The sequence below is a fragment of the Carettochelys insculpta genome, chromosome 3 (assembly GCF_033958435.1).
Source record: "Carettochelys insculpta isolate YL-2023 chromosome 3, ASM3395843v1, whole genome shotgun sequence".
NCBI classification, from domain to species: domain Eukaryota; kingdom Metazoa; phylum Chordata; order Testudines; family Carettochelyidae; genus Carettochelys; species Carettochelys insculpta.
The window spans coordinates 178,181,248-178,437,242 of NC_134139.1; the positions used below are offsets into that span (position 1 = coordinate 178,181,248).

General features: G+C 43.7%; 1 protein-coding gene across 3 annotated transcripts; it reads right to left on the reverse strand.

The window, feature by feature from the left end:
* Nucleotides 1-10,555: 10,555 nt before the first annotated feature.
* On the reverse strand, nt 10,556-192,424 carry MBOAT2 (membrane bound glycerophospholipid O-acyltransferase 2). Of its 3 annotated transcripts, none has more exons than XM_074988943.1 (13): nt 192,284-192,424; nt 163,234-163,379; nt 161,158-161,235; nt 90,344-90,439; nt 83,973-84,028; nt 67,677-67,731; nt 67,306-67,489; nt 47,055-47,247; nt 40,879-40,982; nt 38,856-38,920; nt 29,086-29,218; nt 18,985-19,136; nt 10,556-12,924 (listed from the first exon to the last, which is right to left on the reverse strand). In XM_074988943.1, the coding sequence occupies exons 1-13, from the start codon at nt 192,353-192,355 to the stop codon at nt 12,699-12,701; spliced, it is 1,560 nt and encodes a 519-aa protein (XP_074845044.1). In that variant the 5' UTR covers nt 192,356-192,424; the 3' UTR covers nt 10,556-12,698. The 3 variants fall into 3 exon arrangements, with proteins under 3 accessions (XP_074845044.1, XP_074845045.1, XP_074845046.1); XM_074988944.1 differs by lacking the exon at nt 192,284-192,424 and adding an exon at nt 172,808-172,927; XM_074988945.1 differs by lacking the exons at nt 83,973-84,028; nt 90,344-90,439; nt 163,234-163,379; nt 192,284-192,424 and having other exon boundaries at nt 161,158-161,163.
* Between the last annotated feature and the right edge of the window lie 63,571 nt (nt 192,425-255,995).

The window sequence follows — 255,995 nt, forward strand, 5'->3', positions numbered from 1 at the left end:
AAAATACTAAGTGTCCTAGCTGAGATCCTTACAACTATCAAAGGAAGGGAAGCTGCAACGCATGAAGTGATTGCTATCTCTATTAAGGCCAAATGTCAATTGTATCAAATTAGAGCATGAACTCCAGTTCACATCTCACTTTGTAATCTGAGGTTAAAGTCTCTTTCTTGTAGGATGCATATTCTCAAGTCTTTAACAGAATGGCCCACTCCATTGAAATGCTCACTGATAGGTTTACGTGTATTCAGATTCCTAATGTCTACTCATTCATTCTTTGGTGAAGTGTTTTTCTAGTTTGTCCAATATACCTAGCAGAGGGGCATATGCTGTCATGTAAGTTCAAAAGCTTGTTTCTCTCACCAACAGAAGTTGGTCCAATAAAAGATTTTATGTCACCCACCATGTCTCACACACTGTAAGGCTGTTTCTAAATGGGCACAAATCTTTGAAATAGCCATATTTCGAAGATTACTAATGAGGCGCTGAATTGAATATTCAGCGCCTCATTAGCATTAGGACGCTTCCGGCCGCAGTGCTTCAAAAGCCCCACTTTCGAAAGCGCGCAGCTCGGTGCAGCTACACGGGGGTGCTTTTTGAAACGATCCACCCCTTTCGAAATGCCTTATTCCGATCAGTGATCGGGAGTAGATTTCAAAAGGTGCGGGGTCCTTTTGAATAGGACCCCCGTGTAGCTGCGCTGCGGCCGGAAGCGTCCTAATGCTAATGAGGTGCTGAATATTCAATTCAGCGACTCATTAATAATCTTCGAAATGGCCATTAGCATGGCTATTTCGAAGATTTGTGCCCGTGTAGACACACCCTTAGAGACCATGCCATGTGAAATAAACAGTTAACACCTTTGTAGTCGCAGGACAAAAGAAAGAGGAGAGGACTATTACGGATTGTTAAAAAGAGCCATAAATCCATGAGTCTATTCAGAAGCAGTGATCATCTTACTTCCTGCACAAGTGAAGGATATTTCACTCTACTATCCTGGGTCCAGCATAGCTACAAATACTGAAAACTTACTCTGTTGTTATTAGTTTGTCATTTTCACTAATCCTCAGAGAGCAAATCATAAATTTTGTGCCTGGTCTTGTAAATTTTCATGACAGTTTTGCAAATCTGATTTTGGCTCATTTATTTTGAAAACATTTCTAATTCATTTGGAATACTGGCTAGCAGAACTGTGCACTGCAGTCTCATTGCTGTGAAATTTACACACACACACACACACAAAATTGCTATATAGCTATCTTTATTTATATCTGTAGCTCTCTATTTATTATACACAGACAGAGTTCCTTTCTTCTCTGGCTGTTAATGTGCTCCTGTTATCCATCTTCTAGTTATGGGTCATGTCCTCTCAGTGCTGCCTGAATCTCTCTGCCATTACCTGGTCCTCAAGAATACAGACATGGTGGGAAAAAATGGTGGTTTCTCACCATTTCTGTGAGGCTGGTGTTGATGCTGCCCTAATTACACTGGCCATCATAACTCACATTTTACCCTCTCTAAGTTCCATTATGTTGTTTTTTCTCCCAAAATATTCTTAAACAAATAAACCTGCACATTTTGTCTGAATTAAATTGTTATTTGGAGACTCTTCCTCTATCTTTTCTATTCCTTTGTTATTATTTTTTAACATTGTTATGTAGTCTAATTGTAGCATGCAATAGTTCAGGTATCAGTGATGTAAGCTTTCTTTTTTTTTTTTTAAAGCAAAGGGTCTACTTAGCTTTTTAGATCTTATGGTTTGCATGGTAATACACTGAATAATTGTAATACTTAGCAATTATTTACATCACCAGTGAAATAAGCAAAACAAAATCCAGCTTTTCTTTAAACTACTGTTTAATCAGATTTTAAAGACACAAATTAGAAAACATTTATAGGCAAGTTAAAAACACTTTTAAAACATAACAGCTTGCTACCTGTGCAGCAAAGCTGAGACAAAATTAGAAATGAGTAATTATTAAAATATCACATCACAGTGTAACACACAGTGGTATTTTAATTTACCATACACCAAGGTCTAGGTTTATGGATCTGTTGAAAAATAACACTTTTTAAAAAATATATATTTTGGAATAATAAAAATGAAATTCACAGACAATGCATTATATTCTGAACCAGAAAAGGCAAGTTGAGGAATACTTTTTAACTATGCACTTTCAGGTGTATCTTCTCAACTCAATGTGTGGGTTTTTGGGTGCACAACTACTTCTGCACTGAGGTAACTAATATACCCTTGAATGTGTAACCAAGACAGGAGAGAAGTGAATTTCGTGTTCTAGACTCAAATTTAATTTATTACATTTTGTATTCTTTGAATAATGCTGTGTTCACCCATCTTAACTAGTTTCCATTCAATACATTTGAATTTTTTTTTCTAACTGATCTAGAATACTTTTGAGGTTTGGAATTTAAAAATAACTATCTAGTCACTACTAAATCGTATGACACCTTTGATACTTCATGTCAGAAGACTTCATCTAAATAGTCAATCTAGCTGGTCAAGAAAAACTAAAAAATGAGAAGATTGTTAAGAAAAAAGTTAAGAGAATGGAAACACACAAAAAGGCAAAAAAGAAACGTGGACAAACATCCTTTTCTTTAACCCATTGGGACAAAATGTTGCTGCCCCGTTGATATGCAATGCCATATTATTTTGAGATCTCCAGTACTGGGCATTCCTTTCATTAAGCTGTTATTTTAACATGTTAGACATATAAATCCTTGCCAAGGTTTTGAATAAAGAGTTAAAATCTGAACTCTGCATGAACCAATGATGTCTGCTCACATGGTACATTTTGTCAGAAACCTTACTGTGAATTCAAATGGGATGATTCTTACTGACTCAGTCTAGTTCCTATGCTGGGTCAACATTTCAGTGAATTGAACCTTGTTCTCCAAGATCTTTCTTTAGTCACTTCCTTTTCTGAGGATAGGCCTACAAAGCAAAGTTATTTTGAAATAACAGCTGTTATTTCGGAATAACTGTCCTAGCATCTATGCAGCGCAACTGGTATTTCAAAATAATTTTGAAATAGTGGTGGGCTTATTTCAAAATTGGTAAACCTCATTCTACAAGGAATAGTGCCTATTTTGAAATAAGCATAGTGCATCCAATGGCTCTATGGCTACGTCTCCACATGCCCCTCCCTTTCGGAAGGGGCATGTAAATGAAGCAGGCAAAAATGCTAATGAAGCACTGACATGAATATTCAGTGCCTTATTTCCATAATGGTTATCATCCGGAGCGTCGAAAGTGCTGCTTTTGAACTGTGAACTAGTCATGTAGATGGGGTTCCTTCAAAAGGAACCCCCAATTTTGAAAGTGCCCATCTTCCACAAAAAAAATTGTATGCACACATGGGGAGGATGTGAATGCTGATACGCAGCTCAGTGATTTGAGCACTGGCCTGCTAAACCTAAGGTTGTGAGCTCAGCCCTTGAGGGGGCCATATAGGGATCTGGGACAAATAGATTTAAAAAAAAAAAAGGAGAAATCTATCAGGGATGCTGACAGGTCCTGCTGTGAGCGCAGGGGACTGGATTCAATGACTTCTGAAGGTCCTTTCCAGCTCTATGAGAACGGTGTATCTCCACCTGGGGTGAAATTTTGGCTCCAAAGAAGTCTGCAGGAGTTTTGCCATTGATTTCAAAGAGGCAGGATTTCACTTGCAATATTTGAGTACCGCTAGGCCTTGTCATTAATTGTTGTACTGCTGTAATGGTATCAGTATTATTACTATGGTGTGACTATCCAGTGTGGATGCAGTTGTACTGGTATAAACATGCTTATTTGTCTAGGGACAGAGGAATAAAATACTGTGATATAAGCACCTTTACATAAATTAGCAATATAATGGAGTCCACACCTACGTGTCATATTATATATGTATTTTAGTAAAATTAAAGCCCCACTGCCTTGTGGGTTATCCTGGGAAGGAGCAAGGCTAAGGGAGTAAACCCTGACAGAAAATCCAGAGGGGAGTCCTAATGCGGTTCTGTGCCAACTTCTGGCATTGATCCAGCAACTCCTGCAGCTGAGCTGGTACCAGACGTAGAGGTTATCCTCTCCTTTGGACTGTATCAGCAAAGCTGAGAAGGGGACACTGGCGTCTGGGCAGCCCAGGGTCCCAAAAAAAAATTGTCCTGGCTCGCGCCTGGAGAGGTACTCCAGCATCGCTTAACAGCGTTGAACCAACACGGGAGATAACAGATGCCGGTTATAAGCTCTTGCTTGATTGGTGTAGAGAACGAGTGCCAGGGATTGCCTTCGATGGTGAGAGAGATCATCGCATCTCCCTGGACGGTCACCACCTGCCTCAAGCTGGGCAGCCCCCAGCCAGTAGGGTACTGTCCAGCCACAGTTCACCTGCCTCACTGGGCGCGTGAGGCTTAAGGTTCCCAAACCTGACAAGTGACTGAAATTTGAGCACCAGGCAAACCAATAAGGAAATCAACAAGAAAAGGAAACCATCAAAGTTTTAAGCTTGCTTGCTGGAATGTGCGGACCACGCTGACCAGTTTGACTGAAGATCTTCAGGACATCAGCGACACCTGAAAGACCACTGTCATCAATGAGGAACTGAAGAGGCTCCAAGATGGCATTGCTGCTCTCAAAGAGACGTGACTTGCAGCTTCAAGATCTCTAAAGGAAAAGGACTACACCTTTTTCTGGCAGGGTAAAGCCCAAGAAGAACCCAGGGAGCATGGTGTTGGCTTTGCCATCAGAAACACCCTTCTACAAATGGCGGAATGGGCGGATCAGAAAGACTCCTTCAGGTTATACTTCAAACTTGCGCCGTTCCTGTCCACCTCATCAGCGCTTATGCTCCAACCCTGTATACCACACCAGAAGTAAAAGACAAGTTCGATGACATGCTTAGTGCTGCCATAGCGCAAATACCTGCTTGTGAACAACTGTGCATTTTGGGTGACTTCAGTGCAAGAGTTGGAGCCGATCGTGACTCATGACCTTCCTGCGTAGGCCACTTCAGCGTGGGAAAATGAATAAAAACAGACAGCATCTTCTCAAACTTTGCACGTACCACAATCTGTGCATCACAAACACATTCTTCCAAACCAAGCCACAGCACAGTGTCATGGAGACCCCCACGCTCAAAACACTTCCATCAACTAGACACGGTCATCACTGGACGTGATAACCTCAAAAATGTTCTTCTGACATGCAGCTATCATAGTGCCGAGTGTGATACAGATCACTAGCTAGTTTGCTCCAAACTTAAGGTGATTCCCAAGAAGCTGTACCACTCTAAACCAAATGGAAGGCCCCGCATTGATGCCAGAAAGACGGCAAACTCAGAGAGAGCCGAAAAGTTCAGAGAGACCCTCGAGGAGAATCTGTGCAGCAGCCCTGGGGGTGCTGATGTGACATCCAGATGGCAGCATCTGAGGGATACGATTTACAACACGGCCTTGTCGGTGTTTGGAAGAAGAGCTAGAAACACAAATGACTGGTTCAAAGCTAACTCTGATGAGATGATATCAGCCATTGAAAAGAAGCGCACCGCAAACCTGGAGTACAAACACTTACTGAGCCAGAGCACCCTGCAAGCACTCAGAGCAGCCAGAAAAACAGTACAGCAGACAGCCAGGTGCTGTGCCAACAACTACTGGCTCAAGCTATGCAGCAGCATACAGACCAGTGCTGACTTTGGTAATCTCAGGGGAATGTACGAGGGCATCAAGAAGACATAAGGACATACCCAGAACAAGATGGCACCTCTGAAATCCAAATCTGGTGAAGTCATCGCTGACAAAGCCAAACAGATGGAGCGCTGGGTCGAGCACTATTCCGAGCTGTACTGACGCGAGAACACTGTGGTTGATACAGCCCTCAATGCTGTCAAGCTCCTACCAGTAATGGATGAACTGGATCAGGGACCAACTGTGGACAAACTGAAGAAATCCATCAACAGCATTGCAGTAGGAAGGGCCCTAGGCCAGGATGGTATACCACCAGAGGTAATCAAGTGTGCCACGGACACCCTCTTGGAACCCCTACATGAGTTACTGTGCCTGTGGCTGGAGAGAAGGAGAGGTTCCACAGGATATGCGCAACACAAACATTGTAACCTTGTATAAGAACAAAGGAGACAGAAGCAACTGCACCAATTACCATGGAATCTCCCTCCTAAGCATCACTGGTAAACTGTTCACTCGCGTCATCCTCGGCAGACTCCAGAAGATTGCTGAGAAGGTGTATCCCGAATCACAGTGTGGATTCCATGCAGAGAGATCTACCATTGACATGTTCTTCTCTCTGAGGCAGGTGCAGGAGAAATGCAGGGAGCAGAGGAAGCCACTCTATATTGCCTTCATCGACCTGACCAAGGCCTTTGACTTGGTCAGCAGGGATGGACTGTTCAAACTGCTCCACAAGATAGGCTGTTCGCCACGGTTACTCGAGATGATCCAGTCTTTCCACGAAGACATGAGAGGAACCATCCAATATGACGGCACATTATCAGATGTTTTCAGCATCAGGAGTGGCGTCAAACAAGGATGCGTCCTTGCTCCAACATTGTGTGGGATCTTCTTCGCACTCCTCCTGATGCACGCCTTTGGATCTTCAACAGAGGGCATCTTTTTGCACACAAGGTCTGATGGGAAACTGTTTAATCTTGCAAGGCTGAAAGCGAAATCTAAGGTGTGGGAAGTTCTCGTCAGAGATATGCTGTTCGCAGATGACTCTACTGTAGTGTCACACACAGAAGACCAGCTTCAGAAACTGCTGGATCAGTTCTCCAAAGCATGCAAAGACTTCAGGCCTTCCATCAGCCTAAAAAAGACAAACGTACTTGGTCAGGATGTTGCTGAACCTCCATCAACCAGCATTGACAACTATTCGTTAGAGGTCGTCCATGAGTTCGTTTACCTCGGGTCCACCATCACTGACACCCTGTCATTGGAGACTGAGCTAAATAGGAGGATTGGAAAAGCAGCCACAACTCTGTCCAGACTCAGCAAGAGTGTGTGGAATATCATCAAATAGTACACCCACACCAAAATGCAAGTCTACAGAGCCTGCATCCTCAGCACCTTCCTTTACGGCAGCGAGTCTTGGACCCTGTATGCCCGCCAGGAAAAGAGGCTGAATGTCTTCCACTTGCGCTGCCTCAGGCGCATCCTTGGAATATCATGGAAGGACAGAGTGACCAACACCGCTGTCCTTGAGGAAGCTGGAATCCCAACCATGCACACCCTCCTCAGGCAGCAGTGGCTCCGCTGGCTTGGCCACGTCCACAGGATAAATGATGGAAGGATCGCAAAAGACATCCTGTATGGTGAGCTAGCCTCTGGCAAAAGACCCCCCGGACGCCCCCAGTTGTGCTACAAAGATGTTTGCAAGAGGGACCTCAGGGAGGTAGACATCGAGCCGGACAGCTGGGAGGAGCTGGCAGACGATCGCAGCAGATGGAGGCAGGAACTACACAAGGGCCTTCAGAAGAGTGAGATGAGGATCAGACAGCTAGCAGAGGAGAAGCGAGCCCACAGAAAGTACAATAAGGACCTGCCAGACACCCATTACACATGCAACAGATGCAGCAAGGACTGTCACTCTCGTGTGGGCCTTCACAGTCACAGTCGACACTGCAAATGATGATCCCAAATGGAACTATGAAGGGTGCGATCCATAGTCTACGTAGACTGAAGGATGCCTACTACTACTTCTACTATTTTAGTAAAATAGCCACATCTTTCAGCAATATGCTTACACCACGAAAAAAAATCTGTGTAGAGAAGGGCACAAACAATTATTTATATGCATCTCTATCTTTAGATCTTCTACTTAAGGTGTTATTCTAAACACAGGTAAGACTATTTTTAAAATGTATCTTTTTATATGTCCCTTTAAAAAAATCTTTACCTGTACTGAAATCTTGTCTTGCATGATAAATATCAGTTGATGTAATGTCTATGGGTGAATAAAACAGACTTTATATACATTTTTAAAACTGAAAGATCTTCACTATAGCGACAGTAGTAGGCACCATTCAAACTATTCTTTTTACTTCTTTTCTTCAATAAATGCGTAAGTACAAAATGTTGAAAATAATTTGTTAACAATTACTATGAGGTATATATTAAATTTAAAAATAAGCATTAGCTCTTCATTAAGTGCCCACAAGAACTGTCCTTAATATGCAGCTGTCTACAAAGCACCATAAAATTGTCAACAAGGATGTGTTATATTTAGACCTCATAAAAATGTTGCCTTGGGATCCAATATAATTCTTCATGTAATGAATACATATAATGGTAAATAAAATGAAACTGAATATTTAAGAGCAGGTTATTTTTGTATCTTGTAAACTTAAAAATTCTCTTAAATATTAAAATAATATTTTAAATGATTATATAATATTTTAAAATGAAATGCTGCACTTACATATATCTTACATGAATAATCTTCAAATAATATTTACTGAGGGCTGCACTTGAACTTAACTGAATTTGTAAATAGAATTTGGTGCAGTATTTTTCATTTATTATAGCAAAGGGTAAGTAACAAAAAGCAGAGAAAGCAACAATATAACTACGATGGCTGAATGCTGCCCAGAGATAAAGCAGCACAACTCCATTGTAGTCAATAGGAGGTACTTGAATCTAAAAGCAGAATTTGGCCCTACGTACTTCCATGTTCTAAAATGAGCATATTACAAACAGATTAAATTCTAAGGACTCTAAGTTCTGCCCAAGATTAATGAGTTTCTTTGTATTGTTTCTTCTGAAGCAATGGCAATATTTGTGGAATTTCAAAATTCCAAATTGGAATCAGCATTGATAAATATGACATTAAATGAAGAAGCAAAGAGCTATAACCCAGTTTAAAGCAGGAATCTTGTGTGTAGTGCTCAATTGATTCATGTACAGAGCTTCTCTTAACTATACTTCCTCATAGTGTTACAATCAGACTGCATCTATGCCAATTTCCCAGGACGTTACAGGTCAGCGCAAACAGTACTTGCATCAGAAGCCTACTTTATTCTGTGAGTGCTTTCTTCTGCAGGAAGTCCACTGTTACAGCAGGTGCACATCTAATGGCAAATGCCTCTTTAAAAAGCGATGAGCTGTTATTCTGCGGTGCATACTGAAAGATAATGCCAGGTTACTAAGAGAGGAGGAGACATTTTGGGGTTCCCCAAAGGGTGGAGAAAGGCTGTTCTTAGTGGTGACAGATGATAGAATGAGGAGCAATGATCTCAAACTGCAGTTGGAGAGGTCTAGGTTAGATATTAGGAAAAATGATTTCACTAGGAAATTGGTGAAGCTCTGGAATGTGTTAGCTAAGAACGTGGTAGCCTCTCCTTCCCTTGAAGTCTTTAAGTCCCATCTTGACAAAACCCTGGCTGGGATGATTTACTTGGGATTGGTCCTGCTTTTAGTGGGGGCGGTTGGACTTGAGTCCTGAAGTTTCTTGCAACCCTATGATTCTGGTTTGAGGCTACAAAATATAGATTGTATTTCACTGGCATCCTAACAAATCTGTTTCCTTATGTAATGTTTTTAGGTGTAATATGTGCATTAAGTGCCAGATTAGGAGTTAAGGTTCAGTGCCACTCTATGCCATTTAGGAGAGGGCAAGGGCTCAGAAGGATAGGACTCATCTTAACAACAGAAAGGGAAAAACCAAAATAAGCTGAGAAGTGTTTTAATGTTGACTAGTTCCCTGTTTAGTCTGACATCCTTTCAGGAAGAGAAAATGCAAGCAATGTGACTTACCTCATTTTGTGTGGAGTAAGATAGCTCAACCTACATTTACCCATATACAATGTGAAAAGACAAACATTTTTGGAAAAAAGCATATTACGATAATCATAGCCCAGTGGATGGAGTGGTCTGTTTATTCAACCATAGTAGGAGTTTACAAACCCATTCATTCTCTTTTAAGTCTCAGTCATACTGACTGCCAGTATCCAAGGCATTTTTGAAGGGCAGACTTAACTGCTCTGTCAGTGCATGTCGACACTTCAGTAAGATCCCTGTGATGACAATGGGGTGGCCCAGAGCAACTCAGTCAGACATCCAGGTCCCAGGCTGCAGGACTATGGAACTGCAGTGTACATGTTTGGGCTTTGGCACCCTCCCATCTCAAAGGGCTTGTCTATACTAGCTCCCTACTTCAAAGGGAGCATGGTAAGTAGGGTGTGGGGAGTTTATTAATGAAGTGCTGCAGTGCACATGCATAACTTCATTAAGCAAACTCTCCCTCCTTCCCCCTCCACCGCAGCAACTTGGAAGTGTTAAACTTCGAAGTGCCAGCTCGCATCTAGCCGTGGTTCACCCACCAGTACTTCGAACTGCCTGCGTTACTTCAAAGTCCCTTTACTCCTCAAAATTTTGAGTAAAGGGACTTTGAAGTACCCCGGGCACTTTGATGTACCTGTGGGTGAGCTGTGGCTAGACATGAGCCAGCACTTTGAAGTTGCCATGGGGGGGAATTTGCTTAATGAAGTGCATCACAGCACTTCATTAATAAACTCCCACCACCCTACTTACCATGCTCCCTTCGAAGTAGGGAGCTAGTGTAGACAAGCCCAAAGGGTCTGATTCCAGGCTCCAGTGTGACTCAGACCATTTACACAGCAGTTGTGCAGCCCACACCCTGAGTCCACTGAGCTGGAATTACTTGACTCATGCTGCCCACGGGCTTTTTATTGCAGTGGCAATATACCCTGAGATCCTGCAAGTGGGGAGGGTCTCAGAGCCTGGGCTCCATCCCAAACCCAAACACCTCCATTGCTATTTTTAGCCCCCACAGGCGGAGACCCTGGAGTGTGAGTCAGCTGACCTGGACTCAGATTTGGAGCCATTTTTTTTTAAACTTAGTGTGGACTTACCCAGAATATACTCTGTTCCACTTAGCTATGTGGATTGAAGTGAGAAGAGACTAAGAGAAGGTTAGTCTCATCTTCCTTGGAATTTTGGAAAGATGCAGAACATTCCAGGCAAGAAAAACATAATTCTGATCCAACTCAAGAGAAGATTTTTTGGAAAATAGGCTGAAGAAGCCTTCTGACATTTAGATGACAAGAAATTTTTTTTTTTTGTTTGCATCCTTACAAAGTAAAAACTGCCTCTTTTGTATTCACTTACAATATCCAACTACTGTCGTAATATAAACAACCAAGAAGTTTTTTAGGGTCCAAAATATTAAGCAGGAAATTCATAATTTACATTTGCATATTACTGTTTGATTATAAGTTTCATTAGTTTTGCCTTGGCAATTCTGTATCAGTTTTAAAGTTAAAACAACATGTGGATAAACACAGTGTGCATTTACTAAAAATCATATGAAAATAATACAGAATATAAGCAAATAAAAACATAGCCCTTTAAACGTATTTTTTCTCGAGCAGGGGCCATCACCAGAATAAATGGTCTGTTACAGATATAATCACTACATTATGTCCTTGATATAATTTCAAAATGAAATATCAGTCTCACATTCCCAAACATTGTTTTCTCTCATAATCTTACCTAAAAGTATAATGTGAATTCTGTATCTGAAATCTTAATTTGTTTTCTTTTTAAAAAAAGCTTTTTTTAAAGCCCACAGGTGAAGGGCCGCTGATTATCAAGATGAAGCATATAGTGCCTGACTGACATATAACTTCATCTTTTGTTTGCTATTAACTTGAGTTACAACCTCAAGGTAATCTGGATATACAGATTTGATATTTTAAGCACCTTGAACTAAACATTTTACAGCTGAGAATCTTCAGAGTGACTTCCTGTAGATTAAAAAGTCACTATTTGAAAAATGTGTAAGTGCTAGAATAAGGAACTCCGGTAGCTAAGGGTAAGAAGCACTTTCACTGAAAGCCTGGTGGCTTGCACAGTGTCTTCATCTGTGTTCTATTATGGCTGCCATTTTGTCTTTAGCTTCAAAGTCCACTTAGTGTTTTTAAAATAAAAAATGAAATAAACCTAGAACAAAGCTATTAGCCCTGGGGGGGGGAAAAAAGTGAACCTTAGTTTTAAAAAAAAAATCCTTTCAGAAAAGGTCTCTTAGTAATTAGATTCTATCAAACTAAGCTATAATTTGGCATCAGTAATGCTTACAGTTCTGCAACATACTGTAATTGTTTAAGATCTAAGAAAACCCTCCAAATACTGAGATGTTTATTGCAATTCCTTTTTAAAGTTTCACAACCTTTCAACAATTGTCCCCATCATAGTCCTCTTTTTTTTAAATCAGCGCCCAACATCGTATACTTTCCACATAACATTAAATATGAAATTACAACTTAAAAACAATATTTCAGTAGATAGAGGGTTTAAGGCAAGTCTTTCGTTTGGAAAAGTTAATTTCCATGTTTTAATCTAGATTGACAACTGCTTTCCACCACATTAGCGTTTTAGGATACACAACGTACATTCAGTAAAGGACACACATCTGACCCTATGGACATATGTTGTAAGTCCTGAGTGTCACTGAAATAATGGTAATATTTCCATGTAAGGCATGACCCACAGGGACATGGCCTGGGAGGAGTTAATTTGCTTTGATTCCAGTCTTACTATTGTATGTGGTATACCCTAAATGACAGCATTCTTTTCTTACTAAACACCTCTGCAGACAAATACAAACCCTTTTAAAAGGTGCTAAAAATGGGTTTTGAAAACATACAAAATATATTCATCATACAATTTCTCAATCATTGTTTTAGTGCTGGATATCTGCAACTTATTTCTTGTTTCTGTTTGAAATGATAATTTGTTGTGGAATAACTGTTCTGTCCCAAAACATTCTCTTCTTCCTTTAGATTTTTTGACCATGAGGGCTTCATACTTTTGTGCTCTATATTTCCCTTTTGAGTTCTTTTCACTGGCAATATCAACAACACTAAGATGCAGGCAATGTGAAGACAAAAATACCAGGAGCTAAACAAAGAAGAAGAAAATAATTAATCATAACTCTATCCATCATCATAGCTACATTAAATATCTCATTGCCTTTATATAGGCAATTTGCTGTATATATGATCTTTACTAGCAAAGCAACAATATTTCCACTAGAATTCTTTCAAACAGCTTTTAATTGTACTGGAAAGTAGAGTAGTAATCAACAAGAAGTTAAATCTCTCACAGTACATTTACTACTAGAATGTAATCAGACAATACTGGATTACTAACCAGCTCCAAAATAAAGTTCTGCATTTACCATAGCAAAACGTCATTTTTGATAATCCCCAAGCATTTAATCTGTAATAGATACAACACAGCTTTGTAATCACGCATGCCATTGGGCATTTGAGAAGAATGATATATTTTGATGTATTCTATACCCTGACAAATGAACTATGTTTAATTAATAAAAGAGAAACAGTAGAAACAACACCTCAAGCAAAAGTGAAAAACAGATAACCTTTAGCAATGAGAGGAGAGAGGAAAGAAGAGCAAAGAAACTTCAGCTTTAATTGGCTTATTGGCTTTTCCAGTTGACCAATGCCATAAGCAGGTGTTAGAGCCCTGGTACAGTTCTACTGATTCAGTATAGTACAGTAGAATCTCAGAGTTATGAACACCAGAACTACAGACAGACCAATCAACCACACATTCATTTGGAACAGGAAGTACACAATCAGGAGCAGATCTCCCTCCTTCCAAGATACAGTACAGTGTTCAATGTAATCTACTAAAATATACAGGGAAATCTGAAAAAAAATTTTACAGGGTTAGGAAACAGTTTCTGTAATTATTTCATTTAAATGAAGAAGATTAAAAGCCACATTCTTCTTCCTCATAGTAAAGGTTCAGAGCAGTGTTATGTCCATGTTCAGTTGAAAACCTTTAGAAGAATACCCATACCATTTTGTTCAGTTATAAACATTTCAGAGATACAAACCTCCATTCCTGAGGTGTTAGTAACTCTGAAGTTCTATGGTAAGTGTGGCCAGTTAACTCCCCCAGCTGTGGAAGGTTCAAAAGCATTTCTCGGTTGCAAGAACAACACCCCACATGACAGTTCACCAGAGAAGATTTCTTTGGGAAGACATTTGTCACCCATTCTTCTCACATGACCAAGTCAACGTAGTCTTCTGCTGTTGAGGATTGCTGTGAGGCTGGATATGCCAGATCTTGACAGGACATCTGCATTTGAAACTTTATCTTGCCATTTGATATTCATAATTCTGTGGAGGCAGTGAAGATGGAAGTCATTCAGTTTTTTTTCCTGGTTCAAGTAGGTGGTCCATGTCTCAGATCCATATAGCAGCATAGTCAATACACATGCCTGGCAGATTAGTATCTTTGTTTTCACTGTCAGTTTAGGATTGTTCCATGCTCATTTTGTAAGTCTGCCAAAAATAGTAACTGCCGTCCCAATTCTGATGTTCAGTTCTTCGTCCATGGATAGCAACAGAGAGAAAGCCATGCTAGTCTATATGCTATCAAAACAAAAAAAGCAGTAAAGTAGCACTTTAAAGACTAACAAAATAATTTATTAGGTGAGCTTTCGTGGGACAGACCCACTTCTTCAGACCATAGCCATATCAGAACAGACTCAATATTTAAGGCATAGAAAACCAAAAATTTCGTTCTCTATGCCTTAAATATTGAGTCTGTTCTGGTATGGCTATGGTCTGAAGAAGTGGGACCATCCCACGAAAGTTCACCTAATAAATTATTTTGTTAGTCTTTAAAGTGCTACTTTACTGCTTTTTTGTCCATGGATAGGTTTGTGGTGACAGTAGATCCAAGGTAACAGAATTGTTGAACCACATCTAATGGGCTGTTATCCAGAATGACATTGGGTTGATGAGGTATATCTTGAGTGAATACAACAGTTTTCTTCATGCTTATGTCAACGGAAAACAACTTTCAGGCTCTGGACAGAGAATCCATCAGTCAATGTAGCGTGTCTTCATTCTGAGTGACGAGAGTTGCATAATCTGCAAAGAGGAGTTCCCTAACTAGGACTTTCTTAATGTCAGTTTTGGCCTTGAGTCTTGCCAGGTGGTAGAGAGAGCCATCTAATCTTGTGTGGAGAAATACATTGCTGCATGAGTTTTGAAATGTGCAGTTTAGGTAGAACTGAAAAGAATATGCTGAAGAGCGTAGGGGCAAGAACACACCCTTGTTTTACTCTGCTGTTCACTGTAAATGGTTCCAGTGCAGATCCATCATATTGCACTGTTGCTTTCATGTTTTCATGAAAGGATGTTATGAGCTTGAGTAGGGTCAGTGGGCACCCAATCTTAGTTAATACAGTAGGGTCGCAACATTTGTGAAGGTTCGGTGTTGAGAACCCTCAGGAATGTTGACTTTCATGAATATCATTTTACCCTGGCTGGGAGAGAGGAACTCAGCAGGCTCCTGGGCAGCTCTGGGCAGCAGCTGGGGGAGGCGGAGACTGGTGGCAGGACCATGGGAGACTGTCAGTGGCCGTGCCATGCCCCTGACTGGCTCTCAGAGCCCCAGGGAAGCGGCAGCTGCCAACGAGCTGTGCCTGGAGCCCTGGGGAAGTGGCAGCTGCCAGCACTCCCCACCCCAGAGCCCTGGGGAAGCAGCAGCCACTCACACATAATTGAATCTGCGAATGTTAAACTCACAAATTGCACAATCTTGCTGTACTCTGTAGAGTCCTGTTCTCCTAACTGTGTCAAACACCTTTGTTAAATCCACAAATGCTATGCATAACAGCTTTCCTTCTTCTCTGCATTTTTCCTGTAGTTGTCTAAGAGAGAAAAATCATACTCATTGTTGACCTGCCAGGCCTGAAGCCATATTGTGTTTCTGGACAGACTTGATCTGCAAGTTTTTGCAGGTGTTTAAGAGTGGCACAGGCAAATGCCTTTCCTGTGATGCTCAGTAAGGAGATGCCTTTATAGTTGTTGCAGTCACCCTTGTTGCCTTTGTTTTTAATCGAGAGAGATGAGGTTGGCATCCTTCATGTCATGTGGGACATCTCCTGCTCTCCAATGTTTTAGGAGTAAGTCATAGAGAAAAGGGATGAGCACAGCCTTGTTTGCCTTCAGGACTTCCGCTGGGATTCTGTTGTTTCCTGGCACTTTTCCATTGGAGAGATAATCAAGAGCTTGAGAAAGTTCCTCCTCCATAGGCTCTGCATCTAGCTCTGACATTTCTGGAACAGTTGGGATGAGGTTGTCAAGTTCAGGTTGGATTGTGCACTTGTGGGAATAAAGACTTGAGTAGTGTTCCACTCATCTGAACATCTGCAGCTTTTTGTTTGTGATCACCTGTGTACTTAAATGCTTCAGTGGGGCAACTTTCGTAATGTTTGGTCCAAGTGCAGTCCATCACACACAGTTTTCAGGTCACCCAAATCAGATGCCTTTTGAATAGTAGAACACAGTTCAGCCCAATACTTGTTCACACACCACCTGGATTCTCTCTGAAGAACAGATCTTGCATGTCAATGTTCATCTCTTGTGCTTTGTGATGGGTTCTTGATGTTATTCAGATGTGCCTTGTGTTTTTCTTCAAGAAGAGGCCTAAGAATGTCAGCATTTTCATTGATCCAGTCTTAATTAAAGAATTTACATGTTCCAAAGGCCAATTTGGCACATTCATATGTTGCATCTCTCAACATGAACCATGTTTCATCAGTGGTTTGTTGGTCAGGTTTGTGTTTCATTTTGCAAGTGAAGACAGAGCATTTCAGCACATCTCTGGTATTGATCTTTCGCTTTCTGTATTCCTTTGAAATATAGAGTTTCTTTGGAATGATTTTCACTCTGCTGATGATCAAGTGTCACAAGCTGCACTGTAGTACATGTGACTAAATTTAACAGCATTCAGATGTTTCCTGCATACCAGTACAAGGTCAAGTTGATGCCAGTGACTGGATCTGGGATGGCACCATGAAACCTTGTGACACTCTTTCAAGATAACGAAAGTGTTAGTGATGCAGATTTGATTTTGAGAGCTGAATTCGAGAAGCCTTTGACCATTTTTGTTCATTTTCCCCATACCATGGTAACAGAGGCAGACAAGCCAGGACTGATGGTCACATTCAACTCTAGCATTGAAGTAGCCAAGGATGTACAGTAGTTCACCAATTGGAAAGGAGGTGATAACTTTCTGAAGATTATAATAAAAGTGGTTATTGTCTTCAGTGCACAACACCAACATGGGTGCATAAGCACTGATGATGTTGACATATCTTGACTTGGTGCAGAACTTCAAGGATATAATATGTTCCGATCCAGCCGTGAGTGTATTGATAGAGTTCAACAGATTGTTCTGAACAGCAAATGCAACTCTGTAGAGGCGGTGTTCCTCTGAACACAAGTCCTTCCAGAAGAAAGCATAGTTGGTTTCTTTCACTGACCCAGCATCTGCCAGCCTGGTTTCCTGGACAGCACTGATACCAACATTCAGTTTGTGTATGTTGGTCTAGGACTGCTGTTTTGCGTATTGACTCTGTGTTCGTAAAGTCATGGGCAGATTTGAGTCCCGGACGCATCGTCTGCACATTCCAGCTACCAAGCCAGAGGCAAGTTGATTTACTATTTGTTTTATGGCAGGTATGTAGTTTACATCTACTTTTCGATTTTTGGTCTATCCCCATCCACCCAATGAGAAGGCAGATGTAGCAGGTCAGCACCTTATTGACTGGGGCTGCCCAGTTTGACGTGGGGGGTAGCTGACCAGTGGAGTGTGATGACTCCTCCCACTGATGAAAGTGACCTGTGGTGTCCTCTTCTTCGCCAGCTAAGGAGGGCTTATAACCCGTAACTGCCACTTCCCGTGTTGCTTCCATGCTATTAGCAAGGATGGCGTTTCCTCTCCATTTGGCTCCCTCCTATACTCTACATTGCCTGGGCTGGTATTTGAGCAAATGTGTTGCTCAAGTGGCACTATCCCCCTCTTGGTTTCCCCAGCTGAATCTAAAGGAAAGACAGAAGTCAGTACATTTGGAACTGAAGTGATTGCAAGGAGATGCTGGAAAGCAGGTAGGACAAATCACCCCTGCTAACCGCCTTAGGGTCTCCACTCCAGGTAGTCTGTCTTGGTTTACTCCCATAGCCTTTGGATCTCCCGAACCTAACAACAAGGCAGTAGGGAAGTTTCTGACAGGCTTGTCTTCCATAGGGTAATATAAGGAGTCACACCCCTTGGATGCTGGTGACCAAATCATGGTTCATACGCCATTTGGATTATCCAAAATAATTCAGGAACCTAAATATCCCAGACCTTTATCTCATGCAAAATGAGGGGACAGCAGACTTATTTGATGGCGGGCTACATTTGCCATGCCACAACATTGTCATTGGGCACTTGTGATTTTTAGTTGGAACACTGGATGCCAAACAGTGCCCCATCACACCCTGGTAATGTTGCTGCTGCTGGTCCATGGTTGCATATTTGCATGACAAAGTTCACTTATTTTGCAGCAGACCTCTCAGGAAAGACTTCCTCCTATCTGCCACCTGGAGACGCACTGAGGAACATGAAGGTCTGCTCCCCCATGTTTACCAGGAACGAGGCATTACATATGCTGCTCCCCCCCCACACTGTATAGTATGTTAACCTCTGTGTAACTAAAACTGCAAAGCACAGGAAAAAAGGGTTTTTCTGTTATATTTAAGAGCCTTTTGTGAGGAAAACTCTTGAGAAATATATACATATTTACCCTTCTATGGACGGTTACTCATGAGAGTTACTTCAGACAGCAGTCACTTATTCCTATTGCTCCATGCCACTCTACCCATTTTCTAATAGATGTGTGCTCTGAATGGCTCCTGTTCCAGGAAATTCAACAGTGTGCTTGTGCTCTGTGTGCTTAAGGAACTAGGGAAAGTGTTTTTTTTTTATTTTGTTTATCCCAACTGGATGACAACTCATTTAGACCGTAACATAGTGATCTAAACACTTAATTTTTATTCACCATTCAAGCGGTATCTATTGCCACAAGAATAACGTAAGTTGCCTCTGAATTCAGCAATTCTTTTAAAATAAACTATGAAGTGTACTTACCTATAAAACATGAAAGAGGGTCTTACAGAGAGCAGCACAAATGGCACAACTGTGTAACTTATTGCTACTTGAGTTGCTATCCATGTGATGACATCATAACATAATTTCACAGGAGGAGATTCAACAAAGTAGTGTCTAATGTTGTTTCTCATCTAAAAAAAGGGCAGATAACAGTATTAGTAACTAAAACATTTTTATAGAGAGCTAGATTTATTGTATTTTATTAGCTCAGTTGACAGGAAAGCCCTCGGGCACCAAAGAGTTCATCTTATCTCCAGCCTCTTTCCTTTTATTACTTTGTCCTCAAGGACACCAAGGTGAGAGAGAGTTACTCACCTTGTGCAGTAACTGAGCTTCTTTGAGTTGGCTGTCCCCATGAGTGATCCAGCAAGGTATAATGGCACCATTGTGCTCACACTTGAGAATTACAGTAGCAGTTCCCTTGGCAAGCTGTGCACACGAAACAGCTAGCATGCACTGAACACTATGGCTACCAGGCATGCGCAGACCACTAACACGTCCATTCCTCCTCTGCCTGGAAGAGAGTACTGAAGCAGATGGGAGGAAGCATGGGTAGTGGAGCACCTACAGGGGCAACCATCTCAAAGAATCTCACTTATTGCACAAGGTGAGTAACTCTTCTTTGAGGAGTGTCTCTGTGGGATACTCCACCTATTAAGGAGCAGTCTCCCTGGTTGGTGGAGGGAGTTTTGGCTATTGTGATGCTATGGTAGATAATATGGGGTGGCAAAATTGGGTATCTCTGGCTGAGTATGGCATAATGCTCTGTAAGTGTGTGTGTGGATGCCCAGGTAGCCGCTCTACAAGTGTCCTGTATTGGCATGTTAGGAAGAAAGGCTGTGGATGCAGCCATTACTCTAGTGGAGTGGGCCCAGACAGTTGTCGGGTGCTGTTTGTTGGAAATTTTGTATGCTAAGCAAATACATCCCAATATGCATTTGGATAGTTGTTTGATATCTGCATGCCCCTAGACCTTTCAGTAGAGGATACAGAGAGCCTGTTTTCCTGAAAGGTTTTGTTCTTTGTAGATAAAAGGCCATTGCCCTGTGAACATCTAACATGTGCATGAGTGCTTCTTTATAGTTCAAATAAGGATTGGGGGAGGGGGGAAAACCAGGTGAGTATATGGGTTCATTACAGTGAAAAGAGGTAGGTACTTTGGGAAGGAATTTTGAGTAACAACTTTATCTTTATTAAATATAGTGTATGGGGGTTGCATCATCAGAGCTCCCATTTCTCCAATCCTGTGTGTAGACATGATAGCCACTAAGAATGCCACTTTCATAGAAAGATGCAGGCGTGAGCATATTGCTGTGGACTTAAATGGTTTTCTCATGAGGGCCAGCAACACATGGTTCAAGTTCCAAGCTGGCGTAGGGGTTTTGTTCAGTGGTTACATGTTTTGCAATCCCCTTAAGAATCATCTTACTGTGGGATGTGTGAACAGGGAATACTCGTCCATGGGAGAATGAAGTGCTGTAATGGTGGTCAGGTGTACCCTTATGGAAATGAGGGATAGGCCTACTCCCTTAAGTTATAATACATATTACAATATATGTGGAATGTCTATTCAGATAGGAAAGAGTTGTTGGTTATTTGCATACAGAATTACCAGCTAATCAGAATTACAAAATTAACAAGAGATCCCCAAATCTACGAAGAGGCACGTACTCAGATGGTGTCTGGTTGATGAATATGGTCAAAGAATTAGTACGGTGTATCAGCAGATTCTTCTTCGAGTGTCCCCGTGGGTGCTCCACATTAGGTGTCGGGCTTGCCCGGCGCCGCAGATCGGATCTTCCAAGCAGTTTCTGCCGGACCGCGCATGCGCCGGTGCGCACCGCTGCCTTGCGCGCTCCTGGCCACATGCGCGATCCGGTCCCCGCCAGTTCCTCTTAAGCGCCGTCGGCTGCAGACGGAATCCGACTAGGCTACGGCCAAGTTAGCGTATTCAATGGTTTTTAGCGGTTTTCTTTAAAGTTTTCAAGTTCTTAGTCTATTGTTAACTTAGCCAGTTGTTATTTTCAAAAAAACAAGAAACAACAAGCGGGACGGAATTCAGTCCAGTCCTGGTAACAAGTGGAGCACCGGAGGCCAGGAGCCTACGGCCATAAGCCCTCCTGCCGCGGCAGGCTATCCGAGAGGGGGAAAACAGCACAGGGAAGGTGCTAAGTACCCCATTAACAACTAAAAGACTCACCAACAATGTCCTCTTCAGGATTCAAGAAATGTGAGTCTTGCCGAGAGGCAATGCCAGCGTCTGATGGGCACAGTCACTGTATAAGGTGCCTTGGGGAATCCCATGTCACGCAGAAATGCTCCTTCTGTGCAAAATTAACAGCCAGAGCAAGGAAGGACAGAGAGATGCGGCTAAAAATGCTGCTATTCGACAAGGCCCTCCAGCCAGACGTGCCAGAGCGGCCGCAGCAGGAGGGACCCTCCGGGGCCCATAAAAAGAAAGCTGCCTCCCTCACCCCATCAGCGCAAAAACGGAGGAAAGTCTCCCCAACCCGATCCCTGCCGGCAGCAACAGCGAGTGGGAGGGGAGGAGCGCACAGCCCCCAGCCGCAGCAACAGCTGATCGGCGGCGGCACGGAGAGCCACGTGGAGGCGGCTCAGCCTCCAATGATCAAACAGCCGCCCCGTACCGCAGGCAGGGCAGCAGCTAAACAAGCGCCGGCACCGGCGGCACCGCAGGCAGCGGCACTGACTCCCGGGGAACCGGCGGTGCAGAGCGCGCAGGCACGCAGCCTGCAGGCACCGGAGGGCACCGCCCAAGAGCGTGCCGAGCGCGGCACGGACGGGGCTGAGATCCCCTGCACGTCAGGGGGCGGAGCCACCCCCACAAGGGAGGGGGAAGGCTGCACAGAAAACAAGGCACCGCAGCCCCTCTCCAGACAGGGCTGCAGAGTTGCTTTCTCTCAGCCCTCCGCTCATGCTACGGACTCCAACTAGAAGGCAGGGGTCCCCCCTAGCCTACCCGGAGCCCCCATCTCCATTTTTACAACCAGCCTCGCCCTAGCTGGGACCACCCTCACACCCTTCTTGGGGTTTGAGCCGCTGGAGTACTATCACAAATCGCTCTCTCCAGTGTCCCATGTCTCTCGACAATCTCGCTCCCCCAGACGCAGGGGGTACGCACCAAGGGAGTGGTCCAGGTCACCTTCCCAAGAACACTGCCCATACTGCCATGGTCGTCCCTATCATGCGGGGCATAGACACCACCTGCAGTCTACCAGGGAAAGATCCCCACAGACGGTCCCGTATCCCCGAGGGCAATCGTGAACGGGGACAGAGACTCAAGTATCTCAGAGGGAACTGGTCATGGAACCCCGAGATTTTCCCTCGCAAGCTTCCAGTGAGCGGATGTACCATCGCCAACAGGAACCGGAAGGGTCCAGAGAGGCGTATCCTAGTGGTTCCTCGCTCTCCTCCCCAGACGAGGCTACAGCCCCGGAGGACGTCCATCCTCCGGACGATCTCAAACAGTTTCAAGAGCTGTTTAAAAGGGTGGCCTTCATGCAAGGCATCCAGACAGCAGAGGTGCAAGAGAAACACCATAAGCTCCTCAAAAATCTGAGACCTCCAGCCTCCTCCAAAATAGCAATACCGCTTGACGAAGCAATCTTGGAGTCCGCCATTATGATATGGCAGACCCCTGCAACTATTCCGCCTGTCCACAAGAGAGCGGATAAGAAATACTTCGTGCCAGCGAAGGGCATGGAGTTTCTGTTCAGCCACCCACAACCAAATTCCTTGGTGGCAGAGTCGTCGCAACAAAGATCAAAGACATCTCAATTCAAGACGGGGAACAGACAAAGATGCCAAGAAGCTAGAGCTGTTTGGCAGAAAGGTCTACTCCTCCTCCACACTACTGTTGCGAATGGCAAATTACGCAGCGCATCTAGCGAACCACAATTTCAACAACTACACTAGGTTAACCTCTCTCATGGACTCGCTTCCAGAGGACAAGAAACCGGTGCTCAAGGCCATCGTGCAAGAAGGCTATGCGGCCTCGAGGACGGGAGTTCAGATCGCCCTGGATGTTGCGGACACAGCAGCACGCTCCACAGCTACGGCAGCGGTGATGCGAAGGGAGTCCTGGCCCCAGACTTGGGGTATACCGAGGGATCTGCAGGCAAAGATCGTCGATCTTCCCTTCGACACACAGAAGCTGTTTGCTGAATCAACTAACCCGGTCCTTCATTCCAGTAAAGATTCAAGAGCCACACTTAGGACCCTGGGGATTTACACCCCTCCATACAGAAAGAAAAAGTACTACCCTCAACAAAGACGGTACCAATACCAGCCACAGCGTCCCCAGTACCACAGGGGTTACGAGCAAGGGCGACATCAACAGCACCAGCAGTACAGAACTCCCAGGCGACGTTCCCAACAGAGCCGTGCGTCCTCGGGGCAGGGCCAAAGGCCACAAGTTTGACACACAGATCCAGGGCTGCGCCATCACTACCATCACACAAGGTCATCCGAAGCTGTTATTCCACCATCGCCTCCGACCATTCTACAACCAGTGGCAAAGGATCACCACAGACAAATGGGTGCTGGAGATCATAGCCACGGGGTACGCCGTCCCCTTCCAGTCGCTCCCACCACCACGACCTCCACCCCGGCCCCACCTCCAGGAGGCCTCCCACGTAGCAAGGCTCAAGCAGGAGGTAGACCATCTCATGCTCATAGGGGCAGTGGAAAGAGTGCCAGAGCAACTGCAAGGGAAAGGGTTCTACTCGAGGTACTTCCTCACGGAGAAAAAGACAGGAGGCTGGAGGCCCATCTTAGATCTTCGAGGCCTCAACTGGTACCTGCGCAAGCAACGCTTTCGGATGATCACAATCGCCTCCATCCTTACGGCACTGGATGATGGAGACTGGTTCGCAGCCCTCGACTTACAAGACACGTATTTTCACATAACTATCCATCCGGCTCACCGACGATTCCTCCGGTTCATGGTAGGCAAAGAACATTTTCAATACAAGGTCCTACCGTTTGGCCTCTCCTTGGCCCCCAGAGTCTTCACCAAGACCTTGGCAGTGGTGTCAGCCTACCTGCACAGACAGGGGGTATTTATATTCCCGTATCTGGACGACTGCCTATTCAAAGGGGCCTCGAAGGAAGAGGTACTACGCATGATACGCGTCACAGCAGGCACGTTCTCTTCATTCGGCCTGGTTATCAATCTGGCAAAATCAAAGATAGACCCCACACAGGACATAGAGTTCATAGGGGCACGCATAAATTCTATTACAGCGAGAGTGTATCTACCAGAGACACGCTTTCGGGCCATCGGCTCCCTCATGCAAGTCATCACCTTCAGCCCTACGGTGCCGGTTCTGACGTGCTTACAACTGCTGGGCCACATGGCAGCAGCGACGTTCGTACTACAGAACGCCAGGTTACACATGCGCAGCGTGCAGCACTGGCTGGCGAACGTATACAAACTGGCAGCACACACCATTCACAGGGTAGTGTCGCCCACAACAGAGGTGCGCAAATCCCTGCAATGGTGGGTAAACCCCAAGAACATGCTAACAGAGGTACCCTTCCACCAACCACAAATATCGGTTTTTCTTACTACAGATGCCTCCCACATAGGGTGGGGAGCACACATGGGCGAAGAGGTGACGCAAGGACTGTGGTCCTCCATGGAACAGTCACTGCACATAAATATACTGGAGCTCAGAGCAGTGTTCAATGCCTGCAGACACTTTTGAGACCATATACAAAGCAAAGTAGTCGGGATCAGTACAGACAATACCTCCACCATGTTTTACATAAATTGGCAAGGAGGAGCTCGGTCCCATGCCTTATGTGCGGAAGCAATCCGGTTGTGGAACTGGTGCATTGCCTCGTACTTACCAGGCGCTCACAATGTGAAGGCAGACCAGCTGAGCAGGCGTTTCGCACTCACACACGAGTGGCAGATCCGTCCTGATCTGCTACGACCGATTTTCCACGCATGGGGTTTTCCCCAGATAGACCTGTTTGCCACTCAACACAACAAGAAGTGCCCACGATTCTGCTCCAGGGCAGGACTGGGATGGGGGTCCCTGGGGGACGCGTTCGCGATCTCATGGAGGGGCCCCCTGCTTTACACTTTTCCTCCCACAGTGCTGATCCACAAAGTCTTGCAGAAAGCCAGGAGGGAAGGAGCCCGAATGATCCTGATAGTCCCAACGTGGGATCGACAGCAATGGTTCCCCCTACTCCTGCGCATGTCGGACCGTCCACCGATGCCTCTTCCGGTGGCGCCGGATCTGCTCACGCAAGCCCAGGGGTCCATAGTGCATCCGCACCCCCAAGGCCTGCGACTACAAGCGTGGTTAATCCATGGCTCAGCTCCCTAGAGAGCACATGCACAGAGGAAGTGCTGCAAGTCCTAGAAAGTAGCAGGAGGACTTCCACCAGGAAGACCTACAAGCAGAAATGGACTCGCTTCACGGCTTGGTGTGCTACCAAACGGCTGGCCCCCCTTTCGGTGCCTATACCTGTAATATTAGAGTATTTACTGGACCTCAAGAGAGGAGGACTCTCACTATCCTCGTTAAAGGTCCACCTTGCCGCCATTTCGGCGTTCAGACACGAGGAGGAAGGGCACACGGTGTTCGCCCATCCCATGGTTACCAGGTTCCTCAAAGGGTTGGTAAACATATACCCCCCTCGGAAACCGCTTCCGCCTTCGTGGAACTTGGACCTGGTGCTTAACGCGCTAACGGGACCACCATTCGAGCCCTTGGCCACAGTTTCCCTCCGCCTCCTTACGATAAAGACGACCTTTCTTCTCGCAATTACGTCAGCTCGCAGGGTGAGCGAGCTTGCGGCAGTTATGGCAACGCCACCCCGCACTGTTTTTTCCAAAGAGGCGGTAACCATACGGCTGCATCCAGCCTTTGTTCCCAAGGTTTCTTCTGAGTTTCACATTAACGAACCTATTGTTTTACCCTCGTTTTATCCAAAGCCTCATAACTCTAACAAAGAGGCGCGCCTACACCTCCTGGACGTGAGGAGGGCGCTAGCCTTCTATGTAGACAGGACCAAGTCCTTCCGGAAAACGGATAGACTCCTAGTCTCTCTCGCTCCCAAATCGAAAGGAGAAGGTCTCTCTTCGCAGAGAATCTCGAAGCACATCGTATCCTGCATAAAAATGTGCTATGAACTCAAAAAGACTCCTTTATTGGCCACTCCCAGGGCTCATTCCACTAGGGCGCTGGCGGCATCAACAGCCTTTTTCAAGGGCGTTGCGCTAAAAGACATTTGCAGAGCGGCGACCTGGTCATCCTATGACACCTTTGCCAAACATTACGCCCTTCACAGGGTATTCCAAGAGGATACCTGTCTCTCGACAGCGGTCCTCTCGGGGACAAGCTGCACATAATCCGATTACCCACCTCCTATCTTGGGTTAGTGCTGGGTAGTCACCTATTGTGGAGCACCCACGGGGACACTCGAAGAAGAAAGACAGGTTACTCACCGTAGTAACGGTGGTTCTTCGAGATGTGTTCCCGTGGGTGCTCCACTACCCGCCCATCCTCCCCGCTTCGGATCTCTGTTAGTGTTTTGCAGGAGCATCCGAGGCGGTTGGTCAAGGAACTGGCGGGGACCGGATCGCGCACGTGGCCAGGAGCGCGCAAGGGAGCGGCGCGCGCCGGCACATGCGCGGTCCGGCAGAAACTGCTTGGAAGATCCGATCTGCGGCGCCGGGCGAGCCCGACACCTATTGTGGAGCACCCACAGGGACACATCTCGAAGACCCACCGTTACTACGGTGAGTAACCTGTCTTTCCTTGTTCATTTCTCCACACCACTCATAATTTTATATACCTGTATCATATCCCCCCTTAGTCTCCTCTTTTCTAAGCTGAAAAGTCCTAGTCTCTTTAATCTCTCTTCATTTGGGACCCTTTCCAAACCCTTTATCATTTTAGTTGCCCTTTTCTGAACCTTTTCTAATGCCAACATATCTTTTTTAGATGAGTTGATCACATCTGTCTGCCATATTCAAGATACAGGCGTACCATGGTTTACATAAGAGCAATAAGATGTTCTTCATCTTATTCTCTATCCCTTTTTTAATAGTTCCTAACACCCTGTTTGCTTTTTTGACTGCAGCAGCACAATGTGTGGATGTTTTCAGAGAACTATCCACAATGACTCCATGATCTTTTTCCTGATTAGATATAGCTAAATTAGCCCCCATCATACTGTATGTACAGTTGGGGTTATTTTTTCCAGTGTGCTTTGCTTTACATTTATCCACATTCAATTTCATTTGCCATTTTATTTCCCAATCCCTCAATTCTGTGAGATCTTTTTGAAGTTCTTCACGGTCTGCTTTGATCTTAACTATCTTGAGCAGTTTAGTGTTGTCTGCAAACTTTGCCACCTCACAGTTTATCCATTTCTCCATAGAATCATAGAAGAGTAGGACTGGAAGGGACCTCGAGAGGCCATCGAGTCCAGCCCCCTGCCCTCATGGCAGGACCAAGCACTTCCTAGACCATCCCTGAAAGCCATCTATCTAACCTCTTCTTAAATATCTCAAGTGATGAAGATTCTACCACCTCCCTTGGCAATTCGTTCCAGTGTTTGATCACCCTGACAGTTAGGAACTTTTTCCTAATGTCCAACCTGAACCTCCCCTGCTCCAATTTCAGTCCATTGCCTCTTGTTCTATCCTCAGAGGCAAGGAAAAACAAGTTGCCTCCCTCTGCCTTATGACACCCTTTTAGATACCTGAAAACTGCTATCATGTCCCCCCTCAACCTTCTCTTTTCTAAACTAAACAAGCCCAATTCTTTCAGCCTTTCTTCATAGGTCATGTTCTCCAGACCTTTGATCATTCTCGTTGCTCTCCTCTGGACCCTCTCCAATTTCTCCACATCCTTCCTGAACTGCGGTGCCCAGAACTGGACACAATACTCCAGCTGAGGCCTAACCAGCGCAGAGTAGAGAGGAAGAATGACTTCTCGTGTCTTGTTCACAACACACCTGTTAATTCATCCTAGAATCATGTTTGCCTTTTTCGCAACAGCATCACACTGTTGACTCGTATTTAGCTTGTGGTCCACTATAACCCCTAGATCCCTTTCTGCTGTAGTCATTCCTAGGCAGTCCTTTCCCATTCTGTATGTGTGACACTGATTGTTCCTTCCTAAGTGGAGCACTTTGCATTTGTCCTTATTAAACTTCATCCTGTTTACCTCAGCCCATTTCTCCAGTTTATCCAGATCCTTTTTCATTATGACCCTATCCTCCAAAGAAGTTGCAACCCCTCCCAGCTTGGTATCATCTACAAACTTAATAAGTGTACTTTCTATGTCAATATCTAAATCGTTAATGAAGATATTGAACAGAACCGGTCCTAAAACAGACCCCTGCGGAACCCCACTAATTATACTTTTCCAGCAGGACTGAAAACCATTAATAACTACTCTTTGGGTACGGTTATCCAGCCAGTTATTCACCCACCTTATAGTAGCCCCATCTAAGTTGTATTTGCATAGTTTATTGATAAGTATATTATGTGAGACCGTGTCAAATGCTTTACTGAAGTCTAGGTATACCACATCCACTGCTTCTCCCTTATCTACAAGACTCGTTATTCTATCAAAGAAAGCTATTAGAAAGCTCCAGATCATTTATGAATAAGATGAACAAGACTCGTCCTAGCATTGGCCCTTGGGGAACACCACTAGCTACCTCTCTCCATTCTGAAAATTTACCATTTATTCCTACTCCATTTCCTGCCTTTTAACCAGTTCTCAATCCATATAATATTGTATGAGATAGTCAATATAGCTTGAGAACTTCACATGAAACGTGCTCAAAATGCATCAACAGCAATGTAGTCCTTCATCTTTTGTCTCCCTTCCCTCCCCCCACAACCAATACCCTCTTTTCAGCTGATCACTCCACTGCTATTACATCTAAATTATAGATTACACTGTTTGAGGTCAAGATTGTATCTGAGTTTCCCTTGTGATACACACAACTTAGGGCACTGCAGCATAGTCACTTTGCCCTTCCAAAACTACTTACTCATTAAAATATTTAGTTGGTACTTACGGCTCGTGCTGCTAGCGTCATTAGTACTCCCGTTAAAAATGTTAAATAATATCCTGGGTACACACCATGCCAAATGGCTGAAAGGATGAAGGTCTGGATCGTAGGACTGAAGGAAGCTCGTTCATAGCATACTCTAACAAGAAGAGTAAATATATTAAAGGGTACAAAAATAAGGGAGAGAAAATGATCAGTTGCTATTTCATTATATAGTTCTAATCAATCATTGACTTAAGGATTTATATATGATGATTTACAGAAAATGCTGTAACTTTACTCAGAGCTTTGATAGCAGATCTCAGTGCTCTCATGTATGCTCCTTCACAGTGGCATCATAACATTCCTGAAAAGCAGAATTCTACCGGCTAACTCCGATAGCTGAACAGCAAGGCCACATCTACACAGGCAGCCTCTGTCAACAAAACTGGGTAATGTTATACCTTCCACCCAATCAGGTATAACGCCTCTTTTGACAGTGTTTTGTTGACAGAGTGCCCATGTAGACAGTTCTGTCGACAAAGAGGGCTTCCATTTCCCCAGGCAGCCCTGTTTGCAGAGCTTCTGGTCAGCCATTCTGTTGTCAAAGGACTGGACAATCTAGCTGCTCTGTCAACAGAGGGGGCTTGCTCTCTTGAGCCACTTTTATGGGTAGATGCAATCTGTAGACAGCAGTACTGCCAAGGTTTCTCTGTCAATAGTGACCTCTGTCGACAGAAGCTGGCCATGTAGACGTAGCCCAAATGTTTTACTTGTCTTGGGAGAATTTCTGAGATTTAAAAAAAAATGTCCACATCCCAAACTGGGATGAAAATTTTCAAGAACCAAAAATGTGAACAAATTCAGATTGGGACAACTGAAATGTTTTCTTTAAATATTTTCAAAACATTTAATTTCAATAATTACCTTAAAAGATTTTTTTTTCCCCATACACTATAAGTTAACGTAATTTTGAGAGGAAGTCATGACTCACAAAAAGGCAGTTAACTCTTCCGTAACTGATGTTCTTCGAGATGTGTTGCTCATGTCCATTCCAAACTGGGTGTGTATGCTGGCGCATGCCCAGTTACCAAAAGCTTTTTGCCCTTGCTGATAGCCATTAGATCAGAGTGGTGCCTCCTTGAGTTGCCCCAATATGGTGACCAATCTATGCACTGCCCAACCTGCCTCCCGCTCAGTTCCTTCTTGCTGGTTACTCCAACAGTGGGGAAGGTGGGTGGGTTTTGGAATGGACATGAGCAACACATCTTGAAGAACACTGGTTACAGCACACGTAACTCTCTTTTCTTCTTCAAGTAATTGCTCATGTGCATTCCAAACTGGATGAATACAAGCCAAATGTCTAGAAGGTGGGGTCGGAGCCCCAGAAGGAATGTAAGACAGCCCTGCCCACTGCAGTGTCCTCCCTTGAGAGCTGCATCAGCACATAATGGGCCATAAATGTGCGAACTGAGGACTGGGTGGCTGCCCTGCAGATGTCCTGGATAGGAACATGGGCTAAATACTCCACAGAAGATGCATGCAATCTGGTAGAAGGAGCCCTGATTAGGGGGAGGGGGACACCCCCACCGTGTAGCATTCTTTAATGCAGGTCACTATCCAGGAGGAGATCCGCTGGGAGGCCCTTCATTCTGTCAGCCACTGCCACAAACACCTGTTGTGACTTCATAAAAGATTTGGTCCTATCCATGTAAAAGGCCAAAGCCCTTAGAACATCCGAGGTATGTAAACTCTGTTCTCTAGGAGAGGCATGAAGTTTGAGGTAGAACACTGGCAACAAAATATTCTGACTGACATGGAAAAAGGAGACCACCTGCAGCAAGAATGCTGGTTGGGATCTGTCTAACTTTGTGGAACGCCATACAGAGTGGGGCCACCATCAGTGCCCGCAGCTCAGACACCCTCCTGGCCAAAGTAATGGTCACTGAAAAAGCTGTTTTTTTAACTTAGAAACAGCAGGGAACAAGAAGCAATGGGTTTGAAAGGGGCCCCCATAAGCTTTGACAACACCAAATTAAGATCCCACACAGGTAAAGGGGCCCCGCACCTGTGGTTCAACTCTTTCCAGGCCTCTTCACGACAGAGTCTAAAAACACCGATGATATCCCCTGGCCCAGGCTGAAAAGCCAAAATGGCTGCTAGATACCCGTTAATGGAGGATAAGGACAGCCCTTTCTGACTTATTTACCACAAATAATCCAAAAATGTAGGTCTGGGGACCTCCAACAGGGAGAGCTCCTTCTGAGAAACCCAAACCAAAAACCTCTTCCACTTGGCTATGTAGGTTGCCCTCATGGAAGGTTTCCTACTATTTAACAAGACTTTCCTTACAGGGTCTGAGCATGAGAGCTCCACAGCTTTCAATCATGGAGCTTCCACACCGTGAGGTACAGGGACAGAAGGCTGGTGTGGTGCAGTTGCCCCTCCTCCTGGGTCAACAAGTCCGCCATAATGGGAGTGTCACTGGTTTGCAGATCGACATTTCCAGGAGGACAGAGTACCAGTGCTCCAGGGCCCACGCCAAGCCCATTAGGATAAATGATGCCTGATCTGACCGAATTTTGAGCAGGACCATGTGAACGAGTGAAATCAGAGGGAAAGCGTACAGCAACCAGCCTGTCCAGTAATGCTGAATGCATCTGCCGAAGACCCCAGACTCCAATTCCAGTAAGAACAAAACGTCTGGCACTTTGCATTGAGGTGCAAGGCAAACAGGTCTATCTGGGGATGGCCCCACTTTTGGAAAACTGGCTGCAGCATGTTTGGATGTAGCAACCACTCGTGGGCCACAAAGGACTTGCAGAGGCAGTCTGCTAGTGAATTGTGGACTCCTGGAAGGCAATGGGCCTGCAGAAGAATCTGATTCTGAATTCAAAACTCCCAAAGCTTGAGGGCCTCCTGACACAGAGGAGAGGAGCATGCACCCCTTTCTTAATATAGTACACTGCTGTCGTGTTGTCCGTACTCACTGCCGCACAATGCCCCACCAAACTGTCTCAGGAAGACCTGTAACGCCAGCCAAATGGCTCTGAGCTCTCTGACATTTATGTGGAGCCTGAGGCCTTCCCAGTTCCATAGGGCTTGGGTCTGGTGCTCCCCAGCCCAGATCTGAGGCTTCCATCACCAGGGAGAACAAGGGTTGGGGAGGCATGAAGGGCACTCCAGTATAGACTGTTTGGGTGTCCAGCCACCAATGAAAGGTGGACACAACTCAAGGTGGCACTGTCTCTAATATGGGTATGTTCCCTGACAGGCCGATACACTGAGGCCAGCTGTAGCTGAAATGAATGCATTCAGAGCCTGGCGAACTGGACTACAAACTTGCAGGATGCCATGTGACCCAACAGCCTCATGAAGCACTGAGCTGTCGTGGTGGGGAACCTACTGATATCGTGTATAATACTTGTGAAAGTTTGAAATCTACTTTCTGGCAGGAAGGCCCTAGTTCTGCTTTGAATTGGGATTAGAACTGTCTTTGTCTCGTTGACCAATAGGCTGAGACTGTTGAATGTTTGACATATTAACTGTAAATGCTGTTGAACCTGCGCCTGAGAGTTCCCTTTTACCAGCCAGTTATCCAGGTATGGGAACTGGACTCTGTGCCTCTGTAGAAAGGGTGCCACCATTGCTGTGCATTTGGTGAAGACCCTCAGGGCAGAGGACAGACCAAATGGGAAAACCATGAATTGGTAGTGTTCATTGGCCACTACAAACCATAAAAACCTCCTGTGAGAGGGAAAAATCGCTATGTGGAAACAGGCATCTTGTAAGTCAAGAGCAGCAAACCAATCTCCTGTCTCCAGCAAAGGGATAATAAGACCTAGGGTCAACATGGGAAATCTTATCTTCTTTACAAACTGATTTAGGTTTTGGAGGTCCATGATGGGCCTCAACTCCCCTTTTGACTTCAGGCTTAGGAAATACAGGAAGTAGAATCCCTGCCCTCAAAACTGTCGAGGGACTTCCTCTTTTGCCCCCCCACTGATCTCCTGCCTGAGCAGACTCTCTTGAGAGGGGTCCCTGAAGAGGGACAGAGAAGGGGGATGGGAGGGAGTAGGAGGTAAACTGGATAGTGTATCCCCTTTCTACCATGCAAAGCACCCACCTGTCTGAAGTTATACAGCACCAGGCAGGATAGAAAGGGGATAGGTGGAAACAAAACGGCAGACATGTTGGAGCTGATTGGGAATTGGTGTGGTGCTCTTGACCAACCCATCAAAATGCCTGTTTAGACCCGGCGGAGGCTTAGGGTGGCTTTGCCCGTGACACTGTTGATTAGGGCACCTTCTGCCATTATGGCTCCTGCACCTGTTATGATCCCGCTGCTGTTGAGGAAAATGTCTAACAGACAGGCAAGGGATAAAATGTCCATACTGGGTTGCAGGTGTGTGCAAACCCAGGGAATGCAGCGTGGCCCTTCAATCTTTCAGACTATACAGCCTTTTAGTAGTCTTCTCTGAAAAGACAGTGGGTCCCTCAACCGTAGGTCTTGAATTGTCTGCTGGACCTCATAAGGTAGGTAAGATATCTGCAGCCATACCCCCCAAAGCATAGCTACCCACGAGGCCATGACTCCTGTGGCCATATCAGCTGCATCCAACGCCACCCAGAGAGCCACTCCAGAAATGAGTTCATTCTCCTCCACCATGGCTGTGAATTCACGTTTAGAGTCTGGAGGGGCTAACTCTGAAAACTTTGAAAGAGAGGTAGCCATGTTGTATGTGTATCTACTAATCAGAGCCTGCTGGCTCGCAATTTGTAATTGTAAACTACCCATCAAATAAACCTTCCCGCCATACAGGTCCAAATGTTTAGCCTCCCTATTATTTGTAGAGGGACCCTGAAACCGCTGTCTCTCCCTATGGTTTGTGGTGTCAACCACCAGGGAGTCCGGTGGAGGGTCCGTAAACAAATGTTAATTGCCGTGAGATGGTACAAAGTAATGATGTTCATTTCTCCTGGCTGTTGGCAATGCCAAGGCTGGGGTTTGCCACACTGTTTTCACTGTGTTAGCAATAGTTTTAATGGGGGCAGAGCTACTCTTGTGGGCACCAAGGAAGACAAAATGTCTGTGACAGGATGCATGTCATCCTGTGCCTCCTTGGCCTGAACCCCAAGACCCTGAGCCACTCTGCACAGGAGATGTTGAAATGCTCTGCCGTCCTGCAACACTGGGGATACTGCTGACCCCACCCTCTCATCAGGGGAGGAGGAGGAAGAGACCCCCATGACATCCTGTTGTGGCACCAGAGCAGAAGGACCCAGTGGCCCCAGTTGGGGTCTCTGTAGAACCTGTGGATCCTGGTGCCCCACCCCCAGGACCAGTTCAGGTGCTGCAGACATTGAGGGCACAGTACCTGAGTTAAAAACTGAATTAAAGGCAGCTGGCTTGGCATCAGACCAGCCGGTGTTGAATAAAATGGTGCAGTGCGGGCCGGCACTGAGACCAGGGGCAGCCATAACACCAATATTGGCGCCAATGTCTACACCGCCGTTGGGTTTAGGGGACCAGATAGCAATGACACTCCTATTGTCTCAAGCTGATCATGGTGTTCTTCCTGCAGCAGTGCGCTGAGCAAAGCTGATAGTGCCTTCCTCGGCACTGGCACAGCCCCCGGGAATAACAGTGCTAAAGGCATTCTTGACGGTCCCAACAACTGTCCCTGGGAATCATGGTATGCCCAAGGAGCCCAAGGATGCCTCTCTGACTCATGCAGGAGCTTCCGGCACCCTCTGAATGGTGACTTCGATGTCTACAGGAGGAGACAGAATGATGACTCCAACTCCTGCCTGAGCTGAAACAATAGGAATCAGACTCCAATGCTGAGAAATCTGTGGCCAAGGACCAAGGTGGTGCCACCAGTGCTTGTAACGGCATCTGGGGGGCTGGTTCCTGTGCCAATGCCACCAGCTAGGCTGGGCCCGCAGCAGGCACCTGGGGTGGATAAAAATGCTCTGGCACCACAGGTGGGGGCAACAACAGAGCTGCTGCAGCTAAACCCCCCGGGAATAAGGCAGGGGAAGGAACCACTTGAAGTTCCTCAGGTTCTTGGCCACAATGATGCCTACGCCTAGGTGGCCGTATGGGTGGTACTCCAGAGTGCATAAGGTCCTGCATCACATGCAACACCTCCAGCATTGAAGGAAACTCCGAGACGTGGGTTCCAGTCTCACACTGGAGTTAAGGCACATGCCTCGGGCTCACGCTCTGTATGCTGCAGCGCTTGTGCGTGAGAGTCCTCCCAATGCTGCAAGGGAGCAGCCCCTATCATGCTGCTGCTTCTCTCTCTCTTTGGCACCACGGATCGGCTCCTGTGCCTTCTCACCCAAACAGTGCCCTCTTCCTGGCACTGAGCCTCCTCCCGTGCCGACGCCAAGGAGGTTGTACTAGGCCCTTTGGGGTGGGGGGTACCTGGCTGCAACATTGCCTCCGTGAGGAGCACCCTTAGTCTTTGAACCCTATCTTTTAGAGTCTGGGGCTTAAAGGAGTGGCAGATCACACAACGGTCACCCTGATGACCTTTCCCAACATAAGCAAGGCAGTCTGCATCCAGATCAGACTTGAGCATACGCTTGCCACAGTTCTTACAGTTTTTGAAGCCAGGAGTCATAGGCTACGTCTACACGTGAAGCCAACATCGAAATAGGCTATTTCGATGAATAACGTCTACACATCCTCCAGGGCTGGCAACGTCGATGTTCAACTTCGACGTTGCGCGGCACCACATCGAAATAGGTGCTGCGAGGGTATGTCTACACGCCAAAGTAGCACACATCGAAATAAGGGTGGCAGGCACAGCTGCAGACAGGGTCACAGGGCGGACTCAACAGCAAGCCGCTCCCTTAAAGGGCCCCTCCCAGACACAGTTGCACTAAACAACACAAGATACACAGAGCCGACAACTGGTTGCAGACCCTGTGCCTGCAGCATGGATCCCCAGCTGCCGCAGCAGCAGCCAGAAGCCCTGGGCTAAGGGCTGCTGCCCACGGTGACCATACAGCCCCGCAGGGGCTGGAGAGAGAGCATCTCTCAACCCCCCAGCTGATGGCCGCCATGGAGGACCCGGCAATTTCGACGTTGCGGGACGCGGATCGTCTACACGGTCCCTACTTCGACATTGAACATCGAAGTAGGGCGCTACTCCAATCCCCTCATGAGGTTAGCGACTTCGACGTCTCGCCGCCTAACGTCGAAGTTAACTTCGAAATAGCGCCCGACGCGTGTAGCCGCGACAGGCGCTATTTCGAAGTTAGTGCCTCTACTTCGAAGTAGCGTGCACGTGTAGACACAGCTATAGGCATCCCCCAGTGCCAAGGCACAGAAAGGGATGGGAACCTGCCCCAGCAATGAAAAAACAGCCACTAACTACTATTAGTGAGAACTATTTACAGCTAATTAACATTATTTACGCTATCTACACAGCCAAGTGATGAACGAAAAAGAGAGAGAGGGAGCTCCAGCAACCAACAGCACGGTGAAAAGGAACTGAGCAGGGGATGGGTCGGGCAGTGCATATGTTGGTCGCTATATTGGCGCCAATCCAGGGGGAGCTGCTCCAACCTGACGGCTATCAGCTTGGGCAAAAAGGCTTCTAGCAACTGGGCATGCACCAGCATACACACCCTGTGTGGAATGCACATAAGCAATCACTCAAATAAGACCTGCAGCTTTTCCAGAAATAGGAAAACACAGAAATGAGACATCTCAAAGATTTCAATTGTTTCCAAAATAGAAAATGCATTAAAACCAACCCTCTCCAGCATATAGTTTTGATTTTGACAAATTGGCATTTTCTGAAAAAAAAGGTCTAATTGAAAATTTCTCTACCAACCCTACTAAAGAGTATATCTCTAGATCCTCAGTTAACATGTGGTACTGCGCCCTCATGCTGACTTCTCTGTCAAAAAACTCTATGACATCAGGAGTTTGGCTAGAAAATGTGTGTTTACATTAGCAGACAAAATTTTATCTTCCCAGCGATGAAGTTAAAACTTAACTTCTGCTTTTCAGGGAAAGAATAAATGTTTGGGGAGGAAGGTATGAACTCCTAGACACATGACATTCATGAGGAAAGCATGTTTGAGGGATACAGCTTATGCTCTGGGGGAGGCACTTAAGGGTATGTTCCACCATGGCTATGGCTACACTAGTGCCCCCCTTTCAAAAGGGTAATGCTAATGAGACACTTTGGGGATATGCTAATGAGGTGCTGCAATGAATATGCAGCACATAGTTAGCATAATGGCAGCCACAGCACTTTGAAAGTGATGCTTTCGATCGTGCACAGCTCATCTACAAGGGGTCAACCCCGCACACTTTGAAATCCCCTTATTCCTATTTGGTTATAGGAATACGGGGATTTTCAAGTGCGCGGGGTCTTTTTGAAAAAGACCCCCTGTAGACGAGTCGCATGCGATCGAAAGCAGTACTTTCGAAGTGCCATGGCCACCACGATTATGGTAATGAGGCACCACATATTCATTGCAGTGCCTCATTAGCATATCCCAAAGTGTCTCTTTAGCATCACCCTTTTGAAAGGCGGGGGCCCTAATGTAGACACAGCCTATATGCAGAACAGGTTTAGATTTGCTGGGAGCACTTTTCCTGTTACAAGCAGTGTTGGACTTGGAAGAAGGAGACAAATTAGACAGAGCAACTACAAAGCCACAGAGCTCCTAGTACCATGTACACATTCACTAATCACTGAAATAGATCTGAAAACTGAGTAACACTGTAATACTTGCCCTGAGAATGAGTATCAGTCTATTCTACAAGCTTTATTCCACATCTCCACCTTACATCTGGAAAAGCATTGCTAATTTAAGAGACCAATCTTGCAGAATACATATAAATCAGCCACAGGTTGCATTAGACTTTAATTACTGTCTTTGTACAGGTTGTCTATTCAAAGATGTTAGTAATCTTTTGCATAGGGCCAAACTCAGGAAAGCCATCTTCAAAACTAAAAGTTACTTCATAGAACAGGAATATTATCTAAATTAATTTCTCGTGATTTCCAACATCCTATTTCCTGAACCTAGGCTATTATGCTTCTGCAGTCTGAAGGGTTTCGTAAATGAATGTCTAAGGCTACAAAATATGGTCTAGACAAACTGCCATCTTTAATAAAGTTCATCTCATGAAGAAAAAATGGACCTATCTCAATATAACCAAGAAGGACCAGCATTTTCTGCCTTCTATTCATCTTACTGAAACGGGATGTTTCATTTGGCTCAGTGTTGGTCCACCCTCACAAACATTTGAGGGAGGAACAGGAGAGAAACATTAGCACATAAGGAACTATCTCTTCTTTCCAACAAAACCAAGGAACAATAAATCTGTCATTTATATGAGGGAAATGAAGAAGACAATGTACACTCAGCATACTCTTCCAATATTATTCTTATCTGGTTTACAGCTTGCAATGTTGTCCCTAGGAAAGGAGAGGGTGTAGACAATTCCTGGCTATAATACTGGAAAGATTCTAGGACTGAGTAGTTAAAGAAGCTCATAGGCAGATTTGGGCTTATGATACCTCTCAGTCACACTGAGAAGTATGTTACATATGTGGGTGAGAACAAATAATGCTCCACCACAAATGACTCTTACAGGCTTATCAAAGTATTTTTCAACACAGATACCTTTATAATTAAAGCATATCATTGAGTATGCAGCTGCAGTGGCTTAGAATCTCTAATAACAAGTGTTCATAGATTATTTAAAGGTAATAAACAAACTTAAAAGTGGAAAATCTTTCTTCAAAGAAATATGGTACCTTTTAAGCCAAAGAGCTGTTTGAATATTCCAGTTATCAAGAAACATCTTGAAACTTGTTGAAAACTGTAAAATTAAAACATTAGTTATTTGGGCAAAACATAAAGGTGCCATGTTAAAGAGTTATGCTTTATTTCAGAATAACATGATACACAAAAGAACCATTTTTGGGGGGTGAGATGAATAAAGACATCAGGAATTTACTCAACCAGTCTATTATAAGCCTACTTCTATTCCTTAATTTATAACTCTACATTTAGAACAGGGATGGGCTATACAAGGATATGGCCCACAAGTTGCATTCAACTTACCAGACCTTTTAATCTGGCCCTCTGCATGTGGGCTCAGGAGCTTGCCCTGCTCTGGTGTTCCAGCTGGGACGCAGGATCAGGGACTTGCCTTGCTCTGCTCCACATGGTTTCCAATAGCAGCAGCTCTGCACACTGCTCCTGCCCCAAGTACTGGCTTTGCAGCTCCCACCGGCCAGGAACTGTGGCCAATGGGAGCTGCAGGGGAAGTGCCTACATGCTGAGCAGCGCACAGAACCACATGATAGCTGGAGGGTGGAACAGGCCACTACATCCAGGAACCACCACAGGTAAGAACCACCTGGATCCTGCTCTCCCATCATGCCCCACCACCCTACACCAGCCCTGATCCCCCTGCTGCCTTCCAAACCCGTTAATCCCCATCTGGCATACCCTCCTGCACCCCAAATTCTTCACACCAGGCCACCCCAAGTGTCTGCACCCTGAGGTGCAGCCTCATACTTCCTTGGTGCCTCCAACTCCTGCCCAAACCCTGATCCCACTCCTGACCCCTGCCTGTAAGCCCCATCCCAGCCTGGAATCCCCAAACCCCTTATCCCTCAACTGAGAACCACAATGCCCTGCCTCTACCAAGAACCCCCTCCCACCCTCCAAATGCCAAGGGTCCAAGCCTAGGGCACCCTCCCATATCCTGAACTCCTCATTTCTGGCTCCACCCCGGGGCCCTCACCTCCACACACAGTCTTCATAGAATCATGGAATACTAGGACTGGAAGGGACCTTGAGAGGTCATCGAGTCCAGCCCCCTGCCCTCATGGCAGGACCAAGTATTGTCTAGACCATCCCTGATAGACATTTATCTAACCTGTTCTTAAATATCTCCAGAGATGGAGATTCCACAACTTCCCTAGGCAATTTATTCCACTGTTTGACCACCCTGACAGTTAGGAGCTTTTTCCTAATGTCCAACCTAAACCTCCCTTGCTGCAATTTAAGCCCCATTGCTTCTTGTTCTATCTTCAGAGGCCAAGAAGAACAGGTTTTCTCCCTCCTCCTTTTGACACACTTTTAGACACTTGAAAACCACTATCATGTCCCCCCCCCAACTTTCTTTTTTCCCCAAACTAAACAAGCCCAATTCCTTCAGCCTTTCTTCATAGGTCATGTTCTCTAGACCTTTGATCATTCTTGTTGCTCTTTTCTGAGCCCTTTCCAATTTCTCCACATCTTTCTTGAACTGCGGTTCCCAGAACTGGACACAATACTCCAGCTGAGCCCTAACCAGCACAGAGTAGAGCGGAAGAATGACTTCTTGTGTCTTGTCACAACACATTTGTTAATGCATCCCAGAATCACGTTTGCTTTTTTTGCAACAGCATCACACTGTTGACTCATATTTAGCTTGTGGTCCACTATAACCCCTAGATCCCTTTCTGCCATATTCCTTCCTTTATCCGTCTTGCAATTTTGTGAGCATTTACAGACTTCCATACAATTTCCATACCAAGATGTGGCCCTGAGGCCAAATATTTTACCCTCCCCTGATTTATAATATTCATATTTTACCGAGAAAACCCCACAAACTGATTGGTTTGCAGATGATATCCAAAATGTACACTCTTTCCCCCCAAGACAGATCATGCCATTTCTTTTTGTGACACCTTTGCAATCCTGGGAGCCAAAAAAGTATAAGACAATTTAATGCCTTTAAATTTTTCTACATAGGCACAATTTTTGAAAGAGCCATCAACCAACCTCTATATGTTGTATTCGCAAATTTGATATTAAATCCCAGCGTGATGCTCCATTCTTGTCATATCCTCTAAAACCAAACCCTGCTGCATTATTAATTGCATCTGCTGCAATGAAACATAAGGGAAAATAATTGACGTCAGTAGCTATAAATGCCTGCATTACAAATATTGTACATCATATGACAAGTGCTTTGTACACCCGATTTGTTGTACTTTTAATGTACCTCTTTGCTATATATTTAAATGTTTAGAAGCAACTAGCCACCAGAGAGGCACTTAACTATCAAGAGAAAAGAATAAGACAAACAAGAATATACATTTGAAAAGTTACTTTCCATCTTAATTTATTTATTTATTTGTTTTAAATAAAATTGAAAAGCAAACAGGAATATATACACCATCAGGTTCACAATGTACTCATCTTTTCCCCACACTGTCCATTTATTTCTATTTTGTCCTTTTCTTCTACTTCAGAGAGGGAGCCTTTGCCTTCCAATATGCCTGTTCTATCAAACTGATAGAGGAGACCATTCAAGCTCACTGTGATGGATCGTATTAGCTACTACCCAAAGGGCAGTGAAAATTTAGGATTTGATCCCTTCTATTTTGAATGGACACTGAACTCAGTTTAAGATTACAAAGCATGTAATGAAATCAGATGTCTCCCTTCATATACAAGAGCTACACAAGCTTAATGTGCAAAGACAAAAATAAAATGCTCTCACTGCATGATGTTTCAGGTAGCGTACCAAAATGTGATGCTCTAAATAAGGGCCTGTTAAAAATCAATGGGGGAAAAATCACATACTGAGCAAGACACCATTTAGAATGGGTACTCAACATATTTTTCTAACAGCCCAAGTCCAGACATCATGACACCCCATAGTTCCTTTTTGACAATTCAGCCCCCTCCCCACTAAGAAAACAGGAAGTCAGAGAAGCAAAAATGGCTCTGAAGAGACAATATAATACAAGTATTCCTACAGAGCTGACATGGCTGAGGTGGATTGAAGGCTGAGCTCTTGCTGCCTAGCAAATGCCTTATGCAGCCAATGTAATATATAGCCTCTAACAGCTAAATTGCTACCATTTGATTATGGCAGAGTTCTTCACTGAAAGAGGAAGCATGAAAGTCAGAGGTCTGACGCTGTATGACAACACTGCTCCAGGCAAACTGACTTTATTAGCTGTGGTGTTCAGTCCACCTACAAGAAGGGATGCTGATTTCAAATCAGGAATGGCAGACCTGAAAGTCAGTTTCTAAATGGTGTGTATATATGTTCTATGGGTCTTGGTCTGCAGGGACTACACCTGTACAGTACTCGGGCACACCCCCACAAGTGATTCACAACTGGAAAAAGGCTACAATATTCTGGGCACATGTGACTGAAGAATTGAAACCAAGGACTATGTTTGGCTTACCGAATGTAGGAATAGGGCCTGTAAAATCAAGAGAAGTAACAGACACTGACAGGAAATTGAATGCACATTGCTATATACAAGAGACAAAATGGAAATAAGAATGGTGGCAAGTTATGAAGAATACAAGACCCAAAGATAATGACACAAACAGCAGTTGCAGAAACTCAGGCTGAGATATTTAAAGACTTGACAGCAATACGTCTAACAAAAGAAAGGGTGAAAGGAATACATAAAATTAGCCAAGAATAGGCATAGAAGCACAGAGAACTTGGGAATTGCAATGCACGTCAAAAATGAAAATGGAAGAGTATTGGTGGAAGATGGTGATACATATAACTAGGAGATGGCAGCCATTTTATGTGAGACTGCTTAGTGAAGACACCACTAAAGGAAATATGTACAAGGAACAACCTTACAAGATCTCTCATAATTGTGGAGACTCAGACAGTATTCAAGGTTACCAAACTGGAGAGGCAGTGGGACAGGCCAACACAGGAACTGAGCAATTTAAAGCATTAGGCCATGAGGGAATGATCATAATGGTAAACTTCTTCAACTTAATTTTCTGCATTGGAAAACTGCCCAGTGATTGGAGGAAGATCACATTGATTCACATCTATATTTAAGTGTAAAGGTGATGTGCCAGGAAGAGAAGACTGGGCAGTAACTGAGGCTTTTTGAGATGGTTGTCCCTGTGGGGGCTGCACTTAGGTGTGCATGTGCCCCTGCACTTCTTATCAGAGATTTATGTTAGCAGTGCCCTTGGTAGGCTGCATGTGCTGTTGTCCAGCCTACCGTCTCCTCTGTTCCTTTCATGTCTCAGAGCCTATGTCAGTACTTTGAAGCAGAGAGGAGGAGTGTGGGTAGCAAAGTCTATGGTCATCATAAACTGGATTTGACAGTCTGCAGGTTAGGCACTTCTAACAACCTGGAGACCCAGACATGAGTGCCATGGAAAAGCCACCAGAGAAAAGGTGGTGGTGGGTTTTTTGTTGTGTTTTGTTTTCTTGAATGTAACAAAAACTATTAACCAAACTAACACTACTCTAACAGGGTACTAAACTGGAAAGAGAATCTAACTATTGAACTATTTAACACAAGCCTGTGAGAAGGTGTTACGTTCCACCCAAGCCAAAGGTGGCTAGGAAGAAACTCAGGGGACAGTATGCTGCACATGTGCAGCACAAGCTCTGAATGGTGCACGCAGGTTGACAGTGTGTGCAGCTTACCAAAAGCACTGCTAACATAAATCTATGATTAGAAGTGCAGGGGTGCACCCACACACCTAAAGAGGAGCACCCTCATGACCACTCCTGGAAGAAACCATCAAATTAATGAGTTGCACTTTGAAATGGCTGGCAAGAATTACCGAGAAAGGAACTTCAGGAGGAGCTGGAACATCAAATAAGCAACCACCAATTAAGGTTTATGCAAGGAATGTCAACACAGGATACAGTGCTTCCACCCTAAATGTAGCAGAAATAAAGGGAGAAACACAAGGGATTAAACTTAATGTTTGTGGATTCAGAAAAGGCTTATGACAGAGTTCTAGAGCACTGTTACAGTAATAACTGTGGTCATGTAATCAGCAAGAGAAGTATGTTAAAACTATCATGGAGATGTATGAGAATAGCACAACAGCAGTAAGAAGCAGAATTGGCTATAGTGAATCATTTACTGTGGCTGTAGGTCTACACATCAAGGATCAGCAACAACTCCATTCCTAGTTCTGATTACAATAGAAATGTTAATGTGAGCTCAGGGAAGAAGCTCCAGGGAGCGTGTTTTTGGATGACATTATGTCATATTATGAAGATTACTACAAACTGAACAGGGATCCAGACCAATGGCAGGTTACAACAGAAGAAAATGACTTACAAAAGACAGAAGGTATGTGATGCTTCACTGAGATGGACAATAAGAAATCAAAGTTAGACAGCATAAAGTTAAACTCTGAACCTCAGTTCAGTGTTGAGCCATGATGAAAATGTGGGTATAGATCTTAGGAGCCACATGAAGAGCAGTTGGTCAAGCAGTAAGAGTTGAAGGGGATTATCTGTGCCAAGCAAATTAAAGAGCCAAGTGTATAAGGTAACAATTAGTCCAGCCACAAATACAGGTTGGAACACTGGTCAGTGAAGAAGAAAGAAGAACACTACTTCATATTGCTGAAACAAAAATGCTCAGGTGGACACTGTGTAAGACAACAGATAAGATATTCAGTTAAATAGTTTAAGCCATGATGCAGGCAGCACCCATTACAGAAAAGTTCAGGAAATACAGGAGGAGATGATTGGGTCACATGACATGGCAAGATGGGACATACATTGAGCAGAGAGTAGAAAACCTAGCAGTCATAAGCCAAAGACCTAGAAAAAAGGTGGCTTGGGATGCTGAAGGAAAGCATTAAGAAGGTAGGTGTCATTTTGGATGGCACGTTTTATAAGAATGCTTGGAGATGAAGAACCACTGACCTAATTGACGGGACAAGGTAAAGGAAAAGATGATTAGTTACAGCGGAATAACCTTCCTTTCCTCTTTGAAATATGTTAGTTTAGAATTAGTATAGAATAAAACAAAACAATATATTTACATTGCTACAAGAAACACAAATTTAGAAAAATAGAATATTGCACATATAATACTGTGCTAAAGATATGGGTACTGTGGAATATGTCTGAAATCCTTAACCTTTTTATTCCCCTTTTCTTAACAGTTGCTCTAAGGCAACTTTAACTTTGTTTGTTCATTAATCCATACTCATTATGGGTGAGTCTACACTAGGAACTAACTTCAAAGTTAACTTTGAAGTTAGGCACTACATCAAAGTAGTCAGCAGAGAATCTACACACATTTCACCTGACTTCAACGTTAACTTCAAAGTAGGGAGCCCAACTTTGAAGTCTTTACTCCATTCCCGGGAATGGAGTAGTGCCCTACTTTGAAGTTTAACTATGTCAGGCAAGTCAGTAGAATAATTTTTTCCCTCTTCTCAGATGCCAAGTTTTAAAACTTTCCCTTTCATATCTATTTCCATTATTTGTGCAGCACATTTCCTCCATCAAAGGTTACACATTTTTCTCAGTTATTCAGCAGTCAAGTACAAGTCTGGCTCCACTTACCTAAGAGATGCTTCTGACCACTACTGGTCCACAAGTCAAATCTGTTATATTTAAAAAAGGTACCTAACCTAATGATTTTTTATATTCTATTTCTCCATCAATGAACATGTATTAAATTAAGTTTTGTAGATAAGGAGAAAACCTGCTGACCTATTTGAGGCTATACATGAGAAATATTACCGTGCCACACATTCTAGGATCAATTTAGAAATAGCACAAACACCAGTTCCATAACAACTCCCTAACTAAAGAAGCTGTGCTGATATAATACATCTCAATATTCATTTTAACACATTTGTGAAAGAGCTTTAGCATTTGCAAGAAATACAAATAGATAAAAACCCCAAAGCACTGCATTCAGCAAAACTCCAGAGTCCTCATGCATTCTGCTCAGGCCATTAGGGCAGATACAATGAAGTAGAAGCAAAAGAAGGCAAACTAAATCAAGCATTGATCCAATGAAGTTTATGTCCTTCCACATTTTACCACAGCCATGCTGGTTCAACTCTGCTAGCAAATGCAGTACAGGAGGAATCCTTTGAGGAGATACTTCAAAAGTGCAATTTTAGGTACTTTTCAGCCAGATACTGTCCTTGAGAGATGATAATACTGGTGTTTTTAGGCACAATAGTCCAAAGTATGTCATTTTTCAACAAAACCTAGAACTATTCTGTACCCAGACAGGCTGAAAATTCTTTATTCACCAATCATGAATTCAACTAGCACTTGAAAGGGAGTCATGCTATTCTGCTAAACTCTTTACAGCATTAGCTTTCCCTCAGTTTTCATGAAGAGTTATTCAACAAACACATAAACTGGAGAGAACTGGCAACATTCTTCTGAAATCTGACTTATGAATTATTTCCATGGCACAAACACCTGGAAGTTTAGTATTTTCCCTGAATTACTTGGAAAGGAAAAGTATTGTTTGAAATGCAACATCCACTCAGTGCCACGAACAAGGAATAAATATATAACTAACTGGACGTTGCATTTATATATACATATACTTATATAGTAAATATATATATTCTGCTTTTCGGCTGGTCGTTAAAGTGTTTAATAAAAGCAAAGCAAAATATTTACCACAGTACAGGAAACAGTTGCATCTTATACTGCAGTCATTGCTGACCATATTTATATCACTATAATCTATCCATATTGAGCCATGCAGTTTATTCTTGCAGTTGGGTTATTCTAAATAGGATTTTTTTTTTTTTTTTTTTTTTTGTAATTGACTACAAGGCACAGATTAAAATGAAACTAAATTAGTATGAAAAGTGAAATATTAAGCCTTAAATGAAAATGCACTGTGTGATTAAAGTAATTTTAAGGCAATTTTAAAGCGGTGACAAATAATCCTTCTCATTAAAAGATATCAAATCCATATTTTATTTAGGTTTCTATTCATCAGGTCCTGAACTGTAGCTCACACAATACACTTCTATGCTTAAATTTATATTAAATTATGGTTAACCATATAATAAACCCATTCACTGTCCCTGGCCTAAAGTCTCAGTTCTAAAATTGCTTCTTTCTAAGACCCCAAGAGGGCACTCTCTCTTTTAAATTCATACCCAACAAACAATACTTTTATCTGCAAAGAAAAATTCATGTATTTTTAGTTGCTTACCTAAAGTCCATGCAAAATAATATTTTGGTCTGGCAGCCATTAGAGACACATACAGGTAGATAAGCCTCATAAGTAAAGATCCTGTAGCTCTGAAGTTATCATCGATGTTGTATTCCACAGGTAAAGTTTTTGTAATGGTCATATGAAATAATAAGGAGAGCCCACAGATTAAGAGTTTCTGTGCCACAGCTATCTGAAAAGTGCAATACAGGAGAATTTGTGAGCCTCCATCTTTTTTATTAACCTTCCTGAAACAAAAGTAATTTACAATCTTCCTTAAACAGGTAAACAAAGGTTTGTCACTTCCCCATAAACACATGCTATGAACTTTAAAACTGTAATGACATTTACAAGCTAAAAGAATAATAGAAAAGAAAATATTCCTGCCTGGATTATACTATGACTATCCATTCTTAAAATATGAATTGATAAACCAAATCCTGATACTCAATTAAGACTCTTGAAAAATCCCTTTAATAAGGGGGAACACCCTTCAGACATCCAGATTTTCTATAATGACATCAAGAATGACCTAAACAGATAAAAAAATTAAGATGTCATTATCAAGATTTTATGTTAGTGCATCTTTCTCACAGAACTCACAAACACACACTGGCAATGCCCTTCTCCACTTCTAACAAGCTGCCATTCAAACATCAACTGGAGTTTATTCAAGCCTATATAAATTATCATTTTGTTTTCAGTGCCATTACAGCAACTTTCAGCACAACAAGGTGTAAAATGTTCACTATATTGAACACCTCTGCAGAGGATCTTTTATAATATTATATACAAGATGTGAAATGTTGAAATCAGTTTCTAAACTTAACTGGGATTTACAATGGAATTCTTCCCTCTGGTTTAATGAGGCCTTGTTTTCCAGATTGAATGACCAAGACAGAAGAAGGTCAAGTACTTTATCCAGGAACACACTGATAATGACCAAAAAATCCCTTGACACCCAGTACTTTTGCTCTTTAAAATGTAGATTGGGTTTCATTATAAAATGCACACAAGCATACGTGCTGAAACTAGGGATGTTGCAACACCACCTGGCTTGAAATGCTCTCCCTCATACGCATGATCTACAGTTGGGTTCAATGTCTCCCAGCAACCCCATTATATAAATTGTTTCAGCGCCTGTGCACAAAATCAGAAGCAGATAGCATTTGTTGCTTGAACTATGCAGTCTGATCTATACTAAGGAAAAAAAGTTCCATATGGTGGGTAAGCTGCAGAAGTATCTTTGATATACTAACGGGTAAATACCTAAGAGTCTGTGCACAAGTTAATCCTTAACAGAGCTACAATCATTTAGACACCACTTGCATTCAGAATTCACAGCGTTTTTCTCAATATTTTAACTGAGACTAAAATACGAATACTGGTTGCATCTCCCTTATCTGGCATGCTTGGGACCTGACTGGTCCCAGACAAAAGGATTTGATGGATAAGGGGAGGTGTAGGGCTTCTGCAGGTAGAAAGCCCTGCAATCATGGGCTGCTGCAGCTCCAGCCTGCAGCCACCCTCCCCAGCCCAGGCTGCTGTGGGGCTCCAGCCAACCTCTGCTCCCCTGGCTGCCACAGAGTAGAAGGGGGCTCCAGCTCTCAGCCTCATGGCAGCCTTCCAGCCCCGTGCTGCTGCAGGACGAGGGGCGGAGGCTCTAGCCTCAGTCTCCACACTGCTATGGGACCTGCGGGGAACTCCGGCCCCAGCAGAGGCTCCAGCCTCCAACACCTGCACTGCTGTGGTCCATCAGGGGCTCTGCCCCAGTCCCCACGTGCTGCTGTGGCTCAGTCAAGGGCTCTGGATCCAAGCCCTGCAGGGGCTCCTGCACCAACTGCTACTTTCATCTGGTAACATCTGTGGTCATGCCAGACCACAGAAGTTGCCAGATGAGAGAGTACCAGATTTCAGAGATGCAACCTGTACACATTTACCATTATAATTCTACTAATATTAAACTTGCCAGGAAAATAATTCAATGTGGTCTGATTTTGGCTATAAAATTGTTAGAACAGATAAGAGGCAACTAGTGCCCTGTCTCTCCACCATGCTTCCAGTATTTTCCCATAGTTGCAGAGACAAAGTCTTACTTCAAATATAGTATAATTACAAAGATCTAAGATCAAAAGGAACTTTACCACCACCATGAATGAAAATACTTCAAAAATATAGTACTCAAGTTATCAAGGTTGTTTTCCCCGCTTGGATATAATTGTCAGCTTCCCGCTCAACAACTCTGCTCTCTCGTCTCCTAGGCTGAAATGTGTACCTGCTTGAGTGATGTGCAGAGGACAGCAAAAGATTATTATAATCCTGATCTTTCACATGTCGACAGGCAGCACTTCAGAGATCAAAACTTTAGCAAGCTTTGTTTTGATGTCCTAACCAAAGTGAAGTGTATTAATAAGAGAACTGATGAAGAATTCACCACATTCAATACTCGAGAAGTAATACTGTTTCCAGGAGATTGAAAAAATTACTGCAATGGACAATACAGTGCAAACTACTTACAACACGCAACAATTTTCACATATACACACAAAAAAACTTATCTGAGGCAACAATTTTTAGACCTATACCAAGTACAGAAATCAATACAGTACTGATGATTTTGATGAAGGAAATTCATTAGACAAGAGATAAACTAAGCAGGATTTGAGTGCCATTCTTTAGCATAACAGGAGAGCACTGCTGGAAAAATCTTTGTCATTTAGATTTTATTTTATCTTCGCTACCACAGTTTTAATTTTCCTTCCTTTCAGCGTTAATTCATAACTGGATGTTAAAAGTGGGCATGTTCAGTCCGTAACATCATCATACGTGGTATAAAAAAAAAAAAAAGTGTGGGGTGGGGGTGTTATGTTAAACTATGAGGAAAATTATACATGTCTGGAGTAAAAATGCTTACATATTTCTTAGGGACTATCTTGGAAAACAGTGCATCTGGAAATGATTTTGAGGAGGGTAATATCATGGCAGATAATCAGCTGAACATAAACTTACAGTGCAATATGCCGGCCAAAATGCTAATGCATAAACAGAGGAACATTCTAATGTCAACAATTCAAAACGGACGTTGATGAGTTGGGTAGGAGGGTTCACAGAAGAGCCATGAAAATGATAAAAGGATTTGAGAACATGGCTAACTGTGAAAGACTAGAAGAATTCTTTTTATTAAGCTAACTGGACTGAATGCTAAGGTATGATTTGATCATACAGTCTATAAGTACCTATCTGGGGAACAAATATTTGATAATGGGCTCCCCAGTCTAGCAGGAAAAGGTATAATATGATCTAATGGTTGGAAACAGCAGTTAGCCAAATTCAGTGTTGAAATAAAGCATAGACTTAACAGTGAGAGTAATTAACCCCTGGAATAGTTGGTTACAGGCCTTGGTAGATTGCCCATCACTGGTAATTTTTAAATCGGGAATGGAGGGTTTTTTTGTTTTTGAAAGACAGGTTCTAGGAATTATTTTGAGGAAGTTCTATCAACTATGTTACATAGGCAGCCATCCTAGATGATCACAATGATCCGTTCTAGTCTTAGAATATATGAATTTTTAAAAAATATCTTCTTCATTGTGAACAACATGAAGTTTCCCTTATTCAACATGTCTACGTCCACATAGGCAGCCTCTGTCGACAAAAATATGCTTTTGTTAACAAAACTCTCCAAGCATCTGCACAGTTAAAGTGCTCTGTCGAGAGTTTGTCAACAAAACTCAGCTGTTCAGCCAGCAGCATTATATCTCTCCCCAGTCAGATATAACACCTCTGTCAACAGTGTTCTGTCAACAGAGTACCTGTGTAGACAGTTCTATCAACAGAGAGGGCTTCTGGTTCCCTGGTCAGCCCTGTCTCCAGAGCTTCCAGTCAGCCATTCTGTCGACAGAAGGCAGGACAGTCCAGATGCTCTCTGTCAACAGAGCGGCTTGCTTTGTCAAGCTGCTTTTATGTGTAGAAGTGATCTGTTGACAAAGGTACTGCTGAGGTTTCTCTGTCGACAGTGGCTGGCTGTGTAGACGTAGCCCATGAGTCCCAAATGACTGAAGAGATGAATTATAAACTGATGTACCAGACAACGTGATGCTGGGATCTGCTTCCCACTAACCAATCATCTACATAATGGAAGACACAAATCCCTTGTATCCTTAGGTAGGCCACCACTATTACTGCCATGCACTTGGTGAATAGTCATAAGGACACGTAGTGGGGCAGAGTGGCAAGCCCACTGATCTGGAGGCAGAGGAACCCCTCCGGGAGCCATTTTGGGATGAACTTAATCCCTCCCCATCATCTGACCAGAAGTCAGTAGGCACGGCCAGGACTATAAAAGCCCAGCCTGAGGGCTCAGTCTGTCAAGCTCAAATTCAGAAGTTCGATCAAAGGCCAGTGTAGAAGTGCTATGTCTTAAAATGTAATTCATTAGCCCCCAGCAGTGTCCCATATGTAACCCTTCATGCTCCGTTCTGGCTGCTGCTCTCCAGGTGTGCAGAAATTAGATAAAAGGAAGACCAGGAATTTCACAGTGGGACCAGCAAGCCTGTGGCTGTGGAGTTATGTTTGTATGAGAGCCGGAGAAATGTTTTTCTTTGTTATTAGTGCTGTGAACACATCTACCCATTACAAATAGCCCCAGCACAGAGTTTGTGGTTCTGTCTCTACACTTGATATTTTTTTTCTTCACTACCTGGCACCAGCCACTGCCCCACCACACAACGTGGCAATAAGTCTGTTGTAGGAGTTATGCTTGCATAAGAGGCCGAGAAACTTCTTCTCAGTGGTTTACATTTATGCACAATCCCCCCTTACTCCCGCACAGATGACACACAGTTGGGGTCTTTCCTGAACTCAGCCACATCACATGGGTGGCCCCTGACCCAATAAGAGGACATGCCTGCCATTTGGTGCTGATCATGGTGGTAGTTAGCACCATATCCGGGCTCACATGCAGTTAGGACTCCAAGGGTGGGAAAGATTTCTGGGGGCTTGCTGGCCCTGGGGGGAAGTCTCCCCCCATGGCTAAGATATAGCGGGGCTTCCACCATGGTAGGCACAGGAAGCGCCATCGAAAGTTGAGAGGGCAGACATTCACTGTAATATATTTCTAGATTATGGAGCATCAAGAAATAAATGTGACAAAGCAATAATTCTGTATGGGCTTGATCCAAAGACCACTGAAGTCAAGATATTAGCTCTAGAATAACCTCAGAATGGGCTTGACCCAAACGCCACTGAAGTCAATGAAAAGAATCCCATTTATTTCAATGGGCACCGAATTTATTTTCAGAGTTATGGTTTAATCCACTCCAGATCACTGATCTGGAGTGGGAAGACTTTCTTATGAAAAACATTGAACCCTGGGTTCAGCAGGCAAATGCTCAAACTGCTTTGCTAGATCTCCCATCCCCTCCCCTCACTTCTAAAAATCCAATCACTTATACAAGCAAGATCCCACCGGGAGAAAGGGACATTGCTTAACACAGCAGTAGAATGAGGGAAATGAAATGTAGGAAGATGTCATCAGATACCCACAACTACTTGTGGGACATTTTTTTCTCATGCTGCAACAGTGAAAATACCTAGAAGCTACAGGGCTCAGGGAACTATGGGATAGGCTCCCACAATTCACTGCTGCAACAGTCAGTGTCTGGCAACTTGTGTGTGGATGCAATACGTCAAATTTGTGGGGAGCCTGTGGGAAGTGAGGATGCTCAAATTTGAATTTATAAAACCCAGTGTTAAAAAATCAATTTTAATAAAGTCAAATTTCTCTCGTAGTGTAGATGTTGCCCTGATGTTGAAGGAAGAGTTCTTCTATGCTCCCTAGTATGAACAGAGTTTGAACTTCTTGAAAGAGCACTGACATGTGAGATGAGTCCCTGAAAAGGAATGAGGCAGATGGTGGAAAAAATGGACGGAGAGGAATTGGATAGAATATCCTCCTCTCACATTGCTCAGGACCCATTATGGCTTCCTGAACACCGAGCAAGTGGGAAAATCTGTCCCAATATAGGGAAGAATTAGCGGATGACCATCATTAACTGTTTCACTCTCCTTGAGAGAGAAGCCAAATGTGCTGCTTTGGCACTCCTGAGTGAGGACAGACTCACTGATTTTAGCTGGAGTTGGATGACTCCTTTGCTGTAGACTTCTCTCTCCTCCTCAACAATAATGTTGCCTTTGCAAATATCCAGATTGTCTGTTATATTGCAGGAAGTATTGTTGCAGTGCCCTATAATGACACCTCTTAAGGGCTGTGATGTACGTCCCCAACAAATAGTAAATAAATGCAAATAAGAAGGAACATAACCACTGCCTAATTAAGTGTAAAAATGTAATAAGAAAAGCCAAAAGAAGATTTTGAGGAACAGTAAGCCAAAAACTCAAAAAGTAATAGCAAAATGCTTTTAAGTACATTAGAAGCTGGAAGCCTGCTAAACAACCAGTGGGGCCCCCAGACGATCAAGATACAAAAGGAGCAATCAAGGACGATAAAGCCATTGCGGCAAGACTAAATGATTTCTTTACTTCAGTCTTCACAGCTGAGGGTGTTAGGGAGATCCCCAAACCTGCACAGTCCTTTGTGGGTGATGAATCTGAGGAACTGTTCCAGACTGAAGTGTCACTAGAGACAGCTTTGGAACAAATCGGAAAACTTAACAGTAACAAATCACCGGGACCAGATGGTATTCACCCAAGGGTTCTGAAAGAGCTCAAATATGAAATTGCAGAATTATTAGCTGTGATTTTTAACCTATCCTTTAAATCAGCTTCTGTACCCAAGGACTGGAAGACAGACAACATAACGCCGATATTTAAAAGGGGCTCTAGAGGCAACCTTGGCAATTACAGACTGGTAAGTCTAACATCAGTACCAGGCAAATTAGTTGAAACAAAAGCAAAAGAATAAAATTGTCAGACACATAGAAGAACATAATTTGCTGGGCAAAAGTCAACGTGGTTTCTGTAAAGGGAAATCATGTCTTACTAATCTATTAGAATTCTTTGAAGGTGTTAACAAATATGCAGACAAGGGGAATCCAGTAGATATAGTATACTTAGATTTCTAGAAAGCTTTTCACAAAGTCCCTCACCAAAGGCTCTTGTGTAAATTAGGCAGTCATGGGATAAGAGGGAAGATCCTTTCATGGACTGAGAACTATGTTAAAAGACAGGAAACAAAGGGTAGGAATAAATGGTAAAATTTCTGAATGGAGAAAGGTAATGAGTGGTGTTCCCCAAAGGTCAGTCCTAGGACCAATCCTAATTAACTTATTCATAAATCATCTAGAGAAAAGGGTAAGTAGTGAGGTGGTAAGGTTTGCAGACGATACTAAACTGTTCAAAATAGTCAAGATGAAAGCAGACTGTGAAGAACTTCAAAAAGATTTCACCAAACTGAGTGACTGGGCAACAAAATTGCAAACAAAATGGCAAACAAAATTTAATATGGATAAGTATAAAGTACTGCACACTGGAAAAAATAACCCCAAGTATACATTCAATATGATGGGGGCTAATTTAGCTACAACTAATCAGGAAAGAGATCTTGGGGTTATTGTGGCCAGTTCTCTGAAAACCTCCACACAGTGTGCAGCAGCAGTCAAAAAAGCAAATAGGATGTTAGGAATTATTAAAAAAGGGATAGAAAACAAATAAAAGAATATTTTACTGCCCCTTTAATAAAACTAGGACATGCCCACATCTTGAATACTGCATACAGATGTGGTTTCCTCACCTCAAAAAAGATATTTTGGCATTAGAAAAGGTTCAGAAAAGGGCAACTAAAATGATTAGGGGTTTGGAACAGGTGCCATATGAGGAGAGGTTAAATAGACTGGGACTTTTCAGTTTAGAAAAACGGAGACTGAGGGGCGATATTATAGAAGTATTCAAAATCCTGAGCGATATGGAGAGAGTGAATAAAGAAAAGTTATTTACTTGTTCCTATAATATAAGAACTAGAGGACACCAAATGAAACTAATGGGTAGCAGGTTTAAAATGAATAAAAGAAAGTTCTTTTTCATACAACACACAGTCAACCTGTGGAACTCCTTGCCAGAGGAGGCTGTGAAGGTTAAGACCATAAGACAGTTCAAAGAAGAGCTACATAAATTCATGCAGGTTAGGTCCGTAAAAGGCTAATTAGCCAGGGGGTAGGAATGGTGTCCCTGGCCTCTGTTTGTCAGAGGTTGGAGATGAATGGCAGGAGACAAGTCACTTGATTACTGTCTTCGGTCCACCCTCTCTGGAACACCTGGCACTGGCCACTGTCAGCAGACAGGATGCTAAGCTGGATGGACCTTTGGTCTTACTCAGTAATGGCCTTTCTGACATTCTTATGTCCTTATCATTTTTGTAGTAAAACAAGTGGCCATCAAAAGGAAGATCATCTAAGATTTTTCTGGCTGTCAGTGGCTGGGTCTACACTACAAGATAAATTCAAATTTTAGTAAATTCAATTATTTAATCTCAATATTACAAATTCATATGAAGCATCTACAAAGCTTCTTGAAATTCACCCCACCATTTTTCCATGTCAATTCTCAGCATCCCCATTGCCCCTGCAAGTTCGACAGCGTGAGCAGTGCATTATGGGTACCTATCCCACAATGCCTTAGACCCGGTTGTTTGCAGATGTTTCATGTGTGAATCCCAGAATTCCAAGCACTGTCCCAGAATTCAGAGCACCAGTACCACACAAAAACAAAGTTAGGTCGTGCCATTTCCTGTTGCGGCATTCTAGCACAAGCATGGATCACCAAATGCTTCAACTCATAGCACATGTTGTCACGCAATTTTTCCTTCAATTACACAGCTCAGTGATGGTTCAGTACCATAATGGTGCTGCTGATGATGACGACGACGATGGTTTGGAAGAGCAAATCGCCCAACTGTGGTCCAAGAACTCAGAGCTGCTGGTTGCCCTGGATGCATTGGTGACAGTGGAACTGTGGTTTTGGACTTGTGAAATCAGTACACACTGGCGGGACCACATCATTTTGGAGTCCTGGGATGACCAGCAGTGAGTGCAGAACTTTCGCATGTGCAAGTCTACTTTTTTGGAACTTTGTGCTGTGCTGGCCCCTGCCCTGAAGCGCAGCAACACAACGAGGCCGGCTTTATGGTTCAGAAGTGAGTGGCAATTGCACTGTGGGAGTTTGCAGCGCCTGACAGTTACCAGTCAGTGGCAAATCAGTTTGGGATTGGCAGATCTACAGTGGGGTCTGTGGTCACGGAGGTGGCCCATGCAATCTGTCAGTGTCTCCTCAGGAAGACTGTGACCCTGGGAGATGTACAGGCCATAGTGGATGTCTTTGCTGCCCAGGGATTTTTCTAATTGCAATGGGGCAACAGATGGCATGCACATTCCCATCATGGCCACAGATCACCTGGCCTTGGAGTATATACACAGAAAGGGATACTTCTCCATGGTGTTGCAGGGTTTGGTAGATCACAAAGGTCATTTCACTGACATCAACGCTGGTTGGTCAGGGAGGGTTCATGACACCTGCATCTTCCAAAATTCTGGACTGTACAGAAAGCTCCTGGATGGAACATTTTTTCCTGATTGGATAATCACGATTGGTGACGTGGAGATGCCTATTGTCATACTGGGCGAACTGGCTTACCCTCTGCTCCCTTGCCTTATGAAGCTCTACACAGGAGCCCTGGACCCCAGCAAGGAAAACTTTAATCACAGACCCAGCAGGTACAGAATGGTGGTGGAATGCGCCTTTGGTGGTTTAAAAGTGAGATTCAGATGCTTAGTGACACATTTGAACCTTTCTGTAACCAATGACCCCCCTGTGATTAAATCACGTGCTGCTGGCCACAACATATGTGAATCCAGGAAACTCTTGACATTGCTGCAGAGACTATGACTGAAGGAGGACCTGCCACTTCAAGTGCACCCTGGAGTGGCCAAGAAGTGCACTCCTACCAGGAAAATCCTAAATTCCTTCCATGTATCTTTCAACAGTTTGTCAGTACAACATCATATTAACTTAACAGCACCTGTTGGCAAGCTATGCACCAGCAGGAAGGAAGTGAAACAGATTTTTTACCCCTAACAAATCAAGTCTCTTGGATTCTTTTTCTTTGGGAGTTGATTTGAATCTTCCCTCCCCCGCTTTATTAAATAATCAGTTGATAAGCAACCATAGCACAAGAGGGTCATAAGCAATAGCAAACAATTTGTCAAAAACAAATAAATACCAATCCAAGCTGATTTATCTTTTTGATAAGGTCCTAAAATAGTAAACTCTTTCATATCCAGCTTTCTATCATTCCAAACTCTCAAATAACTGGCATTTTAACCATAAGTAAATTTTAGTAATGTTTTCCATAAATACAGTAAAGTGAAATTAAATACAAATGAATACAGCAAATATAATATAAGTGTAGAGTGTATAATACTACTGTTGGTAAATAATGTACTCTGCATGCATTTCATTTGTTTCTTAATATCTAATGTTATTTTTCTTTAGTGTTATGCACTACTAGGTACACCTCTCTATTACGTTTAATATTTTAATATCTGGCAATCTCCCAGTTCCGGCACTGCCAGAAATGAAAGAGTTTACTGTAGACAGGAGGGTGCAGCAGACATGATGTATCTTGATTTTTTACTAAGGCTTTTAATAACAATCTTATGCAACACTCTCATAAGGAAAATAGGGAAATATCTAATTGAAATTAGGAGATGGGGGATGCACAACTGCTTGAAAGACCATACTCACAGAGTAGTTTCCAATGGTTCAATATCAAACCAAGAGCATGCATTTAATGGGATTCAACAGGAGGTCACTCCTGGATCCAGTTGTGACAAGATATTCTATATTATTTTTAGACATATTATTAATGACATAATTGCAATATACTTTATGCAAGATACTTCATGTGAAATATCATTGGAAAGGTTGTAATCTACTAAATACAATTATCCCATTTGTATGCATATATCAATCCTATAATGAAATTAGAAATACGATGCATAAATCGGTGATACTAATGGAGTCATGCTAAATGAGGGTCATTAGTAATACTCAAGCAACTGAACAGCCTATAGGATAATGATCTATCAATAGACTTTTTTTTCTCTTGTAAGTGTGGGAGGAAGGGCTCTGGTTGGTCCTGTCACCTGATGCTGGGTATTGTGGATTCAGGACAGGACATGGAAATGAAAGTGATTCAGTGTCACTGATAGGTGATCATCTCTGATTATCTCCAGTCAACAGACAGAAGTATACATCCATTCTCATCCTATGACTCCTCTCTGCAGTGTTGACATTTTTGACCAGGAGATTTGGCTGACTCATCTGAGAGGTGGTAGATATCCAAAGCAATGAACTAAAATAATTTGGGTTCTTCATGGAAGGGCATATCCAATAAATAGTGAGAGGAAACTGCACCTCCATTACCATCCCCCCTCATCTGCAGATTTCTGCATGGATCAGTTCTCCTTCTGGCCCTTTCCAACATCAATATTCAATCACTAGGTGAACTGGCCAGACAACATGGATTCTAAAGTCACAAAGCTCTACCTTCCCTTCACCACCTGTGATTGCACCACTGCCAGATAGCCAGTGCTTTGATAAGACCAGCTAGCTGGCTGAAACAAAACAGAGGTGATCGTAGACATAAAGGAAAGTATTTTGAAGAATCTGCAGCACTGGTGCAATGTCCTTGGCAGAAAGTTCACGTATGCCATTGGTCAATTCAGTATGTTGTTGAGGAATACTCTTGATCTCACTGATGCTGGGATCTGGTTGGCTAGGAGTCACTTTCCTGTCCTGGTGGACAAAGACTTAGCTGCAGTTATTCATGATTTCTTAACTATTAGCAAGCCTATAGTGGTGCTACATACCTAAAACTGAAATAGCTTGTACTTGGAAAAAAAATTACAAAATGCTGCACTACAAAACAGGATACTGTGAACAAATCCTATCTTCCCTCCACTCTCTACACTGGCTTCCCAAAGAATGTAGAAGCAGTTTTAAAAAGTCTTCAAAATGTTCCATGGCTTCAACCCAATTTATCTAAAGGCTACATAAACACCAAGTCAAAAGCCATGGTTGATAACTTCATTCCTCTGGAGTGAAGGGACTCCCAACAATATGAGTAAAGCTTGTATACAGGTGAAACAACATCTTCTCCAGGACTGTCCAAGACTGTTAAGAATTCCATCAGGAATTAAAGAAATTAATAAACCTCATTACCTTTTACTCTAACTACAAGCCACCTTGGGTTCTTTAACAAAACACATAGCAACAGTTATGTTTATAAAATAAACAATAGTAAAACCTATCAAAACAATATTCTCCACTTTCTTTGGACAGAGGATGAAAGAACAAATGCGTCAGATATTAATCATATTTCTTAAAGCGCTACTGGAAGGCAAATGCAGATACCTTGATGATGCAAGTGGTATAGAAACCTGTGTAGGCCAGACTAGAATGCCTACAAAAAAGTCACAAATGATTAAGGTAGTTGGAAGGTTCTTTCGTGAGGACCAGTACTGTTCATTGTTTCCTTATGCTCCGTCAGTTTGTTGTTTTCACGTTTTGTGACCCTTATCTTATGCTTAGATTATAAAACCTTAGTAGCAGGGACCATTTTTTATTACATGTTTGCACAGCATCTACCTCAATGAGGTCCTGACTTGTCACTGGGCTCCTTACATGCTACCCTAATACAAATACATACACTTAATTTTTTAGTAAAACTCCTACTGTGGTCCTTAAACAAGAACAACACAGATGCCAGAAATAGACATTTTTGCAAAATAATGAGACTAGGAAACTGAACAGTTTCTGTAGGTCAAGAGAACTGGTTAAATACTTTAGCCTTAAACATGTGAACTACCCAAACCTGCAAGATTGCCATGCAATCTTCTTTTCTTCTAACAAAACAAACAAGCAGTCCAGTATCACTTTAAAGACCAACAAAATAATTTCTTTGGTGGTAAGCTTTCTTGGGATAGACGCACTTCTTGCTCACCACCTAGTAAATTATTTTGTTGGTCTTTAAAGCGCTACTGGACTGCTTGTTTGTTTTGATAGTATATACACTAACATGGTTATCTCTCTGTTACTCTTCTTCTAAGCAACTCTTAAATCCTTCATGTTGTCAAAGAAAGATTTGATTAGATTACCAAAGATAATGGCACATCTGTGTAAACAGTAATAGTTGTTGGCATGAACTCTTGTGCTTTGTGATGGTGAGTGAGCTGGTAAGCAGAGGGAGCACTGAAGGGTTGTGTTTGGTGACTTTTATATATCACAGAACTGTGTGAAAGAATCATGACAAACAAGGCTTTACAGCCAACGGAATTAAATTAACTGCTTGAACAATTCAGCAGAAAAGCAGTTGAAGTCAGCAAGGTTTCTTCCTTAAGGGTTTGTGTTTATCAAGAAAGTAAAATACTTATCAGAAAGTATGCAGGGAAGAAAAAGGCTTTTTAATGTTCAACTCCATCCTGAGACTTCTTGATGGGTAACCTTAATTTCCCAAAAGTATTCTTCCCTTTGTCTCCTATTCAGCCACTCTTCTAGGCCTTCCCCTAAGATCCTGTTTAAGGGAAGGGAAAAGCTTAACAGCATTAATCCCTTGTTCTCTGGTCATATAAACAGGGCTGAATTTTCACAAGTTACTCACAATTATTCACACATGATACTACCTCTGAAATGTACACAAATACCTAATCTGGGTACACAAACCATTTATTTGCATCTGCACATAGTCAATGCAAATACATAAGTGCATCCAAGGCATTTGTACTCACAAATATGTATGGAGGGTTGTGATCACTTAAACTTAAAAATCCAATACATAATCAAAAAATGGGCATTCACTCTTTACAGTAAGAGACTGTGGCTTTAATTTATGATTTGGTAACAATATTAATCCTTTACATTTGTATAGTATTTTTCATTCAAGATCTCACAGGGCTATTGCAAAATTAATAAAACTTCAATGTCCCTCTGAGCTAAGTAACCTTATTTCTCAAACTGAATCTATATTTGTCTCTACTACAAGCTGGACTTTGGTCTTTCTTACTCTAAGGTTAGAGCCACAATACAGCAGAAAATTGACCTGCTGAGGGCCAATCTTCTGGGGTTTCATTTTGCGCATGTGCAAAATGACACTCCCAGGGGTTGACATCAACCATATTGAGTCTGTTCTGGTATGGCTATGATCTGAAGAAGTGGGTCTGTCCCACAAAAGTTCATCACCTAATAAATTATTTTGTTAGTCTTTAAAGTGCTACTGGACTGCTTTTTTGTTTTGATCATATATGGACAAGCACAGCTATCTGTCTGTTACTACTCTGTACTCCATGTGAGAGGCAAGGAATAAGGAAGGTTGATGGGAGAAATGCTCCCATCAATCTTCCTCCATGTGGACAGATATGGAAGTTGACCACGGACACACTGGCTAATAATTTGGCGTATCTAAAATTGAATATATGAGGTCGACTTCTATGTCTAGACATAGCCTATGAAGAATTTTAACTTTTCTTCTGGATAAGTGAGGAATTTTTGTAATAGAAATTTAGTGACTCCTTCAAGGGAAACAAAAGTTCCTATTTCAAAGGTGGCTGGTGGTAGTGGATATTTTTTAATGTGAAATGTAGATAACGGGGAGTTTTGTTGGAATGTACTTTACTTCTTAAAAACTAAATCATACAACTAGGAAGCTGGTGTTTATCATCTACACTTGTGAGAAAATAATGTGTCCAAAAATTACTGCCTGTGTAAATATTTTATTATATTTACACCATGTGAATTTTAGGATGAAGGTCTAGGTAAGATGATAACTTGTCATAACATTATTGTCTTTATTCAGTATGTTGATATAGGTTCATAATGCTGCTTTGTTACTGTTCTTCTGTATTATTTATATGACAGTAAATCACAGAGATCCTATTCTACCACTTTACAAAGACAGGAGCAGACAGTCTCTGCCTCTAATAGAATCTAAGATTAACACATTGCATACAGGTTTTGAATTAAACTGTGTGAGAAGAATATTGACCCTCACCCATCATCACAGAAGCTGCAACTCAATTGCCTATGCAAGTGCTTTTGAAAAATGGGAGTTCTCTTGAGAACAGGTTGAACCTCTCTAGTATGGCACGCTCTTGTCCAGCAACATCCATGGTTCAGCATGATTTTAGTTGGCCAGATGACACACACACACATTTCTTAGAACTGGAAGGGACCTTGGGAGGTCATGAAGTCCAGACCCCTGCCCTCTTGGCAGGACCAAGTACCATCCCTGCCAGGTTTTTTTTTTTAAATGTATTTGCCCCAGACCCTTAAATGACCCCCTCAAGGAGTAAGCTCACAAACCTGGGTTTAGCAGGCTAATGCGCAAACCAATGAGCTATCCCTACCCCCTCCCATGATTGTGGTCATGTTTCCCATGGTCCCATAAAGTTTATTTACAGCCACCCATCCTGGCTCTCAGTGTTCTGTGTTGTAATTTATTTCTAATTTACCCATAAATGTCTTCTAAGAGCCCAATAAGCAGTGGAAATGTTGGTAATGCTGCTAGACCATGTTGACCTGCCATGGTGCAGCAAATTCTCTCATTTGGCACCAGTCAGATCCTGTGGGTGCTAGACTAGAAAGGTTCAACCTGTATCAGAAAAGCCGGGTTATATTTAATTTTAGTCGATCAAAACATGTAATCCTTTCTAAAAGTTATACTTCCAATTTAGAAGAGAGCTGATGAGAAGTTATTATTAACATCTGCCATTTACAAATGATTATGTAACACTTTCCAATTTAAAAAAAATCCTTGTGTAAAAGGAAAGCAGTCCAGTAGCACTTTAAAGACTAACAAAATAATTTATTAGGTGATGAGCTTTTGTGGGACAGACCCCACTTCTTCAGACCATAGCCATACCAGAACAGACTCAATATTTAAGGCACAGAGAACCAAAAAAAGTAATCAAGGTTGACAAATCAGAAAAAGTATTATCAAGGTGAGCAAATCAAAGAGCAGAGGGGCAGAAGGACGGGGGGGCGGTCAAGAATTAGATAAAACAAAGTATGTAAAAGAGCCCCTATAATTAACCAGAAAATTTGCATCCCAGTTCAAACCAAGTGTTAATGTGTCAAATTTGAATATAAAAGAGAGTTCAGAAGCCTCTCTTTCCAAATGGCTATGAAAGTTCCTTTACAGTAAAACACAGACTTTCAGGTCATTAACAGAATGGCCCACTCCATTGAAGTACTGGCTGACAGGTTTGTGAATCAGGAGTGTTGTTTTTATGCCCATTAATTCTTTGTCTAAGAGAGTTTGAAGTCTGTCCAATATACAAAGCATCTGGGCATTGTTGGCACATGATGGCATATATGATATTAGTTGAGGAACATCAGAATGTGCCCGTGATTCTGTGAGTAACCTGGTTAGGTCCAGTGATGGTACCTCCAGAATAGATATGTGCACAAAGTTGGCAATGGGCCTTGTTGCAAGGAAAAGTTCCAGGATTAGTATTCCTGTGGTATAGACTGTGGCTGTGGGTGAGAATCCTCATAAGGTTGGGAGGTTGTCTGTAGGAGAGAACAGGCCTATCACCTAAGGCCTTCTGGAGTGTGGCATCCTGATTAAGGATAGGTTGTAGGTCTTTAACAGGAAAGCTTCTTTTTGCAGCATCGACTAGAAATACACTTCCCTAAAAAGTTATCTGATCTGTTCATTACCTAAACACAAAGCAGTTTAAGAGACCATATTTCACTTCTCAGACCCTGCCACACCTTCACGGTTACAGAAAAAAGTTCAGTCATTCAGATCAATGGATACAATTTGTAGTCATTGGCCCTGATCTCCACAAAGTTTCAGCTTCCTATGATCTTTGCTGCTTCAGCAAATGACTGACAACTCACATGTGAAGTAACAGACTAACCAAGCAGAATGCCAGAATTCTAATTCTTTATGAATTTGGAAAAATGAGATCACCAAGCTTTACAAAAAATCATGCTGGGTAATCTTGTTATCCTTTCAGCACCTTGGTCCTGCTCAAAGCCTATTGACATCTACCGGAAGACTGCTGCTGACTTCACTGAATTTTGGATCCAGCTTTAATCAGTTATAACTTCCTGACCAACTTTTATATTTCTATTGGAATAGATTAATTTTTCAATCTTCTTGACTAATACACAAACAAAAATTAGTTCAGTAATCTGGTGAACTATAATAAAGCTTGCTACATTTCAGTCTACTATACAATCAGTTGGCTAAAAACTGTGAGCAGTTAGCAAGAGTTTCAATATCTAAAAATAGTCTAAGTAGATGCCAAAAGCAAGGTGACTTTTTCCACAGGTATTTTAAGGATAGCTAAAAGCTGTAATAAAAATAAACTTACGAAGATAGATATTAATTTCTGACTGTTGACACCACTTTGAGCACCAACAATTGATAGCTTGCAAAAAGGCATAATAGGAGGGAGATATGAAATAAATCATTTTAAAATGTTGACTAGATTTCATTAACATGCAATTAACACAGTAAAAATGATAGACTAAATTCATATCATGCACTTAACACATTGTACAGGAGAAGGCTGGCATGAACATTTAATGTTATAGAAAAAATTGACAAGAAAGGAAGCTTATAGTAAAGATAGCTGAAAGATTTTTTCACCTAAGACATTAACATTTGCTGATCCTGGTTAAGTTTCTTATTTTGATTAATTACCTAATGATTTATTTTTCTTTAAAAATAAAATTAATATGACAATCTAGGAAAATAGCTTTAGATAAGCATTTTATTAAGGTAACAGGATCAAACATGAATCATAACAAAACAATCAAGGTCGTAATTCATGCAGCAAATGCAATAAACAAATATATAACCTAATTTTTTTTTCAAAAGCACGCAACACTCACTGGTGTTATAGTATGCAGTCAGATTTGTCAAACACCAGTTGGGAGGTAAAGTATCGGAACACAGACAGCTTCTCTTAATCTTAATCTTAATGTCAAAAAGCTAATGCAGCATAAATTACAAATAAAAAAAAAGTCAAGCACTGTATGAGCAACACAATTTAAGGGAAATTGCCTACCTACAGCTAGAGTATTCTGAAGGTACAATATTTTATAGATTCATACATATATTGGCCTTGTGACTTTCAGATGCTTGAGATCTGACTAGCAAGCTTACATGGTAAAATTTAGTACCAGTCTGAGGTGTATGTACAAGAATACCTACATCAGAAAAGCACACAAGCCTCATCTTCTCTTTCCAACTACTTGCTCAGAAATAAAATTCGAAGTTAAGCAGAGAAAAGAGAAGTTGGAGGTAGATTTAGGGAGGCAATATATTTGAATAGCTCCAGTTCTTCCAAAGTAACTTAATTCTGTTCTTTGTTGAGGTAATAACTGTACCTTGGACTAGAATTCAAATGTGTGTACATATATATTTGTCAGATGAGTTAATGTGTAAGACGATGGAAAATATGTTCAGCATCTTTCATGAAAAACTGTGCAGTTTTTTAAAAAGATAATGTACAAAATGTCAGTAGACATTGATCTTAAATTAAAATCATTATGTATTTCTTTTGCAACAGATGATCAACTGACATACTTGCTTGGACCCCCACTCTGATAAGGGAGCAAATAAAATTGCCATACACTCATCCCTCGCTTAACAAGTACTTTACTTATGAGTACTCGCTAAAATGAGGGAGACACATGGCTACCAATGTTCACTAGACGAGTGAATTTCCCCCGCTAATACGAGCCAGCCAGCTGTGGGGCTGCAAGACCAGCAGCCCCATGGCTGGCTGCACTCCAGCTGCGTGGTCGCTGGTGGGGGGTGGAGAGGCAAGTTCAGCAGCCCCACAGGGTCCCCAGCAGGCGGGTGGAGTGGAGAGACTGGCAGCCCTGTGGCTGGCTCTGCTCCAGCAGCAGGGTTCCCCGGCGGCGGAGACGTCCAGCAGCCCTGTGGCTGGCTCCGCTAGATCCACAGGGTCCCTGGTGTGGGTGGGGCGGGGACCAGCAAGAGAGGCAGCCCAGCAGCTGGCTCTGCTCCAGCCGCGGGGTCCCTGGCCGGAGCATGGGAAGAGCCGCAGCCCCGCAGCTGGAGCCAAACCGGCCCCGGAGTCCCTGGCCAGGGCACGGGGAAATCCACAGCCCCCCACCACACTCCCAATATTCCCCCAGCCCACAGTTCCCCAAACAACCCCCTCCAGCCCGCTCCCAACACCCACCCCATCCTGTTCTGTTCCAAACCCCCTGGCCCCCTACACCCCTCCCCCAGATACCACTGGTACAACCAGGAGGAACAAGCAGCCACCTCCTCCAAGTGAGCTGCCTACGGGTTTTAACCCACTCTCCCTCCTGCTCATGGCCCCAAACTGTCCCCTGCCTTTACCCCCCTCCCAATCTCCGGTTCACTTACTTTTCAAAAGCAGCGTCACCTGCTGCCCCTCCGAGCACTTGGAACCAATCAGTCTTTTACAAGTATTTTAATAGGCACTAGTGTCCCTCTTACGAGTTTTTGCCTACGAGCAAAAAGTTAGGTACCAATTGTGCTCATATAGCGAGGGATGAGTGTACTCTAATATGCATGGATTCTGGCTGCAGTGTAGTTTGATAACGGGCACAAATCTGCCAGTGGTATTGCGTCTGTACAAAGAATAGTCTGCTTGTCCTTCACACAAAAAAACTAAATTAAAAAGTTAAGAATGAAGAAGTTCTTATATGCAGGTCAAAGCATTCTCTCTTTCTCTCCCCTAAGAAAGACCTAATTAAGAGAAGCTTGTTACATGTGCATTTGCAGTTTTAGCCACTGAAATAAAGAAAGAAGCCAACAAAAAATTTTGGGAGACTTTGAAGTAGCTTATAGATCTCCCATTCAATTTCCGTGGACAAAATGCATGTCACTTTTCCCACTGTTTTTGACTCACTTTCAGAAGCAGTACTTGTAATGAAATACTCATGAATTGCTTCATCTGAAGGCGGTATTTTACCATATAAGCTTATTAGGCAGCTCCGAGATCATCCACCTTTGTCCACAAGACCCAACAAGGGGAAACTATGCAGAACACCTACCTTCTGGGGGCAGAGGGGAAGACTTTTTTTGTTTTAAACAAAGAATTATATCATTAATGAATAAACTCCAGATACAGCTAAGAAGTTACGCCTGTACACGCACAATGCAAACCAAGCTTTTCATGCAATGACTTTATATATAGCAGCACTGCAAATAAGTCATAGATCTTACATTTGGTGAGGGATCTGTTTGTTCGTATTTTACATCTTCTTTCCCATTTGCTTCCGATTGTGTCAGTTGGTATGATCTGCCTTCAATGAAAGTAATATAGTCTTTATAAGAGCATAACGGGCCTGCCAGGATACCCATGAAATTACAGTTGTAACTTAAATATTCCAGTAGACTTGGCATGCGTCTGTAATTCAAAGACAAGTAACTGGTGAGAGGTACTGTATGCTTTTAAAACAAATACACTGTACATGAAATCTAAACAGGACCCATCTGTATAACTGAACATCTAGTATGAATTGCACCAGAGCTACAAAGTCCTCAAGAAAAGTATCCAAAACAGAAACTAGACTCATAAGCATAAGAACGCCTACCTTACAGCCAAGCATCGCTGGGACGGGGTCAATTCTTCTTCCTTTCGAAACATTCCTGTAGAAGAGAGAAGAAATAAACACTATTTAACCATTTATTTGACAGAGATACTGGGCTTCTTGGTCACAGTTAACTTATATAAGTACAACTGCACTTATATTGCCCATCTGTAGTTCCTTGAGAGCACCCATCATAGGCTCCTGGCTCCTCAGCCATCACCTCTTCTGTGGGAGTGCTGGAGGTGCTCTGAGCCCCCTGGTTTAACTAGTAATAATAAACACCAAATACATGGTTTCCACTATTTCCGTCTTCAGCACTTGTATAGGATAAAAATTTGAAGTAGGCCATGATATTTGCTAAGAACCACTGTTTCAAAATGGAGTCTGATAAGCTCCCCTCAACCCCAGCCATCTGGAGAGGGCATCCCAGTTGATGTACAAGTCCCTCGGCAGCCACATTCCAGGAAGGGACCCTGTGGGGAGGGTAATTGGACTACAGTTAAAGGGCCACTGACACGATTCTTTCGCTAACTTCTGCTTTGATCCTGGATTGCCCACTTGCTTTGATTCTGTAGAGATAACACGAATGATCACGTCCCTACGAAAATTACATCAGGATGCCAGATGAGACACCCCTGGCTCTACACATCAGTGTATTACAGACGAGATATCACTTTATACATCAATGTTGAGGACTGCATTCTTCAAAGGACTTGTTTGTAGATAAAATGTTCTGTAAACTGTGCACAGAAACTTTGTAACTCCCAGATTGTTTGTTAATTCACATGGATTGCTCATTGATTGTTCATTGATTATGCTCATTTCCTTACTGTCTGCTCCTATCCTTTCCTCTGTCTATCAGATCTCTATATAACCAATCGCAACTTGATGCCTGTCAGTGCATTCTGAAACTCAACCACGTTCAGAATCACTCTGCCAGCTGGTTGTAATAAACCTTTGTTGCTTCACATACAGTATCCAGACTTTATTCCAACAACTTGCTCTATAAACATTGTCCCAGAACCTCTGCTCTCTACCTCCTGATCAGGAATTTTCCATGCTCCACTGTTCCCTGCCCATACTGTAACATTCCCAACAAGCCATACTGCCTGAGACAGGGCTATCAACAACTGTAATTTCCAGTGTTACAACTTACCACGCAGCTCTTTCTAAACAAGCACCTTTATTCTCAAGCTTAAAATATTACAGAATAAACATTAAAAATAAGCTATCGAGTATCTCCTTCTATCTGAAAAAAACCTATGATGAACAAAGGGAACAGAAAGTGTCTTCCAACCCACACACACCATAAAGCAACAGCTGGAGGGAACATAATGCATACCACTTTAAAGTCACTGCATCAATTCACGGCCATAAATGCTATAAGGTCTTTAGTGCAGAGGTCCCTAGCTACTAAACATGAGGGATTATGAAGTTCCTCTTCATTAGAATGAAGTTGCTAGGGAAGACCTGAAGGATCAGAAGATATCTCCGCCTGTGTTAGAGCAGAAAGACAACATGGTGGCAGAACTTTTCTAGTTCCTACAGCATCACCTTCCAAGATTAGAGGGGTAGCAATGAACCATATTGGGCATCCAAAAATCTCTGTGACTTAAAAGTAGCAACTAGAAACCCTAGAAGATCTGGTAGATTACAAAGGCAATAGTCACCCAGTTCTAGAAATTTGGAGCCAGAAGTAGATGACAACTTTGATCCTAAAAAGAAAGGATAATTGTGCAAATATTAGCCCAAGTTTACAAGCCTTCCCTGGGATAACAGCCATGCTCTCAGATGAATTTTCTGATCTATGCAAAATATTTATATAGTCTACTTCAGTGCTCTTGATCTTACCTCACCTACTAATGCATTCCTGGTCTGTTCTAACCCCATATTTGGTCAAATGACAAAACAAAAGACCTAACATTTATCTGAAATAGTCCCTCTTCCTAAATAGTCAGTTTTTATGTGGAGTCTGTTGCCTGTCTTAATTTCCCCTCTGTTTGTCTGAATCCACCAGTTTTCTCTTGCTTTAGACTAAGAGCAAGCAAACTTTAGGTCCAGCCCCACTTTTCGTCCCTGCAATTAGCAGTCTCCCAACCACCAAACTCTACTGTAATCCAAATAAGAAAATAAGTATGCAGAATGTAAAAGACTTTATGTGAATACACATACATAAAAACGGTAACATATTTCAACATTTTTAATGAGATGGATGATCCTGACACCCAGCAGCTGACTGTGCTGCACCCCCCTTATGAAATAATGTCCTTCTAAAATCTGTGTTCAAACTTCTGATCCTCTTTAGCTCCTACATTTCTGTTGATGAGTTTGGCTTTATTGTGCAATTCCATATGTTATATAGAAAGTGCAATATATTTAACAACCACATTTAATTTTGCACTCAAACACTGCTAATCAGAACATGGTGCATATGTCTCTAAATAGTACGAATACAGTCTCACAATATTATGAACACTGCCTATTTTGGCCTTTTTCCATTCATTGCATGGCTCCTAATATAACATTCATGTTCGTACCCAAGTGGTGATCTTCATGCTGTAAAAGAATCTCAACAGCAAACTCAGGCCAGGAACAGAAATCTAAACAGTTTAGGTCCTAGTTTAGGTCCCAGTTGTGCAAGGTGTTACACATGCTTAGCTTTATGCACAGGAACAGTCTCATTAAACTCAACGTGACTACATGTAACATGAAGTTTAGTGTGTGCATAATTTTTTGCAAGATCAAGACCTGACCCATTTTCATATATGCCATTTATTTTTTATACAACTGTGTGGCTACTTCCTATAGTTCCACCAACCTTCAAGAAGTTAGGGTAATTCAGGAGTTATCATCAGTGCCCCAAAACAGTTGGGATGTAAACATGGGGCACTAATTTGAAAGTCAGAAAAACTGGCTTTTGTTCTGATGCCTGGTAGAAACCTCCTACATAACCTTAGGTAAATCATTCCATGCTTCTATGCCTCCGTTTTCACATTATCAAAGTCAGGAAAATACCTTACTTCTTTTAAAACCAGGAGTGGGCAATAATTTTTGATGGAGGGCCATGCCAAGATTTGGTAAGTGGTCAAGGGCCACACTTCTCTATGGAGAGGGTATGAGGCCTGGGATGGAGGTTGGGTGCAGAAGGGATTTTGGTTTCTGGCCAATCAGAGCTGAGAGATTTTGCTGGGAATGGGAGCACTGTGCAAAGCTCTCCTTCTTCTGCATTGCAGAGAGCCACAGGATGCAGCCAGCCTCTTTGGGTGTTGCTGCTCCCTGCCACAGGTGGTGCCATATCCACTGTCTGGATTAAAAGGTTTGGCAAGCTTGCCAAGATGGATCTGGATCTGCAGAATGCATCCTGCCAGACCCTGTTGTAAACAGATACTGTAATTAAGTTTTAACTTGGTCGTTTCATAACACATATTTGGGTGTTGAAAATATTTTTGATCCCCTACTGTGGTTCACTTCAGCATGACAGATTCCAATATGAGCAACCTTGTCCCTTTTCTATGCACAGCTGTTAAAGCAGAGTCACATAAAGCAGCTTCTCCTTCTAAAAGGATAAAACAAGAGCTGCATTAAGCACTCCCATCCTCTTGGATGGACAGCTTCACTTCCATGACACTGCTAGGTTAGGAAACCAAGCATCTAATCGGGATTATGTTTCCTGGTCTTTGTGCTCACATCACTGTGGAAGAAAGAGATATCTACCAATCCACCATTTAGCCTACTTGAATTTTTTCACCTTTATGGGTTCAAGGAAATCTAATGATCTAGTCAAGCGGAAAAGTTACTTTTCTAACAAAAAGAAACAGTTAAGCACAAGAAAGTGTTGGGATCACATCACAAGCCCAGCTGTTCCTAAGTATGTTTTCAGTTTCAGGTGTTCAAATGTATCTTCAACAATAGCATAATTCTGAGGTTCAAAAATTCTATTATGCAGATCTCTGCATTATGTAAATCTTTTCTCTGTCACCGAAGCTCAGATAACAAGAAAGTTTGGATAGCAGAGCAGAGACCCCTCCCCTCCCTGGACAAGGCGGGGAGCACAGTGCAGCTCTGATGCCATGAGAATGAGAAAGTGGGGACAATGACAGCAGAGCTGTAAAGGACTCCCTTTGCTGCTGCTCCTGTCCTCAGGATTATCTGAATTAAAGCTGTGTCCCCAATGGGCAGGGGGGAGTTAACCACTAGTTGGATAAGCCTTGAGCCCAGGGAGGGGGAGAGAGGCAGGGGCCCCAGCCAACTTCCCAGGAAATATCTGCCACTGGGCGGGTTGAGCAGAGGAAACCCCTATGTCCTGACACTGTTCCACAGTAGCAGTGCTGCATGGCTGGGGTGGGGGAAGCCCCTAGCTCCCCTGACCCTGGCAGAAGTCTTGCAGTGCCAGGGCAAGCCCCTAAGAACCCCCAACTCTGGTCCCCTGCAAAAGTGCAGGAGGTTCTGAGGGAAGCCCCACTGTGGCTGTGGGACTGGAGAAACTCTCACTCCCTGACACAGCCTCAGGCCTGGGGACTGAGCTTCTCCACTATTGGGGCTGCAATGGTGGGAGGAGGCAGAACTGAGCAAACATGTGGCTGGGACCACAATGGGGGTGGGGGGGCAGAATAGAAAGATCATGGGTGAAACGAGCGGGCCCAGGGGAAGGGGCAAAAAGGGGTGGGGCTATGGGCAGGGCCACAGGCAGACAGAGCAGAATGGAGGCAGGTTCGCAAGCAGAAGTCTTGCTATTTGTAAAACATTATACATTATAGTACAAAAGAAGAGTCAAGAGATAACAGTTTTGGTTGTCACTATGGCATTGGCAGCAATAAAAGCAAAACAGAGCACAGATGTCCATGGAATTAAATAGCACAGGCTACACCACAGAATTTTAGCATTCAGAGAGCAATACAAAGAAATGTACCTGGACTTAAAATTATGCTGGAAAACAAACACAAGTTGAGTGCCATTAAACAAATGGTGTGCATTGTAATCATGAAGTTACTCTTGTGAAAGTGATATTGAGGCATTAATCAAAATATCAATAGCAAAAACTGCATGAAAGTTACAAAATATAGTTGAAGATACACTAAAAGAAAGGAAATAATGAAAGCATCAAATTAATAAAAAATAATCTAGGTTCACTAACTTATTTAAAATCAAACAAATTCAAACAGAACAGATGCATTTGAAAAATAAGGTCATGGAAAAGCAGCTACTATTTTCTGTTGTGAACCTGCTAAGATTTATTACATAAGAACTCGACTTCTCATGGTGGTCCATGAACAAAAGAGATGTAATATGTAGTAGACTTGGCCAACAAAATACAATTCCTAAAATCTGCATTATGACCTTTAAACAAGAAAAACCTACATTTCAGAAAGAGCAATCCCTGAAACCTGGTAACTTTTCTGCTAATCTTAAAAGTATATGTCTCCTGTGTCTTACTCCTGGGCTTCTGGCCTCTATTCGTCCCACTGGTCCCACTGAAGGGCCCAGTTGCCCTCGCTGGGGTGAGCAGTGGTCTGGGGGGAACATGGGCCCCACTACTCATGCTGGGTTCTGGCCCAGGGACCCAATGTGGCTGCTACTGGGGAGGGCAGATTCTCTTAACCCGTAGCGTACTAGCTCTTCTCCCTGGGCCACCTACCCTGCTGATTCCCCAATGCCTTGTCCAGGCTGGAGCAGTAGCAACTCCTCCCTCTTGGTCTGCTCTGGCTGGGTGACCAGTTCTTCCCAGCCTATAGTTGAGCCTGGGGTTACCAGGGCTAGGAAGCCCACCCACTTGCTGCTGAAGCTCCTCTCAGACCTACTCTCTTCCACTACTCTGGTCTCACCACCTCTCTCCACTCACCTCTCACACTCTTCCCCTGTCCTTCCCTCTGTAAAGGGTTTTTAAAGGCCTCTTATAACGCCAGTCTTGAAGACAGCTGGCCCCAATTAGACTGAGCCACCTGCGACCCAGCTACCTGTGATTGCCCTGCTGCTGCTCCACAGGCCCTTCTGCTTGTTTGGGCTCCCTCTGAAGGGGTCCTCTGCCCTGGCCCTGCCCCACTATGCTACACTTTTTATTCACCATTCATAGGGATGCCAGCAGTGTTCCCATGACCCTTCCCTCACCTCCCATCCCCTAGCATTGACTCCAGAACCCCACAACTGCTGCCCCTACAGGACCAGTGCAATCCTAGTTGCATCTGTCAGTATAACTTTAAAAAAAAATAGCACAACAATCAGCAATTCAGACTGGTAACTTGTATCATTTTTCTGGGTATTTGTTGATAGTGAAACCACAACTGAGGTGCAGTAGTAGCTTGACTGCTAAAAAAAAAAAAAAGTGAATGGACTGAGGACTACATCTAGGATTCCCGGATTTTAAGACACGCTAAACTAATATTAAAGGTATTTGGAAGGTTTTGAAGGATGTGCTGGTGTTCTTCTGCTAAACACAGTGTTCGCAGTGGGGTGAAGGTGAAGAAAGGCAAGATGATTGAAAACAGGAGGGAATTACACACACACACACACAAAAAATTATGGAAAGAAACACATTCTTCAGAACTTAAATTTATGAGTATTAATACTGGATGCCAGAACTACTGCTGTAAATACCTCTTCTATGGCAAAATGCATTACTTTGGGTGAGTAGCCAACCAAATTTCCAGTAGCTATTAATCAATTTGAACTGTACTGTTTAAGGTTTGATTTTTTTCTTTGAGTTTTTAACCATGCAATTCATCTTAGAAGATGCCAAGATTCAACTGTCCAGAATCAGTAAATGTTTACCTATGTGAATATCTAACACACACTCAAATTTCTATAATTTCTGGGCCTCAATGATGTCATATAGCAATGAGTTCCATAATTTAAGACATTATATTATACTGAAAAACATTTCTCTCTCAACTTTTGACCTTCTGCCTTTCACTTTCGTTGCACATTCTTTTGTGTGCTGGAGGGTCCTATATTAAGACAGAGGGTAATCAAAAAGCCATGGTTACCCCACACATACATCACTGGAGTGTTTCTGCATTTCTGTATCAGTATTTATCCAACTATGACTCCATAATTGCCATAACTCCTGTATGAATTACCTTTCATTTGTCAACAATATATTTCTCTGCTGCTCTTTTCCTGTAAGAATGGCCATACTGGGTCAGACCAAAGGTCCATCCAGCCCAGTATCCCGTCTGCCGACAGTGGCCAATGCCAAGTGCCCCAGAGAAGGAGAACAGAAGACAATGATCAAGTGATTTATCTCCTGCCATCCATCTCCTGCCCTTGTTCTGAAGGCTAGGGCACCATACTTTACCCCTGGCTAATAGCCATTTATGGACCTAACCTGCAAAAAGTTATCGAGCTCTTTTTTAAACCCTAATAGAGTCCTGGCCTTCATAGCCTCCTCCGGCAAGGAGTTCCACAGGTTGACTGTGCGCTCTGTGAAGAAAAATTTCCTTTTATTAGTTTTGAACCTACTACCCATCAATTTCATTTGGTGTCCCCTAGTTCTTGTATTATGGGAAAAGGTAAATAATTTTTCTATGTTCACTTTCTCCACACCATTCATGATTTTATATACCTCTATCAGATCACCCCTCAATCGCCTCTTTTCCAGACTGAAAAGTCCCAGTCTCTCTTGCCTCTCCCCATATGGGACCCGTTCCAAGCCCCTAATCATCTTAGTCGCCCTTTTCTGTACCTTTTCTAATGCCAATATATCTTTTTTGAGGTGATGAGACCACATCTGCACGCAGTACTCAAGATGTGGGCGTACCATAGTTTTATATAGGGGAAGTATGATATCTTTTGTCTTATTATCGATCCCTTTTTTAATAATTCCTAACATCCTATTTGCTTTACTAACTGCCGCTGCACACTGCGTGGATGTCTTCAGAGAACTATCCACTATAACTCCAAGATCCCTTTCCTGATCTGTCGTAGCTAAATTTGACCCCCTCATGTTCTACATGTAATTTGGGTTATTCTTTCCAATGTGCATTACCTTACACTTACCCACATTAAATTTCATTTGCCATTTTGCTGCCCAATCACTCAGTGTACATCCAGTTTTGTCCGGCTACATCTGCACAACACACTTCATGCCAGTAAGTGCTGTGAAAAGGTGTGATTCTTGACCAACTTAGTCATGTTGGCAGAAAGTCTAAGTAAAGATGCAGTTATACAGGATCAACCACAAGTTTTTCAGTATATTATTAATTATTACTATGGCATTTAGAAGCTCTAGTCACAGACCAAGACCCTAGTCAGAGTTCAGGAGCTCATTATGCTTGTCATCAGTGATTTCTTGAAGCTCACTTTCCTTTCAGAAAATGACAGCTAGCTATCACTGGTAATCCTCAAGTGGCTAATTAGACTGAGCCACTATCCAGAGATTTTGTCACAACTGGGGCAAGCATTTCCCAATGGAAAGGGTAGATCTGGATTGTTGTGTTGGGTTGCATGACATTCTTTCCTCTTTTCCTTGTTCTCTATTTCCTGTTGTCTACGTTGGATTTCAAAATACTGAGATTCTTGTCACAAGGTCTTTTTTCCATTTGGATCAGTTAAAGGCTTGGGTTCCCATGAGTTTATGTTAATATTGCACTTCTTCATGTTGGCTTTGAGGGTGTCTTAAGTGCTTTTTTGCCCAAATCTATTAGCCATGGCTCAGTTGTGAGAACATGATTTGCTTTGGGAATCAATATTCCAGCATTGAAAGAACATGACCAGTGCAACTAGAGCTGGGGATGGGTGCTCATTGCTTCAGTGCTAAAGGTTCCACTTTGGAACAGAACACTGATATTGGTGTGTCACCCATCCCTCTTGATTTTGAAGTTTTTGCAATAGTACTGTTAATGATCATAGTCCAGAATCTTGAGACATCTATTATGTGCGACTGAGGTTTTGACAGCATTAAAAAAAAAACAAGAATACAACAGCCTGGTACATGGGAAGGTTACTTTGATTCCCAATGTGACGAACTTTAAAGACATGTTTTCTCAAGTGTCTGAAAGCTGAACTGGCACATTGACAAGGAAATTCAACACCACTTTCAATGTCAGTTTTCTGTGACTGATGGTTGTTGAGGTAAAGAAAGTGTTCAGTGTTCTTCAGGGTCTTTCTATCAGTCTAAAAAGCAGCATCAGGTTTTCTGGTTATTAAGCGTGAGGCTGCCAAGTGGCTACATAGGGCCAAGTCATCCACATACAGGAGTTCAATGATGGATTTAGTAATAGTCTTTATCATGGATTAGACACAAATGAGGTTGAAGAGCTTGACATCCATTCTGTATTGAATGTCAAGTCCAGAGGGGAGCATCTCCACCTCGAGGAGGATGATAGCAAAGAAGATGGAGAAAAGGGTTAGAGTGATGACACATCATCAACAACCATGGTTCAGTGCCCCTTGGAGTCTGATGCACCTCTCACTATTTCCTACTATTTCTCCTTATCTGGTGTGGAGTGGCTTAGTTTCTGTTGACTAGCTCCGCACCAATCTACTATATCTACCTAACTCTCTGTGGGGTCTTCCTCTCTGATTCAAACCATCCATCATGCCGAATACCAGGATATTGATTTTTACTCATCGTTCATGCTACAGATATGCCCAAATAGCTATAGCTTCCATTGTATAACTTTCTGCAGTACATTCTCTTTCAGCTGTATCTTCTTATATAATTCCTCATTGGTGACCTTCTGCATCCACCCTATTCTCAGGATCTTTCTATGACAACTCCTCTCAAACATGAACATCCTTCTCTTAGAATCTTTTGTTATCATCCATGTCTCACATCTGTACAACATGCTGCTGAATACACAAGTTTTCAAGATGCTCAGCTTCGTTCGTAAGCTAAATAGCTTTGCTTTTCCAGATCTTATCCATCGCCTTCAAACTTGCCCTGGCTTTCACTATTCTAGTTGATATTTCCTTCTTATAGTCTAGCTCATACGTCATGTTGTTCCCCAGATACGTGAACTTCTCTACATTCTCTAGTTCGATCCTGTCTACACTGATCTTCTTTCCTATTTCCTTATCTCCAAATACCATTATTTTCATTTTATTGACGTTCATATTTGCTTAATTCCTATCTGCACTAGGGTCTATTTTTGGATGCATTGCTGATAACCATCACAGAGATGTTAGCATGGAAAAGTCAAAGGATGTCAACAAAATTTGGGTGGGCATCCACATTTAATAATTCTCCACAAAACTTCACTACTGATTACGTAGAATGCTTTCATGAGTTCAAAGAAGGCCATGCATAGCAATTGATGTTGCTTGCTGCACTTTTCCTGAAGTTTGTGGGCAGCAAAGTCAAAGACCAGATCCCACTGTGCTACACACTGTCAAACAACTTATTTCACTCATAGGAATAATTTTATGACATTGGTACAAAGCATTTCTTGCTGGGTATGGCTGCACCCTCAATAAGGACTGCTTTGCTATCCACGGTCTACAGCTTATAAAAAACTTGATGTTAATGGCATGATAGATGTTTGTTTTCATTTTAGGACCAGAGAGAGAAGGAGAATATTTTTTACATATATTCAATATGTCATACAAAATTATACAGCAATATGAGAAACATTTTGGCATCAAAAAGAATCAACTTTAACCGATTCTAACATTCATCCAGCTGTGCAACTAGCTACCTTGATATCCACTCAGAGTCTCCTACTCGGCCTAGTCTGTTGTTTATTCATTTCCGCATTTTGTTACTTATTATTCTCTGATATCTTACACTCAGCACTAAATAATTTTCATTCCTCTATTCTGCACATACTTTATACAAGAGATGCTTTTAAAAACGAAACCAAATCTCTGCCATTTTGTAACTACCTTATTCAAATGAAAATATTCTTCTACCTCCCACATAATGGGCCTTTTAGTACAAAGAATGCAATACAAATTAACTTTTCAATGTACTGATTGTTTTGTATATTACTGAAATAAGTCATTTAATACATTTGAGGACTGTGCCCCTGTATAAGCCAGATTTCCTATTTTCAGTCCATTTATACAGTCACCTTTGTTCCTACTCACACAGCCCTCAAGGCTGGACTGTCCTTTTCTTCCCAAGCATACAAAATTTCATCACAAGGGTCATCTAAAGGTATGTCAACACTGCCCATACTACTGTGATATGGGCAGTGTCATCACTCTGTCACCAGGGGAGAGCTCTCCCAGCGATAAAAAGCCCATCTTGAATGAGGGATGATAGGTTTACTGATGGAAGTCTGCCTCCTGGTAATAAAGCTCTGTCTATACTAGTGCTTTCAAGCACTAAAACTTTTATTTTGGGGGGCGGAGGGAGTACCACATCCCTGAACAATTAAAATTTTAGCACTGAAAGTGGCAATGTAGACACAGTCTAAGACTTCCTTATGCGACAAAGAATAAGACTACTCAAACTTTAAATAGGGAAATGTGTTATACCAAAGATGCAAAAGAATGAAGTTTAAGATTTAACTATAGAGTGCAAAATTCTATGCTATTTTATAATACATACAATCCAAGGGTTTGCCCCTACCAAATCTGCCACTAAAAATGAGCACACAGAGACATTTTAAAAGACTGCACACTAGGCTCACAGAAAGTGCAAATATAGATTGTAACAAATGTAGCAATACTCTAATAATTACCAGTAAGGTATCTGCCTCTGTTACTGGTGTGATGGCTTGGTATTGTATATGGCAATGGATATTTCATCCTCAGAATATGTCAGACCGCAGAGCTTAATTACACAGCAAAAGAGGCCCTGTCTAATAGTCAAAAAACTTGCACTGAAGGGGTATGAAAAGATAATTTTAGAATGAGTAGTGTTCCTTATGGTGGTAGGGAACAATGCAAGCAGTTTGAACAAGATGTAGTAGACTGACAGATCCAGACTAAGAATCCCAAAGGGTGAGACTTCACTGCAAAGGTAACCTGAACTATAACACAGTACCTGTCAACACACAAAAACTCTTCAATTCCAATTCACTGTCAGTGCTGCTTTTAACTCAGTTTGGCTGCTCTGGGAGGTGTCATTGGCCAAAATTTGAGGTAGCACAATTTGTCATCCACTAACAGAGAATTCTAAGGGGCAGTGCCACTCAAACAGTAGTAATCCTCCAATGTCTACCCACAATTCCCTAGAACCATAATTTTCTTGCCATCTACCTATTCTTTATCTCCAGTCTGGAAGTCACCAACTAATCATATAGGCAAGTTCAGGGTTTGGAACTCAGAGTTCCACACTGTTTCCGTACAAAGCTCAACTTCATTAGAATGTCACCAGGAAAACATATCCCCAGGATACCACCAGATGGCCAGAGCCTGACATGTGGGTTCTGGTGGCAAGGAAAAGGATTTCAAAATCAAAATCTAGAAATCAAAGTTCCATCATGCTGACTTCAACAAGCTGGGAGAGAAATAGGAGGATTGGGATTCCTTTAGATAAATTTATTCTGTTCTGATAACTTAAAATGTCCGCACATATAACTTATATCATATGAAGCATCAGATGACAGTTAATGTGTTGTTAAGTTGTTTTAAAAACCTTTTTTCTCTAGTGTTTTGTTCCAGCTACTACACAAAAATACTGTGTTTGATTGATATCACTGGCCACATATTACTAAAGTGAAGTGCAGGCTTCCCAAACCCAGTTGCATCTGCAATGTGATGAGTGTGACATATCAGATGCAATCCAAACCAGTAAGTAGCTGTGTCACCCCCGCCCTGTAACCTTGCTACTGTAGTCATGAATCTGAACTGCTCAACCTCCAGTGTGCCACCAGTACCACTCCCAGCTTCTTCGACTTTTCATCCAGACCTTGGATCCGGGGACACCTGGAGTATTCAAAGATTTGCTGCTTCCAAAGAAACAGACCTTTCTAGCTTACCAGTTCCACCTCAGATCACAGCTCCCCTTAACACACAACACTTCAATATGTTTATAGTTAAATTATGGTGTTTTTTTAAATAAAGTATACAGATTTAAACAGTAGCAAATTACCATATTAGAAACAGTTACATAAAAAATAAGATCATAATAAGCATTCTAGAGCCTAGACTTGGTTAACAAGTCACTCACATTTCTAACTAATTATTGCTCACCAAAGTCCTTGCAGAATGTTGTTGTTTGGCTGGTTATAACCCTCTTTTCACAATACAAGCATAATATTAGGTTGCCTCCAAGGTGAAGGATTCTATGTGTTTTTCTGCATGCCAAGAGATACTAGACCAATGTTTCTTAAACTATGTTCCATGGAACACTGATGGTCCATAACTACTCACAGGTATGCATGAGCATCTGACACTTTTTTGATTACCACACACTGATGGTATATATTTTCTTTTATTAAAATCAGATGCAACGTTACTTCTTCATCGCTGATACGTGATTATTTCATTTTGCTTTTGTTGTGTATGTTGCTGTTTGGTTTTGGTGGCTTGTTTTTTTCTTTTTCGTCTGACAACAATTTTTTTAAAGAAAATTTTCTTAGGTGTTCCACATTTTGTCTCAAAAAGTTTAAGAAACTCTGTAATAGACAAATGTTTTGTCTTTATTTGTAAAAAGGACATTCTCCTGCTGGTTTTTGTTTATAGTCTTCCTCTCTTGTTGACTTTACAATCTCTTATTTAGCCCCTGGCTAAGTATGCAAACAGGCATACATTTTCAGGCATGTCTGTTACCTCCCACCTGCAAGGAACATTTCCAAAACATGTCAGCTCAGGTGGCTGCCTTAATTCCAAGATATTAACAACATAATTTTCAGTAAGGATATTATCCACACATATATTTTGCAGTGGTTACAACAACCTGTGGGCTACTGGCGCTGAATAGAGATCTCACATGGCACTGTTCATTAAAATATTATGCAAATATCTAACACAAGATATTATTGTAAAATGCACGTGCTGTGCCTCAACCAGTTGGCAGCAAGAAGGTTCAGGATCACCCTGAGTTCTTTAGACTTCAAAACCCTGGGTATTTAGTAATCATGATTATAGTCTGTGAAATACTTTTGAATGTATTTTCCTCTGAAAGATTTCAGCTAACCATCACCTTCTCTGGTGTCCCGTACATATTTTGTATTCCACCCCCTTCAATGAATAGAACTCAACACCCATTTTCCCCTATAATAATATGATACTGAAATAAAATATAATGAGTTGAGATGTTCTGTGCCATATCTCAGCCTTGAGCAAATGTCTATTTTATAAGTTAAAAAATTTAGAAAAGTGTGACAAGCTAATTTCTACACCACAGTGCAAAAATGATAGAAAAAATGGGATCATTTTAAAATTTTGCCTTTGCTGTTTTCGAGCAAAGAGAGGCTAAAGACAAGAGTGAAAGTCACTGAACCAGTACACACCAGGGCTTATGATGCAGAGGAATTCCAGTGAGTATCTTAATTTGAATTTTCTAAAATTCATTTGAGGAATTCTGGAATTCAAACTACAAACTTTAAAACAGACATTTTAAAGGGTACTGCCTTATTGTTAGGATTGTAATAGATGTAAGAATAGTTTACACATACATCTTTTTGAATAGGTCTCTTTGTATTCTGAAAGACTGAAGTGAAACAGTCATAGGTAACACCAACTGACTGAGCAAGTGGAAGGAGCAAAATCATTGTGCTTTACCCTCACAAAGTATAAATATAGAACTAACTGGAGAAAGGCCAACTCAGTCATGGTCATTCTTTCCTCTCCCTCTTACATTGTCAACATTAGGTAGGTTATGCACGTAAAGAGATATGCATACAAAGGGCTGAAGCAATATTTAATTCCTGCAGCCTTCTAAAATACAATACAATACAATACAATACAATACCAGTGAGACAACCCAGACTGGAAGATACCATTATAGTGCGTTACTAGGACAGATTAGATGACTTACAATTTGCATGCCAAATCCAAATTATTCCATAACAAATGCATTTATTTAAATATTTTCTCGCTGAGATAGATAGACTCATGAGATACATATCATATTTTCATGAATTTCCCAAGGGGAAACAATCACAGAGTTTATCAAGCAACCTTCAGTGCAACAAAAACGATATGATGCACAACAATCTGAAATAACAAAAGATTTTTTCAGCCGCAATTTTAGTTCATTTTAACCAAAGCTTTTAAAAACAATGGATAGTAATTTTAATAAACACAAATATAGCTGCCTGACTCAATGGAACAGATAATGTGCTCTAGCAGTTTGGGGCTATAAACCCAGAAATCATCCTTTCCATAATTAATCCTGTCTCTCAGTATTTTAAAATTAATAAAATTAGTCCAGGGGGTTAGCCATGTTAATCTGTAGCTTCCCAAATAACACGGAGTGTGAATTGAAGACACATTGTCACTCTCTATTAATGGTCCAGTGTTTCCCAAAGTGTGGCACGCGTACCACCAGTGGTACATAAAGGACTTCAAGGAGAAGATGGAAGAAAATAAATTACTTAAAATCAGAAGATAAGCACTGGGACGGCATTGGGAGAAGGGGTATGCCGATAAGGCCAAACTCCTGCAAGGAGTATGCAAATGTTTTAAGTTCAGTAAACACTGGTTCAGACTATCATTCTTATTTCTCAAAATGACCAAGAAATCTAATTGGACCATAAAACAACCTGATATCAATCATTTCTTTGAATTCCACCCTTTCTACTCACTTGCATATGTCACACACTGTGACAGTTCACCTCCTGTCAACTGTTCTCTAAGCATTTAAGAAATCAATATAACAATACCGCCTCTGTTTATACCTAAACATGTTAGCAATATTCAATTTACATAGTTTTATTGATACTATATCCAATAAAATTCACAGAAACTCATACATAATAATTAAACATAGAATAGAACAAAGTTAGGAAAAGAAGAAAAAAGTACAAAGTCTTTCTTCTCTACTTATTCTCTTATTAGTAAAAGTAGTATTATGTCATATAAAGTCATAGCAACTAGAATCTGTTCTACCAATTTTTCAATCTGACACTGATCTCTGAATGTGGGGATTCTGTTTGGGTAAGTCATAAGGGAGCTAGGCCCCAGTTCAATCTTTAGGTGACATATGGTTATTTCTGCACAGTAAGACTTATTTTCATAGCTTGCATTCTGTGCAAGCTACCATGGTTGCTGCTGAACTGGCCCCATGACAAACAGTTAAAGAACCAACTATTGAGATAAAAGGACAAATCTCTCCCACTAGTCCCCAAAATGTGTAGCAGGATTATAATATTCACAGCAAAAACTCATGATTTAATTTTCTGAAAAATAAACTGAAGGAAAATTATAAAAAAAATACACTAGTGAAGAATGCATTTCAAGAAGTCTTACCATCATGAATCTCATAAGCCAAACTAGTGATCTTCTGTGTAATTATCATCATTGGGCTGTTACAAGGGAAAAAATAAAGATATTTTAAATAAGAATATCCATATTTTAATTTCACATTTAAAATTGGGAAAATGTTAAACTACCATTCCCCAGCTGAAGATCAACAGGAGAAGACAAAATGTGTAACTGCTGGAGCTTCTTAGCTCTGTAGAATTTTCTTGGTCTTACATTCATTTACACAGTGAAGAGAAAATATTCCTTAAATACAGAAAGTCAGTCCACCTAAGAACGAAGATCTAAAACTATGCAGGATTTAAGCTGTTTGGTTAAGCTGTTTGGTAAAGGTGGGGTTGGCCTATAAGAATATAGGTAAGAATTGAATTTTTTGGCTCCTCCTTTTTTCTGTCCTCTGTTCCTTCTTGTTCTGTCCAGTCATGAGGGAGACAGACACAGAATATCTCCCTCCAAGAACAGGCCCTCCAATCTTCTGTAAGTAAGGTAAAGTTTAGATAAGTCCATTAGGCTTTATTGTTTTATGGTTTGGGAAGTGGGATCTGATGTTTGTGCACTTTTTAGAAATGTTCTTTTACTCTCCTTATAGCTAAGTTCTAGGCCCATGGTGGAGACTCCCCATGTGTTTTACTTTGTGACTCTTACATCTAGTCATGAGGCTTGCAATATGAATATTGTTGTAATAATAAAAGTTCTCTCTTTTTCTTTTTATTAACCTGGTATTGGTTACTGTTTGTGTCCTGTTTTTTTTACTTTTGGGGCTGAGATTTCCCAAGTAGTCTCTCCCTGGTTTCCTTATTATTACTTGGGTGGTGGCAACGAATTTTATCCCCAAAATCTAAGGCTTTTAGGATTTGTGGGGGGGAGTTTATACCAAAACCTGGTAGATATGGTTTTGGAGGTACTTTTGCTGGCCCCCACTTCTGCATTTGTTTTGCTAGAGTGGGGAAGGAGCCATGACAACAGGTCTCACACCTCAATGTTTCTTACATATCTCACACCTCATTTGCATATTCTTGTGTGATCTCGCTTCCAGAAGAGCCTTTTCTGGCAGCAAAAACAGCTGTGTAGATGGGGCTCCTTCCAAAATGGAATCTGATTTCAAAAGAACCCTTTTTCCTGTTTTGTTTTAGGAAGAAGGGTTCTTTCAAAAAAGGGGTTTGCTTTGGAAGGAACACATCTACATGGCTGTTTTTGCATCCTGAAAAATCTGTTCCGGAAGCAAAACTGTGCAAGGATATGCAAATGAGGCATGGGATATGTAAATATGTCCTATTTGCATCTCTGACCTCACTCATTTGCATTCCGCTACTGAAAGTGGAATGCAGTGTAGCTGCCACCAAACTGCTAACGGGTTAAAAAAGCCAGCTACAAAGATGTTGCAGCTGTCACAATATCAAACATTACAAACGCAGGACATTCACTGTTAAAGTACTATTGATGATTATTTCTCCTCTGTTCATATACTTGAATGTTTTGATGTATTGCTCTTTTATACCCAACCTCTAAAACGCTCTTCCAAAGAAAACTAAGAATATGAAGTTAGATGTTGCTTAGGTCATGGTGACTTACGATTTCATGTTGCCATTTTAGTCACACAGTAACCTACTCAGCTTCTATATTATGCTGTTTGTTGTGTTTTTAATCTGTGTTGTGCGTTCTGAATTAAGTATTTGTCTGATATGATATTCTGCTGCTATACTGAATATCTACTGGACATTTCTAGTATGCCCATCACATGGTAGCTAATGACTACATGATTACACCAGTAATCACCAAACAACTAACTAAGAGCCTGGAAGGTAAACCACGTGTGAAATGAAAATTGCAATATATACAGGGTATTTCACTGCAACTGCCTGTTCTACTCTTTACAGAGTGATGCTTCTGTCCAAAGCAGCTTAGTCTGCACTTCATTGGCCCTAACGATCACTGTGTAGCCTGCCAGGAATTCTTGATCTTTTATAGGTTGAAGTCTTCATTGTGTCTGAATTTTGTATTACTTTTTAAGAAGTCTGTGCAGGGCTAGAAACTCACTCTCACTTCGCCCCGTGGTAACAGTTTACAGATGAGCAGTTGCTTAAAGTCCCTGGTCTCCGAGCAAAAAAATACAGTAATTTCATATGAACAGTAAGTACCCCCTGAGTTAAGGTAAGAGCTGGAATAAATTTTTGGACTGGTAATTCTCTTATATTAATTATGTATTTTTAAGAGATAGACCATCAACCTACTTCAACTAAATCTACTGGGCCTAAATTAATTTCTGATATAAACTCACTGTTTTCAGTGGAATTAAATCTGGAATTAAATCTGGAATGAAGCTGGCCCATTCCATCACACTTCAAACTCTGTTTGAGACTCTTACTAGTTGTATCAAGTAACGACAAATAACTGATAAGAAAAAAATTATAGGACTGGATCCATATGATAGCTTAAGTATGTTTTTGTCCATACATGAATGTCAGAATTGCCAATCTTGAGCATTCATAACACAAGTCAGATCTCCCAAAGTTATAAATCTGGCTTTAAAATAATTAGATTCAAAATATAAATATAAATATATATTCGCCTTCAAGTTTTCGAGGCTTCAGAATACACATATTTAAGCTTTTCTTCTCAGCCATGACAGCTTGAAGCCTTCCATCTTAAGAAAGGTATCAGGAACTGTGATTTTAAGGTAAAAGAAATATTAACTAACTGTAATTGAAAGACTCTGCTTCTTTGGAAACTAATTCAAGGTTTCTATATGATCTGCTGGTCTCTGCTCTGCCTTGAACTGCATGACTTCAGCAACAGCCCCCTACAAAAGATCCACAGATATATCACCAGAGCCTGAACTTCATCATCTATTTCTACCTCCCCTCATGGCACCTCAGTCGTCTCAGATGGCAGAATAAGGAGTAATGGTCTGAAGTTGAAGAGGGAGAGGTGTAGGTTGGATATTAGGAAAAACTACTTCACCAGGAAGGTGGTGAAGCATTGGAATGTGTTGCCTAGAGAGATGGTGGATTCTCCATCCCTCGAGGTTTTTAAGTCACGAATTGACAAGGTCCTGGCTGGGATGACTTAGTGGGGGTTGATTCTGCTAAAAGCAGGGGGCTGGACCAGATGACCTCCTGAGGTCCCTTCCAGTCCTATGATTCTATGACTAACACTTAATCAGTAGGTCTAACAAAGTGGGTCTTACCCATGAAAGCTCATTATCTAATAAATACATTTGTTAATCTTTAAGGTACCACAGGTCTGCTTGTTATTTAAATCAGGGATCCACTAAGAATTCTTTCAGCTGTATCTTGCAAAATACAAGTGCTTCTCTTTCTCATATGCTCTTGTACCCTCAACCGTTTATCAGGAAGAAGATTCTATGCAAAAGGGACATGACCAGGATACCACAGATCTGATAGGGAATGTGTGTAGTCAGATCTGTAATAACCTCAAACTTCCCTCCCAAGAAACATTTTTTTTCTCTTTGCCACTCTTCTCACTAACAGTGATTTGCTTTACTACCCCCAAAAATGTATGTTTTTAGTCTGTAAAATTTACGTGCTCGAGCATGGAGGCACTCACTGGGTGAATAAGGAGTCTCAATTTAGCATCCATAAATGATCATGGAAGGTCTATGAATTAGCTGATTAGGAAGAAGAGGATGTCATTAGAAGGATAAGGCTCCACATCCAGAGTCATTTGACTAGGATGGCCCCAGTCTGCAAAATTTTGTTTCCCGTCCTGCTTAAAGCATCTTTTCCTTTTTGGTTGTAGTGCAATTTCTTGAAATAAAAGACATGCTAACTGCCTGTATATTTTTCTAAGGAAACACTCCACCAGCTTACAAATTCCCAGTAAACATATGGGCCGTGTCTACACTAGCCAAAAACTTCGAAATGGCCATTGATATGGCCATTTCGAAGTTTACTGATGAAGCGCTGAAATACATATTCAGCGCCTCATTAGCACGCGGGCAGCCGCAGCACTTCGAAATTGACGCAGCTCACCACTGCACGGCTCGAAAAGGAGCCCCGTCTGGACGAGCCACGTCAATTTCGAAGTGCCGCAGCCACCCACATGCTAATGAGGTGCTGAATATGTATTTCAGCGCTTCATTAGTAAACTTTGAAATGGCCAATTGCATGGCCGTTTTGAAGTTTTTGGCTGGTGTAGACATTGCCATGTCGAATTATATGTGTTGTAAAGCTGGTAAAACTTGGTAAACGTTAATTTTGAAATCAATGTGCCTCAAATTCCAAAAGTTATCACATTAGGATACAGGATAAAACAGCATTCTTTACCATTTCAAATAGTTCTGGAAGCTCCTGATAAACGTTCACGTTTTAATCAGAAGCTGCTGTAAATAATTCAAATTGTGCCAAAAATGCTGGTCACTTTTCAGATTCCCAAACCAGTATCAGTTTCATCCAAAATCCACTGACTTCATCAGGAAGCTTTCACTCATTTTGGATGAACATCTATATGGAAGAGGGGAAAGTGATCAAGAGTAGTCAACGTGGATTCACCAACAGCAAGTCCTACCTGACCAATATGATTAACTCCTATGACAAGGTAACAGGCTCTATGAACATAGGGAAGTCAGTGGATGTGATATACCTTGACTTCAGCAAAGCTTTTGATACAGTCTCCCACAACTTCCTTGCCCATAAGTTGAGGAAGTACACACTATAAGTTGGATAGAAAGCTAGCTTGACGGTCGGGCCCAATGGATAGTGGTCAATGGCTCAATATCTGGATGGTGGTCAGTTTTAAGCAGAGTCCCCCAAGGCTTGGTTCTGGGGCTGATGTTGTTCATCATCTTTATTAATGACCTGGATGAGGGACTGGATTGCACCATCTGTAAGCTTGCAGACAACACTAAGCTATGGGGAGAGGTAGATTCATTGGAGGGCAGAGATAGGATCCAGTGCGACCTGAATAAATTGGAAGATTGGGCCAAAAGAAAACTGATGTGGTTCAACAAGTGTAGAGTCCTGCACTTGGGACAGAAGAATCCCAAGCATTCTTACAGGCTGGGGACTGACAGGCTAAGCAGCAGTACAGAGGAAAGGGACCTAGGGGTTATGGTGGATGAAAGGCTGGATAAGAGTGAACAGTGTGCCCTTGCAGTCAAGAAGGCTAATAGCATATTAGGATGCATTAGGAGGAGGATTGCAAGCAGATCTAGAGAATGTTCTCCTCTATTCAGCACTGGTGAGGCCACATCTGGAATACGGTGTCCAGTTTTGGGACCCCCAGTATAAAAAGGGTGTGTATGTGCTGGAGCAGGTTCAGCAGAGGACAGCAACAATGATGAAGGGGCTGGAGCACATGACCTAGGAGAAGAGGCTGAGGGATTTGGGTTTATTTAGTTTACAGAAGAGAAGACTGAGGGGTGATTTAATAGCAGCCTTCAACTTCCTGAAGGGGAGCTCTAAAGAGGATGGAGAGAAATTGTTCTCACTGGCAACAGATGGCAGAACAAGGAGCAATGGTCTGAAGTTGAAGAGGGAGAGGTATAGGTTGGATATTAGGAAAAACTACTTCACCAGGAGGGTGGTGAAGTACTGGTATGTGTTGCCCAGAGAGCTGGTGGATTCTTTATTCCTAGAGGTTTTTAAGTCCCAGCTTGACAAGGTCCTGGCTGGGATGACTTAGCTGGGGTTGATCCTGCTTGAAGCAGGGGTTTGGACTAGATGACCTCCTGAGGTCCCTTCCAGCCCTATGATTCTGTACCTGAAGGGTGTAATTTATATAGAGTGGGCAAATGGCACTGTGTGAATTATTCAGTGTAAATTCTGTATTTCCTGACAAAATATTTTACTATACATTGTATGCTTCCTTTTGCTTTCTGACCTAAAGTTCAGAAATCTGGAAAGAAAAATAGCATAATATCAACTAGCTCTTAAATAGTGTTTTTCACTAGTACATATCAAAGCATTTAAATGAAGCCTGGGTGATAATGCCAATTCCCAGATGGAGAAATTGAAGCATACAGCAGGAAAGTGGCTTACTCACCATCACCAAAAGGGCCACCAGCAGAACCAGGAACAGGAACCAGTCTCCTCAGTCAGAACCAAGGACTCCACAAGAGAATATTGCTTTCAATGTTATCAACTTTTACGCTTTCAAAACAAATTACTATGCAAACACTGTTGAATTAGTGCTTTTCAAAGTTGTGTCTTGCAAAAATGATTTTGCTGTAAAATCACTTATTGGATTTTCTTGCTGCCCAAAATATTGCAGATAGTGATGGAAACTTAATAATAACTGAAATTCAAGTGAGTAATCCAACAATTTACTATAAGAGTAAATACAATATCACATCAGACATGTTGTTGGGCGGAAAATGAGGTATATAATGTTTTTCTTACCCAGAAAAATCAGCAGAATACTGTCCATAATCAAAGATATAAACTCTAGTAATTTGGCACATAGTGAGGTATCCCAAAGCAAAAACAAAGCAATATCTGAAAAGGAAAGACAATTATATTTTATTTAGTAACTTTAAAAAAAAACTATCAATAAAAACATATTGCTCCAATGTTCCAAGTTACAGTTTGTGTTTGGAGTAAAACATTGATATGTCATCTATTATGGCATAGTAGTTACATGACAAACACTGGTTCATTTTCCCATAGGTGCACAAAAATATACCACAGAAGGCATCTACTATGGTAGTTTATTCAGTATGACTATGTCTATACTTCTTGCTGCTGCCAGCAAGGTCATGCAAATAAGGGTACTCAACAATGCAAATGAGGTGCTCATTTATAAATCACATGCATCATTTGCATACTCTTCCGTGATTGCTGTCCTGGCAGAGGCTTCTGTCAGCACAAAACAAGCCATGTAGGCAAAGGCCTGTCAACCAGAACCCACCTTGCTGACAGCCCCTTATCCCCGATTTTTGTCAGGGATAAGGGGCTGTTGACAAAGGGCGGGGCTGGTCAACAGACCCCCCATCTATACGGCTTGCTTTGTGGCAACAGAAGCCTCTGCTGGGACAGTGATCACCTAAAAGTATGCAAATGATGCACGTGATTTGTAAATGAGCACCTCTTTTGCACTGTAGAGTGCCCTTATTTGCATGATCCTGCCAGCAGCAGCACACCAGGTAAATGTAGCCATGGTGTGTAATCGCATACATACAGGCAACTATGATCAACTGCTGTTATAAAAATCTCCCAGTCTATAACAGTGAAAAGAATCCAGTCAACAACATTTATACTTTTCTTTTTCATCTCTCAAAGTTTATTAACAAAAAAAATGATATGGGAGTCCTCGGTATAAATCCAGGTTATATCCCTAAATAATGCAATTTACAGTGAAATGACTTCTACAGGGGAATTAATATCCATAAGGAATAATGCAATCAACTTGAGATCCATTCCCAACACATCACAGTTCACACAGGGGTGGTACATACAATGTACGTATAACCCACAAAAACCAATAAACAGAAATAAATAAATTGATAAAGAATAATAAATAACAGACAGACAGACAGACAAATAAATAAAATAGAAAAAGATAAGCCAGCTCCCTGTCAATCCTCATCAGCTCTCTCCCAGCTGCCAGACAGCTCTCTGACAGTTCCCACCAGCTCCCCACAGGCTCCCCACAGTTTGCTGGCTCTCTGCCAGTCCCCATCATCTCCCTGCATCTCCCCACCAGGGATTTCAAAGTGTGAAGGGTCCTTTCAAAAAGGACACCTTGTAGACGAGCCCCACGCAATCGAAAGCAGCACTTTCAAAGTGCTGTGGCCACCATTATGCTAATGAGGTGCTGCATATTCACTGCAGCACTTCATTAGTATATCCCAAAGTGTCTCATTAGCATTCTCCTTTCGAAAGGGGGGTGCTAGTGTACACATAGCCATGCTGTTGTTTCATACTCTGTGTGAAACTAAGGATGAAATGTATGCTCATGGGTGGAGAACTGAGGCACAGTGTGAGCAACCAGACACATGGGCCGCGTCTACACGTGCCGCCTACTTCGAAGTAGCGGCGCCAACTTCGAAATAGCGCCCGTCACGGCTACACGTGTTGGGCTACACGTGTTAATTTCGAAGTTAACATCGACGTTAGGCGGCGAGACGTTGAAGTCGCTAACCCCATGAGGGGATGGGAATAGCGCCCTACTTCGACGTTCAACGTTCAACGTTGAACGTCGAAATAGGGAAAGTGTAGTCGTTGCACGTCCCGCAACATCGAAATAGCGGGGTCCTGCATGGCGACCATCACCTGAGGGGTTGAGAGACGCTCTCTCCAACCCCTGAGCTCGATGGTGGCCGTGTGCAGCGGCCCCTTAAAGCTCCCCAACCCCTGCCTTCCTGTGCAGGAAGCTGAGAGAGCGTGCAGGCAGCAGCATTGCCACGCGGCTAGCCTGCACGCTCCTCTGCAGCCACAGACACCCACACCCGATGCAATGGCTGCCCCCCAGCCCCCCAAGTGCCCCCAGGGGACCCCCCGCAAGGGGAGCCAGGGCTCCCAGCCTGGCAGCCAGCCCTGGAAGAGGCAGCGGGGCCCCTCCTGGACGGAGGCCGAGCTTCGGGACCTGCTGGGGCTCTGGAGTGAGGAGGAGGTGCTCCAGGTAATGGGGAGCAAGAGGCGGAACGTGGATGCGTTCGCTCAGCTGGCCGCCCAGGGTCACCCTGCCCGCACTCCGGATCATGTCCGGAGTAAAGTGAAGGAGCTGCGGCAGGGTTACACCCGGGCCCGGGATGCAGCCGGCCGATCTGGGGCTGCCCCTGTCACTTGCCCTTTTTACAGGGAGCTCAGGGACATCCTGGGCCCCCGGCACACCTCCTCCCCTCCAGCCACGCTTGATACATCGGCCGACGAGCCCCAGCAGGCCCCGGAGGCAGAGTCCGCCCCAGAGGCAAGCCCCGCACCCCGGGGGCCCCACAGGAGCCCGCCCCCGCAGGAGCCCACCCCCGGGGCACCGGAGGAGGAGGAGGGGGAGTCCTCCTCCAGCGACGCCGGCCTGAGGATCATGCTGCCCTCGAGGAGTTCCAGCCGGGCATCCGCCCACCGGGTGTTCCCCGACCGTGGGAGTGGACCATCAGGTATGTACCCCCCGGTGCACACCCCCGGGGTTGAGGGGCGGGGGTAATAGATATGACCAGGGCCCTCCACATGCCCAGATGACCATGGCCCCAAGGACAGCAATGGCATGTCCCTCAGAAGAGTGCATCAGCCCCTGCCCCCCAAGCACGATAGTGCCATGCCCCATCCCTGGGGCTGGGGGGAGCGGAACCTCTAGGGTCCCCCGGGGGAGGGGGTGGGACACCCAGCAGCAGCAGCAGCAGCATGTGATGGAGTGGGGGGGAGTGCAAATGTGAGACTCAGGCTACATATGGGAAACAAGCAGAATAGCTCCCAGTGGCTAAGGATGACCCTGGGGCTACAACTGGCAGGTAACACCTCTGTCCTGAACAAAGAGGAGGGAGGAGCCGAGCTGGGTTTGAATCAGGGACGGCAGTTAGAGGCTAGGGGAAGGGAGAGCTACAAGGCAGCCAGCCTGAGGAGGGGGAAAGCTACACCTCAGAGGGGCACCCCTCGGGGTCTTCTCCCCAGGACAGGTTGGAAGGACTGTCTCTGACTGCTGTACTGTCACTTCTGTGAGAAACTGGGCACCTGTTGCCTAATAAACCTCCTGTTGTACCTGCTGAGTGAGAGTCACTCCTGCCAGTGGAGAGGGTGCAGTGCAGGGGGACCCCTGAACCCCATCACAGCAGCATCTCCCGGGGACGGGGATAGGGAACATGTAGCAGAGGGGTGGGGGGACAAGGGCCACGACTCGGGGCCCACACTAACGGCTGTCTCCACTCTTCTTCCCCCCCTCCTGTGTTCCGCAGCTGCACCATCAGAAGGACCGGAGAGCGCCGGCGAGGTGTCAGTGGTCGCGGACAGCCCACTGGGGCCATCACTCCAGGCCAGCCCCTCGGCGGAGGACCGACCAGCCCCACGGCGGGGAAGACGGCGGACCCAGCACCACCACCCAACAGCGACGGACCCCCAGCTGCTGGCCCTCCACCGTCGGCAGCGGGAGGTCGCCAAGCAGCGGCTGCGGGTGGAGAAGCGCCGCCTCCAGCTGCAGGAGCGGGCTCTGGCCTGGCGCCAGGAGGCATGGGGGGCCTTCATGCAGACCTTCGATCGTATCACCGACTACCTGGCCCCCCATGCCGCACCGGCCGCTGCTGCACCCTCCCTGCCTACTCCACCCGCTGCTCCACCTGCTGCGCCACCCGCTGCACCGTCCGCCGTCGCACCGCCACCCGCCACCAAGGGCCCTTCCGCCGAGGGGGACCTGGGGCCAGCTGACACCCGCCGGCCGTATCTACCGGTCCGCCCGGCCCCCAGCCAGCCCCGGCCAGGGCTGAGGCCGAGGCGTGGGTCGCGGCCGCCCACCCCCAGCGCTGGACATAAGGGAGTGTGGGGCCCAGGACGTTGCCCCCCTTCCCCCTTTGTATATATTCCCCCCAGTTTTGTGTTATTTTGTAAATAGTTTTTATATTAGACCCCTGTTGCTATGCTGATCCTTGCCCCCCCATGTACATAGTTCTCCCCTTCCTTGTCTTCCCCTTTCATCTTATCCTTATTTATAATACATATATATATCTAAGTTTGATTTTGCCTGTAAATAGTTGGTCTTGATAATAATAATAAGAGTTCTACAGATATTTGATTTGACGAACAACTGTCTGCTTTTATTTACAAGAAAAGTGGGGGGGTGTGCTCTTGGGTGCTCTGTGGTGTGGGCGTAGGGGCAGGGAGTGTTGTGGAGGATGGCGGGGGCAGTGGGGGGCCTGCCAGCGTTCACTCCGCGGCCTCGTCGAACTGGGCCCGCAGGGCCTCCTGGACCCGGGTCCCTTCGGGGTCCACCTGGCGACTGCGGGCAGCGGGTGGCTGCACATCGGCCCTGCCGGCCTCCACAGCCCAGCCCTGAAAGAAGGCCTCCCCCTTGCTCTCTACGAGGTTGTGGAGGGCGCTGCATGCGCCCACAATCTGGGGGATGTTGGTGGGGCCCGCATCAAGACGGGTGAGGAGACACCTCCAGCGCCCTTTGAGGCAGCCAAATGTGCGCTCCACCACCTGGCGTGCGTGGTTCAGGCGCAGGTTGAAGCACTCCTGGCTGGCTGACAGATGGCCCGCGTAAGGGTGCATGAGCCAGGGCCGGAGGGGGTATGCCGCATCTGCAATGACGCAGAGGGGCATGGTGGTGTCCCCGACAGGGATCTCCCACTGGAGGATGTAGGTCCCCGCCTCCAGCTGGCGGCACAGGCCCGAGTTCCGGAATACCCAGGCGTCGTGGGTGCTGCCAGGCCAGCCCACATAAATGTCCAGGAAACAGCCCCAGCTGTCCACCAAGGCCTGGAGGACCACTGAGTGGTAGCCCTTCCTGTTTAAGTAGCGTCCTCCACTGTGTTCCAGGGCGCGGATGGGGATGTGAGTCCCATCCAGAGCCCCGAAGCAATTGGGGAAGCCCAGGGTGGCAAAGCCCACAATGGCGGCATCCAGGTCCCCAAGCATCACAAGGCTGTGGAGGAGCAGGGCGTTGATGGCGCAGACGACCTGCAGGGGGAAGCACATGGGAGAGCACAAATGAGGGGTGTGCAGGGTGTGTGTGGCCCTCCCCTGCCAGGGCCCCCGTCCCCTCCCCTCCGCTCCCCAGGCTGCCTCCCCCTCCCCCTGTGGGTCCTCTTACCTCCATGAGGACAGCCCCGACGGTGGCCTTGCCGATGCCAAACTGCTGGCCCATGGATCGGTAGCTGTCTGGAGTGGCCAGCTTCCAGACAGCGATGCCGACCCGTTTCTTGACGCTGAGGGCACGCCGCATGGCAGTGTCCTAGTGCCTCAGTGCGGGGGTGAGCCACTGGCAGAGCTCCAGAAATGTCTGCCAGCTCATGCGAAAGTTCTGGAGCCAGCGGTCGTCGTCCCACTCTCCGAGCACCAGCCGCTCCCACCAGTCGGTGCTCGTGGGGTAGCTCCACAGCCGGTGGCGTGTGCGGCGGGAGGCGCTGCAGGGTTGGGGGTTGCGTCCTCCTCCCCTGTGGGCAGCTCCTCCTCCGTGGCAACGATGTGCTCAGCTGCCTCCTGCATGGCATGGAGCAGGGCAAGTACTGCTCCTACAGGGGCGGCTGTGTGGACCTCTGTCTGCTGCTGCTGGGGGTCCATGCCTGCGTCGCTCGAGGTGTGTGCGCCTATGGCTCTGCAGACTGCGTGCTGTGCAGGCTGCGTGTGTCTGGGAGGGGCCCTTTAAGGGAGCAGCTAGCTGTTGCCCCGGAAGCGCTAGTCCGCACTGTGACCCTGTCTGCAGCTGTTTCTGGCACCCTTATTTCAATGTGTGCTACTTTAGCGTGTAGACGTTCCCTCGCAGCGCCTATTTCAACGTGGTGCTGCCCAACGTCGACGTTCAACGTCGACGTTGCCAACCCTGGAGGACGTGTAGATGTTATTCATCGAAATAGCCTATTTCGATGTAGCGTGCATGTGTAAACGTAGCCAAGGACTGTAAGGGGAGCCCACATGGCTGTCATTAACAACAGCAAGGCATTGAGAAACCACTCTGATGGGCACTGAAATGTCTCTTGTTTGAGGATGGTTCTTTTGGTAGACAAAACTTGCTAGTGTACCTATGTCCTAAGTCTGCAAAGCAGATCATTTACGTCAGCAGGTGCTAAATTTTAAGTGGTGATGTGCACAATTAGGTTGATGTAAATTGCCTTATGTCAACCTAACTTTACGATGTAGACCAAGGCCTTACTCTGTTTATTTCTTCTCCCTCACTTCCCTCCTCTGTCTCTCTCAGTTCCCTGCCCTTTCCCATGCTAGGTACAGTAGTAACACAGTAAATAGAAATAAAGACATGGTCCCTGCACAGGAAAGGTTACATTGAGAGAAACCTAGTGACATAAAAACGGCAAGAAAGAATTATACAATTCAAATGTGCACAAGTATATTTAAGTCGAAGAACATATGAAAAAACTTGTGGGATTCCTCCTCTTCCACCATTCTTCATGTGCGGCTCACCCTTGATATCACATTCTTCAGGACAGCGGCCACTTCTACTGCAATGGACAGCACCTAGCAAAGTGGGACTCTAAACCCATGCAGGGCAACTGAATTAACTTACTTTTCTTGTAGGGGGTGGAATGGCTGCATATTTTGTGTAATGGCAAGAAAACTATATAATATTCTGCTTGTAGTATGATTAGCATAGCTCTGCAGAATTTGTATTTAAAAATGGATTTCTCATTTTTGTATTGAGATCCCTTTCTTCAAGTATACAAAGGCAGCAGCATGGATCTCAATTTCTTTTTATGTGTATAAAGTTTTTTTACTTCAAAAGACAGCATCTACCACAGTGTAACATAAAACTGCTGTGATTTATTTATTTATTTATTTATTTATTTATGAGAAAATGTGCAGAATAGCCTCAGCATAATTTGCTCATGCCAGGACCCCTAATGTTTCATTTCCGTGCCCAAAATACATCTGTCACTTCTACTGTGTGTGCCAATGCACATGAATTAGAAAACAAATTCTCGTCTCCCTGGGTAGAACCAAATAGCTAGTAATATGCATATACATGAACTGTTTTAATTCTATTTATCACAACTATATTTCATGACTCAGATTATTAATTAAAAGATATTTTGAAAAATGTTTTGAGTACTTGATTTGCCGCATAACGTATTTGTCGTCCCTGTACTTAAAGGAGAAAACACTCTATGTACTAAAGACAAACAGTGGTGCCAATCGTGTGTCATTATTAAATCTAAACTGTAGTGAAAATCTTCAAGAACAAATCAATACATATTCTGATAAATATTTATAATGCTGACTAATTAATTTATTTCCATGCCATGAGTCAACCAGCACCAACCAATGCTGGCTGCTCTTCTAGGAGACACCTTTAAAACGTCTTGAGTTATAACAGAGATACAATACTGAAATACAGCAACTGTAGCCACTGGACCAGGGAACAAGAATTCTGGAAAGCAAACTGAATTAGCAACATAGTCAAGAAAAGAACTTGTGATCACAGGCAAATCACAACCATTTTCAGTTGATTACACTATGAAGTAAAAATAATGTTCATCTTCGTAAGCAGTCGGTAAACCTGCATATAGAGCACTGGGAAGAGAAATAGTTCTATAGCTAAAACACTAGCCTTGTGACCCACAGTTTGCGAGTTCAATCCTAGGGACAGGTTAGAAAAACATCTGTCAGGGGTGATGCAGATGGTGTTAGAACTCCCAAGAGAACTATGATTCTATTATATTCTGGGAAGTGTCCCTTTGGAGAGGCTAGCCCCACCTCTTCCAGCTAAGGCCCAATCCTCTCAACCCTCGCTGGAGCCCCTCCCCCCACCACTGCTTCTCACCATGGCCCCAGGCCCACTACTGAACCTTTCCCTGCAAACCTGCCCCCATTTGTCCCACATCCCTTTCTTGCCCTTTACCCATGGGCCCATCGCCCACCACCATACCTCTTCTCCTGAGGTACCATCCGGGCTCACTAACTTCCCCTGCCCTTCACTGCTGCCCCAAAACAAGAAGAGCACTGTGCGTCAAGCCCCTTTAGCCCTGAGACCATTGCGTGGGAAGATTTTTCCCACAGTCTCCAAATCTGCTACAACTCCCGCCACAACAGGAGCTTTGAGGAGATTTAGCCTCCCCCAGACTCCATTAAGTGTCACTTATGTTCATCTTTGTAAGGACATGTCTACACTATGAAATAAATTTGATTATTTAACCTCAATATTATGAATTCAAATGAAATGTCTACAAAGCTTCTTGAAATTCAACCCACCTTTTATCCATGTCAAGATTCAGCACTCCCATGATCCCATGCAAGTCTGACACTGTGAGCAGTGCATTGTGGGAACCTATCCCAGAGTGCCTTAGCCCCGGTTGCTTGTGGGTGTTTCATGTTTGAATCCCATAATTCACTGCATCAGTAACCACACACACACAAAAAAAAGAACTGGAGGTTGTGCCATTTTCTGCTGCAGCATTCCAGCACAAGCATGGATCCACGAATGCTCCAAATCATAGCACAGATCATTTCAGCAACCACAGCAGCTGTCACACAATTTGTCCTTCAATTCCAAAGCTCGATGGCACTTACCTATCCTAGTGGTGCTGCTGATGATGATGATGACAAGGATGGTGTTTAGGAACAACAATTGTGCCAACTGCAGACCACTGACCTGGTGACTGGCATGAATGCATTCATGACAGAGGAACAGCGTTTTTGGACTCGAGAGACTAGCGCACACTGGTAGGATCGCATTGGTTTTGGAGTCCTGGCACCACTAGCAATGGGTGCAAAACTTTTGTGTGCGCAAGTCCACCTTTTTGGAACTTTGCGATGCGATGCGCTGGCGCCCGCCGTGAAGTACAGCAACACCAAAATGAGGCAGGATTTAATAGTACAGAAGCGAGTGGCAATTGCACTGTGGAAGTTTGCAACCCTGACAATAACCGGTCAATGGCAAATCAGTTGGGGTGGGCAGATCTACAGTCGGGTCCATGGTGATGGAAGTGGCCCATGCAATCTGTCCGCATCTCCTCAGAAAGCCTGTGACCCTAGGAGATGCACAGGACAGAGTGGATGGCTCTGCTGCCTTTCTCTTAACCGTCTGAAGTCTCTTCGCCACCTATCGTTCTCCCAAAATGGCAACGCAATCCAGAATCTCCTGGTGGGTCCAAGCTGGAGCTCTCTCGCAAGCCTGAGAAGTACTAGTCAGATCACTACCCTGAGTGCTCATGATTGCAGTACAGGGCTACTGATAATTGCTACCTATGTGGTGTGATGGCTACTAATGTGGTGCAATGCAATAGGCAAAGGGATTTTTTCCATAATGGACACCCCTTTTATTTGTAGGGCTGGGCTGCTAAATTCCAATTCAAATTTTTAATCAAATTCAATCCACACTTCATGGGCTTACTTTGACCTTCTTCCTTAACACCTGACAGCAGTGCACAATGTAGCACCCATACTTGGAGGGTCACCACGTAGCTTTGTGTGATACATACTGGACACTTCTGGAGGCTAACAAATTCGAATTAAGGACACGGTGCTTCCACACTAGCCTTGGTTCGAGATTTTAACTTTGAGATAGATGCTATACCTATCTCTTAATATCGATATTCTGTAATTGGCATTATTGCTCAATAAATCAAGTTAACAGCATTACGTGTGAAGACAGTCATGTTTTAATATCGAGCTAAAGCCTTGAAATTTGAATTTACCTCGGAGTGTAGATGCAGCCTAAGTCACGTGGAGATCAGACATATAGGGAGCGTCTACGCTAGGAACTTATTTCAAAGCTAACTTTGAAATTAGGGGCCACTTCAAAGTAGTCTGCAGAGCATCTACACATATTTTCTTCGAAGTAAGGGAACCTAACTTTGGAGTCCTTACTCCATTCCCAGCAACGTTTAACTTCCAAGTAGGGTGCATGTAGACACTCTGCACCCGCTACTTCCAGGTAGGGTGGCTGCCACCAGGAGCCCGGAGACACTCTGGCCAGACCAGGTGGGGCTCTGTGCTCACTGCTGACCACTTGAAGGAAGCAGCTACCCAGCAACCCCAGACAGGAAGCTGAGAGCATGGTAGAAGCAGGAGGACCACGAGCTTCCTGCTGCATGGCCCCCTCTCGAAGCTTCAACTGCCACCTGCACTCTCAGCTGGCCATGGCATCCTCCCCAGAGTGCCCTGACCTCCTCTCCCCCGGAGCCCACTGGCAAGTTCCCCAAGGGCTTGCAGCAGCCAGCGAAGTGACATCAGAAGAGGGGCCCCTCGTGGTGCAACGCAGAGTGCAGGACTTCCTCGCACAGTGAGGGACAAGGAGGTCCTGCTGAAGACAGTGGTGTGGCAGCGCAATGCTGATGCATACAAGCGCCTGGCAAGGGGGCTTGCCTCCTGGGGGAACCCCGTCCAGACTGGCGAGAGCATCCAGATTAAGATGAAGGAGCTCTGGCAGATGTATTTCTGGGCAAGGGACGCCTGCAGCTGCTCAGGGGTACAGCCCACCCAGTGCCCCCCACTATGAGCAGCTCCACTGGCTCCTGGGGCCCAAGAAGGTCCAACCCCCTGAGTATGTAGTGGACACTGCTGCACTTCCGCTTGAGATGGAGGGGGAGCCAGGGCTGGAGGTGGTGACCGCTGATGAGCCAAGGAGCCTTGGGAGACACCATCCCCCACCCAAGAGACCAGGGGACCGAGCCAGGGAGCGATGATGAGGATTCCAGCAATGGTTCCCTCATCATCAGTTTCCCTTCTGAGTTGTCCAGCCGGGTCCCTTCAGCCAGGCTTCCCCAAGTGCATGGAGGTACCTGCAGGTAGGCACCGGGCGTTCAGGATGCCCCAGGGAGGGGGACCCTGCCCCTGGCCCGGGGCCATGCGACCAGCCGATGCACATCGCCCACAGCCCTGCCTAGCTCCACAGGGCATTAACCAGGGCAGGGGGAGCAGCATATCTGGCACCAGCCGCACCGTGCAGGGACCCTCCTGCACCCGGTATTCCACGGGGCCCATGGATCACCAAAAAATGGGTGGGTGGGTGGAGTGGGGACCCTGAGCCACAGGATCAGGACACATGACTGATAGGGGATGGGGGACAACCTACTGTCTCCACAGGCCTGCCATCTGGGAGCCACTCCAGGTCTGCCTGTGACCAGGCCTCAGCCAGTGAGGGCCAGGAGGCCGGCACCCCACCTCAGGCCTCTTTCCCCTGGAGTCGCCGCCAGCTTGGATGCTGCTGTTGGGCGGGGGGAGAGGAAGGCACACGTACAGTGGCTCCGGCTTACCTCCATCAGGACTGCCCCATCAGTGGCCTTGCCCATTCCAAACTGATGTCCTACAGACTGGTGACTGTCAGGGGTGGCCAGCTTCCATACGGCGATTGCTACTCTCTTGCACAGGAGGAGTGCAAGACACATGCTGATGTCTCGGTGCTAGAGGCCTGGGGTAAGCCAGTGGCACAGCTCCTCGAATATCTGCTGGGTCATCCGGAAGTTTTGCAGCCACTGGTCATCATCCTAGTCTCCCAGCACAATGCAGTGCCACCAGTCAGTGCTGGTGGGAAAGCCCCAGCATCACCAGATTACTGGGATGGGTGCAGCCACTCCCCCTGGCACAGGGCCTACAGGAGCAGGGCTATGCAGCTGGCCCTGAGCTGCTCCTGCATGACGGCCACCAGCAATACTGCCAGCCGGCTGACCACAACCTGGAGGAGATCCCCCTCGAGGAGCTGCTGAGGATCCATGACTGACCCTGCAGTGGCTCTGCTGCTTGCAAAGGGTGTGCTGTACTGTATACAGCCCGGCAGCCCTGAGCACATACAGGGTGAGGGCCATGGGGAGGGGCCCTTTAATGGAGCAACTGGCTGTGATCCCCGAAGGGCTTGCAGGCCATGCGACCCCATCCACATTATCTCCTGGCCTCTTACTTCCAAGTAGGGGCTATTGGTGTGTAGACGCTGCCTTTTGAAGTACCAGGACCCTACTTTGAAGTAAGGGCAGGCAGCTTTTTGTGTGTAGACAAGCAAGTTTGAAGTCTGTTACTTCGAAGTAAGTGTAGTGTAGACATGGCTGTAGAATACGATGATGAGCATGGTATTTAATACTAATTATAATTCCTACTAATTAACTCCTCAACACTGTAGAATCTCTTTGGTTTTCTAATAGAAGTTGTTTGAGCTGACAAATCATAAAAGAGCTGACTTGATAGAGTAAAATATGCCAAAAACCACAGAGTGCTCCAAATACAAAGTGAGCTGTACAAGACTCTTTTGAAAGTTCAGAACAGCAACGGAAAGAGCTTATTCATTAAAATGTTATCATGTGTAAATATAGCCCTCATCTCTGAGACCAGCTGAAGCATAGATAACAGCCACAAATTTGTCACCAAAAAATTTTATCTTAAAATTTTCAAAAAGTAATATTGCAGTATTTTAGTACTTCGGCAGTAGTTGAATCACCCCCTTCTCCCTCCCCATGCACACAGCCTTTATTCATTTTACTGTGTATATCATTTTTCTGTTGACTTCAGAGATTGCCTTTGAAGGACAGATGTTTTCAACTGTTCCAATGGAGATAAAATATCATAAGGGATAACTACAGGGGTCACTGACCCTTAGCATAGATGCTAAGAATGGCACGCGAGCTGGTTTTCATTGGTATGCGAGGTGGAGCTCAGCTCCAGCCCTCTTCCTCCTCATTGCAGTCGGAAGTTTGCTCAAAGCCACCTTGCCTGTAGATTAAAAAAAGACCAGCTAATGCTATCAATAACCACCAAAATGGTAAAGCCCTTCATCTTTATTTATTTATTAATGAAGCTGTTGTAAATAGGATTACTAGTGACTTTGAAAAGTATTCACAGCACTCAGGCCATATATAGAGGTCAAAAGGTCAAATTTTGGCACTCCACCTTGGAAAGTTTGTTAATCCTTGTCCTAGAATTTAGGAGCATTTTGCTCACCCATATTTCAAACTATAGTATCTGCCTATGTGGCCTCCTAGCACCATAACAGCCAATTGCCCTTTATCCTCCCTTTTCTTTAGTCAAATGACATTTGAGTGGCACACAGAAATGGCAGCAGTCAAATGATAGCAGGAACTTTCTCTATTGCAAACTAGCAGAGGGAAGAGAAATAGTACACAGTTGGAGAACAAGTCAGACACTAGCCTCGCCTTTTGGGACGTCAGTATATTGGTCAATGACCAAAAAAAAAAAAACCAACAGGAAAAATTTTCACTGCAGGAATTGAACACACTACCTTACCTACAAAGATGAACATGCTTGCATAAAGAAGGCATTTTTAAAAAATGTATCAAATCTCTATCACCCCTACCGACATGGCAAATCAGATCTATAATCTGTATCAGGTTCAGTATCAAAAAAGTGTAAGAGCAAAAAGTAGCAAAATAATTTTGGCCCACCATGTCATACAATATTGGATAAATACACTGGAACAAATGCTCTGATAAGAAAATGTTTTGGTGGAATTTTGCCATCAAGTACCATGCTTTAGGATTAAAGTCAAAGTGAGCTGACACTTTTCCTTGACCTGCTCCTCACTGTCCTGTGGCCTACACCCATGTTCACACCCAGACACATTCCACTTGCCACAGTTGTTTTCTGAGTCATGTTGAGATTCTCTCTCCTGATACTTGAACAGAATACCAGCTGATTCCACTCCTGAATTCTTTTACTACCCACACCCTTCCCTCTACACAGATACACAGTAGCTCTTTTGGGACAGAGGGAGAGTGATGCTGTGTTAAGGAGCGAGGGTGGAAATTTACCAAAAGCCAGAGATGAAGTCAGTTGGAATTCAACTTTAGACAGTAGAAGAGACATTTCTTTTGAATATGTGGAGAAGGGAAGCAGCTGAGAAATGTGTGGAATTTGACTTGCTGAGTTTGAGTGGGTTTGTGGCCACAAAAGTGCACTGAGGGAAGCAAAAAGATTCAAAGACACCCTGCAGAATTTTGGAATTTACATGATGGAAGGTCAGAGTAACTTACAGAAACAAAGTCTGAAATACACACATGCATCATTTAGCTCCTCTGGCTAGAGCTACACTATAGCATAAAGCCAATTTTAAGGCATTTAGCTCAATTTTAAAATGTGACTGTCTTCACTGAAAATATCATTAGGCATAATTTAATGAGTGCTAAGGCTGACATTCTTGCACCAATCATCCAATGAGGTGTAACACCAAGTTCGAATTTAAAAGGTTGTATTAATGCCAGTGTAGAAACAGTGTTACTTTAAATTGATTTTATTGGCCTGCATAGGTGTCCCATGGGTATCCCACAATGCCCCATAGGTGTACGTTCTGTCTGTTTTCACCTTCTCTGCTCTCCAGAGCCGTGTCTACACGTGCACGCTACTTCGAAGTAGCGGCACTAACTTCGAAATAGCGCCCGTCACGGCTACACGCGTCGGGCGCTATTTCGAAGTTAACTTAGACGTTAGGCGGCGAGACGTCGAAGTCACTAACCCCATGAGGGGATAGGAATAGCGCCCTACTTCGACGTTCAACGTCGAAGTAGGGACCGTGTAGTTGTTGCGCGTCCCGCAACTTCGAAATAGCGGGGTCCGCCATGGGGGCCATCAGCTGAGGGGTTGAGAGACGCTCTTGCTCCAGCCCCTGCGGGGCTCTATGGTCACTGTGGCAGCAGCCCTTAGCCCAGGGCTTCTGGCTGCTGCTGCGGCAGCTGGGGATCCATGCTGCAGGCACAGGGTCTGCAACCAGTTGTCGGCTCTGTGTATCTTGTGTTGTTTAGTGCAACTGTGTCTGGGAGGGGCCCTTTAAGGGAGCGGCTTGCTGTTGAGTCTGCCCTGTGACCCTGTCTGCAGCTGTGCCTGGCACCCTTATTTCGATGTGTGCTACTTTGGCGTGTAGACGTTCCCTCGCAGCGCCTATTTCGATGTGGTGCTGCGCAACGTCGAAGTTGAACATCGACGTTGCGAGCCCTGGAGGACGTGTAGACGTTACTCATCGAAATAGCGTATTTCGATGTTGCTACATCGAAATAAGCTATTTCAATGTAGGCTTCACGTGTAGACGTATACCAGGTGTGCAGAAAGTAGGAAAGAGGAAGCCTGGCATTGTGAAGGCATTTTGTAGGAGAGGCTGAGAAGCTTCTTTTCTGTGCTTCACATTTGTACTGGGCATCCCCTTTCCCCTACAGGCACTATGCAACTGGCAGACTAGCTCCTGTCCCACCACACACGCGCCGGTGGTGCAGCGTGGATCATGCTTCCAGAGAGCAGCATGTCCTGGCCTGCGTGAGATGAAGGATTCTGTGCTGCACATTTCACGAGGGCTCACCAAGCACCGTGGGGCTGGCTCCTGCCACAGCTAAGATTTTCGGGGGCTGGCTGGACACTGTAAGACAACATGTGCTGGGGGGGAGGTATGGCTTCCCTGGCAGGAAATATTTTGGGGGGCTGTTGCCAGGGGGATGTCTCCCCACATGGCAGAGATTTTCTGGATGGCCCCTGTAATGCAACAGGAGCTGGGGCAGGGGATGGCTAATAAGAAACCAGCTGACTGCTCCATTACAAAAGGAGCCTCAGCTGGCCCCTGCCAGTTGAGCTTATTTGGGAGGTTGGCACCAGCCGCACCTATTTTTGGGGCAGGACCCCTACGTCTAGGCACACAAGTGATTGAGTAAAGTCAACAGGTTATGGGGGCGGGAGGCACAGAGGGCAGCATAAATTTTCTGGGCTGCACCCCCTGCCCTCTGCGTCGGCACACCACTACAGTAACTCTCCCTTCCCAAAGCATATAGCTTGGGGGAGCCATAATCTCAGCAGTGGCCTGTTTGTTGCATTTTTACCAGGGGAAAACTGAGGTATCTGTTGATATGGCATAGATGCCCTAGTACGTGGGATTGACAGCTCCCTGATGTGCTGCCCTGGGAAAGATGTTCTTTCACTGGGGGGAAGATTGTTGATGTGGCACAGTCAGCTGGAGGACACACCCCTTCCCCAAATCATGTGGCTTGCAGAAGGGTTTCCTATGACAGAATGAAGCTTGCAGGCTCTCTCTCTGCTTTCCTTCCCTCTCACACACAGGCAGCTGCTGGCACTAGTGCTTCTGTACTAGAAGAGGCAAGGGAATCCCTTCATTCTTTCCTCAAAATTTCTATCTTCTAATGCTTCCCTCCCTTTTCCTTTCTCTTCTCAAGCTCCTTCCAGCAACCACTAGACAACTAAGCCCTCTGGCATTCTTTCCTTCTCTTCTATTTAGTCTTGGGAATTCATAATGAGTCTGGAGCTAATAGGGTCTCCTCACCTCACGTTAGATAAATCAGTGCAATGGACCTAGAGCATTCTTCACTTCTCTGTGGTGACAACTCACAGAGTTCTCTCTCCCCCCATTCAAACCTGGCTCCTTCAGCCAGATACACTACCACTACACTACCACTTTTTCATCGTACAGTAGGGTCTCAACATTCCCGAACCCTCGCGAATGTTGGTCATCACAAATGGGGGCAGGGGCTCAGAGCCCTGAGAAGCAACAGCTGCCGGCACACCCCGTCATGGGGAAGCGGCGGCTGCCGGCGCTCCCCATCCAGAGTCAAGGGGAAGCGGCAGCTGTGGGTGCTCCTGCCCAGAGCCCCGGGGAAGACACACACAAATGGAGATACACATTTTTCTTTTTCTTTGAGAAGTATATGAAGTCCTTCCATAGTCACATGAAGCCTGTTCAGTGTATTTTCACTGGGGGAAAAGATGTTAACCACTAGAAACCAAGGCATTCTGTCTTTCCTTCTCTTCTTCTCAGTAACACTAACCACTAGACACCAATGCGCTCTAGGATTCCCTACCTTTCCTTCTGAAAAATGGTCGTTTGTTTTTAAAGGGAGAGGAATGAGGGCAGTGCAGTGTGGGTAGATGATATCACACACCCACAAACACTTGCAGGGCATTTTTTTTTAAACCATAGAGCACCTGTGAAAAAACCCAGAATGCTATGGGGCTGAGGGAACTGTGGGATAGGTTCCTATAATGCACTCTTGCAACAGTCAAACATTGGCAATTTAGTGGGGATGCACTACTTTGACTTTGTCAGGAGGTTCAGACGCTCAACTTCAACTTTATAAAACCCAGTGTTACAAAGTCAACTTTGATAAATTCAAATGTATTTTATAGCGTAGATGAAGCCTCTTTTATTAATGTTAAATGATGTATTCTTTTAACATACACCTATCCATACAACTTTTGTTAACATAGCCGTGTTTTCCTTTCAACTATACATTTACAGGGAAAATATTCTGTTTTAGGGAGATGTCTACATCACAGGAATATCAACTCGTGGTGGGCTTGTATAGAGTTACAGTTATAGGAAGTGAGCTGTCTCTGGATATGTCTACACATACACTTAATTGATGAAAGTTTTATCATTCACAGGTGCTTAAAAAGGCTCTGTGAACAAAAAGGTTTTGTCGCACAAGTGCACATCTGAAAGCAGCTTTGTTGGCAGGAATGAAACCTGATCATTGGCGTGGAAATATTTGGTCAACGAAAGAGACAAACAGTGTTCACACATGCTGACTTTTAACGACAAGGTGATGTTGACATAGCCTTATGGCTAAAAGCTGCATAGTGTAGACATATTCAGACTCTTAACCAGAGGATTCCAATGAGACAGAAGGAAAACCACTGCTGATTCCACACTGCAAGCTGGTTTTATTTGACTATACCAGTCCCTGACATAAGTTTCATTTTGGTGGGGAACACCCCTCTCCCCCAGATCATAACTTTTTTTTTCTGAGACAGAATGAAAAACATCAACTGGCTAAGTAACCAGCTTTGAAAGATTCTACATGGGGACAGGTGAGGAACAACAAATAATTCAGTGGTGAGTCACTGAGGAAAAAAAAAGAGTCATTTGTGGTCAGTAGTAGCCTACTAATTTTCAAAGGAAGAATAAGAGACACCAGTGGCACATGAGTAGGCAGGACAAACCATTCCCCCCTTCCCTTATAAATGAGAAGTAAAATAAGGAAACAACACAAACATTTTTCATTCCAATAGTTAATGTATCAAGCCATTACCAATTTGCCTATCCAGACTACTATGACAATCAAAAATCATGCAGTTCACAGGGTTCATTTATACCACAGAAACCCATGAACAGCAATGAGTCTCAGAGCCCAGGTCTACAACCTCAAACACCCACTCTGGTGCGAAAAATAGCCCTGTAGCTATACCCAATTAATCCGGAGCTTGTCTTTGTAGCACCCCTTCCCCACTTCTAGACTTTGAAGACCAAGCTCCAGCCTGAACAGGATCATCAGCATAGCTACTTTTAATGACACAGGGCAAGCCCTGTGAGCCAGAGTCTATATATTTGGCTCTGCAGGTTGCTTTGTGGAGTGGGGTGGTTTGCAACGTACACACATCCACAATCACATAAGCATCATGCATTAAACCCAGGTAAGCACTTAATATTTAAGCAATATTTAATTTCTCCAGATAGTAGTAGGAGGCATCCTTCAGTCTACGTAGACTATAGATCGCGCCCTTCGTGGTTCCATTTGGGATCATCATTTGCAGCGTCGACTGTGACTGTGAAGACCCACACGAGAATGACAGTCCTTGCTGCATCTGTTGCATGTGTAATGGGTGTCTGGCAGGTCCTTACTGGGCTTTCTGTGGGCTTGCTTCTTCTCTGCTAGCTGTCTGATCCTCATCTCACCCTTCTGAAGGCTCTTGTGTAGTTCCTGCCTCCATCTGCTAACTCCTCTCAGCTGTCCGGCTCGATGTCTACCTCCCTGAGGTCCCTCTTGCAAACATCTTTGTAGCGCAATTGGGGGCATCCGGGAGATCTTTTGCCAGAGGCTAGCTCACTATACAGGATGTCTTCTGGGATCCTTCCATCATTCATCCTGTGGACGTGGCCAAGCCAGCGGAGCCGACGCTGCCTGAGGAGGGTGTGCATGGTTGGGATTCCAGCTTGCTCAAGGACAGCGGTGTTGGACACTCTGTCCTTCCACAATATTCCAAGGATGTGCCTGAGGCAGCGCAAATGGAAAACAGTTAGCCTCTTTTCCTGGCGGGCGTACAGGGTCCAAGACTCGCTGCCGTAAAGGAGGGTGCTGAGGATGCAGGCTCTGAAGACTTGCATTTTGGTGTGGGTGTACAACTTGATGTTATTCCACACTCTCTTGCTGAGTCTGGAGAGAGTAGTGGCTGCTTTTCTGATCCTCCTATTTAGCTCAGTCTCCAATGACAGGGTGTCAGTGATGGTGGACCCGAGGTAAACGAACTCGTGGACGACCTCTAACTTATAGTTGTCAATGCTGATTGATGGAGGTTCAGCAACATCCTGACCAAGTACGTTTGTCTTCTTTAGGCTGATGGAAAGCCCAAAGTCCTTGCATGCTTTGGAGAACTGATCCAGCAGTTTCTGAAGCTGGTCTTCTGTGTGTGACACTACAGTAGTCATCTGCGAACAGCATATCTCTGATGAGGACTTCCCGCACCTTAGATTTCACTTTCAGCCTTGCAAGATTAAACAGTTTCCCATCAGATCTTGTGTGCAAAAAGATGCCCTCTGTTGAAGATCCAAAGGCGTGCTTCAGGAGGAGTGTGAAGAAGATCCCAAACAATGTCGGAGCAAGGACACTCCTGATGCTGAGAACATATGATAATGTGTCGTCATATTGGATGGTTCCTCTCATGTCTTTGTGGAAAGACTGGATCATGTTGAGTAACCGTGGCGGACAGCCTATCTTGTGGAGCAGTTTGAACAGTCCATCGCTGCTGACCAAGTCGAAGGCCTTGGTCAGGTCGATGAAGGCAATATAGAGTGCCTTCCTCTGCTCCCTGCATTTCTCCTGCACCTGCCTCAGAGAGGAGAACATGTCGACGGTAGATCTCTCTGCATGGAATCCACACTGTGATTCGGGATACACCCTCTCAGCAATCTTCTGGAGTCTGCCGAGGATGACGCGAGTGAACAGTTACCAGTGATGCTTAGGAGGGAGATTCCATGGTAATTGTTGCAGTTGCTTCTGTCTCCTTTGTTCTTATACAAGGTTACAATGTTAGCATCGCGCATATTCTGTGGAACCTCTCCTTCTCTCCACCCCAGGCACAGTAGCTCACGTAGGGGTTCCAGGAGGGTGTCCATGGCACACTTGATTACCTCTGGTGATATACCATCCTGGCCTGGGGCCTTTCCTACTGCAATGCTGTCGATGGCTTTCTTCAGTTTGTCCAGAGTTGGTCCCTGATCCAGTTCGTCCATTACTGGTAGGAGCTCGATGGCATTGAGGGCTGTATCAACCACAGTGTTCTCGCATGAGTACAGCTCAGAGTAGTGCTCGACCCAGCGTTCCATCTGTTTGGCTTTGTCAGCGATGACTTCACCAGATTTGGATTTCAGAGGTGCCATCTTTTTCTGGGTGGGTCCTAATGCCTTCTTGATGCCCTCGTAATTTCTCCAGAAATTCATTGGTAATCATATATAGTCACTGCAGGGTTTTTAACTTATCTATTGTCCCTATTCCTCCTCCCCTTAAAGTGGGAGAGGTGTCAGAGCCAACAAGGGTTGAGACTGTGATGACGAAAGAGGGCTGTATGATAAATTCTAAGTAGTACTGATAGGATTTTAAGAACCATTAGGAAAGGAAAAACATCACAAAACCACTATATAAATTCATAGTACATTCATATCTTGAATAGTGTGTAAAGCCTGGTTGCCCCATACCCCAAAAATATATTGGAGAAGGTACAGATAAAGGTTACTGAAATGATAAGGATATGAAAGAGCATGAAAGATTAAAATGACTAGGATTTTTCAGCTTGGAAAAGAGACAACGAAGTGAGGATATGATACAGATCTAGAAAATCTTGACTGGTATGAAGAAAGTGAAAAAAGGAAATGTTATTTAATCCTTCACATAACACAAGAACAAGGGTCACCCAATGAAATTAATGGCAGCAGGTTTTAAAAAACACAGAAGGAAATATTTCTTCATACAACAGACAGTCAGCACATGGAACTCTTTGCCAGGGGATACTGTGAAGGCCAAAACTATAACAAGGTTCAAAAATGAACTAGATAATTTCCTGGAGGATAATTAGCCAGGATGCGTAAGGATGCAACTACATGCTCCCAGTATTTCTAGCCTTTGTCTGTCAGAAGCTAACACTGGACAGCAGGTATAGATCATTCATCGTCTGTTCTGCTCATTTCTTTTCCCTCTGAAGCACCTGGCATTGGCCACTGTCAGAAGACTAGATACTGGGCTAGATGGACCATTGTTTTAACTCAATCTGGCCATTCTCATGCAAAAAATTAATTACAATAATATAAAAGTTTTAGTATGGAAACTCTCCAAGATAACGACCTTTTAAGATAGCAATGGTGCGAGATAACACCCTTGGCAAATGATGCATTTTTCAAATGCCAGCCTACTTGGAAACATCTATTTCTGTAAGTTTCCCAGTCACAAATCCAGCATTTTGAAGCAAAGCCACTAAAGCACACCCCATCTTTCTTGTTATCCTTGGTCAGTGGAGATTCAGAATTCAGAAGTGCTTCTGCATGAATTCACTTACCAAAAGGTGTTCAGAGAGAAGGCATCTTGCTTGTTTCTCCATCTGCTTACCACTCACTCTAGCCACTGTTCATTCCACCATTCTGATCCCTATAGCCCTGCACCAGCACCTTCTGCTGCCACCCACCACTGTGACATCTGCAAGCTGGTTTCTTGAGGCTCCAGCTCTCAGTAGAGGAACCTCACTGCTTGTGCAGGTTAAGAGTATCTCTTCCACATAAACACTGACCCACAGTAGATCTAAGCATTTAGACCTGATTACCAGTGATTTCAGCTCTAGTGGTCACTTAATAAAAGAAGATTTATGGAGCCTAATCAGCTTTCTTTAAACAGTGGAGAGGGGTCAGTCAACAAGTACCTATTATTCTTAACATACATCTACACTATGCAGCTTTTAGCAACAGGGCTGTGTTGACATTTCGTTTTGTTAACATCAGAGTGCTCCTGCCGACAAAGCAGCATTTACACTTTCACTTGCTGTGGCAAAACTTTGTCCTTTATGAGAGCAGGGGCTTAAGCAGCCAGGAACAACAAAAGTTTTGTTGATCAAGTAGAAGCGCAGATATACCCCTAGGCCAGAAGTCTGCAACCCACAGCTCCAGAGCCACCTGTGGCTGTTTAAGGACTTCTTTGTGGCTCCTGATGCTAAAACTGCAAAGCTAAAAAAAATACAAAAATAAAAAAAAAAAATAAAACCAAAACACCTTCTGATTATTTTTTATTAGAAGGCGAATGTCTTGCAGTAAACGCATATCACATTATAAATCATTGTGTGTGTACTGTTCTTAAAATAGGGATTACAAAAAGCATGCTTTGACGTTATCGATAAAGGACTATCTCGTATTCACGTGCATTGCAGCTCTTGAATTACTGAGGTTTTTAACTGAATTTTAAAAAAGAATCTTGCTATTTTGGATGCCAACCCCTACCCTAGATACACCATCAGGCAAAACCAACTGTCCCCACCCCTTCCTACAAATGGGACCTGGCATCAGAACCCCCTGCTTGGCTAGTGCATTTCAACAGAAACAAACCGCGTGATGGCATGTTCAAGTGATTTGTAATCAGAGGTGAAAGTAAGCTGATGCACCACTCTGCTAAGAAGGAGCCCGCTGGCTGGGGTGACTGGCTGCAGAAGGACATGGCACATGGCACATGCTTACAGCCGGGCTCCTGGGGCTCTTCTGCAGCTGCTGAATGGAGCAGCAGGTAGCCCATGCAGGTGAAAAGGATGTGCTGGAGGTGCCCACACTGCTCCACTGAGCCCATCACACTCTCAAGTCCCTACCCTGACTCCTGCACCCCTCCACATACCCAGCCCCTGCCCTGAGCCCTTCCTCACCCCCAACCTTGATTCCCAAAATCCCACATATCCTTAACCTCTTCCCTGAACCACACCATATACTCAGACCTTTCCAATACCGTGCCTTGAGCTCCCTGCACTCCATCCCACGCTTACATTTCCTATAGGTACTGTCACATCACAAAACACCCCCCCTACACACACACACACACATACATAACCTGCCCTCAGAGCCCCTGGGAGAGAGATGGAATAGAACAGTGTCAATAAGAAATTTAAGCTATTTTCACACCTCTTTGTAACCCAATAGCAGCCAAAACAGATCACTTGGAGAAAGCAGCAATGTAACTATTTGACAACTGGTAGGGTGTTGGAGAAATTGAGGAGTAGTCTACATGCCTCCCAGGGGAAGTCTTGAGAAATCCCTGATAAAACCAGTGCTTCTCTCATCTAGGCTGGTAAACAGCCCACTTTGCAGTGAGAACGTAGATAAAAATCATTGAATGCTGGTGGTTCTCTAATACTTTCCAACAGTTTCCCAGTGTACCCACAAGCACATACAAAATGTTTCACATTCAATCTGCGGGGCAAAAAACACGAGGCTATGCTCCCAGGAATCATAACAACAAACAAGGGTGTGTGCAGCACCAGTGAACAGTGTTTACTGTGTCTGTATATGGGGCACGGTGCAAGAGAGATGGGCTGTGGTGAAAGGACAAGCACCACCACAGAGATGGGCCCTAGGAACTCACTGTTCCATCAGACTTTCCCAAGCTCACTGTCACATCACACTGCCTCTACAGGTACCTCAAAACAGTTGTCACTACCCCCAGTCCCATTGAATATGACCATCCCTCCTCAATGCCACATCTGATACCCCAATCCCAAAAGTCCTAAACTCTAGAGAGACTCCCAGTCTACCCCAGTAAATCTCAGTATTCCTCATCTCCATATTCTCAGAGAAACATCAAACCATTATTGAACTTCACTAAACTTCCTAACATTCCCACCCCCTAAATCAGGGATAACATTTTGTTTTAACAATGTGAATGAGGCCTGTTGCTTCTTTTAAAAAATCATAAGTAAGTACAAAAACTTAATGAACTAAAAAGTGCATGCTATTGTGTAAAATACAGAAAAAGTATGAATTGTCTGTATTAAGTGCACCAAATTTTACTATGGCTCCATGCTTCACCTCTCCCGCCCCCCGGCGCACACACCTTTTTTTAGGCTACTCAGCATTGCCAGTGAGTGCAAGGGAACTTGAGCAGGGTCTTGCATGGTGGCTGCACATAATCCCATGCCAATCACCCATCTCAACTCTGTAATGAAGCCACACCCCATAACCACAACCCAGTCCCTTTATAATAAAGCAGCAATTGAAACAAATTTTAAAACAGTTCACCTAACATAATGCCTATTACCCAAAAGTCTTAAACAGACGTAACCAAAATACTATCCTTATGGAAGAGGCTGCATTTCTCTATATGAAGAAAGTAAGTTTCTAGTCTACAAATTGCAGATTCTCTCTCACTCTTCCACTCCACACTTTAACTTTTATCTGTCTCTTATGATCATTCACTCCGGTTACCCACATCCATTATTATCCTCAGAGATTCTCTCTTCACCTCATCCTACCAATATGTAAACCCAAAGCCCACCACTCCCAATCACTTACTTTCAAACTTGCTTTTGATGCTCCAAGTCTTTTTCTTTTTTATTGCCCCATTTCCTAAAACTGTCCTATCATAAAATCCTTTCCCTCCTCCATTTTGTTCTCCCCTAAATCAAATCAATTAAATTCTTCTGCATCAAGAAACTGAGTAGATTCCTACCCTATCAAGTTCCCATTCCCATTCGTTAAATTAATTCACTTATTTCCTTGATGTGTGGAATAGTCACTTTGAAATCATAATTATTTTAAAATTAATGTTTATTTTCTGCTTATTAACCTCATCAGTCACATGACTGACATAGCAGCAAGGCAAGCAGTCTGTAATGTCTTAGGAGTAGCTGTGTTACTAATTGTGGATACCTGGTGTCAAGAAGAAATTTATCTTTATTTCTGGGATCAAATTATCCATTAAGCTTCTCAGTTAAACAGATCTGAGCACCTGGGAAGTTTCTATGAGGCATGTTTTCCAGTCCTTTCCAATCAATTATATATTTCAGACATGAGACAAATATTAAAAGCATTAAATCAAGGGTGTATTCGCTAACTCATAGGTAAGTACAACTTCCTTTATGACCTAATGCATCTGTATCTCAGAAAACATAAGAGACTCTGACCAACTGCAGACCTTAAAAATCCCCAATATATTATTGAAAATAGACTGGCTGTTGATCCCAGTGATTCTGAACATCTAATTCTAATTCAGGTTATAGGATCCTTTATTCTTAAATCCTCACTGTAGCTCCAATTCCACAAAATATTTTTTCTAGTCCTGAAATAGGATCATATGTTGTGTGCTTTCCATCAGTTTTTTATTCTATCATTTCCAGTGGACAAGGCAATATCTGCATATAGTCTCCATGAACAATGCTATGTTTTTCTTTCTTTTTTCAAGGGGGTTTGAAAGACACTACATATAAAGGCAAGACCCTTTATATCATGCTACCCAATGAAGTCAATAGGAACGTGTGGGGCCCACGACACAGGCACTGAGTTCTAATCTTCTAAGAAGTGCACCCCGTGCTCTGCCTAGACCCCACTCCCACACCACACCTCCCCTGCTTCTTCCCACCCGTTCCACTCCCATATGCTGCCTCTTCACACCTTCGTCCTACCTCTCCCCTGAGCATCCTGCAACTTTGCTCTTCTCCCCTCTGTCCCAGCACTTCCTGAGGCTATGGAACATCTGATCCACAGCTGCCAGTAGGCACTGGAAGGAATGAGGAGGTGCTGACTGGCAAAGATGCTGGTGTTACAGGAAGGTTCTGGTAGGGAGCTGCTGGTGGATGCTCAGCACCAATTTCTTCCCCCATGCTTCCTCACCCCACCCCACCCTGCCACTCACCTCCACATATACCTACTTACCAATTGTTTACTGTAGTATTTCTGACTGTACCTCACACAACACATACAGAAGCCATGCTATATTAGTCATATTATCGGAATCTGAACTATAATAATAGAAGAAGCAGCTCTGACAGCTTTATCTACTAGTAAATAAACTGTCACTACCAAAGAACAGAAGAATTCTCTTCAGTTATTTTTACTTATGCCAAAAATGCAAGTGACACCATTAGGTAAATATGTCATGTTACAGTATATCCCTGGGTACAAATTCACCTTTGTAACTAGAAATGGATAAGCTCCACCTCTACCGCTAAGTTCCCTTTCTGGAATGACTTCAACAAAGAGGCAATAGAGCCTCTGAAAGCAAAAAAAAAAAATTCTCCAGTGGCATAAGCAGCATAAACAGGAATAAGCTGTGGCTGCTTCTGCTGAAAGCAGTGATTGCAAGGTAGAAGACAGAGTGCAGATTACATCTATAAAAAACAATTACTCATTACTGCCCAGATGATCATGAAACTACTTCAAAAATAGTATTAAGATATAGCTGTGGCTGGGGAAGGAATTTTGAAAATCAGAATTACCATATAAATACAATAGTTTTGTGATTTCTTTTGGGAAACTGCTAAATGAAAACTGTATTTGCTACAAAGACAGTAAAGTAAATAACTGAAATGTTTTTAATTTAATGCTGACAAACTAAAGAATGGTTTGTGTTTTCTTTTTTCGAGGTGCAAAGGTACCTATAATCAAACAAAAAAAAAACACCTCTGATGGGTCTCTCAGGGTATGTCTGCACTGCAGGCTTACATCAAAATAAGCTGTTCTGGAATAGCTTACTTTGAAATAACATTGCTACACACAATAGCCCTTAGCTATTTCAAAATACAATGTCTGCACACATGGAGCCTATTTTGAAATAGAACAATAGGGTGCACTGTGGCTTATTTTGAAATAGGCTCTATTCCCACTCTTAAGAGCACCTATTTCAATAGGTACTATTCCTCACAGAATGAAATTTACCAATTTTGAAATAAGACAACTGCTATTTCAAAATTATTTTAAAATAGCAGTAGTGTTATGTAAGTTTAATGTTTAGTTATTTCAGAATAATAGCTGTTATTTCCAAATAACTTTGCTAACCTCAGTGGCCTACTTGCAGGCTATTGAACAATAGTAGACATCCATTTAATAGTTAATAGAATTACAGAAAATGTAACAAACTAAGTATTGAAAACAATATCTGACAGATGTTCAGCAGCTACTTGCAACCCCAAAGCATTAAGAGATACAATGGTGACATTCTCATATATGCATAAAATTGGCAAACTTAGAACATTAAAGGCAAGTATCCTTTCTGGAATTGGGTTGTGTTCCCTTCTCTGGAAGAAGAAACAGACTAAAAGATTCCAAATGAAGATTGCTCCCAAATGGACATGAGCAGTAAGCAAGTATTACATTTTGGACAGGGTTTAGGCATAGAGACAGCAATAAGGAACAGCATTAGAAGCAGAGGGATTTCAGCTTACTTAGTCTACAAAGAGAAGACTTAGGTGAAGATCAGCCTGCTTAGGTGAAGATCAACCTCAATTTTCTGAGGCTCAATTTACCGCTCCTAGTGTGGATGTGCTAAATCAAACTAATATGATGCTGCTGTTGACCCTGGTACTCCTGGCTGTCACAAGGATAAGGGAAACTCAACAGGAGTGTTTCTCCTGTTCATCTCCCAGTGTGGACAGTGGCAAAAATGACTGTAGATACATCGACTCCAGCTATGCAATTCTTGTAACTGGATTGCATATCTAAAATCGATTGCAGACCTGGCTCAAGGGGGGAGGGGTCTGAGAGCAGCCTTCAGCTATCTGAAGGGGGCTTCTAAAGAATATGGAGAGAGGCTGTTCTCAATGGTGACAGATGGCAGAACAAGGACCACTGGTTTCAAGTTGCAGTGTGGGAGGTCTAGGTAGGATATTTGAAAAACTACTGCACTAAGAGTGTGGTAAAGCACTGGAATGGGTTATTTAGGGAGGTGGTGAAATCTCTGCCCCAGAGGCTTTTTTAGTCCTGGCTTAACAAAGCTCTGGCTGGGATGATTTAGCAGTTGTGATTGCTCCTGCTCTCTTCCAACCCTATGATTCTATGACAGGAACTGAAGCCACATAAGAAAAATAGACACAGACTATGAACATCATGAACATAAGCCTATACAGTAGACCCCCGACTTACACAGGGGTTGCATTCTTGCACAATCCAGCCTAAGTCAAATTTCGCATAATGGGGGAGACAAGAAACTGACCAGCATAGCACCGCTGGTCAGTTTCCTTCTTCTTGTCAGTGGCAGCAATCAAGAGTCAGGCTGCCACCCCTGACAGGAATGGCTTCCTCAGTACTGTCAGTGGCAGCAGCTGCTCCTGTCAGTGGCGGCAGCCGAGAGTCAGGCTTTCAGCTGCCGCCCGACTGACCAGGACAATAGCACTGGTCAGCTTCTCTGCTCCCCTGAGTGGCAGGGAGCTGGTGCCTGGCTCCCGGCTGCCCACCACTCACAGGAGCTGCGAAACTGAGTAGCACAGCAGCAATGTTCAGTTTCCTGGCTCCCTGGAGTGGTAGGCAGCCAGGCACCAGCTGCTCACCACTTAGAGTCACATTAATCCAAGATAGTCAAACCTCAAGTGCACATATTTCAGGGTTCTATGGTACCTTTCTAAGAAAAGGAATTAACCCCTTCTCAGGGGCCTAAACCTTCTGTCCTAGTTTTCAAATGGTCAATGGTTAAACTAGAGAGAGCTTTCAGTTTGTTCTGTCTGAAGAGGAAAATAGGTTCCAAGGTGAGTTGGGTTATGGTGATAGTAGTTATGGTGTATCATCAGAAACCTGTAGTTTTATATATAAATAAAGGCAGCATGGCTTACACATGTAACTTGATTCAAGAGTAGACGGTTTTCCCAAGTAAGGTGTGTAAGTGTGTTAACGCACACCAAATTTATAGAACACATATGCCTATTCTGAACTTTTAAATCCCTGTCATTTTTAAACTACCAACATTAGCGTGAAGTAAATGCTGAACAGATTATTTATAATTTCTCAAGCAAATTTGCTTCTGGAAATAACAAATAAGGCAAGAGAAGTTGTGAGACACAGTCTATTAGCACAATTCTAATCTTAGGCTTATTTTCCTGCTTCCCCAAACAGTGATCTTGAGACATTTCAGCCCATAAGGAGCATTTGAAAAAAGGAGGTGAGAATGAGTGTGTGTCATCTCACTCTTAACTCTAGCATTGCAGCGAAGACTGGTCAAAGGAAAGTGCAAGATCACTTACACAATACGTGATTTTAAAAACGTCACAGATTCATAAAGAGGATACTGGAAATTTTGATTAGAAAAAAGATACAGAAATGAATATCAATAAAATCTGGTTTGTACTGGTGCTCAGAAAGGTAAGTTTGTTTGAAACAGTCACAAGATTCTATACAGGAAACAATAAAAGTGCTTAAGTTAAATTTATGTATAACACCTTAAAATCCCAAAAAATATTCTAGAACTATTTAACCAATTTTTAATTTCCATACTGGATTAGATCTGTGGTTCACTTAGTACTGTCTATTGTCTGACAACTGCTGGAATAGAATGATTCAAAGGTAAAGTGCAAAACCCCCACAGTAGGTGGATCTAGGATAATCATGAACAAAAGGTGACTTGATCAGTGTATAACTAATTTATGGGGAGCAAATACCAGGTACAATAGGGCTATTTAATCTATCAAGCAAAGGTGTAACAAAGCAATAGCTAGAATTTAAAATGAGACTAATTTAAATTAAAAACAAAAAGAAAACATTTTTGAAACCAGGATGGTATTGACAACCAGAACTAATTCACCACTTCCCTTCACATGTCTTGCTGTTTTCAAATCAAAACTGAACGCCTTTCTGGAGGATATACTTACCCAAACATGAGTTACCAGGTCAATACATGGGTAAGTGGGTGAAGTTCAATGGCAGGGATGGGCAACACGTGGCTTGTAAGTTGAACACAGCTCACCACGATTAGCCCCCGGCAGGTTCGCCAGACCTTTTATTTACCTATGTGTCTGCAGGTACAGCTGCTCATAGCAACCACTGGCTGGGGTCTGCTGCTCCTAGCCAGTAGGAGTTGCAGAAAGCAGTGGCCCATCCTCCACCATTTCTTACAAATAGCATCTGTAAAGTCAACAGACACAGCACAGAGGTATGAAAAAATTCAAATACCATAGCACTCAGTTGCAGCCATCATGTGGAGTGCAACTAGTACGGGGGCCCCTTTATATGTTGAGGTTCAGGACAGTGAAGTCGCAATGTAAAGCGAAACGACCTATAAAAGGAAATTTCCCCCCCTAAGATTATATATAAATACAGGGGGATAGGAACCTCCCACATTCCTGGTGAGCTGCCACTCTGCAGGGTGCGCTGGGGCTGCCCCTCAGGTTCACCGGGCAGCTTGTTGGCCTTGCCAGGTGCCAGCGGCAGCGGCGGGGGCACCACTGGCTCCCAGTGCAGCGAGGTGCTGAGCAGGCACTGGAAGCCCTGGGGAGCCAGGAAGGAGGCAGTAGCTGCCCACCCTCCCCAAGTCCCCAGCCACAGCAGCCCCCAGCACTCCCGGGAGCCCCGAGGAAGCAGCAGGTACACAGCAGCTGCGACGCTTTCCCCGCTGCCTTCCCGGTGACCCGAGGAAACAGCAGCGATGGGGCAGCCAGCCATGCTCTCCCCAAGCCCCGGGGAACCTGCAGGCTCCCTGCTCTCCAGCCAGCAGCTTCAGAAGCTGTACAGGTTGAGCTGCCGAATGAAGCTGGTGAAGTTGGAGGTCTTGAAGAGCTCAGCAGCTCAGCCTTGAAGAGCACGCTGGGCAGAAGATGCACATGTGACGATGTTAGAGTGGGGAATTTTTACATCTTTGCCTTCAATATGCCCACGACATAAGTGCGAAACAATGTGCATCGGGGAGATATATAAAGGGGACCCCCTGTATTAATGCTAGTTCTAATTTTGTTTGCTGCTTACACCAACAACCCACAAGAATCTATGCAATAATGAGTGAACTCTTAACTAAATGCAGAATGATATGGAGAAAACAGAGAAACAAATGTGCAGGTTATGGGAACACCCTTCCCACCCCTCACCGCCCCCCCACACACAAAGAGAATACGCTATCAAAAGTCATTCTACAAATGCCAAAGCCAGGAGTTTTCTGTTACTTAATTTCAGAGAAGCCTAACAAAAATACAATTCTTCAAACATGTAAACAAAGCACAGAAAAGAAAATTATTTTAGAAAGCAAGAGCTCTATCATAAAGAGATTCAGGGCCATTCCCCCTGACAAAAAGCAAGAAAATTCAACTCAAATGCAATATATTTATCGTCATTTCAGTTCCGTGCACTTATTTAAGAACTCAGAGGGTAGTCGTGTTAGTCTGTAGAGTCACAAACAACAAGCAGTCCTGTAGCACCTTAGACTTTTTTTTTATCAGGTAATGCACTTTCGTGGGTAAGACCCTAATAAATACATGTGTTAGTTTTTAAGATGCCACAGAACTGCTTATTATTCAAAGCATTTCAGCTTAGATGAATTATACTTATGGCAGTTGTCCAGTGCCTCAGACTATGATGTATGTTTCAGCTGAAAGACTCCAACGCAGAAACAAGGCTACCTCAATTTTATACTACACCCTTCATAGTGGTATCTAAGCACTTCCTAAAGCATTGTAACTTGGAAACCATGGCCACAGCAGAAAATGAAAAGTAATGTTTAACAGTCCTTAGCTAACAAGTAGACATATGGCTAAGTAGGGCCCCACTTGAAAGTGAGCCAGCAATGATTTTTCAATACTACGGGAAGGTGAGGCAACATCTGGATTTTTTAAAAAAACAGATGTTAGAAATGTGATATTAGTGAGAGAGATGCTACAGTGAAGGGCAATTAAAATGACCAAGACTGTGGGAACTTGCATAACAAAGCTGAAGAAAATCGTTGGGAATAAAAACACAGAGCACGCAATAAAGAACAGTTGAATCTTATATCACACAGAAAGAACCAGCTCTTCAGACAACTCATGCCTTGTTTATACTACCATGGACCATTGACCTAAGTTAAGCAACTTTAGCTACATGAATAATATATTGCAATCTTCACTGTGCTAAATCAACAGATGATGCTGTCCTGTTGATGCCGCTTATTCTTCGTGTTCTGGTGGAGTAATGGAGTCAAAAGAAGATAGCTCAGCAGTTGATTTATTAAGTCTATACGTGCTAAATTGACCCCTGATGGATCAATTAGTCTAGATACAGTAAATTGACCCCCACTGTATTGCTCACAGCCCATTGATCCAGTCTGTACTGAAAATATGCCCCCTGGCTTGTTTTTATCATCATTTCAGTCTGATGGCCTAATACCCTGACAAGTTTTTGTACACTGCACTAAATATTCATTTACATTTAATCACATATTGTAGCTACTATGTGCAAGAGTTATTACTATTCACTACAGATAAGAGTAACAAGGCTCTCATTAAGAAGGCAGGTAGTCAGTGCCTGAGTTTTCTATTTTTAAATATTACTTTAGTTTAGAATGCAAGTGAGAATGAGACTTTGGCACCAGTGATTTGCAATGTTTGTTGGAAGAAGGAAGATCATGCACAACCCCCTCAGTTCACAGATTAATATAAAAACAGTATTTGAATAAAAAGCCTTTGCAACCAGTCCCAGAACCTGGAGACAACAGAAGGAATATGGAATTTAAAGAAACAGATAAGGAAACCACTTTCATACATAGTAATATCTATTTTAATTAATGCTATGCAATCTTAAACAAAAAGCTAGCTTTCATTAACATGTTGTTATTATAAGACAATCTGCCTAACGCTGAGTATGTATGTATGTTTGTGTATAAAAAAATTTATGATCTCAGCACAGACCACCTCCTTGGCAGTAGAAGTAATATTAATTAAAATTCTTGTTCATAGCAAATTATTTCAGTATTAAAAATCAGAATGTGTATGATTCTTCAGAAATAACCATACAGTCTAAAGACTTTTATGAGGCTCAAGCCTCAGTGAAAGTTAAACAGGAATACAACTGACTAGGGACCATAAGACTGGTCTATAACATCCAACTTCTGACAATATGTGTATTTCCCTAATCTCACTTCCCAAGTCCTGTTGGGATGTATAGAAGCTATCTTCTTCCCTCCTTAACCTTCTTTTAATATAAATAGTTTGATCTCTGTGTTAAAGATACTATTTAAATATTCTATTTTTCTAGTGCCATAACAACCTGTGGAATCTGTGTACAAGCAGCTTAGAAATTCTGGTTGATGATATGAAGTTATTATGAAATTCTTGTATCAAGGAATATCTCAGTGTGGATGTGGAATTATGCTGTAACAGCTGTAGCAAACCCGTCCCAGACCAGGTACAAGAGTGGGTAATTAGACCCTAATGGTCACATGTTACGATGGAAGCAGCTCTGGGCAATGGGTTTGCTTAAGTTCAGGGAAACTAGTTCATCCTCTGCAAAGAGGTTGATAAAAGTGGGAAGTGGAAAATGTGTTAATGCCAGCATTTAAAAACTACAGCAGCTGTGTGAGTCAGTGAATACTCAAGGAAACAAGGATAAAGCTTGAGCAAGAGATGGGGCAAGCTTTCATAACAGGGCTATTCTTTTACCTAAAGGACCAGTCACGGTAGAAAGCAAGCAAACTGACCTAAATGTAAGGAAGAAAGGGAGACACCATAAGCCAAGTGCAGAAGAGGAAATCTGGAGTCCCCAGAAGAGTCAGCCCTAAGACTAAAGAACTCTCCAGAGTGGTGAGGAAACTGAAAATGTATACAGATGTGTTATTACATTGTCTACATCTGCATATTTCTGATGCTAACGAAAGAGTAACTTATGTTTAGAACCCTAGGCCTAAAGACACCAACTGGCAGCAGAACCTGTACAGGGGACCAAGTGAGGCAGGGCCTACACACAAGTTTGTGACTGTCAAACAAAATGCAGCTACACCAAGCTGCGTGTGGAGAGAGACAAGTATACAGTAGTTTTAAAATACTAAGTGCTGTATTATAATGCATGGTCCATTTAGCCAAGCACCTGGGGTGTAGCAAAGCATGTGCTCTGGTACACACACTCATCCAGGTAAGAGAACACTTCCCTGATAACTGGCATCAGGACAGGGACTAGAAAAGGAGATCCTCAGAGAGGGAAGAAATATAAAAGCACTGAAGAAAAACTAGATGGCAACCTGAAATAGGTCTGAACTCCCATTTCAAAAGCTACCAAGATCTTTGTCAGCATCTTCATATCTATTGTACATTGGATCACACTGGCTTCATCTCCTAAAAGTGTTTTATCTTATGTGACTGTTACAACAGAATGTTTCATATTATGGGATCACAGTAATGGTCCCCAGTATAAGTGTTTGTCTATACCAGTGGTCCCCAATTGGTAAACTGTGTTCAACTGGTTGATCCTAGGGAGTCTCACAGTCTATCATGATCATTGTTTTTTCATGCCAGTACTTGCCGGTACTGAGTGCAGGCACCTTGGCAGCACCAGCAACAGGATTGGCTGGGAGGAGGGGTTGGGAGCTGACTGAATACCTAGAGGACTATGTGGAGGGCAGAAGTCTCAGCACGTAGCTCCAGCTGGCAAGCACTATCCCCACAGCTCTCACTGGCCAAGAACAGGGAACTGTACCCAATAGGATCTGACTGGGGCACTGCTGGCAGAAAAAGGCAGTTCACAGAGCCACACACCCACTACATCCTACCCCAGGGGTCATAAGGGCACATTGGCTCCTTCTGGGAGAAGCATGGGGCCAGGGCATCCAAGAAGCCTGCCTCAGACCTGCTGTGCGGCTGATCTGAAACTGCCCACAGCAAATGCCACCAGTGGAAGGCCACTCCCCAACCCCCAGCACCGTCCTGAAGCCAGCACCCCAAACCTCTCCTGCACCCCAAACCCCACCCGAGCCCCCTCTCAGAGCCAGCACCCCCGCCTGCACCCCTGACAAAGCCCTAATCTCCCTCCTAGAATCAGTACCCCCCAGCACCCCAACCCTGAGACCCCTCCCAGATTGAGGACCCCATAACCCTTCCTGCCCCACAAGCCCTGAGCCCCCCTCCCATAGCCAGAACCCCACAAACTTCTGCAACCAAGCCCTATGTTGAGCCTCAAGCCCAGAGCCAGTACCCTGAACCCAAGCTCTAGCCCTGAGCCCAGTCCCACAGCAAGCACCCTTCAACCCTTCCTGCATCTTGCCCCAGAGCCAGCATCCTGCACCTCCTTCTGAGTCCCATTCCAGAGCCATAACTCCATATCCCTTCCTGCACCCCAAGCCCTAGCCCTGATCCCCAACCCATAGTCAGCATCCTGCATCTCATTTTGAACCCCAGGCCCTTGCTCTAGCCCAATAAAAGTAAGTGAGGGTGGGGAAGAAGAAGATACAGAGAGCGGTGGAATGGAGTGAGTGGAGCGAGGCTTCAGAGAAGGGGCAGGGTAGATCTTGGGTTCCCCTGAAATTCAGAAAGTTGTCTTGACCATTGAAAGGTTGGGGACCAGGAGTCCATACAAATATCTACTTTGAATCAAGCTGGGGAGTAAACCTACCTTGCACCAGCCTGACACACATTAGGTCTGTGTCAACCCTAGTGCTGGGAGTTAAAATTTCCTTAATACACTTTAATCTCCATTTCAAAGAAAAGTAGATGAAAATTTACTTGGGAAATTTTAGGTCATGGCACCAGGTTCAACATTGATAGTAAATGGGTGGCGTGCTGGTGAGAGGTATATTTACACCCCAGCTTGCCACAACTAAACATTGATATAAACAAGCCTCCAGAGTATAAGCTGGGTTCCCTTATGAGGGAATATATTTAAAAACTACTAACCCAATCAGATCTTATAAAGAAATCTTCAATTTCACGATTAATCTCAGGAAAAAAAAATTCTGTGAGTAGTCTAAAGCAAAAGAAAAAAAAACATTTTTTTTGATAAGGCAGTTAACATAAAAATGTCTGATTTTTAAGACAAAACAAAAAAGTTTATTTTCAGAATTCAGTCTTCCCATGTTCTAAATCAAAGTGAAAATAGCTTTGGTTTCATAACAGTCTGAGAGTCTACAACATTCAAGGACACAAGTTCTTTATCTTTCAGCTACTTTCCAGAGGAGTATTTGCTAATTTAGAAAGTCAGGTCAGGTCAGAAAAGTCATCTGACAATCACTAGCAAGACAGACTCGAGCATGTGTTTTATAACCAGGAATGGAAAGTAACTTAGCAAAAATACTTATTTACACCACTCAAAGTAAAGTTTTTAGTATTTGTACTTTACTCAAGTAAAATATCTTTGTGATACTTTGACTTTTACTCAAGTCGGTTTTAAGAAAACATTGTACTTTTTACTCCACTACCATGTCCAGAAGAGAATAAGGGGATTTCAAAATCAGGGGGTCATTTTGAAAGGCCCCCCCCAGCTAAATGGGCGGCATGGATTTCAAAACCAGCAGCGCTTCATTAGCACATCCTGAAATGCCACATTACTATAGCCCCTCCAAAAGGAGGAGCTAGTGTGGCCACAGCCCGAGCATAGTTATTAATGGCTCAGAGTCAGGCTGCAAGGAAATAACAAGCAGAGTTCCACAGGGGTCAGTTCAGTTCAATATCTTCATCAATGATTTAGATATGGCATAGAGAGAGTATACTTATCAAGTCTGCAGATGAAACCAAGCTAGGAGGGGTTGCAACTCCCTTAAAGGATAGGGTCAAAATTCAAAATGATCTGGACAAACTTGAGAAAAGCTCTGAGGTAAATGGGATGAAGTTTAATGAGGACAAATACAAAGTACGCCATGTAGGGAGGAACAGTCAGTTTCATACATGCAGAATGGGAAGGGACTCCCTAGAGTAGAGTACTACAGAAAGGGGTGTAGGGGTCTGAGTGGACCACAAGCTAAATATGAGTCGATACTGTTTCAAGAAAAAGGCAACCTGATTCTGGGATACATTAACAGGAATGTAGCGAGTAAGACATAAGACGACATTCTTCTTCTCTACCCTGCACTGATTAGGTCTCAACTGGAGTATAGTGTCCAGTTCTGAACACCACATTTTAGGAGTGATGTGGAAAAACTGGAGAAATCCAGGGAAGAACAATTAAAATGATTAAAGATCTTGAAAATATAATTTCTGAGAGAAGGTTAAAAACTGAGTTTGTCTAGTTTGGGAAAGAGAAGGCTGAGAAGGGACATGATAGCAGCTTTCAAGTACCTAAAGAGGTGTTACAAGGAGGAGGGAGAAAAAATATTTTCCTTGGCCTCTGATGATAGGAAAAGAAATAATGGGCTTAAATTGCAGCAAGGGAAATTTAGTTTGGACATTAGGAAAAATTTCCTAACTGTGAGGGTGATTTAAGTACTGGAATAAATTGCCTAGAATGGTTGTGGAATCTCCATGATTGGCGATATCTAAGAACAAGTTTGATAAATATCTTACAGGGATGATATGGTTGGTGCTTGGTCCTGCCATTAAGTCAGGGGATTGGACTTGATGAACTCTTGCGGTCCCTTCCAGTTCTAGTATTCTGTGATTCTGTGATACACACACAGATATAGATCATATATATTACATATATATAATGGTTATATAAGTATATATATAATGGTTCCCAGTGATAACTCAGGTGGTCAACAATAGTAGGGTGGCTACAGTTTATCTCAGGATACTCAAGTACAATCAAGATGGAATACTGTTGTACTTTTCCTGAGAAAGTGCAAGAACTCCAGCATTTTGCAGACATCAACAATACAAGAGGTTTTGTCAATGCTGCCAAAGCTGTTTATGGACCGAGAAACCACAGAATCAATCCCCTGAGATCGCAGAACACCGCCCAACACTTGAAAGACAATGAAGCCATTGCTTTTCGCTGGAGGGAGCACTACAATGAGCTCTTGAACACCCCCCGCCCCACTGTAGTACTAGAATCCCTTGACCAAATCCCTCAGCAACTCTCTAGGGATGATCTTGCAACATTTCCTAACCTAGGTGAGGTCCAGGCTGCCATCAAAGTGATGAAGTGCAACAAGGCATCCGGACTTGATGAAATTCCTGCCAAAGTCTTCAAAGAAAGCAGGTCAGAGCTCCACAAACAACTCTACCTCCAGATTCTGAAGTTCTGGGATAGGGAGCAGATGCCATGAGATTCCAGCGACACACTGATCATCAGTCTTTTCAAGAAGGCTACCAACTCAGACTGTGGAAATTATCATGCACTCTGCCTCCTGGCAATGGCTGGGAAAATCTTGCAAACCAAGTCCTGCCACACTCAGCAGAAATTCACCCACAATCCCAGTGTGGCTTCCGACCATTCCAAGGAACAGTGGACATGATCTTCACCTCCTGGCAACTGCAAGAAAAATGTTGTGAACAAAACTGAACCTTATACATGAGTGTCAGGGACCTGACCAAAGCATTCAACTCAGTCAGTCGTAGTGCCCTGTGGATCGTTCTGTCAAAGACCAGCTGCCCCAAAAAATTCATTAGCATCTTGAGGCTGCTTCACGACAGCATGACTGCCACAGCATCGAGCAACAACGGATCCCAAAGCAACCTCTTTTAGGTCAAAACAGGAGTCAAGCAAGGCTGCATCATTCCCCATCACTGTTCTGCATTTTCATTACCATAACGCTTCACCTCATTGAATGACACCAGTGGTGTCATTACTTACATCCCCCAACTCAAACCACTGCAATGCATTATTAAAGACCTACAACCTATCCTTAATCAGGATGCCACACTCCAGAAGGCCCTAGTTGACAAGTCTGTTCTCTCCTACAGGCAACCTCCCAACCTTATGAGGATTCTCACCAACAATCACAGTCCATACCACAGGAACACCAGTCCTCGAACTTTTCTTTGCAACAAAGCCCATTGCCAGCTTTGTCCACATATCTATTCTGGAGACAGCATCACTGGACCTAACCAGGCTATTCACAGCATCACGGGCACATTCTCATGTTCCTCAACTAACATCATATATGCCATCATGTGCCAACAATGCCCAGATGCTTTGTGTATTGGACAGACTTCAAACTCTCTCAGACAAAGAATTAATGGGCACAAAACAGACATAAAAACACTCCTGATTCGCAAATCGGTCAGCCAGCATTTTAATGGAGTGGGCCACTCTGTTAATGACCTGAAGGTCTGCGTCTTACTGAAGAGGACTTTTCACAACAGATTGGAAAGAGAGGCTGCTGAACTCTCTTTTATATTCAAATTTGACACATTAATACTTGGTTTGAACCGGGATGAGAATTTTTTAGGTCATTATAGGGGCTCTTTTGCACACTTGGCTTAATCTACTTCTTGACTCCCCCCATCTTCTGCTCCTCTACTCACTGATTTGCTCACCTTGATAATATTTTTCTGATTTGTCAACCTTGATTACTATTTTTGGTTCTCTGTACCTTAAATATTGAGTCTCTTCTGGTATGGCTATGATCTGAAGAAGTGGGTCTGTCCCACGAAAGCTCATCACCTAATAAATTATTTTGTTAGTCTTTAAAGTGCTACTGGACTGCTTTTTTGTTTTCATAGGATAATGACTAGCACAGCTTTCTCTCCGTTACTATTCTTTACACAAAGCACTTTACGTAACCTATCAGTTTTAAATGTTATGATCTGCTGAATCTGGGTATCCTATCTCTGTGCACCATTCTGGAAAGGGAAGCAGCCAAGCTGGCTTTTATATTCAAATTCGGCACATTAACACATGGTTTAAATCGTGATGGGAACTTTCTGAGTCACTATAGGGACTCGTCTGCACACTTGTTTCAATCTAATTCTTGACCTTCCCCCCACCCCTCCACTCTCTGATTTGCTCACCTTGATTATCTTTTTCTGATTTGTCCCCCTTGCTTACTGTTTTTGGTTCTCTGTGCCTTAAATATTGAGTCTGGTCTGGTCTGGCTATGGTCTGAAGAAGTGGGTCTGTCCCACGAAAGCTCACCTAATAAACTATTTTGCTAGTCTTTAAAGTGCTACTTGACTGCTTTTTGTTTTGATACTATCTTTGTGCATGTATCATTCTTGCATATGACATTAAAAATATAAAGTGTGAATCTGTTTATAATTCTGAATGTACTAATGAGAGCCATTACTGGTTCCCTGGAAGCCTAATGGCTTGGAAATCACCTCATCAACTTGTAAACTGCCTTGTTTTTCCTGTGAGTCTAGAAGGTAGTTGGTGCAACAAAAAACACGTGAGCATACCAGGTACTGAAACCTATTCTGAATCTTGTGTTTCTCCACGGGAAAGGGTGATGTCAAACAAAAGATTCCCAACATGGGGGTGAGTCTATTTAAGCAGGTGGGAAGGTATCAGCTCTTTGTCTTCAGATGGCATGGAAAACTTCCTAGCACACCTAAAAGGATACAAAGGACTTCAAAGAGGGCTGGAGACCCAAGTAACCTACAAGTAAGAAGAGCCATGTAGGGTAAGATTTTGCATGTAACAAGTTTATTAATGAATTAGACCTGTGTTTTCTATTCATTCAATTTAGTAACTTACAGTAGGGTCTCAACATTTGTGAGGGTTCTGTCCTGAGAACCCTCATGAATGTTGAATTTCACGAATACGGCCCCTGCTTGGAGCCCAGCTGCCGGCGCTCCGTGCCCTAAGGAAGGGGCGGCTGCTGGCACTCCTTCCTGGGGTCCCAGGGGAAAGCGGCGGCTGCTGGCACTCCTGCCCGGGGCCCCAGGGGAAAGCAGAGGCTGCCAGCGCTCCTGCCCAGGGCCACAGGGCAGAGGGGTGAAGCAGCCACTCGGCCACTTGCGAATAATTGAATTCACAAACATTAAGTTCACGAATCTTGAGACCCTACTCTATTTTGATCTGTCTGTTTTCACCTACAACCATTTAAACCCTACTGTTTATACTTAATAAAAGCACTTTTGTTCACTATCATGCCCAGTCTAAATAACTGTCACACGAGTGAAGCAATCACTGCGCACACCTCACTTTCGCTGTTTCAAGGGCACTTACCTGATGAGCTTTCACTGTGTAAAACTTTTACATGGAGATGACAGCGCGGGCAGAATCGCGGGGGAGAAACGACCCCCCGCTGACCCCGCACCAGCAATCCGTCGGATCCCTCACGGGGCTTCGAGCGAGGGCACAGAGGAGTCGGCAGCAGGCCCCACCAACTGGCGGTGTGCCGCTCCGCCCCTCCGCAGACCAACCCCACCCACCTCCGGCAGGGGGGCCTGGAGCACAGTGTAGATGTGAAGGGAGAGACCGGGGGAAACTGATCACTGGTAGGGCAGGAGCTGGCCTATTGGCTAAAGGGAAGGGTGAAGCACGGAGAGGAGGGTAGAATTAAACAAGGATTATATTTATTAGCACAAACAGTAATAGTCAAACTAACAATACAACAATTAAACTATAACACTATATACTAACTTATCTATAATTTAAAAACTTACAACAAATGTCATTAAGGATTCCATTGATGAAGTCTATGAGAGACTTTCCTTGCTAGACACAAGGACAAAAGGTTTAGTGAGCTCTTTTTGTTTTCTCCGGGTTACAAGGGGTAAGTTTTAGTTTGCCCCCCTCATATACCCTGGGCAACTGATTAGGTTACCCTATCGGATCCCTTGCGGACCAGCCTGACAAGGTTCCTTTCCCACTGATTCTTTCAGCGGGGATTGGAGAGGATGGGGAAAGAGAGAAACAGGGAAGAAAGGGTTATAAAGAGAGAGAGAGAGAGAGTATAACAATAAAATCCTAACTAACAAACTTTCAACTATGGGGTTGTTAAGCAGGTGTGCAGCCCCGAATAATAATTAGAAATTAGCTTTAAGCTATGTTGTGGTAAATATACCACGTGGCCCGGTTTAAGTTATAAAGTTAATATCCTGGGGCGTGGGGATTTTACGTGTCCTGTAGTTTGGTCCGTTGAAGTGGCTGCGTCCGGTGATGGAAGGCTGAGGCGGTGACAGCGAGGTCGATGGTGCTGCGCGAGTTGCAGGCTTTAGGCCTCAGTGGGAATGGGCGCAGTACCCCACCCTATTGATGGGGCCAGTTCGCCCCACTCCCCGTCCGCTCTCGGCCTGTTGTCGGCGGCTGGATCGAAGATGCCGCAGTGATTTCTTCGGCAGTCTCTGGGTGCTAAAGGGTGCGGGCGCAGTACTTCACCCTAAGGGTGAAGCCAGTTCGTCCCTCACCTGAATCACCTCAGAATACACTGCCTAAGCTCTTTTAGTGAGAGTGATTTCAAGTAAAGTGATTTCAAGTAGCCTGTCTCAGCAGAGCGGACTCTGCTGGGTGGCTGCAGCGCTGCAGGCTCAGGAGACAGGAGCTCTCCTCAGCTCAGGAGCTCTTCGCAAAGTCTTCTACTGGGCGAGCAGGTGCCGACTGGACTGGGCTGACTGACTGACTCACTGGCTGGCTGACCCCCCAGTGCTGCGGGGCGCCGCCTTATATGTCCTATACTTATGAATTATTCATGAGTTCATTATCATATGAACGTTCTGAGGGGCCTGTTCTCAACCAGGTCCCTCTCCAGGAGCTACCTCACCTTGGACCAATGAGGTGCCTGGATTTTGAAATTCATGATTTGAAATGTCTGTGAGTTCAGGTTACCGGTAAAACCAACTGACACAGAGTGACCGTTACTAAGGGCGCAAAATGGCAGCCTATGTACTTTTTAGGGTCTACCTGCCCCTGTGGTGATATTAATGGCTCAAAGGCTTGTTTCCCCTGGCCCACGGGGACAATAATGCCTGAGGGATGAAAAATCCCTGACAGGAGAAAGACAAATTTATTTGGGAGTTTGATCCCTTCTGGGAGCTGGATTCCTGGGTGCTGTGCCCTAGAACTGTGTCCTCACAGAACTGATGTGGGTCAGTGTTTGCATTGCTCTGGAGGGAGGTGCTAATCCCAATTCCAGGCCTTATTTAGGAGAGACCAGAGGACCTGTTCAAGCAGGACAGGGTGGTGGGGAGCCTCAGAGAGTAATAAGGCAGGGATCAATAGCATGATCAACACACTGGGGAACAATGCTAAGGGGAGTTCAGTGACCACACCCGGTCACACCTTTAATAGACCCTGCCAGGATACATAGCGTAATGCATGGCAGGATGCATGGTGTTATAGGCATAGCTGGCACCATAAGTTATTAAATTGTATTTTATGGCAGGTTTTACTCAGCATCTTTTTTGATTAGATGCTGTTTTTAATAATTAGCACTCATACAGTGATTGACATCAGTGCTCCACAACCAATGTGAGTCAGACCCATGCACCAGGAATGCCATCCACTGCTCTGCATATGTGCCCCTCCGCTTGAGGGGAAAAGCGCATGGGCAGTGCAGTGGTAGAGGTCATGGCACATCTGGGACAGCAGCAGCAGCAGCTCTGGTGAGTCACTGGCTTTGAGTTAAAGCGGGGAGGGATGTCTGGTTCTGGAGAAGGGGAGAGGAATCAGGTTATAGCAAGGAGCTGGGGGTGCCTGGTTCTGGGGGAGGGGATTGGGTTATATATGTTGGGTGTGCTGTGAAATTATAAGAAGCGCTGAAGTGTGCCATGAAGTGATAAAGATTACTGAGCACTACTGTAAATCATAAAAGTACTGTACAAATACTAATAAATTAATCCTTTCAATTGCACAAGTAGGGAAAAATGCCTGAGAAGTTAATTGAGTTACCCAAGGCCATGGAGTCAATGCAAAGCCAGAATCAAGTCTCATTCAACATGACCAGAGGGTACTCATAATTTAAATCTGTGGGGAAAGGATTGCTCTTCTGACAAAGAGGTAACAACATTCCACATACTTAAGCTAGGAGGCATCATACTTGGAGGACAAGACAGGACATGGGTAGTGCTGGATTAGATGTTTTTGCCACACTAATTACAAAATGCTTGCTGACATTATGCTTACCTCCCAAAAGCTAAACGGCAAAGGGGAAGTGGGACAGGAACTTTTCACTATATTTTTATCCCTGGTGCTGGAACTTTTATCCCTGGTCCTTTCCAGTGAGGCCCATGTTGTAAATTCTTTAGACTTTAATAACAGAAGATTGCATCTATTGTGGCAGCTTTGTCTTGACCACAATAATTCTGCCACCATGTGCACAATAAACTCCTAGCTGCTTCTGTTTCTGTAGCAAATGAATCCACATTAGTCAGGTGAACATCTCCTATGGCTGCTCTTGGATGATTCTTTTCATAAAGAACTATGTGAAATTTGACCAATTAAGTTGCAGAAGTCATTGCAACAGCATACAACATTTTTAATCAGACTTGTCAAGCTGAAATCTCACATGAATACCCATTTGAGACCACAAGAAAAAGCTCAAGATAATTCTCATTAACTCTCCAGAAAACATTTTTAAAAGCCAGAACTACTGGGGCTCGGTTTCCAATTGAAAAAAGAACATTTGATTAATATTACTGAACTATACAAAACAAAAAGTGTGCAACTGGTCACACCCTGCACAAGTGGAATGTGCCTTTACCTTATCTTGCCTGATATTCTAATACAGACAGTTAAGCATTACCAAAAAATCCTAATTCCCTTTAAAATGGCAGTTCTTGGACGGGTAATTAGATACATACTCATTTTATCAAAGCACTTTGTTCATCCCTATTTTAGGATAGGCATTTTAAAAGGTTCAGTAAGTTGTAGAAACTTCCAAATCAAAAGCACTACATACATAACCATATATATCATGAAAATCCTGATAACTCATGTAAATTTATCGAATAAAATAGCAGCAGACAATGAATTTTTGCACAAACTCTGATGTCACAGTAACAGAATGTCCCGTATTACAAAAGAAGCTGCCCACACTAAAAGCACAACTTTCCAAAACTCTTACAAACATTGGCTAATTTTGTAGTTCTGGATTTTATTAAGGTGAGGAAAAATGAACATTGGCTAAAGTTAAGCAAAGAATTAAGACACAGAGAAATTGGACAACATACTACATTGTGAAAGTCAATAAACCAATATTTGTACAACAAGCCTACTCTACACAGAGACTGACCAATTACCCAAAGGGTCAAAGTGGATGAAGTAATGTCTTTTTATCGGACCCAGACACTATTTCAAATTAGGGATGTTAATGAATAGCCATTTAACTAGTAAGCCTCCACTTAAACAGCTGAGGCTTACCTGCTATAGTTAACCATGAGGGTTTACAACACCCCCTTTGCCCACCACAGGGAGAGGGTTGTTCCTGACACGTGGGACCATGATGGGCAAGAGCATTTCAACAGGGCTGGAGCAGCTCCCTTCTGCAGTGGCTGCAGAGGGGTGGCTGGGAAGAGGGGAGAGAAGGCTGGGGGGGCTACTCATGCCAGGCTGGGCTAGAGCAGCCTCCCCTGCTGCAAGCACGGGCTGATCTTGCTGGACTGAAACTTCCCCGCCCCACGGCACACTTGGGGTCACCACAGACTGGGGGCAGATCCAGTCAGGGTCTCTGCAGACAGGTGCTGCTCTGGCCACAATGAAACGCCCCCAGCCCGCAGCAGCACCACAGGAAGGGACACTCAGCTGGACCGGAGAAGCCCCAGACCCCAGCACGCCATTAGCTCCAATCCAGCCAGAGCAGCCCCTGTCCATGGCAAGCAGGGCTGCTCCAGCCCAGCCAGGCTGGTGTGGTCTCTCCAGCTCCCTCCAACTTGTTTAACTGACTAACCCATGTGGTGTTCAATAGTAATTCAAGGATCTCCATACTTGTGGTTGTCCTCCTTCCATATTTGCCACTTCCCACACTCTAAAGAAATACCTTCCATCTTCCCCAGAGCCAGGCTCCCCAAGGCCCCCTCTGCTCCATGCAAAATGCCCTCCCCCAGGAGCCAGGCACCCTCAGCACTCTTGCTCCACCGCTCTAACTGAATGTCCTCCCCCTCCACCAGAGATAGACACCCCCAGCCCCACCAACCACTCTAACTGAATGCCTTCCCCCAGAACCAGGCTCCCCCAGCCTCCCCCACTCTAACTGAACATCCTTCCCCCTCAACTAGGCACCCCCAGTTCCCCACCACTCTAACTGAATGCTCTTCCGCCCTTCTAGAGCCAGGCACTCCCACAGCCAGACACACACACACGCGCACGCATGGAAAGTCACCAGAGCCGCTGATGCAGGAGCTGCACCAGAGCGGAGCCACGCAGGGGCCCAAGCCGCGGAGGCAGGAGGCCAGAGCCACACGAGTGCCCAAGCTGCAGAGGGGGCCTGAAGCAGGAGCTGCAGAGGGGCCCGAACCATGTGGCGGCAGGAGGCAGGAGCTGCATGGGGGCCTGAGCTGCGCCAGGGCCTGACCACAGCAGCAGGAACTGCAGGAGCCACTGCTGCCCTGCACTTGTCTCATCAAGCAGTGGGGCATGTGCACAGAGCAGGCAGTGGACACTCACATGTGCAGCTCTGAGGAGCCACATTTAAAGGCACAAAAAACCATATGTGGCTCCAGAGCCCAGAATCACCACATAGTGGTGTCCCATTTGCCACATGTGGCAAGTGGTGAATTTACTGAACACCACAGGCTTAACTGGTTAAGCCTAGCACTTAACCAGTTAACTAACTGAATCGGATTTCACGTCCGTATTTCAAATCATACAGAGCTCTTCTTCAGGTCTGGGAAAGATACTTAGTGTCTTAGATAACTGAAAGCTGAAACAGACTGTTTACCACAAGTAGGTGCATCTTTACCCACCTAAAATGGGACTCAGCACAGACAATGGTTGGGGCTGGGTGTGATACAGCATGTACTTTGCATACCACTGGAGGGACTGAGCAGTACAGACATATCTAAATTAGTAGGATGAATACAATAAGGCCAGGTCTACACTAGACCTTAAAGTTGATTGCACCTACATAATTCCAGCTATGGCAACTGCATGATTGGAATTGACTTACCTACAATCAACTTAGCTGGCCACTCTCACGGAAGAAGGTTGGCAGGAGAAACTCTCCTATCAACCTCCTCTGCTCCTCACCAGACTGAGGAGTGCAGGGGTCCACAATCGACTAGGCGAGCAAAATCAAACCCAGGAGATCGACTCTGAACTGGTCAGTCTTTAGGAAGTAAAGATATACCCTAAGACAGATGCAGCATCTTACACTATTTTAATTAATTAGCTTCCAAGATGACAGTTTTAGTTTTTTGTTCTGCCTTTTATTCTATGTTATATTATTATTATATTTTAGTCTTTTCTGAACTGAATAGAAACTGTTCCCATGCTGAACCAAAAAACTTACACAAGACATTTCTGCACTATAAACTTCATGATCTTTAGCACTAAAATAATTTCCCAGCATTCAAAATGGTAAAACAAAAAAACTGTTAAACTCTTAACATTTTCCATTGATTTATAAGTGCACTAAAACAATACAGTAACATCTTTTAAACAGCTTTTTAAAGAATGCAGTCTTCAGGAACAGTTCTAACTCAAGCTACCTTGATAACTCAGATTTCTAATGTGAAAGCAACAAAATAAAGAGATTTCAATTGTTTGCATCAATCTTGATATTATGCAGACACCTTCAAATATTAAAACTATTTCCCAATTCAGGAAAGCATCTCAGTTCAGGATAGCACTTAAGCACCTATGTGCTTAATTTACAGTGTAAGTTCTTTTTTTTACTTAACACTATGTTAACTTTTTCAAAAACACTTGCTCATCACTACTCCATATAACATCCTCCCACCAAAGTGGGTGGCAGTATGCCAAGCAATTAGACCCTTTGATTATCCACTGCCTGGTGTGCAGTAATTGTATTACCCTTGGATTATGTTTTCAAGATAGCATAGTAAAGAAAAGGAAGTCTAAGTTTCAGCTTTTTTCATCCAAAAAGCTATTTTATCTGCAAAATATTTCAATGGACCATCCATAAGGGTTTGTTGTCATTTTCAATAAAAAACACCCTTTGAGGCTTTTATTACTGCTCCATTTTAGTGTGTGCTTAACTGTGACTTGACACACGCTTTTAGTCCAAGGGAACACACTTTTCTTTTCATAACTTTGTTTACCGAGCTTTTCATTTCTTTTGAAAACATTTTAAAAGCCTCAAAACACTGTTGTGGTCTTTTTGTTTTAGGTGCTTCTGCTCCTGTTCAAATTGCATTTAACAAACCCTAGATTTACCAGCACTTAAGTTATTTTGTTCCCTTCCTTAATGAGAGGCCTGCCACAACTCCAGTCAGAGGAAGTGTTCAAACTGAGTTGCTTTTAGTATAAAAAGAAAGCAACCTACCAGCACAGCAATTTCTTGCATTTTCTGGGACTTGCTCTCTCACATTTGGCCAGATTCAATGGGCTTGGCTTTAGTGATTTTCTGGGAATGATGCAAAAGTTATTTGTTTGATAGGGTTTTCAGGAAAGCATGAGGGGACATTCCGGGGTATCATCTGAGAGCAGACAGGCTTTTCTTGAGTTTTTCATTTTTACCATTTGCTGGCTAAGGCAAATCACCATCTTCATTTAAATACTGAAGGATGATGGAATTAATTTATTTGTATGTATGCTGCTTCATTTTTATGCAGTTTAACTGCAAAGCATCACAGAATCATAGGGCTGGAAGGGACCTCAGGAGGTCATCTAGTCCAGCCCCCTGCTTCAAGCAGGATCAACCCCCACTAAGTCATCCCAGCCAGGACCTTGTCCAGCCGGGACTTAAAAACCTCAAGGGATGGAGAATCCACCACCTCTCTAGGCAACGCATTCCAATGCTTCACCACCCGCCTGGTGAAGAAGTTTTTCCTAATATCTAACTTACACCTTTCCCTCTTCAACTTCTGACCATTACTCCTTGTTCTGCCATCTGACACCACTGACAACAGTTTCTCACCCTCCTTTTCAGAGCTCCCCTTCAGGAAGTTGAAGGCTGCTATTAAATCAGCTCTAAGTCTTCTCTTCTGTAAACTAAACAAGCCCAAATCCATCAGCCTATCCTCATAGGTCTTGTGCTCCAGACCCTTAATCATTTTTGTTGCCCTTCGCTGAACCTGCTCCAGCAAATCCACATCCTTTTTATACTGGGGGGCCCAAAACTGGACACAATATTCCAGATGTGGCCTCACCAGTGCTGAATAAAGAGGAATAACTACTTCTCTAGGGCTACGTCTACACGTGAAGCCAACATCGAAGTAGCTTATTTCGATGTAGCAACATCGAAATAGGCTATTTCGATGAATAACGTCTACACGTCCTCCAGGGCTGGCAACGTCGATGTTCAACTTCGACGTTGCGCGGCACCACATCGAAATAGGCGCTGTGAGGGAACGTCTACACGCCAAAGTAGCACACATCGAAATAAGGGTGCCAGGCACAGCTGCAGACAGAGTCACAGGGCGGACTCAACAGCAAGCCGCTCCCTTAAAGGGCCCCTCCCAGACACAGTTGCACTAAACAACACAAGATACACAGAGCCGACAACTGGTTGCAGACCCTGTGCCTGCAGCATGGATCCCCAGCTGCTGCAGCAGCAGCCAGAAGCCCTGGGCTAAGGGCTGCTGCCCACTGTGACCATAGAGCCCCGCAGGGGCTGGAGAGAGAGCATCTCTCAACCCCCCAGCTGATGGCCGCCATGGAGGACCCGGCAATTTCGACGTTGCGGGACGCGGATCGTCTACACGGTCCCTACTTCGACGTTGAACGTCGAAGTAGGGCGCTATGCCGATCCCCTCATGAGGTTAGCAACTTCGACGTCTCGCCGCCTAACGTCGAAGTTAACTTCGAAATAGCGCCCGACGCGTGTAGCTGCGACGGGCGCTATTTCGAAGTTAGTGCCGCTACTTCGAAGTAGCGTGCACGTGTAGACGCAGCTTAGATCTGCTCAAAATGCTCCTCCTAATGCACCCCAGTATGCCATTAGCTTTCTTGGCTACAAGGGCACACTGTTTACTCATATCTAGCCTTTCATCCACCATAACCCCTAGGTCCCTTTCCATCGTACTGCTGCTGAGCCAGTCGGTTCCCAGCCTGTAACAATGTTTGCGATTCTTCCGCCCCAGGTGCAGGACTCTACACTTCTCCTTATTGAACTGCATCAGACTTCTTTTGGCCCAGTCCTCCAATTTATCCAGGTCACTCTGGATTCTCTCTCTACCCTCGAACTTATCTATCTCTCCCCCTAGTTTTCTATCATCTGCAAACTTGCAGAGGGTGCAATTCAGTCCCTCATCCAGGTCATTAATAAAGATGTTGAATAACACAGGCCCCAGAACCGAGCCTTGTGGCACTCCGCTTGAAACAGACCACCATCCAAATATTGAGCCATTGACCACTACCTGTTGGGCCCAACCGTCAAGCCAGCTTTCTATCCATCTTATAGTCCAAGGATCCAATCCATATTTCCTTAACTTATGGACAAGAATGTTGTGGGAGACCATATCAAAAGCCTTGTTGAAGTCAAGGTGTATCACATCCACTGACTTCCTCATGTCCACAGAGCTTGTTACCTCGTCATAGAAGCTGATCAGATTGGTCAGGCAAGACTTTCCCCTGGTGAATCCATGTTGGCTATTTTTGATCACTTTCCCCTCTTCCAAGTGCTTTAAAATGGATTCCTTGAGGATTCCCTCCATTATTTTCCCAGGGATTGAGGTAAGGCTGATGGGTCTATAGTTCCCTGGATTGTCCTTCTCTCCTTTTTTAAAGATGGGCACTACGTTTGCCTTCTTTCAGTCATCCAGTATCTCCCCCGATCTCCAAGAGTCTTCAAGGATAATAGCCAAATGTTCAGCAATGACCTCTGCCAATTCCCTCAGTACCCTGGGGTGCATTAAATCCAGACCCATGGACTTGTGCACATCTAGTTTTTCTAGATAGCTCCGAACTTGTTCCTTCCCCACAGATGGCTGCCCTCCATCCTTGTAAACCTTTACAAGCCCTTTTTCATGTCAAATCAAGAAAAAGATAAAGGGATCCTTTAATATTTTCTAGGTCATTAAAATGACAACATAAACTTTTTGAGTACTCTAAGGCAAGAGCAGAGAATCTCCAGCCCACGAGCTACAAGCAGTTTGTTAGTGTTAGCTACTTGTCAGGCCTCCATATGGTTTATTTACCTCAGCATTCACAAACTTAGCCACTTGCAGCTCCTGGTTGCCAAAGTTCACCATTCCCAATCAATGGGAGTTGCACAAAGTCCACTTCCCAGAGTTCCCATTGGCTGGGCATGAAGAACAACAGCCAACAACATGGAGGTGTGGGAATCCATGTCTGTGGGCACGCAGGTAAACAAATCCTCTGGTGACCCTGACAAACCTCATGAGGAAAGTACACTGGAGGGTCCTTCCACTAAGGCTTGTGTGTTGAATCCAAAGTTTTTCTGTCAAAGATGAAATGCTTGTTGAATTGAAATAAAAGGCAAAACTCTTATTGATTTCAAAGGAGTCACCTTTTCATCCAAGATTGGTTTTTAAAGAGGTAAATTTTTGTTATCGCCTTATGGCTAAGATCATGTAGTAGATCCAGAGCCATATATTGTAACAATATTCCTCAAATAAAAAACCAATTAATGTGTTTTAGTAATATGCACTCAATCTATGTTCAGCTAAAAATGGGGTTATTTAACCTAAAGAGATGTTAAATATAAAAATTTTCAATATTTTGACCTTTACATATTTTCTGTGCAGAGTGCTTTATTATAATATTTGAACTTATTGTTGTCTGAATGTTATTGTCAGTGTGGTCTGGCGATACAACTGTAATAATGGGTTACATAAGAACATAAGAACGGCCATACTGGGTCAGACCAAAGGTCCATCCAGCCCAGCATCCCGTCTGCCGACAGTGGCCAATGCCAGGTGCCCCAGAGAAGGAAAACAGAAGACAATGATCAAGTGATTTATCTCCTGCCATCCATCTCCTGCCCTTGTTCTGAAGGCTAGGGCACCATACTTTACCCCTGGCTAATAGCCATTTATGGACCTAACCTACAAAAAGTTATCGAGCTCTTTTTTAAACCCTAATAGAGTCCTGGCCTTCACAGCCTCCTCCGGCAAGGAGTTCCACAGGTTGACTGTGCGCTGTGTGAAGAAAAATTTCCTTTTATTAGTTTTGAACCTACTACCCATCAGTTTCATTTGGTGTCCCCTAGTTCTTGTGTTATGGGAAAAGGTAAATAATTTTTCTATATTCACTTTCTCCACACCATTCATGATTTTATATACCTCTATCATATCGCCCCTCAATCGCCTCTTTTCCAGACTGAAAAGTCCCAGTCTCTCTAGCCTCTCCCCATATGGGACCCGTTCCAAACCCCTAATCATCTTATTTGCCCTTTTCTGAACCTTTTCTAATGCCTATATATCTTTTTTGAGGTGATGAGACCACATCTGCACGCAGTACTCAAGATGTGGGCGTACCATAGTTTTATATAGGGGAAGTATGATATCTTTTGTCTTATTATCTATCCCTTTTTTAATAATTCCTAACATCCTATTTGCTTTACTAACTGCTGCTGCACACTGTGTGGATGTCTTCAGAGAACTCCAAGATCCCTTTCCTGATCTGTCGTAGCTAAATTTGACCCCATCATGTAGTACGTGTAATTTGGGTTATTTTTTCCAACATGCATTACCTTACACTTACCCACATTAAATTTCATTTGCCATTTTGCTGCCCAATCACTCAGTTTGCTGAGATCTTTTTGTAGTTCTTCACAATCCCTTTTGCTTTTGACTGTCCTGAACAACTTGGTGTCATCTGCAAACTTTGCCACCTCACTGCTTACCTCATTTTCTAGATCATTGATGTTCAAAGAGAATGTCATCCAATTTTTTCTTGGGGGAATAAAGCACCACCTCACAAAGCAAGAGCTCTCATATTTAGAGGTGATTAAACTAGGAGTGCTGGGAGGATGCCACATCTCCTGGCTTTAAGTAGTAATAATAACCCAAATAATTGGTTTTCCACCTTCAGCATCCTCTGTACTCCTACTTCATGCACCAATGAGTATGACAGCTCCTGTTCTAGGTGGAGGTATTTTACTCCCCCTGCAAAGAAAATTATTTAGCACCATAGCTCACATGTCATATAATGTAAATCCAGTCTTAACAGAGCAGCTCATGAACCACCACAGCTTCCAGCCATGATTGGAATGGGAAAGCAGTGACCTGAACAAGCATAACATCTACCTGGTAACCTCAAAAATTTCTGACATGAAAGAGTAAATAGCAAGCAGATATTCCATACATAATTAGCTGTCTTTTTGTTGTTTTAGATTCTGGAAAAGTACAAACTAGTTTCCCATTCAACCGAAGAACACTGCTGCTGGGAGATAATGTAGAGTCTGCAGAACTAGTAGTGTAATACAGTTTGGTTTATACACTTATTTTTGTGTAGTGAAACTTAGAGCTAAAGTTCTTAATGTTTGTCCTTAAAATAATTACATACAGTAAACAGTTTGATTAAATTAAAGTCACAGCACCAAGGACATTTTAAAGAAAGGGCACAACACCGTTCTTAGTATTGCATATCCAGGCAAATTTCTTGCCATACACAAGATAAAAGCACCATACACAGTGCTTTTTTTGTGCTGGTACTTGCTAGTATCGAGTACCAGCACCTTGGCAGCCCCAGCCATGGTATTGGCTGGCAGCGGGGTGGGGCAGGGCGGGAGGAGGAGCTGGCTGAGTTCATACATATGAGAAACTTGCCATTTAAGAACAAAACACGAAACATAAAGGTGGGCTGCCACAGAATGAGCTGATTTTTTTTATTTTAGTAGTTTAAAGTCAGACATTGATGCATATTTAAAATTAAATAGATTCTACATCTAAATACACTAATGTCTACAAACCAGCAGTTTACACACAAAATGAGATTTATGAACTTGAGTCTCTTACTCCCCAGCCAGAAACTTTGTCTGCAACACACACAACACTGCAGCAGAAAGTTAACAACTTACATAGTTCCCATTCAGCAGCTTTACTGCTGAAAGTGAAATGATGCTTCCTGATGACCAACTCAGTAAGTCAAATGAAGCTAGAATTAAAGATTACGCTACAAAAGAATATTAAAAAGTGTTTAAAACTCACTTAGCAATTATTAGATTATTCTGTAAACTTAAAAAAGTAAAGTCTTTTAATCAAAACAGTAAGCATATTGCACCAGAATCTTTAATCAAGTCTTATTAGCAGTACTACTATGCTATAAGGATGCTGAAGAGGAACACAAGTTTTACTGAATTCTCTTAGGTGCAACTCATGCTGCCACTTTATTTTGTAGGCAGTTTAATTTATTTGACAGCAATACTTTGTTGAGGTAATAAAGCATGCAACAGTGATACCATGATTCAGAGCTCATTTGCTTGTAGTCAAATTGTTTGGCAGCATGACAAGGAGAAGTAATGTGCCTGGCAGAAGCATCAGTAAATGTCCTGGCTTTCAAGAATTACTGAATAAATACAGTGCCCAGAAAATCTGACTTTTCTTTTCTAAAGTTGCCTGCAGTTTTCTCTTGCTTGATTAAAAACACAGCTTTATTGATTCAGACACAGGCAAAATGAGGATAGACACATGGACGTATTTTACACAGCAGGCTGCAATTTATCTGAAACCTAAACGCAGGAGAAGAGCTCTTCTGGCTGCCTATCACCCATCCGCTTATCTTGGGCTTTTAGGTGGTTCCAATGTGCGAGTTACAAGGCTTCTGTTAATCTACAGAATAACCCATGACTTAGAGCTAGGTTTTTCTCAGCTTAATCCCCCACCTCAGAACTTGGCTCACTGAGCCCTATCACCATCATTATCCTGTGAAGGGGACAGAGGGTACAGAAATGTGATAACCTCAGCCTGCAAGGGCCACATGGTTTTGCCTTACCCCATGAGCCTGAGGCCCATGAACCAAAAATCCCATGCCTTTTGTTTTTGTTGCAATAGAACCAAAAGAGGCTCCATTCTGTGCCTGCTCTTGATTAAATTCTCTGGGCTGACGAATGCAGCCAATCAGCACCCCTCACGCTATCTCGCTATGGAAGCCAAATACTCCAATAGAATGACAGTATGGGTGGTAAGAAGAGCTATCTATGTACCTCAAAAGGGTCTCCCTCCTTCCTGCTGGGCATGTCCCCTTTTATTACTGTCCCCTGATAAGGCATGTGGTTAGCGTTTTTAGGTACTGGGCCAAAAGAAATACGCTTATCCCATGCTATATGCGCACAATTGGTTCCCAAATTTCTGCTCGTAAGCAAAAACTCACAAAAGCTACACTAAATTCCCATTAAAACGCGTGTAAAAGTCTCCAATTTGTTCCAAGGGCTTGTAATTTACATAAGCCAGTTGAGTTTAGGTACTTTTCTGATGTATTTGAATAGTTTGGCACCAGAAATAGGATATAGTGTATCTATGTAGACCAGGGATTCCCAACCTATGGGTCAGGACCCAAACATGGGTCCCATTAGATTTGTTAAGGGTCACCAACTGGGCAGTTCCCACCTGCATGTGGCTGTTAAAGAAGCCATTTGCAGTTTCTTAACACTGATGCCTCAGGCAGATATCTATCAATAGAGATAGCTGCCATCTCCAGCAGCTCTCTCTATCACTAGGAATAGCAATTACCTTATGCCTAGGTGCTGAAACTTTAACACTTGAGTTAATTGCTGGGAGCAGGAGAGCCGGGGGAGCCACCCAGCATAGCAGCCCCAGTGAAGAGGCTGAAGAAGGAGGAGGAGTGTCTAAGGCAGGGGCCGTTTAGGGATGCAGGGAGAGTCTAAGACTGAGGGAAGTTTGGGGCTGCCTGGGGTGTGTGTAAGGCTGGGGGCAGTTTGGGGTTGCAGGGAAAGTCTAATGCTGGGGGTGGTTTGAGGCTGCTGAGGGTGTGTAAAGCTGGGGGGCAGTTTGGAGCTGCTGGGGGGTGTAAGTCTGGGGGGCAGTTTGTGGCTGCTGAGGGGCTCTAAGGCTAGGGGTGGTTTGGAGTTGCTGAGAGGGAGTGTTAAAACCTGACCAAGGGTGAGGTCTGCAGGGTGGGGCAGGGAAAGAGGGACAAATACAGTAAACCCTCAAGTTACCCAAGGCTTGTTCCTGCAATCCCTGCATAAAAGTCAAATTTTCCTGCAAGGGGAGGGGAGCCAGGAACCAGCAGGGCTGGTCAGTTTCCTGGCTCCCAGAGTGGCAGGAGCTGGGAACCAGGGCAGGCTGGTTCCAGTCTCCCCATAGCTTGTGGGACCTGGAAACCGATCATTTCATGGCTAGTCAATTTCACATTCCTGCCAGTGAAGGGGAGGGAACCAGGCTAAGAGCCTTCTCTCTCTCTCCCCTCAGCCACAGGGCTGTCAGACAGCTGCACATATGAAGGAAGGGAGGGAGAAGGCTACAGGCGCAGGGCTATGTGTCTCCCCACCCCCAGGCCAGGGGCCCTGCTCATATAAGTAGGGGAAGTTCACTCATTTAGTGAATAAAGATAGGTATATATGTTCCTTGTTTTAGCGAGTACTCGTTAGTAAAGTACTCGTTAAACGAGGGATGAGTGTACTGTGAAAGCAATGTGCCAAAGCCTAAGAGTAATAGCTACTCAACATGCTAGGAAGGATGGATTTCAGATGCAGCCACTTTCCACTACTCTTGACACTTACCATTCCAAAAAAAAGTGCTTCTGTTCACAGACAAACACAGCCTAAATAAACACATAATTTGAGCACTATTTTAAATTTCTGAAAAAGAAGAAAACTCCCTGCCTAGAGTATAGTAAATGAAGAAACTTTTTTTTAGTTAAAAATGTTAATGCTTTTAATTTACTCCCCATCATAACATGAAATTTAGTAACTGTCACTTCAGTTCTCTCAAGTATGACTACAGGATATTATATTGTATGTTTATGTATTTGCCTGCAGTTTTAATTATGAAGATGGCTATTCTACTGGGGATTACTTGGCTTGAATGACATTAATGTAAGGTTATGAGAGAGAGAAAAAACACTTAGATTTAGAGAGTCTTATCTCCTCTGCAAGAATATATTACAACCAAAATTCATTCCAGCCACATGAAAATGACCAAAAAGAGAATGCATCAATGTGGCAAAATCATAAATATTGATATAAGACACAAAAATGTAAGAGGCTGGGAACAAAGATGACAAATTTAACAAGAATACTTACAAAAACAGAAGAAATGGTTGCCAAATGAAAATTTCAACCACTAATGATTTTGTTTTTCATTGTTTAAACAAATGAAAGAAAACATACATTTAGCCACTTAAATTGAGAGAAGAGTGATTTTATATCAATGGATAAGAAAAATCATGTTGTTCCATTCTTACCTTATTCCTGTCATTATGGAGACATGTGGTAGATATCGAAGTCAGCTCAATTTTCCACAAATGAAAAGTACCACAGATAAACTGGTTATAAGAAGGCTACTTTTATTTAATTTAAATAGTGTGATGCTGTGGTCAAAAGAGCCCATGTGATTCTAGGATGGATAAATAACCTTGAGAGGTTATTTTATCTCCATCATACTGCTGCAAATACTACTGGAATATTGTGTCCAATTTTGAAGTCCACAATTCTAGGAGCATGTTGACAGGTTGGAAAGGGTTCAGAGAAGAGCCATGAGAATGATAAAAGGATTAGAAAACATGTCTTACAGCCGTGCTCGACTGACTTAATTTATTTAGCTTTACCAAGAGAAGGGTACTTCGTCTAACCACATAGCGCTAGCTGTCACCTACCACCCCACACTGGAGTCCAGACAAGCTATCATCAAACAAATACAACCCATACTTGATGAGAACCCTATCATGAAAGAAGCCTTTCCTGAATTTGGACCCTTAAACACCAAGCTCAGCATCAAAGATCCTCAAAGATTAGGACATACAAACTCAAAGTGGCACCAGTCCTGTAAGAACAACAGGTGCAAAACTCACAGACATATTTCCACTGCTACAATGACCAACACCCTCACACCACACTTTTCAAGGTCCCTCTTCATGCACGTCTATTGCAACATAAGGTGTACCCATAGGTGACTCATAGGCACACTTAGGAGGTACACCACCCCCATGTGCACCCCAAAAATATATTGCTAAATGGAGTAGCCCCTTATGGCCCCTCTGTATTCCTCTAGGTGGCCCTCCCTACACTTCCTCCACAGCAGTGTCTTTTATTGGTTGTCCTGGGTTAGGTTTGGGTGGGGTGGTGTGGTAGGTGGCTTCATAAAGGGCAAGCACATATCATCCCGTGGGGGGAGGGACCGCCTTAACAGCAACAGACTTGACTTTCATGTCACTGTCTGCTCATTCATAAAGCTTCCATGATTTGCTGTGCCCCTCAGTGTTCTCCCCGATTGCCCTCACGTCTAGCTGCTCATAATTACTGGCCAGATGATCTGCCTCTGCTCTCCAGCCTGGCATGAAATTTTCCCCCTTCATCTCTCACGAATTGTGAAGCACACAACAAGTCCCTCACAATAACAGGATTGTTGGATTTGGTGAGTTCTAAATGGGACAGAAGGCACCTGAACCTGGCTTTTAAATGGCCGGGGTGGGGGGGGGGACGACAAAAAACATCCTATCACCATTCTGCACTTGCTCAACCTGTAATTGAGGAGCAACTTACTTTAGTCAAGGGTGCCTGTGTCTGGATTCATAAGCCAAGAGAGCAAGGAGTACGTAGAGTCACCAAGAATTGCTATGAGTATCTCCACATCTCCAATGGTAATTTTCTGGTCTGGAAAGAAAGTCCCATTCTGGAGCTTTCTAAACAGACCGGAATTCCTAAAGATGCACGTGTCATGCACCTTTTCCAACCACCCTACATTGGTGTTGATGAAACGATCCTTGTGATCCACCAACGCCTGCAACACCATGAAGAAGTACTCCTTGTGGTTTATGTACTCTGAGGCAAGGTGGTCCAGTGCCAGGATGAGGATGTGCATTCTATCTATCACCCCACCAGAGGTAGGGAACCCCATGGCAGCAAAACCATCCACCATGTCTTGCAAGTTTCCAAGTCACTTTCTTTCCCAGCAAAAGGGTATTGATTCCCCCGGTTTACGGATTACAGCACCCTCAACTGTAGATTTGCCCGTTCCAAATTAATTGCCCACTGAGCGGTAGCTGTCTGGCATTCCAAACTTCCACACAGCAATTGCACACACTTCTGAACTGTCAAAGCAGGTCCCATTTTGGTATCACAGCATTTCAGGGCCAGGGGAAAGCAATTCACAAAAGTTCCATAAAAGTGGCCTCATACATGCAGAACTTTTGCAGCCACTACTGATCATCCCATATCTGCAGAACAATGAGGTCTCATCAGTCCAAGCCAGTTTCACTGCTCCAGAACCTGTGGTCCATAGGTGTACAATGCATCCAGTGCAGCCAACATCTCCACATTCCTCTTCTCCAGTTTTTCGCATGTGGACATGTTCTACCCCTAAGGGCAGTTGTCCTCCCAGCTGCTTATGCTCTCAAGATACTGCAGCATAGTGCGTGAAGTAATCATAACACTCTGCAAAAGCTCTAAGCTTCTCTGTGTCCATGTTAGCTTTGCTGTCTACCTCAGCCCATTACCTAATTACTTGTTTTTCCTTGTGGCAAGGTAGTAAAGAGCGCAATATATTATTTTCGAGTGATATTCTGGGTTGATTTCTCTCTGCCTTTTCGAACTATCTTGTAAGAAAACAGCCTAAAAACACCAAACTATCAAAAGAATTGTCAGTTTGTTGGGATCTGAGGAGGCTCACCCATCTTCATTATTGTGAGAACTATTCCTACCAAAACTTTTTACAGGCTGTCAACTAAGCACTGGTAGACTGGAGGAGGGAAGAAAGCAATGGGGAAAGGAGAAAGGAAGAGCTGAGGAATTGACAAGGGGGAAATTAATAGGTCAAGTAGAGATGGAAAGATGACTGAGTGCAGAAAGATAGAATAGGATTGGGGAGAAAAGTAAACAGAAGGGAAAACATTTAAAATGGAAATAAAAACCCACAACAGTTGAATGATGACTTATTGGATATAGGAAATTGAGTGCAGGTGTTCTGAATCTGCAGGTCACCACAATATTTCCTATTGATGAGTCAACCAAAAAGCATTTTACTTTTGCCACACTAGTCTTACAACTGCCAACTCATCACAAACACGAACAGAGTTACCACCTTTATTTACTCAAGGACATTTACACATATGATTAGTGTATTTATTTAGCCAAATGTGCAGATTGAAAATTTAATACTCACACACACCCAATTTCTATTTTCAACATGTAACTGAAAAGCAGAGATTGATACCTATCTTAAATCATGCCATTGGGCACAGACATATGAGAGAGCACAATACGTCAAGATAAAGGTGGAGAACTTTGGGAAATATTATTATTTTGAAAACAGACAGGTCTGCTGAAGTGATGACAGCAAGATAAAATAATTTATATAAATACACCAGTGCAGTTTAATAAGTGAACACTTTCAGGCTACGTCTACACTAGCCCCAAACTTCGAAATGGCCATTCAAATGGCCATTTTGAAGTTTACTAATGAAGCGCTGAAATGCATATTCAGCACTTCATTAGCATGCGGGCGGCCACGGTGCTTCAAAATTGACGCGGCTCACCCCGACGGGGCTCCTTTTCGAAAGGACCCTGCCTACTTCGAAGTCCCCTTATTCCCATGAGCAGATGGGAATAAGGGGACTTTGAAGTAGGCGGGGTCCTTTCAAAAAGGAGCCCCGTCGGGACAAGCCACGCAGCGGTGAGCCGCGTCAATTTTGAAGCGCCACGGCCACCTGCATGCTAATGAAGCGCTGAATATGCATTTCAGCGCTTCATTAGTAAACTTTGAAATGGCCATTTGAATGGCCATTTCGAAGTTTGGGGCTAGCGTAGACACGGCCTCAATGTTTTAAACATCGCTTATGTATAAAATAAGTAACATCCACAATTATTGTATTGAAAGAGCGAGGAAGATCAAGGAAACATATAATTTCCTTAATTCTAGTATGTATAGAACTGTATGACAACAGTTGTGGCAACTAAGTTTCTTCTATTTGTGCAAGAAGTTTATATAGATTTAAAACAGGGAACTGACTGAAGATATAGAAAAACTAACCAGGGGAGCTCAGGAGTAGGTTTAGCAGCTAAAGCCACTTACTCATTTTTTTTAAAATTCATTCAGCTTCAAACTCAATTTTGTTATTTTAATATACTGAGAGAGAGAGAAGGGCATCAAGGAGATGTCTTTGGCAGCCCACTAGATAAAAAAATAGTCTCCTCCTTCAACCAGGATGTGTTGAGACAGCAAAAGGATTACCTCCTAGTTTAAGACTTCTTTATCTGAAACACCTCACTGGTATTAGTTAGAAGCCCTCCCAGGGGAGAATAGGATAGTCACGAGCCTTCCCCCTCAGAATGCCTTATGAATTCTTGAAAATGGATGGCATGAAAACAGAGTAAATTGCTCCATTTTGCTGAAATACTAGCAATTTTTCAGCAGAGGCACAAAACTTCTCACAAGCGTTCTATTTCGATCTTCTCTTCTGGAATTCGTTAGTTGATGTCTCAGGTCCTTAATTCCCTGCCATCCCATCTTAGATAGCAGAAAGCCCCTGGAATGTAACACTTTCCCTCTTGAACATTACAGCACTTCAAATCAGTAATTCATAAGGATAAAGTTTCTGTCTGTTGGATAAGTGGGGATATGAAAAGTGAGTACAGTCTCTTACTACTATAAAAATTCTTCTCTCTTTGTCTTTTTAACCTTTCTTTTCCATCACAAGATCCGTCTTGTCCTAGCTTACTGCCAACATCAACTTCTTTTGCTCTTGCTCTCATTCTGCAGTTTCTTTGGCAAATAGCCCTTGAACAGACTGACTTCTTCAGCTACACATTTGTTATCTTCCTAGGTAACAACATCATTTCTGTAAGTTAGTTGGATCTCTCACTCAGTATTGCAGTCACTCTTGACTCACTCCTTAAACCCTCTTCCATCTCCTGCCTCCACCTTTCTCCCCTCACAGAATCATACCAAATTCTTCCTAGTCAACATTGACAAAATACAGTGAGACCTTTTCCTTCCCTCTCTCTTCCCTTCCTACAACTGTCGAGCACTCATTCTCCCATCATAGACACGTGTATCATCTTCCTTACACCTCTAATCCTGCCACTTCCTCTGTGATCTCGTCCAACCCTCTTGATGTCACTTATGTCTACTCCCATTTCCTGACTTACCCTTCTTCTTAACCACTCTTCCTTCACAAGCATGCTCAAGTCTCATCTTTTAAAAAAACACTTATCATAGAATCATAGAAGAGTAGGACTGGAAGGGACCTCGAGAGGCCATCGAGTCCAGCCCCCTGCCCTCATGGCAGGACCAAGCACTTTCTAGACCATCCCTGAAAGTCATCTATCTAACCTCTTCTTAAATATCTCCAGTGACAGAGATTCTACCACCTCCCTTGGCAACTGATTCCAGCGTTTGATCACCCTGACAGTTAGGAACTTTTTCCTAATGTCCAACCTGAACCTCCCATGCTGCAATTTAAGTCCATTGCCTCTTGTTCTATCCTCAGAGGCAAGGAAGAACAAGTTCTCTCCCTCTGCCTTACGACACCCTTTTAGATACCTGAAAACTGCTATCATGTCCCCCCTCAATCTTCTCTTTTCCAAACTAAACAAGACCAATTCTTTCAGCCTTTCTTCATAGGTCATGTTCTCCAGACCTTTGATCATTCTCGTTGTTCTCCTCTGGACCCTCTCCAATTTCTCCACATCATTCCTGAACTGCGGTGCCCAGAACTGAACACAATACTCCAGCTGAGGCCTAACCACCACAGAGTAGAGCAGAAGAATGACTTCTCGTGTCTTGTTCACAACACACCTGTTAATGCATCCTAGTATCATGTTTGCTTTTTTTGCAACAGCATCACACTGTTGACTCGTATTTAGATTGTGGTACACTATAACCCCTAGATCCCTTTCTGCTGTAGTCATTCCTAGGCAGTCCTTTCCCATTCTGTATGTGTGACACTGATTGTTCCTTCCTAAGCGGAGCATTTTGCATTTGTCCTTATTAAACTTCATACTGTCTACCTCAGCCCATTTCTCCAGCTTATCCAGATCCTTTTGAATTATGACCCTATCCTCCAAAGAAGTTGCAACCCCTCCCAGCTTGGTATCATCTGCAAACTTAATAAGTGTACTTTCTATGTCAATATCTAAATCGTTAATGAAGATATTGAACAGAACCGGTCCTAAAACAGACCCCTGCGGAACCCCACTAGTTATACTTTTCCAGCAGGATTGAAAACCATTAATAACTACTCTCTGGGTACGGTTATCCAGCCAGTTGTTCACCCACCTTATAGTAGCCCCATCTAAGTTGTATTTGAGTAGTCTATTGATAAGTATATTATGTGAGACCGTGTCAAATGCTTTACTGAAGTCTAGGTATACCACATCCACCGCTTCTCCCTTATCCACAAGGCTCATTATTCTATCAAAGAAAGCTATTAGATTGGTTTGACATGATCTGTTTTTAACAAAACCATGCTGGCTGTTCCCTAGCACCTTACCACCTTCCAAATGCTTGCAGATGATTTCTTTAATTACCTGCTCCATTATCTTTCCTGGCACAGAAGTTAAGCTGACTGGCCTGTAGTTTCCCAGGTTATTCTTGTTCCCCTTTTCATAAATGGGTACTATATTTGCCCTTTTCCAGTCTTCTGGAATCTCTCCCGTCTCCCACGATTTTCCAAAAATCATTGCTAAAGGCTCAGATACCTCTTCTATCAGCTCCTTGAGGATTCTAAGATGCATTTCATCAGGCCCTGGTGATTTGCAGACATCTAATTTTTCTAAGTAAATTTTAATTTGTTCTTTTCTTATTTCAACTTCTAAACCTACCCCTTTTTCACTAGCATTCTCTATGTCAGGCATTCCTTCAGATTTCTTAGTGAAGACCGAAACAAAGAAATCATTAAACATCTCTGCCATTTCCAAATTCCCTGTTACTGTTTCTCCCTCCTCACTGACCAACGGCCCTACCCTCTCCTTGGTCTTCCTCTTGTTACCAATGTATTTGTAAAAAGCCTTCGTTTCCCTTTATGCTTGTAGCTAGTCTGAGCTCATTTTGTGCCTTAGCCTTTCTAATCTTGCTCCTGCATGCTCGTGTTGTTTGCCTATATTCGTCCTTTGTAATCTGTACTAGTTTCCATTTCTTATACGATTCCTTTTTTATTTTGAGATCATGCAAGATCTCCTGGTTAAGCCAAGGCAGTCTTTTGCCATGTTTTCTATCTTTCCTACGCAGCGGGATAGCTTGCTTTTGGGCCCTTAATAATGTCCCTTTGAAAAACTGCCAACTATCCTCAGCCGTTTTACCCCTCAGTTTAGCTTCCCATGGGACCTTACCTACCAGCTGTCTGAGTTCACCAAAATCTGCCTTCCTGAACTCCATTATCTCTATTGTACTGTTTTCCCTTCTACCTTTCCTTAGAATTGTGAACTCTATGATTTCATGCTCACTTTCACCCAAGCATCCTTCCACTTTGAAATTCTCAATAATTTCCTCCCTATTTGTTAAAATTAAATCTAGAACACCTTCCCCCCGGTAGCTTTTTCAACCTTTTGGAATAAGAAGTTGTCTGCAATGCAATCCAAGAATTTATTGGACAATCTATCCCCTGCTGTATTAGTTTCCCAAAATATACCTGGTTAGTTGAAGTCCCCCATCACCACCAAATTCTAGGCCCTGGATGATTTTGTTAGCTGTTTAAAGAAAGCCTCATCCACCTCTTCCACCTGGCTAGGGCGCCTGTAGTAGACTCCTAGTAGGACCTCATCCTTGTTTTTTATTCCTCTGAGTCTAACCCAGAGACTTTCAACCCGTCCATCTCCTACGTCCATCTCCACCTCTGTCCAAGTGTGTACATTTTTAATATACAAGGCAACACCCCCTCCCTTCCTTCCCTGTCTGTCCTTCCTAAGCAGGCTGTACCCTTCAATACCAACATTCCAATCATGAGTATTATCCCACCAAGTTTCTGTGATGCCAACGATATCATAGTTGTATTCATTTATTAGTACTTCCAATTCTTCTTGTTTATTTCCCATACTTCTTGCATTTGTATGTAGGCATCTCAGACATTGATTTGGTCTTGCCTCCCAGTTTTGCCCTGGCCCTCTTTTTACTCTCCCAGTGTAGCCCATACTCCCTCCCATTTCAAGTTCATCTCCCAGGTATCCATGCTCTCCACTTCCCCGCAGGCTTTGCTCTCAAATTAATACCAAGCTACTTCCTTCCTTTTATTAAAAGTTTATTTTCTGCACTCAGACTTGGTGCTTGCAGGAGGGGAAATAACGCCTCTCAGAAGCACCCAGGGGTGGTATGTAAATTTCCCAGGTTACTGTGTGGGGGTCTGAATTTGAGCTGTGTTGGAATGATAGAAAGGAACCCCTAGATACTGAAACCAGACCTAGCTACAGCTGACTCCAGCAAGCAGAGGAGTTACATACTAAATTAAAAAAATAAATTACACAGAACTAACTCATGTGGAGCTTCATTTCAGAACCTCTATTGCAAGCATCTACTGTCAGGTATTCAAATAGAAGGAATTGTGTGTCAGAAGTACGGATGAAAAACTGACAATCAATTAGCATGCCAATAAGGAGCTTTGAAAACATTATTATTAACAGACAAAACCACAATCCAATGATAATGGCTTGCCTCATGCCACATATAAGATTTAGCAAAGTACAAAGGAAGTAAATTCTAAAAAGCAAGAAAGAGACATTGAGACAGTCTTGCTGTTGATCTGTTAATAGGTACACTGGTGAAAATGAGACTGGCATCTGGCCAGTGGTATCAAAGGCTGCTGGCAGATTTCAAAAGGTTGCAATGACAGAAGAAAAACTGTTGAGCAGAGATCCAATTCACAGAGTCAGTACTTTTTTCTTACAGGAATCCATTATGTTGAAAGAGTCCAGAGGATACAGAAATCTGAATCTTAAAAAAAGAAAAGAAGGAACACTGATGCCTGTGCCAGTATGCTGCATCAAGGGGTGCCAAAATCTTGACCTGCAAAATGATCTAAATATCTGAGGGACATAAGAAAAGAAGAGTAACTGCAACTTAGCGAGAAGGGATGTGTGTAACAAAGCTATTTCTGATTATTTTTTCCTGCAAAGTAAGGCTATCTGATAAAATCTCCACAAATTTAATATATATCTCATAGAAATACCAATCAAACAAAGCAAATTCATGATATTTGGGAATAAAATAATATTGTTTTATTAGAAATTATCTCCATATTCTTCCTGGCAGCTGAGATTTAAAGACCTTGTCACCACAGAATCACAGGGCTGGAAGGGACCTCAGGAGGTCATCTAGTCCAGCCCCCTGCTGCAAGCAGGATCAACCCCTACTAAGTCACCCCAGCCAGGACCTTGTCCAGCCGGGACTTAAAAACCTCAAGGGATGGAGAATCCACCACCTCTCAAGGCAACGCATTCCCATGTTTCACCACCCGCCTGGTGAAGTAGTTTTTCCTAATATCTAACCTACTCCTCTCCCTCTTCAACTTCAGACCATTACTCCTTGTTCTGCCATCTGACACCACTGACAACAGTTTCCCCCCTCCTCTTTAGAGCTCCCCTTCAGGAAGTTGAAGGCTGCTATTAAATCACCTCTAAGTCTTCTCTTCTGTAAACTAAACAAGCCCAAATCCATCAGCCTATCCACATAGGTCTTGTGCTCCAGACCCTTAATCATTTTTGTTGCCCTGCTCCAGCAAATCCACATCCTTTTTATACTGGGGAGGCCCAAAACTGGACACAATATTCCAGATGTGGCCTCACCAGTGCCGAATAAAGAGGAATAATTACTTTTCTAGATCTGCTTGAAATGCTCCCCCTAATGCACCCTAGATGCTGTTAGCCTTCTTGGCTACAAGGGCACACTGTTTACTCATATCCAGCTTTTCATCCACCATAACGCCTAGGTCCCTTTCCATCGTACTGCTGCTGAGCCAGTCGGTCCCCAGCCTGTAACAATGTTTGCGATTCTTCCGCTCCAGGTGCAGGACTCTACACGTCTCCTTATTGAACTGCATCAGATTTCTTTTGGCCCAGTCCTCCAATTTATCCAGGTCACTCTGGATTCTCTCTCTACCCTCCAACGAATCTCTCTCTCCCTCTAGTTTTGTGTCATCCACAACTTGCTGAGGGTGCAATCTAGTCCCTCCTCCAGGTCATTAATAAAGATGTTGAATAACACAGGCCTCAGAACCGAGCCTTGCCGCACTCCACTTGAAACAGACCGCCATCCAGATATTGAGCCATTGACCACTACCTGTTGGGCCCGACCATCAAGCCAGCTTTCTATCCATCTTATTGTCCAAGGATCCAATCCATATTTCCTTAACTTACGGACAAGAATGTTGTGGGAGATGGTATCAAAAGCCTTGCTGAAGTCAAGGTATAATCAGATGTCCTCAGTTGTTATTGTAAGATCCCTTGGGAGCTTTATAAGGAATTCAGTCAATTTTTTCCACCTACATACAGTATAATCACTATTTGGCCCTAAGAAAGTTCCATTGCGGAGGCCATCATTCTAATGTTTCTCTCCTTCTGCAGTTGTTGCCAAGGTTGGGAGGAGAAGGGGAAGGTTTTTGTTTATTTGCTTGTTTTTAAAGGAGGAAGGGTGCTCTAGTGGTTTTGTATCTTGTTATCATTAATCAAAGCTGGGAATGTTTGCTGAGTTATTCCTATATTTCACTACTGCTATAGGGTGAGCTGCTGCCAGCAGGGTCATGAAAATGAGTGCACTCGACAATGCAAATAGCTGCTAATTTGCATAGCTGTGTGCATCATGTGCATAGTCACATGAGATTGCTGTCCCACAGAGGCTTCTGTAGTCACAAAACAAGCCATGTAGACAGGGTTCTGTCGACCAAAACTCCCCTTGTCAACAGCCCCTTATTCCTGAAAAAAAAATGGGGAACAAAGGAACTGTCGATAAGAGGGGTTTTCGCCAATGGAACCCCCTCTACACAGCTCTTTTTGTGATGACAGAAGCCTCTGGTGGGACAGTGATCTCATGTGACTATGCAAATGAGGCCATTTGCATTGTCGAGTGCCCTCATTTGCATGACTCTGCCAGCTGCAACTGGAGATTGGGGTATTGCAGTCTCCCCTCTTGCTGCATCAGCAGGTCCGGCCATATCGGCAACATCATCAGCCTGCAGATCGACAAGTGAATGAGGTTGGGTAGTAGTGCTGACAAGCCCATGCCAGTGCCACCAAGATGATCATTATCCCTTCTGAGCAAATCTTGAGGAGAATCCTATGAACTAGCAGGATCAGAGGGAATGCACAGATCAGCCTGCCTACCGATTCAGAGGCAGATGACCATGGCAGGGCCATTGGAATCGGCACCAAGGTCATGCACAGGAGGACAGTGCAGGTGCTGGAGTATAGGCACCTGAAACTGGCCCAGAGTCTGTTGCGTTGGCACCGGAGCGCTTGGCACTGAATACGGTGTCTGCACTGGCATCAACGTGAGTGCAGGTGTTGGCACTGGTGTCACATCCATGAGCCCCATTGCTTTGTTTCAGTGCTACAGTGCCTGTCCTCTACAGGACGGAGAAGGACCCAGCAGCGTCATCTGTAGAAGTCCTTGTGCCGCTCAAAACACCTCCAGCACTGAGGGCAAATCCAGCGCCTGTGGGCTCCAGCTACACGCCAGCTTCAACGGATGTGCCTCCTGCCCTTCAGCAGTGTGCACTGGAGCCTTGGACTTGAGGCTGCCTTGCTTCTTCAGCGAGCGATTCCTCTCGTGCCTCCTCCTGTTCATCAGGACTCCTTAGACGGCACCACGGTTGACAGCACTGGTGCACTTTGCACTTAGGAGGTTCCCCTCTCCACTCCTGCAGCAGACCCTTGAGGCTTAAGAGTCGCCTCCATTAAGAAGACTTTAAGGCGCTGGACCCTATCTTTTACAGTTCTGGGCTTAAGGGCCTTACAAATAGGACAGCAATCACACAAAAGTGTCCTTCCCCCATGCAAATCAAACAGGCTGAACGGAGTCACTTTTTGGCATACATTTGCCACATTTTGAACAAGCCTTAAAGCCTAGAGAGCCAGGCATTTCCCAGTGCCAAGGAGCTGAGGGGGACAGAAAGCCCTGTCTCGCCTATTAGTTAAAACACGAAGATTAACTACCAAGTACTAAACCATTTACACTACAATAGGCTACCAGCTAAAGATCTGCGCAGAGAAAGCAAGAGCTCCAATGACCAGCAGTGCAGTGAGAAGGAATTGGGGTCGGGGGGTGTTGGGCAGTGCGTACATTGATCATCATACGAGCACCACTCCAGGGGGCACCGCACCAACTCTATGGCTACTGGCTAAGGCAAAAAGCTTCCGGTAACTGGGCATGTGCCCGTGCACACCCAACTTGGAACAGACATGAGCAATCACTTGAAGAAGAAGAAGAAACAGTTGCCCAGAAACCTTTTGTGATGGGATATTTAATATTCCTTATGGGAATACGCTTATGAATACGACTGTGACATAACTAAAATATGAAGTATCTCACATAAAGCACATGAGATATCACTGGAAAGGTTGAATCCTGCTGAATATCTTCATCCCATTTGTATGCATGTGGTATTTTTGTAGATCAAGTTAGGAATATTGAACTGTGTATCTGTAATTGCATATTTGCTGCTTTGGGTCACTCCCACTGTTTACACTTCAGGACTATGATGGCCCATTAGCAAGAGACTATGAAGCTTTATCTTTCTGTGAAAGTGTGGGTCAGCTCATGATATATGAAGACAGAGGCCTTGCATCAGGTGACATGGTCACATGTCTCTGCTGAGATCCATCTTGGATGCTGTATTTTCCCACAAGGGCTGAGGGAAACTTAACACTGCCTTTTGAAAACTTTATTTAAGAGTGGGGAGTGAGGTAATCCAGGATGGCAGCTCTCCCTGGCTACTCGACCCAAGATGACTGACTGGTAATAACTAAGACTGAAGTGGAGGGAAGAAAGTGGGTCCAGGCTGGAAGGATGTGACATATTACATGAAACTAATTTCTTTAGTGTATCAATCTTACCTTGCATGTTGTTTTAATTTTGCTAGTAACCTACTTGGACCAGAGATGATATCTCAAGTTCCCCTCCAATCCTACATTTCTAGGCTTCTCTTATTCTACAACTAAATTAGTGTCCCAACGTGACTACTTTTTCACATTTCTTCTTCCTTTATAAAAGCATTAAGAAAACAAGAAAATGGCATTTAACATGCATTAATATGCACTTTCATTACAGAAATCCTCTTCCCATCATGGGATCTTTTCCTTCTATTAGTATTGACAGCTATAAAATTGTATTAATATGGATTAATCATGTATTTGCAATTGACGATCATTTATGATTGAGTAATGAGAAATACATTAACAATTATAACTTAAGAATACAATGCCACCTTAAGGTTTGTTTCAGCAGACAGCAGGTAGAATAAGTGCTTAGCTTTCGAAACAGCAGGCGAAAAGGACAGTGGTTTTTTCCCCTACAGACAAGATGCCTTTAGTTTAATTCAAATACAGAAATGTTTTGACACTAATGCCAATATCAATACGACATGCTAGACATAATTACAGGACATAAAGCATGTCAGTAAGATGAAATTTATGCAGATATACACCTATTTGTTCTTAGAAACAGCTTTCTAAATAACTGTTCATATTCTTACTTTAAATAACTTTACAATTTACATAAAGAAATCTCATACTTACTTGTGCATATTTTCCACGCCTATCATGATCATGATATAGTAAGAAATTCCACTTTGTACAACAAAATGTAAGGCATACCTAGAAAAAATTATAAGAAGTCACTCACGGCAATCACTTTCCACTACCAACAAATGTAGCACAATTTTTCTTACTTTAAATGAAAAGGTAGTTAGATTTTTAATCCATCAGTTGATGTTGCGCTCTTAACAAGAGGATCACCTTTAAGATAGGTAACCGAAAAGCAAAAAGCCCACCAATTTTTGACATTCACTCTTTTCCTGTATGAGCATGCTTGAGGGCTTCTTGCATTCAAATATCAGGTCCTTATCCATTCTCTGTAAAAGAGAACTTTGACATCCTCAAAATGATTTGAAGAGTTGTCTTATACAAGCATATACCCTGAGTTGGAGCTCCCCCTTATCTGAGGATGAGCACGCTGTCAGTTGTTAAGACAATGTGAGAATTAGCCTTCTTACATCATACACAAACAGTGGAAGATGGAAGTTCAGATTTTGCTGTTTGCTTTTCACATAAAGGAAAAATAGTCACTGAAGTTCCACACTGACCTTCATGGAGAAAGATATCCTATTTATCCAAAGAACAAATACAGTATGGCATCAACAGAAACATTTTCTTAGATACTACTCGTAAGCCAAAATAGGTAAAACCTTGTCCTGTAGCTCTATCTCCTTTCCAACCAACTGAAATGGTATGGTATTTTGTGATGGAAAAGTATATTTTATAATAACTAGACGTAAACCATCAAGTTACTTCACATTAGCAACCAAACCCCCATCAGTTGAAGACTCAATGATTAAAGCACTTTTGACTATCTGTACATTCTCCCAATTGTTTTTACAAAAAGCATGGTGATAGAAAGTCTTTTTTTTACAGACAGTAGGATGTTGACAAAATAATTCTTCCTTAAGTTTGTTTTCTTAATATTATCTATGAGGAAAACATGTTTGACTTTCACTAGGCAGATTTTTCTCTCATTTTGGGACCATCTTAATCAAAACAGATCATATTATTAAAAATACCACAAATTTGGAAACATTCTTTCCCACATAAATCCAAAATACAAACCAACTAATAGTCAGCTTCATCTCAGTTTTTACACAGATTTGTAAGTCAGATTTTCCTATAGATCTTGGACATTCATTTATTTCAAAATCTGCTTGGTCTTTTTGATAGAAGTAGGTCCAATTCACAGAGACCTGCATTATTACAGAAAAATCCTTACAAACAGTAGTAGTTAACCTATTAGAGATAAATGCAAGTTGAAACTCATGTTGGTTTTGATGTAACACTGCAGCAACATTTTTAAAGAAAGAAAATGCTATGCTATTTTAGAAGAATATTTTGAAAATGTTTTATCCACTTATCCCTCTGATTTTATGGCAATTAATATTAAAGAAAAGCATTCCCTTTATAAATATCAATGCTGTTTTCAAGTTCTTATTAGTTACAATTAAGTCCATAAATATATTTTCATTTTTAATTCAAAAGCTAAAGATCAGGAACAAGATTACTTTGACCTGTGATAAGGACACTCTGCATTTCAACAGTTAAAGAGCTATAGTTTTTTTTAATCTCAATGTCTGTCATTAAATAAATTTCCTGTACCTGTGAAAATTTAAATCAATAAAAAGAAATAGACACTAATATTATCCACTGACACTAAAAAAAAAAAATTACTTTCTGCCACCCCTATTCATGGACGTTACTATTCACTATGTTACACTAATTTGTCACAAGTTGTACAAGTTACAAAATTAATTTTTGTTTTAGCTCTTCTTTTCTCTTCCCAAAAACAGCTGCAATTCTTTGACTCCATAAAAGGCCTTCGGCAATTAAATGATGTTGGAGCATTTACAGTCCTTCCCATCTCAGTAACACTGGATAAAGAATACATCACTTTGTTTCTTTCTGTACATTTGTATACAACAACGAAAAAGATAATAGAGTAGTAAAATTTTACTGTAATAAACTTCAGTGTTGCCAAATATCAAAATGTATGTAAAAAAAAACCACCCACAAAAAAGGAGTTGAACAATAAGATAAAATATTACTCACCATCCAAAACAAAAAAGTGCGAGATAAAGGCCTAAAAGTGTGGCAACAACATGTCTTATAAATGAGCTAGTTTTGCTTGAATGAAGGTATGTTCGAAACCAAATAGCTGCAAGCAAGGCAAATAGTTGGCACACTACGAAGTTGACCTGCAGAGAAAAGACAGCTGTTATTGTACACAATAATCATACACAAGACTATCACTTGCTTCCATATCAGAAATCTCACCCACAATATCTAACTGCTAATGACAGAACTAAAAGATCTGAAAACTAATTATGATATTCTGTATTACAAATACTGATGCATCTCAAAATTTTAAAGAAATAATCTTCACACCACATTTCTGAGCAGAGAAGTCTATAGCCATTTTACAGATTGGCAACTAAAAAAGAATTGAGAGGCAGATTCATCAAGATTACAGGAGTAGGCTGCTGTAGATCCATAAACCGAAACAAAATATTCTAAGTACCAGGCCACTGCCCTAACTAGAAAGCCATTTTACATCTTCTGAAAACTTGGTTTTGAACTGGGTTATCATTTTTAGAAAATCAACTTCTTTAGTCTCATGCTAGAATTGACCCTTGCTCCCATCATGGCACAGAACTTACTTTGGTAGTCTGTCCTTAGATCTAAAAGAATCAGTTGAAATTTTGGAGCTGAATACATGCAGAATGTTGTGCAGCCAAAGCCACACATCAACAGCAGGGCTGGATACTATGTGTATTGTATGTTCTCTGACACCCCAAATACCTTCCTTCTTTTTCACTGTGCTATCCCACAGGCAAGTTGCCTTATAATACAGGTGATCTGCCATTTTGTTATCAGCAAAATGATTCATAAGGTAGCTAGGACACTGGAAACAGAAATACATTCTGAGTCAGGTTGACTGTAACATGAAGAGTTTTCAAAGTCTTCTGCCAAGGCTGTGAAAAAGTGGTTTGCTTTCCCCAACATAGCAACTGCAGAATCTTGCCAGCAAAATTGTTTTGGACTGGGGACAGTTTTATAAACTGAGTTCTCTTTACACAGAACAGAATGTTTCTCACCGTCAAAAAATTTTCCATTTATCTTGGAGACCTGATTAGATTTGGAATAATCATCTGAATATTTTCTTATCAGATGAACACATTCAGGATGGGGTGAACTGTGGTCCCTTCTTTACACACAGATGACCAGATGTCCCTTCTTAAAGGGACAGTCTTGTATTTAATTCCCTTCTGCAAGTGATCCTTCTTTTTGTCTATTAAAAATACAAAAAAGAGGCAAGTTTTCCCATATTTTCTGTGTCATCCCCCACCCAAAGAATGCTAGCCAGAATTCTTCTCACCAGCCACCCAACCACAAGAAGTGAGCTGGAGGAGAAAGGCAGCGGCCAATGGAGGCAAATGTGCAGGGTGAAGATGCAGTGTGCAGGGCCAGACATTCCCCTTGTTGGTCCATTAGTGCAGCCCCCATGGCATGCCAGCTCTCAGCCAACAGGGCGCTTTCCCTTGTCCCGCTTCCAGATGGCACTGGTTGTGCACTGACAGATGTGGTGGTTTTTACATGCTCCCCTCTCATTGTTTTGCCCCTTCATCCACTTAGCCCTGTTTTTCCTCAATAATGCCTCCACTCTGGAAGCACACATCCTCCTGCCAGCACTGTGTGGAGAGCCACCCTTGGTTAGAGTACTCATCTCACTAGCAGTCTGGCCAGCACCCTCCTTCCTTCCTTCCTTCCCCCACAACCTTTGGCTGGGCCAGTGCCCCAGGAAAGCCCAATACTCTGCAGACTGGGGAACTGGCCAGAAGGAACCAAGCCCTGGAAGTTTCAAAGCCTCACAAAGCACTGGTAAGAGGAAGCCTCTCCACCCCTCAGCTAAGCTCTCAAGTGGTGGTGAGGGAAGTGGAGAAAAGGGAAGTGATTTCCTCCAACCTGTTCATGCCCTAACTCTGCTGTAGCAGCTCTCTGGGATGGGACTTAGCACCCTCTTCATCGACCCCAATGCTGGGTCTTGCCCCCAGGAAGCCTAGGGCTGCTCCATCCCACACACACCCTTCCCTGCTAAGATAGCTTTCTGGCCAGGTTTAATGAAGCCCTTGAAGTCAAAGCAGCAATCAATCCTACTCACTGCTCTGTTGTGTGCTGAATGAGACAGGCATTCTAGGTAAAAAAAGATGGTGATCATGTTATTAAAACTATATCATAACTGGGTGTTTGACTTCAAACAACCACATTTTAATGCAGGTTTTTTAACTAAAAATAACTAAAAAGTCTGTCATGTGGACCCACACTGAAATCACCAGAACTTAGGTCACTACCACGTTTTTGACCATTAGATCCACAGCACAAAACTCTACCATTTGATATAATGCCTAACTAAGAGCAGCATTAGCCTATTCACCTTCAGTGTGGACCAGGTATTAGAACAGCGTTTCTCAACATGTGGTACGCTTACCCTTCGGGGTATGCAAGAGAAGTCCGGGAGTACACATGCCCAACCCGTATGGGGCTCTTTGAGCAAATAAAATGCTTGGAGCTGTGGGAGCGCTGTGCACTGCTCCGCGCACACGTCCCGCCCTAGCGCTTTGAGGGAGAAGTGCAAGGCAGTGGCGATGGTGGCAGTGGCAGCTCCAGTGAGTCACCAGCACCGGATTACAGCGGGCAGGGGGTAGGGTGGCAAGGTGGGGGCTGGGGGTGCCTGATTCTGGGGGAGGGAAGCCAGGATTGGGTTAAAGCTGGGAGCTGGGTATGTCTGGCTCTGGAAGAGGTGAGTGGGGAAGTGGGTTAAAGCAGGGGCCTGAGGGTGCCTGGCTCTGAATATTACACTTGTTATCTGAAATAAGTGATCAAATTGCTATTTGTACAATTTCTGTTAGTTTTTTTCTATAATTACATCCCCAGCCCTCTCGCTTAAACCCAATTCCCCACCACCACCCGCACAGAGCCAGGCACGCCAGCCCTACTGCTTTAACCCAACCCCCCCCCGCCATCCTCCAGAGCCAGGCACCTCAACCCCCACCCCCCTCCACTTTAATCCAACCCCCCCTCCCCTCATAGAATCATAGGGCTGGAAGGGACCTCAGGAGGTCATCTCATCCAGCCCCCTGCTTCAAGTAGGATCAACCCCCACTAAGTCACCCCAGCCAGGACCTTGTCAAGCTGGGACTTAAAAATCTCTAGGAATGGAGAATACACCACCTCTCTAGACAATGCATTCCAGTGCTTCACCACCCTCCTGGTGAAGTAGTTCTCCTAATATCCAACCTACTCCTCACCTTCTGTAACTTCAGACAATTGCTCCTTGTTCTGCCATCTGACACCACTAAGAACAGTTTCCCTCCATCCTCTTTAGAGCCCCCCTTCAGGAAGCTGAATGCTGCTATTAAATCACCCCTCAGTGTTCTCTTCTGTAAACTAAATAAACCCAAATCCCTCAGCCTCTCCTCATAGGTCACGTGCTCCAGCCCCTTCATCATTTTTGTTGCTCTCCACTGAACCTCCTCCAGCACATCCACAACCTTTTAATAGTGGCGGTGGGGGGGGGCCAAATCTGGACACAATATTCCAGATGTGGCCTCACCAGTGCTGAATAGAGGGGAATAACCACTTCTCTAGATGTGCTCACAATGCTCCTCCTAATGCACCCTAGATGCCGTTAGCCTTCTTGGCTACAAGGCACACTATTCACTCATATCCAGCCTTTCATCCACCATAACCCCTAGGTCCCTTTCCTCTGTACTGCTGCTTAGCCCATCAGTCCCCAGCCTGTAAGACTGCTTGGGATTCTTCTGTCCCAAGTGCATGACTCTACACTTGTTGAACCACATCAGTTTTCTTTTGGCCCAATCTTCCAATTTATCCAGGTCACACTGGATCCTATCTCTGCCCTTCAATGAAGCTACCTCTCCCCATAGCTTAGTGTTGTCTGCAAGCTTGCAGATGGTGCAATCCAGTCCCTCATCCAGGTCATTCTGGATCCTATCTGCTTCTCCTGCTAGCTCAGTGTTATCTGCAAACTTGCTGAGGGTGCGATCCAGTCCCTCATCCAGGTCATTAATAAAGATGTAGAACACCACCAGCCCCAGAACTGAGCCTTGGGGTACTCCACCTGAAACCAACCCCCATCTAGATGTTGAGCCACTGACCACTACCCGTTGTGCCCGACCATCAAGCCAGCTTTCTATCCATCTTATAGTCCATGGATCCAATCCATACTTACTCAGTTTTATCCCTCCTCTAAAGCCAGGCACACCTAGCCCGCCTTCAGTTTCCCGTAATCCATTGATGGTGACTCACCAGAGTTGCCCCTGCCACCTTCACCACTACCACACTCTTCTCCCTCCAAATGCTGGAGGGAATGCATACACAGAGCAGCGCACAGCACTCCCACGGCTTTAAGCATTTTATTGCTCAAAGAGCCGCACGCAGCTCAAATGTGCGTACCCTCTCCCCCGAACTTCTCTTGTGTACCCCTAAGGGTACAGGTACCACACATTGAGAAGCACTGGTTTAAACAAATGTGTTGCAATGGTAGAAAAAAAATTTGCATGTCTGAAAAGTGTGGGTAAGTGACAATGCGCTGACTGTGAAACAACAATCTGAATGAAGTCTGATGCCAGTACAACTAAATGATAAAAGATGCCGACTCGGACATCACCCAGATAAACAAGGTCCAGGTACTTATTATTTTTAAAGGGGTTCTTTATAAAAATAGATTGAGACACACTGCACTAGAGCAATAATTTTCAAATCTTTTTTCATTTGCAGACCACTATTAAATTTCAAATGGATGTGTGACCCCTTGTGAGATCGAAGTTTGTGCCACTCCAGTGGTTGAGAAACATGGTTCTATGGTAACAACAATCTTTCATGGACCCTTCACACATATTCTGGAGGCCACAAGCCCAGTATTCTGTCTTCTGATGGTAGCCAAATAACAGACACTTAGAAATCAGGAGAACCACTAGTTTTCCACAGACCTGGATAAAAGCACAAGCTTGTCCACTCATCTTTTTTATATTTGTCCAGCATGAGTTGGAAGGAGCCTGTACTTGAAGCTTGCTTGACAGAACATTATGCAAAGAAAAAAATATCTGAAGCATTATAACAAATTGGCTCTGGAAGAAAGGTTCCTGCAACCACTGTATTAATCTTTACACCAACTGAGTAAGTCAGCAGTCCCTCTTCAAAGCAAAATTCACTGGATTTAATATGGCAAAAATTTAAATCCCACAGTCAAGCTCAGAGATGAAACAGGGATTTTCACTACTCTAACTCTGCCTTGTAGAGTACTTCACTGACATCACTGGCTTGGTTCCCAAAGCTTCTCTCTGAGGACAAAATATTTGATATAGGTTCTCAAGCTGGAAGGTCATAAACAGATGCCAGTGGATTGCAAATATCCCACCTTTCCTCGATTGTGGGGGTCATATGTGGAAAAGAGTGAACCAATTATTTATATTAAGTTCTATGGAGAAAAAGACCATTTTACTGGGTGTCTATACTGCACACAGAGTGATGGGAACCCTCCAACCCTCCCTTCCATTTCAGTTGGGGTCTGAAGGCCTTACTTTAACCACAAAATAAAAAGAAATAAAATATTTTTTAAAGATATGCTTGCACCACAGGTCTTCCTCCAGCAGCTTCTATTGTCCAACTAACAATAAACCCTATAATTTTAAAATAAATTTGTTGGCATCATCAGGACCACCAGCCAATATCATTCACATTCACGTTTCTTTTCCAGTTATTAGTTGACTGTAGTCCAAAACAACATTATAAGGTGAAAAAAAAAGATAATTTGGATTTTCAGTTTTTGGCAAATAATTATTTAAGAATGCTGAGATGAATAATAAAGAATATGATATAGGCACTAATAATCTGGTTTGTGCAATAAATGAACATCAAATCCAATAAGTCTTTTAAACATGGCTTATTAATTCTTTATTCAAAATCACTGCAAGGAGAGAAAAAAATGTGTAACTAAGGATTTCTAAAAATGTCATTTTGAACAACAGTATATCTACACATTTTCAGAATGAGAATAAGCCAATATTCAGACTCTCTGTGAGCGATGAGATTCAAGCTGAAGGTAATAACTCTGACCAGTAAGCCAGTAACTCCACCATGAGGCCCCTGGGAGTTCCATCCCACTCCCAAGCCTGGATGAAGAAGGAAGGTTGGTCAGATAAGTGACAATGCGCTGACCATGAAACAACAATAGGAATGAAATCTGATGCCAGTACAACTAAATGATAAAAAGATGCCGGCTCGGATGTCACCCAAATAAACAAGGTCCACGACATCAAATGATCAGGGTTGGGTCGATAAGTTAGCTACCAAAAGAAAAGTACAAATAACATATATACTAGCAAATGGAATGTAGAGCATCCAAACACTGTGGGCAACTGGAAAATTACAGCTGCTTTGGAAGGAGAGAGAGAGATACCAATGCGATATATTTGAACTGGCAGAGATGGGTTGGACGGCATTTTGAGAGATATGCAGTTACAAACTGATTTGGTTAGGGAACAAAACGAAGCATGAGGCAGGAGTCGGATTCCTTCTTAGCAAAAGAGCTGGAGGAGCACTGCCAGGATACAAACCGGTGAGTGCAAGAATGATGGCAGCGAGATTCAAAGCAAAACCACTCAACATTTCGGTTATTCAGGTATATGCACCCAGGTCAGACAGTATGGAGGAAGAGGTTGAGCTATTCTATAAAGACTTGACAAAGATGTTGGAGAAGATACGAAAGACAGATGTGTTGATCATTGGAGGAGATTGTAACGCGAAGGTCAGAACAGATAACAAAGGTTGGAAGAGAGTCATGGGAAGGTTTGGATATGGAGAAAGAAACGAACAAGGTGAGAAACTACTAGAGTTTGGTATGGAGCGTGAGACAGTGATCTACAATATGAGATTCCAACAAAAGGACTGTAGGAAGTGGACATGGCAATTGAATGACAGGAAGTCCAAGAACATGATGGATTTGATCTTGAGAAGAAGATGGGTAACATCAGTACAGCAGTGCTGAACCTTCCAAGGAGTGGATATAGAGTCAGACCACAGTCTAGCGATCACACACATTAAGATTAAACAACAGAAAGTGGAAGACACAGTTTAAGAAAGAAAAAGACATGGTGAGAAAGAAATAGGGAATGCATACAGAGCAGCACTCAAAGAGAAGATTAGGAATGTGGCCACAGAGAAAGACCTAGATAAGAGAGTCGAAGGGATAGCCACAGCGATAGAAAAGGCAATTGAGCAGAATGTTCCGGAAGAAGAAAAGATCAATAAGAAGTGGATTACACAAGAGATAATGAAGTTGGTTCAAAAGAAAACAGCATCAACGATCAGAAGGGAGCTTTCTGAGAGGGCAGAACAGCAATATAGTGTGAAATGCAATGAAGTAAGGAAAGCAGCCAGAAAGGATAAGGCGAAATGGTTAGAGGAGCAGTTTGAAGATATAGAGAGGTATTACAGTGAATGTAAAACCAGGGAGGTGTATAAAATGATTAGGAATATTAATAGGAAGTATTAGCTGAAGCACATGGCGATCAAAGATGAGAACGAAGAGGTGCTCATGCACACGGAGAAAACTGTGCAGTGATGAACGAGATATTGCACTGATCTACACAAAGCACAGTTGGACAAAGTGTCTCAGAGAGACTGATCAAAGAACTGAAAGAGAGATCTCAGCTGAGCATCGAGAGTGAGAACAATATTTCAAAGGAGGAAGTAGAAAGAACAGTGAAACAACCAAACAACAACAAGATCCCTGAAAATGATTAAGATCTCGGCAGAGATGATTAAATACGGCGGAGAAAGTATGATTCAGGAAATTCCATGCTATATTACATAGTTGGTGTAAGAAGGGAAGGCACCTAAGCAATGGACAAGATCCACGCTAGTGACAATATGCAAGAAAGGAAGTGCACTGGAGTGCAAGAACTACAGACAGATTGCCCTGACGAGTCATCGAGGCCAGGTGCTGATGATGAAACTGACAGAGACTGAGACTGCAGAAAGAAGAACATCTAGCGGATGAGCAAGCAGGTTCTGGAAAGATACAAGTACCATACAGCAGATACTGGCACTAAGATTGATAGTGGAGAAAGCTCGATGAAAGAACAAGAGCATCGACACTTGCTTAGTTGATTTTCAGAAGGCATGTGTCAGTATAGATCTGAAAGTGGCTAGGGCAGTATTGGAGTCTTACAAAGTAGATAGCAGACTGCTACAGTTGTTGAAGGATACCAGTGACAATGCAGAGGCAGCAGCGAGAATGTGTGGAGAGTTGGGAAGTTCGTTTAGAACAAGTAGAAGTACAAGACAAGGAGATCCGATACCACTGAGTATCGTCGTCATGTATCTAGAGAGAGCAATGGACAAGATCACAGGAGAGGTGGAAGGGATATCTGTGCATGGGATAAGAATTAACTTGACATTTGCAGATGATATAGTTATCATTGAGGAAGATGAGGAAAAGCTAGCAAAAACAGTGCAGTGCTAAATGAGGAAGGGAAGCAGTACAGCTTGTTTATGAACATCAATAAAACCAAAAACAATGGTATTTGGAGATAAGGAAATAGGAAGGAACATCAATGTAGAGCATGTAGAGAAGTTCATGTATCCAGGGAGCAACATAACATATGATCCAGACTGAAAAGAAGGAAATAGCGAAAGCAAGAGTGAGTTTGAAGCCAACTAATAAGATCTGAAAAATCAAAGGGATTAGCTTAGGAACCAAGTTGAGCATCTTGAAAACGTGTGTATTCAGCAGCATATTGTACAGATGTGAGACGCGTGATAATGAAAGTTTCAAAGAGAATATTGGCATTCAAGAGGAGCTCTTACAGAAAGATTCTAAGAACAGGATGGATGCATAAGGTTACCAACGAGTAATTATATAGGAAGATATGGCCGAAAGAGAACTTACTGCAGAAGGTTATACCGTGCGAGTTTCAGCTATATGGGCATATTTGCAGAAGGAATGACGAATGCAAAATAAAGACCCTGGTATTTGGCATAATGGACAATTCAAATAGGACAGGCAGACCCCACAGAGAATGGGTAGAAAGAATAGTAGACTGGTGCAGAGCTAGTCTACAGAAACTAAGCCACTCTGCACAGGACCAGGAAAGATGGAAGGAAATAGTGAGAGAGGCATCAGACACCAACAGGTGCTGAGCCCATGGTTGATGATGATGATGATGAGTAAGCCAGTCTCTCAGTGACTCTGAACCAGTGGTTCTTAATCTCATTTTTAGTTCTATTCAGCAACCTATGTCAAGGAACAGACAAACCCAAGGAAACCAATTTGGTTTAAAAGTGGCCCTGGAATAAGAATTCTGACTTGTTTTTTTAAAAATAATAATGAGAAAGAAGAAAAACATGACCTATGGTAGTATTTCTTGTGAAAGGAAACTGTTTTGGCCAGCTAAGGGCTGAGCAACTCAAATTACAAATTAAAAGTATTTACAGTTTCACTACACAAAATGAGTGAGTTTAAACTCTCGAGATACATTTCAAATCAAAGGGCAGTTTCACTGCTGAACTTTCTTAGAGAGAAACATGCTTCCTTACTTACTTAAATAAGTTATGGAGTTTCAGTGAGAAACAGTATACTGGAAACTGTTAATTATGTTTTGATCAGAGTAGTCAAATGCAGTGTTCCCTCTAAGCTGGGTGCTTGTGCAGCCATTCAGAAGAGATTCCAATGCCTCTGAGCTGATTAGCTGAGAACTCACAGCTAGGTTTTTCCTTCTACTACTGGTGGTGTACATTCACACATCTCAGGGCACTTAAAATTTATTTTGCACCTAAATAGAAAAGATTATAGGTAACATTGGTTAAATGGTAAGGGAAACAATTATATATTTCTTAACAAACCACTCACAATTATGTCTTCTACATGAAAATGTGGAGTAACTGAATGACTTGGTTTTTAGGATATCTTAATGCTGTGATACAAATGAACTTCTAGTACTAGAGCACAACTTAAACCAGTGTTTCCCAAATGGTGTTCTGTGGAACCCCAGAGTTCCACAAAGTGAAAATAAAGGTTCCACAAGAAAATTCCATTGCAATAACATATTATGATTTTTAGAAATAATTGATATGTAAGCATTTATTAATTTTATTAAAAAATTTCATTTATGTTTGCCACGATGCGTCTTTGCATAATGCCATCTACTACTCAGCCCTGTGCGCACAGTCAGTACTGCCATCACCTGTCATATACCACTGTAAATCCCTGTACTCACTCTTAAGGGGCATAGATCATTTTGGGGCGGCTTATGTCAAGAATATTCAGCTTCACAAGGATGTGCAATTCGTCAGTTGTTATCCTTCACTAGCACATACTTCTGCAAAATTGGTTCTCAAATTACACAGCAACAAAAATCGAATACAGAAATTGACTGAATGCCGCACCAGATATGCAAATCCAACTTCCTGTATTAAACCAAACATAAAAAGAATTTGCCAAGAAAAGAAGAAAAACCACTCTTTGCATTGAAAACTGCCATATAATGCATATTAGTTTTTGAGCTTTATTTTTATACACATTAAGTGTGATTTTTGTTTTTAAATATGCACAATTAAACTAAATGTTGATTTCGTCATCTTGTTTAGCATTTTTTATTATTACCCTTATTTGTGGTATACTTTTTCAGCTCCATGTATGAGGCTGTTATTCGGGGTTCTGTAAAATTCTTTTAAGTTTAAAAGGATTCCACGGTCAAATAAAATTGGGAAACACTGACCTAAAGTCATCTTGACAGTCAAGAATATGATACAAAGAAGCAAACACTTTGATTATAGGTCTGTACCATAACTGGGACCATGTTTTCCGAGCAGGATACACAAAATATGTTTGGAGGAATTCTGCACTACTGTGCATGTACAGACTTCATGTGCTGAGCAGGTTCCGTGCCCCCATATGCCTCTCCCCTGTCAAATAAATAAATAAACTAATAAATTAAAAAAACCTTCTGCCAGAAACCTGCTGCAGTTATGCCTTTTGCCCATCAGGGTCCACTGTAGCTCAAACAGAGCAGTCGTACCTCGGTCAGCACCAGCTGCTAACCAGGAAGAGAAGGCAGTGACCTGCCAGTGCAGCCAGGTCATAAAATGGCAATTTACTTAAAAATGACTATCAACAAGTACGTCTGTAATAACACAGACTATGCAAAAAAGATTCAGGAAATGGACATGGTGGGGAGAGACAGAGTGGGGCACATGAGACTGCTGGGGGTCACAGACTGTGGCTCATAAGGGCTACTGCACGAAGAAAGATTGAGGCAAAGGCTGAATGGGACTGGAGGTGCAGGTCCACATGAGGACCGGGGAAGTATGCCTGGTTGGATGGGGTTAATTGGTTGAGGGTGCATGCCCACATGGGGAGGAGGCATGGCTGAGTGCAGGGTATGGAAACACATGGGGACAGGGAGGTTCAGGGACAAATGATGACAGAAAGAAGCTGTGCCTTAGTGAACAGGAGAGGCTAAGCGTTAGCCAGAGTCAGCCTCAGGGAAGGGAGGCTGAGCGTTAGTCAGAGTCAGCCTCGGGGAAGCTCGTTCACAATCCCCGCCCCCATACATACACAAATCTGTTCTATACTTCTCCCACCCACACTCAACAACCAGGCTCTTTCCTCAGCTCCTCTGTTACATTTGACTCCCCCAAGCCTCTGTATTGCTTCTGAGTGATGCAGGAAATACAGTTCTGTATTATGGTTTAAGTGAATTACTACTCAGAGTTCTGTATTATGGTTTAAGTGAATTACTACTCAGAGTTCCATATAAATATAAATATGCCTAGTAAGGTATCTGTTTGTCAAAAACCAATTTCCTGGGAATCTTTTTTCATAGTCTGAATCATTACAGACATACTTAGCTGACAGGCATTTTGAAATAAATGCCCAAAATCACTGAAACTAGTGTGATTCTATTGTGTTATATTGACATGTGTAATATGTAGAATTCTGCAGCATTTTAAAATATCATGCTCAGAATTTTACATGTTGGTGCTGAAGTCCCCTGGAGTAATAGATGCACAGTAAAAATAGCAATGTCTGTCGCCAAAGTGGCTGAGGTTAGACACCCAAGTAAAGAACACATGGTAGTGGGGAGAGGAGGGGAAAGAAGGTCAGGCAGTTTGTATCTGGATAGCTACCTTAAGCCAAGCCCATGCCAGCACCACCATACTGCTGTTTTTAGTGTGCTACCACAAGCAGAGACAGCACATCTGTCTACTGGCTCTGGAGACATACCCAATGTGACCGAAAGGACAATAAAATTTAAAACAATTTTTTTCAAAGTAGTACAAGTCGGTCAGGAAAGAAAAAAAATATACTACATAATTTTAATTAATATTTGTTGCTTTTTCCCCTTTATATCCTTGCTTAGCATCTCTACAGTCAACTGATTAATATCACATAAACCCTCTGCCAAACACTTTTGTATTTTATTTTTGGCAGGCAGAGCAATGAGGAGGTAGATAAACTAATTATAAATAGCAATAACTGCTAAGATAGCACCCAAACACCCAAAAGAACATGAGATATACAGAAATAAAACCTCTCTAGCCATAGAATTCTAGTTACCACCGACTAACACACTGGAATCCATATGGGGTATCAAACAAGTACAACCCATATTTGATGGGACCCCTACCCTGAAAAAAACACTGTCTTAACCACCATTTCTGAACTTCAAACAACCCTTCAATCTCATTATCAGAAGCAAGCTGTCCACAAACCAGAATGTGGTGGCCAACATGTCCTTGAAGCCTAAACTGCTTCTCACAGCTCCCAATGCTTGGAAACACTGAACCATAGACATTCAATGTATAAATAAATAAATAAACAAACAAACTAACCACAACCCACCAGAGGATTACCCTAATGGGTCATACATAATTATAATGTCACTGAACTCAGCAGGCTATTCAAAATGTTTTGGTGGGCCCATGGGCTATAGTTTGGAGACCCTGCGCTAGACACCAAAAAACCATGAATCTTCATTCAGAACCTATATTTATGATTTATTACAACAATCGGTAGCCCACAAACCCTGGGGTCAGCAACCCCCAACACAGGTACCATGAGTGGCATGTGAGCTGATTTTCCTCAGCAAGCGAGGCAGGAGCACAGCCTCACTCTCCTCCCCCTGCAGCCCAGAACTTGTTCAAAGCCATGCTGCCTACAAATTAACAAAAGACCAGCTAAGGCTACCAACCAGCACCTAAACAGTAAAGCTCCCCATCTTAATTTATTTATTACTGAAGCTGTTGTAAGTAAGACTCTTAGTGACTTTAGAAAGCATCACCAGCACTCAGACCAGAGAGGTCAATTGGTCAAATTTTGGCACTCTGCCTCAGAAAGTTTGCTGACCCCTGCACTAACCTGTTCTCCATCCTATGAATACAGGGGTATTACTTGGCAACATCACCTCACATGGCCTCTTACAATATGTGCTAACTACTTCTGATCAACAGTTGCCCTAAGGCCCAGTGATTCAAAGGAGCGCAGGGATCTGGCCGCTGCCACCCCCCCTTCCCCATCCCTTTCAATTGTGATGGTGCACAGCACTGTGTGCCCCAGGTAGTGCTAAGGACTGGGGACGAGCATGGCGATCTCCAGCAGCACTGAGGACTGGCTGCCCTCGGCCTCCTCTTTTGCCCTCAGCCCCGCTCTTCCAGCAATGCAGAGCTGCACTCCCAGGTTGCCCAGAGCCCACAGAAGCTGTCTCCTCTCCTGATAAACACATCTACTTTGTGATTATTCTGAGTACCCTTCCCAGACTTTAAGAAAAGCTCCATGTAGCAAAAAGGTTTATTGCTTTCACCAGCAGAAGGTGGTCCAACCTTGTCTATCTAATATCCTAGGACTAACATGCTTGGAAGGATTATGAGTAAATATCAGTAACGATCTATTTCACAGTATACACACAAACCAACAAAAAAATATTTCCCTGTATATTAAATGTTTACATATTAATAACAGAAGTATACATATAGGAAAAGTGAAAACAATGCTGAGAACTTTTATTGGATTTTGATTTAAGGATATTTTCTTTGTATATTTTGATGCGATGATGATAATTTGTGTTTTAATGCTTATAAGATTTTAACTTTCTGAATCTCAGTGGCCTACTCTTGTTAAATAACTATTGCATGATTCCCCTCTCCCCTAATTTCCTGTAACTTTGAAAATGTAAAAACCAATAAAATTTAAACATGCTTAAAACTATTATTCATAAGTTCTTAAAAATTAAATTCTACCAACCCTAACTATACAATAACCTTAAAAAGATTTAAGCAGGCAATAGAGAATCACTGTGTCTATATTAATCTTGGTTTTCTATATAAGTGACTTGAAAAGAGGGTGGGCAAAGGTGAACATGGGCACTTTTAGCCATTTTATACATAAAGGTTCATTAAAAAATAAACACTGGAAATTTAAAAATTTTACTAGTTCTCAAAATAAAATCATAGTTTTCCAAAATACAGATGATGAAGTAAATATAAGCGAGAGGAGAGGAGCAAATGGGATGAGAAAATAGTTTTAAAACCATGAATTTATTTATGTTCGAGGAACACTTGAGAGAAACTTTTTTTTCTAATTTTTATCTGCCTCTGAAGTCAAGTAATGACAGAGAGTTGAGAAAATACATTTGAGCGAGGAATTTTTTTTTTTTAAAAGAAAACTTGAAGTAAGTTTAAAAAGGGAGAGAGTTTTAGTGAAAGCAATGGAGCGGGTATAAAACAATCTTCAATCTTATTCTCTTGGAGTGCCTCAAGGAAGCCCCACACAATACTGAAGATGTCAGCTCTTTTGCCTCTGAAATTCACTGCTTGATATGCCTATGCTAAAGTGTCTACAGAATCCACTAGAAACTCTTTTCAGAGAGGAAAATACACAGTATATTAGGCCAGACAGCACCATTCTGCAAAAGACATGGCCAGAGGGACATGATAACTGAATAAAAAGCATTTCCCAGAGGTTTCTGTAAATTATCCCTTTGAGAAGAAGGGAGAGCTGCCTTGGGAGGAAACACTGGGGAAATTAAGATCTGATCAGAATTAAGTCCCAATTGGATTTCAACACAAAAATCCAGTGAGATTGCAAGTAGCAGTGCCATAAAACACAACCGTTTTTCTGCTCCAAACATTCCAAGAGCCTCAGAAAGGGACTTGTGCACAGAACAAATAGGCAGGTGAGGTTCTGTGGCTTGAAATGTGTAGGACCTCAGAACAGATCTGAGGCAACCAAAATAGCAAGAAGAGACTTTTTTTTCCAAATTTGGTAAAAATCTCAATAATTCAAGAGCTGCAATGCATGTGAATATGAGATGGTCCTTAACAAATAACGTCACACCATACCTTTTTTAATCCCTATTTTAAGAAGAGCACACTCTCAATGATTTACAATGTGACGTGTTTTATTGCAGGCCATTCTCAAACTTCTTACATATTGTATTTCCTCGCACTTTACACGTGTACTTGTACCACTATCTTCCTAACTTTCACTCCTGAGCCCACTTTAATTACGCCAGTTTTACTTCATGTTTAATTTTAGCTTCTTTTGTTAAAATGTGTGTTGCCCTTAACAGCAAGCATGCCACAAGTTTCCTTTTCCTTTTCAAAATCAACACTTTATTAGCAATACGATCAAAACACAGATGCAGTATCATAACCCACAATGCCTTGAACGTATTAAAGGCAGAGTTATCCAATGTTTCAAGATCACGTATCCTCTGCTATTTAGATATGAGTTGTTCATTGCTGGGCTTTTAAACATTCACTGTTTGTCAAAAATAATCAGGAGGGGATTTCTGGTGGGTTTTTTTTTTTTTGATGGTTTGTGTTTTACTTTGCAGTTACAGTGCTGAATGCCACAAAGACGTTCTCAAAGATCCACAGGTTGCAGACATCTGGACTAGATGATCGTGATGGTCTCTTCAATCTATGAGGACATCATAATAATGATATGATGAAGCAGGTCTTTGCCCACAAAAGCTTATGCTCCAAAATATCAGTTAGTCTATAAAGTGTCACAGGACTTCTTGTTCTCATTGATACAGACTAACACGGCTACCTCTCTGATACTATTCAATCTATGATGGATCATGCTGTGAAGGTAGCACTTCCCTCTCTATGCCAGCAGGGGGAGATCCATGAACAAAGTAGCCCACCACAACCAACCTGTCCACGCGGTGCCCAATCTAGAAAGCACATTAACAAAAGCTCTGTCAGCACATGCCCAGGAGACTTCCACAGACTCCTATTTTAAAAACTGATTACAGCAATTATTTCCCTCTCTGATAGAACACTGTCCCAACTGGCAGCTCTCTTTACTGTTCATATTTGGGAGCTTTGGCACAAAAAGACAAACCATTTGTTGGAGAGTAAGGGAGGGGAAAGTTCGGAAGTAGCGACTTTTACTTAAACCCAGAAAAATTCCCTGGAAAAACCTTATTAACACAATGTTAAGACAACTAAACTTAGCAACTTAGCATAAAGAAAGCTATGAGCTTGTTTAAACTCTTACACATACGCATCAAGCATAACTCTTTCACTCCTTAGCAGGATTTGAGGAATACCTGAGAGTAAAGAGAGAAAAAAAAAAAGAGCACTGGGCACAGTGGAAGACTTGGGCAGAGAAGAGCAATAAGGAGACCTAAATGAGTTGCTGGCCAAAAGGCACTCAGGAATGGAAGCAGTATATGTTGTATACTACTGATGCTTTTGGGGCGAGGAGGACTAAAGGTGAGAGTCACCAAGGAAAGAAGGAACTTCGGCTCCATGCCAACACAACTGCCCTATAGTAGCAATCTTTGATAGACCCCTTTGACTACACAGACTCTGAAAAGTCCAAGGGGCATGCAAGCCAGGCCTTCAAAGGAAAGAAAAGGATAACAGCACAACTGCTTGGGGGGGAAAAAAAAAACACACCTCTCTTCTAGGCTTATCCAAGCCCCATGTACCTAGTAAAATCCACACCCAGGAACATCACAATTTCAAAGTATAACAGACCCAACCCCACCACATGCTGCTCAGTAAATGTCAAAACTTCACCAGACTCACTGTTCGGGTGGAAAGGAGGAGTTCTCTGTTATACCTCCAATAAAGCACTTTTCAAACTTAGTCCAAAAAAACTGTTTTTATTTCTAGTCCAAGTCTCCTTACTGCATATACTTGAGTACAATTGACCCATCTTTTCCACTCAATTTGCAATAGACATTTGAATACCCAAATCCATCATAGATTACTATGTTCTCTTCCTGATACTGACCACTAAAATGCAGCAGCATTGGATACCTTGCTCTTGAAATGAGGCCTTTCCACCAAGATTTCCACACAGCACATATTCTAGTCATAAAAACTGTTAAAACAATACTGAAGTGGGGGGAAGGGAAAGCTCATACCGACTGTGCTAAATCTTAAACAGATGATCTCATCAGGAAAAGAAAACTGATCTACAAATCTTCTGAGATCCCACCAACACACTACATTATGACACAGGCAGTGAGCATGGGACATAGTATTTAATAAAATATTACAATATTATATACAAAGGAATAGCACAATTTCTATAACCTTAGATGCCCATGCAGCAATTCAAAGGCAATCTGTGTTAAATACGAGATGGGTCATAAATTCTGATGGTCTTAGATATTAACAAATGCAGTGATTTGAAGTTTCAGTCTGTCAAGATCCACAACAAGCATTAGCAGTATATACTAGACTGGTGTTCAGCTAGTTTGCATCTTAATTCTTGCATCCAATTGAGCCACCTACCAACCCTTTTAATCCTATGTGCTCCCAACGACTAATGAAATAAAAATGGAGTCAAACTTTAAGTCAAAAGAGAAGAGCCAAAAGGCAGGTTACAGCAAATTCATCTGATAGAAAGCAGAACAAGGTAAAATAATTTAAAATATTCAAACATTTATGAATCACAATTACCAGGGTGAAGTTGGGAGAGGACATTTTAAGACAGAGTCCCCATATTTAAAGGAAAAGGACCTAGGACTTTTCTAAGAAAGCTTAAATTTAGAGTAGCTGATACACTATTTATTCAAAACTCTGCTTAAGCTATCTTAGGTTCTCCGTTGCTTCCAAAGATGTGGGTCAGAACTTACGCAAGTAGATATGATCCCCTTTTCAATGTAGAGCAGGTTAGCTGTGCCAGTTCAGAACTGGAGAGGTCTGGGCAGAAAGTCAACTTTTTTTTTTTTTTTTTTTTTTTGAGACTGGGAGGCTATTTTGCCTTTTAATCTTAGGGTGTTCATTCATATATATTATCACAATGCAAAGGTAACTGAAAAGTTACTCTAAAAATAGCACAACATGGAGCTAGGCAAACTCCTCATTCCTACAGTTTCAAAGAGTTATGTCCTCTTAATACAATATAAAAGTAAATACAGCTACTTGTATTTTTATATTCATCTTGCAAAATAATCAGTTTTGCTACTAAAATTATATCATAATACTATATTGTAACTGTTTTAAAAGTGAATAGGTAATTAATAGTAAGATGTAAGTAGGATAACACTAACAAAGGTATAGAACTGACAGGAGCATATTGCAGAGTAGTTATAAATAAATCTCGAAGGCTGTGGCTACACTAGCCCCCTTCTTCAAAGGGGGCATGATAATCATCCCAAGCACAGAATAATAATAAGGTGCTGCGATGCATATGCAGCACCTCATTAGGCTAATTCTCGCCACGGCAACTTTAAGTTGCCAACTTCAAAGCACCAAGCCATGTCACCATGGGTTTGGAAGTAAGGGCACTTCGAAGTTGCACAGGTACTTTGAAGCCTGCGGCTACACAGCTAGCAAGTGCTTCAAAGTGTGCAACTTTGAAGTTGCTGTAAGAACATAAAGAGCATCACAGCACCTCATTATTATTCCCTGCTCAGGCTGATTACCATGCCTCCTTTGAAGAAGGGGGCTAGTGTAGACAGCCTAAGTTTGGTAAAATGTAGAGGCTGAAGTACAAGGCCTACAAGTTCAAGGCCCGCTATGATATTTAGTTTAACCTAGCTAGGGTTTGGACCTGAGAATAAGCTGACATGACTCAATGACCAATTAAAAAAACCCTGTACCATAAAACATGCTATTGCAGTAAACAAATAGATTGCATTCTGATGTTCAGGAAAAATGTAATGCAATATACCAATTCCAATCATGATAAACCCAGCTGTATGCTTCAGGGGCTTTTTGCAGAAATAGGGTGTTAGCGATATGCTAACTGCAAGTTACTATGGTGATTAATTGCTGTAAATGTTAATGAACATAAGAGAAACTGATGATTTAGCCTGTGGAAAAAACAGGGCACTCTTAAATTAATGGATACAATAAATTAGAAGGATGAAAAAGGAAAAGAAGTGGAAAAGGCATGCACTGGGCAATAACTGGACCTCATCTTGCAAACAGCAGTGATGCCTGTGAGGTGAAAAGTCACTCAAGCACTCATTTTCAGGATCAGACCCTATTATTTTTATTTAATACTTTTTTAAAGTGCATACAAAAAAGGAAGAAATTTAGAATTAAAGAAAATTGTCAGATCAAATCTGTCCCAAAATTTAAGTTCTATGAAACAGGTTTTGTGCAAAATGTAGTATTTACAGAAATGTTCTCTTTTCTTCATTTTAAACCCCATGGGAAATTAACTTTTCTTCTTCAAAGTTTGTAATGTGAATATTGTTACACTGTATTACTGCACGAGAACCTAAAAATCAAACTCATCCAAGATACATGTACAGGTTGAACCTCTCTAATCCATAACTCTCATCTGGCAACATCCAAAATCTGGCACTTATCATGGGTTTAGCCAAGTTTCCTGTGGTCCCATAAAATTTGTTTACAGCCACCAGTCCTGGCTCTCAGGTGTTCTGCGCTGTTATTTAGCTGTAATGTACCCCTAAGTGTCTTCTAAGAGTCCAGTAAGGAGTTAAAGTGTTGGTAATGAGCTAGACAGTATTGACCTCCCATGGCCTGGCAAATTCTCTCATCCACACAGGTCAGATCCCAAGAGTGCTGAACGAGAAACGTTCAACCTGTAGCAACAAAAAGGTAGTAAAGAAAATCCTGATCATAAAATGCAAAATCTGACTTCTCCTTTTTCCTACTTATTTATAGTGACATTATTCCCCTCCTTTGCCTGACTAGCGTTCTTCCCTGTTGCTGTCATCCCCTCATCTCTGGTCACCTCCTATTTTTTCCAGCTCACTCATGTTCCAGCTTCCTCAGTTGTCTTCTGCTTTATCTCTGGACACCCAGGAAGTAACAGTGGCAAGAAATACCTTCTTCCACCTTCAAATTAGGTATAAACCTCTAATAGCACAGAACAGGGGTCAGCAACCTGCAGCTCCAGAGACACCTGTGGCTCCAAGCGCTGCCGTCACTGACTCCTCTTGCGGCTCCAGAGGATTTGCCACTTAAACAAAATTACCAAAATTTCATTTAGGTGGCAGCAGCCTCCAGAACTGCCAAGCAATCAGTTGCGGCAGGGAGCCCTACAGAAGTCAGCCAGCAGAGCAGGGAGCCACCCAGAATGCACATGGAGGGAAGCCTGCAATAGAGCTGAGGGGAGGAGTGGCTGAGCCTGCTGGAGCCATGCAGAGAAGGAGTTGGCAGGGGAAGCAAGGCATGAAAGAGTGGTGTGAGGGCCGAGGAGATGAAGTTAAGATGGAAACAGATTTAAAGAAGCAAAAAAAGAGTTTCTTTGACCAACATGGACAGTGCTCAGTATGAATGAATCCCAGACAGAAGAAGCAGCTTAAGATAAAATGAATTAAAGGAAAAAACAAATTCAAGGTTGCCAAGGGATTAGGCTGGCAGTTTTGAAGAAATCTGAAGGGTGGAAAGAGAGACTTTGTAGACAATGGAGCCTATTAAAAAGTGAGTATATTAGGGTGGGTCCAAATACCAAGTGTGAATTAAGTCTGAAGGCTATTTAATAAGAAACTGATGAAAGATACATCAATTTGATATCTAGTTAATATTAAAAGAAAATTAAACATAATTTTAAGTGCTTCACCTGCCTTTAAGTCTTCTGATGAACATTTGTGCTTATTCATTTTTAAATATTTTACAGCCTGAAAATCCACTAAACAGTGGCCAATGAGATGCTTTTCCAGATGAGAATCAAGACTTCCACTTTCAATTTCTGCAGAATTTAAGTTTTTATTTTTAAGAGTTACATTTGCACTCCTTGCACTGTAATTGTAATGTTCCAACTGAAGATCCTTATATCATATTTCATATATGTCTAATTGCCTTCCCAAATCTGCAGAGAGAAAGTCAGCATGGTTTCTGCAGAGGGAAGTCGTGTCTGTCTAATCTATTAGAATTCTTTGAAGGGGTTAATAAACATGCGGACAAGGGGCACCCAGTGGACATAATATACCTAGATTTCCAGAAAGCCTTTGACACGGTCCCACACCAAAGGCTTTTATGTAAATTAGGTGGTCATGGGATAGGAGGAAAGGTCCTTTCATGGATCGGGAATTGGTTAAAAGACAGAAAACAAAGGGTGGGAATAAATGGTAAATTTTCACAATGGAGGGGGGTAACTAGTGGTGTTCCCCAGGGCTCAGTCCTGGGACCGATCCTGTTCAACTTGTTCATCAATGATCTAGAAAATGAGGTAAGCAGTGAGGTGGCAAAGTTTGCAGATGACACCAAGTTGTTCAGGACAGTCAAAAGCAAAAGGGATTGTGAAGAACTACAAAAAGATCTCAGCAAACTGAGTGATTGGGCAGCAAAATGGCAAATGAAATTTAATGTGGGTAAGTGTAAGGTAATGCATGTTGGAAAAAATAACCCAAATTACACGTACTACATGATGGGGTCAAATTTAGCTACGACAGATCAGGAAAGGGATCTTGGAGTTATAGTGGATAGTTCTCTGAAGACATCCACGCAGTGTGCAGCGGCAGTTAGTAAGGCAAATAGGATGTTAGGAATTATTAAAAAAGGGATCGATAATAAGACAAAAGATATCATACTTCCCCTATATAAAACTATGGTACGCCCACATCTCGAGTACTGCGTGCAGATGTGGTCTCCTCACCTCAAAAAAGATATATTGGCATTAGAAAAGGTTCAGAAAAGGGCGACTAAGATGATCAGGGGCTTGGAAAGGGTCCCATATGGGGAGAGGCTAGAGAGACTGGGACTTTTCAGTTTGGAAAAAAGGCGATTGAGGGGCGATATGATAGAGGTATATAAAATCATGAATGGTGTGGAGAAAGTGAATTATTTACCTTTTCCCATAATACAAGAACTAGGGGACACCAAATGAAATTGATGGGTAGTAGGTTCAAAACTAATAAAAGGAAATTTTTCTTCACACAGCGCACAGTCAACCTGTGGAACTCCTTGCCCGAGGAGGCTGTGAAGGCCAGGACTCTATTAGGGTTTAAAAAAGAGCTTGATAAATTTTTGCAGGTCAGGTCCATAAATGGCTATTAGCCAGGGATAAAGTATGGTGCCCTAGCCTTCATAACAAGGGCAGGAGATGGATGGCAGGAGATAAATCACTTGTCTTCTGTTCTCCTTCTCTGGGGCACCTGGCATTGGCCACCGTCGGCAGATGGGATGCTGGGCTTGATGGACCTTTGGTCTGACCCAGTATGGCCATTCTTATGTTCTTATGTTGCCATTGCTCAGAACTTTGACAAGCACCACCAAAGTGAAATTAGCAAAACTCTGCTCAGGTTCTCTGCTGATCTCCACAAAACTCCAAGGTATAGCACAACTATAAAGAAACATACTAGCATTCCGAAACAACCACCTCAGTTAATCAGAGCAGGAGAACTTACATCTGACTTTAAAGAGTGATAGCACAGTAAAGATCACCAATCTGATGCAAGTGGGCTGCGCAGGGAGTTTGCGAAAAAGACTCAGAAGCTCCTATCCCTTCCAACAACTAGGAACTTATTTTAAAAAATGTTGCCACTGTTCAGAGGAAATGCATCTATAGTTCACCTTCATGGTCCAACAAGGGCACAGACTGTAGGCTCTCAGCCCCTCCGCCATCATCTATCTTGGAAGAAGACCTGCATCTTTCTTCCTCCTGATCAGGGATTTTTTTACGCTGCACAATTCTCTACCTTTGCTGGAAGTTCCCTAGCAAGCCAGAATGCCTACATAATAGGTCGGAGGCTGCTCTTTACTTTCTCTCTGTAGGCTTTGAACAAGTGTAATTGTCAAAAATTACAAATGACCACACAGCAATTCATCAAGTAACTTTATTCCTAAAAGTGAAAGCATTACAGAGAAAACATATTAAAGACAACAGAAGAACCCACACACGTGTTTAAAGCCCTATTAAAGATCACCCCAATCCTAATCTCAGTTGCTGAGAGGTGTGAGTTCTTCAAAAGCCACTCCACAGTTTTCATCATGTTTACATGTTCATAATTGTCCCAGATTCAGAATCAAAATACCCATGAATATTTCAGGCTTTCCCTTATACAGGTTTGATATTGGCCTCTGATAGCAGGATAAGCAAACACATACATAACCTTTGTACATACATTAATGTATCGCTTTAATTTTCCTTTTTTGTATTTTCCCTCCATTGTTTCATCCCACTTGATTACATCTAACATTCATATTTTCTCCCTAATTAAAATGTATCTTTACACATCTTCTTGTGATAAGACTTTTTATATAAAAATCTCAGCTTTACAGATTTTTGTTTAAATAAGCACTACAATAAATACAACTTCTTACAGCAATATGTATTTTCACAAAGCTTTGAATACGTACTCTAATCAACATCACTCTGTCCCACAAAAGCTCACCTAATAAATTATTTTGTTACTCTTTAAGTTGCTACTTGACTGCTTTTTTGTTTTGATAGTATATAGACTAGCACGGTTCCCTCTCTGCTACCACTCTTATTTAAATAACAGCTAATGAAAACACACAACAGTTTTCCCTTGTACACATCTACAGATCAACCTTAGTAGTCTAGAGAGCAGGACACTACAAAAATGAAGGGATACAGGTATTTTAACAAACAGTCTACAGTGAAATTGCCCAGAAAGCTTCCAAGTAGCTTGCTAGATAAGAAAAAAAAGTCTTTTTTGTTAAGCACCTCCCTTATCAAACCACCTGTTGCAGAACACTAGAATAAGAAGGTTACAATCCATATAGATTAAGATCAAGACAGAGGCCTTCCAATCTTTGGGATAAATAATTGTAAATGATGAAATCAACAATATTTATAAAAAAATTAGTTTAAACAATTGATCTTATGACACAAAGCAATGAAAGTTACAATGAATGTCAACACCCTTGAATCATGCTATAAATGAGTAGTCATCCATTATTATTTATTTGATAACATCTAAGAGAGTTCTTGGTGCTTTACAAAAATAGAAGAGGTGTGGCTCCTGTTTTAAGAGATTACAATCAAAGGCTATGTCTAGATCAGAGCAATACGTCAACAGAAGTTTTTGTCAGAGGATGGAGGTGAGCACATACGTCCCCTGCTAGAAGCTGGCCATCGAGGATGTGCACATGCCACTGTGCAGCATAGGGAGATGCAACCTAACACACCCCACCCCCTATGCCATGGCTGATGAAATCTTATACCAGCCAGCTGCACCCTAGCCAGGAATCATTCAATGCCCACCTCAACTGGGCCAGGATGTAGGTCAAATGCCCCTTGGGCCACCTCATAGCACACTTGCTCACCCACCTAGATGTGGGGGAGCACAACTGTCCCCCACATTGTGGTCATGTGTTGTGCCCTGCACAGCCTCGTGGAGGGAAAGGGGGTGGCCCTCCTCCTGGGGTGGGGAGGCGGACACCAGTCTCGGGTATGAGCAGCCAATCACAGCTCCAGTCTGCCAGGCCCATCAGGATGGGCTGCAGATCTGCAAGGCCCTCAGGGAGAGCTTCTCCCTTGGCCCTCAATAGCCAGCAGGGACCTCAGGTCCAAAGCCCTATCCTGACCACACAATGACCCCTCCCCCTCCCTATCCATGCCCAATAAAGAGGAACTCAGGAGTGGTGCTCAGAGATCTATTTTATTTCAACAAATAAAAACCAGTGCAAAACAGAAACAGTGCAATAAAGAACTATTTACATTAAAGGCAAGTGCAAAAACAATGAAATATTTATGGGGAGGGCTTTTATGGGGAGAGAGGGAACTGGACTTGGAGGAGGGGGCTTGGGGCAGGGGAGACTCAGTCCATGGAGGGGGTCAGGGGATGCAAACATGAGGGGGAGCAGGACCCCAACTGGCATTGGCATCAGGATCCCCTCCCACTGTGCATTCAGGGTCCCCAATGGGGCTGGGTAGGGGCTGTAGCAGGGGGAGTTACAGAGGCAGTGGGGCTGCAGCAGGGTCTGAGTCAGCAAGCGGAGCAGAGTGGGCCTGGGGAGCAGCGGCGGACATGTCCATCAGCCATTGCCAGAGGTCGACGATGCCCTTCAGGATGGCCGACGTGGGCAGTGGTGGCAGCCACGGTCAGGTCCCAACAGGTGCCAGTGATTGCATCAAAATGGGACATGATTTGGTCCCAGGCCCTCCCCGACCACTGCCAGTCATCCCACAGGCACCGCTCAAGCAGTTCCATGAGCCTCCAGAGGGTGGCACTGTGGTCCCTCTGGAGTTCCTCATGCACATAATGATAGGCTCTCCAGCTGTGGGCCCACCCTCTTGGTGGGGTGAGGCTGGCTCACCCTGCTGGTGTGGTTTCAGGCTGCCTCTCTCCGGTGCTGAGGTGGGGCTAGCTCACCCAGGCACTGGTGTAGGGGTGGCTCTCTGGGGTTCAGCTGTAAGAAAGACAAGGAGAGATGCAACACAGCAACATTCATGCAACACAGCCCCTGAGGTGCAGCAACCAACACCCACCAGACCATGAGACAGGAATGTCCTGGGGACAAAGCCATGTGTGGCCTGCGTAGTGGGCCCTGCCACGTGAGGACTGCGCAGTGCCTCCAGGACCAGGCTGACCACTGTGGTCCCCACCCCTGCTTGACAGGCTAACAGCCAAAGGAGGGTGTCAGCCATAGTGGGGTCCATGCATTGGTGGCAGGGGAGCCGGGAGCAACCTGGCCCTCCCTGTGACCCCCCACATACACCTCTGCAGCTCACAGCATTGTTCACAGGAGCAGGTGCTGCCTCTCTACTGTGAGCACGCTTGCATGCCAGGAGCCACATTCCTTGGTGTGTCTGAGGTCAGGCTGTCACCCATGGGGGTAGCCCGCTTCCAGCCATGGCAGGTACTAGCAAGGCCTCCACTCCCAGAGGCCTGGGGCTTGTCCCACCTCCCATGAGGCTGGCAGCAGGCTGGCGCCCATGCCCAGGAGCTGCCTGCTGGGTCCAGGTGGCACAAGGTACCAGCACATGGTTCCGTGTGCCTGAACCACAGCGCAAGGTCCCACCCAAGCTGGTCAGGCAACACTTGCAGCATGCCCCGTCTGCACCAGCCTCTCACACCCTGGGGTGTGTGACACACAGGCTGCTTACCAGAAGGACACCTGCCCAGGTCCAGTGATGCCCTGGAGTTGGCCTGGCTGGCAGGGACCAACTCCAGAATGATCATGAAGGTACTGCTGCTTGCCTCGGACATCATGTCCATCTCCAGCTCCAGTGGGGATTGGGTCTCAAGGTGCTGCTCCTCCTCCTCCTCCTCCTCCTCCTTGTGCTCTGGCTGCAGGAGATGGGGGGCCTGTGCCATGTTGATGGAGGAGATCAGCGGGAATGTAACAAACCCCCATTTCCCCCCCAGGATCTGATGCAGCTCCCAGAAATAGGGGTAGGTGGCGGCTCCTGTCCCAGATCTTCGGCCGGCAACTTGGGCCTGGGCGTAGCCATGGTGAAGTTCTTTTACCTTCACCTGCACCTGCTCCATGCTCTAGGTGGGGTGGCCCCATTCCTCAAGTGCAGTGGCCATCCCAGTGTAGGTGGGGGGCGTTTTGCCACTTCCCTGGGGTCAAGAAGAGTTTTCTCCAGGACGGCCTGGACTTTGGCCCCAGTTCACGCAGGGGCCCACTGCTTCATGCCCTGAGGCAGCTCCTGGGACCTCTCCGGCTGGTCCCTCGATGGCCAAGGAGGATCTTGGAGTATCTGCTGCTCTGCCACCTGCATCAGCTGGCTTGTGTTGAGTGGCTGCAAGGAGTGGGGGACCACAGATGATACGTCTGCTGCACCCACGTTCTCAGCTTTCTGGCACAGGGTTTCTAGGGCTCCCTGCAGCTTGAAGAAGGGTCAGTGGTAGGAACCATAGAGCTCTGCTTGATGTGGACAGGTTGTCCCTCAAGGCACCTATGTGGCACCCTGGAGACCTCTTCTGTCAACAGAAGACCCTTGGAATGTCCAGACTGGCTGGCTGTCGACATCACTGTCAGCAGGTGTTCCTCCTCATGGGGAGAGGGATAACGCTGTTGACAAAAGTGCTGCATTCTGTCAATGCATTGTCAACAGAACTCCTTGGGAATCTGGACACCCCATGGGTGGCATTTTGTCAACAAAATCCTCTAGTGTAGGCATAGCCAAAAAGTTCAGAAACTAGGCCATATATTCCCCTTGGTACCAGAATGAGATATACATGAATCAATTGAATTTCTATATAGTAACGCTCCTGCTGTCAAAATTCACCAGAATTGTCTGATTTTTTTGAGCTTCTGTAACAGCCATATCTTTTATATTTATCTCTAGTCTAGAAACTACAGAATTAGGGGCATTTTAGCTTCTTATATTGGTAGAAGAGAATAAATTTAAAAATTAAAATTCTTCTTTCGACAGCATTTCATTTCCTCAATATTTAAGTCCCCATTGTTTTTCCCCTTGTGAAGCTCAGTTTGGTGAAGCCCATGAACAAAACTCCCACTATGCACATATAATAACATGTCTTCTACTTTCCTTCTTTAATTGCATGCTATCACCTTAGAAACTTAGACACTATGCTCCAGATCAGCTTTTACACATTTACACAATTTTTTCTTGTTATTCTTCTTTTTAAAATTGTTTTTCTACCTATACATGACAGTATTGCTTCAGTTTTTACCCTGGGAATCAGGAAATCCAAGTTTTCTTTCAATTTCTTTCACAAACATAACATATGACCTTGGATAAGTCACAACCCCTACATTTCAGTTTCCCCATTTGTAAGGAAGACATAACACTTTCTATTTCCCAGGTATTGAGAAACAAGGCATCAGGTATTTACAGATCCTGAGATAAAGAGCACTACTTAGTGCAGGTCCCATAAGTATAGACTAATTATAAAATATTGTACTTAGACAATTATATATATGCACAAAATAAATAGTACTTTGCATTTATGTAAGCATATTCCATCAACTGCAGGCATGAACTAACAATCACGACACCCTTGGGAGGTCAAGTCAATATTATCCCCCTTTCCAACTGAAAAAAAGGTTAAATGTCTTCCCCGAGGCCACACAGAGGTAATTACGAAGCCAGAAAAAGAACGTCTGACTGTTACCAGTCCCCTGGTATAACTACTAACCCGCACGCACTGGGATCAACCTCCACCACCATCACAATTTCTAAATACACATATTACCATATTATGTATACAATTTGATACAGATCTATAATACACTAACGAACAAGAACTGCAATTAAACATACCATCTGAGCTACTCTTTCGTATTTATCCAAACACTGGGATGCCCCATGTGCACCTGCAAGAATAGCATTGTCGTCGCTTGTTCTCACACCAGAGACATCCCCATGTTGATCACCTCCTGCGCGCACATACACACTAGTATCAGCGATGGGTGGATGCAGGCACAAGCGTTCCCGCACACACAAAGGGCTGGATTGTGCCCACAGACTCCCCTGTGCCTGGGCACGCACAGGGGAAGGTGCCGGGCGGGAGGGCGGCGGGGCTGTTCCCAGACACATGCACAAATGTGCTACAGGCGGGGGGAGTGCAGAGGTGCCCAGGCTGGGATGAGGTGAGGGGGGGGATGGGATGCCGTGGAAGGGGCTAGACCCAGCTTCCTCCCTCTCCCCGCCAGAAGCCGAGCAGGGCGGGTGCCTCCGTAGCCTCACCTGGTCTATGGGCAGCCGCACGGCGTTGCTGAGGGGCTGCAGCAGCGTGGAGCCCGTAGTGCTGGTGGCCATGGCGAGGGCGCCGCCCCCGACCCAAGAGAATGGGGACTAGTCAGGAGGTGAAGAAGCCGCTTCCCTCCCGTTTCCCCGCGGCAGCAGCAGCAGCGGCAGCAGCGCCAAAAGCCCGAGCGACGTCGTGACAACAAGGAGGCGGAGGTGGCAGTGGGAGCGGCCCAGCCGCGGAGTGACAGACCCGCTGCCCAATCCACTCGCAATAACGCCATTGAGTAACGGGCGGCCGATCCAATCTCCGCCCAGCAGGAGGGTGGGACAAAGTGACCATTCAGTGCCTCCCCTTCGGCGTATAGTGGCGTTTTGGGGCGGATGGGCTCGGTTGTGGGCTGTGCCCCCTCTCCTGCTCTGTGGCGGCGGTTGGGGGGAGGTGTAACAGCTGGGGAACACAGCAATGCCGGGCGGAGGGCAATGAGGGGGCCCCAGCCTTTGGCAGGAACGCTGCCAACGGAGAGGTGATGAGGAGGCCCTCGCTTCAGAGAGCGGCGCTGGCGATGGGGTCGGCTGGCTGGGGGGAAGCCTGAACGCAGAGGGAGGAGGTGTGGCAAAGTGCAGTTGATGGGCCTCTAGCGCCAAAAGCAAAGTTAACGGTGAGCAGCGCTGAGCAGAAGGGACAGATTAAGGAGAGCCCGGGGTAGGGCTGAACCTTAGACAAGATGAGCACTTGACGGGGGATAAGTCCGGGAGTGCTGAGGCAGCAGCACTAGAGAGGAGGGAACGTTGGCATCAGCACTTGCCAGTAATTTGGTGCTTTGCCACTCTCAGAGTGGAAAGCAGGGGAGCGGCAGCATTAGAAATGTGGGGCATAAGGATAAGAGCACAGGTCCCCTCTGAAAAGGAGATGGCATTTGCCTGAGGACACTAATTGCTCCCCTGATGGTCATAAGAGGGGGTGCTACTATGGTGGAGATTTCCAAAATTTGGTTTGTTGTAGGACCATATGGATGTGATAAAAGTCAATAATGTACCAGAGATTATTAGGGAATATAAACCAATTGGCTATTTCTTCCCTTAAAACCCGAGAATATATACACAGGAAGGAATATTACTCCATGGTTATACAGACATTAGTGGATCACTGGGGTAAGATTCTGGACTTTTATATGTTCTGTGATGACCAAGCAAAGTGCATAGTAAGAGATTTTTTTAAAAAATGAGAAAGAGAGAGACTGGTAAAAACATGTCAAAGGACATTCTGTTACCACTGAATAACAATGATATTAATAAAGACTTCTTCCAACAGGTATTATTTTACATACCCATTTTATGCACTGCTAAAGAAGCTGTTTCCTGATTATACAAGCTTAGAGTGACATGACTTGTTCACTTAGTTGAAAGATGGTACTGACATTTCTTTCTGGGATACTAAAAGCAAGAAAGATATGTCAACCTACAGTCACAATTCAGTGTCTAATAGTGGTTGCGTAAGCCAAATGCATACATGAGACTAAGAGAGAAATTTTCAGGAATTAGTAGAAGTAGGAGGCAGTGGGGCTTGCAGCAACTTGTACACCACCCAAAAGACATGCTCTAGTTCTCTGGTTTGTTCCATATTTTAGAATAGTCTGTATTTATGTGCTTGCCTTTTTTAATTAGAACTCTATACTCAGTGATAAATTTCTGTGTATTAAAGCAGGGTTGGGCAAAATATTGACCATGGACCTGATCAGGCCAGCCATTACCCTTTGACCCACTAGAAGTCCTATGTTGCAGTGCTCAGGCCAGCTGCCAGCCTGCCACAGACCTGTTATGCTACTCACAGAAGCAGTGAGCTGCCACTAGCAAGCATGTTGCTGCATGCCCCTTAGGGGCAGAGGGGACACCTGGTCTCTGTGCACTCCACCCATCACCATCGACATGGAAACCAACCAATGGGAGTGGCAGATGCAGTGCTTGTGGGCGTGGCAGCATGTGAAGACCTGCTGCCCCACAAAGGGCATGCAGACATGTTGGTAAGTAGCAGCAAGCCACTTTATGAGGCATGGGGCATGCAAGTAACCTGCCTGACTCCCCCAGTGCACCACCAGCTGGGAACTACATATAATATGTGCCTCCTAGCCAGGGCCAGAGCATGCATCTTGCACACCTTTTTATATCAGTAACCCCAGCCCCGGGTCAGAATTTCCTCCTGCACCCAAACTCCCTCCTGCTGAACCCTACATCCTCTCCTGCTACCCAATACCCTGCCTGGAGCTTCCACCTGCAACCAAAGTCTATCAAAGACAGCACACACCTTCCATTAATATAAATAGAATGAAATGTAGCCTCTGGCCACTTACCAAAAATCATGGAGTGACCCCCCCATGAACATTATTTCCAGTTCCCCTATATTAAAGGTTCATTTTATTAATCTAATTTGCATAATGAAGGACCCTCCGAGAGGGAAGAACCCCTCTCAGAGCCATGGTGGACGGAGCATGGGCCCCATCACATCACCTGACTGGAAACCAGGAGGTAAGATTAGAGCTATAAAAGGCCAACCGCAAGTTGTTCATGGAACATAGTTTAAGAAACACTGATCTAGGATCTCCAGTTATTACTATGATGTAACATTATTTCAGTAATGTTTCTGGAGCTCAAGGATTTATTCACAGAGAATACCCAGTTGTCACTCAAAAGTTGGAGATCAGTAAATCTAATAAGATTGCTGTAAACTCATAATTTTTGGGTATAACTACAAAAACAACAATGTTATCTGCAGCTCTGGTGGAAGAGTGATCTGTATCAAGAGTACTTACTATGATAACATTACAGATGGACAGCAGTGTATATATATTGACATTCAGTGGCCAAAACAATATCAATCAGTTATGTTCTTCCCACTTTAACCATATATTTTGGATGACATAACAGGTTAGAGCACACCAGAAAAATACATATAATCTCTCACTGCTTTTACAGAAAATAATTTATATTTTGCTTATGTAACTCACCAGGGCTCTGAAAGGCCTCCCCCATTGGGACTATGGACTGCCCTTCTGCCTCACTATGCCACTGTGTCATTGCACTCAGGAGAATCAGCTGCAGTATGGCTTCTGTGTCCCTGGCTGGCAGTCAGGCCAAGCATGGAGTCAAACAGGCTTAGACCCTCAGAGCAGGCAACAATCATCAAAGGGCATCAAATCAGGCTGAACACGCAATTCAGAGGGCCCAGGCCTTTGCTCAGGTCAGGCAAAAATCACTAAACCCAAGTTCAGAGCAGGGGAAGAAACAACAGCAGTTCCCAGAGCTTCAGGCATTGAATGATGAGGTGCGGGGGGGACATTGCCACCACAGGTTGGCAGGCCTGCCCACTCCAATGTATCACAGCCCAGAGCCCTAACAACATCAGGCCTATCTGCTGCTGGATCAGCAGGGGTCCTACTCACAACATGCTGACTCAGTCACATATTCTGGTTCAGCCACACTAAGGTCCACTGCCCCCGACTACTTCCACTCTTCCCACACTGGGCATAACTGACTCCAGTGCAGGTCCTCTGGCCTGTTGGGGTTTGGAACCTCTGGCAGGGCCAGCAGTTCTTCCAGGTTTAGGGCTGTCTGAGGTCCTGGCCAGTCCTCAGCCTCCTGGTGGTTCCCAGCAATCTCCCAGTTTGGGAAGATAGACATATCTGGAGTCTTACTGAGCTGGGTCAGCCTTTTATATCTCTAATCTTACCTCCTGGTTCCCAGTCAGGTGATGTGATGGGGCCATGCTCCACCCACCATGGCTCTGAGAGGGGCTCCTTCCCCTCTGAGGCGGTGAGCAGACTCACTACAGCTTAATATTCAGCAGTTGTGTGATGCAAACAATTATTAGATTATTTTCAGCAACTGTAATGAAATGGTGAAACAACTTCTGAGATTACTGTCAGAATATGAATTAATTCAACAAAGTGCAAAAGTAAAACTCTTAGGAAGTGAAGTGAAGCGGCCATGGAGGTTTTCAGAGCCCTGTGTATTCAAGTAACAGTGCTGGCAGAACGAACTTTTGAAGTCTATCCAGTAGAATCATAGCTGTGCATTAATTCTTTGATTTGTGGATGCTTGACTTAAATTCCAAATCTGTCATTGTGTGGCCAATGTTCAATTGTCTCTAATCCTGGACTTTTAGAGTTTCAGTTTACCATAAAGGTCTTTGGGGTGGGGGCGGTGGGCTCTCTCATCATCCATTCTAATAAAATGAAAGATTCAGCTGAACTAAGTTTGGAGGACCATTGCTGCTGTGCTGAGGGTTCTTGCACTTTGTTAGTGTTTGATACTTTGTCTTAGCTGACCTTCATGAAAGAAGAAAGACAGCATGTGAATTTTTTCAAGTTGCATGGTGTGCCTGCAGTAAACTGTCCAGCTGCATCTACACTAGCAAGTTCTTTTGAGAGATTTTTTTTGAAAGAAGGGACATCTTTTGAAAGAGCCCATAGAGTGTCTACACACAAAAAGCATTCTTTTGAAAGTAATTAGAAAACATGTGGTGCTCCTTTCGAAATCACCATTCTTTCCTGTTTCTGCAAGAGTGCCCCCTTTCGAAAGAAAACATGTAGATGCTCCGCAGGGCCCTTCTTTGAAAAGAACAGTCTTCATTTTCAATCCCTGGCCCATTGTTTCAAAAGAGAGGGGACTGTGTGGATGCTCTGTTTCAAAAGAGCAGATCACTCTTATGTGTTTTTTTGTATGTGGATGCATTCTTTCGGAAGAGATCCTCTGGAAGAGAGTCTTTCGAAAGATCTCTGTAGTGTATACATAGTTTCCATGTTTCATGCCTATATAAAAGGAATGCCATCACTGCTGTGTTGTATATCATCAATTTTGTTGGCAGTTTGATGTTACGCTGCCTGAATATCCTATGATGAATTCTTCTAAAGAGTCCCTCTTTTGTATTCTGTTTTACATTCCTTGATCCATGGAATGGTCACTTGAGGTGGTGCTGTTATTGAAGTTATGTAAAGTGATTGATGTTCTTTAATTATGTAACCTTCATGGTGATGTTTGGCTCAATGGCAGTAGTTGATGGGACCAGCTGGTGTAGGATTGCAGTTTTTCCCAGGCTGACCGTGAGTGTAATCTAAACAGTTTAGTTGCCTCTGAGAACCTGTGAAGAATGACCTATTGGTCCCTTTCAGTGATTGAGTAGAGTTTCTCAAGGACATCTGTCTTTGTTGTAAACCTTTGGAGACTAAAGAAATTCCCATTAGTCTTCTAGGTTGTGTGGTTGCCCTTTTGAAGGCTGTCAATTGCACAATTTAGAATGAATGCAAAGAAGAGACCAATGCAGGTTGGTGCCAGCCCACAGACTTATTTCACTCTATCAGTTGGGGTTATGGCTTAGAAAGGCCAACATCTAAGACTACTTAACCGGTCATATCTTCATGAAATTGAGGTATGAGATGTTAACAAATTTGGTGGGGAAGCCAAATTTTCTAAAATTGATGACAGGAGATTTCTGTTTACAATGTTGAATGGCTTTTTTAGATCAAGAAAGATAGCATACAATTTTAAGTTTTCATAACTATAGTTTTGTTTTGTTTTTTTCTGAATCTGTGTCTTAACAAAAATCAGTCTGTGGTATTCTAACCTCATATAAATTCACACTGCGTCTTTGGTAGAATTTTCTATGACACTATTTCAGCAGGCCAATTGAGCAAATGCTAGCAAAGATTTTACCATCTTTAGATAGCAGAGAAATATCTCAGTAATTGCCACAGTTTGGTTTGTTATGTTTACTTTTGTTTAGTGTTATTGTGATTACATCTGTGAAATCCTGAGGAATTGTTGTGTGGTTTGGTGTAGTTAGATCTGGGAGGAACCAGAAGACATGAGAGAGACTTGACCACTTCCTTATAAGCAGTTTATATTGAAAACAAACTTTAAATCAGTTAATAAGTTTTCTACTTAATTCCTATTCCTCCTGCAAATCAATAGTGTAATACAACCCACTGCCAAAGCAACTACTGAAAAGTTTAGTAAAATATATTCAAGCATGTTTCTTAAAGCCAGTGAATCACTAGAATTTTAGACTTTGTTTACTTACAGCTCACCTATACCACTGTCTTACAGTGCCAGACAAGAGGTAGTGGCTTCTTTGGTTCCCATGCATTGAGAACATAAGAATGGCCACTGCTGGCTCAGACCAAAGGTCCCTCTAGTCCAGCATCCTATCTGCTGACAATGGCCAGTGCCAGGTGCCCCAGAGGAGGTGGACCGAAGACAATGATCAAGGGACTTGTCTCCTGCCATCCATCTCCAGCCTCTGACAAACAGAGGCCAGGGATATCATTCCTCCTCCCTGGATAATAGCCTTTTATGAACCTAACCGCCATGACTTCATCTAGCTCTTCTTTGAACTCTCTTATAGTCGTAGCCTTCACAGCCTCCTCTGGCAAGCAGTTTCGCAGGTTGACTATGTTCTGTGTGAAAAAGAACTTTCTTCTATTCGTTTGAAACCTGCTACCCATTAGTTTCATTTGGTGTCCTCTAGTTCTTATCTAGTGGGAACAAGTAAATAATTTTTCTTTATTCACCCTCTCCACACCATTCATGATTTTATGTATCTCTATCATATCTCCCCTCAGTCTCCTCTTTTCTAAACTGAAAAGTCCCAGTCTCTTTAACCACTCCTCCTATGGGACCCGTTCCAAACCCTTAATCATTTTAGTTGCCCTTTTCTGAACCTTTTCTAATGCCAAAATATCTTTTTTTGAGGTGAGGAGACCACATCTGTACACAGTATGCAACATGTGGGTGTACCATAGTTTTATAAAGGGGAAGTAAAGTATTCTTTGTCTTATTTTCTGTCCATTTTTTAATAATTCCTAACATCCTATTTGCTTTTTTGACTGCTGCTGCATACTGTGTGGATGTTTTCAGAGAACTGTCCACGATAACCCCAAGATCTCTTTCCTGATTAGCTGTAGCTAAATTAGCCCCCATTATATTGAATATATACTTGGGCTTATTTTGTCCAATGTGCATTACTTTACACTTATCCGCATTAAATTTCACTTATCATTTTGTTGCCCAGTCACTCAGTTTGGTGAGATCTTTTTGAAATTCTTCACAGTCTGCTTTCGTCTTGACTATTTTGAACTAGTTTAGTATAGTCTGCAAAGTTTACCACCTCACTACTTACCCTTTTCTCTAGATGACTTATGAATAAGTTGAATAAGATTGGTCCTAGGGCTGACCCTTGGGTAACACCACTCATTACCCTTCTCCATTCAGAAAATTTACCATTTATTGCTACCCTTTGTTTCCTGTCTTTTAACCAGTTCTCAGTCCATGTAAGGATCTTCCCTCTTATCCCATGACAACCTGATTTGCACAAGAGCCTTTGGTGAGGGACTTTGTCAAAGGCTTTCTGGACATCTAAGTATACTCTATCTACTGGATCGCCCTTGTCTGCGTGTTTGTTAACCCCTTCAGAGAATTCTAATAGACATGATTTTCCTTTACAGAAACCATGTTGACTTTTGCCCAATAAATTATGTTCTTCTACATGTCTGACAATTTTTTGTTTTACTTTTGTTTCAACTAATTTGCCCGGTACTGACGTTAGATTTACCAGTCGGTAATTGCCAGGGTCACCTCTAGAGCCACTTTTAAGTATTGGTGTTCTGTTGTCTGTCTTCTAGTCCTTGGGTACAGAAGCTAATTTAAAGGATAGGTTACAAATCACTGTTAATAATTCCGCAGTTTTACATTTCAGTTCTTTCAGAACCCTTGGGTAAATGCCATCTGGTCCCAGTGATTTGTCCCTCTTAAGTTTTCTTATTTGTTCCAAAACGTCTGGTAATGACAGTCCAATCTGGGACAGTAACAGAGAGGAAGCCATGCTAGTCTATACACTATCAAAACAAAAAGCAGTCAAGTAGCACTTTAAAGCCTAGCAAAATAGATTAGGCGAGCTTTCATGGGACAGACCCACTTCTTCAGACCATAGCCAGACCAGAACAGACTCAATATTTAAGGCTAATGCCATACATAAAGGTATGTGTGTTACTGAAAAAGAACTTTCACACCGTTCTTCAAAGATAAACATCTGAGCTGGCTTTTATATTCAAATTCGGCACATTAACACGGGGTTTAAACCGGGACGGGAACTTTGAGCCGCTATAGGGGCTCGTCTGCATACTTCAAAGAGAGAGAAGGTTCAGAAGTGAAAGTCAGGTAGACAGTGGTACAAACACACATGTAAAGTATGAGGAAATAGAATATATAAAAAGTTTGTGAATGTCTTGCAGTAAGCATGTATCACATTACAAATCATTGTGTGCACTTTTCTTAAAATAGGTGTTACAAAAAGTAAGGTTTGACATTATTTATTAAAGACTGTCTCATATTCACATGCATTGCAGCTCTTTAGTTATTGAGTTTTTTAACAACTTGGAAAAATGGGTCTTCTTGCTATTTATGTTGCTGACCCCTGCCCCAGGCAGAAGCAAAGGGCTATGCAAGGTTGTTGACCCAGATCAGAGAAAAGAACTGCTCTGGTTTGAAGATTTGACCTGACGTGAGAGAAGCTCTTCAAGGTAAGAATCTGTATGCAATAAGCTTCTTAGGGGAATTAGAACTAGCTATGCATTTTTTAAAAAAATTGGTAACTCACTGAGGTCTGCCAGTTTTTATTTATAACCACTTAAAGCCTACTGTTTTGCTCAATAAAACTTATTTATATTCAATCCCAGTGTAAGTAACCTGGAAAGAGCTATCACTGTGCCAATCTCCCTTTCATTGATAAAGGGGGCTGCTTTTGCGCACAGAGGCCGTGTCTACACGTGCCCCAAACTTCGAAATGGCGACGCAAATGGCCATTTCGAAGTTTACTAATGAAGCGCTGAAATGCATATTCAGCGCTTCATTAGCATGCGGGCGGCCGCGGCACTTCGAAATTGACGTTCCTCGCCACTGCGCATCTCGTCCAGACGGGGCTCCTTTTTGAAAAGACCCCGCCTACTTCGAAGTGCCCTTATTCCCATGAGCAGATGGGAATAAGGGGACTTCGAAGTAGGCGGGGTCCTTTCGAAAAGGAGCCCCGTCTGGACAAGACACGCGGCGGCCAGGCGCATCAATTTTGAAGTGCCGCGGCCACCCGCATGCTAATGAAGCGCTGAATATGCATTTCAGCGCTTCATTAGTAAACTTCGAAATGGCCATTTGTGTGGCCATTTCAAAGTTTGGGGCACGTGTAGTTGTAGCCAGAGAGATGGATTTATTTGGAGTTTTTGTCCCTTTTTTATGTTGATTTCCTGGGTGCTGTGCCCTAGAACATCATCGTCCAAGGTAAATCAGTATCTGCATTGCTCTACTGGGGGCGGTGGCAAACTCAACTGTGTGCCTTGGGTGGGGGAGACCAGAGGATCTGGCCCAGCAGGACACAGTAGCATGGAGCCCTAGAGAGCAAGAAGACAGGTGTCAGTGGCATGATCAGTATACCAAGGAGTCTTCTGTGACCATACCCCATCACACATAGCATGAGTGACCCACCAATTGCAGTAAACTCTTTCCTGTTTCTCTAGGTTGCTGTCTTTTTCTCTACACAGGTGGTGTCCATGTCATCACTAGGTGTGGAAATCATGCTGGTAGCATCCATCAAGTGTGTCCTAAATGTGTTTATCTTCTTACCATATTTTTTACTTTAGGTTGGTTAGCTTTACTAAGATTTTCTTATGGACTCTGGAAAATCTTCTGCAGGCATGTACTTGGCAATTAGTTGATTCTCTTACCAATTTCTATTGTAGGTTTCCACGACTTTGCTCAACAAAGGATAACAGATATGATGCTGATGTTTAAAATTCATATTTTATGTCAATGCCAATCATGCTACTTTTATAAATCTTTTTTCAAGTTTATAAAAGTTTCTTGCTGCTTTTATTTGTTTCTTGACATCTAGTATGATGTCACCATCATTGCACATCTCATTCCTTAGATAGGTAACATTTTTTTTTCTTCTAGTGTTTCTACATGTACTCTGCTCATTGCATTTGGAACATTGACAGACATATATTTTGTCTTTCTCTTGCTGAAAACAAACCAACTTGTTTTTGCTTCATCATCCAAAAGCTTGGACAGTGTTGTCAGCAATAATGAGGCCATCTAATTGTGCATCATCATTTGTCCATAAAAATCTTCAATTGTCTTCTAAAATTACTTTCTTTATGATATAGTAAATGACCAGCGCAAACAACTGTGAAGTGAAACAAATAGTTTGACTGTCTCCAGTGGCTACTGCATACCAATAGCTGATGGTGTCACCACCTGTCTGCGCATTAGTTGTCGTGAACAGGCTGATTAAAAATTGCCAATTTTTAGAGTAGAAATGCTGTAAAAGAGCTGCTCGGACATTCTTGCTGCCCATGAGTCAAAGCTGAGCAACCATAGTCCCAGATTAAATATGTACAAGGTTGTGAGTGTGACTCCCAGTCTTCATCAACACCACTGACCCATCACTTCAGGACTATTTTAATGATATGTGAATGCCTATGTGGGGTTTGGGTGTTTTGATATTTTAAGAAGACCATTGCACAAGAATAAATTCACTCTTTTGCCTGCTGATATTGAAGGCTGGGGTGGGGCATGAAATGTTGCAATGTCTGACAACAGTGGATAGCTGTTTATCTTTTGTGCCTTGCCAGGCATTACATATTCTGCAGTCTGTTATTATGATACCATTCCATCTGTTGGTTCAAGAAGTAGCCCTCATCTAGTCTGCCAAAGCAGACTTGGTATGCTGAGAATCACTGGTGGTAGGTATAAGAGGCAATACCTCCCTAGGTCTTAGTGCTCAACCTCTCCCCTCTTCCTGTCCCTATTCTGACAGTTCCTGAAGGCTCCCATAGCAATGCTTGTTGACAAGTATCAGAGAGTTAGCTGTGTTAGTCTGTGTCTTTGAGAACAACAAGTCCTGGGGCACCTGATAGACTAACAGATATTTTGGAGCATAAGCTTTCAAAGGGAGGATGGATAGCTCCATGGTTTGAGCATTGGCTGGCTAAACCCGGGGTTGTGAGTTCAATTCTTGAGAAGACCATTTAGATATGGGGGCAAATAAATGTCAAGGATGTTGCTTGGCCCTGCTAAGAGAGTAGGGGACTGGACTAGATAACCTCCCAAAGTCGCTTCCAGCTCTAGGAGGTAGATGTATCTAATGAAGCAGGTCTTTGCCCACAAAAGCTTATGCTCCAAAATATCAAAACAAAAAGCAGTCAAGTAGCACTTTAAAGACTAACAAAATGGTTTATTAGGTGAGCTTTCATGGGACAGACCATAGCCAGACCAGAACAGACTCAATATTTAAGGCACAGAGAACCAAAAACAGTAAGCAAAGAGGACAAATCAGAAAAAGATAATCAAGGTGAGCAAATCAGAGAGTGGAGGGGTGGGGGGGAAGGTCAAGTATTAGACTGAGCCAAGTATGCAGACAAGCCCCTATAGTGACTCAGAAAGTTCCCATCACGATTTAAACCACGTGTTAATGTGCCGAATTTGAATATAAAAGCCAGCTCAGATGTTTCTCTTTCCAAAATGGAGCGATAATTCCTTTTCTGTAACACACATACCTTTAGGTCGTTGACAGAATGCCCCATTCCATTAAAATGTTGACTAACTGGTTTGTGGATCTGGGGTGTTTTGATGTCTGTTTTGTGCCCATTGACCCTTTGTCTAAGGGAGTTAGAAGTCTGTCCAATATACAAAGCACCTGGGCATTGTTGGCACATGATGGCATATATGATGTTAGTAGAGGAGCATGAGAAAGTGCCTGTGATTCTGTGAGTAACCTGGTTAGGTCCAGTGATGGTATTTCCAGAGAAGATATGTGGACAAAGCTGAAGGTATGTGTGTTACAGAAAAGGAATTATCGCTCCGTTTTGGAAAGAGAAACATCTGAGCTGGCTTTTATATTCAAAGTCAGCACATTAACACATGGTTTAAATCGTGATGGGAACTTTCTGAGTCACTGTAGGTGCTTGTCTGCATACTTGGCTCAGTCTAATTCTCGACCTTCCCCCCCACCCCTCCACTCTCTGATTTGCTCACCTTGATTATCTTTTTCTGATTTGTCCTCCTTGCTTACTGTTTTTGGTTCTCTGTGCCTTAAATATTGAGTCTGTTCTGGTCTGGCTATGGTCTGAAGAAGTGGGTCTGTCCCACGAAAGCTCACCTAATAAACCATTTTGCTAGTCTTTAAAGTGCTACTTGACTGCTTTTTGTTTTGATAGTGTATGGACTAGCACGGCTTCCTCTTTGTTACGCTCCAAAATATGTTAGTCTATCAGGTGCCCTAGCACAACTTGTTGTTGTCATAGCAATGCTGTCACAGCTTGCAATCAGGTGACTTCTCCAAATGGATATCTGTTAACTTAAAGGTGGAGAGCCCTTCAGCTTGCTAGACCTATTAGCATAACATTCAACCTGTGAATGATCCATGAAGTAGTAATTAAAGCCATTTAGTAGGCATACATCAACCCTGAATTTACTGACAAAACCAGTTGTGCATTAGTATATCTTATAGGATCTTCATTTAAATTTTGCTTTAAATTAGTTTGTGGCTCAGTCTTACAAAATCTCTTGACTAAAATAATCCTTGCAGGGATATTTAGATGCATAATCTGAGTATTCCACTTCAGCATTAAATGCTTGGATCTTCAGACTTTTTCTTTAAACTATCTTCAAAAGACCATTGTAATGGGTTTCACCTTTTCTCTTACAGACACCCCCATCTGGGGGGATAGAGGTATCTGCATTCCCTCAAAATTCAGGAAAATCTTTTTCACTGCTCAGCCTCTGACTGTGTCACAGTCTGTACACCACAAGAAGTCTTTTCAATTACTCAGCCATCACAGTAGAGCCATACTCCACATCAATCAGAATTGTCATTCTGGTCTCAGCCCTCCAGCTGAATCACACTCTGTGGAGGTATATCTGTTAACAGGGCCTGTCTCAGGGCCCTTTCTATAGTGGCTCTTAGTAGAGTCCTTGCCCTTCGCAGGACACTATGACTCTCAGTAGAGTCCTTGCCTTTCTCAGGGCTCTTACTGCAGTCCACCTGCAGTTGCCATGGTCTGCAATGCCAGCCAGCTCTCCACACAAAGCTAAGGTCGGTCCTCTCTCAGTGAAGTCTCCAGCCACACTAAGTTGGCTCTGGTGCTGCATCTCCTTTTTACTGGCCTTTGTGGCTTCTGATTGGCCACTTCTTCTGGCTGCCACTCTAGCCTCCTTGGAGGCCTCCTCTGTGGTTTGGAGGACTCCTTATGATTTTGGGGATGGGATAAGGCCACAAAGACTAGTCTGCCCAGTCACAACAACCCTTATATAAAATACACATTAATTATTATAGTACAAAATCTCATTTCCAAAGCCTGAGTGTCCTTTCTATACATTCCAACTCGTTTTTCCCCAGTGCTGAAGAGAGCCCTTAAACAGAGAACATTCCTTTTTTTCCTGATAGCTAGACAAACGTTTCCCTTTTATTTCTGACAATTTGATGAACTAGTTTAAAAGAACCCTCCAACAAAATCAGTACCTTACTAAGATACACAATCCTTTGTTATGCCTAAAATCTTTGGAAATGTATTTTAACAAACATTTAGTGAAATTTCATAAACGTCTTGTTATGAAAATCACACAAAATAAATTGTTTCCTTTGTCTAAAAGCAATGAACTTTGTTATGAACACACTAAACTGCTCTGACTGATTAATTTAAAATAGTGTCTTTGTTTCAGTGAGTTTCAATCTGTAGTAAACTGGAATGATTAAGAAGGCATAAGGATATATGTAAAATATAAAATCAGCTTACAAATACTAATTAAGATAATGTGAAACAGAGAAGGGCTGCACCATGTATTCTATAATATTTAACGTTGTATTCAGTAGGACAACTGACTTGTCCTTACCACAAAGTTTAAGCAAATAAATCTCTGACAGACTTCATGGTATATCAAAAAACTTGTGACTGACATTTCCTATTTCTAACTAATATTTTTAATTAAGTACCTTCTGCATGTTAAGTCTTCACAATCTGACATGCAGTGGAAAACATTTTCTTGGGAAAGAAAAAACTAAAAGTCATTTGCTGCATTTGGGTTCAAGGATTTGGCTGTAATGGAGAAGCAGAGAGTAGGAAACATTGGGGAAGGTGTGGGACACTGGGGAGTGATGGCAAATAAAAGGAGTGGTGTTGGAGTATGGGTGGAGCCAGAGGCTGGGGAGCTTGTCTCCTCAGACAGCAGCATCATCCATTGCCCATGCTGAGACTAGTCAAAGTAGTGTCCCAGGATGTGGCTTCTGCCAGGTACTAGCAACTACGAGGAGCCACAGGTAAAACTTGGATAAGAAACAGTGCTTTTTTTGTAATTAAAAAAAAAAAAGAGCAGCTGGTACTCCGCTGGCTTCTGCCCGCTCCCCACTAAAGCTCTGCACCCTAGCTGGCTCCTTGCTACACAGCTTTTGGGGACCCCTTCCAGGCATCCCATAGCTAGGACTGCCAAGGTGCCAGTACACAGTACTGGCACAAAAAAAGTGAAGACCAATGAAAGAAAAGAAAAAGTGTAACTGTCCAGATTTTTGCAGATACTACTTCTCCTTTTTCTGGAATATATAAACTTGTAGGCCACTAATGGTTTTCATGTTATTTGAAACAGACTGTGTTACCTTTGTTCACAAAAGTGACTTACTTGACTTAAACCCTTGTACTCCAGGTGGAGCATAGGTCACCTACAAGTCTCCTCCACTTCACTCTGTCCCAGGACAAAACTTCTAACCCCAGGAGTATCCCAGTTGTTCTTCTTCAGTCTCAGTAGGTCTTCTCCACATTGTCCAAGGTCCTCCTTTTTTGTGGGTTCTATTTGAGAGCCTGATGGACTATGCTGGATAAGAGCAGCCATACTAGATCAGACGATAGGTCCATCAAGCCCAGTATCCTGTACTTCAACAGTGGCCAATGCCAGGTGGCCCAGAGAGAATGAACAGAACAGGCAATTGTAAGCCGTGTCTACATGTGCACACTACTTCAAAGTAGCGGCACTAACTTCGAAATAGCGCCCGTCACGGCTACACGCGCCGGGCGCTATTTCGAAGTTAACTTCGACGTTAGGCGGCGAGACGTCGAATTCGCTAACCCCATGAGGGGATAGGAATAGCGCCCTACTTCAACGTTCAACGTCGAAGTAGGGACCGTGTAGTCATTGCGCGTCCCGCAACTTCGAAATAGCGGGGTCCGCCATGGTGACCATCAGCTGAGGGGTTGAGAGACACTCTCTCTCGAGCCCCTGCGGGGCTCTATGGTCACCATGGGCAGCAGCCCTTAGCCCAGGGCTTCTGACTGCTGCTGCGGCAGCTGGGGATCCATGCTGCAGGCACAGGGTCTGCAACCAGTTGTCAGCTCTGTGTATTTTGTGTTGTTTAGTGCAACTGTGTCTGGGAGGGGCCCTTTAAGGGAGCGGCTTGCTGTTGAGTCCGCCCTGTGACCCTGTCTGCAGCTGTGCCTGGCACCCTTATTTCGATGTGTGCTACTTTGGCATGTAGACGTTCCCTCGCAGCGCCTATTTCGATGTGGTGCCGCGCAACGTCGAAGTTGAACATCGACGTTGCGAGCCCTGGAGGACGTGTAGACGTTACTCATCAAAATAGCCTATTTCGATGTTGCTACATCGAAATAAGCTATTTCGATGTAGGCTTCACGTGTAGACGTAGCTGTAAAGTGATAAATTCCCTATCACCTATTTCCAGCCTCTGGCAAACAGAGGCTAGGAACACTCTCCATGACCATCCTGACTAATAGCCATTGATGGCCCTATTCGCCATGAATTTATCTAGTTCTTTTTTAAACTCTGCTATGCTATAGCCTTGGCCTTCACAACATCCTCCGGCAAGGAGTTCCACAGATTTTTCTTTCTTTTTTTTTTTTAATTGGAGATACACATCTCCTAGAACTGGAAGGGACCTTGGTAGGTCATCTAGTCCAGTCCCCTGCCCTCTTGGCAGGACCAAGCACCATCCCTGACATCTATTTGCGCCAGTCCCTAAATGGCCTCCTCCAGGTTAACTGTGTGTTCTGTGAAAAATATTTTCTGGCATTTGTTTTAAACCTGCTGTCTATTAATTTCATTGGTGACCCCTAGTTCTTGTGTCATGAGAAGGAGTAAATAACGTTTCCTTATTTACTCTCTCCACTCCAGTTCCATCACCCTGGCCTTCAAAGCATGTACACAGTCTCTCAGAGCCAGGAGCTCCTTGCACCAGATGCACACATAGGTCACCTGCCCAGAGGGCAGGTAATCATACATGCTGCATTGGGTGCAATAAACTGCACAGCCCTCACCCTGTTGCTGGGCTTCTGCCTGCATTGTCTTATTAAACCTGAAGTGGGTCATGTGGATTAAGTTAGGTTGTTATTGGCTTTAAATTCAAGTTGGACAAATTAAGTGTTGCTAGTCCCCCCTCACTCCCCAGCTAAACTCCCTCGCAGAACTCCCCTGTTACCTGCTCCCATTTGCTAGGTCTTCTGGTCACTTAGGGGCAGACTTTATAAAGCCCTGCCTTGTCTGAGTAGTCCTGCGCCCCATTAAGGGCTCAGGGGTCACTTTCCGCCTTGCCTAGCAAGCTGCTAGGCTCAGCATACAGTCCTCCAAACAAATAGATCACGCAACATCTTTCAGGCAGGCAGCAAGCACACTACAACACAAACACACACTACAGACAACAAACGTACATCAAGGGTCACGTAATCTCTCCTCCTTCATCTAGAGTACTCCCTCACAAAACTCCCCTGTTAGCTGCTCCTGCTTGCTAGCTCCTCTGGTCACTTAGGGGCGGGCTTTATAAAGCCCTGCCAGAATAGCCCTGCCCCCTTGTTAAGGGCACAGGGGTTACTCTCCGCCTTGCCTAGCAGGGAGCTAAGCTCAACACATGGTCCTCCAAACAAACAGACCACACCACGTCTTTCAGTCAGGCAGCAAGCACAACACAACACGAACATACACACTACAGACAACAAACTTACCCCAAAGGTCACATAATGACTTCATCTGGAGGACTCCTTCGCTAATAAACTCCCCTGTTAGCTGCTCCTGTTCCTCGTTTTTGAAGAGTGTGCCCTAGCCATCCCCACTTTCTTCTCTTGATTTGAATGTCAAGTGGTTTTTGTCCTGCTGTGTTCCAAAGCTCCTCATTTGTCACCAAGTCTTGCCATTTGATGAGAAGGATATACCTCAGGCATCTGATTATGAATGTCTTTAGCTTGTGATTTGAAGACTTTTTAGTTCACTGGGTCTAGCATGCATAAAAGAGCACACTCTTCATATTTGTGTTGAAGAGCTGAAGTTTTATCTTTGCAGATATTATTTGTGAACTCCATATGGGATGCAGAGTCTTGAATGCAGCTGTTGCTTTCTCTATTCTAGCACTGATACCCTTTTCTGTTCCACCGTCTCTACACATAATACTACCCAAGTAGGTGAGCTGCTCCACATCTTCCAGATCATCCCTTCCCAGTGTGATGATGCTGTTATTGGACTGGTTGATCCTCCTTGTCTGAGTCTTTCCCTTATTAATGCTTAGTCCAGTCGCTGAAACAGTATTGTCTAGTGTTGTGACCTTGTCAGTAGTTAGCTTGAAATATTTGGGAAAATACACATTAGCAAGATAATTTGATCCATAAAAACAGAATCCATTTATTTCTACACCACTCATCAACTGTCTAATTTAAAAACCAAATTACACCAGGTTTTTTAGTTAGAGTACCAACAAGACTTTTTTAAAGATATATAATAAAATTTGCTAGTACCAAAATACTTTGCTCTTTCAGAGGTGTACCTTAGTATTTTGTCCTGCTGGTTGTATATCTGGAAACATGACTTCAGGCCATACACACAATTACTGTAAAATATACTCCATACCATAATATTACAAAGAGATTAGTTCATCTAAAAATATTAACAACTAATGAGACAGTTTAAGCATCATAATATTCACTTACACACACCATATGGCCTGAAATACATCCTGCTAACCTGAGGACTTCGACACTTAGGGGAAAGTCCATAAAATTTAATCCCCTATGTAACTCCATGAATTTTATTGGAGTTCTACTAGGCATGAATTGACCCAACATGCCGAACTGCGTTCATATTTCACTTAATTCCTCCTGCAGCCTAGGGAAGATTTTTTTGATAAATCCATTTGGTCTTAAACTCAAAGTTTCAATGCTTTGATTACAAGTTACAATCACTCATTCTAGACCCAAATCTGCCTTTGTCATGCAAACTTGGTCTGATGTCACTGTTCATCATTGCTATAAATTAGTGATGATAAAAATTCTGAACTTTGAAACAGAAGTTAAACAAAGTGGGAGGCAGCTGCAGCAAAGGTAGTAGAAATAGGTGTAGGTTTGGAAGCCAGGAACACATATTTTAATCCCACCCAAACTTCGTATGAGAGAATAATCCCAGTAAAGTCAAAAGGAATACAGGCATAAATGTCTACAGGATTGAGACCTTAGTTTCTGTTTTTTGTTTTATTTTAACCGAGATCCAGCTATTTAAAGCACAGCTGTTGGCTAACTCTGAGTCTTTGTCGAGTGGCAGTCACTTTTATTCTAGCAAATGGAAACCCACAGGGATGTTGATATAGGCTGATCCTCTCTAATCTGGAACTCTCAAGACCTGATCAGTGCCAGACGAGAGAATTTGCAGGATTACAGGAGGTTGGTATTCTCTAGTAGCATTACCAACACTTTCACTGCTTACTGGGTCTTAGAAGACATTTAGGGGTAAATTACAGCTAAATAACAGCACAAAATGCTGAGAGCCAGGACTGATGGCTGTAAACAAACTATATGGGACTATGGCAATCTTGGCCACACCCATGGTAAGTGGTCGTCTGGCTAACTAAAATCATGCCAGATTATGGTTGTTGCCAGAGGAGAGAGTTCCGTAGTTATTATAAGTACATAAACTGTTCATAGCAATAATCTACTCAATGAATGTAGCCCTTATTACCTATTATCAAAATTTCTTTGAGAAAATTCATTATGCCACAACATAAACTGCCATTCTGAGAGGTATCTTAATAAACTGTAATTTTAAAATTAAAAAAAAAAAGTTCATGCTTTTCTCTCCGTATGTGCTTATCTACTCAGAAAGTATGAAAAGTATGTTTCAGTACCAAATTGTACTAGGAACTTACAACAGGTTTTACAGGAATGTATATTACAAGTCTCAAAACAATAGTACCTTGAACCCAACCAGGGAAACTGGTTGTTCTGTTCACAGGAAGTAAAAAGATAATCTCTTCCCCCAATAACTTACATTCTAAATTCACAGTAAGACACACCAGGTGTGAGTGGCATAAAAGGTTTACAGCAAAACAAGCATATTTATAATGAGAAAGAGAAGTAACAATTTTCTACTTGTTTACCCATTGTCATTGGACAGGTTTTTGGGAGACATCACAGCAGAAATGAATTTTAAGGCTATGTGTACACTATGATATAATTCAATTTTATTAAAATCAATGTTATAACCCTGGGTTTTGTAATTTTGACTATCCTTGCTTCTCCACAATATTGACTTATTGCTGACACACTCAGTCATCATACATCAACAATTGCAGCAGTGCAGTGTGGAAACATGTCATGCAGTTCCCTCAGCCCCATAACATTCTGCGTATTTTCACTGGTGCACTATGGAAAAAAAAATTCCCTGCAGGTGGTTGTTATGTGATGTTCTCTGCCCACATTGCAGTGCCCTCATTCCCTCCCATGGAAAGCAAATGGAAGGTCATGGAAGGTTATAAATTGTTTAGGAAAGACAGACAGGGGAGAGGAGGAGGAGGAGGAGTTGCATTCTATGTGAGAGAGCGGTATGATTGCTCAGAGCTCCAGCATGAGGAAGGAGAAAATCCAGTTGAGTATCTTTGGGTTAAGCTGAGAAGTGGAAGTAACAGAGGTGATGTTGTAGGTGGTGTCTGTTATAGACCGCCAGATCAGGGAGATGAGATAGATGAGGCTTTCTTCAAGCAGCTAAGTGAAGCTTCCAAATCACAAGCCCTGGTTCTCAAGGGAGACTTTAATCATCCGGACATTTGTAGGGAGACCAATACATCAGCACACAGACAATCCAGGAAGTTTTTGGAGAATGTTGGGGATAACTTCTTGGCACAAGTGCTGAAGGAACCGACCAGGGGTCGTGTGCAACTTGCCCTGCTGCTCACAAACAGGGAAGAACCAGTAAAAGAAATAGAAGTGGGAGGGAACCTGGGCTGCAGCGACCATGAGATCGTAGATTTCATGATCTGGACAAAAGTAAGAAAGGTGAGTAGTAACATACAGACCCTTGATTTCAGAAGAGCAGACTTTGACTCCCTGAGAGAAAGGATGAGCAGGATCCCTTGGGATATGAAGATGAAGGGGAAAAGAGTTGAAGAGAACTGGCAGTATTTTAAAGAAGTCTTACTGAAGGCACAGGAACAAACAATCCTGCTGCATAGTAAGAAATGCAAACATGGTAGGCAACCAGCTTGGCTTAACAGAGAAATCCTTAGTCAGCTTAAATTCAAAAAGGATGCATACAAGAAATGGAAACGAGGACAGTTGACTAAGGAGGAGTATAAACATATGGCTGGAGAATGGCAGGCAGTAATCAGGAAAGCGAAAGCACAATTGGAACTGCAGCTGGCAAGGGATGTGAAGAGTAACAAGAAGGGTTTCTACAGGTATGTGAACAATAAACAGGTTATCAGAGAAGGTGTGGGGCCATTACTGGATGAGGGAGGTAACCTAGTGACAGATGATGCAGGAAAAGCTGAAGTACTCAACGCTTTTTTTGCCTCAGTCTTCACAGACAAAGTCAACTTCCCAATGATGGTCCTAGATGATGCAGTACGGGAAGGTGGAGGGCAGCCATCTGTGGGGAAGGAACAAGTTCTGAGCTATCCAGAAAAACTAGATGTGCACAAGTCCAGGGGTCTGGATTTAATGCACCCCAGGGTACTGAGGGAATTGGCAGAGGTTATTGCTGAACCTTTGGCCATTATCCTTGAAGACTCTTGGAGATCAGGGGAGACACTGGATGACTGGAAGAAGGCAAACATAGTGCCCATCTTTAAAAAAGGAAAGAAGGACAATCCAGGGAACTATAGACCTGTCAGCCTTACCTCAATCCCTGGGAAAATAATGGTGGGAATCCTCAAGGAATACATTTTGTAGCAGCTGGAAGAGGGGAAAATGATCAAAAGTAGCCAACATGGATTCACCAGGGGCAAGTCCTGCCTGACCATTCTGATTAGCTTGTGTGACAAGGTAACAAGCTCTGTGGACATGGAGAAGTCAGTGGATGTGATATACCTTGACTTCAGCAAGGCTTTTGATACTGTCTCCCACAACATTCTTGTCCATAAGTTAAGGAAATATGGATTGGATCCTTGGACTATAAGATAGAAAGCTGGCTTGATGGACGGGCCCAATGGGTAGTAGTCAGTGGCTCAATATCTGGATGGCAGTCTGTTTCAAATGGAGTGCCGCAAGGCTCGGTTCTGGGGCCGGTGTTGTTCAACATCTTTATTAATGACCTGGATGAGGGACTGAATTGCACCCTCAGCAAGTTTGCAGATGACACAAAACTAGGGGGAGAGGTAGATTCGTTGGAGGGTAGAGAGAGAATCCAGAGTGGTCTGGATAAATTGGAGGACTGGGCCAAAAGCAATCTGATGTGGTTCAATAAGGAGAAGTGTAGAGTCCTGCACCTGGAGCGGAAGAATCCCAAGCATTGTTACAGGCTGGGGACCGACTGGCTCAGCAGCAGTATGATGGAAAGGGACCTAGGGGTTATGGTGGATGAAAGGCTGGATATGAGTAAACAATGTGCCCTTGTAGCCAAGAAGGCTAATGGCATACTAAGGTGTATTAGGAGGAGCATTTCGAGAAGATCTAGAGAAGTAGTTATTCCTCTTTATTCGGCACTGGTGAGGCCACATCTGGAATATTGTGTCCAGGTTTGGGCCTCCCAGTATAAAAAGGATGTGGATTTGCTGGAGCAGGTTCAGCGAAGGGCAACAAAAATGATTAAGGGGCTGGAGCACGAGACCTATGGAGATAGGCTGATGGATTTGGGCTTGTTTAGTTTACAGAAGAGAAGACTTAGAGGTGATTTAATAGCAGCCTTCAACTTCCTGAAGGGGAGCTCTAAAAAGGAGGGTGAGAAACTGTTCTCAGTGGTGTCAGATGGCAGAACAGGGAGTAATGGTCTGAAGTTGAAGAGGGAGAGGTATACGTTAGGTATTAGGAAAAACTATTTCAGCAGGCGGGTGGTGAAGCATTGGAATGCGTTGCCTAGAGAGGTGGTGGATTCTCCATTCCCTGAGGTTTTTAAGTCCCAGCTGGACAAGGTCCTGGCTGGGATGACTTAGTGGGGGTTGATCCTGCTTGAAGCAGGGGGCTGGACTAGATGACCTCCTGAAGTCCCTTCCAGCCCTGTGATTCTGTGTGAAATGACCATTTTTTTCAGAGTGTTTCAGGTGTAGTGAACCAGGCAGGGGGTATGTCATACTGACTCGGGATCACCCAGGTGTCTATATCATCTCAACTGGCCCTCCAGTCACTTTTCCCATTCCTTGAATCCAGAAACATCATCCCTGAGAATATTACAGGTACTGAGCACAGCTTGAAGAAAGAGAAGAATAGTAAAGTTGAGGAAAAAAGACAATTTGTGATGCAGGATTTTTGGGTTCCCACTTTACTACATAGACATGTCCAACACGGGATGGAACTTGCCAAATTTCCACATGCATGAATGACTGCCCTGGGATCACTCAGGTGTCTGTACCATCTCAGCTGGCCCTCCAGCCACTTTCCCCCTCTTTAAAGCACCCCTACCTGGGCAGAATGATATGGTTTCTACTTGATAAGCCCACTAGTGCTCCAGGCACAAGATTGCAACACACACACACACTCTCTCTCTTTCTCTCTCTCTCTCTCTCTCTCTCTATTAGGGGTGTCATGGGTTGTGGGGTTTTGTGTTGAGGGGCCAGTTGACAAGGACCCTTCAGTGTGTTGCTCAGGCCGGGGAGGTCAGCCCTGATTGACTGCGTGTGGTCCAGCCACCTCACATCCCATTGGGGGTGTCTTAGGATTAGGAGAGTTGTTGTTTGAGGGGCCAGTTGAAACGGTCCCTTCCCCCAGTGACAGCAAGCCCCTGAAAATCTTTCCTGTCTCTGGAGCCCCAGCAATGTGCAAGCCATGACATGGTGCTGTTTGGCAGCCTGGTCTGCACTGTGCAGCAGACATGTCCTTCTATTGGGTCAGGGGCTAGCCACATGAGGTGGTTGGGTATGGAAAAGACCCTGACTGCATGGTGCCTGTGGGGGCCTGGATCGTGGGGGCTGCCCCTGTACAAATGTAAACTGCAGAAACAAAGCTGCCGCATGGTGCGGTGGGGCAAGTGCTGGCACCAGCAATGAAAGAAAAATCCAAGTGCTCAGCTTCCAGGAGAGAAAGAACCATGAACTCTGTGTTGGGGCTATTTTTAATAGGTAGATGAGTAGATACTCTCACTGCACTGGGCTTTCTGTTACCTAATTCCTGCACATCTGGAGTGCACCAGTGATGGAAGCAACGAGAGCGGACAACTGTGGGGCATTGTGGGATACATACAGGACACCTCTGGAGGCTAATAAAGTCAGTTTAAAGACCTGGCACTTCCACACTAGCCTTAATTCGAACTCTTAAATTTGAATGTGATCCTATGGCAAGTGGCTTTTGATGATGTTATGATATCGACCTTAGCGCTCCCTAAAATTGACCTAATGGTATTTACAATGAAGACAGTGGCCCACCGAGGGCGATCATGAAAGCTCCAGTGATGGGATGCTCATCATTGCCCTCTCCTCCAGGACACCAAGCAGATCCTCCTCCATCTGAGCCTCGCCCAAACCCCAGGAGGTCACAGCCGGTACATACGGGGCAAGTGGAATGTTGCAAGGGCTGGGGATAGGGCCCTCCCTGGAACAGCCCCACAGCCCACACATCTGGGGCCAGGGGAGGGAACACAGGCCAACCCTCGTCAGGCAGGAACTGCTGGGCACCCAGGATCCCATGGGGCTCACAGGCCATCAGATGGCAGAAGTACCTGAAGGAGAAGCTGAGAACCATGGTCGGGCAAATAGGGCAGTTGACATCACAACAGAATCAGTAGAGCAAGTAGGTATGGCAAAGCTAAATCCTAAAGGGATTTAAAGACAAGCAAATTGTGCAGTTACTTTAGGATACAAGAGGGAACTCATGAAAAGAGTGGACTGGCGTGGTCAGAGTGGTAAGCCTGGAAATTTTGGCTTTTGTTTTCAATCAATTCCACCACAAGCATTACATTCATTCTTGACTTGAGGAAAAGATATTTTTAAATTCTTTAAATTAAAATAGTTACATATCCAGTTAGGAAAAAGATCTGTACACAAAAGGCCCTCTTTGAAGAAAAGGTTTGTCTTGCATAAAGAAATGTATGCTGATCAAATAATTCCAGGAAAATAACTTTATAACACAAAATTCTGCCAACATGGTGCTATTATTTAACTTTCTACCATGCTAGTCACAGCATTTTACAAAAATATACAAAGGCAACTCCCAATCCTAAGAGATTACAATTACCCTGTGGGCCCAATCAAACAAGGTTTTAAGTGCTTCTGCAAACTGCATTTAGTTCACTGGGAGCTGATGGTTCTCATCACTTTGCAAGAAACAGTCTTTACATTTGACGGAATAGAGTAGAGGAGAGCATGACAAGGAAAGGATATGGTGAGAGCAAGGATGACAACCGTGAAAGATTGATATGCTTCATCATATACATATCTTGTTCTTCTATTTATCGTATATGTACATATTTTAATAGTTTCGTGTATGCGGGGGGGGAACATCTTGAAAGTATTTTTATAGAATTAGACTTAATATAGAAGGGTGATTGCAGGTCCCCCATTATAAAGTTCTAACTTAGCCCACTTTGGTTTGGAAAATTAATTTGATCTGGGAATTGTCAGATCTACTGTGAAGTATAAAGAGAGGCTTTTGCAAAATATGAAGAAAATTTAAGTGAGTTATAGAGGCATAAAATAATACCCTTATTAGAAATGTTTCCTTTTGTCTGATATCTTTGTCACCCTCTAGTTCAAAAGCTACTTGTCACTCCCCCTAATCCGAACATTCCAAATAGTAAAGTCTCCTTCAAAATGTGGGTACCAATTATTTCTGAGAATAATATAGGCTGTTATCAGGGATGGTTATTGTTATGAACAACTTGGGTCCCAAGCTTTCTTCAACTGATTCCAGTAGCAATTATTTGCCAGGTTTCAGTGGCAGCAGAATCAAGCTGATATGTGTGAGTGTAAGCATCTTGGCCTATATCATCTGTTTGCATTTTAGAAACAGTATAAGCATCCTTCGAGGGCTAACTGATACCTTTCTTTAGCTCCCATGATGGAAACCTGGATGTTTTGGAATTTAAATTATTGGGCTTCATGTCAACCCTAAGAGGTCTACATATTTTATTATGGAAAGATGGTAGCCTCTCTGTAGTTGAGTGAAACCAATCTGGATGAAATTCACTGCCTTTAAGTGCTTTAATTTAGTAAATGACCTGATGGGAAAATATCGTAACCTACCAGCTCATTGTTCTTGGTGAACCGAGACATAGTACTTATTTATTTCATGGGTCTTACGTAATAAATAAAATTGTTACTCTTTAAGGTGCTACAGGACTATTTGCTTTGTTTTATGAATCTACAGACTAGCACAGCTACCCCTCTGAAACTTTTTGGTTTTCATGTAGTAAGTATGTGAAATCAAGATATTCCACTGTTGTATAGAATATTGCAGAACGTGTCCATCCTAGGATAACAAGCATTCCTGGGGCACTTTGAAGACTAACAAATATTTTAGGTCATGTGTTTTCATTGGTAAAACTCACTTCTTCAGATGCGAAATGGAGAGGAAAAACAGAATCCAGAGTCTACAAAGCAAAGGAAAGAAGGACAGGGGGAAGGTTTATCTAACACTAATAGCACCAGTTAATGAAGCAATTTAAATGGGATGTGTCTCATTCATGCGAATATGAAAGAAATTAATTTGGAATTTATTTACAAATTTGACATCTTTAATCTTGGCCTGAATTGAGATCTTAACTATTTTATGCATTACAAAGGCAATTTCCCCACCTTTGAGATTATATAGAATTAATTGCACAACAAGAAGCCCTGGAGCAAATCAGATTTCAAACAGCATGAAACTATTACTTTAAGATATTTTGCAGAGGTGTGTTTTTTTAAATAAACAAGCTATATGATAAAATGCTTTATGGCATAAAATGTAAGATGATGGATAATCTACTGAATCCAAACCTGTAACATTTATTATGTGCCATGTGCACTTATGGCATTGTAAAATAGTAATAAAATAGTGCTGCAAATACACTATTTACTTAGTGTCATCCCCTTCATGGAGAGCAAATATAAATGTTTCTCATATTATTTAATGCATTTGTTACTATTACTCCATCTTTCGCTATCTGGGACAAGGCTAGGATGTAACTGTTTATTTCATCACTTCTAACCTTATGGATCTGGCTGCATTAAAGCCCTCCTACCTCAGGGTGGCATGAGCTACCATCCTGATTCTCTTGCCATCTTGAGGCAGGAGGACTTTGAATTAAGGCTATCCCCCAGGTCCCTGCCCCTCATGGGTCCTGCCCCTGCATTGTGGCACCCCTCCAGATTGGGACAGTAGTGACAGGAGCCACATCATATGGCATTCCAATACCATCATCACTCAGAACAGGCTCAGGCCTCCCACACTCCAAACCTGAGGTCAATCTCATACAAAAGATGACTACCCCTCACCCACCTGAGTACAGGATTTCATGAAGAGGGTCCTCTGCCAACACCACATCAGCGTAACCATGATGCAGTGGAAATAATGTGGGCCCCCACACATACTGAGTTCTGTGCAGAGGTGGTGTCATAATCTTCTGCCCTCGAGAGTAGTGGGCTATCAGCACAGTGAAGCCTGGCCTACACACAATTTTTGTACCATAATAAATTATGGCAGTAAGTTATATGGCTTTTAGCGATATAGTTGTACAAGTACAAGTCCTATTGTGGACACAGTCATACAAATATGAGTGTCCTTATAATAGTATAGCTTATTTCTCTTCTCTTATATAGAGTCGGATAGACACTCCATTGGCATTAATGGGACTACTCATGCTTCAAACTAGGTATTTCCTAAAGTACCTTTTTATGCTGGCCTTGTAGAAGATGGCCCCAGTGATCCAATGTCTTTTCTGTCTTTAGAGAACAGTATGGGTGTGTCTACACTTGCATTCCTCTTTCGAAAGTCATGCAAATGAGGTAACTTGAAAATGCAAATGAGGTATAAATTTGCATATACAGCACCTCATTTGCATATTCTAATTTCGAAAGAGCTTCTTTCGAAAGAAGAAAGCCAGTGTAGATGCTGCTCTTTCAAAAGTAAACCCATCTTCGAAAGAATCCTTCTTCCCTTTTTTTAATGGGAAGAAGGAGTCTTTCGAAGATGGGGTTTACTTTCGAAAGAGCAGCATCTACACAGGCTTTCTTCTTTCGAAAGAAGCTCTTTTGAAATTAGATATGCAAATTAGATGTAGAATATGCAAATTTATACATCATTTGCATTTTGGCATGCCTCATTTGCATACCTATTTCGAAAGAGGAATGCAAGTGTAGACATACCCTATGTGAATTTCAAATACTCTTGGACACACTTTTTTTTTAACATAAAAATTTTAAGAAAGAAGAGGATACAGTTTAAGTCAGCAAATGTACTCATTCATACATAGTGGCAATATAAACTTGTTTGTCTTGGCAGTTCAATTAAATTATTAGGAGACTTTATTCTTTCTGCATTACTACAGTAAGGCTGTGTCTACACTAGCCAAAAACTTCAAAATGGCCAGGCAAATGGCCATTTCGAAGTTTACTAATGAAGCACAAACACATGTTCAGCGCCTCATTAGCATGCGGGCGGCCATGGCACTTCGAAATTGACGTGGCTTGCCGCCGCACAGCTCATCCAGACAGGGCTCCTTTTTGAAAGGACCCCGGCTACTTCGAAGTCCCCTTATTCCTATGAGCAGATAGGAATAAGGGGACTTTGAAGTTGCTGGGGTCCTTTTGAAAAGGAGCCCCATCTGGACGAGCCGCACAGCAGCGAGCCGCGTCAATTTTGAAGTGCCGCGGCCGCCTGCATGCTACGGAGGCACTGAATATGTATTTCAGCACTTTGTTAGTAAACTTCGAAATGGCCATTTGCATGGCCATTTCGAAGTTTTTGGCTAGTGTAGACGTAGCCTAAATGTGGCTTTCTACCTCATACACAGTGTATGAGAACAGACTTTGGCTCAATATATCTTCCACCATTTTCCTTATGAAAGTTCATAATGCTTTCTTTATCTGGATTTCTTTACCTGCTTGTTTCTAAATAGTATAATAAGAGGGGAGTGTTCTAAATACTGCATTGAAAGTTTAAATAGCATGAGTCAGGAGGCATTATTCTGTCTCTCACTCTAAATTGGCAGCTGCTTCATTTTTTCCTTAATAACAAATATATGTATCTGTCTACAGCAAAACAATTCATAACAACAATAAACAGTACCGTCCATATTCAATTCCATTGTATAACATTCCACATTTTTTATTGTGAGCAAACCAGTCTGACACCTTACTGCTTCATTATTTTTCTGTGTAACTGTGTGTTGGTTTTGCTTTGTTTTGCACTGACATTTTTAAAATTATAGTAATACAACATTATGGTAACAAAGGATTTTTTTTAATATAAGACGATAAAAATTAAAGCCCTTATTGCAACTTTAACTTTGACTATATTTCCTGTTTTGATTTTAGCTGTGATGTAAGTATATAATTATTGTTGTGGGGAAGGGTCAGTAGAGGTACGCTATACATTGTCTCTCAAAACTAGTTTAAGGGCTCATTCAATGAAACCAAATAAGGAAATGTGAAACAGAAATTTTTTACATAACATGTAATTAATCTATGAACCCCACTGTTACCCACACAAAATTCTCTATCACTCAGTCTAGGGACATCAACCCTTACCAGTTTCTGGGTCTCAGGCGTAACCCACTCAATATAGACACCCATTCCTAAGGCTCAGGTGTAAAAGGAAAACAAAAATACTTAGTGGTAGGGAACAGCTGCCATATGAGAAGAGATTAGTAAAAATGGGACTTTTCAACTTGGAAAAGAAACAACTAAGGGGGGATATGATAGAGGGCTATAAAATCATGACAGGTATGGAGAGAGTGAGTGAAGAGAATTATTTACTCCTTCCCATAACACAAGAACTAGGGGTCAAAAAATGAAATTAATAAGTGGCAGGTTTAAAACAGTACCTCCAAAAGCTGCTGTAGGCCCTGGGGCAAAGTGGGAGCGGGTCTTGGCTCTGTGCCCAGAAAGGCTAGGATCTATGGCATTCATCCCTCAGTGCCATGGATACTGTGGTCTCCTCCCCTCCCAGCTGCACACAGCCAGAACTACTGCAGCAATTCAAAGAGGCCCAGAGCTCTACCCACTGCTGCTGCTACGCCTTGCCCCCCGCATCAGCGGACGTGAAAACAAACAAAAGGATGTACTTCTTCCTTCAAGGCACAATCAACCTGTGGAACTCCCTGCTAGAAGATGTTGTGAAATCCAAGACTGTAACAGGGTTAAAAAAAGAGCTAAATAAATTCATGGAGGATAGGCCCATGAATGGGTATTAGCCAAGATAGGCAGGAATGGTGTCCCTAGCCTCTGTTTGTCTAAAGATGCAAATAGGCACCAAGGGATGTTCTGCTTGTTCTGTTAATTCCCTTGTGTCCAAGAGCTTATTTAGCTCTGGGGTGATGGTCAAACCTTAAATTCTTACGTCAGATTGGTGAGCCCTTACCCAAATTAATATTTCTATCTGAATATCCCTAAAACCCTGGTCAATGCTCTTTTCATGGCTTAAAACAAGGTAAGGGTTTGGTTGTGCCAGGAAAATGGGACATGCCTGGAATGTGATTCCTTCTCATAAAAGCATAAAGAAAAGAGACAGCATCACCACGCAGGTGAAAAGGGCTGACTGGGTGTGCCAAGCCAAAGTCAACCCCGAGGGTTATGGTCTAATAACACCAAAGTCAAGCCAAGAATTCAAGAGCAAGAAGCAAGAATGATCAGTTTGCTAGGCTGATTGTCTGCTTGAATTTTAATTCCAGTTACTGTGGCAGTTACCGTGTGTGTCAGTGAGCCCCTCCCCCTATGACTCACCAGGGGTTGGAGGGACCAAAGGAAAGAAGGCTTCACAAGCCAGAGGCTAGCTACCAGTGGGAGTGTGATCAGCTGGGAACTGCAAACAGGGGGCTGCTACCAGGGGAGTTGGCCTGGGAGTTCGCTCAGCGGGGAGCCCCATATTATTATTTGATTTCTTTTTTATAGTTTTGTTTCTCTTGTGCCTTTCAAATCAGCTCTAATATCTTCTGAGCGAATTATCTGAAGAAAGGGGAAAAAAAATGGATAGTGACAAGTCTAATGACAAGTCAACTGTTATGACCTGCACTGCATGTGCTATGTTTGTTTTCCTCCCAGAAGATAGAAGGGATTTCATATGTACCAAGTGCAAGCTGGTAATCATCTTGGAAGAAGAGGTTAGAGGATTTGAGGCACAAATATCAACCCTTTGGTCCATCAGAGAAGGTGAAGACTTCCTCGATAGAAGGCATCATTTAGTACTGCAGGCACAGCAGGCTGAGCAACCGATGAGGGCAGTAGAAACCGAGGAAGAAAATTGGAAGCATGTAACCTCCAGGAGACGAAAGCCAATTCAGTTATCTCCAATTCCTGTAGAGGTGAGCAACTGCTTTCAAGCTCTCTGCTTGGCTGATATACTGGAGAATGCTGTGGCTGAGATGTCTCAAAGAAGGGATCATAAGAAGACCCTACTGGCTGGAATGCATGGGATGATTAGTCCTAGGGATGGAAGTTCTATGACCACCATCCCCAATAGAAGACGACGGGTGACAGTGGTCAGGGACTCCCTCCTAAGAGGGATTGAGTCATCCATCTGCCGTCCGGACCCGGAATATTGGGAAGTTTGCTGCTTACCAGGAGCTAGAATCCAGGATGTAACAGAAAGACTTCCAGAAATCAAACCTGCAGATTATTACCCCTTCCTACTTCTCCATGTAGGAACCAATGACACAGCAAAGAATGACCTTGAACAGATCACTGCGGATTATGTAACTCTGGGAAGGAAGATCAAAGAATATGGAGTGCAAGCAGTATTCTCATCCATCCTCCCTGTTGAAGGAAGGGGTCCAGGTAGAGATCATCAAATCATGGAAGTAAGGTGGTGTCAGAGGGGGATTTAGTTTCTTCAACCACGGGATTCTCTTTCAAGAACAAGGATTGCTAGGAAGTGACGGGATCACCTAATGAAGAGAGGAAAGGGCATCTTTGTGGGCAGGCATGCAAACCTAGTGAGGAGGGCTTTAAACTAGGTTCATTGGGGGATGGCGACCCAAGCCCTGAGATAAGTGGGGAAGGAAGAAGGTACAACAAAGGAGAACCACTCGTTCAAAAGGAGAAAGTAGGCCGATCAGCTTATTATCTAAGGTGTTTGTACTCGAATGCAAGAATCCTGGGAAACAAGCAGGAGAAATTAGAGGCCCTGGCACAGTCAAAGAAGTATGAGGTGATAGGAATAATGGAGACTTGGTGGGATGACTCACATAACTGGAGCACTGTCACGGAAGGGTATAAACTGTTCAGGAAGGACAGGCAACGGGAAAAAGGAGGAGGAGATGTGCTGTATGTGAGACAGCAGTATGATTGCTCAGAGCTCCAGTTTATGGAGGGAGAAGACACAGTTGAGTGTCTTTGGGTTAAGCTTAGAAGCAGAAGCAACAGAGTAGTGTTTGGTGTCTGCTACAGGCCACCAGATCAGGTAGATGAGGTAGATGAGAATTTCTTCAGACAACTAAGAGAAGCTTTCAAATCACAGGTGCTGGTTCTCATGGGAGACTTTAATCACCCAGACAGTTGTTGGGAGACCAATACAGCAGCACACAGACCATCCAGGAAGTTTTTGGAGAATGTTGGGGATAACTTCCTGGTACAAGTGCTGAAAGAATCAATCAGGAGCCATGCGCAAAATTGTTGGCGAGCTTAAACTCAAAAAGGATGCATATAAGAAGTGCAGAAGTTGCCTGGTCACTTCATGGTGTGTCCCTTAATTTATACATTAATTCCCCGAAAATGCACAACTTCAAGTTGTATATAACTTGCGCTAATGTGAGTTAAGCACAGTTCACAGCAGCTCTGTGGCTCTCTGCCTGCCTGGCTCCCTCAGCTGGGGGAAACTGGGCAGGCAGACAGCCACACCAGTGCTGCAGCTGTCTTTCCTCTGGCTTTCCCCAACTGGGGGGAAACCCTGTGCAGACAACTGCACCCCTGCAGCTTCTTGCCAGCTTCTCCCAGGTGCAAGAAGCTGCACTGCCACAGCTGTCCACCTGGCGTGCCTTCTCCCATCTGGGGGAAGCCAGGCATGCAGACAGCCTCACTGCTGCAGTTTCTCCCAGGCTTCTCCCGATTGGGGGGACGCCGGGGAGAAGCCATGCCTGGCTCCCAGGTGCAAGTCAGTTCCCTGGCTCCTGCCAGCGGTGGGGAGCTGGGAGCCAGGCTGCGGCCTGGTTCCCAGCTCCCCACCTCACTGTGGGAGTCAGGAAACTGACCAGCACTAGTTACCCAGCTCCAACAAGCAGGGTGTGGGGAGAGCTGGGAGCTAGGAGCCAGGCTGCTGCCTGGTCCCCAGCTCTCCTCCACTCACTGTAGCCAGGGAACTGATCAGGGCTGGTGCTCTTATCAGTTTCCTGGCTCCCCCACATTGCGCGGGAAATTTGATTTAGGCAGGGGGTGGAGCCTGACCATTCAAGATGGAAACAGATGAAACAGCCACTAATTCCTTGGTGCTGATGAGGAAGTATCAGAGACTTAGGGCCCTCCTTCCCTGCATTCTAGACTCACCAGAATTGAAGGCCTGCATCCTCAGATTCTTATCATCCTGATCTCAAGGTTAGCAGATCTATGCGCATGAGTAGTGAAATATATATGGACAAGCACTCAAAGAAGAGTAATTGGATTTCTACTACTACCTTTTTGGTTCCATTTGCTGTAAACTGGAATTGCCAGTATCAAAAAGGCCATTGAGTAAAGGAATTATAATCCTTTTTAATTTGTGTTAACCAGTGATTCAAGAAACCTCATTTACTCATGATGTTTTTGCCGGGAAACATATTGTGAAATAAATGTGCATGGATTTTGTGTCTTCAAAATATGCTTAAAGAATTGATTAAACTGTAAACTCCAAGAAGTAACTAACTATGGCTCTTTTGTTTATAAACACCATTACTAAATGATAGTGAGAACCAGTAAGGAATCTTCTGTTCTCTTTTGAAGATGCATACATAACACTGGCAGCCCCAGATCATGGACAGGAGGGACTGAATCTGTGACCAGAGGGGTTAAAGCCCTGTGCTCTACCACATGTGGTAAAGGCCAGCTGGCTCTCAGCCAATGCTGTAGAACAGAGACTTCACTCTCCCTATTACACGGTTCCAGTGCCTCTGGGGTTACATCTGTTTATTAGCTCATTCATGATTCTAGACCTTTGGGGCTATCTGGGCTGACAACTAGCTCTTATTAAGGCATCTTATCGGTGATAGCCCAGGAAACCATTAATTGGTCTGACACTTGGGAAGCAAGATAAAGCCTCTCCTGTATCTAGCAGAGATCACATTTTCTTCCCTTAATTTTGCCTCTTCCTGTTTTTCCTTGTTTTTCCTCATTATTGTTCTCATTTTTTACTTTTTCCTCTTTAGATGGATGTACAAAAAATTAATTTCTTCTCCCCAGAAATTTACCCCATTCTTCAAGATGAGGTAAATTACACCTTCCAGCACCACTTTTTTTTTTGTATATTTGCTTCAAATTTTATTATTATGTAATAAAGTAAGCCCTCAATTTAACAGACTAATGCATGGGAGGGGTGTCTGTTAATCCCAAAAATCTATTAAATTCGAAGGTTTACTCACTGACCTTCCCAGCTGCCGTGCCAAAGGCAGAATGCAGTGGCTTCTCCGGCTCTGAGCCACCCTCACTTGGGGTATAGCATTGTGGCTGCTCCATCTCCGAGCCGCCCACATTCTGCTCTGAGCACAGAGGCTCCTTCACCCCCTGTGGCTCATCCAGCAGCAGCAAAGGTCTCAGCTATGGGTGGGGGGACCTAGCAGTGCCAGCTGTCCCAGCCACAGCCAGGCACCTCGCAGATGCGGTGACCTCAGCTAAGGGGGAAGCCCAGTGGTGGCTCTAATGTGTCGCTATTTACTGACCAGTACTGTACTCTAACTTTCTTTGGATTTTGGGGAGGAGGCTATCTATATCAAGGGTTAACTGTATTTAGATCACAGCAGTACCAAGAGGATCCTAGACACAGGTACATGTATTTAAGGAGACATGGTCTCTTAAGTAGAATTCCTTAAGTGAACAGTAGTTAATCTACACTTAGAACTTAACACATATTGGACCCTTTCAGAGGTTTTGACTCATGGCTCATTTAACTGGATAACAATTGAAAGGAAGCACAGGATTTGTTCCACAGAATGTTGCATGCATTGTAAATGTAGCGTATTAGAATATATTAGAAATATGTCTGGGGGAGTAGTAATGTAAATGAAAATATTTCTTGTGTAAGAACTGAATGGCATGGCAGAGCTATGTTTTCTGCCTTCTTGTGCCTTTAAGACCTGAAACTGCTGAAGAGATCAAAAGGACAGCTCTGATAGACAGGGTGTGGTCACAAGAGTTTGTTCAGTGTTCTGGAAGATTTTCTAGCAGTGGTATTGTACAAACTATATTGAGTGTTGTTGGATTATGCTAAAAGTTTAATTAAATGCTCTTAATTGGTTTGAGAGTATAACAGTTAGATCCTAATATTCTTGCTACTTTTCTCATAGTGGGATTACTATATCTTGTATTTTAAGGCTATCATCATTTTTATATTTACCTTTATAATTTACTTAACTTTCCCACTGGATCACTAGATAGTGATTGCTTTGTATTATTAATATTTCATATTAATCTCAATCTGTCTTTTAACTGAGCACAAGTATATCAGTTATTAATACATAATGGTGCAGAGAGATTCAGCAGTTACATGTATGGCCAGTTACAACCATTTCATAGCATAGTTTACTTATACATATAATCCATTAAGTCTTTTTTCTGTCCATATTCTGTCAGAGGGCAAACTGTCAAAAAACTGTGAAAGTAAAAAGGTATGTTGAGAAGGCATCATGTACAGGTCACATATGTGAGAAGAAATGTAAGGGGGGAAAAGTCACAGTACACATTTAGTGAGATGTGAAATACACATTGGTTCTAATACGAATTTTATAATATATAATAGGTATTATTCATTGCATTTATACAGCTTCTCCAATACTAGGATCACAGAACACTTTGCAAATGTGGGTGACCCCCACCTCCCAACACCAAAAAAGGTAGGTGAGCATATGTGATGTTTTAGGCTCGCATTGGTTGCACGAAGTCATTCCCTTGACATGTGTTGATCCTGTAGTGAAATTAGATTTATGCTTATTTGCCAAGGCAGTTGACTCATTACCCCACCTAGGATTAAAGAACGTAAGAGTTCCTTTTGGAGTGACTGAGGTGCGTAATGAGTGACTAAATGGATAAGGAAGAAACCTATGAGTAATGGATAGAATATCGAGCTGACTTTCACCTTAACTCTACTGCTTTATTTGTTCATAAAGGAAAAGGCGTGGAAAAAGTGAGTTATATTAGTTGGATTATGTTATAGAGCAGCCAGGGTAGGACAGGTACCTGCTCAAAGTAATATGGTCTCTGTTTTACAGATGAGCAAACTGAAGCACAGAGAGTGTTATGTAGCAAATGGGTGGTAGGACTGGGACTAGGAATTTGAATAATTTATAAATTGCAATCATGAGACCACACTTCCTCTTTCTAGATTTCTATCATGAGATTACTTGATTTAAAAGTACATGTTTAAATTGTAACAGAGAGGCAGCTGTGTTAGTCTGTATTCTAACAAAACAAAATAGCAGTCATGTAGCACTTCAAAAACTAACAAAATATTTTATTTGAATTGTGTTAACTTTGTGTGAAGTAGCACAGAGCTTCCAGCACTGCATTCTCAAAGGGTCTCCTCCTCAGCATCAAGGGCCACGGTGCTGGGTGCTTTGACCCCCAGGAACTGGGTTAACTCATGAGAATAAGGGCAGGTGGCCGTCCCTGCCCCTGACCTCTGCTGCAAATCCTGGCCCGTGAGTGCTGGGTCCCACGCCCAGGAGGGACAGGGCTCCCACCCTACTGACCCTGCAAACATCGAAATCCCCTTATTCCTATCAGCTGAAGTGGCGTGGCCAGAAGCATGCTAATGAGGCGCTGAATATTCATTTGAGCGCTTCAGTAGTATTCTCCGATTTGGTCATTAGCATGGCACTTTTGAAATTTTGACCAAGTGTGGACACAGCCCTAGGAATGAAGAATCCACCATCTCTCTAGGTAACACATTCCAGTGCTTCACCACCCTCCTGGTGAAGTAGTTTTAACTAATATCCAACTTACATGTCTCCCTCTAACTTCAGACCATTGCTTCTTCCTCTGCTATCTGACACCACTGAGAACACTTTCTCACCCTCCCCTTCAGGAAGTTGAAGGCTGCTATTCAATCACGCCCCAGTCTTCTCTTCTGTAAACTAAACAGGCCCAAATCCCTCAGTCTATCCTCATAGGCTCCAGCCCCTCAATCATTTTTGTTGCCCTCCGCTGAACCTGCTCCAGCATATCCACATCAAAGGCTTTGATCAAGTTAGTGAAAACTGCAACTCTAAACATTTTTCCTGGACCTGCCTTATAAGAAAAATCACGTTCATAGCACTGCAACTTGGTCCTAAACCACACCGCACCTCTGTTAGATTCTCCTTAAAAATATTTGCCACATACTGGCTGTGTCTACATGTCACTTCTTCTGGAAGTGGCATGGTAATGAGCCATCCGTAAGACGCTAATGAGGTGCAGATGTAAATTCCCCATGCCTCAATAGCAAAATTTTGAGGAAGAAGGGGCTTCTCGAAGGAGGATTTCCTTCCAGAAGATCCCCACAGGCCGCACATCTGCACATGTATTTTGGAGTCTGGAAGACCTTCTTCCAGACTCCAAACCACGTGCCCATATGCTAATGAGGTGCAGGAAATTTACATCTTTGCCTCATTAGCATCTTCCAGATGGCTCATTACCATGCCACTTCCAGCAGAAGTGGCACGTTTAGACACAGCCAATGAGTCTGCTCAGTAGAAGGCAATCTAGTACAATACTTTATGTGCTGCACAGAAGAGAGAAATGCACCTCTGTGGTTTCTATAGCCACCTTTGCTGCTTTTTGGTTTTGAACAGAGATATAATAACGGTATATTTGAAGTTGTGGCTTTTCTTCTTCCTTCCAAATGCTACTCAGGAAGTCATGAAACACCTTGATTGCTTTTGTGCCTTCTGCTTTGTACAAATGTGCTGGAATTCTATTGTTTCTGGACACCTTGACAGAGTTCAATTGTTCAATGGCTTTCATGACCTCTTCAACTGAGGGAAGGAGGCTGAGATTCCCTTTGATGGATTTCTTAGGTAATTGATCAGGAACACGTTGATTGACCATGGAAGTTCTACTGATTAGGCTATTAAAATATTCAAACATCTCTGTATGATTCCTACTCCCTAAGATGCATAATGCAGATAACCCTAATTACCATCTAGCTAAATGGGGAAATGATGGCTAATTAATTAGAGCTTCTACCTTTTCATGCTGTTGTGTCATCCCTTATGCTGAATTTTGAACAAAAAATCTTTTGATTTTAAATAGTTTGCATTAACTGCACTCAGTTACTGAACATTTTTTCAATTCCCTATAGCCACTGTACTCAGCCAAGATCTTTAGCTTATTAGCTGAGTCCTCTGCCCTTTGAATGACCTGTACAGTAGGTGTGATACAATCACTGCTGCAGATATCTGGATACATCATGGCTTTAGACATCAGCCCCAATAGCTGATTTAGAGGAGGGAAGCATTATGGCAAAGTTGTTAGAATCTATCCTACGTGAGAAAATATTAGGAATCTCAACAACCCTTGACACTACTATAAGTATGTGGTCAGAATTCATTCATGGAAATTTTTAAAGGTTTGGAGATTTATTTTTTTCCTTGCATGTGTTCATTCTTGAGCAATTAGTTTTCTCTGCCCAGATCGTAGCATTAGGGTTACCAGAAAGTGTGGTGTTAGCAAAGTCAAATGCTGGAACTAGGTCTCACAGTTCTGATTGGCCTAGGGACATGCCAGTCACTAACCTGCTATGAGGCCATGATGGATCAGAAATCAACAGTATGGTGTCATGGTTCTTTTATGGCGATAATTAAGGCCATAGATATTATTTAAGCTACCAGACTGGTGAGCTAGGCAAAGTGACTCTGGACAGTGTAATAGCACAAAAGTTTACAATTATGTGTTCTGTTTTATGTTGTTGTTAACCCTAAGAGTTAACATTTAGAAAAACTGAGTTGGGATACTGAAATCAAACTAATATATGAATGGTTTTATCGCTAAAGCTGAACAGGCCATAGGTAATGATTTGAATTATAGTGCTAATGAGCTCAGTCCTTCACTTAATTAAGCAAAAAAGCATGATAAGCAATGCATTGGCTGTGGAGTAAGGGGAGGATTAGTGCATGCCTTCAATAAACTGTGAAGCAAAGCCAAAGGCTTTCAACTATATCAGAAGTACAATAATCCTTCAGAAATACACTGCCTGCTATGTCTTGTTGGTACTTCAGGAAGTAATGGAATTTGTTTTAAGAAGCAGGAAAGATGGGGTTGGGAAAAAACAGGATTTAGTAGGATTGCTAATGCTTGGGTGTGTGTTTTTATTGCCCTTCCTATATCTATTTCTGACCAGAAATCAAAATATTTTTCCATGTAACAAGGGTTGTGTGATGATTTTCACCCCAGAATCACTAGTTGGCAAACATGAATTAAAAGCTATATACTACTTCAAGTAGTAGTAGTAGACACCCTCCAGTCTGCATAGACTATGGATTGCGCCCTTTATAGTTTCAATTGAGGGCTTCATTTACAGCGTCTACTGTGATTATGAAAACCCACACGAGAGTGACAGTCCTTTCTGCATCTCTTGCAGATGTAGTGGGTGCCTGGCAAGTCCTTATTGTGCTTTCTGTGCGCTTGCTTCTCCTCTGCTAGCTGTCTGATCCTCATCTCGCCCTTCTGAAGACCCTTGTGTAATCCCTGCCTCCATCTGCCGTGGTCATCTGCTAGTTTTTCCCAGTTGTCCAGCTTGATGTTTACCTCTCTGAGGTCTCTCTTGCAGACATCTTTGTAGCGCAACTGGGGGCGTCCGGGAGGTCCTTTGCCAGAGGCTAGCTCACCATACAGGATGTCTTTTGGAATCCTTCCATCATTCATCCTGTGCACGTGGCCAAACCAGAGGAGCCGACGCTGCCTGAGGAGGGCGTGCATGGTTGGGATTCCAGCTTGCTCGAGGACGGCGGTGTTGGTCACTCTGTCCTTCCATGATATTCCAAGGATGCGCCTGAGGCAGCGCAAGTGGAAGACATTCAGCCTCTCCTGACCAAGGCCTTTGACTTGGTCAGCAGGGATGGTCTGTTCAAACTGCTCCACAAGATAGGCTGTCCACCACGGTTACTCAAGATGATCCAGTCGTTCCACGAAGACATGAGAGGAACCATCCAATATGACGGCGCTTTATCGGATGCTTTCAGAATCAGGAGCGGCGTCAAACAAGGATGCGTGCTTGCTCCAACATTGTTCGGGATCTTCTTCACACTCCTCCTGAAGCATGCCTTTGGATCTTCAACAGAGGGCATCTTGCTGCACACAAGATCTGATGGGAAACTGTTTAACCTTGCAAGGCTGAAAGCTAAGTCGAAGGTGCGGGAAGTCCTCAGAGACATGCTGTTTGCAGACGATGCTGCTGTAGTGTCTCACACAGAAGACCAGCTTCAAAAACTGCTGGATCAGTTCTCCAAAGCGTGCAAGGACTTTGGGCTTACCATCAGCCTAAAGAAGACAAACGTACTTGGTCAGGATGTTGCTGAATCCCCATCAATCACCATTGACAACTATACATTAGAGGTCGTCCACGAGTTCGTTTACCTCGGGTCCACCATCACTGACACCCTGTCGTTGGACACTCAGTTAAATAGGAGGATCGGAAAAGCAGCCACAACTCTGTCCAGACTCAGCAAGAGAGTGTGGAACAACAACAAGCTGTACACTCACACCAAAATGCAAGTCTACAGAGCCTGCATTCTCAACACCCTCCTTTATGGCAGCGAGACTTGGACCCTGTATGCCCGCCAGGAAGAGAGGCTGAATGTCTTCCACTACTTCAAACCACAGTGACAAAGAGAGAGATCTTTTGGTGTGCCCTGATAAGGACCTGAATCTTCTGTCCCTATGAAGAGGCTCTGCTGGGGCAGACAGTAGCCTGAAATTTCAGGAGTTAGTGTGCAGCCCAGTTGGAGAGGCCTTGCAGAATGTACTTCTAGCTAGAAGTACAAGAGCAGGATCTCAGTCTATTTAGGCTGAATCTACACTATTAACTTCAGTAGCCATAGCTATGTTGGTAGTGGTGTGATGAGGTGTAATTCATAATTGACATAATAAAAAGCTGTGTCAGCAAAAGCTCATAATGTACTAACTGACATCACTGTGCGAGAACGGGATATGTGAGCCAGGAAAAGCTCAGTTTTGCCTGTATAAGCTGTTCCTAAAGTAGGAGTAACTGCACCATTGCTGGTCCTAAGCCCGGATGAAAAAGAAGGAAGGTTGGACATTGGGCTAGCAACCCGATCCCATAAAACCTATCAATCGCTACAGAAACAACAAGTGCAACCAAACAAAATAAACAAAACGTAATTCGGCACGAAGGTATCAGCTCTTTCTCTATGATGCTGCTAAATGAAAGCCAAAAGGAAATTCAGTGCCTGCTGCAGAGCTCGTCGTGGTTTTGGCACTTAGGATTGAAAGTCGGAACCTGGAACGTACGAACATTGTACCAGTATGGAAAGCTAGCACAGTTACTTCGCGAATTTGACAGCTGCTGAATGGACATTCTAGGTGTTAGCGAGATGAGGTGGTTAGGAAGTGACAGGATACTCAGTGATGGAAAGACCATTCTGTACTCTGGAAATGATGACCAACATGTGCACAGTGTAGGTCTGTTACTCAGCAAGGATGCAATGCAGGCATTAATTGGATGGAAGCCCGTGAGTGAGTGCATTATCACAACAAGGTTCCAGTTGAGGCATGCAAAGACTACCGTGATTCAAGTATATGCACCAACTGAGGATGCCGACGAAACTGAAAAAGACGCATTTTACGACCTGCTGCAAGACACTATCAATGGTGTCCCCAATCACGACATGAGGCTACTTATGGGTGATATGAATGCACGAATCGATAGCAAAAGACAAAGATGGGAACACGTGATTGGCTGTGGGAATTCTGCTGATCAACTGGACAGCAGCAGAATCTCCTGGATGGCCACCCAAGCACTCATCTTGCAGGGAACACAGGTCACCAACACTCAGCCCCCACATCCCACACGCACCACATGGCACCAGCGGCAGCCTGCTGTACTCCACTGTGCCCTTCTGGCCCACTGAGCCCCATTTCTCCATGGATGAGAAGGACCAGAAGCTGCTCCCCACAGCTGTGGAGAAGCAGGGCTCAATGGGCCTGGAGGGCACAGAGGAGAGGAGCAGGCAGCCACTGGTGCTGCCTGGTGGGTGCGAGGGAGTGACCCCAGCTGCTGTTGCCACCCACTGCTTCTGCCACACCCTGCCCCAGGTCCTTCTCTCCAGTCCTGTCCATAGGACAGCTGGAACAGCTGCTGCAGGGCATGGGGTGGCTACTCCATTTCATCGTATGGATGGGACAGCTCTGATAGAAGGAATGCCTGCTCTCTGCAGCCTCTAAAAATCTAAGGTCAAGTATACCCCCTTCCAAAAGTTTAGCTCTTTTGGTCATTAAAAAACAGATCGTAAACCTCATCCCTAACTTTCTCCCCAAATATACCTATTCGTAGTAATCCTCTGATGGGAGGCTCCCACCCATTATATCCTGGGGTGGGAACTTGTAAAACCTGCCACAAGGAATGCACAGTTACCAAGCAGCTTTACTCAGGAGTCCCAGGCCTCTTAACCAGGTGGGTCAAAAGAAGAGCTCTGCATCTTAGGTGTCCTTTTACACTTGTGTTAGGATTAGATGGGCTGGAAAGATCAGAATTTAATTTTAAGTTTAGGATCAGCCAAATTTCATTACACTGTTCAGCCATCAGATGGCAGCATGTGCAAAATACCCTAACCTCAGTTGTACTTGGCAGAACATTAAAGAATCTCATGATGAATAAATCTGGTGTGTATAATCAAGCTCTGTACAGATTATAATACAGAAGAACATGGTATGGTATCAGGAGTAAACTAAGAACAGAAACAGCAGGAAAGCTTGCATACAAAAGGAACAGCAACAAGGGTTACAGGATCTCATCGACATGCCACTCTTCCGTGCCACAAACCATTTCAGCTCTAAGGAATCTTCCCAATGGACAAAGTCGAAGCAGTATTTTGCATGATTTCAAATTGCAAACAAATTCTACAAAAACTAGGAATGTATATTATGTTCTCTAAGTGATGCTATGGGGAAATGGGCAGAGCATCTCTTTAAATCCTTTACTGAAGACTGTAGCAAAGATGACTTTGAAAGGGTTCTGTTTGGTAAATACTTTACACCTCAGAAATATTGTTTATGAAAGAGCATGTTTTCACCAATGAATACATGAGCCAGAGGAAAAACTGCTTTTTTTTTTTTTAATACCTTGCAATTTTAAAGGCACTGTGTACACATATAAAAGCAAATTTAGACAACAGCACCAGGGGCTAGAGCCCTTCAAGGCCTGGCTTTCACACCATGTAGTAGGTCTGGGTGGGGAACCTTTTTTGGATTGGAGGCCACTGTCCTGTAGACAAATCAGTTGGGGGCCACACAAGTGAGACACAAAAAACAAACAAAAAACCCACAAAACCCTCAGTGATGTTGCGGGGGAGGGCAGGGCTATGCCGTCTGAGCAGGATGGAGGGTGCAGGAGCAGGCTGGGTGATCTGGGCAGGAGGGCATGCAGGAGAGAGGCGTGGATCTGAGTGGGAGGGGTGGAGGGTTTGGAGTGCAGGGTCTGGGTACCAGGGATGGGAATGAGAGATCTGGGAGGGAAGGTGCAGGAGGGGCTGGAAGTGGGGATCTGGATGGGAGTGGGGAAAAAGGAACAGTGAGGGACATGGGGTCTGGGTGATGGGGGTGCACTAACCTGCTCATCCTAGACACACATGGCTCTGCACCCCCTCCCGCTACTCCCAGGCACTGCCCTCCACAGCTCAGTGTCCATAATTCTGGCTAATCAGAGCAGCCACATGAAGCCTGGCAGCGGTGCTGAGGCAGCTGCTGCTCCCTGTCTTTCCCGGCTGGGGCACCAGCAGTGAGCAACAGCAGAGCCTGAAGCCACTTTCTGTTCCCCAGCCCCCAAGACCTGCAGAGCCCTCAGTCTGGATCCAGCCACAGCTTGCCTTATCCAGACCGTGAGGCTCAGGGCTCCAAAACCTCCACCCCACTGCAGACCAGATGCTATAGAGGGTGTGTGTGACAGAGCCTTGAGCCTTGGGGTCCGAATCCAGGTGAGCTGCAGACTGGATGCAGATTGTGGGCCAAGAGTTCCCCACCCCTGTAGTAGGTGCTTGGGAATAAAAATAGCCAAGTCCACTGGTCTCAGGGAACAATCCATACAAGTAAGGGGCTGTGTCACCTCTTGCCCTGCACCTTACATACCTCACAATGCTTTTCTGTTTACCTCTGAACTTGGGTCCCTCCCAATCAGCTTGCCAGCATGCAGGTCACACCTTGACTGTCACACACAGGTCACAGCTCACACCCTGAGCCACAGTGCACATCCATCAATTCTGACCTTTGCAACCTGTCTGCAATACTCCAGTCACGCTCTGGCTGCAAGCAGCTTTGGTTGCTAACTGCAGGATGACCCCACCCTCAAAACAAACAAACTGCAGTGTCCATCCCCCTCCTGTCCAGTTGAGGAATTAGAGATCTTGTAAAGGGACAGTATTCAACAGTAGGCTTTTTTAACTGGACTTACACAAAAAGCTCAGTTTAAACATAGTGATGGATTAGTTTTTGTTAAAGAACAAAATAAGTTTATTTAACTGCAAAGATAGATTTGAACTGAGTACAAGTACAGTATAGATATTACAAAACATAAATGTTGGAAGTGGTTAAAGAGAAATAAAGATAAAAGGCTTCTTACCAAAGATCCCTTTAAGTTGCATGGCAGCATAGTCGCCTAACAAGCCCCATGCAGGGGCTCATAGTTGCCACACAGCAAACTACCTCTCTGCCAGCTCTGGCATGTAGCTGCTGTGGCAGAACTGCCACAGTAGATCTGCACTGTACACCAGGGAGAGCCTTTACCTCAGCAGCAGCAGCAGTTCCATGTTAAGGCTTGTGAGGGACCCTGCAGTGGGATCCAATGCTTGTGAGTGCCCCTCTATGGCAAAGGGGTGCCACATAAGGTCTTTGCCTGGTCATCCCACACATTCCTTGCTCCCTGGATCACTTCACCTGGGTGCTGTCTTGTCTGGTCATCTTCAAGGTTCTAGGGCTAGGATCTGACTAGACATGTCCATGATGATGTTGGTTCTTCTTGTGTAAGGCTTGTAGCCAGTCTTCAGCCACTGGGCCTTACCCAGGTCTAAGTTCAGCACACACTCAGAGTTCTCCACAGTGCTGCTGGTCTCCTGGTCAGGATATAGACCTGGCCAGATCAAGCTCCTGTAAGGAACTGCAAGGCCCTAGCCCAGCAGCTTCTTGTATACCATCCTAATGGCTCTGGATTGGCTGCTGCAAAGACAGACACTCTATCCTCCCCGGAGGACCTCTTTTCTGCTCCTCTTGCTGGGATGGGGTTTGGCAAAGCCTCTGACCTCCAGAAGGGGGTATCAGGGATTAGTCCACCCCATCACAGACCCAATCCCCCAGCTGCAGCATCAACTCCCTGCTGGGACTGAGGGAGGTACACCTCCTTCTTGGATGTGGCAGCTCCTTGCTGAGGCTCTGAGAGGGGTCCCTCCTCCCTATCCATAGCAGCTCAGTCCTGGGGCATCCAACCCAGAGTTGCCCCAGAGCTGCTGCTAGGGGACAGGTGCCCCTTTCCTGACCCGACCCAGACTAGGAAACAGACACCCCTCCCCTGTCTTTGCCCCCTGGATCTGCAGCAGCCATGGAGCGGTGCCTCTCAGCTGTCCCCAAAGCCCCTTTCTCCCTGGGGCCACCTGCACCCTGAGCCCCTCATCCCCAACCCCAATCCAATGCCCACTGCCCCAGTCAGAGCCCTCATCCTGCCTCAGCCCCACCCACACCACAGCTGCATGCCCTCCACACACTATCCATGCATGGAATGACTTTTGTTATGTGTTTCATTATGTGCACCAATATGGTAGTGATGTAAGTCATTCCGCACGTGGACATAAAAAAGTAGAGGGAACAATGTTCCTACTAACTAAAAATTGACAATCCAGACTCAAGGTAAAATCCTTACCACATATTAGCGGCATCTACACGTGCTGGCTACTTCAAAGTAGCCGCGCCAACTTCGAAATAGCGCTCGCCACGTGTATAGCGCCCACCACGTCTACACGTGGCGAGCGCTATTTCGAAGTTGACATCGATGTAAGGCGGCGAGACGTCGAAGTCGCTATCCTCATGAGGAGATGGGAATAGCGCCCTACATTGACGTTGAACGTCGAAGTAGGGCTCGTGTAGCCGATCCGCATCCCTCAACATCAAAATAGCGGGGTCCACCATGGCGGCCATCAGCTGAGGGGTTGAGAGACACTCTCTCCAGCCCTTGAGCTCAATGGTCGCCACGTGCAGCAGCCCCTTAAAGCTCCCCGCCCCCTGCCTTCCTGTGCAGGAAGCTGAGAAAGTGTGCAGGCGGCAGCACAGCCACGTGGCCTGCCTGCACGCCTCCCTGCAGCCCAGAGACACCCCCCCGCTGCGATGGCCGCCCGCCAGCCCCCCAAGTGCCCCCAGGGCACCCCCCCAAGGGGAGCCAGGGCTCCCAGGCTGGCAGCCAGCCAGGGAAGAGGCAGAGGGGCCCCTCCTGGATGGAGGCCGAGCTCCGGGACCTGCTGGGGCTCTGGAGCGAGGAGGACGTGCTCCAGGTAATGGGGAGCAAGAGGCGGAACGCGGATGCGTTCGCTCGGCTGGCCAAGGGCCTGGCCACCCGGGGTCACCCTGCCCGCACTCCTGACCATGTCAGGAGTAAGGTCAAGGAGCTGTGGCAGGGTTACGCCCGGGCCCGGGATGCGGCCAGCCCATCTGGGGCCTCCCCCGTCACTTGCCCCTTTTACAGGGAGCTCAGGGAAATCCTGGGCCCCTGGCACACCTCCTCCCCGCCGGCCACTCTTGACACCTCGGCCGACGAGCCCCAGCAGGCCCCAGAGGCGGAGTCCGCCCTGGAGGCAAGCCCCGCACCCCAGGGCCCCCCCCCAGGAACCCACCCCTGGGATGCTGGAGGAGGAGGAGGAGGGGGAATCCTCCTCCAGCGACGGGGGGCTCCGGATCGCCATCCCGTCCCAGAGCTCCAGCAGGGCGTCCGCCCACAGGGTGTCCCCCAACCGTGGGAGCGGACCATCAGGTATGTACCCCCCGGTGCACACCCCCGGGGTTGAGGGGCGGGGTCAAAAGACACGACCAGGGCCCTCCACATGCCCACATGACCATGGCCCCAAGGACAGCAGTGGCATGTCCCTCAGAAGAGTGCATCAGCCCCTGCCCCCCCAGCACGACAGTGCCATGCCCCATCCCTGGGGATGTGGGGAGCGGAACCTAGGGTCCCCCAGGGGGAGGGGGTGCGACACCCATCATCATCAGCAGCAGCATCTCCCGGGGATGGGGATGGGGAACCAGCAGCAGAGGGGTGGGGGGACAAGGGCCACTGCTTGGGGCCCACACTAACGGCTGTCTCCACTCTTCTTCCCCCCCATGTGTTCTGCAGCTGCACCATTGGAGGGACTGGAGAGCACCGGCGAGGTGAAAGTTCTGGAGCCAGCGGTCGTCGTCCCACTCTCCGAGCACCAGCCACTCCCACCAGTCGGTGCTCGTGGGGTAGCGCCACAGCCGGTGGCATGTGTGGTGGGGGGGAGCGGGGCGAGGGGCAGCAGGGTCTGGGGTTGCTTCCTCCTCCCCTGGGGGCAGCTCCTCTTCCACGACAAAAAGGTGATCAGCTGCCTCCTGCATGGCATTGAGCAGGGTGAGCACTGCTCCTGCAGGGGCGGCTGGGTGGATCTCTGGCTGCTGCTGTTGCTGCTGCTGCTGCTGCTGCTGCTGCTGCTGGGGGTCCATAACTGCTTCGCTGAGGTGTGCGTGCCTATGGCTCTGCAGACCACGTGCTGTGCAGGCTGAGTGTGTCTGGGAGGGGCCCTTTAAGGGAGTGGCTAGCTGTCGCCCCGGAAGTGCTAGTCCGCCCTGTGACCCTGTCTGCAGCTGTTCCTGGCACCCTTATTTCGATGTGTGCTACTTTGGCATGTAGACGCTCCCCCGCAGCACCTACTTTGATGTGGTGCTGCCCAACGTCGACGTTGAACGTCGACGGCACCAGCCCTGGAGCACGTGTAGACGTTATTCATCGAAATAGCTTAGCCTTTTTAATCTGTGTCTTAGCCTTTTTAATCTTGCCCCTGCATATACACATTGGTTGCTTATATACATCTTTTGTAATTTCTCCTACTATCCACTTTTTATATGACTCCTTTTTGATTTTAAGATCATGCAGGATCTCCTGGCTAAGCCAAGGTGGTCTTTTAGCTTTCTAGCTTTCCTATGCAGTGGTATAGTTTGCTTTAGTGCCCTCAATAATGTCCCTTTGAAAAAATTGCCAACGCTCCTCAGTAGTTTTTTCTCTTAATTTTGCTTCCCATGGGACCTTACCTACCAGCTCTCTAAGTTTACCAAAATTTGCTTTCCTGAAATCCATTGTCTATTTTGCTGTTCTCCCTTTCACTATTGCTTGGAATCATGAACTCTATGATGTCATGGTCACTTTCTCCCAAGCTGCCTTCCTCTTTCAAATTCTCAACAAGTTCCTCCTTTTTTGTTAAAATCACATCTAGAACTTCTGCCCCACTAGTAGCTTCTTCCACCTCCTGAAATAAAAAAATTGTCATCCACGCAGTCCAAAAACTTTCTGGATATTCTGTGCCTCACTAGCCATGTCTACACGTGCATGCTACTTTGAAGTAGCGGCACTAACTTCGAAATAGCGCCCATTACGGCTACACGCGTCGGGCGCTATTTTGAAGTTAACTTCAACGTTAGGCAGCGAGACGTCGAAGTCACTAACCCCATGAGGGGATAGGAATAGCGCCCTACTGTAGGGACCGTGTAGTCATTGCGTGTCCCGCAACTTCGAAATAGCGGGGTCCGCCATGGTGACCATCAGCTGAGGGGTTGAGAGACGCTCTCTCTCCAGCCCCTGCAGGGCTCTATGGTCACCGTGGGCAGCAGCCCTTAGCCCAGGGCTTTTGGCTGCTGCTGCGGCAGCTGGGGATCCATGCTGCAGGCACAGGGTCTGCAACCAGTTGTCGGCTCTGTGGATCTTGTGCTGTTTAGTGCAACTGTGTCTGGGAGGGGCCCTTTAAGGGAGCGGCTTGCCGTTGAGTCCGCCCTGTGACTCTGTCTGCAGCTGTGCCTGGCACCCTTATTTCGATGTGTGCTACTTTGGCATGTAGACGTTCCCTCGCAGCGCCTATTTCGATGTGGTGCTGCGCAACGTCGAAGTTGAACATCGACGTTGCCAGCCCTAGAGGACGTGTAGACGTTACTCATCAAAATAGCTATTTCAATGTAGGCTTCACGTGTAGACGTAGCCACTGTGTTAGTTTCCCAACATATGTCTGGATAGTTGAAATCCCCCCATCACCACCATGTCATGTGTTTTGGATAATTTTGTTAATTGTTTAGAGAAAGGCTCATCCACCTCTTCTACCTGGCTAGGTGGTCTGTAGTAGACCCCTTATCATGACATCACCTTTGTTTTTTACCCCTTTTAACTTAACCCAGAGACTCTCAACATGTCTGTCTCCTGCATGCATCTCCACCTCGGTCCCAGTGTGCACATTTCTGCTATATAAGGCAGCACCTCCTCCCTGTTTACCATGCCTGTCCTTCCTGAGTGAGTTGTACCCTTCTATACCAATATTCCAATCATGCATATTATCCTACCAAGTTTCTGTGTTACCAAGTATATCACAGTTGTGTTTGTTTATTAGGATTTCAAGTTCTTCCTGCTTATCACTCATACTTCTTGCATTTGTATATAGGCATCTAAGATACTGATTTGCTTCTGCCCCCAGTTCTGCCCAGTCCCTCTCTTTTCTCTGCTATTATAGCCCATGATCCCTCCAATTTCCAACCCAACTCCCAGGTCTCCAGGTTGTTTACTTACCCATGGGCTTTGGTCGCCTTTCTCCATCAAACCTAGTTTATAGCCCTCCTCACTAGGTTAGCCAGTCTTGACCCAAATACATCCTTCCCATTCCTCAAAGGCGAAACATCCCTGCTTAGGAGTCCTTCATGGAACAGCATCCTGTGATTGAGGAAGCCAAGGTGACACCGTCCTCCCAACCAGGCATTCACTTCTAGAATGCACTTGTCTCTGCCTGGGCCCCTACTCCAGACAGGAAGTATTGAGGAGAAGACCACCTGTGCTCCCATTTCCTTCACCTGTACTCCCAGAGCCCTGCAGTAATGCTTGAGCTGCTCAAGATTACACCTTGCAGTGTCATTCGTGCCCACATGGATGCACAGCATGGGGTTTTAGTCAGTAGGCTGGATAATCCTCCACAACGCCTTTGTAACATCTTGGATACAGGCTCCTGGCAGGCAGCATACGTCCCTGGATGACATGTCAGGGCAACAGATGGTTGCCTCTGTCCCTCTCAGAGAAGAGTCTCCTACCACCGCTACCCTATGTTTCTTTCTCATAGTGGTGGCAGCAGACCAGGAGGGCTACAAGACTTCTCTGATTCACCTGTAGGGGGTTATTCCTTATCTCCTGTTTCTCCCATATCCAGAATGACATAATGGTTTCCCAGGACCACAGTAGGAGGATTGGGAGCAAGAGTAGAGCACTGCCTGCTGCCAGAAGTGACCAGCTGCCAGTGTCCCCTGAGCCATCTCCACCCCCACTGATGGTGTGTCAGCCCTCTTTTGTGGTGGGACAGGTACCTTAACCTCAGCTGTCTCCACATGAATACTGTCCAGGAATTCCTCATGGAGTCTAATATGCCTGAGCCTGACTACCTCTTCCTGTAGCTCCACCACCTGCTTCCTGAGAGATTTTATCAGAAGACAGCTTCCGCATTGGATGGTCTCCCCAGCCTGAACTTCAGCAGGCAGGAATTGCAAGTCACAGTCCCTGCAAAAGCATACCAGAGTGTGGGTAGAGGCATCCCTGCTCAGGAGGTCTGTCTGACTACAGGCACAGGTGGAGGAGACTGAAGAGTGCTGACATGTGTTTCAGGTCTTCCTAACCATAGTGGAACTGTTCTGTAAAAGTCCCTCCTAAAACTGACCTGTCTGCAAGCCCCCTGCCCATTTCGTTCCCCTGACGGCTCTGACTCTGGCTTTTAAAGCCTGCAAACCTCAGTCAGGCCTCCCCCTCATTAGTCACACTTGGGAAGGCTGATCCTGAGGCCGATCAACGGCAATCAAGGGAACAAGGGATCAAAAAGTTTCCATCCTTCACAAGCACACAATCCCAACTGCCATAGTAACAAACCAAAATCACCTGCACTCAGAAATCAAAATGTAAACAGTCAGGCAAACTCAACATGGTAGTTTGGGATATAGTTTTTTTGTATAAAAGTTCTAGACAATGCAAAAATGGAACTAGCTCCCCTCTCAACTCCTCCTCTCAACTCCCTTCTCAAAACTCCCTCCTGTTTGCAATCACCTGTTTGCAAGCTCCCCCGGTCACTTAGTAGCAGGCTTTATAGACTCTGGCCTTCCTGATTGGTAGCCCTGCCCCCTGGCTACGGCTCAACCACTAAGCAGCGAGTTCTAGATTTCATACCCTAACTGGCAGCCTCAGCACACAGTCTTTCAAACAAACAAACAGCTCCAAACACATACACGCACAAACAGACAAACAAGCCCAGTACACAGTCACAAGTAACCCACAAACACACACACTCTAGACAGTCGCGTACCCCGAGGTCCTGTGATTTGCTCCTCCTTCACCTGGAGAGCACCTTTCTCAAAACTCCCTCCTGTTTGCAATCACCTGGTCGCTGACTAGCAGGCTTTATTACATTATTATAATATTGATGACATTAAGTATTACAGTATTAATTTTCACGCAAGTTTGTTGTATTAGAAACAACTGCTTTCTGCTGAAAAGACTAGGGTTCAGAGCAATGTCCCTGCTAATATTTTCCATCCATGTGCAGATTTTTTCCATTTATGTGCAGAATATGTTTAAAGGTACAACAAGGCAGGTGTGAATGTGCACCACCAGGGTCAGCCCCAGCTAGGGGTGGTATAGGCCTGAAGGTGCATTCACCCCAGCCACTGGCAGCAAAAGATTTGGGCAGTGGCTTGGATACTCAGCCCTAGTCCCAGCTGCAGTTTCAGTCATGGGCAGCAGAGTATATGGGTGCTTAGCTCCAGCTGCTGCAGGTGCGGAGGCAGCTCTGGTGAGCCGTGTGTGGGAGTGGGGAAAACACCATGGGCACAGAGAACTCATGGGCCATAAGGAGAAGGGGTTGGTGTGTGGCTCGAGAAAACCCTTGCCCTCCCATTTCTACTTTAGAAAATAAAGTCAGTCTAACACTGTCAATTGCTAGAAACCCCTCTGGCTGACTGAGACAGCTTCTGAAAGGAGTCCAGCCCTCCTTAGCTGGAGGGATGGTGGCTGTCAGGGCAAGAGGTAAGAAGTGCAAAAGCAGGACAAAAATGAAAGTCTCCTTAGGCTATGATCCTCCAAACAAAATCCATAAGTGAAATGCCATGAGTTTTCTGTGTTGTTGTAGCCATGTTGGTAGATGAGAAAGAGCTCTGTGTAGCTCAAGAGCTTCTCTTTCACCAACAGAAGCTGGTCCAATAAAACAGATTACCTCACCCCTCTGTATGAAACAGCTTAATTGAGGCATGGACTAATCAAGTAGATAAAAAACAAGTGGCTGTTTGTCAGACTCCTGTCTATGTGCATCTCATCTGCAACTTGATGGAGTCTGCACAATTGCTAGGATCAGAAAGCAGCATGCATAATTCAGAATAATCAGCTTCCATGTTAGCACGATACCCTGCTTGCAAAAAGGGCACAGTACAGTGTTGCTTATGAGTAAAACATCAGCACCCTGCAGTGTGACACTAGTGTAATCCACAGAGGAATCATGTTTTCCACCCTGCTAGGCAAGTGCATGAAGTTTGCCAAGGCAAGCTCCAGGAGCTTGGTCAATGGGTACAACTAATTAAAATTTCATTTACCAAAACCAGTGCTTTAAAACAGTTAGGTTCTCAGATTCATGTCTTCTTATGCTCATTCCAGTCCCAGCTGCACTTTAGCCATAGGCATTATAATACCTATGGGCAGATATCAAGATGCACGACTGAAAGTAGCTCTCATCAGAGTGCACTGCACTGCAGGGTCAAAGTGAAGGACCTGTGGAATGCCTACCACAAGGCACGGGAGGTAAACCACTACTCTGGTGCTGTACCCCACAACCTACCAGTTCTACAAAGAGCTGGACAGCATACTTGGGGGTGACCCCATCTCCACTCTGAAGACTCTTATAGATATTTCAGGGGTTCACAGGTTCTCCAAGACTGGACTGAACCTGGAGGAATAAACTGTGGACAACGGTGCTAAGGGGAAGGTGGGGCCAGAGTCAAAGGACGACTCTGAGACCACAGATGCATGCAGTCAGGAGCTCTTCTCTGCCTCAGAGGAGTCTAGTCAATTGCAGTAGTTGGCTGTTAGGAACCACAAATAGCAGAGGATTCCCTGTAAGAGGCTCTGGTTTATGGAGGTGCCAAAGGAAGTTATTGGGGATGGGAGGGTTGCAGAAAGCAGGCTTGGGTCTGTGCAGTGCTAGGCCAACACATGCCCAGTCACTGAGGCAGAACAGGATGCTGGTCAACTCTCTCACTTCATGGAAATCAGCCTCACGGATCTCATCAAAAGTCTTATGCAGATACTGGCAATCCACCTCTGCAGGTTTCTTGGCAGATCTGCTGTGTTCCTTGTCCAATTAATGGTAGCATTGCTATGTCACTATGCCATTTGGGGGGGGAAGGACAATGCTGCACTTAAGCAAGCCACATAAGGGCCTTTACAGAAACCAGGGCCTTAGGGGGTAGGTGAGGTCTCCCATGATCACAATAGGTATTTTGACTTCCCCTACAGTGATCTTCTGGTCTGGGAAGAATGTCCCTGCTTGCAACTTCCTGAACAGGCCAGTGTTTCAAAAGATGTGTGCATCATTCACCATTCTGGACCAGCCTGTGTTAATGTCTGTGAAATGCTCACAGTGAGCCAAAGCACCCGCAGAACCACGGAAAAATTCTCCTTCTGATTATTGTTCTCAGAGAGTAGGTGTCTGGTGCAGGAACTGCCATATGTACTGCCATATGTGTGCCATCTATCACCCATCTGTAGTTAGGGAAGCCCATTTGTGCAAAGCCATCCACAATGTTACATATGTTATCCAGAGTCACCGTCTTCCAGAGCATGAGATGATTAATGGCCCTCCAGATTTCCATTAACACAAGTCCAACAGTCAACTTTGCCACTCCAAACTGATTGGTGGTCAATAGGTAGCTGTCTGCAGTAGCAAGGTTCCATAATGCAATTGCCACACAGTTCTCCACAGGCAGGGCAACTCTTGTTTTCTTGTTCTTGCACTGCAGGGTAGGAGCAAGCTTATTACACAGTCCCGTGGAAGTGGCTTTCCTCATCTGAAAGTTCTCCAGCTGCTGCTCGTCATCCCAGGCATGCATGGCAATATGATCCCACCACTCAGTGCTTGTTTCCCAAGCCCAAAAGTGGCATTCAGCTGTTGTCAGTACCGCCATGAATGCCATAAGATAACTGGTTTTGGAGCTATGCATGTCCAGATCAGCACTGGATTCAACATCATTACTTTCTAGTTTAAGGAATAACTTGACTAGCATTTGTGACATGTTAGAGTTTTGACATAATTTATTATGCCACTAAAACATTTTTTAAAAATTCTATCCTATGCTTATATTCCTAGGTAAGAATACATAGGATTTAATTAAATCGTGCATTTATTGTTTATAAGATTGATCTATTCCATGTCTACTTTGGTCTAGGACTTAAACAAACCCTGTCTAAACAAATAATGTTGGAAAATCACATTCACAGAGCCACAGCACTGTGAAGCAGAGAGTTCTCATTTACAGCCACAGTTCACAGCCACAGCATTACGAAAGGAGACTTCACATGAGCCAACAGTAGCTGTGCTTTGTTCATGCATATTCCTTTTCAACCTTGAAAGGGATGGGGGATCTGCAAAAAGTCTTTTGCAGAGCTGGAGCAATTATTTTGAAGGGAAAGCCCTCTTGTCTCTAATTATCCTGCTTGGCTGTGTAAATGCTTTGAGGGGAAGGGTTTTTGGGGATAAAAGGGGTTTTCACAAAACAAAACAAAACAAAAAAACCCACCAGTGTAAACAAGCCCTAAGCTAAACTCAAAGTTGTCTCGCCCTCTGTGACGTCAACCTCTGCAGTGCCCCCCATGGCTTACTATCTCAGCAATCTCAGGCAGAGCACTGATAAGTGAGGCTAAAGTTATAGCATGGAAGTCATGACTTCTAGAGCTCTTCCTGGTGTTTTCTGCTATAGCCAAGGGGCAACACAACTGGAACTGTCTCTTGTCAGAAGCCCCACAGCTCTCAGCTGCAGCACGCGATGGGGAATCTTACAGCTCCAAGTTGCCAATACCAGAACACTAAGCTGCACTGGTGGAGCCTACAGCTCCAAAATAGGAAGAAGGGTTCTTTCAAAGGTGGGGTTCATTTTCAAAAGCACCCTGTCTACACTGCTTTTTCTCTTTTGAAAGAATGTCTTCCGAAAATAGGTTATGCAAATGAAACATGAGATATGTAAATCAGTAAATCAGGAGGGTTTTAAACCAGGTTCAACAGGGACAGGGGAGCAAAGCCCACAGGTAAGTGGAGAACATGGAAACCTGGAAAATGGTCAGAAATGGGAGGGAGCATGGGCAACAATGTCAGAGTAAAAAGAGGGTCAGGGCAAAACAGCGAGACAAGATCGAATCAATATCTTAGATGCCTGTATACAAATGCAAGAAGTATGGGTAATAAGCAGGAAGAACTGGAAGTGCTCATAAATAAATACAACTATGACATCGTTGGTATCACAGAAACTTGGTGGGCTAATACATACGATTGGTACATTGGTATTAAAGGATACAGCCTGATCAGGAAGGACAGACAGGGAAGAAAAGGAGGAGATGTTGCCTTATATATTAAAAATGTACACACTTGGACTGAGATGGAGATGGATGTAGGAGATGGACATGTGGAGAGTCTCTGGGTTAGACTAAGAAGGGTAAAAAACAAGGGTGATATCCTGCTAGGAGTCTACTACAGGCTGCCTACCCAGGTGGAAGAGGTGGATGAGGCTTTTTTTAAACAACTAACAAAGTCATGCAGGGCCCAGGATTTGGTGGTGATGGGGGCCTTCAACTATCCAGATATATGTTGGGAAACTAATACAGCGGGGCATAGGCTATCCAGTAAGCTGTTGGATTGCATTGGAGACAATTTTTTATTCCAAAAGGTTGAAAAAGCTACCGGGGGGAAGCTGTTCTAGATTTGATTTTAACAAATAGGGAAGAATTGGTAGAGAATTTGAAAGTGGAAGGCAGCTTGGGTGAAAGTGATCATGAAATCATAGAGTTCACAATTCTAAGGAAAGGGAAAAGGGAAAACAGCAAAATAGAGATGGATTTCAGGAGGGCAGATTTTGCTAAACTCAGAGAGCTGGTAGGTAAGGTCCCATGGGAAGCAAAACTGAGGGGAAAAACAGCTGAGGATAGTTGGCAGTTTTTCAAAGGGACATTATTAAGGGCCCAAAAGCAAGCTATCCTGCTGTGTAGGAAAGATAGAAAATATGGCAAAACACCACCTTAGCTTAACCAGGAGATCTTGCGTGATCTCATAGTAAAAAAGGAATCATATAAAACATGGAAACAAGGACAAATTACAAAGGATGAATATAGGCAAACAACACAAGAATGCAGGAGCAAGATTAGAAGGGCTAAGGCACAAAATGAACTCAGACTAGCTACAGGCATAAAGGGAAACAAGAAGGCTTTTTATAAATACATTAGAAACAAGAGGAAGATCAGGGACTGGGTAGGGCCATTGTTCAGTGAGGAGGGAGAAACAGTAACAGGAAACTTGGAAATGGCAGAGCTGCTTAATGACTTCTTTGTTTCAGTCTTCACTGAGAAGTTTGATGAAGGGTTGCCTACCATAGTAAATGTTAGTGGGAAAGGGATAGGGTTAGAAGTTGAAATAAAAAAAGAACAAGTTAAAAATCACTTAGAAAAATTAAATGTCTGCAAGTCACCAGGGCCTGATGAAATGCATCCTAGAATACTCAAGGAGCTGATAGAGGAGGTATCTGAGCCTTTAGCTATCATCTTTGGAAAATCATGGAGACACGACAGATTCCAGAAGACTGGAAAAGGGCAAATATGGTGCCCATCTATAAAAAAGGGGAATAGGAATAACCCAGGAAATGACAGGCCAGTCAGCTTAACTTCTGTGCCAGGAAAGATAATGGAGCAGGTAATTAAAGAAGTCATCTGCAAGCACTTGGAAGGTGGTAAGGTGATAGGGAACAGCCAGCATGGATTTGTAAAGAACAAATCATGTCAAACCTATCTGATATCCTTCTTTGATAGGATAATGAGCCTTGTGGATAGTGGAGAAGTAGTAGATGTGGTATACCTTGACTTTAGTAAAGCATTTGATACGGTCTCACATGATATTCTTACCAAAAACTAGGCAAATACAACTTAGATAAGGCTACTATAAGGTGGGTGCATAACTGGCTGGATAACAGTACTCAGAGAGTAGTTCTTAATGGCCGCGTCTACACGTGCACGCTACTTCGAAGTAGCAGCGCCAACTTCGAAATAGCGCCCGTCACGACTACACGTGCTGGGCGCTATTTCGAAGTTGAAATCGACGTTAGGCGGCGAGACATCGAAGTCGCTAACCCCATGAGAGGATGGGAATAGCGCCCTACTTCGGCATTCAACGTCGAAGTAGGGCACGTGTAGACGATCTGCGTCCTGCAACATCGAAATAACGGGGTCTGCCATGGCGGCCATCAGCTGAGGGGTTGAGAGACGCTCTTGCTCCAGCCCCTGCGGGGCTCTATGGTCACCGTGGGCAGCAGCCCTTAGCCCAGGGCTTCTGGCTGCTGCTGCGGCAGCTGGGGATCCATGCTGCATGCACAGGGTCTGCAACCAGTTGTCGGCTCTGTGGATCTTGTGTTGTTTAGTGCAACTGTGCCTGGGAGGGGCCCTTTAAGGGAGCGGCTTGCTGTTGAGTCCGCCCTGTGACCCTGTCTGCAGCTGTTCCTGGCACCCGTATTTCGATGTGTGCTACTTTGGCATGTAGACGTTCCCTCGCAGCACCTATTTCGATGTGGTGCTGCCCAATGTCGAAGTTGAACGTCGACGTTGCCAGCCCTGGAGCACGTGTAGACGTTATTCATTGAAATAGACTATTTCGATGTCGTGTGCACGTGTAGACGTAGCCAATGGGTGTCAATCCTGCTGGAAAAGTATAACAAGTGGGGTTCCTCAGGGATCTGTTTTAGGACTGGTTCTGTTCAATATCTTCATCAATGATTTAGATATTGGCATAGAAGGTACACTTATTAAGTTTGCAGATGATACCAAGCTGGGAGGGGTTGCAACTGCTTTGGAGGATAGGGTCATAATTCAACATGATCTGTATAAATTGGAGAAATGGTCTGAGGTAAACAGGAATAAGTTTAATAAGGACAAATGCAAAGTGCTCCAGTTGGGAAGGAACAATCAGTTTCACACATATAGAATGAGGAGAGACTGTCTAGGAATGACTACAGCAGAAAGGGATCTAGGGGTTATAGTGGACCACAAGCTAAATATGAGTCAACAGTGTGATGCTGTTGCAAAAAAAGCAAACATGATTCTGGGATGTGTGCAAAATAACCTGGTGACCCCTAAGTGACTGGCCATGCTCAGGCATGTTAGGGTGACTTGCATGGGCACTTGAACAACGTGGTGAGGTACGTGGGATGGAGGCAGGGTACAGAGACCCTTTTAAAATACTATAAAGAAATATGCCTCAGCACAAAATGGCTAAAACATTAACCCCAGGACAAGAACCGAGGAACCCAGTAAATTGGGCAAGTCTAAACCAGTTAGCACCGGGATTTACTGGACTGAATACAGCCTGCATTAACAGCAGTATGTAACTTCAGCAGCATCCACATCCTCTTGGCCTAAATTGAAAAACAGGAAAGACCATGGCCTCTGACCCATCAGCCCAGAAGCCAGCTGTGTACTTTAACAAGGACAAAATAAGTATGAGATATAGTTGTGTAAAATGGGAAGGGGGGCTAAGGGGGGGCTGCAAGCGAAGAGAAGCAGAAGCAACCAGGCTGTGATATGCCAGGCCTCGGGTGGAACCAGTAAACAGCAGGATTATAAAGAGGGGCTACAACATAAGGAGGAGGAGGAACTCCCGAATCTTGGAGAGACCGGACTCTGTCTGTGACAAGGCCTGATCACCCTTTGCCGCTCCTCCCGCCTGCTCACGAGTTAGATAGAGTAAGGTGTGAATACCTAATGGTACCACGAAAATCTGTATTAGTAGTATAGCTAGCTGAAGTAACATGATACAACAGTGCGTCTTATTCCTGTATCTGCTTAACTATTTAAGTATATGCTCTCAGTAAATGCTCTCATTAACTCTATTTGTATTCTGTCTGTTTGTGTCCTGTCCTGTGGCAAGTCTGCCTATATGGTGATGTGTTTATGTTTTAGTTTCATGAGCCTGTAAGGTTCATGTGTAAGGCTGAGGCAAAGATGCCCCAGAACCCCTGAAAGGGCTTTGACCCAATGACCAGAAAGTTCTGAAAGCAAGCTGCCTCAGCTGGGAAGCGTGATATGCTGAGCCTCCGTGTTCTACAGGACAGAGCGTCATTTCTGTGTGTATGTCATACCCTCCTATTAACCCTTAAGTAGTCCCATCCCCTGAAACGCACACTTCTTGGGAATAGATGACAGCTCTTAGAAATTGGGATAGATAATAGCCAATGAATTCCACCAACCCGTGGGCAGTTTTAGATAACTACTGGGAGTTAGAAAAACCCCAGGGGGTGCTTCTCTTTCTTTTGGGCGTAATCCTATTCCTCCTGTTAGTAGTGTGATGTAAGCCACGGCTATAACTACACCAGTTTCATAATAGCAGAATCAATCTCAGTGGTGTGGGTCATCACTAAGGAGCAGCCCTCCTTTTTTCCCAGTTCAACACTCCACTCACCTCCACCCTTATTTAGGACTTGGAGCACAGCTTATTTGCTCCTCAGGATGCATTAACAGGTGTGTTGTGAACAAGACACGAGCGGTCATTCTTCTGCTCTACTCTGCGCTGGTTAGGTCTCAGCTGGAGTATTGTGTCCAGTTCTGGGCACCGCAGTTCAAGAAAGATGTGGAGAAATTAGAGAGGGTCCAGAAAAGAGCGACAAGAATGATTAGAGGTCTAGAGAACGTGACCTATGAAGAATGGCTGAAAAAATTGGGCATGTTTAGTTTAGAAAAGAAAAGATTGAGGGGGGACATGATAGCAGTTTTCAGGTACCTAAAAGGGTGTCATAAGGAGGAGGGAGAAAACTTGTTCTTTTTGGCCTCTGAGGATAGAACAAGAGGCAATGGACTTAAACTGCCGCAAGGGAGGTTTAGGTTGGACATTAGGAAAAAGTTCCTAACTGTCAGGGTGGTCAAACAGTGGAATAAATTACCAAGGGAGGTTGTGGAAACTCCATCACTGGAGACATTTAAGAACAGGTTAGATAGATGTCTATCAGGGATGGTTTAGACAGCACTTGGTCCTGCCATGAGGGCAGGGGGTTGGACTCGATGGCCTCGCAAGGTCCCTTCCAGTCCTAGTATTCTATGATTCTATGATTTGCATTTTTGATTTCCCTCATTTGCATTCCTCTTTCGAAATAGGAATGCAAGTGTAGACATATCCTAAAAGATGAAGGCAACTGTTTCAGCTAAAATGTGCTTTCACAGAAGGTGTCTTTGAGCAACATTTTCTCTGAGGCTTTGTTCTATTGTTTTTTATTTCATATGTAAAACTTAGAATACTCAGTCCAAATCCTTATTGCAATGCTGATTCTACCTATTGAAATTCTATATCAATACGTCATAAATAACTCAGTTTACATATTAGCTTTCCCCTATATTCTAAGCCATCTTCTGGTTGTTCTGACCTGTTTACATATGATCACCAAGGCCATATCTGATATAGCTGGAGCCACTGCACTTTAATTGGAGCTTCTGTGCCATCTCTATTACAGAAGGTTGATGGGAGCATTTGGTCTTACTTTACTTACTTGCCTTACTCTAATGAGGGGCAGGAGTACCGATGCCAATGCGGGCACTCTGTGAGTTCAATTTAGTGTGTCCCTACCGGGGTACTAAATTGAACTCTGGAAGATCAACCGTGGCAGTGAAAGTTAAGTGAAGAGAGTCCATGGCTTTTGGCAAATAGAGGCTAGGGACACTTCAGAACATGGTTTTGCATCCCTGCACATTCTAGCTAATACCACTGATGGACCTATTTTCCATTAACTTATCTAGTTCATTTTTGAACACTATTGGCCTTCACAACATCCTCTAACAATGAGTTCCATAGATTGTGCATTGTATGAAGAAATATTTCCTTTTGTTGTTTTAAACCTGTTGCCATTTCCATTTGGTGACCCCCAGTTCTTGCATTATGAGAAGAGTAACATTTTCTTAATAACTTTTTCAACACCAATCATGATTTTACAGACCTCTACCATATCTCTTTTCCAAGCTGAAAAGTCCCATTCTAACTAGCCTCTCACGTGGAGGTTATTCCTTTCTTTTAATAATTTTGTTTCCCTTTTCTTAACCTTTTCCAATTCCAGTATATCTTTTTTGAGATGGGGTGATCGCATCTGAACACTGTGCTCAAGATGTGGGCATACCCTGGATTTATACAGAGGCAATGTGATATTTTCAGTCATATTATCTATCCCTTTTGCAATGGTTCCCAATATTCTGTTTGTTTGTTTTTACTGCATCTTCACATTAGCTGTGTCTACACTTGCATTCGTCTTTTGAAAGAGGCAGGAAAATGAAGGAAATCAAAAATGCAAATTAGGCACTGATTAACATATCTGGCACCTCATTTGCATATTCTCCTTTCAGAAGAGCTTCTTTCAAAAGAAAGAAAGCAGTGTAGATGGGGCTCTTTTGAAAGTAAATACCATCTTTGAAAGAACCCTTCTTTCTGAAACAAAATAGGAGGAAGGGTTCTTTCAAAGATGGGGTTTACTTTCAGACGACCCCTGTCTACACTGCTTGCTTTCTTTCTTTCAAAAGAAGCTTGATCGAAAGCAGCCTCTTTTCGAAAGGACCCCGCACACTTTGAAATCCCCTTATTCCTATTTGGTTACAGGAATCCCATCATTAGCATAATGGCAGCCGCAGCACTTCAAAAGTGCTGCTTTTGATCATGCACGGCTCATCTACATGGAGTCCTTTTCAAAAAGACCCCACACACTTTGAAATCCCCTTATTCCTATTTGGTTATAGGAATAAGGGTATTTTGAAGTGTTCAGGGTCTTTTGAAAAGGACTCCATGTAGATGAGCCGTGCATGATCAAAAGCAGCACTTTTGAAGTGCCGCGGCTGCCATTATGCTAATGAGGCACTGCATATTCATGACAGCACCTCATTAGCATCTTTTGTTTAGGTTCATTGTCATGCCCCTTTCGAAGTTCTGGGGCTAGTGTAGACATAGCCTTTGTATAATAAGGAAAAACTTGTTAGATGTTAGCACTGTACATATTTTGTGTGACAGATTTTAGAGTCAGAGCAGAAGAAGAAAAATAGATTTATCTTGACCCTTAAATATGCAACCCATAAAATCTACTGTATGAGTAATAATTAAATGGATGCAGAATTCATTTCTGCCACCAAGAGGCACTGCTGTATAACTTCTTTGTAACATCACTACTCATATTGGCATGATAGCATAGCAACAAAGCAATGTATATTGTACATGGATGGTCTGGGTTGTAGGTTTACCAATTGAACTGATCAGGAGATAATTAGGTTCTTGTCACAGAATCAGGCGACCCTTGGGAGTATGACAGGATGATCACAGAGACAAAATAATTTAAAACTTCATTAAAATATATAAAACAGGAATCAAATAGCAATTTGAATTAAAACAAATCAGGGTTAAAATACAGTATTGTTGGTCTAAGATACATATGGTATTATTTCTGCAAAGCTGTTGTTCTACAAAGCTGTTATACTTACACCCATTCTTGATAAGCTGGTGATAAGAGACGAAAAATGTGCCTCCAATATGTCAAGACAGTTCAGGTCTAGGTTTCTCAGTTCTCAAGTAGGAGGTACACAACAAATGCTAAGAAATATTAAAGCTAACTTAGTTTTCTTAACTGACTGACTTAAACCTAGATTAAACTATTAGAAAGACAAAGTTTAGAAACTAATCTTAACTCCTAACTCTGAACCGGCAGGGCAGGGCAGGGCAGGGGCTGGGACAACCTCCCCCCATGTTCCACCTCTCCTTTACTCCACCCCCACCCAGCCCACTTAAGCCTCCCCCATCAACAGGCTGTGGGGTTACCTAGGGCTGAGTGTTGCATGGCAGTGGTAACAGGTGCAGGGAGTCACCCCGCTACACTCACCATGTGGGCAGCAGGAGCGGCAGCCTACTCCCCACTGCCATGCAGCTCTTCCTGCTGCTGCAGAGAAGCTATGTGGTGAGTGTAGGGATGGTGCGGAGGCAACTCACTGCCATAATGCGCATAACTGCTGGTCCCAGTAATCACCCAGCCCAGGTCCCAGCCCCAGGTAGTCCTCCTGCCTCCCATCCATTGGATGGTTGGGGCGGTTGCTGCAGGGATGGATGGGATGGCTGTGCTCTGAAATCCTCCTACTTCTTCTTCACCCCCAACTAACAAGACCTGGGCACCCTGTTTTATATGCTTAGGTGCTTGGTCCATCCTTCTATGCCCAAATTCAAC

What these genes read in the sequence shown, in the direction of transcription:
- MBOAT2 (XM_074988943.1), bottom strand. Translation starts at nt 192,355, where the DNA reads ATGGCCACCAGCACTACGGGCTCCACGCTGCTGCAGCCCCTCAGCAAC. An exon ending in GCACTTTTTTGTTTTGGATG is followed by an intron (nt 161,236 to 163,233) that starts GTGAGTAATATT and finishes AATTTTTTCTAG; the next exon opens with GTATGCCTTACATTTTGTTG. An exon ending in ACAGCTCTTTGGCTTAAAAG is followed by an intron (nt 29,219 to 38,855) that starts GTACCATATTTC and finishes TCTTCTTGTTAG; the next exon opens with AGTATGCTATGAACGAGCTT.